The sequence below is a fragment of the Corythoichthys intestinalis genome, chromosome 11 (assembly GCF_030265065.1).
Source record: "Corythoichthys intestinalis isolate RoL2023-P3 chromosome 11, ASM3026506v1, whole genome shotgun sequence".
NCBI classification, from domain to species: domain Eukaryota; kingdom Metazoa; phylum Chordata; class Actinopteri; order Syngnathiformes; family Syngnathidae; genus Corythoichthys; species Corythoichthys intestinalis.
Window position 1 is genome coordinate 4194231 of NC_080405.1, and position 288358 is coordinate 4482588.

At 39.9% G+C, this 288358-nt stretch overlaps 8 protein-coding genes and 2 long non-coding RNA genes across 19 annotated transcripts; 5 read left to right on the forward strand and 5 right to left on the reverse strand.

Moving 5' to 3' along the window:
- Positions 1 to 2056: 2056 nt before the first annotated feature.
- Positions 2057 to 43507, forward strand: gfra3 (GDNF family receptor alpha 3). Its single transcript, XM_057849527.1, has 8 exons — positions 2057 to 2201; positions 10384 to 10680; positions 14046 to 14117; positions 15175 to 15529; positions 19872 to 19984; positions 24997 to 25131; positions 26650 to 26780; positions 37234 to 43507. The coding sequence occupies exons 1-8, from the start codon at positions 2162 to 2164 to the stop codon at positions 37432 to 37434; spliced, it is 1344 nt and encodes a 447-aa protein (XP_057705510.1). The 5' UTR covers positions 2057 to 2161; the 3' UTR covers positions 37435 to 43507.
- LOC130923657 (uncharacterized) lies at positions 31826 to 36091 on the forward strand. The gene is made up of 2 exons (XM_057849507.1): positions 31826 to 35819; positions 36048 to 36091. Exon 1 carries the CDS (start codon positions 32181 to 32183, stop codon positions 35469 to 35471), a length of 3291 nt encoding a protein of 1096 aa, XP_057705490.1. The 5' UTR covers positions 31826 to 32180; the 3' UTR covers positions 35472 to 35819; positions 36048 to 36091.
- A 9632-nt stretch (positions 43508 to 53139) lies between the features above and the next one.
- On the reverse strand, positions 53140 to 93501 carry hars (histidyl-tRNA synthetase). Of its 4 annotated transcripts, XM_057849526.1 has the most exons (14): positions 93321 to 93484; positions 92611 to 92740; positions 88901 to 88990; positions 78382 to 78501; positions 78202 to 78297; positions 76507 to 76632; positions 75706 to 75813; positions 75531 to 75629; positions 67834 to 67927; positions 62677 to 62804; positions 62327 to 62599; positions 57335 to 57451; positions 56436 to 56582; positions 53140 to 53707 (listed from the first exon to the last, which is right to left on the reverse strand). In XM_057849526.1, the coding sequence occupies exons 4-14, from the start codon at positions 78472 to 78474 to the stop codon at positions 53648 to 53650; spliced, it is 1341 nt and encodes a 446-aa protein (XP_057705509.1). In that variant the 5' UTR covers positions 78475 to 78501; positions 88901 to 88990; positions 92611 to 92740; positions 93321 to 93484; the 3' UTR covers positions 53140 to 53647. The 4 variants fall into 4 exon arrangements, with proteins under 4 accessions (XP_057705509.1, XP_057705506.1, XP_057705507.1 ...); XM_057849523.1 differs by lacking the exon at positions 92611 to 92740 and having other exon boundaries at positions 93321 to 93501; XM_057849524.1 differs by lacking the exons at positions 92611 to 92740; positions 93321 to 93484 and adding an exon at positions 92422 to 92604 and having other exon boundaries at positions 62525 to 62599.
- A 26887-nt stretch (positions 93502 to 120388) lies between these two features.
- Positions 120389 to 154882, reverse strand: LOC130923676 (uncharacterized). Its single transcript, XR_009064749.1, has 3 exons — positions 154267 to 154882; positions 124280 to 124387; positions 120389 to 120503 (listed from the first exon to the last, which is right to left on the reverse strand). It is a non-coding gene; the product is annotated as an uncharacterized LOC130923676 (long non-coding RNA).
- LOC130923678 (uncharacterized) lies at positions 125070 to 128862 on the forward strand. Its single transcript, XR_009064750.1, has 5 exons — positions 125070 to 125170; positions 127262 to 127344; positions 127947 to 128007; positions 128080 to 128613; positions 128698 to 128862. It is a non-coding gene; the product is annotated as an uncharacterized LOC130923678 (long non-coding RNA).
- Positions 138752 to 174855, forward strand: LOC130923664 (WD repeat-containing protein 76-like). Of its 2 annotated transcripts, none has more exons than XM_057849520.1 (15): positions 138752 to 138949; positions 139403 to 139513; positions 139651 to 139737; positions 144224 to 144310; positions 144416 to 144477; positions 151903 to 152017; positions 160893 to 160997; positions 164560 to 164600; positions 164671 to 164824; positions 164916 to 165074; positions 167275 to 167390; positions 167462 to 167560; positions 167632 to 167784; positions 167865 to 167918; positions 174379 to 174855. In XM_057849520.1, the coding sequence occupies exons 1-15, from the start codon at positions 138911 to 138913 to the stop codon at positions 174632 to 174634; spliced, it is 1638 nt and encodes a 545-aa protein (XP_057705503.1). In that variant the 5' UTR covers positions 138752 to 138910; the 3' UTR covers positions 174635 to 174855. The 2 variants fall into 2 exon arrangements, with proteins under 2 accessions (XP_057705503.1, XP_057705504.1); XM_057849521.1 differs by having other exon boundaries at positions 139406 to 139513.
- Positions 174856 to 192782: 17927 nt separating this feature from the next.
- On the reverse strand, positions 192783 to 230396 carry LOC130923660 (oocyte zinc finger protein XlCOF6-like). 4 transcript variants are annotated; one of them, XR_009064740.1, is made up of 4 exons: positions 230316 to 230396; positions 220296 to 221020; positions 206576 to 206687; positions 203239 to 203727 (listed from the first exon to the last, which is right to left on the reverse strand). XR_009064740.1 is itself a non-coding variant. In XM_057849511.1 (3 exons), the coding sequence occupies exons 2-3, from the start codon at positions 220831 to 220833 to the stop codon at positions 196922 to 196924; spliced, it is 1944 nt and encodes a 647-aa protein (XP_057705494.1). In that variant the 5' UTR covers positions 220834 to 221020; positions 230316 to 230396; the 3' UTR covers positions 192783 to 196921. The 4 variants fall into 4 exon arrangements, 2 of the variants coding, with proteins under 2 accessions (XP_057705494.1, XP_057705496.1); XR_009064739.1 differs by having other exon boundaries at positions 203284 to 203723; XM_057849511.1 differs by lacking the exons at positions 203239 to 203727; positions 206576 to 206687 and adding an exon at positions 192783 to 198327.
- Positions 230397 to 258267: 27871 nt separating this feature from the next.
- LOC130923663 (gastrula zinc finger protein XlCGF57.1-like) lies at positions 258268 to 272745 on the reverse strand. Of its 3 annotated transcripts, none has more exons than XM_057849517.1 (3): positions 272595 to 272745; positions 269630 to 270347; positions 258268 to 260364 (listed from the first exon to the last, which is right to left on the reverse strand). In XM_057849517.1, exons 2-3 carry the CDS (start codon positions 269985 to 269987, stop codon positions 258977 to 258979), a joined length of 1746 nt encoding a protein of 581 aa, XP_057705500.1. In that variant the 5' UTR covers positions 269988 to 270347; positions 272595 to 272745; the 3' UTR covers positions 258268 to 258976. The 3 variants fall into 3 exon arrangements, with proteins under 3 accessions (XP_057705500.1, XP_057705502.1, XP_057705501.1); XM_057849519.1 differs by having other exon boundaries at positions 269630 to 270324; positions 272595 to 272609; XM_057849518.1 differs by lacking the exon at positions 272595 to 272745 and adding an exon at positions 272242 to 272537.
- A 3912-nt stretch (positions 272746 to 276657) lies between these two features.
- On the forward strand, positions 276658 to 282106 carry LOC130923669 (uncharacterized). The gene is made up of 3 exons (XM_057849531.1): positions 276658 to 279571; positions 279661 to 279789; positions 279960 to 282106. The coding sequence occupies exons 1-3, from the start codon at positions 278908 to 278910 to the stop codon at positions 280061 to 280063; spliced, it is 897 nt and encodes a 298-aa protein (XP_057705514.1). The 5' UTR covers positions 276658 to 278907; the 3' UTR covers positions 280064 to 282106.
- Positions 282107 to 282203: 97 nt separating this feature from the next.
- On the reverse strand, positions 282204 to 286290 carry LOC130924358 (uncharacterized). Its single transcript, XM_057850883.1, has 4 exons — positions 286043 to 286290; positions 283362 to 283679; positions 283046 to 283142; positions 282204 to 282647 (listed from the first exon to the last, which is right to left on the reverse strand). Exons 1-4 carry the CDS (start codon positions 286288 to 286290, stop codon positions 282204 to 282206), a joined length of 1107 nt encoding a protein of 368 aa, XP_057706866.1.
- Positions 286291 to 288358: the final 2068 nt, after the last annotated feature.

Below are 288358 nucleotides of genomic sequence, written 5' to 3' on the forward strand. Positions count from 1 at the left end.
GCAGAAGGGCTCACACGGATTTTGTTCTTACAAGAAAATACTACAATGTATGTACTGTACATATAAACAAAAATAATATGTCATTCTTTTTTATTGCAGATATTGATTGCAATAAAAGATTTGGACAACATGATTCCATTTCTTGTTTTATTTAAAACGATTGGTGTATGTGCAAAACAGGTCAATAAATCAAAATTTATAAAATTATTGGAAAAATAGCATACAAGAATGTGACATCAGACAGCAGAGCTCCGGAGCCTCGCCAAACTTTCTCCCGACATTCGGCCTCCAGACGGGCTGTTTCTCGCTCTCCTCGGTAATTCCAGCTTCAATAGCGTATCTTAAGGTTGTCGCAGTTAAAAAGCTTGTAGTTGGATCTCGGGATCGAGCTGACGGTCCGCTGCGAGGCGAGCCACCGCTGCAGCCCCAGTCTTTCGGCCGCCCCTGGGTAGAACAGCGTAGTTTCGATATTGTCCATCAACTTACAGTGAGAGCTGCTGTGAGGCACATCAACATATCTTCCCTTGCCTAACAATGTTTTCCACCTGTAAACAGACGAACAAACAAACTTGTAACACTTGCATTTATGCGGTGCTATCCAACACGTGCTGATTAGCAACAGGCTAGCAGCAGCAGCAGTAGTTGTAGTAAGAATTATTAAGCCTCATAATTACAATCATCTTCGTAATATCAATAGCAAAGGCAACAAGTCTCGTATTTTTGGAGCACATACCTTCAATACCACAGCGGCAGCATGACTACACGAACGCCCAGGACCCGCGATACGTATACAGCCTGCAGTTTGGACGTCTTCCTCCGGTGTTACCAGCACCCATTGTATGTGGTACGGCGCATAAAGGCACTGGCTTGGTTCTTGGTTCATCCGTCTTCATGAAGACAAAATTCCCGTGTTCGTGTATGAGGACACATCCAACTTTATGGCTGTGCAGGTACTGGAATGCCTCAGAGCTTTTCAGGTTCCTGATGGCGTTTCCATCCACTGCTATAGAGTCAATAAAATACGACAATATTTTATTTGTGGTCACCCTTGGTCACTTCTTTATGTTGTCTTCCCATGTCGAGATGGTCGAGGGTTTTTAGTGAATGATGCCTCTCCAGAGCCATTGAAGTCAATGGGAAAAAAATTGTAAATGGAAGTTGCAGGCAGACATAAGGAAGTAAAGCGGAAGTACCTCGGAAACTTGTCTATTACATATAAATAAATATGTCAATCAAGTCCTACTTCGGGGTGTTTTGGTTGCGAAAAATAAGGGATTACTAAGTGATATACACGCACGCATGCCTGCATGCATGAATTCGGCTTCAAATGCGTTATAAAGAACCAGCAATATCTGAGTAAAACATCCTAAAAAAGAAACAATGGTTCATAGTCATTTGAAGCAACGGTCTTGTATTTCAAAGAGCCTTGGAGGGTCAATAAAATTGTCCTTTTTGAAAATTTGATTGTCCTGAAAGAGTCCTTGTCTGCTTATCTGCCGATCAGAGATAGGTAGGCCACAGTAATTAAATTACTTCAGATAAACTCCCTTCTGGGAAAACAACATAAAAATGGAGGAAGGCCAAATCAAATCATGACTATTGGTGCACATTAATTCAACAAATCATTTTTAAAATCTGATGATTGTTATATAAATAATAAAGCACAGCAAAAGGGGAATGGATTTGAATCATAACATAAACGTATCAAAACCTTGTTTTCTGGGAGAATATAAAGCAGGTCTTCAACATACATATAAATAACAGAAAAGTGTCTATATATGGAGGAATGGGAGAAAGCAGAGAAGGAAAGACCAGTTGATAGTCCCAGCCACGTTAACATGGCAAGTGCACATGAACACACTCAACAGAGGAGCCTGACTGAGTGTTCGCATGAGAAAGGTGACGCTCATCTTGACGGCTATCCAGTAATTACTCTGCGCACAGCTGCTTCACAGCCGTAAAGGGTGTGGATTTTATTCTTTGCCTTCTTTAGAATTCTTCTTCTTCGTCCTTGACGCTGATTAACGAATTGAAAGGATAAACGGTCATCTGCAGCAAGACCTTTTAAGCATCGTCTGTTACAGAACAGACTTTTGTCAGTGCTGTGGAGCGGCAAAGAGCGCACCACACTCCGTGAGATCAATTCTCTTCGAACACAAACATGATCTTGTCTGGGACAGCTTTATTACTTTTCTTCTCAGGTAGGTTCAACAATTTGACTTTAAAAGCAACAGTGAGTAATGCTGAAGTCCAGGTATTTGCACCTTTTAATGAATTTGAGGAATTTGACATTTTTGCTAAATCTGTACATCATATTAACTGGCTTTCTTTGGTGTATATTTATTTACTAATAGGAATTAATACAGCATGCTTAATCAGGAATTGCTGTTAAATGTCTCAAAAAAGTTCCATATTCTTGTGCAAAAGTAGCAATATTGTGAACAAGGTAACTCATAATAAAACCCTATATTCAAATAAACCTTTATGATGATAAGTTTCTCCCCGTTGCCATGGAGTGAAAACGTTTTCCTCCAGTTCAGCCACCCACAATGTCTTCGATGTCTTGAATTTGTGATTTTACTCTTCTGTAGCCCCCCCATCCTTTTTTTTTTTTTTTTTTTTTTGTAACTTGCAATCAGTATACTTCTACTGTAAGATTGGTTTGATTTTAATAAGTAATTGTTAAACTATATAATATATATATATATAATGACAAGAGAAAAAGGTAGAAAATTAAGTGAAATCCAGATTTGTTATCAAATTAACAAATAAGATATTATTTTACATTTAGGGGAGAACGGGATTTGTTGTCTCATCGATTGGTTGTCACACTTGTACCCAGAAAAAACCCAAAGACTCCATAATGATATTGACGGGACACAGGGCGGGGGCTGATTAATTGGGGGCCTGCTTTGTTGGCGTGGCCGTCAAAGCAGACCCGAGTGGAATCACAGACAAAGAGCTTTTTTTGTTGAAAATTCTTGTGATTAAATGCTTAAATCCCTGAGTTCTTTATAGATATGGACATAAAAAAGTCTTGATTCTTGGTTAAATGCAAAAAAACAGTGCAGGTAGCACTGCACTACCAATGTGGTGCTAGTTAAAGGGTATGACAACACCTGGGGAAATGCTAATATTCCATCATTTATCCATAAACGCATGCCTTTTGGATTCATATCATGCCACTTCGTGTAATTACACACAACGCAACACCAACAAAATGATAGAAATTTGGATCGATTGTCAAACTAAAAGGACCTGCCCACAAGATCCCGGACATCTAGCATATTGTGTGCGTGACGTCACTACAAGGAAACAACCGACTCAGTGCTTAGTACTGAATGGCGGCGATGATAGTGGACAATTTTTTTTCTAGTTGCAGCGACGAATCTGACGTAACGAACATTCTTCTAATGGTGACGAGGAGAGTTATGAACCTTTCTTTGGTGTTTTGGGTTATCAATTTGAGCCCAAACGAAAGCAAATGCAGCCTAATGAAAGGATCATTGAGAGGAGCAATCACACCGATGAAACGCCGGCAACATCGTGTGGGAAACACCGAATGGTTTGTTTTGCATTTCCTTGTGTGAATTGATACACTGTGACCGCAAAATAATTTAATGTATAGAATAATTATCATTTATTGTGCTATCATAGGTTTTCGCTCTGCCAACAGACACAAATAATGGGATTCGAGGATTTGTTCTATACATTTTACGAGCGATAATTTATACATGTGACCAGTCCTATATCCAATGCGTGATATGTTTTTATTATAAAAGAGTACTCACTCTGGCCGTTCCGAGCTTGGCTGCTCCGCTCCTTTGGTTAGCCTGGGGTGGTCTCATCAGAGCCAGTCGTCCTCTTTCTTGATATCGCGGGACATTTAGGGGGCTGCGCGTGTATGGTGGCTGCTTTCATCAGCAATTTCTTAGCAAAACCTGATTTCATTTGTCCATAGTTCGAATAGCTTTCAGGTGTAAAATGTGCACCACACAAAACCGTGCCGGAAGCTGGGTCATCAAAATTAGCCCTCTTAGCACGGACGAACTTTACTCATTGTCTGCGTAGTCCAGCTCTTTTTCTCGCGTTCGGGAACTCATGGGTACTACATTGCGACAAATGGCTATTTGTAGACCACATAGCATGACAGGTTTGAACCATTTTAGCGATTTTTTGATAAAACACGAACGCAACTCTCCCGTCGATAAACAACGATGGCACCTGCCTCGACCTTTCGTTTCCTTGTTATGACATATCCGCCCCATTCGGCTGTTTCCGGAATACTTTCGGAAATGTTCATAATTTTCTATCTATTTTCGATAATTGCTCATGAATGCGGTTTATTTTTTTGTTAACTTTATTAATATTTGTTATCTTGCCACATAACGGTTCTATTGATATCTCACAGCCCCTTAGTGTTTTAACACCCTTTAAGTCACTGTGGCAGCCCCCTTAGTACAACAAAGAGCTTTTTCTGGTGAAAATTCTAAATATGTCAAAGTACGATGCTACGTCTGCCAGTCAACGTGGCGGCCGCCATATGTAAACGGAGCTTTTCCAGTGAAAATTCTTGTGAATAAATGTTTAAATCCCTGAATTCTTTATAGATATGGACGTTACACAGTCTCGATTATTGGTTAAAAGCAGAAAAACGTGCAGGTAGCATTTATTTTACATAAATATTGCGAAGTATACCGTAATTCCAATGCTGTAGCGGCTAATTTCTCCCATTGATTTTTTTCACAACATTTCAAAATGCATGCATGGTACGAAAAATAGAACAATTACCTTGAATCCTTGAACAAATCACTCCTGAGACAATCCTTCCTGTTTGCATACGGTACAGCTTTCGTATTTTTTCAACATAAATTCGGCGTTGGATCGCTAAATGTGTCGCTGCGACCGACTGCGAATAACAGAAGCGGATTGTGGAATGGCCCCCTACTTGAAAGCGTGGCGCGCTGAAGGTTGAATCTGACCCGTCAATATCATTATGAAGCCTATGAAAAACCTACATTGTTTTTAAAGTAAAGTAACACATCATTTTGAGGTAAGAGCCAATTACTTTTTTTAACGGTTAATTACAAAAATTAAGGTCTTCATTGTATTCTTTTTGTTGACTTTTACATCATAGGTTTTTAGTTATGAAATTGTTACTATTAGAAAAAAATTAGGGTTGTCCCCATTCAATCATGTGATCGGAAATCTGGCCGATCGCACCATTTTTCAGAGGATTGGAATCGGGTGAAAAGGATTGGGTTTTTGATTTTAAAAATATATTTATCTTTGTCTGCTTCATGCTCGTACCCTCTCACCCTCCCTCCTGATAGGCGGTGCGGCCAAACTGGCCAGCTTGTTTGGTACTTAAAGTTAACGCTGATTGACAGGTTTGTAGCTTTGATCTCTCCAGAGAAGCTTGGTAGTTGTACAATCAAAGGGACACACATGTGTCAATCATCGTTAAGCTTGCTTAATTGTGCTGTAGCAACTCATTGTGTAAGTGAGAGGCTGTTCTCAGCAGAGTGAGCGTCAAAGTGTGAGTGGACTCTCTCAATAAATCATTTAATAGAGACAGGCATTTTTCTACGTTATTCTTGTTTAAAAATCATTCACTTTATGAAAGCGGCATGGTGGGAAAGTAACAGTAACTTTTTTTTTTTTTTTTTCGGTATCGCATCGGGACTCGGTATCCTCAAAATCAGGTAACCCGGAATCGGGTGCAAAAAAAAAAAAAAATGCAATCAGGACATCCCAAGAAAGTATGATACCAAACCTAGCGTTTCACATTCTCTAGCAAGGTAGTTGAATGCTAGCTGTGAGCTTAGGTTTTGAGCCCAAAATATGAGTTTAGTTTGATTGATGTAAAAAAAAAAAAAAAAAAAAAAAAGAAAATTGCCAAGATATTAATATTATGTAATTAATGATTATTCTTTTGTTGATGAGAGGAGTTAATTGAAAGAGTGAAAAATGCTACAACAAACCCCAATCTCCCTTACATCTTATAATACTGTAATTTGTACTTAAACTAGAATGTGACAAATGAGCATGTGATGTCTCAAAAACAAAATACATTATTATTATTGTTTAAGTTTTATTTAATGTTCAATGTGATAACATCTGAAATAAAACATGACATGTTCAAGTCATGTTCCCAAGTTACTTTGTAATCCTTCATTTTTTACATGTAATGTGATAATTTTGTTTTTGTTTCACCCAGAGGTGTGGGGGTGTACATATACATGTATGTACGCTATACATTGTGATGCTAAACCAAAAAAGAAGAGCTATCCAAACATACGCAAGATTCAGATCCATAGATGGCATCACACACATCATCCCATTAAAATTTAAGCAGTTCTACAATTAAGGTACTTAATGACTGCTGAGTTGATAAATTTGTAGAGTGATTGGTAATAGACTACCACAGCAAAATCTGCTGTCAAAGCAGTCTATGAATTTCTTAACAACTGACAAGATGACTTGGCATTTCGATGGAAATTGAAAACAGACGAGCGGTCCTAAACAACCTTCTCACTATCATCATTTTCAGATACTATAAAACTTCAAATCATCAATTGAGAGTTTTGAATTTGTTTCTGGGCAAGTGGTGGACCCAAGTGCAGTTCCCGGAGGCAAATGACACATACGCAATTTAAAACAAAAAAAGTGTATGTACGGTGGAAGAATGAAGGCTGGAGGGCAGGGGCGTCACTAGTTTTTAAGAATTAGTAGGGCTTAGCCCCCAGGAGATGACCAGGATGTATGTGAATGTAGCGTTTAATATTTATTTTATTTTATTTATATATATATATATATATATATATATATATATATATATATATATATATATATATATATATATATATATACAGTGCCCTGCAAAAGTATTCGGCGCCCTTGAATCTTTCAACCTTTCGCCACATTTCAGGCTTCAAACATAAAGATATGAAATTTAATTTTTTTGTCAAGAATCAACAACAAGTGGGACACAATCGTGAAGTGGAACAACATTTATTGGATAATTTAAACTTTTTTAACAAATAAAAAACTGAAAAGTGGGGCGTGCAATAATATTCGGCCCCTTTAATTTCAGTGCAGCAAACTCACTCCAGAAGTTCAGTGAGGATCTCTGAATGATCCAATGTTGTCCTAAATGACCGATGATGATAAATAGAATCCAAATGTGTGTAATCAAGTCTCCGTATAAATGCACCTGCTCTGTGATAGTCTCAGGGTTCTGTTTAAAGTGCAGAGAGCATTATGAAAACCAAGGAACACACCATGCAGGTCCGAGATACTGTTGTGGAGAAGTTTAAAGCCGGATTTGGATACAAAAAGATTTCCCAAGCTTTAAACATCTCTAGGAGCACTGTGCAAGCCATCATATAGAAATGGAAGGAGCATCAGACCACTGCAAATCTTCCAAGACCCGGCCGTCCTTCCAAACTTTCTTCTCAAACAAGAGAAAACTGATCAGAGATGCAGCCAAGAGGCCCATGATCACTCTGGATGAACTGCAGACATCTACAGCTGAGGTGGGAGAGTCTGTACATAGGACAACAATCAGTCGTACACTGCACAAATCTGGCCTTTATGGAAGAGTGGCAAGAAGAAAGCCATTTCTCAGAGATATCCATAAAAAGTCTCGTTTAAAGTTTGCCACAAGCCACCTGGGAGACACACCAAACATGTGGAAGAAGGTGCGCTGGTCAGATGAAACCAAAATTGAACTTTTTGGCCACAATGCAAAACGATATGTTTGGCATAAAAGCAACACAGCTCATCACCCTGAACACACCATCTCCACTGTCAAACATGGTGTTGGCAGCATCATGGTTTGGGCCTGCTTTTCTTCAGCAGGGACAGGGAAGATGGTTAAAATTGACGGGAAGACGGATGCAGCCAAATACAGGAACATTCTGGAAGAAAACCTGTTGGTATCTGCACAAGACCTGAGACTGGGACGGAGATTTATCTTCCAAAAGGACAATGATCCAAAACATAAAGCCAAATCTACAATGGAATGGTTCAAAAATAAACGTATCCAGGTGTTAGAATGGCCAAGTCAAAGTCCAGACCTGAATCCAATCGAGAATCTGTGGAAAGAGCTGAAGACTGCTGTTCACAAACACTCTCCATCCAACCTCACTGAGCTCAAGCTGTTTTGCAAGGAAGAATGGGCACGAATGTCAGTCTCTTGATGTGCAAAACTGATAGAAACATACCCCAAGCGACTTGCAGCTGTAATTGGAGCAAAAGGTGGCGCTACAAAGTATTAACGCAAGGGGGCCGAATAATATTGCACGCCCCACTTTTCAGTTTTTTATTTGTTAAAAAAGTTTAAATTATCCAATAAATTTTGTTCCACTTCACGATTGTGTCCCACTTGTTGTTGATTCTTGACAAAAAATTAAAATTTTATATCTTAATGTTTGAAGCCTGAAATGTGGCGAAAGGTTGCAAGGTTCAAGGGGGCCGAATACTTTTGCAAGGCACTGTATATATATATATTATATATATATATTATATATATATATATATATATATATGTTTAATCATAGAAGCTAATGCCATGACTTTCGCTCACAACCCATTAATTGTCCAAATATTTGTCGCGCAGATTGCATTTTAGGTGCGTATGTAACAAAATTGTAATTTAAAACCCTGAAAAATACTACTAATTTCTTGATTTCTAATTTCTTGAAGTAATATCTGGGTCAGGCTTTTTTTTTTTTTTAATAAAACAACCATATTTTTATCAAATAAAACAACACCAATATTTTGGGGGGGGGGGCTTGATACTATTTTAGGCCTAACAATGCCTGTGCTGGAGGGTCATAAGCAAGCAACAAAATGGTCTGAATGGAACGTGGTAGAAAATGTGTATGCCTGAGAAAAAGTGTAATATTTCCACTGAAAATGATGAATAATTTTATCTCAGTTTTGGCATGATAAACTACAAGCTATACACAAAATCCTTTCTCCAAAAGCAATGTACTTACGGAATCCTGTAAATTTCTGGTAGTAAACCTTAAGACTTGTTTACATTTGAAAACAGTAGCCCTCATTCATCAATAAAGTCAATTGCAGTTTGTGTACCATATTTTCCACACTATAAGGCGCATCGGAGTATAAGACGCACATTCAATGAATGGTCTATTTTAAAACTGCTTTTTTATATAGGGCGCACCGCATTATAAGGCGCAGTAGTAGTAGTGTCTGCATTATGCATCCACTAGATGAAGCTGCCTTAAAGGGAATGTCATGCCATGAGTAAACAATATTGTTCCATATACAGGGTGACCCAAAAAACAGGAACTTTTTAAAAATCCAATGAAACCAAGACTGATGGAAGAATTTTTTTTTTATTCATAGTAATTGAAACCTTAAAACATGCCAATTAAGAAACAGCGATGGAATTTTTACTTTTTACAAAATGATACTCTTTAATTGGTGTTCTCCTGTCATGTACTGCATTCTTGAAATCTGCTGTTGAGATTCCGCATGGATTCCTCATCTGAGCTGGAATACGGTGAATTTCATGCCGAATTCACCATGTTTGCTATAATTGATTACTTGCTCAAGGTCGCTGTCTCACGTTGCTGCCACTTGCTCATGTCTGTCAATAGGCAAAAATTCACCCCAATTTTTTTTTTTTTTGAGTGGTCAACAGTAGATTTCAAGATGAAGGAGGATGGCATTTAAAGGATATCATTTTTAACTGAAAATTCCATAATTGTTTTAAGTTTCCAAACACTATGAATAACTATTTTTCTTCCATAACTCATGGTTTTATTTGATAGTTAAAAAGTTGTTTTTGGGTCACCCTTTTGTTGTAGTTGTATTTGTAGTAGCTTTTTGCATCCACTAGATGGAGGTACGTTAGTTGGAATGTCATGCCATTATTAACCAATATTGCTCAATACATAAGGCGCATCTTATTGAGAAAACAGAAGGCTTTTAGATGCACTTTATAGTGCAGAAAATACGGTACTTGAAACAGCCAAACAACCACCTCTAGAAAAGCCCTGCTGTATCCTAAGACGGATGCTAATTAGCTTCTATGTTACAATGTTTTAACGCTTCATCAGCAAATTGAACATAATTGTCTCAAAAACAACATGTACGCAGATAGTGTAATAGTAATAGTCATGGTTATCTCCTCTTCGTAGAATGTCTAAAATTAGTGCCGTATTTATGAGTTGCGAAAATATTGTGAATTTCAGAGTTCTGGGCCTGACTGCCAAAGACCCCTAATAATGCCTATATGAACAGTCATTTCTTAGCGCTCCCAGGACACACCAAAAGGAGCAACATTTAATTAATGGATTGAGATAGAAATGTTGATCCATGGCGCTCACTCATTTCATCTTTTCCTAGGTGTGTTGTCATTTTCATTTCCCAACTTCACTTTCTCTGCCCTCCCAACTGACTGTATTGAAGCCCATCGTACGTGTTCTGCGGATCCCCTCTGCAAAGAGTTATACCGGGGGTTAGAGCTGTGTACGGGTGAAGCTTCTGTGCCACCAGTTGAAGAACAGGCAATGTCGGAGTGTCTGCAGAGACAGGATGCCTTACTCGCCAAACACCCCTCTTTTTTGGCCTGCAAGTGCCATCGAGGCTTTCGCAAGGAGGAGCAATGCGTGCAAATATATTGGCGAATTCATCTGCTGCCAGGTCAGTCAGGGTTCCGGGGTTGCTGAAGGATAAGGATGTACAGATCCGTATTAAAAGCAAAAAAATGCTTATGCCGCTTTAGTGGATTACTGTGACAGTCAATACAGTTACAATCTTACCTCTTGAACAGAAATGGATGCTTATTCTTAGCATGCGCAGTACAGTAACTGACGAAAGTCAAGTCGAATAGGTTAAGCCCTAAATCATCGAAAAACATATCCCAAAGGGCTTCACCGACAAATACATACTGTGGTATCTCAAGATACGAAATTAATTAATTCCGGAGTGGCTTTCCTAACATGACCAGTGGCACTTAAATGTCACTAGTTTGTTCGGTTCTAGTTTCTGCTACGTTATCACACGACTATTTGAACTCATAGCAAAGATGATGTGCTAAAATATGAGCTAACTTTGGCAGCCATTGCTTGCTATTTCATCTAGATTTTTGTGCCTTGATAAAGCATCACTTGTAAGTTATAGTCCTTTGTTTCATATACATGAACATTGTGGTGTGTATATTTTCTTTGTTTACATTTGTACGTAGTCAAACGTAGTTGTGGTGTTCAGTGGCGCCTCCAGAAATTTTTCATAGGGGTGGCCAGATGGGGCCACTTAAAATCTTGGGGTGCCCAAAACTAAAAGCTATAATTTCAGGCTTTTTAGTATATTATTGCAGTAAAAACGTCAGGGGAAAACTATCAGAAAGACTTAAGGACACGGCTACTGATATACTTTGGCGTATTGTGTAATATTTGATGTTAATAATGATTTAATGTGCATAGTCCGTAACTGTCCAGTCAACATTTTGAGTTCCACAACAATTCTGTTTTATTGTGTTATGTATATATTAGGCATAAGGTGTACATTTAACTAGGGCTGTCAAACGATTAAAATTTTTAACCGAGTTAATCACAGCTTAAAAATTAATGAATCGTAATTAATCGCAATTCAAACCATCGCTAAAATATGCCATATTTTTCTGTAAATTATTCTTGGAATGGAAAGATAAGACAAGACGGATATATACATTCAACATACTGTACATAAGTACTGTATGTGTTTATTAAAACAATAAATCCACAAGATGGCATTAACATTAATAACATTCTTTCTGTGAAGGGGATCCACGGATAGAAAGACTTGTAATTCTTAAAGGATAAATGTGAGTTTGTATATTGTGACTAAATATTGCCATCTAGTGTATTGGATGAGCTTTCAGTAAATGATACTGTAGCGACTTAACTGTTCTGCCCAAATGCATGATGGGAAGTTGTGCAACCATGACTGTGTGTGGTGGCTGCAAATGCTATATCTTCTCTGCGTTGGGCACACTACAGGGTGTTAAGAAAAAGATTGACTCCTGTCATTCTTCCTCACGTCGCTTCCCACAATATTTATAGTTGCTGTGGGAGAGATGACAAAGCTTTTGCCAATTAAAAGCACGGCCCCAATGAACGCTTTTATCCACTCCACTCACTTGACACTGCCTCTTATCTCTGTATAGAAGTAAAACGGCAGCATTGTAGGCTGTTTGCGCCAATGCGTGAATGAGTCATACTGCGAATGCGTTAATTGTGATAAATATTTTCACGTGATTAATTAAAAAAAATAAAAATAAAAAATACCACCCGTTAATGCGATAAATTTGACAGCCCTACATTTAACAACAACAAAAAAATGCATTCATTTTGGATGAAATGCATAACTAATGCTGTAACAATCTAACGATATACTGGCAAGTGGGGTGGCCAGTAGGTTGGCCAACCAATTTATAGGGGTGGCCGTGGCCACCGCTGGCCACCCCCTGGTGGCGCCACTGGTGGTGTTAGGAGTTGGAGATTTATGACCCAGTTTTCAATGGGATTATCCATAGAGCCACGGGACATTATACAGTATACAATGAAGTGTCCTTGACACTGCGCGACTGGTCAAGTGAAAATGAAACTGTTCATCAAACTTCTATGCAATGTTTTCACGCCTCGTCTGCTTTTTAGAATAGTAAGCTAGACAACACAGTAGTTGCATGATTGCATTGCCGCGAGCACAAATGATCTATTACGTATTATATTTTGTGGGATGAATAATTCTTCATAATATGAGGCGGAAAAAAAGCTTTGAAAACTTTGTGCTGAAAATTTCACATCTTGTGCTACCACTGTGTTAGCAAATGGTAACAATTCATGAAATCAATTATCACATCAGCATGTCTAACAACCTATAATTGAGAATCACTGCCATAAACCCTTGCAAGATATGTACCTGCCCTTACATGAATCTGCTAAAAGATAGCATATTTTACTCAATTCAACAGGATTTTATGAAACTCTTTTTAACTATGTTAGATATGGTTGTTGGCAGTTGGTAACGCTTGCAGTAACCACAAAAATAATCAGAGACAATGGGGCAAAGCTAATTTTGATGGCGCTTCAGCTTCAGGCAAAAACTGACAATCGTTTTTTTATGTTTACAGTAATCCAAGACACATTTTTAGCTGGTCATCGGCACCATAGCAGTGAGCAAGCCAAGCAAAATTGCTTTCAGCTGAGTAAACGACAACTAGCAGAGGGGTGTGGAGGTTGTGGAAAAAAAAAAGATGGGACAAAACAAGAACTAGTCAAATGCTAAAAGTTTTGTTCCAAACCACATCAAATGCGCATGTATTCATTTGAATACCACTTTATTTGTATAGTGCATGCTTGATTTGACTCTAAAATACTAAGGCATGGACTCCAATGAATGCACTGTCCTGTTTGGGGCGACAGTGTGACGTATGACAAGTAGTCAAATTCAGTGACTCAATGGAAAGCAAATTTTAGATTAAGCATGTAGCGGTGATTAACAAACTTATTATTATTATTAAGTTATCTGCATTGTAGCACCGCACTTTGCAAGAAGTATTTATTGATATAATAAAAAACAACATTTTCACCTCCAAAATATTTTTCCAATTTTGGTACACGTGATGCAGCTCTACAGTATCACATAGATAGAAATGGTTATGAACGAATTATCTCAGAATCACTGTGAGAAAACTGTATTGTTGTGGGAGTACACTTGAGTTGGATGTTATGATTCATCTTTCTGTTAGGTGTCCTCTTCTTGGTGTTGTGCAAATGCCCACCCAAGATGTTAGTGACATCTGCTCTATTTGGTTTGAAAATTTGACCAACAACATTTTTTTAATGTGTATTTTAGATTTGTACTATTTAAGTTTCTATTCTTAAGGTCCTTGTTTTCACTCCCTGCCCTTCCCTTTATTTAGTTTATGTTTTTACATAACACTTTATGTGTAACGTATTACTGTTGTGATCTCAACATGTGCTTAAATCTGTCCCCCCAACCCCCCCAATTTTGTATTGTGCCAGTGGAGGATGAGTTGGAAAGGTCTCCCTATGACAACGCATTAATGGACAGAGGCATGGCCTCCTTAGTGGCAGGTAAAACAAAATTTATTATCTGGCATACAATATATCATGCTAATGTTGCTTGTATGTTACTATTACTCAGCTCTGTTTTAACCATTTTCCTTCCGAATTTTCTGATCATCATTTGTTATGCAGATACCGTCCACTGTTATACATTTTTTTTGTTTGACTTAGTTTGATCATTATCATGGAGGAATCATGGTAATCATTTCAAATGCTTTCCACCATTGCAATTCTGACAAATCCCCGGCCCGAAGATGTATATTTTACTTCTTGGCTATGAAAATTAACAACTGAGATAATGAAATTGCAAAAGTGTGCACATACTTTTGTAACCGGCACAGTTCAGAATGACCTCATCACATCTAAACTTATGTTAAATGGGCCACACAGTGATGGGAAATCTTTGTCATAAGGCCAGTTCAATACATATCAAGATACATAGACCACAGTTCATAAGTTTGGGGTCACCCTGACAATCTTGTTTTTCATGAAAATTCACACTTTTATTTATCAACTTGGTTGCAAAATTAGTAGAAATTACTGTCAAACATTGACAAGGTTAGAAATAATGGTTTTTATTTAAATGATAATCATTCAATAAAAATATTATTTCAAATAAAAGTAATTATTTCTAACCTTGTCAATTTCTCGACTATATTTTGTGTTCATTTTGCAACTCATTTGATAGTGTCATCTACCTTCAACCAGAATCCAGACCCCGAGTTGTATGGCGTTGCCTTTGTGCCACTATTCTGTATGAGCAATGATTGACTTTGAGCACAGAAAAATATATTGACCGAGAAATTAAAGATTTTGAGCAGTGAAAATAATATTGAGCAAAAAATACAAATCTGCTGCTATGGTCGGTAAATGCTAAAGAACATGTACAAGGACTGTTACATTTCTATTTCCCACCTTTATGAATGGCTATCCGGTCAAATGAGTTTTTTCTTCCCAACTCTAGAAATGACCTTAATGCGTATGGGAACATGTGTAAACATATCAAAATTTTGTTTTCAAAATTGAAAACAGAATTTCGCAACATTTATCCCCTACTTTTACCCAGCCTCGCCTTTCATACAAGATGATGTGGAAAACCAGTGCCTGAAAGCGGCTCAGGACTGCGGCCTATATGAAAAGTGTGGTGCTCTGCGGTCAGAGTATGTTGTGGCATGCACCAAGAAGATATCTGGAACCAACCGATGTAACGTGCAGAAATGTCACCGGGCTCTGAGAAGATTCATCGAGAGGGTACCTGAGGAATACAGCTTTGGTGTCCTTTTCTGCCCCTGTACCAACACTGCGTGCGGTGAGAGGAGGAGAAAGACCATTGTACCCTCCTGTGCTTATGAGGAGATAGAGGGCCTGCAACACAACTGCCTCCATCAGCAAAGCTTCTGCCGCAAGGACACTCTGTGCAGGTCAGACAAGGTCCTCAGGCATGAACGCACACTATGGATATCAAGCATAGTTCAAGGGCAATTTAAATCATCCAAGTCATTTTTATCTTTCACCTTTTGACCAATTTAGAGGGGGTGGAAATTCACTAATAAACTAATAACTAAAAATTTGGTAAACTAATTTCTAATTGCAAGGAGGAAAAATGAATAGTACCGTATTTTTCGGACTATACGTCGCACCTGAGTATAAGTCGCACCAGCCAAAAAACGCGCAATGAAAAGGAAAAAAACATATATAAGTCGCACCGGAGTATAAGTCGCATTTTTGGCGGTGCATATATGCATAATGATAACAAATTAAAGCCTGTCTTTTGTGACGAATACTCCCAGGTAAACAAGACTGTAAGATGGATATTCAATAAACATTTATATCTTTTATATTTGCGTGTCTGTTCTAACAGGCGGATAGTGGATTTGACATTTATTTTAATGTCTTCGAGTTGGAAGAAAAATACGCTTTTTCAATGTTTAATGTTCTCAGTATATAAATAGTCTACATATTTTTTATTATCATTAAACTTTTTTATGATCATTATAAATTAATTTACACAGCAAAATAATGCTGGAAAATGTTTGTTAAATGTATTTCTCGTATAACAGCAAAGCGCCACATTCGTTTATATTCAGCGAAGCCGACACAGGTTTCTGTATAGCATCTTCAACAATAAATTTGAAGCCTTTCCATACCCCACTCCTACAGCAGTGAATGTTTTTCTTTTCAATTCCCCCATCTTTAGTTTGTTTTTCCACTTCTTCTTGCTTCATATCGAAAAAGAAATACCAGTATACGGACTCGCGGAGGGCGCCAGGGCGGGAGGGGAAGATTAAAAAGAGGGCGGGGCCAAGCCGGTCAAGTGCACAGGCATGCACAGCGCCTTCTCTGTTTTATCCAAATTATTTATTTAACATCCATACATCGTTTTAGTATAAATATATGAATATATATTTATTTTTTAAAAAGTTAGCGATATAGAAGTCGGCCCGACCCGACCGTAAATAACCACACATAGGTCACTCCAGACCATAAGACGCACCCTCTGCCAAACTATGAAAAAAAATTGCGACTTATAGTCCGAAAAATACGGTAATCAAAACTCATCTGCAATTGTTACCATGTGCTTGAAAATCTCTCCAAAAAGGTGTAGCCCAGTGCTTTTCAACCTTTTCTGAGTCACAGCATGAGTTAACATTGGAAAAAATCACCAGAAATGTTCCAAAAATTACTTTCTGTACAGTATATTTAATTATAAAATAATTCCTCAGTATTTATACTGACTCAATGTGAAACTTGAGCCTACTTAGATGAACACAAAGCCGATATCCTGCCAGGAATTGAACAAAGACACACGAAGCTATTTTTCAACAGCTCTCAGTCTCTCTCTGTTTTTATTTTTTTACAGCAGTTAGACTTGAAAAGCTCAGAATTGTCAGACAGGGGGACTTTAGTAATGTCTTTAATCAGGGTCGAGCATCTCGCTGACAGTAGCTTTGCAGGTCTCTCCCAAAGTGTGAGACTTTTTGGATTTAGCAACAAGTTCAGCAACAAGGTAACTGGCTTTTAAGGGCTTTCTTATTTACCTTTGTGGTTTTTCAAAAAAAAAAAAAAGTAAATAAAAAGTCGCCAGTTTCTCTGTGTTTTCACAAAGGCGAAGAAAATAATCCATCGACTTGTTTGAAGCGACGGGTGTTTCATTTGGAGATGATGTTTAAGCTTGATTGGCACCATGGCGCTGGATAGCATTCAAGAACTGCTCGAATTTCTAGCCACCGGCTGTCCTCGACAATGTTTTGGAATAAAACACAGGGGGAGGATTGACGGTTGTCACATATGGATAAAATGGAAAATACACTTTCGTGTATATCGACACTTGACGAGTAATCAAATGATGGACAGTAGACGTGCTGCAGTCCACAGAGTCGCGAACAGCAAGGTGGCTGATGGCTAGAAATCCGAGCAGTTCTTGAATGCGACACGAGCAATACCTCGCTCATCTGCACACGACCGAGAACTTTCTACCTACTCCTTCCTGCCTACTGCAACTCCGCCAGACGACCTAAAAAAAAAAAAAAAAAGTGACATTGGATAATTCCTTGCAGCACACCTGACGATCTCTCACTGCACACTAGTGTGCCGCGGCACGCTGGTTGAAAAACACTAGTGTAACCAACATTTAAAATAGGACATGGCCAACTAAGTCGCGTATCTACAGTGCTGGCCAAAAGTATTGGCACTCCTGCAATTCTGTCAGGTAATGCTCTATTTCTCCCAGAAAATGATTGCAATTACAAATGCTTTGGTAGTAATAGCTTCATTTATTTTGCTTACAATGAAAAAACACGAACGAGAACCGGGGGGGGGGTCATATAATTTTACACAAAACTCCAAAAATGGGCTGGACAAAAGTATTGGCACCCTTTGAAAAATCATGTGATGCTTCTCTAATTTGTGTTATTAACAGCACCTGGCACTTCCCTGTGGCACATAACAGGTGGTGGCAATAACTAAATCACACTTGCAGCAAGTTAAAATGGATTAAAGTTGACTCAACCTCTGTCCTGTGTCCTTGTGTGTACCACATTGAGCATGGAGAAAAGAAAGACCTAAGAACTGTCTGAGGACTTTTTGTGAAGCAAAATTGTGAGTAAGCATGGGCAATCTCAAGGCTACAAGTCCATCTCCAAAGATCTGAATGTTCCTGTGTCTACTGTGCGCAGTGTCATCAATAAATGTAAAGTCCATGGCACTGTGGCCAACCTCCCAAGATGTGGACGGAAAACCAAAATTGATAAAGGAGATTTCAACGAAAGATTGTGCTGATGGTGAATAAAGAACCTCGACTAACATCCAACCACTTCAAGCTGTCTTGCAGTCCGAGGGTACAACAGTGTCAATCCATACTATCCGTCGCCGTCTGAATGAAAAGGGATTCTATGGTAAGATACCCAGGAAGACCCCACTTCTGACCCAGAGACATAAAAAAGCCAGGCTGGAGTTTGCCAAAACTTACTTGAGAAAGCAAAAAACGTTTTGGAAGAATGTTCTCTGGTCAGATGAGACAAAAGTAGAGCTTTTTGGGAAAAGGCATCAACATAGAGTTTACAGGGGGGAAAATGAGGCCTTCAAAGAAAAGAACACCGTCCCCACAGTCAAACATGGCGGAGATTCCCTGATGTTTTGGGGTTGATTTGCTGCCTCTGGCACTGGACTGCTTGACCGAGTGCGTGGCATTATGAAGTCTGAAGACTACCAACAAATTTTGCAGCATAATGTCGGGCCCAATGTGAGAAAGCTCAGAGGTCATGGGTCTTCAAGCAGCACAATGGCCCAAAACACGCTTAAAAAAGCACTAGAAAATGGTTTGAGGGAAAGCACTGGAGACTTCTAAAGTGGCCAGCAATGAGTCCAGACCTGAATTGCATAGAACACCTGTGGAGAGATCTGAAAATGGCACCCTTCAAATCTCAGAGACCTGGAGCAGTTGGCCGAAGAAGAATGGTCTAAAATTCCAGCAGAGCATTGTAAGAATCTCATTGATGGATACCGGAAGCGGTTGTTCGCAGCTATTTTGTCTACAGGTTGTTCTACCAAGCATTAGGCTGAGGGTGCCAATACTGTTGTCCGGCCCATTTTTGGAGTTTTGTGTAAAATGATAATGATTTTTTTTTTTCATTCTCTTTTGTGTTTTTTTATTTCAAGCAAAATAAATAAAGATATTACTACCAAAGTATTTGTAATTGAAATCATTTTATGGGAGAAATTGAGTATTATCTGACAGAATTGCAGGGGTGCCAAAACTTTTGGCCAGCGGTGTATATACATACAGTATGTACCTGTATATTAGAGCTGTCCTGACTAGTCGATGTTGCCGGTGTCATTAATGACGTAAATTTGTCGACGAGCACAACATATCGTTGACAGTTAATGAGTTTTTTTTTTTAATTAACATTTGAAAGTACGTGTGCAAAGTTGATATGGCGAAGGCTCGGGAGGCAAGAGTTTCAAACGGGGAAGAGGACAGCGGGACAATAAAACGAAAAAGCGGACCAGACTGTCCACAGTAATGTCTCATTATCAAGAGAAAAAGGAGAGTTTCACTGTTGTGTGCAGCCTTTGTTACGCCGAGCTAGCGTACCAGTTATAACCCGCAGTTTTCACAGACCACACCTCAGCCCTGTCAAGTCTGGGCTGGGTTTGTTATGACGTATCTCCGCAAGTACAATGGAGAAATGTTCCGGGTAATACTTTTACTTTTAAAATTACGAGTCTTTTAATTTTTCATTGTCAGTTGTTTTCTATTTCTAGGTCCAGATTAGCTGATTTCATCCAGAACTGCCAGCCATCACCACAAGCGACCAGTGGCTGTCTGAGAGACAGAGAGAGGAGTCTTTGCCTCCATGCCTATGCAGGACTTATCGGTATGGGCTGTAATGAGCAGCTGAAAGAGATGTTCAGTGGAAAAGTCACATGGAATGCCCCAGGAAATATTGTACACTGTAATGCCCATCAAGACAAACTTGGATTGGATTTAATTTGACAGGATAAAGTCCTGTCAAGTGGCCACTCGGGTTGTTGTCGTTGCTCTTGTGGACGCTAACTTTCATGAACCGATCTTCTCGAAACCTGGTAGCCATTTAGCATGGGCAAATATCTATCGATTCTCGGACCCTGATTTTTATTATATCAGGGCTGAATTATTTATTGCGGCCTTATTGTGCCTTTAGGTTACGAGTTAGCCAGGAGAAGGCAGTTTCGATCATGACTTGGTGCATTTATTTACACCTTGTTCTGGACCTTTTCTCCTCTTTAGCTGCAAAGTTAGCATTGGTTGCTCCCATCAAGTGCAGCTTTCCGTCGAAGCCATGTCCAGTATTTAGTTCACATCGTCGTCAAACTGCCTCCCCACCGAAGTCTTGCTCACTGAAGGCCATTTAACCCATCTCCTTTCAGAATTGATTCCTAGGGGACCAAATTATTTACAATCCTTTCTATGTATGTACCATAATTCTGTAAAGCCCTGTTTCTTGTTAGGACAAGGCAGGCAAAGTTGACTTGGACCAAAGTGCGAGCCGGAAACAGATGAAGCGTGAAGTGGTATTTATTGTACAAGGACAAAGTGTTGAGCGTCTGGTGGGTTGAATGATCAATGGCTGTGGTTCAGGCTGTGGCTGTGGTTCAGGCTGTGGCTGCGAGGGCTTGATGGGTGGTTGTCCTGATGGCAAAGAACAAGTTTTAGTCAAGAGATCTATGAACGATTGTCAAACACTACAGGCATAGTTGGCCGATGTACCACTGGTGATTGGCAGAATCATCTGGCACCTGCTTGCTGCCCGGGCCGCTCCTTAAAAGCAGTGTTGATTGCGATGAGCTGCAGGTGCACTCCCAGGTCTGCCACACCCAGCCTGCCAAGGTTGAACTCAAGCCACAAAGCAGAAAGTGTAACAACAATAAAAGCCAGTAGAGGGGAGTGTAGGCTAGGACCGCCACAGTTTCTGTCACGATTGCCAGGTGTGAGGGACCCAAAATCAACCTCAGAGACACAGTGGCAAGTTCAGTCCCTTAATATAAAACTGTCTGGTACACGAACGAGATTTAAAGTAAATAGATAGATAGTACGCAGGGGTACCAACTCGGAAGGCGAAAGACACTCGGGAACAAAGACTGGGAAGCAGGTCGGAACACATGCGGAGTCAGTCAGAAAAATGCTCCAAAGTATTACAGACTGAGAAAATCTGTCACAAAGGACTCAGAGAGACTTAAAGAGCATATGACACCAGAAAAAAAGTCTTAAATGGCATTATTATGTGAATTAGAATCATATTTTGAGACGATTCGACTATATACAACAATTTAGCAAAGCGCAGATGACGAGAAATTAGTCTTTTAATCTGCCGGTTAGCCACGCCTACCATTATAGGACTTTAGCGTCCCCAACAGGTGGATGACGTCAGCGGTAGACTAGGCTCATCGGTTTTACTATTCAGCCCATTGAGGGGGAATTGTTCAGAACGAGGAAAACGCGACGAAGAGAGCTGCAAAATGTCATTGTTTCAGTCTCTCTACTCCCAATATTTTTACAGGATATTCTTTTTATCCAAGTATTTTTCCCCAATAGCTATATAAATGGCTTGAGAAGGACCAGTCAGCCCGTCGAGGGGGAACTATTCACAATGAGGAAAACGCAACGAAGAGAGCGGCAAAATGTCATTGTTTCTGTCTCTTTACTTCAATATTTTTACAGGATATTCTTTTTACCCAAGTACTTTCCCCAATTGCTAAATAAATGGCATGGTCATGACAAATAACAATCTTGTGCTAAATGGAATATAAAATAATAAAAATCCATTTATTCAAGACGAAATGGCAAAATTACTCCATAATGGTCAAAACAGTCGACTTCACCTTTACTGTCACACCTCCCGAACGATATTTTATGACACCTAAATCGGACATATGTAATTTCCCTTCCCCGGCTTCGGAGAATGTAAACAGACCAGAAGGAGTGACAGCTAGCCGACATGCTAACCCGAACCGAGGGATGTTTCAAAGTCTTCGAAGTGGAAAATCACACATAACTAGCCTGGATTATTTGACATGACGACCCGGTTGTCGAATTTCTTTGCGGATCGGCAAACCGCCCGGCGGAGAGCAATTTACAGTTCGTTCCCTGGAGGAGGGTGGCTGGAGTTGTTGTGTAGCTAACGCGCTAACAGCTAACTGCTAATGAGCATGAGGATAGCTTTTTACATGCCTATCAATGATCAAACATAAGTAGTCCTTTATTTAAAGGAATTTTATAGTGTTTACTTTGTAATCACTGTATTCGTATTTGACATAATACAAAACAAAGATGTTTACTCACTTCCTTGTAAGTCCAATGGTCCCACAGTAAATATCCACGGTGAATGGGAACCTTTTGAAACTCCAAAAAGGCGCATACGCCTCTCCCGCATACAGAATGATTTTTCTGCAGCCGTTTGGCTGGCGTGATGCAAAAAAATAAAAGTACTGTATTAATCCACAAAATCAGCTGAATCCTTCGTCCTCATACACAACAGTACACTGTATAGTGAAGAGAACGTCTTCTACCGTACACGTCACAGCGCCCTCCTCCTCAATGCAAGACCGAAGCCGGAAGTCACTCATTTTCATGGCGCGGGATTCAAAAAACTAAATAAATATAGCGATCGCTTCCACACACATCCAAGCGGTCCATATCATTCAGGGGCATAAAATACCGCGTGTATTATGAAATAAACATGCTTTTTCGTGTCACAGGCACTTTAAATGTACTAAGAAGGCTCAGCAGTCAGGGAGCACCAGTTGCACTCTATCAGCGCAGGTACTGTAATACGCCTAAACTGACACAGCAAGGGAGAATAGGTTTGTAGTGTGATGTGACACTTTCATATGTTAGTTTTTAAAAAATAATTCTCTTGAACCAAAATTTCAAAGCCATGTCCAGTGTTTATTAGTTAATATTTCATGTTTTTTTCCCGTTCAATTAATTTCTGTGACCACTCTGGATTTATCTTCAGTTAACAGAGGGGGACTAAACCACATCTGTGTATGTCACCGAAGGAGAAAAACACCTAAATTGAACATTAAACCGCCATTCTATTTATGTATATTTAAGACCCTCGTGAGGATACGCGGCATGGAAGATGAATGAATTAATGATTATATACTCATGTATGATCTCCAGTATTCACAAAGATATCATTGTACTTCATATACACATAATATATGCAAACCCTACGGAGCCTCTAAAGGGACTTCGAGAGAAATAAAATACATTTAAACAATCTGGTCGCACCAGATAGTATGTGGTGCGCACTAGAAACAATCTGGTGCGCATGAGAAAGTTCCCTTTTATACAGTGCTGGCCAAAAGTATTGGCACCCCTGCAATTCTGTCAGATAATGCTCAATTTCTCCCAGAAAATGATTGCAATTACAAATGCTTTGGTAGTAATATCTTCATTTATTTTGTTTAAAATGAAAAAAGACAAAACAGAATGAAAAAAAATTTTTTATTACTCATTATCATTTAACACAAAACTCCAAAAATGGGCCAGACAAAAGTACCCCCAAAATGCACCCTCAGCTTAATATTTGGAAGCTTCACCTTTTGACAAAATAACTGCGAACAACTGCTTCCGGTATCTATCAATGAGTTTCTTACAATGCTCTGCTGGAATTTTAGACCATTCTTCTTTGGCCAACTGCTCCAGGTCTCTGAGATTTGAAGGGTGCCTTCTCCAAACTGTCATTTTTTATCTCTTCAAAGGTGTTCTATGAGATTCAGGTCTGGACTCATTGCTGGCCACTTTGGAAGTTTCCAGTGTTTTCTCTCAAAACATTTTCTAGTGCTTTTTGAAGTGTTTTTTGGGTTATTGTCCTGCTGGAAGACCCATGACCTCTGAGGAAGACCCAGCTTTCTCAAACTGGGCCCGACATTATGCTGCAAAATTTGTTGGTAGACTTCATAATGCCATGCACACGGGCAAGAAGTCCAATGCCAGAGGCAGACATCTTACAGCATTACTTGCACATCCTTACCATTACTGCACATTGTCTCGGAACACACTGGAAAGAACAGATTTCTAGTGCGCACCACATACTACCTGGTATGCACCAGATTGTTTAAATTTATTTTATATCTGTCGATATCCCTTTAGGGCATTGATTCATAACCTGGGTTCGATCAAACCCCAGGGGTTCTGTGAGTAAGTCTAAGGGGTTCGGCGAAGGTAAAGAAATGCAGAGCCCTATTTCCGTACGCTGATTAAATCCAGGCAAATTGGCTTTTTAGACCAGGTTTTGGACTAATTTGCTCCCAACTTAAAGGCTTAATCCATTTCTTTTAAATGCTAGTCCTCAAACTGATGGGCGGAGGAACTGGTTTGCTCCCAATTTAAAGGTTTAATCCATTTCTTTTAAATGCTAGTCCTCAAACTGATGGGCAGAGGAAGTGGTTTGCTCAGTGGATGATTGATTCGCACTTGATATGGGGAAATACAATAGACTAATGGGCAGCGTGGTCTCAAACTTTGACCTGTTTATAAAACATGCTGTCAAAATAAGAGAAATTTTGAATGGGAATTTGCTAAATAATTAGCTTACTAGCTTTGATATATTGGCTTTGAATTTTTTTTTTTTTTTTAATTGCTTTATTATCTAATTCCGAAGGGTTGAATCCAAATGTGAAACTTGTAGGGTTCGGTACCTTTAGCAAGGTTAAGAACCACTGCTTTAGGGCTTCCGTAGAAGCCCCCAAACCCCGGAAGAAAAAAAAATCAAACAAACAAAAACTACTGCCTTTTGCAAACTTAGCTCAAGCAAGTAGAAAACAATTTTGCAACAGGCATCATTAAGAATAACTGTGATGGATAACTTCAAAGTCAACGTGCTCTGTTTCTAATGTTTAGGTACTATCATGACTCCAAACTACATTGCTAATGACTCTGCCGATGTATCACTGTGGTGCAACTGTAAAGGGAGCGGCAACCAGTGGCAGGAATGTCTGAGACTGCAACGTATGTTCACCCACAACACCTGCTTGAGTAAGTCCGATCTCAGAAGATTATTTGATGGACAGTGAGTAGGACATTATAATCTTTGAACAACTATCTTTAAATGTACCAAATTGTTATTATTCATTGGCGTGGAAACAGCTTAAAATGTGTTCTTTGAAGCATGAAGTTCATCATCTTGCTTACCAAAATGTTTGCTCACATGTGTATTTCTGAACCAGGGCATACTCAAAGTGGTGCAATGAGAGAACAATGTTTATAAACTTCCCTGCTGTCATTCAATCAGCACAATAATCAATAAGGCGTAGGTTTGGTCTCGACATTGGTTGGGACAATATAACCTGCAAGTCCACTTTTTGGTGGGGACGGGACATTAATCAGAGCTAACAGATTGGGTGAACGGGGGTCAGGTTTACATTTCTCACGTATATGAACCTAATTTATTGATAGGCTAAATGATCAATGCTAAATAAATCTGTATTGACATATACCAACTTTCACGTGTATCGGTTCAGGTGATACAGTGTTCGAGTCAAACCTTTGTTTTCAAAAATGACTAAAGAAACATTTTGAAAACTTCCAGAATAAATGTCTGGATTTTAATAGCAAATTGAAATGGCAATATTTGAACATACCTTATATTCCTTCAAGTAAAACACTACTGTTTTTGTCCATAAGCACAGCCAAACTCAACTCTTTACCTTGATTATGATTAATGTACGATTATCTGAAAATAAAATGTTTGCATAGGCTGCAAATAAAAATATCTTTAAAAAATAATGTAGAAAATTAATAAAGAAATACATTTTAAATAAATGCAAGTCAATCAAACGTGTGTTTGAGGGGGGGAAATGGACCGGCAAATTCAGCAAGTGAAATGTAAGTCTGAGCATTATAAAAATAATTCATTTAATAATGGTAAACCCTAACCCTTACAAAACATCTAAATTACTTACAGTGCAGGTTAAAAGTATTGGCACCCCTGCAAATCTGTCAGATAATGCTCAATTTCCCATTTTTAGAGTTTTGTGTAAAATTATAATGATTTTTTTTTTTCCATTCTCTTTTGTGTTTTTTCATTGCAAGCAAAATAAACGAAGACATTACTACCAAAGCATTTGTTATTGCAATCACTTTCTGGGAGAAATTGAGCATTATCTGACAGAATTGCAGGGGTGCCAATACTTTTGGCCAGCACTATATATAACTGAAGTCATTATATAATGCAAATAAGGTTGCTTAAAAGTTGGTGGGGACAATCCTAAAAAGTTGCTAGTTGCTATATGTCCCTACTGTCCCTATGCAAGCCTACGCCCTTGGTCAATGCATATGAAACCTGCATGTTTAAACATTCAAGCCAGGAATCTGTGATTCTCATGAAACGTAGTTGTTGTTTATCAAGCTGACAGCACAAATAATGAAAAGGCCAGAGATTATCTCGATTCACACCTGCAAACATGTTGGAAGACATGGGCCTGTGAAAGGCACCCAGACTGATTCACCCTTCATTCACACATACTGAAAGTAGCGTTTCTTGTTTTCATGCAGGGAACGCCATTAGTGGGATGGGGAGGGCTGACTTCCCGCCTATGGACATAACCCCTCTTGCACCAAGACCCTCCCCATTGGTTCAGGATGATGAAATGCTGAGCAAAAACCACTTACTTGACCGTGACATTGTGAGTGGATTCATAGTTTTTATGAACTAAATAAGTGTAAGTCATCGCATGCAGTCCATAGTTAACTTGTGATTAATCGCATTTTTTAAATTATGCATTTATAAAAATTAAATACACCTATTAACACAGGAGTTCACCAATGTGCTTACATTGCATAATTCAAGAAACAAGAAATGGGCAACTTCATCCTTGAAAAGATTAATTAACCATCATTTTTTTACCAAATACCTTATAATTAATTGGTTTAAAGTGCCACCATTAAAAAAATCTTAAATAGCATTATTATGTGACTGAAAATCATATTTTGAGATGGTTCGACTATATACAACGATTTGGCAAAGCGCAGATGACGAGAAATGAGTCTTTCAAACTGCCGTTTAGCTACTCCTGCCATTATGGTGTTCTAGTGCCGCCATCTAGGTGATGATGTCGGCAGAGTAACGATTCAGCCCAATGGAGGAGGAAGATTCAGAACGAGGAAAATATGACAGAGTGCAGCAAAATGTCATCATTGTTTTTATCTCTCTACTACAATATTTTTACAGGATATTCTTTTATTATATAGGTATTTTTCCCCAACTGCTAAATAAATTGTATGGTCATGACATGTAATAGTCTTATGCTAATTAGAATATGAAATATTAAAAATGCATTTATTCAGTACGACAGGGCTAAATTACTGCATAATGGTCAGAACTGCCGACTTCTTAAACCTCCCGAACAGTATTTTATGCCACCGGAGTTTGTCGACTTTGTCGAGGACTCAGAGACAAGGAAAGAGTGTGAGAGCTATGCTACATGCTAACCCAAACCGAGCGGCTCTTCCAAGAATCTTCCTCGCCTTTCGAAAACGGAAAAATCACACGAAACTACCCAAACTCATGTCACACACGGCCGCGGGGGTGATAGCCTTCACAGTTCGGCCAGCCCCTGGCGGCGGGCAAGGTTCGGCTCGTTGTTGAATGCCGAAAATGCCGCAGTCTCGGTGGACAAACCGGCCAACGTCAGAGCGCGTAACTGAGCGAAGAGGGCCGAGAGGGGTGGAAGTCTCTACACGATCGAGAACCGCAGACGAGAGCCGTCGACCATGGTGTGTGACAAGCCGCCTTTTCAGTGGATAGGGAGCATTGACACCCACAAAATGCAAGTCACCTCCTTGTTAAAACGTGCGCCATCATCCCATTATTTGGCATAATATATATCACGTAGCTTACTCACTTCTTTGTTTCTTCAATGGTCCCACAGTTGTCGGTCTTGTTTTGCCCATTCTTCGTTGTGAACAGGATCTTTTTGAAATCCAAAAAGGCTCACGCGTCTCTGCCTGGTGCAGCAACAAAAGCCTACAGCACAATGGGCTGGCGTGATGTGAAAAATAAATGAATTAATCTGCAAAATCAGCTGAATCTGCAGTCCTTCAGAATAATATAGTAATCGGGATTCAAAAAATTGAATAAATATATCGATTGCTTCCACTCACATCCGAGCGGTCCATTTAATTTAGGAGCATAAAACACATCGTGAAATATGAAATAAACATGCTTTTTGATGTTAGAGGCACTTTAATATAATTTATGAAATAAAATTACAAAATATAAAATGTGAAAAGTGAGACAAAATGATTGAAGTGTTAACTGTAGGGGTGGACTGTGCCAGTCAATCCACCACAGAGTGCTACATTTTGCGCCAAAAAGCCAGTTACATCTCGCCCGAGAGCGGGGTTATCACCCCGATCCTCCGTGTGATTGAGCCCAAAAATAGTGAGCTTCGAGCGGCCGCAAGAGAAATTCAAAGGTACCTGGCAATCCAGGCTGGAGGTTCTCATGGTGCTCAAAAATGTTCACATTCTTTCATTCCACACGTTCATTCTAGGGGTGTCTCAATCGCATATTTTTGCACCAGAGTCATTGATACAGAGTCCTGATCCGATACAGAAATAATTTTTGGGGTTTTTTAATTAACAAAAGTTGATCGTGTTACATGTTACAGTACTGTACTTTTTACAGTACTTCTTCATCTGCTCTTTCCAGGAGTGTTGTGGAGTATAAAACGTAGAAATTTTTGTATTTTTTGGCAATGCCATTGAATTTCTGAATTATTGTGTGACTTTTTAGCTCTTAAAAATTTAAAAATACACATACAAGTTAGGCCTGAATGATATTGGAAAAAAATAATATTGCCATATAACATTGGCACTTACTTTTTGCATTAGTTGCACTGGTTCGCCTAATTTCTTTCTTAAGCTGCACCAGCACAAAATGTAGGCGCACGCACATTTTTCAGTGCATAACCTTTAACGCCATACTTTTGATCCCTCTCTGTTATGTCCTCTGGTCTTATGTTGACTACTTTTTGGGTTTAATTTCTTTCTAAGATTGTACATTGTTCATCCGTCCACAGGATGTCGCTATTCTAACTCAGAATCTTAAGTTTTTCTTTGGTATTGCTGTTTGCGCTCGGCTTCCCCTAGTGGCGACTTGCTGTAAGCAGCAGGCAGAAAGAACTTTTTATTTCAGTTGGAAAAGAGGCCTTGAGGTGTTAAGACGTTACACACCTCCTCTGCACCATACATCGTTGGGAACCCTTGACAAAACAAAATCTGTAAGTTTGTACGTTTTAACAGTGGGTTAGATGTAATTTTGGTGTGTCTATTCTGTTATTTTGTTGTTATTTATGTGGCGCGAACCCACACGTTTTTGTGCTAAGCTAAAGTAGCCACTTCATTTCATTTGCTCATAATGGAGCCAGTTTTCTGTTATTTACATAAACATGTTATTGTATAGAACCTTTTATTTTGTGTATAACATTTGTGTTTTATGTATGTTTCAGTTTTACCACACACACACGCGCACACGTTCACGCGAAGAAATAAATGAGAGGAAGGAGTTTGGGCCTCCATTTTTCTTTGTCGGTTTAGCTCGCTGCCAAAGTCGAGTAGCCGTACGCTCGGCTGAGGGCAGAAGAGTAAAAAGATTTTCAACACATCAAGCACCCAAGATGTCTCAGCAAGAAGTTTCACCACCTATCAGCCAAGTGGTCACCAGGTCGGAGGCCAGTCATTCTCATTCTTCACGCCGGTCCAGAACGAGTCAAGCTGCTGCACAAGCACGAGCAGACGCCGAAGCTGCCTACGCCAGAGCACGGTACGCCAAACGCCAAATCGACATGGAGGTCGAGAAGGCACGCATCGAGGCAACACTACACGCTCTGAAGACGGAAGGTGAAGCAGAAGCAGCGCTCGCCGCAGCTAAAGTTTGGGAGGCGACTTTCGAAGAAGAGGAGCGCGCCAAAGTCGACCTCAGCGAGCAAGGGGTATTTTCCAAGACACCCCCCTCCATCAGGCGTGCACAAGAGTATGTGCATGCTCACTTTGACGACCAGCGTGTCCAAGCAGATGGCACACAAACGCCAAACAATGAGCACCTGGTTAGGCACAATGACTCTCAACAACCAGAAAATAGCCCAAAATCAGCTGGTGCTTTTCCACATGTGCGTCACATCGACATCGCTGACGAAGAGCATCTCCAATCTCATCGTGCGAGAACGGACATCTCACACCAGCCTACACCTTCAGCAACCCCACAAAGTGAACTGTCCAATTTAGCAGCCTATCTAGCACGGCGTGATCTGCTGACATCGGGGTTCAAGGTTTTCGACAACCGGCCAGAGTCCTACCTGTCCTGGAAGTCCATGTTCTGCAACGCGACGGAAGGCCTCAATCTCAAGCCCAGCGAAGAGCTCGACCTTCTCACCAAGTGGCTCGGCGGGGAGTCTCTTCAACACGCTCAGAGGATCAGGGCGGTCCACGTGAGTAATCCACAGGCAGGTCTCCAACGTCTGTGGCAGCGGCTAGACAAGACTTATGGCTCTCCAGAGGTAATTGAATCCTCACTCTTCCAACGGTTGCAGACTTTTCCAAGAATCTCCAACAAAGACACTCACTTACTGCAGGAGCTTGCTGATCTTCTGTTAGAGCTATCGTATGCCAAAAGTGAAAGTTATTTGCCGGGTCTTAGCTTTCTCGACACACCAAGGGGCATAAACCCGATAGTTGAAAAACTCCCATATGGACTCCAGGAGTCATGGGTTACACAAGGTACCAAATACAAAAGGGAAAACGGTGCAGTCTATCCACCTTTTTCGTATTTTGTGCGGTTCGTAAATGACTACGCTGAAATGAGAACAGACCCTAGCTTTATGTTACAGTGTTCAAACGTAATAAATCCAAGGGTTGATAAGACATCAGTAAGACGAGACAAATACAGAGTTCCATTGGCGGTGAATAAAATAGAGATCAGTCCGGCTAAATTGACAGCACTCGATCCAGACAAACAATGTCCTATCCACCAAAAACCACATTCACTCGTCAAATGCAGGGGGTTTAGAATGAAAACACTAGACGAAAGAAAGAACATTCTCAAAGAGCACGCCATTTGTTTTAAATGTTGTGCGTCCACAAATCACAGGGCTCGAGACTGTAAAGCTATTATCCAATGCTCAGAATGTGATAGCGATGCTCATGTGTCTGCCATGCATGTCGGTCCACCTCCATGGACACCTCAAGACTTTAATCCCCCAACCCAGAGTCACGGCGGGGAGTCTGAGGGCCCAAATCCTGTGAACACAGCCAGTTGCACAGAAGTATGTGGGCAAGGCGTAAAAGGAAAATCATGCTCAAAGATCTGTTTAGTTAATGTATATCGCCGAACTTCTCCAGAAAAGAAAAAGAGGGTATATGCCATGTTGGATGATCAGAGCAATTCATCCTTAGCCAGATCTGCGTTTTTTGACATGTTTAATGTGCAAGGTACCATATTCCCATACACCATGAGAACATGTGCAGGTTTATCAGAGACACAAGGTCGTAAAGCTGATGGCTTTGTTGTAGAAGATGTAGATGGTAAGGTCTCCATGATGCTGCCTACAATAACAGAATGTGATCAGATTCCAGATAATAGAGACGAAATTCCCAGCCCTGAGGTAGCAGCAGCTCACCCTCATTTGCGATCAATCGCTTCACAGATTCCTCCTCTCGACCCATCGGCAGACATTCTTCTGCTCCTGGGAAGGGACATCATTCAGGCTCATAAAGTTCGTGGTCAGGTAAATGGGCCAAACAATGCACCTCATGCCCAGCGTCTCGATTTAGGATGGGTTGTCATAGGTGATGTCTGTCTCTCTGGAGCTCATAAACCCACATTGAACTCATTTAAGACGAACGTTCTAAACAGTGGACGTCCCACGTTCCTCAGTCCTTGCGAAAACACAATCGTTATCAAAGAGAAATACACCAAAAACGATCCACTAAACACACAAGCGGAACTAGGACAACATATTTTCCAACAAACAACAAATGACGACAAAGTTGCACTTTCGGCAGAAGATGCGTTGTTCCTAGACATTATGCACAACAACTTTGCTAAAGATGAGGCGAATAACTGGGTAGCTCCACTTCCATTCCGCTCACCTAGGCGGCGCCTACCTGACAATCGGCAGCAGGCCTACAATCGTTTAATGTCGCTCCGCAAAACGCTGAGAAGAAAACCTGAAATGAGAGCGCATTACGCTGAGTTTATGGAGAAAATATTCAGCAAGGGCCATGCCGAACCAGCGCCCGCACTGGCGCCAGATCAAGAGTGCTGGTATCTCCCTAGTTTTGGCGTTTACCACCCGCAAAAGCCAGAAAAAATTAGGGTAGTCTTTGATTCGAGTGCTCAACTTGACAATGTTTCTCTCAATGACGTGCTCCTCAAGGGACCAGATCTTAACAACACTCTCGTAGGAGTTCTGATGCGGTTTAGGTCCGACCCATACGCCGTTATGGCAGATGTGGAGCATATGTTTCACAACTTTATAGTACGAGAAGACCACCGTAACTACCTTCGTTTCTTGTGGTTCCAAAATCATGACCTTGATGGAAAAGTGCAAGAATTTAGGATGACTGTCCATGTGTTTGGTAATTGTCCTTCCCCATCAGTCGCCATCTTTGGACTGAAAAGAACAGCCATAGAAGGAGAAATGGAATTTGGCAGTGACGCAAAAGAATTCATTGAACGGCACTTCTATGTAGATGATGGGCTAAAGTCATTCTCTTCCATAGAGCAGGCCATTGATGTTCTTAGTAGGGCACAGAAGATGCTGGCTCAGTGTAACATACGCCTGCACAAAATCTCATCCAATTGTCCTCTCATAACAGGAGCCTTTCCAACCGAAGATCGTGCTGTAGGCATGCAAGGTCTTGACATTGGGCAGACTACCCCACCAATGCAGCGCAGTTTGGGCTTAGGATGGGAGCTGTTGACTGACCAATTCAAGTTCCAAGTAAGAGTAAATGAAAGGCCGTTCACAAAAAGGGGAGTTCTGTCAGTTATCAACAGTGTGTTCGACCCACTTGGTTTTGCTATTCCAGTAATCGTAGGGGGTAGAACCATACTCAGAGACATTTCCACAAATGTTTCAGAGTGGGACACTGAACTGCCAAAAGACAAATTAGAACAGTGGCAAAAGTGGAAAAGTTCCCTCGGACACCTACAACATCTTGAAATTCCCAGAATGTACACTTCAATACCGCTGTCTGCAGCCCAAAGAATAGAGATTGACGTTTTTTGTGATGCTTCCACAAAAGCCGTAGGTGCGGTAGCCTACCTCAAACTCACAAATGAGGACGGACACAGCGAAGTGGGATTCCTCCTCGGCAAAGCACGTTTAGCTCCTAAACCAGACATCACCATACCCCGACTTGAACTCTGTGCAGCAGTCCTGGCCGTGGAAGTAGCAGAGTTGGTTCTAGAGGAGCTGGATGTCACAGTCGATCAGGTGAATCTTTACACAGACTCAAAGGTAGTGCTTGGGTACATCTCAAACACCAAGAGACGCTTTCACGTTTATGTGCACAACAGAGTCGAACGCATCAGGCGCTTTGCACAAACTCACCAGTGGCATTACGTGCCCACACACTTAAATCCGGCAGACCATGCCACACGAGCGTTGCCCGCTGAGCAGCTCTCCAGCTCCACCTGGCTCAGAGGCCCAGCTTTCCTCTCCAGGTTGGACCAAAGTCAAGTTCGAAGTCAAACCTTCGATCTCATAGACCCAGAGACTGACTGTGAGTTGCGTCCTGAGGTAACAACTTGCACTACCACCCTATCAAAAGGCCAGTTTAATAGTGCCAGATTTGAAAGGTTTTCAAGTTGGAAGGTGCTGCAAAAGGCTATTGCCAAACTCCAACATATAGCTCAATCATTCAAGAACAACTCTGAGGTTTCCTGTCGTGGCTGGCACAACTGCAACAAACATTTAACTGAAAAGTCACTGCAACTAGCCAAGACCACGATCATTCGCACCGTTCAAAGAGAGGTCTTCGCAGAAGATATTGGATGCATTGAAAAAGGCACAGCTCTAAAAAACTCAAGTCCACTCAGCAAACTGAATCCATTTGTTGACACGCAAGGGCTCCTTAAAGTTGGAGGCCGACTAAAGAAAGCACAGTTGTCTGCAGAAGAAACCAATCCCATACTCGTCCCTGGAAAGCATCATCTTGCTCAGCTCATAATAAGACACTTTCACGAAAAATTATGTCACCAGGGAAGGCATTTCACGGAGGGAGCAGTCAGAGCAGGGGGCTTTTGGATTGTGGGAGGAAAAAGAGCAGTAAGCAGTGTGATTTTCAAGTGCATCACATGCCGCAAATTAAGGGGCAGGCAACCTGAACAGATAATGGCTGAACTTCCTGAGGACAGGCTGTCCACGGACCCTCCTTTCACAAATGTAGGCCTTGATGTGTTCGGTCCCTGGTCCGTTACAGTGAGAAAAACGCGTGGTGCTAATGCAGATGCTAAAAGATGGGCAGTCATATTCACCTGCATGAGTACACGTGCAATTCATATTGAAGTGATTGAGTCAATGGACACATCGTCATTCATTAATGCACTGCGTCGTTTCTTTGCCATCCGAGGTGGTGCCAAACTCTTGAGATCTGATTGTGGGACAAATTTTGTGAGTGCCTGCAAAGAGCTCCAAATAGACAAACTAGGCTGTCACAATGACAAAATAGGCACATTCTTGAAAGACAGTGCGTGCAAATGGCAGTTTAATCCTCCACATGCATCCCATATGGCTGGTTCCTGGGAACGCATGATCGGCGTCACCCGAAAAATCCTCAATGCAATGCTCCTTGAACATCCATATGGGAAGCTCACACATGAAGTACTCGTAACATTGTTAGCTGAAGTCACCGCAATTGTAAATGCACGCCCGCTAACAGCCGTTTCTACAGATCCCGAAAACCCAGTCATTCTTACTCCTGCGATGCTACTCACGCAAAAGGTTGGCACACCACCGATTCCACCAGGGCAGTTTCAGACCAGTGACCTATTCAAAGCCCAATGGAAGCGCGTGCAGTACTTAGCTAATGTTTTCTGGAGTCGTTGGCAGAAAGAATACATCGCAGGCTTGCAGGTTCGTCGCAAGTGGAAAACAAAAAAGCCAAACCTTCAAATGGGCAACGTTGTTTTAATGAGGGAGTCTCTAGAACATAGGAATAATTGGCCACTCGGACTGATCACAAAATCTTTCCCAAGTGAGGACGGTAATGTCAGAAAAGTTGAGGTTAAGATTTGCCGAAACGGCGAGAATAGGTTTTACATTCGCCCAATTCGTGAAGTTGTGCTTTTGATGTCTAAGGATAGCATGTAAAACGAGTTGTTGTTTTGTATCGTTCATTAGTTAAGGGCTGACATCTTGCAGATGTCAGGCGGGGAGTGTTATGTCCTCTGGTCTTATGTTGACTACTTTTTGGGTTTAATTTCTTTCTAAGATTGTACATTGTTCATCCGTCCACAGGATGTCGCTATTCTAACTCAGAATCTTAAGTTTTTCTTTGGTATTGCTGTTTGCGCTCGGCTTCCCCTAGTGGCGACTTGCTGTAAGCAGCAGGCAGAAAGAACTTTTTATTTCAGTTGGAAAAGAGGCCTTGAGGTGTTAAGACGTTACACACCTCCTCTGCACCATACATCGTTGGGAACCCTTGACAAAACAAAATCTGTAAGTTTGTACGTTTTAACAGTGGGTTAGATGTAATTTTGGTGTGTCTATTCTGTTATTTTGTTGTTATTTATGTGGCGCGAACCCACACGTTTTTGTGCTAAGCTAAAGTAGCCACTTCATTTCATTTGCTCATAATGGAGCCAGTTTTCTGTTATTTACATAAACATGTTATTGTATAGAACCTTTTATTTTGTGTATAACATTTGTGTTTTATGTATGTTTCAGTTTTACCACACACACACGCGCACACGTTCACGCGAAGAAATAAATGAGAGGAAGGAGTTTGGGCCTCCATTTTTCTTTGTCGGTTTAGCTCGCTGCCAAAGTCGAGTAGCCGTACGCTCGGCTGAGGGCAGAAGACTCTCCATAACATTCATATAATTCATATGAGTGAGTCCACTTAAATTCACTCACGCTTTGACGCTCGGGCTGCCGACAACAGCCTCTAGACAACAAAGATTGACTAAACGATGATTGACACATTCGTGCCCTTGATCATACAGCTACAGAGCCTTCACTAGCCAGATCAAAGTTACAAACCTGTGACTCATCAGTGCACAGTGTGAAGCAGCAGGAGAATGAGGGCAGAAAAACATTAAAATGTATATATTTTTTCTATTAACAACCCGCTCCTAGTTCGTTCAGTTTATCTGTGTATTACAGCTCAATAAATGACGATAAATGCCACAATCCTAGGCCAAAAGCCTCAGAGTGCCACATTTGAGCTTAAAAGCCAAAGTTACGTTTCGGCTGAGAACAAATATTTCCCCCCTATCCCTTAGCGCTTCTTGGGCGGCCACGAGAGCTGTGCAAAGCACCAGGAGCTTCACTGCTGTGCTTTCATCAGAACATGCTCGAAAAACAACCTTAATGGGTCGCGTCAAGCGGGTTCACGCTCGTCTCGCTGCCTCAACTTTGCCCTATTTTGGCCATTAAAAACTAAACGTGAATTTAGCCTGACAACCATGATAACACTGTGCCTCTCTGGGCCCACTACGGAGGGTAGGAAGGGCTATAATTAATCGCGCGAAAAAAAAAAAATGGTGTCAAAGGGGACGTGCGTTAACGCTGTTATTATCGATATGGTATAGGGTGTCTCCATAAAATTACACACCCTTTTGCAGCTGATAACATGACATAATCAGACTTGAACTGCATCTTCATAAAGTACTTCCATCAGAATTTTACAATGAATTTCCTTTCTTTAAAGTTAAGTCTGTCTGTCATCATTGATTTAATGGGTATAATCTGCAAAAATAACAGTAGGCAATTTAGACATCAGCTTCTAATGTGTGTGTAGATTTTTAGTCCTTTTTATTGAAAATAGCCATCCAACATTAACCATCCATTTTAATAGTCTCATTATACATCTGAATGAGAGAACATGTTTGTACCGTCTCCTTCTTCTCAGGTGAAGGAAAATGAGGACTCCAAGCAATCCATACAAACAATGGCGATAAATCAAAATGATGTCAACTCACCGTACTCTGAGAGGGCCGTTATCACCAACCTGGGAACACCTGTAGCTGGAAGTGCTAAATACATTGTTGCTGTGCCTTTTGAATTTATACTTATAATCTGCTTTTTTTCTGGTACACTTACTTTGGCATAGAGCATCCAATGAAAACATGTCGAAAGACCAAACATGTGCTGGACGAATGTGGGGCTAAACCAGTTTTCACAAGGTGGATTTGACAGGCCGCTGGAATGTTTAGCGTCAATTTCAAACAGATTTAGTCATCATTTCTGCAGCTCTTTGTTTCGAGTCTTATTTATTAGCCGTTTCCAGTCAAGCATGACCATTATCCGCCACCGTCCTGATTGGTCTTGAATTTAATGGGCCAACAAAGAAAACACCTTTTATGAATATTATGTTGGACAGGTCAAATCCTGTCAAAAGCCCAAGTTCAAGGCACTAATTGCACAGAGTGTGAAGTAATACATCAAGTTTAAGCAACACTAGGTAACTTTTCAACCTTTATAAAATGTTTTCACTACACTTGAGATGATATGTTGACTCAGAACTAGTTGAATGACACCTCTTTTATATCTTGAGGGTGTCTGTATCGATTTCACCGGCACTAATTAACTTTGAGGGGGGTGGCAGGAACCCAGCCACTCAAAAAACCTACAAATGTGCTGACTGCTTTACGGCATTCGTCACTTCCCCTTTCCCCATGCTTTATAAAGATGTAAGTCGAACGCTTTCGCGTGAATTCTGCTAAGACGCTAGAGCAGGGGTGTCAAACCGATTCCACAAAGAACTGCAGTGGGTCCTGGTCTTTGTTCCAACAGATCCAGCACAGACAGTTCAACCAATGAGATTTCTGCGAAAACATGCAGCACCGGACTGCCATCAGCTGATTACACTGTTAAGACACCAGATCGGTGAAAAGGTCTTCATCTCGTTTGGTTGGAGTGAAATCCAGCACCCACTGCGGGCCTTTGAGGACAGGTTTGACACACACGCAAATGCATAATTAAGTATAAACATCGGCCCGGCTTTCACTCGTTGGCGTGAACCCCCCAACCCCCCCCCCTTCAACTGAACTTGTCAGCGGTGAGGAGTTCGGTTAGGGTGGGGTGCTTGGCCACACTAAGCCACAAGGTTGCTAATCGTAATATGCTATTGTTTAGCCAAAACTGGATTCATTACCTTATTACTATACTTCCTTCACACAGGCTTTGGAAACAGAAATGTCATTTAATCCATCTGCGCCGACCAGGAGATCATGATTTTACGACACTGTGCGGGTGCGTGCTGGTCCTCATCGGAACGCAGTCTTCCTTAAGGCAAAACACTACTGCTTTTGTCCACTGGCGTCACATAAATCGACCAAAACTGAAAAGTTACCTAGTGTTTCTTAAAAATAACTAGCAAATGAAACAGCTACTGCATGCTTAGATGTTACAGCGATGACATCCTAGTAAGATATAAAATTTGACAGCAGTAAAACTTTGATATCCATTTTATGAATGTTCTTGACTCAACGTGCAAGTTGGGGAAGATGGCATGCTAGTTATCCTCTGGCTTAATCTTACCTTGGGATAATACATATGTACGTTTGCTTGTTTATTTTGGAGAAATTTAGATGGGAGTGACGCTGTACGTCCAGACTGTTTTAATCCAATTGTGTACCGCACGAATGCTATTTTTAGACCGTGACGTCGCATTGTAAAGCGGAAGTGGGATATTATAGACCCGCCCTCGCATAGATACCATTATATTTCTGCGACTTTTCTCCGGTAATCTTTCAACAACGAACATGCCGATCGAGCATTGCTTATATGGTACTTGTAGAAACGACTCTAGACATTACGACATATGAAGGATGTTTTCTTCATACGTTTCCCGAAACCAAAAACTCGGGAGGAAATAACGTGAAGAATTGATCAACTTACGCGGACGCTTAACGCCAGCAAGGTGAAGTTATTCACATTCTAAATGGCAGTAAACATTTTGTTGGGTTGGCATGCTCCTTCAGAGGACAAAGAGGTAAGCCATTATGATATTTTTACTTACTTTTTAGCGTGGCATTTTGCCGTGCTGCTTGTCTGACAATGAATGACCTGAAAACAATTAAAAGGGTATCTGACTGCCACTGTTACCTTTTCTATTGTAAAAAAACAACTTTAGTAAGGGGGAAGTTTAAATAAATTATAGAATTAAGATTTGTTATTAATGAAAAAAATTAAAAGTGTTCGATGGCTGTCAACGAGTAGCATTTGCGATCGCTACACAAAAATAGCAATGTAAATTGCCCAAAAGAACGGTCAGAAATGTAAGACAACCAGAGGATATAATATATACAATAGACACGGCATATGGTGGTAAAGGACAGATTGTTGAAACAGGAGAATGTCATTGTCATTTACTACTGGGGACAAGCTCCCGTTTGTTCCGCCCTTTAGCAACATTAGCTAATGTCATGAATATTAATCAGCGGAAGTTACGCGTAGCGTGCGGTACGCCATTGGAATCCAGTTGTTCTTTTTTACTTTGGGAAAGGAAAGAACTGCACACCCAGAGATAAACTCTTTGGCTACCCCCTTGTCTGATTTACATAAGCTATAGGCACACCGCTCCACGTCCGCAGCTTGTTGATCCTTTCCAGTGATGTTAAAGTACCATATTGGCCCGAATATAAGATGGTGTTTTTGCATTGAAATAAGATTGAAAAAGAGGGGGTCGTTTTATATTCGCGGTCTAGACATTATACCCATTCACGACGCTAGATGACGCCAGATATCAATAAAGCCATGTTCTGTTATGACAGATCTCAGCTACTAGTTTAACCAGTTTGCATTATTTTCTTGCAATGTTTGTCCTTATTCAGATTTGTTTCAAAACTACAGTTACAGTTAGACTTCACTTTGATGGTTAATGCAGTTATTGCAATTTTGTTGTTTTATCACAATAGATTGGTTTATTTACGTTTCAAAAACCAGAAGCCATTCATTTACGAATGTGATTGCACTTTAGTTTACATATTTAATTGTTCAGATATTAAGATTTTAATGAGGCAAAACCACATGCTTTTTCTCTCAAATATATTGTTATAATCATTTGTTTCAGATGTACTGTAATTATTTTCTGTATAAAAATGAATTTGGTGTTCAAAAAGTCTTTTTTTAAACTTGAGTCTTGAAAAAGGGGTCGTCTTATAATCAGGGCCGTCTTATATTTGGGCCAATACGGTAGTATGGCAGTAGGTAGTCAGGTGACGCTAGCATTAACCACCAAAATAAACATGCAAACAATGGGAAAATGCTGAATTTGTCAGATCATACTGACTTAACGACGGTTGCTAGAACATATGATTGGTCAGTGGCCATTTTGGGGGTAGAGACTGCGAAAGGTCAATTGCCTAAGTCATATTTTAACATTTTCTGAAAAAAAGCTTTTTGGACTGCATCAGTTGTTTTTTTTTTCTTTCATTTGTAATTGGCTTAGGACAAAAGGATGATGTGGCCGTGTTAGGAAAATAACATTATGCAGAAATCTAAATTTGCCAAAAAAAAAAACAACAACAACAACAAAAACTGACTTTTTATTATGCTACTAGGCTAACGGAATGTATTAAACTGGTGTATTTCACTTCTTTCGATAAGAAGGAAATGTTAGCATAAAAGCCATTGGAAAAAGTTTTGATTCCATCTCAAACCTTGATATGACCAACTCATTTAAAAATATATTAAATATTGCAATGCTTACAATACTACATTTTTTCCCTGTAAGTAACAGATACAGAATATCAGCTCAGTACAATGGGATTCTGAATGTCAATGTTATCATCCAGAAAGTGATTGATGAAACCCATAGTCGAAGATTCAGTGGCTGCAGTGCCTTCTGATGGCCGAAAAATGTCATTTCATGTGATTGACTTTCCTATAAATGAATTTAAAGGGGATGTTCAGAATGTTTTACATATGGCTTAATCTTCAAGTTAGCGGTGGTTTAATTAGTCGGTGGAGTCGATTTCAACAAATTCTGTTCAGTTTGTTAGTTATTTGTTAGCTTCAGGGGTCCACAATGGCTACGGTAGCATGAATCAATAGTGTTTTTAAAAGCCTCAACCATGTTTTGTGTCACAGTCTGTACACGTCATAAAACCGTTATTTGAAAGATTGCTCTGGTGTGAGTGTTTACGACTGAATGCTTATGCTGAATGCTGAACCATTTAATGCACTTACAGGTATGTCAAAAACATCCCTTGTTCTACTTGCCTCCATATGTGTAGAGCAGTCACGCTGCTGCTTTTTGTCCATTTTCTTATACTGTATATCATATGAACATTGGATAGGCTTCTGTCATTGTGAGCTTAAAAACACAGCTGAATCCTATCGTTGTAGCTCTGCAATTTCTGAGTTTAAATTGTTAGCATTTTAATCACTTATACCTCATGCATTAAATTGTTTTGATATTTGTGAACTTGATCCGACAAGCCCAATATATTGTTCAGACTGTTGTTTTGACTTCGATGATGTAGAGGCCATGTGCCGTTTGGTGTTTGATCATTCACACCCCAAAAAGAAAACTGAAAATTTTCAACCTTAGAACTTATCAAATTTTGACAGAACATCAACCATATTTGTTGTTGGACAGAATTGAACACATATTTTCACCTCGTTGAGTGCAGAACCGTGAGGAAAAATTGTACAGCAGGTTAACCCATTCTTCACATTGTTCTGATTTAATGTTGACTTATACATTGGTCTCACATGAAACTGATTATATCAATCAAGGACTGGGGGTACTTCAGTCTCAGTCTGTAAACATGTGTCAGTTTCAGAGTAACTCAGAGAAGTTATGTATTTGACTGATAGCACACGCATTGTACTGGAAACAGACATTATGAAATCTGAAGACCGTTGTGGAAAACGACATTATGAAAAAAATGACTTTGAAAAATGCTTTTCATCTGCTAATAGCTCATTGTGCTGAAAAACGACATTATGAAATAAAAAGACTTGTTGAAAAAGGCATTATGAAATTTTAAAAAAATACTTTGTGAGAAACCTTTTATCTTGTAAAATCTTTTTCATAATACCTTATTTTACATTTTAAGGGCCATATTATACAATGTGTCTGTTTATTTATCAAAAGGTAATGTTTTAAAACTTGTTTTTAATTATTTAATTATGACCCTTTTGGGGTTCCATACTTCTCTAGGTTGGGGTTGGACACAGCTAACAATCCAGTTCAATGAAAAAAATGCTGGTCCTATAAGCACTTGGGAGTGGGGGAGCTGGGGGCATGTGTACATATGATGCCCGTTACACATTTCTGACCGCCCCTTCATACATGCCGGCCTACTGTTGTGTTATTTGGGTTCAATAATGAGACTTTTGTTCACTCCAAACTCACTTTACTGCATCATCATATCACTGTACAACACATGATCAATACCAGTGTGTACCTACGCTGGTCGCGTACTATACAGTTATGTATCTCTGCACCTAGGGAGGTAAAGTAGTCCCGGACATATGACAACACCTACAACTGGCCCTGTCTTACGAAACAGACAAAAAAACGGCCTTGAATTTGCAGCTAGTACAGAATGCTGCTGCCAGAGTCCTTACAATTACAAGGAAACTGGACCATTTTACGCCAGCTTTGAAGTGGTTACACTGGCTTCCAGTGAGACGAGCTAGACTATAAAATACTGCAAAACGATTAATGGCCTTGGACCAAATTACATGCTTGATTTTTTTTACCCCTATGGAACATCTAGACCCCTAAGATTTGCTGTATGTTCCAAGAACAAGTACCAAGCAGCATTTAGTTACTATGCTCCTTACTTCTGGAACAAGTTACCTGACCGTCTGAGGTGTGCTCAAACTGTTAGCTCCTTTAAATCAGGGCAAAAATGCTATTGTTTTACCACAGCATATTCATAACTGCCTATATATTTCAAATTTGCATTTTATTCAATTTTTGGGTTTTATTTCCATTTCCGATTTTTTCTTGGTGATAAAATTGATCTTTATGTATCATTTTTTTTTCCTGTTTCAATTGTCTTTGTTTTAACCTTTTTTATTTAATGTGATTTTTTTACGAATCATTTTGTCTCTGTGGATCTTCAGGGGATGTAAAGTACTTTGTATTGCTTTATGTAGAATTGTGCTCTATAAATAAATTTGCTTTGCCCTGCCCCACTTTTGTTATGTACTTCCTTAATCTAAGTCAGTGCTTCTCAATTATTTTCTGTTACGCCCCCCCAAGGAAGACGTAAATGTTTCGCGCCCCCCCAAACTCTATCGCCACTGTAAATAGTATCATTTGTCTACAATATTACTATTATAAGTACGCCTCTGCCTCACATTGCATCCTTTTTTTCTATTAGAGAAAATAACAGAGATCAACTTATAAAGTATAACTTTATTAACATCGTTTTGTTTGTAACAGAAAAAACAACGCGCATCAATTTGCCTGAATTAAAAAAAAAAAAAAAAGTCACATCCAAACTGTAAAAATACACTCAAGGTACATTTTTGACCATTTGATACTGAAAAATAAAATCAGTAAATAATAACAAATTCAAATTGATTTGAAACATTAACTCCTGAGGACAATATGCCAAAAAATTTGACCGGAAGAACAAAACTGAATAGAAGGGGGGGGGGGGCTGTCTTTGGAACAGAAGGACAGTTTTTATTTTCGCTGCTCGCTCTCACAGTATCACCTCCAGTTTGCAATGATATGGGGTTATTTTGCACTGAGCATGCTAACAGTGCTCACTGGTTTACTGATATAACACTGACAAAGCGGGACGATTGTTGGCAATATTCGTCACGTTTTCGCTGAAAAACAACCAAGCGGCTTATCAATGAGATTGGGGTCTCATGTCTTTAAGTGGCGTCTTAATTGATTTGGCTTCCGGCTGTCTGCTATAATCATTTTTAGACACAGTAAACAGTGGTCTTTCCTCATCTCCCACTGTATTAAATGTCAAAACCAAAAGGCAAACGGCCCGCAAAAAGCGCATTCTCGGCGGCCGAGGGAGAACCGTAGGTGAGGGCGGCCATCGTGACGATCCCAAGCCGAAAAATGGCACTTCTCGGGCGGACACGTGAGAACTGGAGAAGACAGTGGGTCGCTGCGTGAGTCCGGCCGGAAAACGGCTTTCGAAAATGGCCCACAGCTCTCCACAGGCATGAAAATGGGTCAGGGGTTAAAAAGGTGAGAAGGGTGTGGAGGAAATATGTTCCAGTACACTGTATTGTACACCCCAACAAAATATTGAGCTCTGTCGACCCACACTGTGTTTCAGCAGGGCCATGCAGAGACCGGTGGAGGGGTGGGTGCTCGTAGATCAAAAGGGGCACATGAACAAGTATTTAATACACTTAAAACAACATAACTTAAATTTTAACCAGTTTTAGATAATAATTGGCTGCGACTGTGACATACTTTAATTGGGAAGGGGCAACAGTGAATAGAAATCAAAACTGTCATCAACACTTTCTGGCTGTGACTCAGTCAGTCTGCCTCTTTTCTTCCTTCAACCTCTGCATCAAAACTTCCTTCCTCAACTTGTTCATCTGAGAACAAACCACATCAGATGGTCACTGAGCCACCAACAGCACAGTTTTCTTAAAACTATTATTTCATTATTAGCCATACTTAACAACTCTAGCACCTAATGATTAATAAAGCAATGACATAAAAATCTTATAGAAAAATAACATTGTAATTGTGTTTATAATTGGATTTAATACCCGACTATCCTTGCAAACTTGTTCTTACCAGGTCTGCTATTCACCCAGCTGATGAGGTATCCACTGCCTTTAGCAGCCTCATCTAACTCCTTTTTTTAATCCTCAATCTCCCTTCCCTACGACGCATGTCTATGTAATGAAATATAAATATTTAAAAAAACAAACAGACTCCCCGGTGGCTTTTAGTTTTAAAGCTTTCTTAATTTCTTTCTCACTCAATAACGATGGAGTTAGATTTGTGTTTTTATTATTCAATCAAAAAACAAAGTTACTTCGATCAAAAACAAAGTTGCTTCAATCAAAATACAGTATATACTTTTAATCCCAAAAAGTAGCTTCAATAAAAAAAAAAAGTTTTTGATTGCAATAATAAATTTGAGACAAAAAAAGCATTTGAAAACTATTTTTCTTGATTGAAACAAATTTTTCCATTTAAGTAATGTTTTGCGTTTGGGCCACATTTTGGCTAGGACATTTGTGTCTTTATTATTCAATCAAATAAGTTGCTTCAAACAAAAAAAAAATATATAAAAAGAAAAACTTTGCACATGTGCCAATCACCGTTTACCAAAGCCTGACAGGGTTTGAGTAGACTCACTATGAAGCTTTTAATAAAGCCAAGCATTTTCTAACTACTTTATTCTTGTTTAAAAATAATTTGGTGGGCAGTAACATGTTTAAAACTTATCATAATTCTTACATTTTGAAGTGCTTGAAAACCATTTATAAATGATACTTTGGTGAAAAAAGTGAAAAAACATGTCTTATATATGTATCTTTTTTCCAATGTAAAATCTGAATAAATGCATTGAACACGCACAAAAAAATGGGGGGGTTGGGGCGCTACTTCGCGGTTTTCACTTATTGCGGCGGGTTCTGGTCCCCATTAACCGCGAAAAACGAGGGAACCCTGTATTCCTGAAAAGCTTTCAGAAGCAGGACTCATTCCCACCACTCGTCGGGCCGCTGTTGTGCCGACACCGGCCGTCAGCTCAAATCCAAGCCGAAAATAACGCGTCTCCGGCGGACGACGGGAGCGATGTGAGGCGCCCCCTCCATCCGAGAGAATGCCGCTTAATTTGACTCAACAGTGTGTTTCTTCGTTTATATTACCGCTAAATACACAGGCTTGACGCCAATTTAACGGGAGCTATTTTTTTAATGGGAGATTTGGCTAGCTCTGGCAGTGTTCAACGCAAGCTGCAACGAATGGCAGTAACTTTTTTATATCGCAAAACGTGAAAACGATTGAAAGCATTACTCACCAAATTCAATCTGCTGGCAAATACAGGCAAGTGTGTATGCTGCGCTCTGGTCTGCCCCGATGTGGATAAGGCCTGCTTTTTTTCCCCGCAGCTTTGCAATGCAACCGAAGGCTCTCCGAGCACTCCATGTACACGCGTAAGGAGTGCGCGCGTTTGGAACAATGGAACGCAGCTTGGGCCGATCATTGGTTCTCGTCAGCGAAGCATCTAGAAGGATTTGCTGACTGTGTTCTTAAGTGCTCAGTTTACGTACTAAGTTAATCACATGATGATAATAATAATAATTAAATAAAACCTCCCGACCCCCCCCCCTCCCTCCTCCCAAAAAGAATTTCTCCTCGGATCTACGCAATTCACGTAGGTCGCCCTTTTTGACTTCAAAACGGCGAATTTCGCCGAAAGGTGAGAGATTTTCATGCCTGTCTCCAGCTCCTCATGAGTCTCTTCCGTGTGCTCTTGCTTACTTCAAAAATACTGCGCGCACTTTGAAAATGAGAGCGCCACTGCCACCCACTGAGTGAATGTGCAAGTACACATCATTCTAGAACGGCAAAAAAAAAAAAAAAAAAAGCATGTTCCCAGAGGTCACACGTGCCACCCCTGGCATCGCTCTGCGCCCCCCTGGGGGGGCGCGCCCCACTATTTGAGAAGTACTGATCTAAGTACATGTAAGGTTGAATGGAACAACGCTTCTTTATTCAGTGTGCTTCTCAGCATATGTCACCGAAACATCACAGAGATTCCTTTTATTCCGTAAGACCACACCCACAGGAAGTGCACACTATGACAACAGCAGTGTGACATAAATATGTCACATCTGAAACCCCATCTTGCCAAGGCCATTGAGCAGAAGTATTTTATTTTATATCCTTTGACTCACAGGAAGCTAGGGTAACAATTTCATTCCTGGTGTAAAGTGGTCAATTTTTTGTATTTGCAAGGTCTCTGGCTGCAGTGTTCTGTATTTACTGCAGCTTTCTGATTGATTTTTTTTTTTTTTTTGTTAAGACCTGTAAATATGCCATTACAATCGTCCAATTTACTAAAAATGAATGCATGGATAGGTTTTTCCATGTTTTGTTTGGATAAAAACCCCTTAATGCTGGCTATATTTTTATATAGTAGTTAGCAGATTTATTTACATACGTGTGTCGAAGTTTATGTAGGTCTGAGTTAATAATTACTTACTAATTAGATTTGTGGTTTGATTTGTAGCTTTAACTGACATTGTGCCCAGGTGAGAGCTGATCTCTGACTAAATAATCACCTCCATATTTCCCAAATGTAGCTGCTCAAAGCAAAAATTTGCTACTCATCTGTTGCTTAATCTAGTCTCGTGAGACGAATTTGATCATCTCAAATTTGTTTCATTCTCTGCTTATTTGTTTCTGAGTTTGTGCTTCTTAGGGTACCCTTAGGAGCAAGTGATGAGTCAAATGAGATATATTTGAGAAAACCAGACTGGAGCAATATTTGAGAAGAGAAAGTCTTTTAATTGAAAATGGAGTTATACTTGTACAACTCCATTTAGCCTTGTTTCAGGCACTCGATGCACTTTGACAATCCTCATCTACCTGCTGGTGACACAGCAACATGGGGTTCAGTGTCATGCTCAAGGATACTTAGATTAATTCATCAGGATGGAGAATTGATCTCACAACCTCTGGGTTAGGGAAAGACTTTTGTACCACTGAGCTACGCACGGGCTCAGACACACTATACTCGATGTAACGCTTTACATCAATGGAAAGCAATTTCAGAAAGCATGTAGCAGCAATGAAGCGAATTAATTTTATTTTGCTTCATTTAATAATTTATATATTTCTTTGATACTTTGAAAAAAACTTACAAATCGGAGACATGTTGCCTGTGACCCAATAGTTTTAGTGAGACAGTGGCAGCCAGCGTGTTGCCTGTTTTGATTACGTCATCCAACAAGAGGACTAAGGTTCTTCACACCATTTTTTGGTAATCTTTGGGTCTTCGAAACCGAAAACGCATTTGTAGCGGCCGATAGTTTTCGGTCATATCTCTAATTTTTACATTGAACAAGATGAACCAAATGAACCAGATGTTATTTAGTTATTTGACCGATTATATAATTTTCTCAGATTTTGGCACGAGATGAATTAAGATGTGATTGGACATCATGATCGTGATCAGAGCAGACACTACCCTTTCTTACAATGAAAGAATCTCAAAAACCCAACATGAGCAATTGCAGATTGGAAGTACATCAAACTGAGAAATATTTGTGACTGGCACAATGTAGGGTTGCTTGGCGAGATTTAAGAAATAAGTTAAGAAATAAAATACTTTGCTCATCCATATCTTTTACTGAGACATTACTGAGATCGTGACTCCAAGTAAGGAGATAAAATTGAGACACATTTGAGATCAACACAAGTACTCACAGTTGTCTCTTGGTAAGATCTTGAAAGGAGACAAGTGTGAGACTTTATTGAAAAATCGTGCCAGTAGAACTATTCGAAAGACCTTCTCGTGTAATGCTCACTATCAGACTTCTCATGAGACAAATTTGAGAAAACTGAGAAAACCACTCCGGTATCGAATATTGCTGATTCATTTCTCAGAGATGTAAATGAGACATGAACAAGATCTAGTCTTCAATTTTGCTATGGGTGGAGACAATTCTGGCACAACCATTAATTAATTTGTTGAATGCATTTACGATAATCCAGTATCATTATAATCATGTGGAGACACTGAAATGAGTTGTGTGCCATCTGCATAGGTGTGATAGGATACTTTGTACTGGCCCATAATCTGAGCTAAAGGGAGCATATGCAGTTACTATCATAAGTATTCACCCCGCTTGGACGCCCCCCCCCCCCCCCTTTTTTTTTTTTGCATTCATAAATCAATCATGGTCAAAATAATTTGACATTTTAACATTTGACAAAAATTTATTGGAAAAACTTCAAGTGAAAAAAAGATTCCTATAGGGTAATGTCAATGAAATAAAACTATTGATGAAAATAATTGCTTGCATAATGATTCGCCCCATGTAAGTCAGTTTTTTCAGATGCACCAATAGAACACCTCTGGGACATGATCATTAGGCAGGGGTGAAAGTGGCTTTCTTGCCGGAACTTCCTGACATAATAGTCGCCATGGAGCCAAATTTTTCTTTATTTTTTGGGGGGTCCAACCTCCTAAAACCACCAAAATGCAAAGAAAACTGCTTTTGGCAGTTATATCTATAACACAGACACGCACTCACAAAAACAAAGCAGGTTTTGCACACGCATTAGGCTACTACTGCATTACACTTACTGAAAGAAGAAACTACATTCATTCATTCATTTTCCATGCCGCTTTTCCTCATGAGGGTCGTGGAGGTGCTGGAGCCTATCCCAGCTAACTACGGGCAGTAGGCAGGGGACACCCTGAACTGGTTGCCAGCCAATCACAGGGCACAAGGAGACATACAACCATTCACGAACACACTCATACCTACGGACAATTTAGAGTGTTCAATCCGCCTACCATGCATGTTTTTGGGATGTGGGAGGAAACCGGAGTTCCCGGAGGAAACCCACGCAGGCACAGGGAGAACATGCAAACTCCACACAGGAAGGCCAAAGCCCGGGATTGAACCCTAGATCTCAGAACTGCGAGGTAGATGTGCTAACCACTCAGCCACAAGAAACTACATTTCATTCAAAATTGGGTTTTTTTCAGTGATGTGCAAAAATAAAAGTGACAAAAACATACAGTAACCTCAACCTACATCTCCTCACTTTTATGTGCAATTTTAAGGCAAAACCTAAATTTTACTTTGGAACATAACCGAAGAAATTAGGATGTACATTAATTTGAAGATAATAAAATAAGTCAATAATAACATTAACGTTAGCATTTTAAACAATAAAGAAACAAGTAACATACATCAACAAAAATAAGTACAAATGAGCATGAAGCATGATGTTTCCACCTCCATGCTTCACAGGGGGTATGGTGTTCTTCGGATGCATGTATTCTTTCTCCTCCAAATACAGGAACCTATGTTTCTACCAAAAAGTTCTATTTTGGTTTCATCTGAACATAACACATTCTCCTAGTCCTCTTCTGGATCATCCAAATACTCTCTAGCGAACCGCAGACGGGCCTGGACGTGTATTTTCTTCAGCAGGGGGACACGTCTGGCAATGCAGGATTTGAGACCCTGGAGGCGCCTTGTGTTACTGATAGTAGCTTTTGTTACTGTGGTCCTAGCTCTCTGTAGGTCATTCACTAGGTCCCCCCGTGTGTTCTGGGATTTTTGCTCACCGTTCTTGTTATCATTTTGACGCGACGGGGTGAGATCTCGCATGGAGCCCCAGATCGAGGTAGATTATCAGTGGTCTTGTATGTCTTCCATTTTCTAATAATTGCTCCCACGGTTGATTTCTTTACACCAAGTGTTTTACCTATTGCAGATTCAGTCTTCCCAGCCTGGTGCAGGTCTACAATTTTGTCTCTGGTGTCCTTCGACAGCTCTTTGGTCTTGGCCTTAGTGGAGTTTGAAGTGCACATACAGAGTGACTAAATTTATACACCACGTACAGTATTTTTGTTTAAAAAATTATTACGCTCTTTGTTTATCCTATAAACGTCATTTCACTTCTTAAATTCTACTGTGTTCATCTGTTATATGATCTATTTAACAGAAATTTTGGTTCCAAACAATCAGTGTTATACAAAGAAAAATCTTAAAAATGATCAGGGGCGCCCAAACATTTGCTTACCACACGTGATGCATAATAATTACTCATCATTCTACTGTAATAGGTAAAACGCTTGGTGTAAAGAAATCAACCGTGGGAGCAATTATTAGAAAATGGAAGACCTACAAGACCACTGATAATCTCCCTCGATCTGGGGCTCCATGCAAGATCTCACCCCGTGTTGTCAAAATGATATCAAGAATGGTGAGCAACAATCCCAGAACCACACGGGGGGACCTAGTGAATGACCTACAGAGAGCTGGGATCACAGTAACAAAGGCTACTATCAGTAACACAATGCGCCACCAGGGATTCAAATCCTGCACTGCCAGACGTGTCCCCCTGCTGAAGAAAGTACACATCCAGGCCCGTCTGCGGTTCACTAGAGAGCATTTGGATGATCCAGAAGAGGACTGGGAGAATGTGTTATGGTCCGATGAAACCAAAATAGAACTTTTTGGTAGAAACACAGGTTCTCGTGTTTGGAGGAGAAAGAATACTGAATTGCATCCGCAGAACACCATGCCCACTGTGAAGCATGGGGGTGGAAACATCATGCTTTGGGGCTGTTTTTCTGCAAAGGGACCAGGACGACTTATCTGTGTAAAGTAAAGAGGCTTTGAGGTTGAGGTTTTGAGTGAAAATCTTCCATCAGCAAGGGCATTGAAGATGAGATGTGCCTGGGTCTTTCAGCATGACAATGATCTCAAACACACAGCCAGGGCAACAAAGGAGTGGTTTCATAAGAAGCATTTCAAGGTCCTGGAGTGGCTTAGCCAGTCTCCAGATCTCAACCCCATAGAAAATTTGTGGAGGGAGTTGAAAGTCCGTGTTGCCCAACGACAGCCCCAAAACATCACTGCTCCAGAGGAGATCTGCACGGAGGAATGGGCCAAAATACAAGCAACAGTGTGTAAAAAGCTTGTGAAGAATTACAGAAAATGTTTGGTCTCCGTTATTGCCAACAAAGGGTACATAACAAAGTACTGAGATAAACTTTTGGTATTGACCAAATACTTATTTTCCACCATGATTTGCAAATAAATTCTTTAAAAATCAAACAATGCGATTTTCTGTTTTTTTTCCCCCACATTCTGTCTCTCATGGTTGAGGTTTACCCATGTTGACAATCACAGGCCTCTCTAATATTTTCAAGTGGGAGAACTTGCACAATTAGTGGTTGACAATACTTATTTGCCACACTGTAATTTCAAAATCCCGTTTTGTTATAAAGGTTTTCTTCATTATAGAAAAAAACAAGATTGATGTTTCATTAACAAAACTGTCATACAGATCAAAACTATGTTTTTTATTTCTTTAGGTAAATTGGAACTGATTGTGGTAAATGTGAGATGTATTAAAGAATCGATCATGTATTATACCATGGTGAAATATCCCCCCCCCCCCCCCCCCCCCCTCAAAAAGCCTTGCACCTCTTGCCACTCCATATTTTTTCTAGATGCGCCCCTGCCCGTTCCCGGCAGCAGTGAGCACTGGCGTCATCATAGCGTTCTGTTCGGTGGACATAGACACACATCACGGCAGATGAAACCTTGATAAACGCGCTTTCTTGGAAGTTTGGGACACTCGAAAAATTGAACTCTCGCCTCCAACTGCTAAGCTAAATGAGATCTCGATATACATTTGTGTGGAAGTGTTCTTCACAACAAAAACAAAAAACTTTCGTACTCGCCATAACTAGTAACGCTCTTTACAAGTTTATTACAATCTCTCCTGCTCCTTAAAATACTCTGTGTTGTGTTGTGCAACAAGTGGAATCGAGCGAGACCCAGGCGAGTAGACAGAGTTCTAGCGGCGGCGAAGCCGAGCGAAGTCGGTCCAGGCAGGATTAAACAGCGCCTGGCAGAAAGGGATGTGGAAGTCATGAGGAAAAATGTGACAAAAAGACAAAAGTGGTCGTGCCACGTACAAGTATTGTACCACAGAAGATGTAAATGCATGCATTTAAATACTATTTGTACACTGTTAGCTTGATTAAATTCCAAACTACTCATGCACGGGCTAAAATGCTCTGTACTCGATGTGATGCGGGACATCAATGGAAAGCAACTTCAGAACGAGCGTGTAACAAGAGATGAAGGAAAATAAAACAGGTTTGCTTTATTTAATCATTTATATATTTCTTTGACACCTCAAAATACTTCCAAACCGCTTACATTTGACGGTGAGCCCATAGTGTTGCTTCTCCCAGTGTTTTGATGCCGTCATCACAAAAGGACTCATGTTCTTCATACTTTTCGGTGGTAAACTTTCGGTCTTTTAACCGAAAATGCAATTTTAGCTATTTTCGGTTTTTGGCGCTGAATTTTCGGTCACATTTCTTTTTTTTTTTAACCAAATCCCCCAAAGTCAATATCATCAATTTACATGTTTTTGTCCCTCAGTAAATACAAATGAATGCATACGAGATGGAAACTGATATATAATTTTATGACCATGAATGTCATGTGTAAATTCACAACACAATAGCCAGCCTTCAAACATTTGATGTTTTTCAAAACAGCCATCTGTTGAAAGCCCAACATGGATATTTGCAATGCGCAGGTTACAACCCTTGAACAGAGGACGAGTTGCATTTGTAAGTTAACTAAGCCTCAGAGGTCCTCTTCCTGATTTCGCTGACAAGATCGGCTCTTGAGATATCAACCTGTTTGGAAGGAGACAATTAGAAAAGCATGATCACACTATGGATCCCATATAATGTCCTCAAATTACAGGTAGTCCCCGGTTTATGAGAGAGTTTCGTTCCTAAGCTGGCGACGTAACCCGAATTTACGCTCAAATTGGAATTAACCCTTTAAGTACCCCAAAATAACTATCCAAAAAGTCCAAAAGTATTGTATTTTGTTTCATGATGGAGAATACACTGCCCTCTGGTGTCAGCGTTGGGTCTGGCTGGACTGTCGCCTAGTATGACTGAGAGGCAGACTCAGACGTCTGACATGAATAAAGGATAGCTGCACTCTGGTTTGGCACGCATAAGGCTGCAAGTTGTTTCAGCTACTATATGTTTTGGCATGCATTTGTAATCAAGTTTACACCTACAGTTTGTGGAATTATGTGTAAGCGATTTGCTATGAGAATTGTAAACACGTTAGTATTCATAGCATTTAAGATAGCAGACTTTTGTTAGGCAAATTAGGGTAATTTAACCTACTAAATTTATGTATTGATCAGACCAGATGGACGTTTGAACACCAACTGCTTTGTGTCAAGTTTTTTATATTTAAAATGTGTGTCCTTTAGAACAGAAGTGTACATATGTGTGTTACAGCTTTGCAAATTGTTAAAAGTGAAGGAAGTAAAAAGCGTCAAAAAGCACAATTGCCTTGTTTGATGTCTGTATAGCTGAACAACTATCACATTTAGTGAGGACAGAACACATCATAAAGTAAAAAATAAGATACTGCGAGGTACAATAAGGTACTGTTTATATGACAAAAAAAAGGTGGACGAGACTCCCCGTCGTAAAGTCGAAATCACACAAGTCGAGTACATCGTAACCTGGGGACTACCTGTATCTATGATACAATAATGTAGACCAGGGGTTTTCAACCCAGTCCTCAAGGCACACTGTGGGTCCTGGTTTTTGTTCCAGCCGATCCAGCAGAGACAGTTGAACCAATGAGGCTTCTGCTAAAACAAGCCACACCTGACTGCAATCAACTGATTGCACTTGTAAAACACCAGATTGGGGAAAAAGTGTTGTCATCTTGTTTGGTAAGAATGAAATCCTGCACCCACAGTGTGCCTTAGTGGAATAGGTTGGGGACCCCTGATGTAGACCACAAAAAAAAAAATCTGGATCCCCCCCAACCCCCCCAAGATTAAAATAAATTAACTGCCCCCAGAGGAGTAACAATGACACCCAGGATGACAGAGGTCTTTCATTTTCTCTGACTCTGATTGTGTGTACACCTTGACCAGCGGAGGCAGAAAGTTGTTAGAGGACCCATGAATGCTTTGTATAAATAACTTGTTTTACCCAAACTCCACATGCCTGTGAACATGGTTATATTTTTCGTCTATGTACGTTCCTTTGATGTTCTATATACGGTTGAGAGAAACAACAATGCTAATTTTTATTAGCCTATCAATAGCTGTAAAGTAGTGGTTGTTAACCCGGGTGTGATTGGACCCCAGGGGTTCGATGAATAAGTCTAAAGGTTTGGGCGAAGTTTAAGACGTGCAGGGCCCTATTTTCGTACGCTGACTAAATTGAAGCGAACTGCTGTTTTAGACCATGCTTTGCCCCCAGTTGACAGACTTTAATTTCTTTCAACTGCTAGTCCTCCAGCTCAATCCGGCCCGCGTGGTTGTTTTGCTTGAAATGCACACTGCAGTTCATTTTTAGCATCCATATCAAATCACGTTTTTTTTTTTTTTTTTTTTTTTTTACATTGGCGCCATAAAACCCTAGATTTGCATGACCGAGGGCATGTGCTACTGCACTTGGCTCACTTTTGGGTCCGCAGTTATATTTGTTCATCCGCCCCCACCCAGCCAAAATGGATTAGACGTCTAGCGCCGTCAATGGCAGCCATTGAGTTAACAAGAAGTGACACAAAATTGCCCCAAACCCAACAGGAGGTGACACCAAATCAACAGCAAGTAACCTGGAAATGCCCCAAAATGAACAGGAAATGATCCAAAATTTACAGGGGCACTCAACCACTCAACAATCACACCATCACACTAATACCCCCATCATATATTTTGAAGGTATCGAGAAATGCAGAGCACTTCAAAACATCAAAATAACTGAACTTAGGTCATTTTTCATCTTAAAAGGCAAGACATGTCCTGATCACATATTTTTTCACCAGAGTTCAAATCACCTGATTTTGAGGAACAGCTGATACCAATTACTGATCCGATTCCTCGGCAATCGATAGATTGTTTCCCTTGTCCACCATTATAATTTTGTTGCTTTATAGCCATTTAAAGTCTTAAAAACACAATCTTTTTTCAACAGACTCAAATCTTCTAAAATTGTTGTGTATTAAAAAAATTTGGGTTTGCAGATCTCAGTTTGTTGCTCTTTAGCCCTCATATTTAAATTTTATAAAAATCTTAAAAACCCGATCTTTTCACCCGATTCTGATCTTCTAAAAATGACCTGATATTTTATCATGAGATTGGATCGCAGACATCCTCCTTAGACAGAATCCTACCATCAAAGGATTATGATATAGACAAAAATGGTGATTATTGTAATGATGACAAAGAAGCAAAACTTCAGCTTGTTTTCAAATCTTATCTTTCTCCCGTGCCAAGATTTTTTTTTTCTTCTCCAATGTTATATACTGGTTATGGGTTACGTACGAGGTTTGAAGTATCAAAAAGGGGCCTAAATTATTTGGAATGCACTGTACCTCCTCTCTGGTGGCCACAATGCGAAGCTTGACAACACCATCTTTCAGCTCCTGTTCACCAATTATAGCCACAAGGGGAATTCCTGATTCCTCGCAGTGCTGTAGCTGACTGAGCAATTTGGGGTTCTTCTTGTACATGACCTCTGCCTTTAGAAAGACATACAAACATAGAAATCGCCTATTAATATTCAAATATAAAGAACTGAATTCAAATGTGTATGACGATAAGTAGCGCTGCAACGTTTAATCGATTAACTCGAGAAATTCGGTTAGAAAAACGCTTCAAATCAAATTTTGCTGCTCCGAGGATCCGTTTAATCAGAGTGGTGTTGTAATGGTATGTTTTGAAAGTGTTTGAATTTAGTTTTAGTTTTATGGGTGGATACACTGCCCTCTAGTGAGACAGTAAATATGACATTTAACATGGCTGAATCCAGCTGCTTCCTGTTAAGGCCAACATAATGTCGTTTTTTTATGCATTTGTAATTTAGTTTATAGGTATATTTAGCAGTTTTTTTGTGGGAATATGTGTTTGAATGATTTAAGAGCACTGTAAAAACAAAACGTTAGCATTTTATAGCATTTAAGCTAGCAGACTTTTGCTATGCAAGTTAGCCCATTATTCGTTTGTTGCAATTATTGTTTTTTTTATAGCGGTTGAGGCTAAACTTTTGGCTTGTACTATACACATATAAATATAAATATAATAATAATATAAATATAAATATTACCAGGGTTGTATTTTACGTGGAAACTGGGTCGAAATGGCTCTTTGAGTGTTAAAGGTTACTGCCACCAGGGCACAAGGGTTTGAGAAGCTGATCCAGCTAAAGCAAACATCTATCTATGTATATCTAAACATCAACTCTTACAAATGATATAGAGCAGAAAAGCCTAACCTTGATCCCAGCGTTCCACAGTTCAGTGACAAGCTTGAGTCTCTCCTCCATCAAGTTCTTCTGCGCAGATGCTACCATCACCTGCACCTCAGTTGTGCGTACTTTCAACGCCAAGGCCTAAAGAAAATCATTCATATGACTTTTGCAGTAAAACCTCTCACCGACTTAAAGCCTATCAATGCACGATCGGTGGCACCTTCTCGATCTCCCAAGCGTATGCTGTCATATTAGATATGTAACTACAGTAAATACAGAGGGGGAAAAAAAACAGTTTTGCCGTCATGATTCGTTGAGCAAATGATTTAATATCACTGAGAAATATAGACAATATGTCATGCTTTCATATCGTCAGATCGCACACACTACTGTGACTACTACAACTGTCGGCACCACTTATGTGTCAGCGCAACAATACTATTGGTGCGTTCGATACGTCAATGCGAAGCTCCCATTGGTGAAGAAAAGAGAGCATGACTCCTGTGTTGATTTATTGAAGCAACATTCCATTGCCAATCTTTGCAAGCGCTACAAATTTTAGAGCTGATATAATCTACTAGTAGTTAATTAGACCAAAATAATGTTTTCTGTACCATTTTGCAACGTAACTGAATGAACAACAGGTGTCTAGCCAATCATACGATAGAGTTCACTTCACTTACGCTACACAGCCAATCATAGCATTGACAGTGTTGCGCATTGTGCCCTGCCCATACGCAACGCTAGCTTACAACAGTGCAGGGGAGTTAAGAGACGCAAATGCCAATTCCTTATCCTGGCGATAGAAACAGGCAGCATTATTACACTCGTTAAGGCAAAGTAAAAAAAGAAATGCGGTTCTTTTAAGATGGAATGGCTGTCGGAGTATGTGCAAATACAAGAACATGCAGTAAAAAAAGATTTTTTTCTGGGTTTTTCTTTTCCCTTTTTCTAACCTGTCCTGTATAACTGCAAATTTATAACATCTTAATCAGTTAATTTTTCTTAAATATAGTAAAATACTTTTCTCCATCTTGTTTTGAATGTTGAAGACTAGTTAACGGATTAATGCGTCAGATTATTCCACTTATTTTAAGGAAATATTAATATTTGTTCTAATTATATCCATACATTAAAGTTGGTAATTTTTCACCTAAATCAAGAAAAGTCTGCTTTCGAACAATGTTTTGAACAATATCTATTCTTGAATTAAGAACCTTTCTGACAAACAAGCTCTTTTTCTTCGATTAAATATACTTTTTGCTCAAAATAAGTCTGTTAAGATTATTTTCAGCTAGCTATTTTTATTTCAAGAAATCTCATTGAGTGAAATTTACTTGAAGGACTGGCAGATAATTTCACCTATTTGTAGCAGATTTACACTAAAAACAAGGGAATTTAACTTGTTTTAAGGAGGTGTGTTTTTACAGTGTAGCTGTTCAGATGCAGAGAATAGGAATCTTGAGTGTCCTTATTGTCTGAACAGTTTTAATCTGGGAGTTTTATATACTGTACTCCCATTGTGGTTGTTCATTCTGTTTTATTTATTAACTCACCCATGCTATAACTGGACTTTACCCAGGCCAAAACAAGACTCTTCGAAAGGTTAACGCAGCATAACATAGTACACATCTCATGAACAATGTCTTTTTCATTTTAGGTGGGCCAAATCAATGATATTAGAAAATTGCTGCTGTAATTTCATTCTTTTAATAAGCCATGTAACTTGCTATGATCCAAGGTTTTGAACAGGCGTGATACTGGTGTGTGGCCACCAGTGTTGTCAGTAACGCGTTACTGTAATTTGATTACTTTCTTTCAGTAACGAGCAATCTAATGCGTTTGTTTTTCCAAGCCAGTAATCTGATTAAAGTTAGTTTCCTCAGTAACTGTGCGTTACTATTTTGTTTTTGCCTCATACTGTATGTAGAATGAAGAATACTGTAGTCATGTACGAAGAGCATTTGAATAGAAAATACCGCATTTGAGTTTGGGAGTGACATCACATCTCACGTTTTCTCATCGGAAAAAAACGGGTCACGTGCAGTACCATGCTGTATGGGCGCCATCTGCCACATAGCCTGCTAGCTATCAGGATGCTAACAGTAAAGGAGCCGGAGAGATACAACAAACGGCTGCATTTGCTCACTGGAGATACAGCCATTACTTCACATATCCATCCAGTAAAGATGACAAAAATATCTGTGCGTTGCAAACTCTGCGCTGGCTCAGATGGACTGTCGACCGCTATATACTCGACATCCAATTCAACAAGGAAGCACTTGGAATTACAGCACAACGCGTCGCGAAAAAACCTCAAAACAAGACGACAGGTGACGAGACAGCCAGCAACTAGCCTTTATAATATGTGTAATTATGTACATTTTATAGTTAGAGTTTGTAATCGTAGGCGGAGTTTTACATTTGTGGGACTGGGGGGAGAAGCATGTTGAAGACTGAAACGAAAGTCAAAAGTTTGGACACGCGTCATAATTTTTGCGTTTTATATATTTTCACTGCTATTGTAAATTCTCACTGAAGACATCAAAATTATGAACGAACATGTGGAATGGCAAAAAAAGTGAAATAACTGAAAACAGGTTTTGTATTCTACATTCTTCAAAGTATCCACCTTTAAGGTGTCTCCAAACTTTTGGCCAATACTGTAAACTACAATACTGTAAACTATATATATATATATATATATATATATATATATATATATACACACATACACACACACACATCTTGATACTGTTCGAGTTCAATCAGCTGTTCAAGTTGTTGGTAGCGTTTGAAAGCTTAGGTTTAAAGAAATTCTAAATATCCATCTTGCCTCCTCTGGTGTAGTTTTGGCTAAGCAAAGCAAAGGATAGTCTCAAGGTGCTAGTCACATGGTCTGTTCGAAAAATGATTTTGACCCATTATGAAGACTGTACGTTGTAGGATTTTTGTTCATTTCATAAATTTTTGTTGTTTTATTGCTTTACAACTTTTATAGACAACATTTTAATAGCTAGGTGTTTATTTCAAAGGGGAAGTTCAGAATTTTTTACATTGGGCTTCATCTTGGAGTTAGCGGGGATTTAATTAGTCGTTGCTAATAAGCTAGGGCGAGTCAATGGTGGTTGAAATCCACTCCATCGACTAATTAAACCCCCGCTAACTCAAAGATTAAGCCTTATGTGAAAAACTCAATTACACGTGATGAAATGTTTATGTTGAGGCAGCAAAAGGAGAAAAATTGGTAAAAAGTAACTGATAAGTTACTTTTAAAGTAACTTAGTTACTTTGATAATAAAGTAATCAGTAAAGTAACTAGATTCCTTTTTAGAAATGTAATCAGTAATTAAATTACTTTTTTAAGTAATCCGTGACAACATTGGTGGCCACAGTGTATGCATCTGATGTTGCTCACCATGGTCCACAGTGTGCTCTGGGAGCTTGTGTGTCTGCTCAGACGCATGAAAAATTAGAGGGAACATTGGTTCCCCCCCTATTGGGCTATGTTCAAAGACTTGGGCTGGGATAAAAATGCATTGGGAAGGTTGATAAAACATGGGCTACTTTTAGCAAAACTTGTATGTTTACACCTTGAAATTCAGCTACATTGTTTTCTTTCAGCAGCATCTATGCATTAATTATACCTGGCATTTTACCTCTGTGAACGACCTGATTTTTTTTTGTACAGAATCAAATTAAACAATTCTAAAAATGACTTCACATTCAAATGAGCGAGATGCTCTGTAATTTTTCTGTTACAAATCATTGGTGGATTTCTTTTTGACACCAATCTCAAAGGAAATATTCTTCCCAGAAGCACTTCGAATCAGCCCAGGAAATTATGGTATTTTTTTCAAATACAAATGATACACAATTTAACAACTACATCTCCCATGATGCTTTTTGGCAAAACAGCGTTGATTCCAATACAAAGTATTGTGAAAAAAAGTATAAAGTATCACTTAAAAGTTTCTTTGTTTTTTTCTGGTTATAATATCGAAAAAAGATGGAGTTGTATCAGGGAAATTTGACAGGGGGTGGGGCTAATATTGCCGGTAGTATTCGAGGTGCTTAATTTAGTTTAGGAAAATCCATTTATTTTCTTTCATTGGACAAGTTTTCAGTGTCATTGTATTTCAATAACTAGAAAAGAACATGTGGATGCTCAGCCCTCCCAGAGTTCCAATAGAAACTTTCTGGGTCACTTCCTTGTTAACCCATTGGCTGCCATTGACCGCGTTCGATGTCCAAATCATGTCAACTGTGCGTTCGTTCACCCCACTACAACCACAGTTGACATGGATTGACCATTGAACACGGTCAAACGGCAGCAAATTAGTGCCCTATAACAGCTAAAACTAAAATATTAAATAAAATAATTTTTTGGGGGTGAGATTTGTTTTTTTTTCCTGATTTTGGTGGGTTCCCTTTTGTTTGTTAGGTTTTTTTTTTTTTTTTTGAAGTCTTGCCTATTTTGGGTGATATATTTTTTTGCTGTTTATGTTTTTTGACAGTTTTTCGAATTTTTGCTATTTTTTCTGTCGTTTTAGCAGTTTGGCAAGTGGGTTTAATTAAATTAATTGTGTTTATTATGTTGCCGTTTTCGCATGATTTTTGCCTCTTAGGCTAAGTTCATACCACAGGTCTTAATGCACAAATCAGATTTTTTTGTGTGTTTTTCCGACTCGAGTCAGGCATTAACTTGACTGTCTAAACTAGACAGGTTGCATACAACTGGACCATTTCAAATCTGGGTCACTTTTGTATGTGGTTAAAATCCAATCCTTGCCACATTTTTCCAGAATCTGACCTAAACTGTCAAGTCTCCCAAACTGGCAAATTGGCCGAATTTCTGTCATTATGTTGAAGAACTTTAAGCCTTTACTAATATATTTGCCGTAGTTAACTACAAAACCTACCTGACTTGTTGTGCCACACTGACAAAGCCAAATAGCATGGCATATAGAAAAGCAAAGGCACTGAATTACACCCAGAAACACACCTCATACATACCTCTGCTTTTTGCTCCATGAAGGAGAAGATTCGCTCAATGCCAATGCTCACACCCACACATGGCACCTTCTTTCCATTGGGGTCAAACATGCCAACCAATCCATCATAGCGACCCCCACCAGCAATGCTGCCCACACTAACGCACTCATCGGCAGGGGAACCATTTTGGACTTCAGGGGTGGTAGACACCGTACTTGCCTGGGACAGCACTGCTTCATATATAACTCCTGTATAATAGTCCAGACCCCGAGCTAGACTGAGGTCAAATATCACCTGGAAATGAAAAAATAATATTATTCGAGCAACATGTTATTTGAAAATTGTGTACAAATCACAGCGATATTTTTTACCTTGTCTGTAACCTGAAAAAGTTGCAAGTAGTTGAAGAGCAATTTTATGTCTGATAGTCCTGCACAAGCTTGCTTACTCTGAGACATTTTCTGGTCCAGAAGGAGGCGCTCTGCTAATTCCATCCCACCTACAAACAAAAATATAAAAAACACGGCTCTTTAAGGTGGAAGAACATAATTTGACACATGCACCATATGAAAGACTTTCTTTATTAAGTTTGTATCTAGAACTGGGTATTATGGCTCCAAAACATAAATCTAAAATTGTTTTTATACAAAAGTCCCCCCCCCCCCATTTTTTTTTATTTTAAATCATTTGAGCAATTAATTTTGTACCTTTTTCTGCAGAGACAAAAAAAATATAGTATAAAAGTATACAGATGCATACTGTATTGGACAAGAACACACTTTAAATACATAATAAAAAACACACACACACCCTCATGCATCACCGCACACTAGGCCTGAACGAAATATCGTTTGAACATCATCACGATGTGCAGATGCGCAATACTCGAATCGCAAGGACGCAAGGAAGGATTTTTTTACTAAACACGCAAACCCGTTTTTTTTTTGCTTCACGCTCGTACAGCGCATCAAATTCCTTCAAGCTTACTCACTCTGCTGAGAACAGCCTCTCACTTACACAATGAATGAGTTGTCTTTGATCGTAGAGCTAATATGGCCAGACCAAAGCTACAAAACAGTCAATCATTGTTAACTTTAAGTACCAAACGCCAGCTGCACTGGTGTCCAAAAAAAAAAAAAATTCTTTGGTCCCATTGCTTAGCAGGAGGGAGGTGTGGGAGGCTGAGTGGACTCAATCAATTAAGCATTTAGTAAAGACAAGCATTTTAAAAGTTATTCTTATTTAAAAATAATTCATTTTATGAAGGCGGCACAGTGGAACAGTGGTTAGCATGTCCACCTCACAGTTCTGGGATCGTGGGTTCAATCCTGGCTCTGGCCTTCCTCTGTGGAGTTTTGATGTTCTTCCTGTTCCTGCGTGGGTTTTCTCAGGGTTACTGCTGATTGCCCGTAGGTGGGGGTGTGTGCGTGAATGGTTGTGTGTCTATAATACAACAAAACCTCTGAGCATCTTATATTATACTTTATTAATATGATGTACAGGGCTGTCAACAGACTTGCAGGGGCCCGGGGACAAGAGACCTTTATAGGGCCCCCACCCCACCCCTGCCACCGGCTTGTCACGACAACATATGCAGTACTTTAATGCTTTGCAACCAATGACAGTAAATTTTCAAATTATTTAATTTGAGATGGACAGTTAAATTTAACAGACCATAATGTGATGTGACACAATATAAACAAACTATTTCAATCTATTTTCCCATGTAGGCTACATTACAATACAACTGAGAATGCTATGCCTGCCTGCTAAAGAATAAAACAGTATAACGAAACAACCTGTGCCTGCCCCCTCCACATCCCTGTGATGCGCCTAGATTTTTCGACAGCAAAAGCATTCATAACATCAGTGAAAACGACTTTTTGAGGAAGCTCACGCTTAATGTAGAGCACGGTGTTGTCGGCATTCCCGAGGGGCCGCTGTCCCCTACAATATGACCGGCTTTACCAATTTGGTGCAGACGAAGAGGTGGGCGAGCATAAGGGGGTGAGATAGGAGTTGTTGAGAGTTGTTGCGCAGTAGTTGTGCAAAAAAGGGAAAAAATACTAGTCCTTCTCAAAAAATTAGCATATTGTGATAAAGTTCATTATTTTCTGTAATGTACTTATAAACATTAGACTTCATATATTTTAGATTTATTACACACAACTGATGTAGTTCAAGCCTTTTGTTGTTTTAATATTAATGATTTTAACAAAAAAAGTCAAGAAGTCTCAAAAGTCTCAAAAAATTAGCATATCATGAAAAGGTTCTCTATAGAAGCTACTAAACTAATCATCTGAATCAACGAATTAACTCAAAACCCCTGTGAAAGATTCCTGAGGCTTTTAAACTCACAGCCTGGTTCATTACTCAAAACCGCAATCATGGCCAAGACTGCCAACCTGACTGCTGTCCAGAAGGCCATCATTAACACCCTCAAGCAAGAGGCTAAAACACAGAAAGAAATTTCTGAGCGAATAGGCTGTTCCCAGAGTGCTGTATCAAGGCACCTCAAAGTGAAGTGTGTGGGAAGGAAAAAGAGTAGAGCTGTCCCGACTAGTCGACATAGTCGACGTCATCGATGACGTAAATCCATCGACGAGCACAACATCTTGTCGACGGTTAATGAAGGGTTAAAAAAATATATGCGTGGAAAGTTAGAATGTCGGATGCTCTGTTTGCAAGCGGGGAAAGCGGCACAAAGCCAAAAAAAGCGCACCAGTGTCTCCAAAACATTGACTTATTTCAAAGAAACTAAGGAGAGTACACTCTTCTGTCCTGTCTCTTCAGTGCCAAGCTTGGCTGCACGTCGGCCGTGAATAAACACCTCTCAAGCGCCTTCACGCAGTTTGTAATTTTTTTTTTTTTATTCTCCATTTTTTGTACACCAGAGGGTGCTGTCGCCTTACTAAATAATAATGTTTCATTGACAATGGGCCTGTAAGTGCTATTAAGTATTGTTCTTAATGCTAATTGAAAGATTTATTTCATGTTATGGTTTATTTTATGGTATAGAAAATTATATAAGGTTAAAAGGTCATAAATATATACAGTATACACAGTGATTGCACTCAAGGGAGAGATTGTCAATGATAAGGTAATAAGGTAAAGGCAATTCATATAGGCAATTCATTGATATATAAATAAGGTTTAAAAGGAAAAAGGTGAAAAGTTTTTGTTAATTTCTAATTGTGTTGCTTTATTTGTGTGCACCGTAGCTCTTACAGTGTGTTTACATCAAGGATGGAATAAAAGTTGTAAACCATCAGTTTAAGAGACCATCTTTTCAATCGGGATGCTACACTAGTTAATTCTATCAGCGTTTGAACTCATTGTTTATTTGTGATTTATTATTGTTATTTACGTGTTTATTTGTACTTTAATAAATGATTTGAGTGTTCCAATATGTTTTTTGTGAATTGATAAGCGTCAACAAAAATTTCATTGCTAAATTAGTAAAAAAAAAAAAAATTTTTTTTAATTATTAGATTAGTCGACTAATCGTAAAAATAGTCGGCTGACTAATCGGGAGAAAATTAGTCGTTTGGGACAGCCCTAAAAAAGAGTAGCAGGAAACGCTGCACAACCAGAAGAGGTGACCACACCCTGAGAAAGATTGTGGAGAAGGGCCGATTCCACACCTTGGGGGACCTGCAGAAACAGTGGACTGAGTCTGGAGTAAAAACATCCAGAGCCACCGTGCACAGGCGTGTGCTGGAAATGGGCTACAGGTGCCGCATTCCCCAGGTCAAGCCACTTTTGAACCTGAAACAGCGGCAGAAGCGCCTGACCTGGGCTACAGAGAAGCAGCACTGGACTGTTGCTCAGTGGTCCAAAATAATTTTTTCAGATGAGAGCAAATTTTGCATGTCATTCGGAAATCAAGGTGCCAGAGTTTGGAGGAAGACTGGGGAGAAGGAAAAGTCAAAATACCTGAAGTCCAGTGTCAAGTACCCACAGTCAGTGATGGTCTGGGGTGCCATGTCAGCTGTTGGTGTTGGTCTACTGTGTTTTATCAAGGGCAAGGTCAATGCAGCTAGCTATCAGTAGATTTTGGAGCACTTCATGCTTCCATCTGCTGCAAAGCTTTATGGAGATGAAGATTTCATTTTTCAGCACGACCTGGCACCTGCTCACAGTGCCAAAACCACTGGTAAATGGTTTACTGACCATGGCATTACTGTGCTTAATTGGCCTGCCAACTCTCCTGACCCGAACCCCATAGAGAATCTGTGGGATATTGTGAAGAGGAAATTGAGAGACACCAGACACAACCTGTGGATGAGCTTAAGGCCGCTATCGAAGCATCCTGGGCCTCCATAACACTTCAGCAGTGCCACAGCCTGATTGCCTCCAAGCCACGCCTCATTGAAGCAGTCATTTCTGCAAAAGGATTCCTGACCAAGTATTGATTGCATAGCTGATATAATTAATTGAAGGTTGACTTTTTTTTGTATTAAAAACATTTTTTGTATTGGTCGGATGAAATATGCAAATTTTTTGAGATAGGGATTTTTGGTTTTTCTTGACTTTTTTGCCAAAATCATCAATATTAAAACAATAAAAGGCTTGGACTACTTCAGTTGTGTGTAATGCATCTAAAACATATGAAAGTCTAATGTTTATCAGTACATTTCAGAAAGTAATGAACTTTATCACAATATGCTAATTTTTTGAGAAGGACTAGTATATATTTGAAATATTTAATGTTAAAGTTTTTAAGTATATATCGAGTAGAACATAATATTTAATCAGACAATGATTTAAATAAAAAATAAATATGTGAATGTAAAATAAAATAAATTAAGAGTCAATCATGGAACCCTATGGTCCTGAGGCCCGGGACAACATACCCGGTTGTACCCCCGTCGATGGACTTGATGATGCATAATACATGTTTTTGGCTAGGGATTTCGAGGTTCAGGGGGTATCTTGGGGTACTAAAAGGGTTAATTGAGAATTATGCGTAATTTCGGGTTACATCACCAGCCTAGGAACGGAATACGTAACCCGGGGACTACCTGTATTGATGACAGAGTTTTGATTTTAATTTTCCATCGAAAATTTTTATTGAGGAAAATAAGATTCTGGAATTAGTGGGGATTTGGACAATTTCACCTGTGTGATGCAATTTCTTCAAGCTTTGATGAGCAAGACGGCAGAATTTCTGGAAACAAGGTGGGCGTTCCCTGACGCGTTGTTTTGGGTGAAATAAATATATAAATAATTAAATCAAGATTTGAGTGCCAATTCATTTTCTTTGTGTAAAAGTACATTGGTGCAGATTTTTTTTGACATGGTTACCATTTTATAGCACCTTTTAAAAAACGCACTTTAAGCAGGCCACACGCCAATTTTGACCTACTTTAAGGATGAAATAGTGACAAATATTGGAAAATGACTTTCATGCCTTTTGAAATATGCAAGTTGGGAAAATGTGCAAAACTAGCACTTTAAGAAGGTTTTACAGCAGAAAACAACATCACTGAGAAGTTATAAGTCGTCTGATGTGTTTGTACTCTTACCTTGCATACTGACATATTCCCCAATCTGGTCAGCAGCCTCCTCTGACAGGCCTTTCTCATTTACCATCTCTCGTTTGACATCCTCCCAAGGCATCTGTTATATAACATATGATAGAATATGAACAACATAATGTGAAAAACCAGAGGAAAGGAAAATAATTATCTTACGCTACCCATAAAAAGATATTAGTATACTAAGAGTGTAATAATGTGTCGAACTGCATCAATACATCGATTGAGTAAGCAATGCTGCAATAAAATCAATGGTGTCTTGATACACATTGTCATCTTTTACATCTGCCATTTTGTTAAAAGAATTTTGTTTATTTAAAATGTTGGAAATGTTTCTGCAAAACCATTTTTCTCTAAGGCACAGTGATTGGGTTGAATTATCTCGTGTTGGGGCATCTCTGTGGAACTCGAGCGCAAAGGATCTTGCCACTTCAGCTTTATCTTCGCATTTCCAGAATGTGCGTTTCTTCAGCAGGGACAGGGAAGATGGTTAAAATTGACGGGAAGATGGATGCAGCCAAATACAGGAACATTCTGGAAGAAAACCTGTTGGTATCTGCACAAGACCTGAGACTGGGACGGAGATTTATCTTCCAACAGGACAATGATCCAAAACATAAAGCCAAATCTACAATGGAATGGTTAAAAAATAAACGTATCCAGGTGTTAGAATGGCCTAGTCAAAGTCCAGACCTGAATCCAATCGAGAATCTGTGGAAAGAGCTGAAGACTGCTGTTCATAAACACTCTCCATCCAACCTCACTGAGCTCGAGCTGTTTTGCAAGGAAGAATGGGCAAGAATGCCAGTCTCTCGATGTGCAAAACTGATAGAAACATACCCCAAGCGACTTGCAGCTGTAATTGGAGCAAAAGGTGGCGCTACAAAGTATTAACGCAAGGGGGCCGAATAATATTGCACGCCCCACTTTTCAGTTTTTTATTTGTTAAAAAAGTTTAAATTATCCAATAAATTTCGTTCCACTTCACGATTGTGTCCCACTTGTTGTTGATTCTTGACAAAAAATTAAAATTTTATATCTTTATGTTTGAAGCCTGAAATGTGGCGAAAGGTTGCAAAGTTCAAGGGGGCCGAATACTTTTGCAAGGCACTGTATGTGTTTCTAATAACAGTTTGGTAAAAGAGAACAATTGTGGCTGAAGTCCAAGGATGCCTTTAAAGGAGAAACGCTTATTTACGGACATTATAATAGGCTATCGTTTGATGTCATTCTGTCATAAAACATTTTGAATAAGCTATCAGAAAAACTGTTTTCACCACACCATGTCTGTAAATTATTGATTGCAATCTGTGTTCGCGTGAATGTGTGGGCACGGATGTGTATGTTAGTAGTAAAAATAGGGGTGTAACGGTACACAAAAATCTGGGTTCGATATGTACCTCGGTTTTGAGGTCAAGGTTCGGTTCATTTTCAGTACAGAAATGCAAAAACAAAATGCAAAATATAAATGGGCTAGTTGTTTATTACACACCTTTGTGCTTTCAACAATAGGAACATTAGCCTATACAAAGCTAGAATTCTACTCAAAAAGTAGCGGGTATTTAAAGGTAATCCAACAACAATTTGCCTTTCAGACCCCGCGTATTGGTCAGCTTTCTTTCTGAAAGAAAGAAGAAAAAAGTCCCGTGCTATAGAGAAAAGCAATCCCAATGACAAAGATTTTAACATGCATTTTACAAATGAAATGCCACAATGAATAATTTTTCCCCCCTTATGAACGGTTTTCAAAAGCTTTATTGGTGGATTTTCTCAAGTTAAAGCGCCACACAGAATATTATTTAATTACAAGTGTTTTAGCTCATTTCAATGTATTTTATTTAAATGGGCTATTATTTATTTTATTATGTGTTTATATTTTACAAATGTGATGTAGTATTCACTTATATTGTATATTTTATGTTGTATAACTTTAGTTCCTATGTGAATATTAGTTCCTACTTGTTTTGTTGTGGTAGGAGGGTTTTGTATTGAACACGGGGCCATGTTGGTTATTATTATAGCATAAATCAACAAAGACAAGTCAACTGTGCCCCGATCTACCACTCAAGAGATCTGATGGACTCAGAAAGTGGGTTACGATTGCATATTAGTTTGAAAATCGACCGGATCCACCGTATTTTTACTAAGCTTGAGAACGATAAACCGATACGACCGGATATCCGGTTTTCCAGGTGAGAGATACAGATGTATCGATTGTAAAGTTACCATTCGACAGTAATTAGCCATTAAATATTCAGTGAACCGATAGTAGAGATAGAATCCGGCTATCGCGAGCACAAGAATCGGCTTCTAATGCCTAGTTCAATGCATTGCTTAATATGATAATTTAGCTTTTACTTCACATGCTACGCTTGTGTCTTTCAGTGTATGACACAAGTGCGCGTCATTCGCCACACAGCGCACACTCAGATCGAGACCGCACGCATGGTATAATATGGACAAGCACTACTCACAGTCGTGGTTGCCACTAGTGACGGGATCTGTCGTTCACTTGAGTAAACGAATCCATTCCGGATCGTTCAGTAAAAAGATTCCTTCAAACGAATCGTTCAACGAATCGTTCGCCCCCCTCATCTCCCTCCCCGTCCAAATGAATCGTTCGGTTACTGAACGGGAAGTGACGTTGACGAACGAATCACCAAAGACCGCTTCGCAGTATAACTGAACGGGAAGTGACATTCTTGGTCCCTCCCTCTCTCTTGCAGACAGGCTCCTCATTGACCGCTCGTCGTAGTTTCAGTAATGAGTGACAGGCAATATCATTCTGCTTTCACAGACAGCCTCGTCTACCTCCCTGCCGCTGCTGCAAAAGCGAGGGAGAACTTCCGCGTCGTCTGTCCTAGTTCTATGGGCTCAAAATCATGGCTCGTGCTTGCATTTCGATTTAGGACACGGTTAAACATTTTCCTTTTGTGGGAGGAGTGGGGGTTGGGGTCGGGGGCGCACGGACTTTCTTTAGCATGTTCTCGATCACACATATACAATGCTGCTGCTAGCCTGCTACCAGCCAACGCAGCATGCTTGCTGTCACGAAAATAAAAATAATCAAAAGTTTAATTTCTAAATATGGAACGACCAACACATCATATTTACCTCTCGCTCTGTTGTATTTTTGTTTTTATGCTCATCACTATTATTTTTAGTCACTATTGTTAAAACTATAGGTGTAAATGGCTAGTTGTCGAATGTGCTGCTCTGAAATAAAGACAATACTACATTTTGATATTTGCCAGTTTAATTGCAAATCAGTATTAAGATGATCATATTGAATTTTTGCACTGGTATTAATAAATAAAATAATCCGGTCAACTCCCCTGTCGTCCCCGCATCTCAGATCGTCAAATGCTGACGAGAAATGATTGCTTGCTCTTTACGATGTCGCCTTTCTACCCTCATTAGTCTGTTAAGAAAAATGTAGACATATTGCGACATCTCCCGTGTCCGCGTGCGTTGGTTTGGGGCGCTTGAGTAGCGCATGATGGACGGATTGACATAATTTGTCAAACCAACCGACACGCTCTGACACGAAAAAATAAAATAAAACACTCAGAAAAAATTGACATGTATATACAGTTTCATTGCAAATCAGTATTATGGTGATCGTATTGAATTTTTGCACTGGTATTAATAGATAAAATAATCCGGTCAGCTCCCCTGTCGTCCCCGCATCTCAGATTGTCAAATGCTGACGAGAAATAATTGTTTGCTCTTTACGATATCGCCTTTCTACTCTCATTAGTCTGATAAGAAAAATGTAGACATATTGCGACATCTCCCGTGTCCATGTGCGTTGTTTTGGGGCGCTTGAGTAGCACATGATGGACGGATTGACATAATTTGTCAAACCAACCAACACCTGACACGGAGAAAAAAAAAAAAAAAAAAAAACACTTGGAAAAAATGGACATGTATATACCGTTTCATTGCAAATCAGTATTATGGTGATCATACTATATATTCTTTTTTTCTGTGCACATATGAGGTAAATATCGCTGCCATGAAGCCTCCATATAGTGACAGTTCTTTGCCCCCTTCATTGCCGTCACGCGACCGCAGCTCAGCTTTTGCTTGCCTCGTAGCTACCCGTGTTTTAAATTACTGTAAATTTGATAGTATGTCGTAATAGGTAGTCCCGAGTCTGTTGAGAAAAGTAGTACACTAAACCATGCTCGCTAGATTTGTGTGGTGTTTTTGTCTTTTTGAGCTGCATTTAATAGGCTCCACGTTAACAAATATGTGACAAAGTCCTTTCCTTTCATTTTTTGATTCGTTCACCGCATAGTCATTACTGGAAAGTCAAGTTAGCAGCAAGCTACGTCAGGAGCCGGAGGACCGAGTCACTGAACGGGAAGTGACAAAACTCAGTCTTGCCCCCCTGCCTGCACGCTGGCTACTTATTGGCCACACGTGGAAGTGAGTGACATACGCCCTGATTCTGTTTCCGGTCCCTCCCCTGCCCGCGATGAGGCTGGCGTCTGATTGGTCGTGTGCGATGTCAGAAGACGCTGCCGCTTGCTCAACGCCCTCCCACGCAGTGAACAAGCACCAACTTCATAGAACGAATCAGTGCAGATGGTGATTAGTTCGGTCTCGTTCACCCAAACAATTCGTTCAAAAAGAACGAATCCTTCGCGACCGATACAACACTAGTTGCCACACGTTACTTCCCATGCATTTCGGCAGAACCGCTACTAGTCGCCGTCATTACCTGATCGTCACGGGCGTGTCATAACAACGCGAGAGCTAACGAAACCACTGTAACGCACGCAGCGTCGCGTTTTCTTCACAACCCAAAACGAAAACGAAACTAGTAGTGGCAACGAAGCAACATGCTAAAACAATGGACAGTGTGATCACCGACGGCAGCGACGTGCTGTGATTGATTTTCAACGCACCCAGGAAAACAAAAGTCGGACTTTTAAGTGATGAAAGCAGCCAGATCTGTTCGCATGGGACAGAGCTTGTGTGAAGTGTGGAGCGGTACAGAAATCGTGAGTTTTAACCCTGAAAAATAACCCACTACAATGCTGGAAAGGGCGGCATATTGTTTCCACGAAACGCAGTCTAATTAAATATGAACATGTGGATTAGTTGATCTTCCTCAAGAAAAATTTGCCCTTCAAAAAAAGATATGGACAGTGATGAGCAATAAAAAATGAGGAAGCACGGGCATAAGTGAATGACTTTGCTGTGTATTAGGTTAAAGTAATGATTACTGACCTGTCTAAAATGCTATGTTTTTATTCCCCCAATTATACCAGTCGTAAAGCATAATTTATTATTTATTTATGATAACACTAGCAGGTTTAATTTTTTTTTCAAGAGCTGTTGCATATAATTAATATTTTTTGTTTGTAAGATGTTTACATTGAAAGTTTGCACTTAAATTACTTACCTCTTGTGTTAAAAACACCAGGAAATACAGTAATTGAATTACTGCACTTTATTGTTGTCTGTGACTGGAGTTTTATTGTATTATCAGTCCCATCCAACAAAATGATGGTCATATAGTAAGCCTTATTTATTTTCTCATAAAAAATAAAACATAACATTGGTATCAAATTTTGTAAATTTTGCTATTAAAAAATATGGTCTTTTTTATATTTTTAAAATACTGTACGAACACACACAACAAATGTTTGCTATCGTATCGTTTTCACTCTGTATCGAACCGTATCGTTCTTAAACTGTATCGAATCGTATCGAATCGCTGGGCCTTAAAAATGTATCGTTTTCACTCTGTATCAAACCGTATCGTTCTTAAACTGTATCGAATCGTATCGAATCGCTGGGCCTTAAAAATGTATCGTTTTTTTAATCGAATCGTAACCTGTGTATCTAGATACATATCGAATCGGCTTCATGCCAGAGATTCCCAACCCTAATTTTTACACAAGTGACTTGCGGTCTGCCTGATCCTAGCTACCGGTAGTAGTATTGACGCAGGAGGGTCGCGTCAAATAATAAACTCTGCCGTTCTTTTCGCGTGCCTCGTGTTGAGCCGCGTAAAACACACGGCTGCACTGCGACTGGTGTGCATTGGCTGATTGACTTTAAAACACACGGCTGCACTGCGACTGGTGTGCATTGGCTGATTGACTTTAACGCCCGCGTGTCACTGCGTTCTCGCGGCAGCCACGTTGTCGCGCCATTGATGTTTCTGGGTTATACTGTCGTACCGTGTTGGTCCTCATTATAGTAGCGAAGACTGAGAAAATATAATCTACACAAAGAAACTGTAACCCGATCGACTCACAGCGTCGAAAAGTGTAAGGGTTACATTACGTCAGAAACTCGTTCGGTACGCCTCCATTCCGAACAGAGCACCACGTACCGAAATGGTTCAATATAAATACATGTACCGTTACACCTTTAAGTAAAAACAATATACCTGTATATTTTTTTAATCTATACTTGAATGCTACATGACCGTGATGCACAGAATTTCATTGTTTAATACTCGAAGGCTACTCTACTGTACATACACAATATTTTGTTTATTCTATTGTTTGATACTTTAATGGACATTATTTTATTTTAATACTTTAAAGCAAGATGCCGATTGTTCTATATAAGTTATTAAGCATAGCTATATGTAAGGCTGCAGCTATCGATTATTTTCGTAGTCGAGTAATCGATGAACTAGTTAGTTCGAATAATCGAGTAATCGGAGAAGGAACATGAAAAATAAAATACCTGAACTAAGCCTCAAACAGTATAAAAAATAAATAAGGATCAACAAAAGAACAATTGCCTAACTAAACAAAAGTCCGCTAGCTTAAATGCTATTAAAACGCTAACATTTTTTTCCCCCACAATGCTCTTAACAAATGGTTCAGACACATACTACCACAAAAAACGGCTGAATATACCTATAAAGTAAATTACGAATGCATTAAAAAAACATTAGCTCAAATAAAAAATTAGCTTATGTTGGCTTTAACATGGAGCAGCTGGATTCAGCCATGTGAAATGAAGCAGACTAGAGGGCAGTGTATCCACCCAAATAAGTAAAACTAAATGCAAACACTTTCAAAATAAACCATTACAACGCCACTTTAATTAAACGAATACTCAAAGCAGCAAAATTTAATTCAAATATTTTTTTCTAATCGAATACTCGAGTTAATCGATTAATCGTTGCAGCACTAGCTACATGTATTGTTTACTTCTAATAAAGGAGTGTACATTAAAGTACATGGGATTTATTTTTTATTTCATCGACTAATAAATTACTGGTATCGTGACATCCCAAGTGGCAGGGTACACTTAAAAATAGTTTTTTTTTGTGTTTTTTTTGTTATGTGAACTAGTAGTGTACAGGGCAGCACGGTTCTGAGATGAAGGGTACAATCCGGCCCTCCTCTCAGGAGTTTGCATGTTCTCCCCGTGCCTGTGTGGCTTTTCTCCGTTTTTTTACCACATCCCATTAACATGCATGGTAGGATGGTTGAACATTCTAAATTGTTTATAGATGTGAGTGTGTGCGTGAATGGTTGTTCGTCTCCTTGTGCCTTGCGATTGGCTAGTATCCAATTCAGGGTGTACCCTGCCTACTGCCCGAAGTTGGCTGGGATAGGCTCCAGCACCCCTGTGACCCTTGTGAGGATAAGCGACTTCAAAAGAGGAATGAATTAAGGTATACATCGAAAAACTATGCCTACCTTGTCCAGTTTGTCCACTGTTGAACAGATGGTGCGGAACATGTCATCTGGCACACCGCAGACAGCAAACATGCCATCAAGAATGCGTCTGTCATTGACCTCAAACACAGAACAAAAAGGACATTATCTAGTGATGTGCAAATGAGCTAAGACGCTCTCTGTACTGTAATGCTACCTTGATGCGGAAGTCCCCAAGTTCCAGCTCACTGAGGATTTCATAGACTATCCTCAAGCACTCAGCATCTGGAACCATGCCATCATGCTGCCCGGCAATGTCAAAATCCTGTAATTCAGAGAATTATTAATGAGCGCAGTTATAATTTGGGAACCTGCCAATGAATTCCAAGACCACTGAAATAGCAACAACAACAACAGTGAAATAAGAAGCCTGTAAGGCTAAGGTCCACAAAAAATTTGTGGGGTGGTCAAAAATGATACACACTGTTCTATAGCGCACACTTAATTTTTTTTCATTGTGCAAATTTTCTTGAGCATGCCAATTTTTGTGCCGTGTAATAGGCAATAGTATTTTTGTTAACACGCTAATCAATAATTACAGACACGCCTGCTTCTTTTGATTCAGTACCAGGTTAGAGTATGCCCATCAAAACATTAATGAAAGAAAAAAAATTACTCATTGCGCTTCAGACAATTTGAAGGGCAGAAAATAGGGTGTGGAGATCATTTTTGACTTGCCATCGTATTTAAAAGAAATATTTCTTGTTCTAGTCATTTCTAGGGCTGAAAGTAACTTACAACCGGCATATTTTTGTTGGATCCATTTTTCTCGTGTTTTTGTCCTGCCACAATGGTTTCTGAACACTATTCGACTGCACCAAAAACGGAAGAAGCCAAAAACTGATTATGAAACACTTTCTCGTTTTTGCCTCTTTGTACAAGTCAAATCTGGCAAATCAGTCAAAGGTTAAGAGCAGAAAGGAGTCAGATTTGATTGGATTAGTTGAAACGGACTTACACATTGGTAAAACTCCCGATAGCGTCCGCGGGTCATAGCAGGGTTATCACGGCGGTAGACCTTAGCAATATGATAGCGCTTTATGTTGGTGATCTTGTTCATTGCCAGATATCGAGCAAATGGAACCTGAATGTAAGGATATTAAGGCAAACACATACTTTTGGTGTGATGAAGGATCTTTAGGAGATTTAAATTATTAGCTTGAGTTGATTTTCCTTTATTTAGCATGTCCTGGGTCGACCTTGGGGCCTCCTTCCCGTGGAATCTGCCCAGAACCCCTCGCAAGCGAGGCATCCAGACGGAATCCTAATTTGATATTCAAGCCACTTGATGAGGAGAAATGGCGTTACTCCAAGCCTCTCCCGAATGACTGAGCTTCTCGCCACATTTTGGCCTCTTGTATCCAAAATCTTGTTCCTTCGGTTATGAGCCACAGCTCGAAACCATAGGTGAGGGTAGGAACATAAATCGACTGGTAGGAGCTGGACCTTTCAGCTCCTTCCATGCCACGACGGACCCATACAGAGTCTGCATCACTGCAGACACTGCACCGAACCGCCAGTCGTTCTCCATCTCCATTCTTCCCTCAATCTTGAACAAGAACTGAAGATATTTACACTCCTCCACTTGGGGAAGAACCTCATCCCTGACCTGGAGACTGCATTCCACCTTTTTCTGACTGAGAATGTGTGTCTTGGATTTAGAGGCACAGATTTCTCATATCAGCTGCGGACTGCTCCATTTGAAGATTGCGGCCTGATAAAGCAGAAATTCCCACAACATCTGCAAAAAGTGGAGCTGCAATACCGAGGTCACGAAACCAGAGACCCTCGTAGAGTCGGCTGCGCCTAGGTGTTCCATCCATAAAATGTGTGAACAGAATCGGGGGAAAGAAGGGTAGCCCAAGCCTCACTAATAACAAATCCAACTTACTGCTGGTAATGCGGACCAAGCTCTGACACCGCTTGTACAGTAATCGAAACGTCTGTATATGGGGGTCTGATACCTGGTACTCCCGGAACACCCTCCATAGGACCATGTGGGGGTGTGAGGGAAATTTGAGTCTACACTGTTTAACCAAATCTGCTAATGTTAAAAACCTAGATCGACCGGTAAATCGAGAACTCTGCCTTTTGGCTGAGCTCCTTTACCACCATCGACCCATACAGTCCGCACAAATCTGTCCACGTGTGTACATTATGTGTAAAGTAGGGGGGCCAAAAACAGTCTTCAAGGGCCGCTGTGGGTCCTGGTTTTTAATCCTACTGATCGAGCACAAAGTGTTTAACCAATGAGGTTTCTGCTACAACAAACAGCACCTGACTACAATCAACTGATTACACACGTAAGACACCAGATTGGTGCAAAGGTGTCATCCTGTTTTGTTGAAAGAAATCCAGCACCCACTGTGGCCCGATGTGGAATAGTTTGGACACCCCTGCTTGACATCAAAGGTCCCCAAACTATTCCACATCGGGCCGCAGTGGGTGCTGGATTTCATTCCAACAAAACACGGTGACACCTTTTTCCCAATCTGGTGTCTAACAAGTGTAAGCAGTTGATTGCAGACAGGTGTGGCTTGTTTAAGCAGAAACTTTATTGGTTAAACTGTCAGTGCTCGATTGTTAGGAACAAAAACCAGGACCCACAGTAGCCCTTGAGGACCGGTTTGGACACCCCTGATGTAAAGGATACGGTGAGGTCATATCTAAGGGAAAGCAACTCTCCTCCTTGGTCTTTGAGGTCATAGATAAGCTTTGAGTCTTCTCCATACTTCCCTGTCAGAGTCTCCTAAAAATTGACAAGGACAAAATGTTGAGTCTGAAATGAATCTACTCATAACATACATTTGCACAAGAATATGTGAATTTTTACCTTTAGTTCGAAAACAGGTGTGTCGATAGTTTCTGCTCCATGACGTTTGAAGCAGCTGATGATGGTGTTAAAAACTTTCTCTCTTATTGCCATCTGTTTTGGGTTATAGTCTCTTGTCCCCTGTACAAGAATGATTTGCCAAGTTTATTAGTCACATGAATTTCATATGGGTTATTATTACAGTTGTCCAAGAATGACTTTTAACCAATATCCCGATATTTTCCAACTTCAAAAGCCCGATAACTGTTGTGGACTTACAGTGTATCATTAAAGTGAGTACACCCCTAGCATTTCTCCAGATATTTAGGTATATCTTTTCATGGGACAACACGGACAAAATGACACTTTGACACAATGAAAAGTAGTCTGTGTGCAGCTTATATAATAGAGTTCATTTATTTTCCCCTCAAAATAACTCCAAATATAGCCTCTAATATCTAAATCCCTGGCAACAAACGTGAGTACACCCCTTGGTGAAAGTTGTCAATATTAACATATGCACAACATTTCAACTGTCAATATTTTGTGTGGCCACCACTATTATCCAGAACTACCTTTACTGTCCTGGGCATGGAGTTGACCAGTGCTTCACAGGTTGCCACTGGAATGCTCTTCCATTCCTCCATGACGACGTTGCGGAGCTGCCGGATATTTGAGACTTTGCGCAACTCCACCTTCCTCTTGAGGATCCCCCAAAGATGTTCTATTGGGTTCAAGTCTGGAGACATGCTTGGCCAGTCCATCACCTTTACCCTCATCCTCTTCAGTGGTCATCTTGGAGGTGTTCTTGGGGTCATAGTCATGCTGGAACACTGCCCTGCGACCCAGTTTCTGGAGGGAGGGGATCATGCTCTGCTGCAGTACATGTTGGAGTTCATGTTTCCCTCAATGGAATGTAACTCTCCAACACCTGCAGCACTCATGCAGCCCCAGACCATGACATTCCCACCACCATGCTTGACTGTAGGCATGACACACTTATCTTTGCACTCCTCAACAGGTCGCCGCCACACATGCTTGAGACCATCGGAACCAAGCAAATTAATCTTCGTCTCTTCAGACCAAAGGACATGGTTCCAGTAATCCATGTGCTTTGTTGACATGTCTTCAGCAAACTGTTTGCAGGCTCTCTTGTGTACCGTCTTCAGAAGAGGCTTCCTCCTGGGGTGACAGCCATGCACACCAATTTGATGCAGAGTGCGACGTATGGTCTGAGCACTAACAGGCTGACCCCCCACCTCTTCAATCTCTGCAGCAATGCTGACAGCACTCCTGCGACGATCTTTCAAAGAAACCATTCGGATGTGACGCTCAGCATGTGCGCTCAGCTTCTTTGGACGACCAACCCGAGGCCTGTTTTGAGGTGACCTTGCTCTTTTAAAACGCTGGATGATCTTAGCCACTGTGCTGCAGCTCAGTTTCAGGGTGTTGGCAATCTTCTTGTAGCCTTGGCCATCTTCATGTAGCGCAACAATACGTCTTTTAAGATCGTCAGAGAGTTCTTTGTCATGTGGTGCCATGTTGGAACTTTCAGTGACCAGTATGAGAGTGTGAGAGCTGCACTACAAATTTGAACACACCTGCTCCCTATGCACACCTGGGCCAAGTAACACTAACGAGTCAAATGACATTTTGGAGAGAAAATGACAAGCAGTACTCAATTTGGACATTTGGGGATGTAGTTCCTAAGGGGTGTACTCACTTTTGTTGCCAGGGGTTTAGATATTAATGGCTATATTTTGAGTTATTTTGAGGTGAAAATAAATGAACTATTATATAAACTGCCCACAGACTACTTTCATTGTGTCAAAGTGTCATTTTGTCAGTGTTGTCCATCAAAAGATATACCTAAATATCTGCAGAAATGCATTGTATTGTGATGCTCCACTGGATATTTTAATAATGATAAATGTAAAAACTTCAAGGTTTGCCAATAAACATTGGGTGAAAACCTCAAATGAAGTTAAGGAAAAACATTTTTTTTTTTTTAATCAAGTGCAAGTGCAACGTGCCAATAAGGCACTGCCAGATCGCATATGGCTCACAGAGTGCTTCAGTACAGTGAATGAGGTACAGTATGTAGTGAGTTTTTAATTCATTATTTTTCAATCATTTATTTTTCATTTAATTTTTGCACCATGAATGCAAATGGTATGCTCACATAACACACCCCAAGCCTTTTAGTTTGGAGACATCTACTGGTCAATCAGCATAACTGCTGTGCTTAGCTTTGACCAGCCCTTGAACAAAGGCAGAATGCCTCTGTATTCACTTTAAAGACAACATGCATAATGGCCCAAAACTGATAATGAAAAACCAAAGTCAATATTATCTGACATCATTTTAAAATGCTTTTATCATAGTAGTGGTCTGCTACTCTTCACAGAGAAGTGAGACGGGCATAGCATAATATGGCAGGGCAACCCGGTGGACACAACGAAGCCTAATTCCAAGGCTTGTTTTAGGGCAACCTGAGCACAATGTGGAAACACTTCAGGTATGGCAAAACACCTTGCACACTCACAATCAAATGAGCCACGGGCTGCAATGGATTTCAAACTCTTCCCTTCAAACACAAAGTGTGAATATTTTTGTGTAGTGCTGTAATGATTAATTTAGGGGTGCCCAATCCCGGTCCTCGAGAGCCCCTATCCAGCTTGTTTTCCGTGTCTCCCTCTTTTAACACACCTGAATCAAATGATCAGCTCATCAGCAGCAGCCTGATAACCATCCTGATGAGTTGATTCAGGTGTGTTAGAGGAGGGAGACATGGAAAACAAGCTTGATAGGGGCTCTCGAGGACCGGGATTGGGCACCCCTGGATTAATTGATTAAATCGAGTAATTCCATTAGAAAAAAGCTTTGAATTCAATTTTGCTGCTTGGATGATTCTGTTAATGGCATACCGCACAAATGCTATTATTAGACTGTGACGTCACCAATTGTAAACCGGAAGTGGGTCAACATAGAAGCGCCTTCTCATACAACCCATGTTAGTACTGCTTGTTTCCAACCCTCATGCTATGGAACTTGTAGAAACGACTCTAGACATTACAACATATGAAGGATGGTTTTCTTCATACGTTTACCGAAGCCAAAAAAAGAGGAAAAATGTGAACAATGGATCAACTTTTGCGGACGTCCAAAAGACCAGTTTAATGCCAGCAAGGTGAAGCCATTCACCTTCATATGCATTTTGCATATACATTCATTTTGTTGGGGGCCATGGTCCTACAGAGGACGAAGAGGTAAGCCATTTTGATATTTTTAAGCGTGGCGTTTTTCCGTGCTGCTTTTCTGTCTGACAATGAATGACCTGAAAAAACATTATAGTGGTATCTGCCTGCCACTGTTGTGACCTTTTCTGTTGTAAGAAAAAACTTTAGTAAGGGAGAAATGTAAATGAATTATAGAATTAAGATTTGTTATGAATGAAAATATTAAAAATGCCCGTTGGCTGTCACTGAGTAGCATTTGCGATCGCTATACTAAAATAGCAATGTAAATTACCCCCAATAACGGTCAGAGACGTCGTAAGACAACCAGAGGATACAATATAAAAGAAAGACGGCATATCGTGGTAAAGGATAGCTTGTATAAACAGGAAAATGTCATTGTCAGTGGCATAAGGCAATGCACACAAGAAAAAGGTGTGATAAAAAAGCTACCTCTGGATCAGGTCGGCTCATATTTCCCGTCTTTTTCAAGCCCTCGACACTCAAGCCTTCTCTTTAACTGAACATTTGTATGTTCTTCCACATCTTTACCAGTGAATTTGGCAGCAGGGACATCATTTTCGGACAGAATTAGTAGGTTTAGCTCCGTAAACAGCTCATTCGTACACTATATACATGCATTAAGCATTAGGGACAAACGCAAGCTTGACCCGCCTAGCAACAGTTGCTAACGTCATGAATACTAATGAGCAAAAGTGACATGTTGCGTGCGGTACGCCATTGCAGTGGCGTTGTAAAGGGTTGTTTTGCTAGTGGTGTATTTTATAGAGATGTGACCGAAGAAATAGCACCAAAAACATTCGACCAAAAATAGCTAAAATTGCATTTTCGGTTTTCGGTTAAAAGACCGAAGTTTTACCACCAAAAAGTGTAAAGAACCGTAGTCCTCTTGTGATGACAACATCAAAACACGGCGAGAAGCAACACTACTGGCTCACCGCCAACATGTCCGTAGTATGGAAGTATTTTGAGTTATCAAAGAAATACCGTATTGGCCCGAATATAAGACGGTGTTTTTTGCATTGAAATAAGACTGAAAAAGTGGGAGTCGTCTTAGGGTCATTATACCCATTCACGACGCTAGATGGCGCCAGATATCAACTAAGCGAATGCTGAACTTGAGTAATGTTCTGTCATGACAGAGCTCAGCTACTCTCAACTTTAACCAGTTTGCATTGTTTTATTGCAATGTTTTTCCTTATTCAGATTTGTTTCAAGAATACAGTTACAGTTAGATCTCACTTTGATGGTTAATGCAGTTATTGCAATTTTGTTGTTTTATCACAATAGATTGGTTTATTTACGTTTCAAAAACCAGTAGCCATTCATTTACGAATGTGATTGCACTTGAGTTTACATATTTAAATGTTCAGATATTAAGATTTGAATGAGGCAAAAAAGCATGCTTTTTCTATCAAATATATTGTTATAATCATTTGTTTCAGATGTAATTATTTTCTGTATAAAAATTTATTTGGTGTTCAAAAGTCATTTTTCAAACTTGATTCTTGACAAAGAGGGGGCCATCTTATCAGGCATGAAAATGGGTCAGGGGTTAAAAAGGTGAGAAGGGTGTGGAGGAAATATGTTCCAGTACACTGTATTGTACACCCCAACAAAATATTGAGCTCTGTCGACCCACACTGTGTTTCAGCAGGGCCATGCAGAGACCGGTGGAGGGGTAGGTGCTCGTAGATCAAAAGGGGCACATGAACAAGTATTTAATACACCTTAAAACAACATAACTTAAATTTTAACCAGCTTTAGATAATTGGCTGCGACTGTGACATACTTTAATTGGGAGGGGGCAACAGTGAATAGAAATCAAAACTGTCATCAACACTTTCTGGCTGTGACTCAGTCAGTCTGCCTCTTTTCTTCCTTCAACGTCTGCATCAAAACTTCCTTCCTCAACTTGTTCATCTGAGAACAAACCACATCAGATGGTCACTGAGCCACCAACAGCACAGTTTTCTTAAAACTATTATTTCATTATTATCCATACTTAACAACTCTAGCACCTAATGATTAATAAAGCAATGACATAAAAATCTTATAGAAAAATAACATTGTAATTGTGTTTATAATTGGATTTAATACCCGACTATCCTTGCAAACTTGTTCTTACCAGGTCTGCTATTCACCCAGCTGATGAGGTATCCACTGCCTTTAGCAGCCTCATCTAACTCCTTTTTTTATCCCTCAATCGCCCTTCCCTACGACGCATGTCTATGTAATGAAATATAAATATTTAAAAAAACAAACAGACTCCCCGGTGGCTTTTAGTTTTAAAGATTTCTTAATTTCTTTCTCACTCAATAACGATGGAGTTAGATTTGTGTTTTTATTATTCAATCAAAAAACAAAGTTACTTCTATCAAAAACAAAGTTGCTTCAATCAAAATACAGTATATACTTTTAATCCCAAAAAGTAGCTTCAATTAAAAAAAAAAGTTTTTGATTGCAATAATAAATTTGAGACAAAAAAAGCATTTGAAAACTATTTTTCTTGATTGAAACAAATTTTTCCATTTAAGTAATGTTTTGCGTTTGGGCCACATTTTGGCTAGGACATTTGTGTCTTTATTATTCAATCAAATAAGTTGCTTCAAACAAAAAAATATATATATAAAAAGAAAAACTTTGCACATGTGCCAATCACCGTTTACCAAAGCCTGAGAGGGTTTGAGTAGACTCACTATGAAGCTTTTAATAAAGCCAAGCATTTTCTAACTACTTTATTCTTGTTTAAAAATAATTCGGTGGGGCAGTAACATGTTTAAAACTTATCATAATTCTTACATTTTGAAGTGCTTGAAAACCATTTATAAATGATACTTTGGTGAAAAAAGTGAAAAAACATGTCTTATATATATGTATCTTTTTTCCAATGTAAAATCTGAATAAATGCATTGAACACGCACAAAAAAAAGGGGGGGTTGGGGCGCTACTTCGCGGTTATCACTTATTGCGGCGGGTTCTGGTCCCCATTAACCGCGAAAAACGAGGGATCCCTGTATTTCTGAAAAGCTTTAAGAAGCAGGACTCATTCCCACCACTCGTCGGGCCGCTGTTGTGCCGACACCGGCCGTCAGCTCAAATCCAAGCCAAAAATAACGCGTCTCCGGCGGACGACGGGAGCGATGTGAGGCGCCCCCTCTATCCGAGAGAATGCCGCTTAATTTGACTCAACAGTGTGTTTCTTCGTTTATATTACCGCTAAATACACAAGCTTGACACCAATTTAACGGGAGCTATTTCTTCTCATGGGAGACTTGGCTAGCTCTGGCAGTGTTCAACGCAAGCTGCAACGAATGGCAGTAACTTTTTTATATCGCAAAACGTGAAAACGATTGAAACCATTACTCACCAAATTCAATCTGCTGGCAAATACAGGCAAGTGTGTATGCTGCGCTCTGGTCTGCCCCGATGTGGATAAGGCCTGCTTTTTGTTTTCGCTGCTTTGCAATGCAACCGAAGGCTCTCCGAGCACTCCATGTACACGCGTAAGGAGTGTGCGCGTTTGGAATAGTGGAACGCAGCTTGGGCCGATGATTGGTTCTCGTCAGCGAAGCATCTAGAAGGATTTGCTGACTGTGTTCTTAAGTGCTCAGTTTACGTACTAAGTTAATCACATGATGATAATAATAATAATTAAATAAAACCTCCCGACCCCCCCCCCCCTCCCAAAAAGAATTTCTCCTCGGACCTACGCAATTCACGTAGGTCGCCCTTTTTGACTTCAAAACGGCGAATTTCGCCGAAAGGTGAGAGATTTTCATGCCTGTCTTATATTCAGCCCAATACGGTATATAAATGATTAAATGAAGGAAAATAAAATAAATTTGCTTCATTGCTGCTACACACTTGTCTCTGAAGTTGCTTTCCATTGATGTCCCGCGGCATTGGACCCAGTGCGTGAGTAGTATGGAGTTTAATCAAGTGAACAGTATACAACTAGTATTTGAATGCATCCATGTAGATTTGCTGTGGTTGAGTGCAATACTTGTACATGGCATGACCACTCCACTTTTTGGCACATTTTATTCCCACGACTTCCACACCCTTTATGCCAGTCGCCATTTAATCCAGTCGTGAGCGAGGTCGCTCGGCTTCATCGCTGCTAGAACTGCGCTCGTTCGCCTGGCTCTTGCTCGATTCCGCTTGTTGCACAAAACACTGAGTCTTAATAGAGCTTTACTTGTTTTGGCGAGAACTAAATATTTTTTTTTTTGTTATTGTGAACTACAGTTGCACACAAACGTATATCGAGATCTCAATTAGCTTAGCAATCGCAGGCAAGAGATCCATTTTTCGAGTGTCCCAAACTTCCAAGAAAGTGCATATATATAGGTTGCTTAGCCCGTGACGTGTGCCTATGTCCACCCAAAAGAATATTATGAACGACGCCAGCGCTCATTTATGGGGTGGCGAGACGGGGGCAGGAACTTTCTGAGGGGTGGCAAATACAGTGGGGCAAATAAGTATTTAGCCAACCACCAATTGTGCAAGTTCTCCTACTTGAAAAGATTAGCGAGGTCTGTAATTGTCAACATGGGTAAACCTCAACCATGAGAGACTGAATGTGGAAAAAAAAAAAAACAACAGAAAATCACATTGTTTAATTTTTAAACAATTTATTTCCAAATTAGAGTGGAAAATAAGTATTTGGTCACCTACAAACAAGCAAGATTTCTGGCTGTCAAAGAGTCCACAAACTCAGTCAGTCACACTCCAAAGTCCACTATGGCCAAGACCAAAGAGCTGTCGAAGGACACCAGAGACAAAATTGAAGACCTGCACCAGGCTGGGAAGACTGAATCTGCAATAGGGAAAACGCTTGTTGTAAAGAATTCAACTGTGGGATCAATTATTAGAAAATGGAAGACGTACAAGACCACTGATAATCTCCCTCGATCTGGGGCTCCATGCAAGATCTCACCCCGTGGCGTCAAAATGGTAAGAACGGTGAGCAAAAATCCCAGAACCACACAGGGGGATCTAGTGAATGACCTACAGAGAGCTGGGACCACAGTAACAAAGGCTACTATCAGTAACACAATGCGCCGCCAGGGACTCAAATCCTGCACTGCCAGACGTGTCCCCCTGCTGAAGAAAGTACACGTCCAGGCCCGTCTGTGGTTCACTAGAGAGCATTTGGATGATCCAGAAGAGGACTGGGAGAATGTGTTACGGTCAGATGAAACCAAAATAGAACTTTTTGGTAAAAACACAGAAAGAATACTGAATTGCATCCGAAGTACACAATACCCACTGTGAAGCATCGGGGTGGAAACATCATGCTTTGGGGCTGTTTTTCTGCAAAGGGACCAGGACGACTGAATTATGTAAAGGAAAGAATGAATGGGGCCATGTATCGAGAGATTTTGAGTGAAAATCTCCTTCCATCAGCAAGGACATTGAAGATGAGACGTTGCTGGGTATTTCAGCATGACTATGATCCCAAACACACAGCCAGGGCAACAAAGGAGTGGCTTCGTAAGAAGCATTTCAAGGTCCTGGAGTGGCCTAGCCAGTCTCCAGATCTCAACCCTATAGAAAATCTGTGGAGGGAGTTGAAAGTCCGTGTTGCCCAACGACGGCCCCAAAACATCACTGTTTTAAAGGAGATCTGCATGGAGGAATGGGCCAAAATACCAGCAACAGTGTGTGAAAAGCTTGTGAAGAGTTGCAGAAAACGTTTGGCCTCCGTTATTGCCAGCAAAGGGTACATAACAAAGTATTGAGGGGAACTTTTGGTATTGACCAAATACTTATTTTCCACCATGATTTGCAAATAAATTCTTTAAAAATCAAACAATGTGATTTTCTGGGGGGGGGGGGGGGGGTTCACATTCTGTCTCTCATGGTTGGGGTTTACCCATGTTGACAATTACAGGCATCTCTAATATTTTCAAGTGGGAGAACTTGCACAATTAGTGGTTAACTAAATACTTATTTGCCCCACTGTATTTCACCATGGCATAGTACATTATCGACTTTTTAATAGAGCTCACATTTAAAACAATCAGTTCCAATTTACGTAAAGAAATAAAAATTACAAATTAGTTTTTTTATGTGTATGACAATTTTGTTGATGAAACATCAGATTTTTTTTTTTTATAAAACTTTTTTAACCAAAAGGGATGTTGAAATTCTAAAAATTTTGATTGGCTTACCTTAAATTGTGCTAACTAATTGGTATAGTATTGATCCACATCGACTACATAATTGTTACACCCGCTCTGGATACGCCACCTGCCCATTAGGTTTCACAATTGGCACCTTTTAAACTAATTTTCTTGAACGTCAAGAGGGGTAGAACCAATGCCAAGGCAAAGGGTTTTAACTGGAAAAAATTTAAATAAAATAATTAAAAAAGAATGATATGCATGTGCATTTTTTGGCTTTTCAGTTTCTGGTTTTCCAATATTCGGTTTTCGATTTCGGCCAAGAATTTTGCTTTCAGTACATCCCTAGTATGAGCGCCTTGAAAGGTGGAAAAGCGCTATATAAGTATAACACCATTTACATTTACATTTTCTTGTTTATTATAGTTGATCGATTTGGGAGGATACACTCCCCTCTAGTGGCAATACGAATATGACAATTAGTCTATCATTGCCACATTGAGGCGGGTCTTGTCTGTGAGCATTGTGAATGAGCAGAACAAGCTTCCAGTACCAAATATAATGCAAAAATAATATAAAACAATGATAATCTAATTTATTTTATGTGGTGACAACATTTCTCAGTTTATAAGTAGTAGATAATGGATGGATGCATGGATGGACGGACGGATGATGGATGGAACTTCTGGACATCCATGTTCTATTTTCAATTTTTTTTTAAATTGAAATTTGGAATGTTCGAATCAATGTATTTGGCTTTTATTCAAAATTTGTATAGCCTACCGGTTTATTTGGAATCCGGTTTATATTAAAGTAACTAACTTTGCACTGCAAGCATCTATATTTAGGAGTTCTTTAGATAAGCAGTTAATAAAAGCAACAATAGTCAAATACACTAAACACTCTCGGTCAAGAGGTTTGAGACTTTCTTATTCAACTGAATGATGAAAAGTCTCAAAACTTATGACCGAGGGTGTCTATAATAAGTTGCAAATGGAACATTAATTCATCTTCTCTTGAAAACTTGAGTAACTCCCTAAAGGAGTAAAACTTAAAACATGCTTCCATAGTCTTTTACAGATTTACATGAAGCCCTGGACCGATTTCAATGATCAACACAAGATCTAGTCCATTACAGCACAGTGAACTTACCTTAGCGGTTTTAAGAACAAATTGATGTTTTCCATCATCTCCTCCCAACTGTGCCTTCAGCTCAAGAAGTTTGGCAACTTCTTTATCAATCTGTGATGGACAAGGCAGAAATGCAGTTTTGAATATGCGTCATCACCACAACTACGAGTGTGACAATACAGTATATCGAAAAGGTAATAGATTGCGATACCTTGTAGAGCTGTCCCGACTAGTGGACGTTGTCGACGTCATCGATGACGTAAATGCGTCGACGGGCAAAACATACCGTCGACGGGTAATGACGGGTAAAAAAAAAAAAAAAACTACATGCACATAAAGTTTAGAATGGCGGGCGCTCGCGATGCAACCGGTTGTTACTGGCACCCCCCAAGGGCGCCGCTGTTATTTGAAAGGGGGACGCTGTTATTTCAATGTGACCGGCATTGTCAGATTGAGCAAAGAGGAAGAAAGTGGGCGAGCGAGAGAGAGAGAGAGAGAGGGATCGGTGAGTTGGGAAAGCGCACGGGTAGCGCGGAGTTCAGTGGCTGAATCTCCCACGTTTTTGTTTTGGTCAATAAAAGTATCCATAAAGAGCCATCCGACGCCTCTTGGTGTTTTTATGCACGCCGCCGCCTTCTTGAGGAGAAAATCGGACGAACCGACGACAACGAGCCAAGTGAATCGCCGGTTCACTCTTCACTACGGCGAGGAGTTGAAAACACCGCCAATTAACAAAAAGGGCAGAATTGGTGACACGTGAAAATGGCATAAAGCCAAAAAAGCGGACCAGAATAGCCAGAGCCTGGAATTATTTCAAGGAAAATATGGAGGGTGCCACTGTGTGTACTCTTTGCTAAGCTGAGCTCGCATACCACGGTAGCACGTCGGCACCAAAGTATAATTTTCGAAGAAACAACAGGCTAGCGGATTGTAAGTCCATACAACTTTCTAACGATTTTTTTTAAAAATGAAAGTTACCTTTATGTGCGTCGTATCAACGTGCAAATGTATTTAATAAAATTATATATTATATAATTATATATATTTTTTAAAATTATTATTAAATTTATTAGGATCATAGAAGCTCCCACTTGGGGAAAATATATAGAGTATATCCTGTATATACATAATATAATAAAAATATATGGAAACAGCACTGGCCTGCTTACTGTAATCCATGACTGCACTAATGTTACTTTATATTATAAAGTATCATTGTGTATATACATATAGTAGTATACTATATTTAAATGAATTAATTAATACTATATATTTAATTTTTGTTACTGTGAGTATGTGTGCCTCTCATTCAAAATAATTGTGGTAATATTTCAGTGTGCCCTCTACTTTATCTATTTTCAGGTTAAAACAAACAAAAGTTGAACAGTTTTTTTCCCCTTCCCCCAAAAATGCGGAATGCACACCAGAAAAAAGCATCTGAACTCACACAAAGTATTCTGAAAATGGTTGTCCGGGACATTGCAATTCATTTTAACATTTAGAACAATATAGACAATGACATACCACAAAAAGAGTAAGAATTGTTTTGACTCCTGTTAAAGAGGTGAAGTCTCAGTGTTTCTGTTTACATTTTTTTCGCACTAGTTAATGCCAGCAGCATTTGACCTCATTGTTTGTGTTTTATTATTGATATTTATGTTATTTAATCATATGTTAATAAAGAATTTAGGTGTTCCAAAATGTTTTTGTGAATTAATAAGCTTCAACAAAAATGTCATTATTAAAGAAGTTTAAAAAAAAAAAAAAAAAAAAAAAATTATTAGATTAGTCGACTAATCGTAAAAATAGTCTGCTGACTAATCGGGACGAAATTAGTCGTTTGGAGAGAGCCCTAATACCTTGTGGCCCAAAAGGTATTGAAATTCTCCTACCACGAATTGATATATTGTTTTAAATAAGAATAGTGTCTACGTTAGCTCACTGACCGCCATTGAGAGCGCTAGACATCCAATTCATTTTACTGGACTGGACGTCTAGAGCTGTCAATGCCACTGAAACCAGAGCATTCACATCTAGCCTTTTGTGGGCATTTACAGGTCACCCCCTGTTAATTTTAGAGCATTTATATAATACTTCCTGTTGATTTGGAGTCACTTCCTATTCATCTGGGGACATTCATGAGTCACTTCCATTTCAGTAACCCAAAATTAACAGGAAGGGACCCCTAAATGCCCCAAAAGGTAAAGGAAGTGATGTGAAATTCCACAAAATGAACTTATTGCCTGGCATTGACTGCCACTAATAGACCCTACCCACGTGATGTCACAACTCCGCTCTCCTGACTGGTGCCGCCCACTTGTCCGTCAACACATCGTGTTGACCTGTTACGGCTACGTACATTCCTCCTATTTACGGCGTGTTTTTCTGCTCGTTAACATTAATAATCAAAATGGTGAAGGCGTGTGTGGCGGTCGGTTGCAATAACAGAGAAGATAGACGGAGAGACTTGAAGTTCTACCGGATTCCGAGAGACACGGAGAGGAGAGAGCGAGATGGGCTGCTGCAATTCGACGAGAAAACTGGGCTCCAAACGATTACCACAGATTATGTAGTAGTCATTTTATATCTGGTAAGATGCATTTAATATGTATTTAGAGGGTTTTGGGCTGACAACCACAATTAAGATCATTGCTAGGCTAATCGCCGACAACATACACGTATGTATGTAGTGAGAGTGCTATCGCTAATCCATATAAACATTAAAAGCCCTAGCTCCATTGACAAATGACATGAAATACATTAGACTTGACAGTGGATGTTAGCAAGAACAAAAGATTTTGAATTGAAAATTTCGTAACTCACCTTCCGAGCACAAGATTCCTGCCGAATTTTCGTGTACGAGGACCTGTATCACCCAACCAGCAACGTAGCATTTATAAGCCTCCAAGCTCTTAAAAGTTTTTCAAACTTTCGTGAGAATAGGCTGATTTTGTGTGGACAAGATAGTTGTAAATATCAGGGTCAGGCAGAGACGGCGAAGGCAGCCGGTCAAAAATCATCGATTTAGGCATCAAATATGGATCTGGCGACTGTATAGAACGAAGCTTTTCCACATAACGCCTTTTATGCAACACATCCAGTGAGTTTACGGCATCAGAAAGCACCGGGTCTTCCATGAAATGCATTTTAAATTCCTCGATCAATTGAAACCAATGCTAATACAGAGACAAAATGACGGACAAGTGGGCGGAACCATACAGCGAGCACGTGGTTTTGTGACGTCGGTGGGTAGGGTATATAGCCATAGATGCCAATCCATTTGAAGTGGGAGGGTGGCAGCACTGCCATTCCTTCAGTTTAAAGTAGGAGGAATGGCAGCTAATGAACAATTGTTCAGCCGCCAAACATACACTATTAAAAATAAAAGGAAAAACAAAAATGGTTGCTCTTGCATTACATGCAAAGCTACCATCTAATACCCCAGATTAAAACTTGCATTGTCAAATGTGGCATATCTGGGGTTTATTTATTCAATGAAATTTGGGTGTTGCACTCAATAGGAGAGAATTTACAGTACATACCTGTGCCACAGTGATTCCCATCAAAGATCGAGATAGGACGCAGTTTGCGAGTTGGTAGCCAACCATAGAAGAGCAGGACCGGATGGCAAACATGGCGAGCGTGGTCACCCGGCAGCAGAGGGGATAAAACCAGGTCAAAAAGGACAACCAAATTACAGCAGTGCATCCATTGGTAATGTGGCAGCCAACCAGAAAGTCATTCAAAGGGATCAAGAGCCAGCAGGTACAATGTATTCCGTGGACGTGATGGTGATGAATGCAGCAGGGCACCAAAGTTCAGGCAGGAAGAACAGGAGAAAAGTGGTAAGCAACCCTATCACTAGGGGTGGCGGTGTATGATGCATCATCATCATCACCCCAGTTGAGGAGGACAGAACATAAAATGGAGCAAGTCAATTATAATATTTGGCCTAGGGTTGTCCACATAGACGTAGTCCTGCTTTAAATTATGATTTGGGTGCCTTGAAAACATACACTTCAGCACTATTAAAACTGTCCCTAAGATTATGAATCAAGGCCAACTCAACTAAGGTGCAGCTTGGTTGTTGGACGGCTCATTGGAACAAAAAATGCGTACTGGCCAAACGCTGGATTTGAGGTATTTTGTGAATCACAATATTCTGTAGTTGAATACATTTCAAGTCCTGCAAATGCAGTCTTAAATTGGGATGGTATTGCGTCAGCCGTCAGAACATTTAATAAAGAGGATTTAAGTTATTGTACGTCACTTGATTTATGATTAATATATAATTTTGGCATTCCATTCCAAATGGGCTAAAGCTGTTCTTTTATTACAACGTTGCCACCAATTTAGACATACCTCAATGATTACCCCATGCCTAAGACCCGTACAAGGTACAACACTATGGCCCCTTTAACGTAATAATAACATTGCCTACCTGCTCTTTGCTTGCCTTCTCAGACTTCATCTTACGAACCACTTCACCTTGCATTTTAATTGCTTCTTGGATCGGAGTTCTGCCTTCCATTGTTGCTCAAATGTCGGAAATACTATTAGCAACTAGCATCCGCACTCGTGCTAAAATGCGGTGTTTGGAAGTAGATATCATATATAAGGCTGATCACTTGCTCGCGTTGTGCGGCAAATGATTGACATCGACTTTTTTCGGCCATCTTAGAACAGTACTATTCGTAATTGTCAGATATTTTATTTAATCCACGTAAAATAAAGTTTGATATCAACCAACCCGGTTCTAAAGCTGCCAGAATTTAACTAGTTACTACCTCCGCTGTAATCCAACACGCTACACGATTTCTGTCCCAAGATGGCCCGAAACAACATATATGGAAGGCTAGATGTAACATGAGCGCCGTGAGCCGATGTGGGTAGGCGTGGGCATGTATCGGCCATTTTTGCATAGGTGCCATTCGAGAAACTTGATTCTTCAATGGTAAGTGTACTTTGAAATAGCTATAGATTGCTGTATTTTTTTTTTTGCCGAATTTAAGACGACTTGGTTTGTAGTGAACGTCAAAAACGCCTTACATTTTCTGTGCACTTAAAAAGTTATAACTAAAGAAAAATCTGCATTCAGTCTGAATCATAGTCATGTTAATCTGGGATGTTACACACAAAACTACGGTGGCCGAGAGGTGTCAGGCGAAATGCAAAGTCCAAACACTTTGCAAATAGAAAAAGCATGAACCCCAACTGCAAACGCTTTGCAAAAGAAAAACGCATGAATGCAAACTGCCACTACACGATCCCCAATTCCTAAAGCGCGATCGCAAATTGGCAAAAGCACAACACGACAGCAAATGTCTCGCAGCACGACCGCAAAAGGCTCGCAAGACAATTGCATAGACGTTGACCAAGTAGTTAAAAATAAATAAATAAATAAATAAATAATAAAAAAGACGACACTTTGTATATTGCTATAGACCCCAATCAAGTAACGTCACAACTCCGCCCCCCTGACTGGTGCCGCCATATTGTCCGTCAGCTCATCGTGTTTACATATTACCGCTACGTACGTTCCTCCTATTACTGGGAGTTTTTCTGCTTGTCTAAGGAATCACCGCCTAGTAAACGAACCCAAAAACCTTCCTGACAATCGTTAACATTGTTCATTCAGTCATTCATTCATTCATTTTCCATGCCGCTTCTTCCTCTCGAGGGTCACGGGGTGCTGGAATCTATCCCAGCTAACTACGGGCAGTAGGCAGGGTACACCCTGAACTGGTTGCCAGCCAATCGCAGGGCACAAGGAGACATACAACCATTCACGCACACACTCATACCTACGGTCAATTTAGAGTGTTCAATCAGCCTACCATGCATGTTTTTGGGATGTGGGAGGAAACCGGAGTTCCCGGAGAAAACCCACACAGGCACGGGGAGAACATGCAAACTCCACACAGGAAGGCCGAAGCCCGGGATTGAACCCTTGATCTTAGAACTGTGAGGCAGACGTGCTAACCACTGAGCCACCGTGCCGCCAACGTTAACATTGATTAATCAAAATGGTGAAGGGATGTGTGGCGGTTGGTTGCAGTAACAGAGAAGATAAACGGTCATTTTAGTAGTTACTGTGTGCTCATTGTTAAAAGGGCAAATCTCGAAAGCAGCACGGTTTGTTTATCTCGGTCCATGATGCGTTTGTGTCGACAGCCGTTAGACAGCGGCAAAAACATCAATATGATGCCAACACGATCGCAGACATCATCAGACGGAGACTAGAAGCTCGTCGCCACGGTCACGCAGCAAGAAGGTGAGCGCAACAACAGGTGTTGTGCAGAAAAATAACCGCCCTGCGTGAAATGTCCCCCCTGACGGGAGCGCCCACACGGAAACGACTTTCTTGTACCGTGAATATGTATTATTTTACTCTGCTTGAACGAATAAATGTCATACCTGTGTAATTGTCATTGGGATATGGTCGTGAAAACCTGTAGACTAATACGTTTCTGTTCAAAGATGGTTATGTGGCCCAGTCCACGATTTGTAACTAAAATAAATTACTAATATTTTGTGTAATTTAATTATTTAAAACTGATCTTAGTCGTAAATCCATGAAAACATTTGATGTTTTCACGTCAATAAAGCGTTATAAATAAGCGCTCCCGGAAGGGGGAACATTTCACGCGGGGCAGCTATTTTTCGGCACACACCGGCCCGTAGTCGATCAAATTTCATTTTACAATCGTGACAACGGTGACGCTCAGCTGACCAAATGTCGGTTGATATTCGGGCCGGTGCCGATTTTGGGTACCCGACTCCTCATCGTGACATAAACTGGAGTATGATTGGAAATTTTGTGGGCTCAGGACGAGCTCTGACGCACGGGACGGGACCGGACGGGAGGAAACATCGGTTTGGGCATCAAATATGGATCTGGCGACTGGATCGACCGAAGCTTTTCCAAATAACGGCTTTTATGCAACTCATCCTATGAGTTTACAGCGTCTGAAAGAACCGGGGCTTCCATAATTTGCAAGTGAATCCACCTTTACAAACTACGATCATTGACAATATGACACACAATGACGGACAATATGGCGGCACAATACAGCGATCACGTGATTGTGTGACGTTGGTGTACGGTGGCCCTGACTTGCAAAACACAACGGCAAATCAAAAAACACAACGGCAAATTAAAAAACAAAACGCCAAATTAAAAAACACAACTGCAAATCACATAACAAAATAACAAATTGAAAAACAAAATGCCAAATCACATAACAAAAAAACAAATAAAAAAACACAACGCCAAATTAAAAAACACAACTGCAAATCACATAACAAAATAACAAATTAAAAAACAAAACGCCAAATCACATAACAAAAAAACAAATTAATAAACACAACTGCAAATCACATAACAAAAAAACAAATTAAAAAACACAACGCCAAATTAAAAAACACAATTGCAAATCACATAACAAAAAAACAAATTAAAAAACAAAACGCCAAATCACATAACAAAATAACAAATTGAAAAACACAACGCCAAATAAAAAAACACAACTGCAAATCACATAACAAAAAAACAAATTAAAAAACACAACGCCAAATTAAAAAACACAATTGCAAATCACAAAACAAAAAAACAAATTAAAAAACGCAACGACAAATCAGATAACAAAATAACATTAAGAAAAACACAACGACATTTCGGCTACCGGAAAAGGTAGGGACAGGTCAAAAAGTTAACTCATCGCTGATTGGACGAATCTACCGGAAAGCGTAGTACTGATGAAGAAGGAAGTTTCTCCGCTTCTGGCGTGGAATTTCAAAATGAGCCTTACTTACCGAAGATGCGAACATGGCTGCCGCTATAAAAGAATATTTTTATTCGGGGCATACGTATGAAGTCCGATTGGACATACTCGCAAAAGGTTTGTGAGACGCACGTACCACTCCATGGGTCCAAATTACATCAGGCACGTGGATGGCTACGATAAACTTAAACCCTTTGGCCTGGCTCTGGGTGTATGGATTCTCGAGAAGAATAATGTGGCGCAGCAAACAACAATCCGTCTGTAATCGCGTGCAATTCTATTAATTGCGTCACGGGTCTTTGTGCCATCCCAATGAGAATGCGAACAGACCTCGGCACGGAAAATGAGACAATCGGAGCAATACAGTGTGCCCTCCGTCAACGCCATTTATGCCGGCTCATCCACCCACCGTTATGGATCATCAATCGGCAATCAACGGATTAAATCCTGGTGGTCGTTGTTCAGAAGAAGGTGAGTGTGTATATGACTCAGAAGAACACAGCATTTTAAACAAAATTGTGTATACCGAAAGTGAGTCATTCAAATTATAATTTTTTTTTTTTTTTAATTCACCTCATGTAAGGGTTAATTATTGCCACATAAAATCTTATGTATCCCCAGGTCTCAGTTTTGGATAGACTTCTTTGGAGACCTGAGGGACTATGGAAGTTTCAGTGGAAGTCAGGAACTGCCTGCTAGGATTTTGCTTCAGTGGTGGTGTACAAAAAGACCTGGATGAATGCAAGGACCACTGGAACAAGCACAGGATTCGTCCAAGCGGTCTTGCATCTTGTCCTGGAGAGATATCAAATGAAGTATCTCTTTCCCCATAAGTAATTGTTTCATGTTGAATTGTATCACATTTTACGTCATAAAATATACACATTATTCGTCTATCAAAGTGTGTGAATTGTATACATGGGTAAAGCAACTTAAGAATAAGTGCTCTCTATCAGTTTACTATTCCATCACCTGATAAGCAATTATTTGGGACTCTGAAACATATCGAAGTACAGTTAAATGATTCCATTAGAACTAATTTTCCAAACAAAATGGGGGAAATGCTGTCAATTTAAACTCATTTAGTAGTGATGTCTGAGATTGATGTCTAATTTGATTTGTGTAAGGAAACCTTAATCATATTTTCTCATTTTGCATATATGGTTCCAGAGATGGTGGATTTCCTGTTGGGAGGGAACTGGATGTGTTTCCTGAGGCAAGGCAAACCGTAGGCTTGTGCAACGACCCAAATATTGAAGAATACCTACAGCACGTTGCTCACCAACATTGACTACAGCAGGACTGGAAGTCACCCACAGAATTGTATATTTTACTCTGAAGGAAATAGCTGGGTTGTAGTATTTTTGAAACTCGCTCATAGTATGTGACTTTTCTTTCCTCACAATAAACTTGCTATGGTAACATTTTACCTGGTACTTATTATGAAACCCAAAAGGTTAAGCACAAAGAATTTTAAAATTTTTTGGCCACTTCCGAGTAAATGTATTCACCCTGTAGTTCACCTAGTAGTTAATTTCTGTATGTATTGGCTGACTTGAAAATGTACAGTTAATACCATTTTCCAGTATATGCATAGCAACATGGAATGTTTAAAAATATATATACTAGAAAAAATGAGTTAAAAATTAAGTCTGGCACTCTCAATGAAAACTTTATTAAAGATTTAAAAATCAAGAGAAAAAAATAAAGCTAGGTGCTTCTCAGAACTTCAGTACCAGTTTCTGCCAAAATTTCCTACATGGGCGAAACGTTCTACATGAGTTGAATTTGACACCAAAAGTACTACCTTGCGCTCTCAACTTTTGTTTAGAAGATGCATACAGGCAGAACGTACTAAAAAAATGCCTTAAGAAAACGTAAATGTAGAAATAAGGACAGTTTAAATACGCTACGTGACTAATGTGGTCAACTGCTTCAAGGCTGACACAGAAAAACCCGATGATAAAAAGTATGAAAGGGTAATACATGCAAAAAGTATTTTTGAGGCAATGAAAAGGTACCAAAAAACAAAAATAGTGTTTACTCTCCACTTCTAACCGATGTGTGCATACGTGCCAATGCTTGCGCAAGCGTGCTGAGCATTGTGTAGGACGTTTCGCCGCGTAGTAAGGAATCGCCGAACACCGGTCAACAGTACCTGGTGAGAACTGGCTTATTAATAAACAGAATAACATACACTAAACAGACAAGGCCACATTTGAGTCCACAACCTCAGAACTCTTAAGGTGCAGGGGGTTACTACTTGGCTAACATGCAGTATTGCAAAAAAGCTTAGACAAATCCTAAACTCTGAGTGCCATTGACAATGATAGACGTATAACCCTCATTTCATACTTTTGCTCTGAATCTTTAAATATCACCAGCAGACATACTATAATACATTTAAAATAGGTGGGGTGACAGAATGAACATCCATTCCTTTGCTAACCCTCCCATTTCAATTGATTTGACATCTAACGTCGTCAATGGCAGTGAGTTAATTGTTACTTTAAAAAATTCATAGGATGTTTCTCAAAACGTCATACAAAAACATCGTAAATACAGTACGTTAAAAACACCAAAATCCAGGTGAATTCTGGATTCCAAAGTCCATGTTTTGCTTGAAGACACCATATGTGCCTTAAAATAAAGCTGACAATGTATTGGCACAAGTGTTGGCGAGTGGAACCGTGAGTGACAAGAACTCGATGCGTGGAAGGGGCTGGTGGAAATGCTGCTAACCCTGTAGTGAACATCAGAACTTCTTCCAGGGAAACGGCTGCAACTTTCTCTGAAATAAGAATGGCAACAATGCAGTATGATCATTTGATTGGCATGCATTACGCAATGCTTTTATTCCCAAAATGAAAGTGCATAATTAGGACATGTCAAGGAAATCTTATTAAGGCCTGGTAACCGAATGAATAATGTTAGCTTTCTCCGGGAAGCGTATGTATCGTTTTAAAGAGGTAAAGAAAGTCATACTGCACTGTTTTACTTACTGGAAGGACGTTCTGCGTCATTGACATTAGAAACTTCTCGACGCCTCTTGTCACAGCCGCTGCAAAAATTAGGTTAAGATTCCACCAACTGCTTTCCAAAGGTCTGGCAGTGCATTATACTTCAAGAATTCAGTTGTGTTTTACGTATTTTTGGCCAAATGTTGAACTTCAACCAAAAGCGAGCAGTAACTATCTCTGCCGGTAGGCGCCATCTTGCAGTCGAGTCTTCCGTCTCGTCCAATCAACGATGAGCGTACTGTTTCCGGTGGATTCGTCCAATCAGCGATGAGTTAACTTTTTGACCTGTCCCTACCTTTTCCGGTAGCCGAAATGTCGTTGTGTTTTTCTTAATGTTATTTTGTTATCTGATTTGTCGTTGTGTTTTTTAATTTGTTTTTTTGTTATGTGATTTGCAGTTGTGTTTTTTTATTTGGCGTTGTTTTTCAATTTGTTATTTTGTTATGTGATTTGGCGTTTAGTTTTTTAATTTGTTTTTTTGTTATGTGATTTGCAATTGTGTTTTTTAATTTGGCGTTGTGTTTTTTAATTTGTTTTTTTGTTATGTGATTTGCAGTTGTGTTTATTAATTTGTTTTTTTGTTATGTGATTTGGCGTTTTGTTTTTTAATTTGTTATTTTGTTATGTGATTTGCAGTTGTGTTTTTTAATTTGGTGTTTTGTTTTTTAATTTGCCGTTGTGTTTTTTAATTTGCCGTTGTGTTTTTTGATTTGTTTTTTAATTATGTGATTTGGCATTTTGTTTTTCAATTTGTTATTTTGTTATGTGATTTGCAGTTGTGTTTTTTAATTTGGCGTTTTGTTTTTTAATTTGCTGTTGTGTTTTTTGATTTGCCGTTGTGTTTTGCACTTCAGGGCCACCGTACGTTGGTGATTGGGGTCTATATTAGGGTGACCATATTTTGATTTCCAAAAAAGAGGACACTCAGCCCGGCCTCAAGATACTTGAATTTTACTCGAAGTTCACTCAAAGATGCCTATATCACTTTAATATATTTAAAGTGTGCCCCCTCGCTCTGGATGGAAAAATGCATTTTGAGAAAAATAAATAAATAATGACTAATATATATGTATATATGTATATGTATGTATGTATATATATATATATATATATATATATATATATATATATATATATATATATATGTGTGTGTGTGTATATATATATATATACATATATATATATGTGTGTGTGTGTATATATATATATATATATATATATACATATATATATATATATTAGGGCTGTCAAACGATTAAAAATTTTAATCGAGTTAATTACAGCTTAAAAATTAATTAATCGTAATTAATCGCAATTAATCGCAATTCAAACCATCTATATAATATGCCATATTTTTCTGTGAATTATTGTTGGAATGGAAAGATAAGACGCAAGATGAATATATATATATTCAGCATGCGGTACTTAAGGACTGTATTTGTTTATTATAACAATAAATCAACAAGATGGCATTAACATTATTAACATTCAGTTAAAGTGATCCATGGATAGAAAGACTTGTAGTTCTTTATGAAAAATGTTAGTACAAGTTATAGAAATTTTATATTAAAACCCCTCTTAATGTTTTCGTTTTAATAAAATTTGTAAAATTTTCAATCAAAAAATTAACTTGTAGCCCGCCATTGTTGATGGCAATAATTACTTACACTATAAAATCAGTCGCACCCAAGCGCCAGCAGAGGGCAGCAAAACTCCGCAAAACACAATTAACAAGTGGGGCTTTCACTCCTCTGTCATTTAAATCTGTCTGAGCTGGGCCAATTGCGTTAATTGCGTCAAATTTTTGAACGGGATTAATTTAAAAAATGAATTAACGCCCGTTAACGCGATAATTTTGACAGCCTTAATATATATATATATATATATATATATATATATATATATATATATATATATATATATATATATATATATATATATATATATATATATATATATATGAATGCAGACCCATGGAAATGTAGCCCAGTCAATAAACATACACACAGTAGGTTATGTGCCAACTAAACTCACGGTTTGAGTTGCCCTCGCTCACTTGCCCTAAGCATTTGCTATGACGTCACATTGAAGCCACTTGGAGGGTGGAGGGAAAGTGGGCGGAGGGGAGCGAAAGACGTAAATGGAACACACCTGCCCTCGTTCACTCACAGGCAAGAAAATCATGGAACAACCACAAGGTGTTGGAGTAGCGCTATACTGCCTATTTCAAATCAGTAGCGCCTCCAGAAATTCTTCATAGGGGTGGCCAAATGGGGCCACTTAAAACCTTGGGGTGGCACACCAAAAAATATAAGCCATAATTTCAGGTTTTTTCTATGCTGTAGTATTAAACAGGCCAGTAAAAAATTGTCAGAAAGACTTCAAGACACACCTTCTGATATACTTTTGTTGATGGTGTTATATTGTTTATTGTATACTATTATATTGTGTTAATGTACATAGTTCATAATAGTCCAGTCAAAATTTTGAGTTCCGCAGCTACTACAATCTGACATTATACTGGCGAGTGGGGTGACTAGTGGGGTAGCCAACAAATTCATTGGGGGGAGCCGTGGCCAGGCCTCGCCACCCCCTGGTGGCACCATTATTCCACATCGCACAAAATACACTGCGACTCATGTCAAATAAGCTGGAGAAGTATTCCGCGCTTGACGGCAACACGTTGGTACCTGGGAATTATCAGAATTATAAGTTTTGGATCAAATTTTATTTGGGCATTTCATTATTTATTTATTTATTTGTCTATACCTTACAATCTGTAAACAGATTTGTTGTACAAATACATTTAACCTATTTGAAGTTTAAGTTCAGTCCCTCCCCCAACGCCATTTGATTGACAGACTATTCCTTTCGTTAAAAGCAAAATAGAAATAGAAACATCAATGACAAAAATTGTCAGTTTTTTCCTTTTATTTACTGACAAAAGTGAAAGTCAATAAAAAAGTAACTTTAGTCTTCATTCATTTATTTCTCTTTATTTTTTATTTTATTTTGGCACTCCTGTTATTCCATACGTCCTGCCATAACTGCCACATACAGTCTAATTTTTTTATTTATGAACAACAATGATAAATTTTACAATTCCAAAGGCAGTGGTATCACATTCAAACACCGTGCTGGCTCCTCCATTCATTTTCTTCTTCTTTGGTGGTAAATAGACAGCAGCCAACGGTATTTGAGCTTCATTATTGTCATATATCCATTGTGCAGCGCTGTGTTTACATTTTCAGCACTTCACGTCACCTACTTTACGGCAGCTAAAGCGATAACCGGCAAGTACTTGGAGGCCGGAGTTGAAGCCCGCATTCCCACGCGTGTGCTGTATTGTGTTGAGTCTTGTTGAGTCAAAATAAAAGGCAACGTTCACAAAACGTTACTTGACCGCACGTCATTTTACAATTATCACCACCGCGTGGACATATTTTCGGTGTACCATTGCAATGCATTGTGGGATACAGGGAGCTCCGGAGTGACCATCGTTTTTCACTCGATCACTGAGCCCTCTGAGGGTCCATCTCACCAAGTTCACTTCGCTGTTTTGGGAATTGGAATGGCCCTTAAGATGGCGGCGGGGATTCCCCCGGGGGGCGGTGGCTAGGGCAAGTGAGCGAGGGCTCATTTAAACTGTGATTGAAACGCAGCCAAGAAGAACTAGTCCTTCCCTCCCTTCTAGTAGGAGCCATGTCAACTGCTGCCACCCAGCGGCCGGAGGGATTCTCTTCAAATTGGTTCCGTGAAATATCCTAAAAACCGGACATTTTTATGAATTTATAAAACCCGCCCGGACGACGAGGATACTACCTGGAAGTAGGACTTGTACGGGCAAAAGAGGACGTTTGGTCACCCTAGTCTATTTGTGCTTTGTGACCACTGACCATCTCTACGGGCCTCCGTATCGTTGCCCCCCCATCAGACGCAAATTTATATAAAAATGATGTTCATCGTTTGTGCTGCAACGGTTTTGTAAATACAGTACTATGCTTTTATTGAGATATTAATTACGAGTGGGGACGTTACTCGTAGCTTTTTCTTAGCTTAGCTGCCGCAGCTAATGGAGCATACCAATTCTCTCAATTACAGAGGGATGACTGAACAAGGCTAGCAAGAATGTAGCACAAACAAATTCGGGTCCATTTTGTAGTAAATTGGGGGGCTTGAGATATTAATTTCGAGTGATGACGTCCCTCTAAGCCCCCAATTTACTGCAAAATGCTTCTGAAGTGGTGCCATTCGTTTGTGCTACGTTCGTGCTAGTTGTTAGGACACCCTCTGTTATGTTATGTAAATAGAGCGTACCAACTCGAGTGACGTCCCCAATCGAAATTAACATCTCAATAAAAGCATAATACTGTATCTACAAAACCATTGCAGCACAAACGATAAACATAATTTTTATATAAATTTGCGTCTGATGGGGGGGGGGGGGGGGGGCATTACGGAGGCCCATAGAGATGGTCACAAAGCACATATAGCAAAGTGTCATCTTTTTTATTTTTTTTTTTACTTCTGGGTCATCGTCTTTGCAATTGTCTCGCGAGCCTTTTGCAGTCGTGCTGCGAGCCATTTGCTGTCGTGTTGTGGCCACTGGCGTTCGTGCTTTTGCCAATTTGCAGTCGCGCTTTAAGAATTGGGGATTGTGTTGGGACGATTTGCATTCGTGCTACGAGCCATTTGCTGTCGTGTTGTGGCAATTGGGGTTCATGCTTTTGCCAATTTGCGATCGCGCTTTAGGAATTGGGGATCGTGTTGTGGAAGTTTGCATTCTTGCTTTTTTTCTTTTGCAAAGCGTTTGCAATTGGGGTTCGTGCTTTTTCTATTTGCAGAGTGTTTGGACTTTGCATTTCGCCTGACACCTCTCAGCCACCGTACAAAACAGTTTGTAAATTTGAAAGGAATTCAACAAGTTAAGAGCATATTAGTGGAGAAAATTAATTACATCTTCTGTCAGATAAATCCGCGAAGCAAGATGGCCGCTGGTTATTTGCGCCACCGACTTTGCCTTTGCACATCTAGCCTTATATATGTGATAGCTATGTTTTGGAATCGTCACCCTGCAAGGCCATAGATCAGACATGTCCAAAGTCCGGCCCGGGGCCCAAATGCGGCCCGTGGTCAAATTTCATCCGGCCCCCAGCCTCTGTCATAAAATCAATAACGTCTGGCCTGCACACAAACTTAATAAATTGGTCAGCAGTACTGCTACAAGCATATGAAGTAGCTTAACTAAAAACTAAGAAGTAGCTTAACACTAAATGCTGCTCCTCATTTACCCACTAAAAGGCAGCAGCACTCTAAGCAACATTACCACATGTGACCCTTTACTCCCAATTTTGTAAAATGACGACAATCACCAAAAAAAAAAAAAAAAAAAAAAATTGACTGCAATGGCTGGCGCTTCAAGGATAGGTGGAAATTGGACTATTTCTTCACTAAAATACGCAAGAATTGTGTCTGCCTCATTTGCAAAGAGACAGTCGCTGTTTTTAGTTCAACATGAGGCGATATTACCAAACAAGACACGCTGACATGTACGACAAGATTACAGGGAATATACGTAGCGAGAAATTGAAGCAACTTGAAGCTAGTTTAATTTCACAGCAGCAGTATTTCGCAAGAGCCCGAGAGTCGAAAGAGAACGCCACAAAGGCTAGTTGCAAAATTGTTGAAATTATTAATTAAAAAAAATAAATAAAGCAAATGTGACACACAGAATGGCTTGCTAAAATTTGCTTAAATATATTGTTTTACGTAAAGGACGTCAGCCAAGGTCGGCCCCCCCACATTTTTACCACACCAAATCTGGCCCCCTTTGCAAAAAGTTTGGACACCCCTGCCATAGATAGATAAGGACACCAAGATGTCGTCTAGCTCCGCTCCATCTATTAATGTTGCCGCCATATTCAATGTGGTACCGAAAGGTCACGTTAATCCATATTGGCCTAACTCATAAAACAAAAATCCCCAATGGCTTCACAAATTTTTTTCCCCCAAGAAGGCAATTTCCCGTTCCATAAGAGGGGGGAAAAACTTTGCGAGTTTCTTGAACTACACTTTTCTAAATATATATTTATAATTTAAGGTTTTGGTTGTAGTGTCGCTTATTATACATTTGAAAAATTGAGGATGTGGGTAATTCCATTAGAGCCACCTCATTGCAGTGTTGGAACAAATGTAAACACGCCCGGATGCAATGAATTTCAACAGGCTTCTCAAGCTGACCATTGAAGAGGACAAAAATATATATAATTTACTGCAACAACCGTCAGAGCCAAAATCCTCGACAACAGGTATCTTTTAGTCTGATTCTATTTATTCTATTCAGTTCTAGAAGATGCAGTCCTGTTGGGTGTAAAAAACATTATCACCGCCCTCCCTACCTCAAACTGATGTTCCTCATGAAGCAAAAGAGCTTGTAGAAATAGTACCAGTTATCCCACCATGTTGTTGGATGGACTGTTGGATTATTTAGTCAATTATATGACTGGCATACACTGCAGCGTTGTCATCCTGAAAAAGGGGTTCCCTCTCATCAAGGCAACATCCTCATTGATTGGCTTGAATGTTTTTTATTTATAATATTTACTTATTTTAGTGTTCTTTAACATTTTAACTGTTCTTGTGTGTAGCCCTGTAGGATCTGTTGGATTAGGGCTATATAAATAAATACCACTGACTTGACTTTGACCTTTAAGGTTATTAATATCCAAATTACAACATATTTAAATGTGCCTTCCATTTTTTGAGGGACCAAAAAGTAATTGGACATCTGAGTACTCAGCTGTTCAATGGTCAGGATTGTATGGTTCCCTTTTATTTCATTTGTAAAGAACAGATGAAAGGATGAAAGACAAGTGTGGTATATTCAGATTTATTCACAGCAGAATGCAGTGTGACATCATGACGAAAAACAGGTGCATCTCGAAGTCCATGATGACACCTCTCCACTGTGGGGGAAAAAAAGTACACAATTCATATTAAACATTCTTTAATTACGCAGAAAGAATAAATATTTAACATTTTGGCATTTACCCGAGGGACAGTGTACATGTGACGCTGCAACACCAAGACGCAACAATTGTGTTGCAAAATGGCCTCGCCTTTATATGGTGACAGCGAAAACAACCTTTGATTCCGAAGTGGAAGGATTTTGATTGTGGGGTTTGCTCTGCAACCATATAAATGGAAAGCACTCGTGCTGACGACATCAGACCTTGCACACGTCACTTTTGGCGTGTGCAGGGCTTCTACTAAACATTAAAAACAGCAAACATGGCGGAACGATGGCTTTAATTTACTGTTCTTATAATATTTTTATTTTAAATATGTTTCATATTTGCATTTTTGTGCCTTTTAGAGCAAAAGAAAAATGCCATTGCTTGGAGTGGGCGGTTATGTTGTCTTCCGGGCTGAGGAGGTTGTTGGTGTCAAGGAAGTGCATCACTGGTTGTTGCCTTGTAATCTACACTGCCCCTTAGGGCCTGCCATGAATACTGCATCGTTTGAGACATCATTCGAGTGGAGACCGAACCATCTGAATTCACACATGAAATTTGTCATATTCTCAGAGCGTCACCATGTAAACGGCCCCTAAATCTGAATAACTTGGTCATATATTGTTAACTGGTCGTCATTTAAATCAGGGTTTCCCAACCACAGGGAACGCTACCGGTGTTCGGCCATTCCTTACTACGCGGCGAAACGTCCTACACAATGCTCAGGGCGCTTGCACATGCATTCACACGCATGCGCACATCTGTTAGAGGCGGCGATTACTCACCATTTTTGTTTTTATTTAGTTATTTAGAACCTTTTCACAGCCTCAAAGATACTTTTTGCATGTATTACCCTCTCATACTTTTAACCATTGTGTTTTTTTGTGTTAGCTTTGAAGCAGTTGACCACATTAGTCACGTAGCGTGTTTAAACCGTCCTTATTTGATATAACTACATTTAAGTATTTTCTGCAGGCATTTTTTTAGTACCTTATTCCTGTATGCATCTAAACAAAACAAGTTTAGAGCGCACGGTAGTACTTTAGGTCTCAAATTCGACTAATGTAGACGTTTCGCCGATGTAGGATATTTTGGCAGAACACCGGTCCTTGACGCATATGCTCCCGGGCCACAGAGAAATAATAATTTGTTAACAACTGCAATCTGACCTGTGCCTCTTGACACATAAATATGCCCGGATATAATAATAAACTGGGTAGGAAGTAGTCATTGAAATCCATTGGAGCGAGCATGTATTTTTTATATCTATGTGCGCTTGTCCCTGATAATGATGTAGGCCCATTAGATTTGTTCCCGAAAATAATAAACCCACACATTAGGGAAGATGACTGAAAAACAGACATCCGGAGGCCTCCTGCTGAGCCAGAAGAGCCTACAACCAAGTTGTTACTTATACATCACCTACTTGATGAAATAGCAAGCAATAGTTGCCAAAGTTAACTCGTGTTTTAGCACTCCGTGTTTGCTTTGAGCTTGAGTAGTCACATGATAACATCTGTACAAACTGGAACCTAACAAACAATTTAATCTAACCCTAATCCTTTTAAGCACCACTCGGGGGCAAAATAGCATTACAAAGACAGGCAATCAGGGGACATGGCAGCAAATTTAATGTGGTATTTTTAGAAGAGCTTGGAATGATTTAGGTTGTTTACATGTAAAATGCGATTCATTATATGAAAAAAATCATGATACGAAAGTCACTCTGGAACGAATTTATTTCATATCTTGAGGTACCACAGATGCAGACTTACAACTGTAGATCTCTCTTTGGCTAGGTTCATACCGCAGGTTTTAATGCACAAATCCGATTTTTTTTTTTTTTTTCTCGTGTTTTCATGACTCGAGTAAGGCATTAACTTGAAGATCTGAACGGGGCATGTCGCATAAAATTGGACCGTTTCAAATCCGATCTAGGTCACTTTCCGGTGTGGTTAAAATTCGTTCTGGGCCACATTTTCCAGAATGTGGCTGCGGTCTGAACTGTCAAGTCTCCCAAATCGGAATTCATGCAGCAATTACGTCAGCAAATGGCGAGAGAGACAGGGCGCTACGGCAGTGCATTAGCGTTAGCACCTAGCTTGAACTCGGCTTTTAGGAAAGAGTCAGGCTTGACAACAGTCATTAAAAATAAAATGATTGGGAAAAAGGATAAGCCTGAGAATCCTGTTTTCTTTTTGTGCTCAATATCAGCAATATTTCAAGATTGCTTACATGGCCGAGAGTCAGGGAAAACTGCCCGTATGTGTGTGCGTCATATACCCATGGTGCATGCGATCTATTCATCCATATAAACTTCGAATATAAAACTAAACGGGGATTATTTATGTTACTGTTATTTGTGTCCTCTGCGCATATGGGTCACTTTGCTCACCACGTGTCGGACTGTACGGGTTCAATGGAAAAAGGCAGTCTAACCGAGCGTGCCCAAAAAAACATAAGAAAAAAATTGATTTGTGCATTACGAACTGCGGTATGAACCTAGCTTTTGTCACAATCTTATAGGTCAGTAATCATTCAAAAGTAAGGGTATAACGGTACATGTAATAGTATTGAACCGTTTCGGTACGTGGTAGTCGGTTCGGAACGGACGCATACCAGACGAGTTTCTGACGTAATATAACCCTTACTTTTCGAGGCTGTGAGTCGATTGGGTTACAGGTTCTTTCTGTTGATTATATTTACGCCGTCTTCTCTATGATAATGAGGACCAACACGGTAGGAGAGTCCAGAAACGTCAACGGCGCGACAACGTGGCCGCCGCGAGAACGCAGTGAAACGCGGGCGTTAGAGTCAATCAGCCAATGCACACCAGTTGCAGTGCGGCCGCGTGTTCGATGTGTCCCAGAAGCGACTCAACGCGACGCACGCGAAAAGAACGGCAGTTTATTATTTGACGCGAGACGTTGCCCTCCTGCGTCAATACTACTAGCTAGGATCGGGCCGGAAGTCACTTGTGTAATGATACGGTGGGTCCGGTCGATTTTCAAACTAATATGCAATCGTAACCTACTTTTTGAGTCTATCGGATCTCTTGAGTGGTAGATCGGGGCACAGTTGACTTGTCTTTGTTGATTTACGGCTGTCTTCTCTGCTATAATAATAACCAACACGGCCCCGTGTTCAATACAAAACGCTCCTACCACAACAAAACAAGTAGGAACTAATATTCACATAGGAACTAAAGTTATACAACATAAAATATACAATATAAATGAATACTACATCACATTTGTAAAATATAAACACACAATAAAATAAATAATAGCCTATTTAAATAAAATAAATTGAAATGAGCTAAAACACCTGTAATTAAATAATAATAATACATACATCCTGCTTACACAATTAAATTTATTAATTCCTGTGTGGCGCTTTAACTTGAGAAAATCCTCCAATAAAGCTTTTGAAAACAGTTCATAAGAAAAAAAAATGTTTCATTGAGGCATTTCATTTGTAAAATACATGTTAAAATCTTTGTCATTGGGATTGCTTTTCTCTTTAGCACAGGACTTCTTTTTTCTTCTTTCTTTCAGAAAGAAAGCTGACCAATACGCAGGGTCTGAAAGGCAAATTGTTGTTGGATTATCTTTAAATACCTGCTACTTTTGAGCAGAATTCTAGCTTTGTATAGGCTAATGTTCCTATTGTTGAAAGCACAAAGGTGTGTAATAAACAACTAGCACATTTATATTTTGCATTTTGTTTTTTTACTGTACCGAAAATGAACCGAACCGTGACCTCAAAACCGAGGTACGTACCGAACCGAGATTTTGTGTACCGTTACACCCCTATTCAAAAGACATTGTTATATGAGGTTAGCCACTAAAAATCATTCAGTAGAGATAGTTGTAGCAATAACGTTAGCTGCAAACGATAGCCAGTTAGAAGTAAGTGTGCGTGCTTGCCTCCATTGTAAGATTTTCAATGAAAGCACTTTGCTTCTGAGAGAGCAAAATCATATCCAAAACATTTTTCTGGTTCAACTGTCTTAATAAATGTTCACAATTGGAGGGGCGCAACAGTAATGTTTATAGAGCATGGATAATTTGTACTTAGTAGTTAAGTTTTAATTGTTTTGTTGAACTGCAGCTGGCTGGCAACCAGTTAGTAGTTAGCTGGGATCATGACCCTCATGATTATAAGCAGCACAGTAGATGAATGGAAGAATGTTTCACCTAATGCAGTGGTCTCAAAATTATTCCACGTAGGGCCGCAGTGGGTGGAGGATTTCATTCCAACAAAACAAGACCACACCTTTTCACCAATTTGGTGTTTTATAAAAGCATCAGTTGATTGCAGTCAGGTGCTGCTCGTTTTAGTAGAACTACATTGGTTAAAAGGTCTGTGCTTGATCGGTATAAACAAATACCAGGACCCGCAGCGGCCCTCGAGGACCGGTTTGGAGACCCCTGGTCTAATGCAATGTTTTGTACTTTTTGCTGCATGCTGTAGGCTTATCTATGTTTACAATGACCAGTTCAAGTGGATAGCTTGCACTGTTTAAATTCAAGTCCTTCAATATCACAACCGTCTCAAACATATTGTTTTGCACTTTATAAGTGATTATGATTATTGAATCTGTGCAAGTGTGACGAAGACAATGTTGATGTTTATTGATTTATAACCACAACGCTTCGCAGTGGTTTGTTATTGCAAATTCAATATGAAAATTCCAACATGATTGCATTCATCTGCTTGAAACGGTGTTTTTTTTTTCTAATGCTCGCAATCGCCGCATAATGAAGAATTGCTCTCCACAGAATTCAGGATTTTTTTCCCAAACTCAATAGTTTTTCACCACTCATTCCTTGGGGGACGAATATGAGCACAAGAAAAACACAGAAAATTATAGAAAATATCCTTAATGTGCATGTGATACGAAAAAGCATGTTTATTTCATAATACACGCGGTATTTTATGCTCCTGAATGACATGGACCGCTTGGATGTGTGTGGAAGCGATCGCTATATTTATTTAGTTTTTTTTAATCCTGCGCCATGAAAATGAGTGACTTCCGGCTTCGGTCTTGCATTGAGGAGGAGAGCGCTGTGACGTGTACGGGTGAAGGCGTCCTCTTCACTAAACAGCCGTACTGTTGTGTATGAGGACTAAGGATTCAGCTGATTTTGCGGATTAATACGTTTATTTTTCGCATCACGCCAGCCAAACGGCTAGAGAAAAATCTTGCTTTATGAGGGAGAGGCGTGTGCCTTTTTGGAGTTTCAAAAGGTTCCCATTCACCGTGGATATTGGCCAAGCCCTACTACTGTGGGACCATTGGACTTACAAGGAAGTGAGTAAACATCTTGTTTTGTATTATGTCAAATATTAATACAGCGATTACAAAGTAAACACTACAAACTTTCTTTAAATAAAGGACTACTTACGTTTGATCATTGATAGGCATGTAAAAAGCTCTCCTCGTGCACATTAGCTGCACAACAACTGCAGCCGCCCTCCTCCGGGGAACGAACTGTAAATTGCTCTCCGCCGGGCGGTTTGCCGATCCACGAACACAATCGACAAACCAGTAGTCATGTCAAATAATCCGGGCTCGTTATGTGTGATTTTCCGCTTCGAAGACTTTGAAACATCACTCGGTTCAGGTTAGCATGTCGGCTAGCTGTCACGCCTCTTGGTTTGTTTACATTTTCCGAAGCCGGGGAAGGGAAATGACATATGTCCGATTTAGGTGTCATAAAATATCATTCGGGAGGTGCGACAGTAAAGGTGGAGTCGGCAGTTTTGACCATTATGGAGTAATTTTGCCATGTCGTCCTGAATAAGTGCATTTTTAATATTTCATATTCCATTTAGAACAAGACTGTTATTTGTCATGACCATGCCATTTATTTAGCAATTGGGGAAAATACTTGGATAAAAAGAATATCCTGTAAAAATATTGAAGTAAAGAGACAGAAACAATGACATTTTGCAGCTCTCTTCGTCGCGTTTTCCTCGTTGTGAATAGTTCCCCCTCGACGGGCTGACTGGTCCTTCTCAAGCCATTTATTTAGCTATTGGGGAAAATACTTGGATAAAAAGAATATCCTGTAAAAATATTGGAGAGACTGAAACAATGACATTTTGCGGCTCTCTTCGTCGCGTTTTCCTCGTTCTGAATAATTCCCCCTCAATGGGCTGAATAGTAAAACTGATGAGCCCAGTCACCCGCTGATGTTATCCACCCGTTGGGGACGCTAGGGCCCTATAATGGTAGGCGTGGCTAACCGGCAGATTAAAAGACTTTCTCATCATCTGCACTTTGCTAAATTGTTGTATAGTCGAATCGTCTCAAAATATGATTCTAATTCACATAATAATGCTATTAAAGACTTTTTTTCTCCTGTCGTATGCTCTTTAAAACGCCTTTGAATGGACCGTTTTGTTTTATTGCAACACGCCGCAGCCATTCTCTGATTTCCTGACTAGTTTTAGTTAAAAATAGCAATCAGACAGCACGAAGAAGCTATAATTCTGTAATATCAAGTTTAACATCTATTACTCAACAAATGCAATAATAATTACCAAAGAGGTGGGTTATTCAAGGTTGTTCCTCCGTTTGTACTCAAGGACATCTGTTTTGTGCTGCTTGAAGAGCTGCATTAGGGAGATGGACAATTATATGATCAGACCAGTGATTCCAAACTACTGTGCCCAGTAGGGATGTGACAATATATTGAAAAGGTGATATATTGCGATATTTTGTAGCCAAAATGGTTATCGCTATGCTCCTGCCATTCTTGCATACAATTTTATTAAAGTTTCACAGTTTAAAAAAAAGGAACCAATAAGTTGCTCCCAATCTTTCCTTTTGCTATCAACAGGAAATGACCTGAAATGCGACAAAATTAATTCACTACCTGGCATTGGCTGCAACTGATGGCCTCCAATCCATTTGAAGTGGGAGGGATGACAGCGAATGAACGAATGAGTAAATTTTGGAGCAATTCATTTCATTTCCTGATGATTTTTGGTCACTTACTTTTCCTTTTGGGGCATTTATTGATTTTGGGTTACTGGTAAGTAAGTGACTAAGAATGTCATCCTAATGAATAGGCTGTGAATACTCAGGTTTCAGTGCCATTGACAGTGCTAGACGTCCAATCCAGTCGAAATGAATTGGATGTCTAGCGCCGTCAACGGCAGCCAGTGAGCTAACCTAGACACTATTCTAATGCAAAATTTTAGAAGAAAAACTGTTGGTTCTTTTTTTGTTTTTAAACAGTGGCACATTTTTAAAATGATATATCGATTCTTGGTGGGAGCATATCGATCACCTTTTGGGTGACAAAGTATCATGATATATCACTTTTTCAATATATTGTCACACCCGTATTCACAATTAGAAATTTCAGTATATTATCTTTTACCAAACCCCACAGGAGAATAGACGATCCAAAAGCAAGACCCACTCGAAACCAGTTGGGGGAAGTAGTGTCACGCTTAGAGCTTGTAAACATAGACCTGGATCCAGCTGCAAAGAGACAATTCTAATCATTAACTCCACACTTAAACCATGTCTTGAAGAAAGAAATGCGCCAAATATTTAGTTGTGATTTGCTGATATAAACCACTTAATTGAAGGCCTTAAGTCAACACTGCTGGCCAAAAGTATTGGCACCTCTGCAATTCTGTCAGATAATGCTCAATTTCACCCAGAAAATGAATGCAATTACAAATGCTTTGGTAGTAATATCTTCATTTATTTTGCTTGCAACGAAAAAACACAAAACTGGTTAAAAAAAATTAAATCATTATCATTTTACACAAAATCCCAAAAAATGGGCCAGACAAAAGTATTGGCACCCTTTGAAAAATCATGTGATGCTTCTCTAATTTGTGTAATTAACGGTACCTGTTACTTACCTGTGGCGCATAACAGGTGGTGGCAATAACTAAATCATACGTGCAGCAAGTTAAAATGGATTAAAGTTAACTCAACCTCTGTCCTGTGTCCTTGTGTGTACTACATTGAGCATGGAGAAAATAAGGAAGACCAAAAAACTATCTGAGCACTTGAGAAGCAAAATTTTGAGGAAGCATGGGCAAGCTCAGGGCTACAAGTCTATCTCCAAAGCCCTGAATGCTCCTGTGTCTACCGTGCACAGTTTAATCAATAAGTGTAAAGCCCATGGCACTGTGGCTAACCTCCCTAGATTTGGACGGAAAAGAACATTTGACAAGAGATTTCAATGAAAGATTGTGCGGATGGTGGATAAAGAACCTCGACTAACATCCAAACAAGTTCAAGCTGTACCGCATTTCGAGGGTACAACAGTGCCAACCCGTACTATCCGTCGGCGTCTGAATGAAAAGGGACTCTATGGTAGGATACCCAGGAAGACCCCATTTCTGACCCAGAGACATAAAAAAGCCAGGCTGGAGTTTGCCAAAACTTACCTGAGAAAGCCAAAAACGTTTTGGAAGAATGTTCTCTGGTCAGATGAGACAAAAGTAGAGCTTTGTGGGAAAATGCAACAACATAGAGTTTACAGGGAAAAAACTGAGCCTTCAAAGAAAAGAACATGATCCCCACAGTCAAACATGGCCAAGGTTCCCTGATGTTTTGGGGTTGCTTTGCTGCCTCTGGCACTGGACTGTTTGACCGTGTGCATGGCATTATGAAGTCTGAAGACTACCAACAAATTTTGCAGCATAATATAGGGCCCAGTGTGAGAAAGTGAAGAGGTCATGGGTCTACCAGCAGGACAATGACCCAAAACACACTTCAAAAAGTACTAGAAAATGGTTTGACAGAAAGCACTGGAGACTTCTAAAGTGGCCAGCAATGAGTCCAGACCTGAATCCCATAGAACACCTGTGTAGAGATCTGAAAATGGCAACCTTCGAATTATACATGGGCGACATGACGATATAAAACCGTCTCACGATCTTAAGTGCTGAAGGTACGTATTTTTTAGGACATCGTTATACCGCGTTTTATTAACTTTTATTTCAAACCCACTCACATCACTAGTCTCCCTTTCTCCCTTTCTACACTTCCTCGTCAGGCTCTCTAGTCTAGGCCAATCAATAGACTGGAAAGTGAGTGACGCCGCCCGGTAGCACACGCCCACTGTTACCACTTTCACAAAGGAGGTGTGCGTCATGGCGGAGGCAGAAGAGAGCGAGCTTAGCGAGGCAGAAGAGTTTACCTCTAAGAAAAACTCCACATCGATTGTTTGGAACTGGTTTGGCTTCAAAGTGGACGATATTGATCAAAAAAACATAATTTGCAAGATTTGCAAGGAACACGTAAAGGCAAGTAACGGCAACACATCAAACTTATTCCACCATTTGAAACGAAAACATCCAAAGCAATATACTGAGAGCCAAACTGCCAAAGCTAAAAAGCCAACCTCCGCTACAGCTCCAAAGCAACAAAAACTTTCGGATGCTTTCCTAAAATGCACTCCCTACGAGAAATGTGGTAAACGATGGAATGACATTACTGACGCAATAACCTTTTATCTGGCAAAAGATATGTGTCCTATTCAGTTGATGGAGTCGGTTTCGCGAAAATGATTAAAGTTTTAGATCCTCGCTACCAGCTGCCTTGTCGAAAATATTTCTCAAACACGGCAATTCCGACCATGTACGCACAGTGCAGAGAGACTGTCTGTGACAAAGTGAATAAAGTGAAGTTTTTTGCCACAACAAGTGATCTCTGGTCCAGCCGAACTGCCGAGCCGTATCTTGGGCTGACGATACATTTCATTGACGGCCAGTGGGAACTGTGCAATGTAACGCCACAAACAACGTATTTCCCCGCGGACCACAAAGGGGAGCAGATCGCCATGGGACTAAGAGATGCGCTGGAAATGTGGCACCTTGATGAAAAAAATATGACCTCAATGACGACGGACAGCGGCACAAACATGATCAAGGCCCTTGAGCTCAACGGCTGGACTCGTTTACAATGCTTCGGACACAGATTGCATTTGGCAATTGGTGAGTAGGCTAAAAATGTTTAATAATTTTGGTGTAATATTATAATGTTATTATATTTATATTAAAATCATTGTTGGCTAAATTAAACGTATTATAGCCTATTTACTACGGCTGTCAGTATTACAGCTCTTCACTGTTTTTTCAGCATGCAATACAAAAATAAAGGGGGTCATTTTTCAATTGTGAGTGCAAACTGAAAAATTCAGTGCTTCTTTTTAGCTATCTTGCATAATGATCATAATGATTACATTGTGGATATGAAGGTTTCTATAATACAACAAAAATAATAAATCTGTGTAATGGGAAGAAGATAATGTAACAGGTTGTGAAATGTGTAAGTAACTCTTTTGTGCATGCAATTTGTTTTGTACATAAATGGCCTTCAAAGTCCAAAAAGAGTAGGCAAAAGCAGGCTTAAAGGGACATGCCCCTTTTCTATTTTTTATACATGATGAGTCAGTCACTGTATTTTCTCGAATGAAAAGTCTGTCTAGCTTAATCATGTTATTGTGATTTGTTTTTTTAGAGAATGGCTCCAGGGACCCTCGGATTGAAAGAGTGATTTCGGTCTGCAAAAAAGTAGTCAGCACTTTTTCATTCAGCTGGAAAAAGAAGTGAGCTCTGATGGAAGCTCAAACAAGTCTAAGTCTTCCCCAGCTAAAACTAAAAACTGAATCACCAACTCGTTGGGGCTCCAGATTGGCGATGGTTGAGAGAATACTGGAGAATTCCAAGGCCATCTCACAAGTCTTAAAAGCTGACAAGAAGACAAAACATCTCGTTCCTACATGGCAAGATCTTGACGTCATGGAGTCTTTGAAAAAGGCCCTGGGACCACTAAAAGACTTTACAGATGCACTGTCAGGGGAGGATTATGTCAGTGTGTCTCCTGTGAAGCCTGTTCTCCATCTTCTCCAAAACAGCCTGTTGCAGCCAGAGGAAGATGACACTGAACTGACAGTACAAATTAAGACCAAAATAGTTGCCTACATCACAGAAAAATACAAAGACCCTGCTACTGATGCTTTGTTGGACATGGCATCACTTGTAGACCCAAGATTTAAGACCCAATATTTTAAGAGTGAAAAGAGAGAAGAAATTCTTTCCAGAGCGATGGCAGAGCTACAGGATCTCCATTGTGATTCAGCATCTGATGACCCAGGGCCTTCATCTACAGCAGCCCAGGAACCACAGCCAGCAAAGAAAACAAGAAAGAGTCTGGCTAGTTTTCTGAAAACAGCTGCAGTTCCAACTGATTCCGCAGCAGAGCCCACATTGAATGAAGAGATCGAAAGGGAGCTCCATTCTGTGGAAGGCTCATCAGGTGAACTTTCCGAAATTGAGTCAACTTGCACAAAAATATTTGTGCATCCCTGCAACAAGTTCTCCTTCAGAGAGAGTCTTTAGCACAGGAGGCAATATTGTGACATGCCAAAGAGCTTTACTTAAACCAGAAAAAGTGGACAAACTGATATTTCTGGCAAAAAACCTGTGACTTTCTTGAACTCTTTTTTTTTTTTTTTTGTACGTATAGTAAGTTCATGTTTACTGCATAATGACTGCCATATACTTTGCACTGAAGGCTGAACCAAATTGGCAGCAGCAACATTGTTTTAGAGCTTACTGTATTGGTTACTTGAATATTGGGCACATTTGCACAGTGCGTTTTTTTTATATATTTTTTTTTCCCTTTTTGAGTGACTTTAATTTTTACTATTTGGCTATACTATTATATTGTATATGCACACAACCAAGGTCAGATTGGGACCAGCACATTTAAAAGTTTACTAGTTTCTTTAGTTATTGACCTTAGGTATTCGAATAGTGTTACTATTGATATTTGTTTAATATATTGTAATTTTGCACAGTGCATTTCCGTTTTGTTGAAAATACTCTCTCCTTTTTGAGTAATTTAATGTTTACTACTATACAGCTGCTATATTTTTTTGTATTTACACTGAATCAAACTCAGATTGGCGGCATTGGTTGGCACCAGCACATTTAAAAGTTTACTAGTTTCTTTTGTTATTGACCTTAAGTATTTGATTATGTCATGAGTGTTACTATTGATATTAGTTTAATATATTGTAATTTTGCACAGTGCATTTCCGGTTTGTTGAAAATACTCTCTCTTTTTTGAGTAATTCAATGTTTACTGCTATACAGCTGCTATATTTTTTTGTATTCGCACTGAATCAAACTCAGATTGGCTGCGTTGGTTGGCACAAGCACATTTAAAAGTTTACTAGTTTTCTTGCATTGTGTTATTCACCCATATTCATAGTATTGAGTTTTTAATAAATACCTTTCAAAATATCTTACTCAATGTTTTATTTTAAGTGTTTTAAAAATATCGTGATAATATCGAAACCGTGATATTTTCTTGGGAATACCGTGATATATATTTTTTCCCATATCACCCAACCCTACTTCGAATCTCAGAGACCTGGAGCAGTTGGCCAAACAAGAATGGTCTAAAATTCCAGCAGAGCATTATAAGAATCTCATTGATGGATACCGGAAGCGGTTGTTTGCAGTTATTTGTGTAAAGGTTGTGCTACCAAGTATTAGGCTGAGGCTGCCAATACTTTTGTCCGGCCCATTTTTGGAGTTTTGTGTAAAATGATGATTTGTTTTTTCATTCTCTTTTGTGTTTTTTTATTGCAAGCAAAATAAATGAAGATATTACTACCAAAGCATTTGCAATTGCAATCATTTTCTAGGAGAAATTGAGCATTATCTGACAGAATTGCAGGGGTGCCAATACGTTTGGCCAGCACTGTAATACAAGATTTAGTACACAACCTGTTTCTTTCCACCTAGAACAATGAAAAATGTGAGGTCATGTTGACGTTTTTGACCATTTTGTTGCTGAAAATATTCAGATATTTGAATGAAAGCTATTATTTGTCACAAAACAGCACGTCCAATGTTGATGGCCGTGTTTTATGTTTTGATTGATTAAATTGTTGCTTAACCAAAAGACATACCTTAATTACTTTAAAAGCTAAGTAGTACCTTGAACAAAAATGAATATGCCAGAATTTTGGCAAAAGTACTTCAAGCCATGCTAAGGCCAGATTTTCCTTTACATTCGAAATAAATAAATATTGAAATACATTTTAAAGCAAATACAACTTTAAACAAATAATAGTTGTAATAAATACAACCAGAAATGAATTATTCTTAAAATGTATTCATTTCATATTCTTTTATTTACAAATTATTTAGCAAACTTGATATAAATCAAAGTTTAAAAAAAAAACTTTTAAAATTATGAAGCCTCATCTTTGAATACAGTAAGTTAGCCCCAAGCCTTATTATAATACCTTCAAAAATGATCCGTCTGTGGCTAGGCAACAATGTGTATGTATCATGCAATCAATTAAAACATGTCTAACGACTTTATCGTCTTACGCGTGGCATATGCGGCTTTAATTTTGTTCAACTGCACTGAAATTAGGCAATACTTTTTTTGTTCTGAATCAGTCCAAAGTTGAGCAAACGTTGCCCGACATCAAGCATGTGTTTACACGGTAAGAATGCTAAGCTAAGGTCGCGCTTCAACTAAGCACCCGCACACGACAAAAGCTGTTGAGAACAACAATATCCAATTAGACCAACTAATCATTCGCTCACCTCTGTGGAATAAATTGGATCGAGCGAGGAAAGAAGTCAGCGTCATTTTGTTTTGCCTTAGTGAAGCAGAGTGCTTCGGCAGTCGGTGTCACAATGTTCTGGGGCGCGTATCAAATGACGCTCGTCGCGTGAGTGATGATGTCACATGCGTCGAATCCATTGAGAGGGGTCTGGCTGCAGCCACATAAATCTGTTAAAAAAAATCAAAGAATAGGAAAGCGAAAAAAATAATTGATATTTGTGAAAAGCTGAGACTTTTTTGTGAATAGTTTCTTTTTAATTTATTTTTTTTACTAACAACAACAATACGACAGAATAAACAACAATACAAACACAAAAATAGACAAAAATAATCAATAATACAAACCAAAAAACAAAAGAATACAAACACAAATATGCTAGGGGGTATAAACATACCAAACATTGCACATCAGAGAAGAAAAAAAAGAATGAACAATACTATAAGCAACTATTCACGAAAAAGTCGCAGCTTTTCACAAATATCAATTATTTTTTCCGCTTTCCTATTCTTTGATTTTTTTTTTTTTAACAGATTTATGTAGCATACCGTTTCATTGTGGAAGTGAGAAAAAGATGGTAACAGCTTGCTGAACTTACATTTGTGGATGTAGAATTTCGACAACAAAAGAAGTAGATTAATAATAAAAATATCTTCATTCCTGATTTTTTTTATAAAAACAAAAAATGACATTTTCCCATTTTAGCTTGAAGTCCACATGTAGATTCCTGTCAACAAACTTACAAAAATCTTACAAGTCCAAAAAAGGTGCTGAACTCTCTGGATGATCTCCACAGAACGAACAATTCGTGTCAATGTCCCTCTTGAATTTTTTCATGTTGTGATTTGCAGGATAATAACTGTGAATAATCTTGAAGGAGACTTCTTTGACCTTATTAGTCAACAGAAACATGTTGGGGATAGTCCATACCCTGGACCAAATTATATCTCCAACAAATCGATTCCAAAACGATTGAACATATGGCATGAATCTAAGGTGATTCTGAAAAAGCGATCGAACATATCTATTTGAATTCTTATTATGACGCAAACACAATTTCCCCACACTTGAGTTTAATATATTCGGAGGAGCTAAACTTTGCAATGGCAAGTTTACATTTCTGCATAGCATCATGATACCTGACGGAATAGCATAAAAAACAATGGCATATTGCTAAGGTCTAACTGGGAACTCAAAACAATCCAAAAACTCTGCATAAGACATGAGGTGCCCGTGGCGATTAAAAAGTTGGGACACAAAAATGATATTATTTTGCACCCAATTGTCCAAAAATAAGGATTTGTTTTTATAAAGAATTGTCCTGTTATTCCAGATTATGTGTGTGTGTGGTGAGAAGTTGTATTTGTATATCATTGACCATGCTAACAATACTTGTTTGTGAAACAGAGAGACCTTTCCTGCCAATTTGTCAACATCATAGCTGCAACTCAGAATAAAGTTCAGGCCACCATACTTAGAAAAAATAAAATTAGGGATAAAATTCCACATTGAAAGTGGATTTTTAAGGAAACATTTGGCCCAGTTAACCTTAAAGGTGCAGTTCAGACTAGAAAAATCAATGGCATTCAGACCTCCCTGTTCATATGTGTTCATAAGTACAATTTTTCTAACGTAGTGAGTTCGATTCTTCCAAATGAAGTCAAATAGTATTCGGTCAACATCCTTACACGTTTTGGAATCTACATGAAGAGAATAAGAAGCATAAATCAGCCTGGACAATCCTTCTGCCTTAGAGAGTAGGATACGTCCCCTTAAAGATAAATTTCTTTGAAGCCACTGGTTTAATTTGGTTTTGGGTTTTTTAATGATCGGGACAAAATTAGAGGAAAGTCTTAGCTTACAATCCTTCGAAATGAAGATACCCAAATAATGCACTTCTTTTAGAACTCTAATGCCACAAACATTTAATGCGTCGCATTCTTTAATTGGGAGAAGCTGAAATTAATTTAGGTTCAATGTTAAACCTGAAGCTTCGGAAAAACTATTTATGCACTGCAAAGCGTCAGGTACTTGATTTCTATCCTTTAGAAAAATTGCAGTGTCATCTGCCAGTTGGCTGATAAGAATATCCCTTTCTGCTATTTCGTTTCTTTTGAAGTTACTCCTATGGACATGTGACGCAAGAATTTGAGAGCAAATCAAAAAGAGGTAAGGGCTGATTGGGCACCCTTGTCTGATACCACAGTTACGGTTAAATCTGGTAGTTGTGCCAAATTTCAGTTTAACAGAGCAGTTAGCATTAGCATAAAGAGCTTTGACTGCTTTACAAAAGAAATTTCCAAAGCCAAATTTCGAAAGTGTTCAAAATATGAATTCGTGGTAAATTGAATCAAAAGCTTTGTAGAAATCTAAGAAGAGGATAAAGGAATCATCTAATATCAAGTCTGAGTAATCAAGGACATCCAAAACAAGTCTAATGTTGTTTGAAATGTGCCTATTTTCCATGAATTCAGATTGTGTTTCATCAATTATAGAATCAAGGGTGCGTTTGATCCTATTAGAAAACACCAAAGCCATTTTTTTTTTCATCATTGTTGAGCAAACAAATTGGTCGCCAGTTGTCGAGACGAACTGGATCTTTATTAGGTTTCAGAATTAATGTGATTAGGCCTTGAGTTAAACTATGAGGGAGCTGTCCTTTTTCAATACTCTCGTTAAACACCTGTAAAAGAAAAGGTGCAAATTCCTCTGAGAAGTTTTTGTAAAATTCTGCAACCAGCCCATCAACGCCTGGTGAGATATTTTTCTTAAGAAGGGCAATAGCGTTAGTAACTTCTTCAAAAGTAAGCAAGCTGTCACAATGGTCCTTATCTGAAGTATTAATTTTTTGCACATTAACAGAATCCAAAAAGTTCGTAGCAACCGCCGCATCATAATGAGATTCATATAAAGACTTATAAAAGTTGTAGCAGAAATCCGAGATTGATTTGGGATCATCTGTAACTGCGTCATTTACAAGAAGCCGACTGATGGTGTTGGTTTTGGAACGATGTTTTTCAAGACGAAAAAAATAGGCAGAATTTTGCTCGCCCTCTTCCAACCATTTTTTCCTAGACCTAATAAAAGCACCCTCTGCTTTCTGGCGGTAAAGCTCATCCAGTTCAATTTGATATTTCCTCAGATTTAATTTGTCCTCCTCTGAGATTTCATTCGGATGTTTTTGAAATACTAAAGTAATCTGGACAATCAATGATTCTTCTTCTGCAGCTTTAGCTTTCGCATTTTCTGCGCCATATCGTCTGAGAAATTTTCCTACCTCATATTTGAAAAGCTCCCAGTTTAAACCGTAAGAATTTTCTTTTCTCGCTTTGCTCCAAAAACAATCAAAAAGATTTTTAATTTTATCTTTAACCACTGTGTGCTCTAAGAGTGCACTATTCAGTTTCCAATAGGAGTTTCTATGAGAAAAATTTGCTGCAGAAGGGGCTAGTATTTTGATTAAAATTGCTCTATGGTCAGTCAACGGAGTAGAAAGGATATTGACCGAAATATTTTCCTGAGGAACACTACTTGAAAGTAGCCAGAAATCAATACGTGAAGAACTAGATAATGATCGGTTGCTCCAAGTATAAGATATGTCGCCAGGAAATTTTGGTCTCCAAATATCCACAACATCAAATTTTTCCATCAAAGTTTTTAGTTTGACATTAGGAGTTGAATTCTTTACTGGTGGCCATTTGTCCAAATTATTATCCGGAGCAATATTGAAATCACCCCCAATCAGAAGAATGGCATTCGGATATTTAGCAAGCCAAAAAACACAATCTCGCTTCCATTACTTCCAAAAGCTTATCATTTTCGGGTTTTGAGTTGTAGCCATAAATATTCACGGTGATAAAGATAGCATTGATGGAGTTAAGTACCAGACAGATAAAATGTCCTAAGGAATCGCAGTCTGAATGAAGGACAATATCACCATAAGTACCTTTTACTGTAGTCACTCCAGATGATCTCACTGTACCATGCGAGTACCAAACCTCGTTACCCCATTGCGACTTCCAAAAGGCTGAATCATCAGGAACGGAGTGACTCTCTTGAAGGAAACAAAAATAAGTTTTAAATTTTTTTGCAAATAGAAATAACGCTTTGCGTTTACAAGTTTGTCTTAACCCCCTAATGCATATGCGTATGCATATTTAAAAATGGTAAGTAGCTAAACAACACTTGCGGGAAAACATGACGTGTTTATTCTGAAAATAAGTTGAAAAGACTTACTTCAATATAGTATGCATGTTTCAAAATGTTAAATAGCTAAACAACAATTGCGGGAAAAACATGAAGTGTTTATTCTGAAAATAAGTTAAGACTTACTTATATATAGTATTCTTAATGTAATTGAAATAATGTCTTCCTTTATTAACTGCATGTGACTTTGCTCTACTTATATTGTTTAATACATACTGATGCATTAAGCAGCGAATTGGGTAATGCTGCTTATGCTTTTTACATTTTTTTCCCCACAATGAACAGTCTCCTCTGCGTAGTTTTCATTATATTGCACTCTTATTTTTCATTATGGACAGTACATGCTTGCAATTCGCAGCTCGCTGTTTTTGGTGTTGTATGGTATTGTTGTTTTGCCTTCATTTGTTGTTTCTGGTCCTTTGTAGTTTGAATGTTGTCACATGATCCTAATAGAATTAAGCTGTATTTTTTTTTCATGATATTGTTACTCTGCTTAGCTATATATTTTTTCAATCATTTTTTTTTTCACTAGCTCCAAGATCACCACCCCATTGGGAAGAAACTGAATCATGACCCCCAAATGGTAGTCTTCCCCTGCAGATACAGGGATGTCACACACATCCAAATGGAAGTAAGTAGCATAAGTAGTACTGTACTCTAAATTTTGGACTGTGCTGAACACTTTTTAAATAGACAACGAACACTGTGAAACCCACTGTGCAGACAGGACCAATGGTGACAACATAAGACCATGCCGAGCTTCACGGACGGTTCAAACTCATCCTGCCCAGCAGAGGCGTAGCGTCCCATTAGGCATACGCAGGCAATTGCCTAAGGCCCCCAGCCAGCAGGGGCCCCCAGAGGGCCAACAGATTTGGCACACAAAGATGTAGTACACTCAGCTTCACCGCACTGTTGTAGCTACAAGTATTGGGAGTGATTCAATACCATGGAATCATTTGGCAGATTATCTAACAATTCTGTTATCAGTCCCAATTAGCATACATGTTTAAGCAAGGCCAGACAGTTTTAACACTGCATGTATATTCAAAGAGTGATTCACCAAGAACTTTATGAACAGTCTTTGCTGTAATATTTTATGTTGGTTTTCAAAGGCCACCTCATTATTCATGTGACTACTTAAAGAAATGGTGATTTTTCCAAGAAAGTCTATTAATGGGTCTATCGTATTCCTCGTTGAATACGCTATAAGAAAAATATAACATATATGCATCTAAAATAATCCTAAACGATTTTATTAGCAATTTTAATACTCCTTTTAGCAAGGTTCCTTGGGTATGCGGTATGCCGCTGCATACGTTTCCATAGCAACCAGTCCTGTTATTGTCCTACGTCACAAGTGCTGCATATTCTGAGAATGAGAATAGGCATAAGCGTAAGGTGTGCATTTCGAGCAGAGGACGGCCACCCCACCTGTTAGAGGATTAATCTGTGCGTCCATGAACGAATGTAAGTATTTCCTCTTCATGCCATAAAGTTCTTATGATAAGTTAGAGCCGTTATCAGCGCGACCGTTTCGTGTTTTCCCTGTTACGTCGGCTGGTTGATCCCACTCGTTCTCGATGCTTCGAGGAGAGCGTTCTTTACATTATATTCGCATTGCACATTTGCTTTAAGAGGGAAGGTGTTAGTTTAGCATCTTAAAATGATGTTGTACATCCATATGAGTGTAAAGGGCTTAGTTTTCGCCACTTTTATGGCCAAGATGACCGCACGCAGCGCGCACTAGAACCCCCCCCCCCCCCCCCCCCCCCCCCCCCCCCCCCGTGTTAATTTTACTGCGCAAATATGTATGTGTGTCACGTGACTCAGAGTGAGAGTGGGCGGCGATCGGGCCTTTTTTTAATTGGCAAAATGAAGAGAAGTTATCCGTCTGGAAATGAAAAAAGAAAGAAAAAAAAAGCAGAAGAGGAGAAAAGGAAGCAAGAAAGCGGTGAGTGTACTATGTTACTGTAGTTTTATGTCCAAATGTAGTAGAAGCCGGGCACTTTGAGTGTCCTAAAAAGCACTCTATGAGACTGAGTCGTTATTATACTTTTATTAAATATGCTATTGCTCCAAGTCCAACTGTCCCCCTTACTTGCGCACGCTCAAAGGGCCCCATGTTGCTTGTTGCCTGGGGCCCCCTGGGACCCTTGCTACGCCTCTGCTGCCCAGGAACGGCTGCTATGTTTTTATATCTGAGACAAATGTTGTGCTCACTGGAAATCTGGATAGGCTTATTATTCCTTATATTAGTTAACAATTGGACATAATTATTTACTCTTGGTTTTGTTAACCAATCAACATTCTCATCAGCTTATGTAAATCTTGAATATTATGAGGCCAGAAATGGTGTTGATTGTCTAAACAAAGAAAGCTTGCCTGACACGTGCTAACTTTTGGACCCTTGGCTTGAACAATGAAATGGAGTCAACTGTAAATTTTGAGGATTTAGTTTCTTTAAAGAAGATAGTGTCACTTGTACAATTAAGTAAAATGTAACTTTTTTTTTTCGCAGGTATGAAATGCATATTTATAACTTGTCCAACAAGTAGCTCATTCAAAGGCACAAAAAAGTATTTTTTTGGCGTGTGGAGGGTATTATTTTAACTATGTAGCCTACAGAATGTGGGTATGTGTGTATGGGCTCATGTAGGTGTGTGCGTACGTTTGTATTTATATAACATATGTCCGTGTGTATATATTATGTATTTTTCAGGGAAGGAGCATATTTGTGGCTGACCCCTATGTTGTGCAACATGGCGAAAGCCTACAGGATGTGACCCACACATGCATTTGCCTGTAAGGCTGAGTAGTAACAACTACAACTTGGAGCTTTGGTTCATTTTCAAAGAACAGTCAAATCATAACAAAATAAATGATCCAATTTCCGATTATTTGTGGGAAAAAAAACAGATCCAATCATGAGATCTATTGTTATCACTAATGAAATTCAGTATCCATTCATATTGACATGGCGTTTCCATGATGATCCAGAATAGCCTTGTTTGGTTTTGAAGGTATGTTCCAGTCGATTTTTTTATGATGCCCCTTCAATTAAAGCAGAATTGCACTCCAAATGATTCATTCAATAATTTGAAGCAAAATTTTAAAATGCCACTCTAAAATGGCGATTGTTTGGTTTCAAGGGCGTTGGTTCGGTCTCAACATTGGTAGGGACGAATATAATGCAAATAAGGTTGCTCAAATGTTGGTGGGGACAACTTTAGCATCCTGAAAAGTTGGTTGTGTTATGTCCCTACCGTCCCTATGCAAACCTATGCCCTTGTTTTGTTTGCATGAATCATTTAAACCTGACTGGTTGGTGTTCTGTGTATGCATGGAAACACTTTTGTGATTGTTTAACTACTGTATTTAAAATAAACCTATACTTTCAATTGCAGAAAACTTTGACAGTCAATCAACAGGGGGACATGGAAAGAGGGGATTGGAAGTGAAATAGAGGTATTTGTAAAAGTGTGTATATTCATTGATTCAAAACTCGAAGGAAGTGACTCGGTTAAATTCTTACATTAGGGTTTTCCGGGACAGCCATAGGGGGAGGACTGTGGCATCTTCATATTGATGGTAGGTGAGTTTAACTGTCTAAATTTTTCCTCTGTGATATTTGTATTCATTTATCCATTTGTAGTATGCTCTTTACTCTGTTCTGGATGAGTTTAAACATTGTAAGGTAAAGTTCACCGAATCATTCAAATTGGGCTACAAAATATCCTTGTCGTTATTCTTTATTTACACTTGTTTTTAATTTTTTTTAGACTGATATGCCAACTCTGAGGAAGTGGTAGTGTATATTGCTAGCAGACAATTTTAAACTTGGGTGCACGGTAAGTCTTTGAAACTGTTGATATGACGTTCACAGGAAAGTAGGTGCACAGCACCTTAATTCTTTGTTGGAAATTGTGGAGTACTTATTTTTGTGTTTTTTCAACTTATGTGAGCCACAGGAAAAAGTTTGCCCATTGGACAGATAAAGCAAAAGCATCACTCCAGAGTGAAGTGCCACCAGTCTATCAGTTAAAGAAGTGAAATTTGGATGTAATTGCAGAGGTTAGCTTTTAAAGACTTTGTGGTGTGCATTTCTCTGAAGCACTTTTGAACATGCCCCCCTTAATTGACTTATTTATTTTTTAGGAAGCGGTGCAACCACAGCTCCTTCAAGTTAGTGGTGGCCCACTGCAAGAAGATATGGCAGGAAAAAGTACATTTCCTACATTTTTGGAAGGAAGTAGCAAGAATTTTTTGTTCTTAATTAGATAAGAATAGGGGTGGGATTGAATAAGTTTTCTTCTTCCCACTCCTTTTCAGGCATGTAGTTGATGTTGTAATGTTACTCAGCTTTGCTGCTCTTTTTTGTTACTTTATTATATGAGCTGTATATATTTGTTGTCTTGACAAGGAATAATGGCCTGAAATAAACGAATGAAAAAAAAAAAAAAAAAGAGGTAAGATTGTTTATATACCTAGTTTAAAATCAAGAATAAAATTAACAAAGCATCATTTTTATTTTACTTATGTAACATTCAAATAGCTCTTTTCTTTCTCTTTTCCAAAGAACAGTTTTGGTAAAAGGATTGTGCAAGACAGCACAAACGCCTGGGACAGGGTTGGGGGGGGGGGGGGATCAATGCAGTAGGAGCATCCTGCCGATGGAAGAGGATGAGCTCGGGCGACAATGTCTTGGACCCATTCAAGTTCTGTTTCAACCATTTGGAAGACGGATTTACCTTTTCTGAGGAGATTGTTGACTAAAGAAAATATGTGGTATTCTCTCAATAATAATAAAAAAAATATAAAACTAAAAAATAAAGTTTACCACATCAGAACCGGTTGTATTGAGTTCATTTTTTCTACACTTATAGATGAGTTGTTTTTTTTCTTTTATCCCAGATGTTAGATGTAGGTTGTTTTAATTACCTCTGATGAAGGCGGAAGTGTTGGCTGAAAAATGTCAGGTAATGAAAACAAACTACAACTATTGTCCGGGATAAAAGAAAAAAAAAAACATATTACAACTATTTTGTCATTTCTGTTTGAAATAAAGCTGCCTTACCTGGAGCAGAAAGTGTTTCTGCTCCAGTTTCTGAATTAGTTAATTAGGATCTTGAAGAGTGAGCACCCACATGAATGAATTTAAGTAGTGAAATGTAAGACAATAAAATTGGTTTGGTTGCACCATAGAGAGAATATTACTTTTTTGATACATTAAATTGTAATGAAGCTATATTAATGAGTCCGTTCATAAAAATGTGAGGATGACAGCAATTTCTAGTAATTCACAATAGGAATAAATTTTACACTTGACAAACTAAAGTACACACTGTGATAGGTCACAGGCGATCTTTTAGTCACTAATTAAACCTTTATTGCAGTAATGTGTATTTTAATTTTGATGTACTGTAACTTTTTCATTTTGGTAAAATCAGCACGCTTTAATAAACTGACTGCGCACGGTTAAAGAGTTAATCTCCTGATTTCACCGAATCAATTCAAGGAGTGTGGAAATAAAATATTATTTAAACAATAATGAGTGATGCTGAAACCGAAAATAAAATACGTGCGAAAAGTGAACTAGTATTTACGTTCGAATGGACGCTAACTATAGACCCTACTCACGTGACGTCACAGCCACGCCCCCGCGCCATGTTGTCCGTATACTCGTCATGTTAATGCATTAGCGCTTCGTAAATTCCTCCTATTATGGCGTGTTTTTCTGCTCGTTAACATTAATAATCAAAATGATTAAGTCGTGTGTGGCGGTCTGTTGCAAAAACAGAGAAGATAGACGGAGAGACTTGAAGTTTTACCGTATTCCGAGAGACCCGGAGAGGAGACCAAGATTGACTGCTGCAAGTCGACGAGAAAACTGGGCTCCAAACGACTACCACAGATTATGTAGTAGTCATTTTATATCTGGTAAGACGCATTTAATATATATTTAGAGGGTTTTGGGCTGACAACCACAATTAAGATCATTGCTAGGCTAATCGCCGACAACATACACTCAGACGTTGTGAATGAACTACCTGAAAATATATAATTATAAGGGGATCATCAGACAGTTGTCATACAATTAATTTACAATTTCACTATTGAGGTCAAAAGCCACAAAATAAATTCAACTAGGGACAATCTGGAGTAGTGCTATCGCACTTCATATTTATTACATATTATATATGTATGTAGTGAGAGTGCTATTGCTAAACCATATAAACATTAAAAGCCCTAGCTCTATTGACAAATGGCATGAAATACATTAGACTTGACAGTGGATGTTAGCAAGAACAAAAAATTTTGAATTGAAAACTTCGTAACTCACCTTCCGAGCACAAGATTCCTGCCGAATTTTCGTGTCCGAGGACCTGTTTCACCCAACCAGCAACGTAGCATTTATAAGCCTCCAAGCTCTTAAAGTTTTTCAAACTTTCGTGAGAATAGGCTGATTTTGTGTGGACAAGATAGTTGTAAATATCAGGGTCAGGCAAAGATGGCGAAGACAACGGGTTGAAAAACATCGATTTAGGCATCAAATACGGATCTGGCGAATGGATAAACTGAAGCTTTTCCAAGTAACGCCTTTTATGCAATGCATCCAATGAGTTTACAGCGTCAGATAACACCGGGGCTTCCATGAATTGCTCTATAACTTGCACGACTAATTGAAAACAATGAGAATAGGTCTAAAAAATAGGTACAGTATGGCGGCCGGATACAGCGACACGTCATTTTGTGACGTAGGTGAGTAGGGTCTATTGCGTCGATAAAACCGGAAGCTCAGAGCTCGAGCGCCACTTTATGTTGTCATTTCCGGTCTGAGGAGACTGAGAGCTGTGATATTGCGTCATTTCCTGTCTGCAGGATCGCTACTGAGACGAGCGGCGCAGGGTACTGAGAGAGGCGGGCTACAGCCAGACTCTCTTGGACTTAGATGCATTATTTCATCAATGGTTCAGATTAGCATTCTTTCTGGAACCAGGACTTAAGTGGATTTGAATTTTTGGACTTTACGGACTTTAATTAAACTTTTAAATTCTAGTAGTTAAAAGAATTTTTTAAAAGCACCAATTACAGCATGGTTTCAGATTGAAAGAGAAAATTTCAGGTTTTTATAAATCGGTTCTTGTCTCGTGACGTCCCCCCCCCCCCCCCCCCCCCCCCCGCGTGAAATGTCCCCCCTGAGGGGAGCGCTTATGTATGACGCTTTATTAAGGTGAAATCATTAAATGTTTTCATGGATGCATTACAGTAATGGATTTACGACTGTAAATCCAGTTTTAAATAAATAAATTACACAAAATACTAGTACTGTATTTTGGTAACAAATCGTGGACTGGGCCACATAAGCATCTTTGAAGAGAAATGTATTAGTCTAGTCAGGTTTTCACGACCATATCCCAATGACAATCACACAGGTAGGACATTTATTAGTTCGAGCAGAGTAAACTAATACATATTCACAGTACAAGATGTATTAGTTCGAGCAGAGTAAAATAATACATATTCTCGGTCCAAGAAAGTCGTTTCCGTGTCCATCGCCTGGAAGAGAAAGTATGGACCTCAGATAGATGAGTTGACCAAGAGGCGTCGAATGGCTGGGGTTGCAGCGGTGAGAAGAAAGGCCATCGCTTTTCATTCAGCAACAGAAAACATGTCGGTCTGTTCCCTACATTTCCAAAAAGGTAAGTAACTGGAAGTGTTAATGTTCTTCGGATGGTGATGCTGACTGCATTTGACCGCTTATGGCGTGTGGTTGTGTTGTTTACTTTGGCTAACCACGCTAGTGTCTAAGAGTGGCTAACTGTCAGGCGTTCACCGTATGGTACTAGTACACAAAAAAACAGTTCAAGGGTAAAAAAGTAAGGGTAGTAATGAAGATGTAACAGCACACCATGAATCATTGTAAGTATGGGAGATGTGTTAGAAAAAAATGCTATATTTACCTCCCGCTTTAGGCTACTGATATGCTTGACCAAGCACTCTGTGGAGGAGACTCCAGATCTACTAAATAACCAGAAGAATCTTCTGCTTGTTTGTTATGCCTAATGATCAGTTAATCTTAAAAAAAAAAAAAAATCTGTTGCATACACATCAGTGCCATGTGAAGGCAGTTCCCACCAGTTTAGACAAACTACAAAGCTTTAAAATCCATTTTAAGTAACTAATGTTAACCTGTTGTATGACTGATACGACTTTTGTAATTGCAGGAAAACCAGCATATGAAATGAATGTGGCAGACCCTGACTGGGCACCATCCTTACGCCTGGGACACACATCTGTTGAACCCACCAACGTGGACCGCTCTTCTAGACGAAGTATGCGTGAGCAATTGAGGATGGAGGAAGACGTTGGTGAGCTACAGGAGGAGCCTTCAGCGCCCTTCAGATGCTCCTTCTGACCTTCATGTGCACATTTGAGGATCCATGCTGAACGGGTAATTGGTAATCTTTGCCAGAAGTATAAGATCCGAACAGGAACTATACCTATTAACCTGGTTCTGCCATGTGACGGCGAATATTGCATATTGTTGGATAAGATTGTTTGTTTATGTATGTATGCGGTGCCCTTACAAACCTTTGCCCAACTTTTGTGTAGTTTGTACTGTTATATGTGAAAGGTATCATTTACTATGCTAACCGTTTGCTTTGTTTTGCATTTAAGAATGCTTTAGCTGTGGCTTTCAAACTTAGCTGTTATTGATATTTTGTATTTTGTTGTTACTTGGTTGTACTTACAACATCATATTAAGTCATCTTGAATCCTATTCTTTGTAAGTACAGCATTTGTGTGAGAATACTGTATTTTATCGCACACACACGCACACACACACCTACACACACATAATAATGTTAATACTCACAAAGGACAAGACAATTTACCACTTTGGCCAGGTACTTTTAATATTGCCAAATTATCAGTTAAAACCAGGGGTGAAAGTGGCTAGAATTTCTTGCCGGAACTCCCTGACGTGAAGGTCGCCACGGAGCCAGAAATTCTATGTAATTTTTTTTTCTTTCATTTTTTGTGGGGGCGGGTCAAACCTCTTTAACTACTGAAATGCAAAGAAAACTGATTTTCATTCAAAATTGTATTTTTTTTTCAATGATTTCCAAAATAAAAGTTAACAAAAACAGCAATAACCCCAACCTCCATCTCCTAATTTTCATTTTCCCCCATTTCCTCACATACTAAATGCCAAATCTCAATTTTAACTACTTAAGAATATAGGATGTATATTAAAATTGATGTTAATGTAAACATTTACTTTTTTTTTTTTTTTTTTTTTAATAATAAAGATATAAGTAACATACATTCAGAAAAATAAGTACAAATGACTTATATTGTGCAGAGTGAAATGGAATATAGTTTGAAGATCGCACGAACATTGACTTTTTTAAATCATAAGGAAATGAATAAGTAGCCTAACATAAATGAAAAAGTCCAAAGTGCACATTTAAAGCTAAAATGTTCTGAACCTCCCCATCACAGCAAATAAAACTAAATATGATAAATAAGCCTCCTCAACTCTTTCGTTGCTCTTAAAGATTTGATCCATTTTATGTTGTATTGCCCTTTTTTGTTGCATCAATTCAACAACCTTTTTTTTGCTGTTTCAGAAAACATGCGCATATGAACCAATCAGAGCTAACTATCTCTGCTGATCACATGTTAGTATGTCAGCCAATTGAACGGATAAATGAGTCCAGGCGTTTTGCTTTGCTGCGTGCATTCGCACATCGACGTGACTTATCATCGTCAGACTCCGATAACTGCAGCAGCTGGGTTAACCTCAATGCCGTCCGTGGAAAAAAATAAATAATAAATATCGGTGGAAACGGATTACGCTACACAAACACTTAATTATGCTGGTTAAAACAAATCACAAACTACCAATTACCACTAACTTAAGTGGAGCACTGAGAGCAGAACCAACACGTCTTTAGCTGTGTGATGCTGTAGACCAACACAGGTTAAATGGTACCACGTAATGGGGCAGTTCTCATTGTCACTTGCAACCATGTCAACTTTGGTCTCTAGACCACGGCAGTGGCACCATAACTGACGTCATAACTGACAAATACCGATCTCTCGCTTCTTTCTCAAGCTTCTCCACATAAGGAGTCTTGTCGTTCTTCTTGCTTTTTTCCATTTTGATGTAACATTGGCGTGACTGCGTGCGTGATTGTCAACAAAACAAACGTGACTGCAGCGGATGTAGACCTGTGGCCTATGCTACGAACGGAGTTCAACCTCCCCAGAAGTAATCCTGCTTATCAGCGGGTAACCGGAGTTGACAAAACCTGGTTATCTAGTTTGTGGTCAATCGGTGCTACGACGCTGATTATGAGGTTGCTTAGTTGATCCTGTGTCAACCCAGTCAGAGTTACTGCGCGTTCACATAAAAGGGGGCGGAGACCAGAGTCAAACACTACTTTTGACGATGGCACGGGCACCTTACTTCACGGAGGAGGAATGCGTGATAATCATGTGGAGTTATATAGTTATATTTATTTCACTTTTTATTTATTTCATTCTTGCACTCTTGTTCCTCCGGAGGTGCAACCATGAAATAATTTTATCTGTCACGTTTGCTCGTCAAAGTTTCTAACGTCTGATTGGTTGCTCAGCAAAGCAAGTCTTAACTAGTCGATCTCAGATAACAGATTGACGCCTGAGGCATTGGCTAATTTTTATATACACCCGATACATAAGATGGCAGTGTAGATATGTATAATCTGAAAAATAATTGCTCCCTCAAAATCACAAAGATGACGAAGATTAGTAGCGTGGTCAGTGTAGCGAGGAAACTGTGAGGAGAACTCCACCAGCAGCCCATGGTGGAGTCCAGTCTGTAGGTTCTACATCGCGCGGGCCAGCGCCTTTAAACGGGCTTATGTCTGCTTACGGGAAACTCTAGTATACCTCAGAAGTGGAACGGTCCTTGGATATCTCCCTGATTTTATTATTATTTTTTATCAAGTTTTGAAATAAGGCTAAATGACAGAAATAACTAGCAGTTTTCTAAGTAGTTTTACTCTGAACTCCGACATCATTTTTACATCATAATGATTTAGTTTGGGTCCAGGGGTGCTCCAGTGTCTCTCTAAAGTGGACCAGTTGTCGAATGGGTCACCGTTTTTTTTCCTTCATATATTTAATAAAGGGACTTGCGCTCTGAAGCCACCTCATTGCATTCTGAAGCCAGCGCATTGCATTACCGTAATGCACATAATGCAAACAATAATCCAAATGAGGGGCGGCTGGTTTGGCTTCGTTTTTACGAGTGGAGGCTGGTTTGACCGCAGTTCTAAACTATCGAAAACTCTTCGATCAACATCTTGCTCTGACAGAGCCGAGATGATGCCAATAACGTTAATTAATTGCTGTTTTGTAGGACATGTACTCAGGGTCCAAATTTCCTGCTTCAATTTGTTCTGAGAAATCTAACATGTCCCGAGAGAGCTCATGCAAAATCTCAGATAACGCCGCCATGTTGGGAAGAAATAGGAAGCAATCGCTTATTACTCGATCAACACGCCCGCCCACTGAGTTTGATGAGCCAATGACAGATAAAATTATTTCATGCGGCCACACGGGGAACAAGAGTGCAAGAATGAAATAAATAAAAAGTGAAATAAATAAATATTGAAATAAATAAATAAATGATGAAATAAATAAAAATAGAAATAAATAAATAAATAATGAAATAAATGAATAAAAGTTGAAATACATGAATAAAAATTGAAATTAATAAATAAAAATCGAAATAAATAAATAAAAGTTGAAATAAATGAATAAAAATTGAAATAAATAAATATAAATTGAAATAAATATTGAAATAAATATGAATCGAAATAAATAAATATAAATTGAAATAAATAAAAATTGAAATAAATAAATATAAATCGAAATAAATAAATAAAAATTGAAATAAATAAATAAAAATTGAAATAAATATTGAAATAAATAAATAAATATTGAAATAAAAGCATTTTAATGACACTTTTAATTATTTATTTAATTGTGTATTTATTTATTGAATTTTTGCACTCCTGGTCCTCCATATCAATATGCCAGTTTACTCATGTCCATGAAAAGAAATAAAGCCTGCTGTCAGGACAATAAAATAAGATTTAGTACGTTAACTGTAAGAAAGAATTTATAGTGCATTACCACATGAAGATGGATGATTGTATGTTTAGTCCCATTGACTGTATGAATATGTCCTTTGAACATCTTCAGAGTAGAGGTTAGAGCGGGCCTAAAAAAAATCCAGCCCGACCCGGCCCGAGCCGATCAATTAACTTGATTTTTAGGCCTGAGCCCGATACCCCCCTGCAATTTTATGTTATATTTGTGAGGACTCAAGAGAAGGAAATGCGGGGATACGATACGTGGTTGCGTTTTGTGTGATCACATTTGTGACGATGCCTGTTGCATAATGATAAAAAAATTAAAGCCCGTATTTTGTAACGAATTCCCACAATTAAACAAGACTGTAAGATGCATATTCAATAAACATTTATATCTTTTATATTTTTGTGTCTGTTCTATCTGGCGGATAGTGGATTTGACATTTATTTTAATCTCTTCGAGTTGGCAGAAAAAAACGCAAGTTTTCTCAATGTTTGAATAGTCTACATATTATTATAATTGCATTTACACAACAAAATAACAATGGAAAAGTTTATTAGATATATTTCTTGTATGCGAGCAAAGCTCCACACCATTCGTTTACATTCAGCGAAGCCGACACAGGTTTCTGAATAGCATTTTCAACAATCAATTTGAAGCGTTTCCATACCCCACTCCTACCACTTTCCGAATCGCACGGCATACTGTGTTCTTACTCAGATATTCAGCATCACCGATGGAATACATATACAGTATTGTCCGCTGGCAGAAGAGCGCAAAGACAGGCCCACAATCTACGCGTTTGTGAGGGCCTGACTTCGGCGGGTTACATTAGTGATGTCCGCCTCGATCAGCTGGCACAGGTAACGAATTCCCTCAGCTGAAAATCTATATCTTTCATGGAGACCATCGTCCGGGTACGCCAGCGGATTCTGGCGGTCTCCAAAAACCCATGTCCTCCAAAGAGAGCCCCTCACAATCCGTGCGCCGATGTCGTACGGGTCATCCAGGTACGCTGTCATTGTCGATGACACGTCTGCGGAGGAGTGCTGTTTGAATATAGTGTGGTTAATTGGAATCCTGGGGTTAAGCAAGATCCAACTCTGAGACGACCAGGTTTGCTGTGTGGCGTGTGTTGCCATGGCAACGTTCCCCGGTTTCAACATATCCACCTTTTGTAGTCCCATTTAGCCGATAAATTATGCTGCATGTGATTAAGTTACTCTCGAAGTTACCCTGCTAAGCCAGAAAACCGGCTTTATAGTACAGGCCACTGGTCACTGAGATGCACGAAAGATGGCGGCTCAGGTGGTGGTGATGAAATAGGTGACAAGAACCGATAAGCTTTGTTGTCATGGAAGTTGTCACTCCCAAAACTTTTCCTCCCATGAATCTATTTGGAATTGTGAGCATAGCATTGTGAGCTTTGTTCAGATTTAATCAGCGTACGCAAATAGGGCTCTGCGTTTCTTACCTTAGCTGAACCCCTTAGACTTACTCACCGAACCCCTGGGGTTCGAACGAACCTGGGTTAAGAAGCACTGATTTAAACTGACTGGACAGGCCGTGAATGCTCATCTATGAAGGCCACTGACAGCGCTGTCAATGGCACCCAATGAATTAAAAGAGTGCTCTGTAAGTAAAAAAAAAAAAAAAATCAACACAAGTCATAATTCATGCACGAAACGGTTAAACTGGGAGGACTGGATTTGAATGCTCATCTTTTAGTGCCATTGATGGCTCTAGACAGCCAACACATTTTGACTGAGAGGCCTCGATCCATCCATCCATCCATCCATCATCTACAGTTTCGCCCACTTAAAATGGATCTAACGTCTTGATGGCAGCCATCAAGGTTAATTATGTCATGCTCTATTGTTGCAGTACCGCATTCTGCCAGAGAACGGCGATCTAACACACGTGAGAACTGAAGGAGAGCTATGCGCATGCTAGCCTGGACAATGCGGAAGTAGAGCTAAATTTCTAGGACGCTCATTGGCCGTGGACTGCTCGTTTTTTATGACGACACAAAAAAATGACCAATGCGCAGGCGGGAATCTGTTACCAAACACTCACCGCTAGCTTGTTACAAAACGTAAAACGCGCGAATTCGAGGAACTTCTTACAAAACACAACTTCTACCGGAGCAGCGTGGAACTCGTATCCTTATAAGTTTAAGTACTTCGTTCCTGAAGTGCCTAAAAAAAGCAACTCAATGGAGGGTAGACGTTCAAAGCGCAACGCTGACGCCAAGGTATATATATACATATATATATATATATATATATACATTTTTTTTTTTTTTTAAACAGATGGCAGATACTGTACGTTTTATCTTTTTTTCTGCGAGTCGACTGCTTTGACCAGGTGTTTCAATCAAATATAAAAGGAAAATAATTGTAAACGAATGTCATCTTTTGTACAAGTCACATATCACAGCTAAAGAATAAAAAGAACATAATTCACATGTACAGATTGACTTGACATGCCAGTCAAGAAAACTTAAAAAACGTTTTGAGTAACTAGTTAAATATGATGGAAAGGTCATTCAAAACCTTTCACATTCAAGTTAACAATTTAAAAACGATATACAACGTCGCAGGATATATAATCGTATTGAAACAAAAGATGAAAATGAAATTCAGTTTTATGGGGCACTATAAAGTCAGAATGTGGCATCCCCAAGCGTCTGTTCTCATTCACTTAGCAGGAGATGACACCAGTCCAGATAGATGAAGTCTGCAAATCATCTCGAAACATCCTGGCACCCAAGCGCCTTCAATACACTCCTCCTCATGCACCACAGCCCATGAGGAAGGTGAGACTCTTATCAGCATGTAGGCAAACTGCTTTTGTAAATTATTCGATTTCTTTGGATAGTTCAGGGGAGTAGCTATTGTAGTTACAGTCCTATCAAAGTAACACTATTTCATTTTTGTCCAACTCCCTAACAAGCACAACTTTGAAAATCTGCAACATGAAGAGGATCATTCAAATGATGAAGAAGAGGATCATTCAAATGATGAAGAAAGCAACGTGGAGGTAAAAGTCTTTAAGTGTATGTACTCTATGTACTCTTAAGTATAAGTACTCTTTCAGCGCCACTGACGGCCAGGGAGGCTGAAAGTCACTCACAGCAGGGGGTGCTGAGGATCCTTTTTAGTTTTTCCCCATCCAAAAACAGCTGTTTTGGTCCAAATTTATCATGCTCACGTGTTTTCTCCATACAAGGCGTGCACAGTGGCAGTACACAGTACATTCTGGATAGTTTAAAGTAGCCTAGTAGTAGTGCGTAGAGACGACATTCTATTTCACCGACTGTGATATGTAAAAGTATCTGAACCTCTTGGAATTTCTCACATTTATGCATAAAATCCCCATCAAATGTGATCTGATGTTTGTAAAAATCACACAGATGAAAAAACTGTCTGCTTTACCTTAAACCACCCAAACATTTATAGGTTTTCATATTTTAATGAGGATAGCATGAAAACAATGACAGAAGGAGGAAAAATAAGTATGTGAACGCTCTGCCTAAGGCGGGGGTCAGCAACCTGTGTTTTGACAGCCGCATGCGGCTCTTTAGCGCTGCCCTAGTGGCTCCCTGAAGCATTTTCAAAAATGTTAAAAAATGGAAGAAGATAGAAGTAGAGGGAAATATACTTTTTGTTTTGATATGGTTTCTGTAGTAGGACAAAAATGACACAAACATTCATAATGTTTTCCAGTGCTGTAAAAATGTGTAAAATAAATATTAAATTTCTACATTTCTGTCAACTAAGATTTGCGTCATAGGCTGCGACACACGCTTGACTGCGCTTGACACTGACACGAGTTCAGAGCATTTCGACTCTTCGGCCAATCGTGAAGCGAGAATAACGAAACGTCACTGTCCAGCGCAGGCCCCCTGAGGGGATAGTGAGGGCGAGTGGATAGTGTACCTACACCGGGAGATAATAAAGCGTGGAAAACCGTTCACAGATGTTGAGTAGATGAAGGAGACATTCATCAAAATATCAGAACACCTATTTGCAGACTTCAAAAACAAAACCGAGATAATTAAAAAATATATATACAGTGGGGAGAACAAGTATTTGATACACTGCCAATGGGTTTTCCCATTGGCAGTGTATCAAAGACATGCCCAGATAAGGGTCATGTTATGCACATTCCATTTTGTGGTTTTTTGAAACCTCAAAATAAAAATGACATAAAAAATTAGATTTCTTTATGGCATTTCTATAATTTCATAAAAGCAATGAAACAAGTCATTAATAGTGTAATGAACTTAAACTTGAGGTGGCATCATACAACAGAGTTGTCACATGGTGCGTTGGATGCACTGCAGAGAAAATAAACATTAAACCATGAAGGCTCATTATGTATTTTTAACCGACTTAGTCATTTTGATAGTAGGCTAATATAGCTAATACAGATAGGCATGTGTTGCCTTCATTATTAGGCTTATTTTAAGGCTTTAATTTTTTGCGGATCCATACACATTTCTTTTTCGTTTTTTGGGTCCAATATGGCTCTTTCAACATTTTGGGTTGCCGACCTGTGGCCTAAGGAGACTGAAAGAGCAATTGAAACCAATTTTTACCAAACAATTTAAGTCAGGTGTGTGCCCAATCACTGATGAGTGGTTTAAAGCTGCCCTGCCCGCGATAAAACACACCACTGGTAAGAATTGTCTTGATAAGACCCATTGTCTGATGTGCATCGTGGCTCGGTCAGAAGAGCTGTCTGAAAACCTGCGATCATGGATTGTTGATTTGTATAAAGCTGGGAAAGGATACAAAACATCTCTAAAATTCTGGATGTTGATCAATCGACACAGAGAGGTTGTCTACCAATGGAGAGAGTTTGGCACTGTTGTTGCTCTCCCAAGGAGTGGCCGTCCATCAAAGATGACGCCAAGAGTTCAGCGCTGAGTACTCGGAGAGGTAACCAAAAGAACCCTAGAGTGTTTGCTAAAGACACAGTAATCACTGGCACAGTCCAATATCTGTGTGCACACATCAACTATAAGTAAAACTATGGCCAAGATTGGTGTTCATGGGCAGACTTCACGGAAGAAGCCACTGCTGTATAAACAAAACATTGTAGCTCGTTTAATGTTTGCAAAAAGGCACTTGGACACTCCACAGAAGTTTTGGCAAAATATTTTGTGGACTGATGAAACCGAAGTTGATTTTTTTTTAAGGTAACACACAACGTCATGTGTGGAGGAAAAGTGGAACCGCTCACCAACATCAACACCTCATCCCCACCGTGAAGCATGGTGTATTGCTACTTCAGGGCCTGGACAACTTGCAATCATTAATGGAAGAATGAATTCAAAAGTTTATCAGGATGTTTTGCAGGAAAACCTGAGGCCATCTGTCAGACAGTTGAAACTAAAAAGAGGATGGATGCTGCAACAATACAATGATCCAAAACACAGAGGTAAATCAACTTGACTGGTTTCAGAAGAACAAAATACTCGTTCTGGAGTGGCCAAGTCTAAGTCCAGACTTGAACCCCATTGAGATGCTGTGGCACGACCTAAAGACAGCGATTCAAGCCAGAAGTCCCAGGAATCTGACTACAGCGGTTTTGTCGAGAAGAATGGGCCAAGATTAGTCTTTATCGATGTGCCAGACTGATCTGCATCTACAGGAAGCGTCTGGTCGAAGTTATTGCTGCCAAAGGAGGGCCCACAAAATATTAAATGTGATGGTTCATTTACTTATTTTTTCCCCCTTCTGTCATTGTTTGCATACTATCCTCATTAAAGTATGAAAACCTATACATATTGGGTGGTTTTAGTAAAAGCAGACACTTTTTTCATCTGTGTGATTTTGAAAAAGATCTGATCACATTTGATGGTGATTTTATGCAGTAAGGTGAAAAATTCCAAAAGGTTCAGATCCTTTTTCATACCACTGTACAGTGTGTATTGGACTTTTTGTATTGGAAATAAAAGCGCCCACCCCAGAGCTAGATGTCGAGGTGACACGAACAGCCCCTTTTCACAACACTCAAATAAATTGCACATGAATATCCAACAGTGCTCTGCACGGCGGCAGCTCAGCAGCAACAACAAACAATAATATGACTACAATGCAAGCATGTCTTAACTATTTGAAGACACAAAGGGTGGAGGGCTTCATTGTTAGGCTCAGTGTCGGTGGTACGTTGCTCCCGTTTGGGCTAGTTATTCACCAGAATCATCTCGACGGTCTAAATCTGCAGTTGATTTCCTCGCTGGGCACGATTATAGAACTGTTTGAGGTAGGAATCTTGGGGCACCTAATGATTCGATTCAATTACGATTCAGAGGCTACGATTCCATTATAATACAATTGTTGATGGACCCCCTCGCTTTTACTATTTTGTATATCAGTTCCAAAACTGTTCAAAAATCATCTCAGGCTAAACCGAACTACTATTTCAGTATCAAGTTAACAGTTCAAAACTTTAAATAAAATACTGAAGTCCCCATTCTCTATTGGCAGCTTTAAACTACATTCAATTAATTTAATGTTGTGAATCGACCATTATAGTTGTTAAAATTGCTCCCATTATTCCATATTTTCCCTTCTGTCTACTTTCGATGTGAAAGTTATAAAACTGTTTCATCATATAAAGACGGATTCAAGTCAAGACTTTGCCGATTGAGGAGTATTTTAGATAAAAAGTTAATTAGGTTTGCTACAACAAAGCCTTCCAGAGAAGTCTACTGCTTTAAGATGGCGGCTGTTTACTAATGGCAGCAAGTCTGTTTTTTCGCATCTAGTTCTATATATGTGTGATATGACCGTAGCATTACGTGGCCGTGTGTTTGTAGCAACTAGCAACTGGGCGTTGTTTTTAGCGGCTGTCGGCCGTTCTCTCGGTCAGTTTCTCAGCGTCCCGAAGACGGCGCTGGCTGTGTTTTAGTTCCGCTTTACTTGGTATATTTAAATAATCGGAATTTGCATGTTTGTGAATGGTTCTCGAATCTTCCACGCCCGAATCGCGAATAATCTAAAAAAATTTCGCACGCCTCTAAGAACTGTCCTCATAATCATCTTCATTTTCAACCTCCAATTGACTTCTAGAAAATTTCGCTGTTTTGTAAAAAAAAATTTTTTTAAATCGCTAATTCATTTTTGCGCCATGTTAACGCCTCCTCTGTCAACAGGTAACATTTCTGTTCCAATAGTATCATATTCAACGTGACCTGGTAGAAAGAAAGGTGTATGACCATGTTATTATCAAATGAAAAAGAACTTTCAACATATATATTTAATCCTCTAAGTTGAATAAGCCATTGTTTCAATATGTTTTATTATTATTTATTTTTTAACACAAAAAAAAAGAATCTACCAAAAACTTTTTTCCTCCTCAACACAACAGGGGGTGTTGCACCTCCCTCAGCACCCCACTTCCGGCGCCACTGTTGACTGCAATCCATTTTGAATGATCGCTGTCAGTCAAAATTGATTGAGCTTTTACCGCTGTCAATGGCACGGAAAAATGAGTGTTCATTTTCTCCTGACAGGGCTTAGGACTCTCAGCCTATGAACTGGAGCGTCTGGAGAACATCAAGCAGAACCAAGCCTTCCTCTCCTCTATCAATCTGCCTCAGGTACTCTAGATCGTGAACATGACATCTTTTATCTTAAGGTTAAATTATTAAAAAGTTCAATTTCTGTGAATATTCCCTGGTATGACATCTTCTATTTTCCTGAAGGCATTCCATGACTTAAAACAATCATCAGCAAAACGGCAGCTTCCTCAGAAGGGACTGAAAAGGTATTGACTCAGCTGTTGTCAGTGTTGTTTTTGGATGCCCTTATAAATTGTGTAAGTCTTACTCTTCTTGACAAAATACTTGTTAAGTCTCAAGGCTGTTTCACACTAGTGGCAGCCCAGTGTGAAAAGCGGCCCGCAGCAAGAGCAAAACGGGAGAAGCCACGTAGGCTGATGTAGACACTGTCAGGAAGTGAATAGCGGGTGGACTCGAGCAAGCATATGTACTATAGTCCCAACAGCCAATGCATTTATTTTTTGCTCAAGAAAACAGCTACTTTTCCTATTTCAAGGAGTAGGAGAGATTATAATTGCCCTGTAAAGAGTTTTACTAGATTTCGTGAGAAGGTGAAGATTGATTGATTGATTTATTGATTGATTGATTGATTGACCCTAACCCGACCCCTTTGTCCACTACATCAGCATGAATCAGAATCTGAATTTACAACAGTTCAATAATGCCTAAAGAACAATGGTTGGCATCACTTAACATTTTCTCAAAATAAATAATATCATTCATTTCTATAATTACAGAAAAAGGTCTTTGTATTTTATCTTAAACACTCAAATTAGCGCTTTTCTTTAGGTCCTCAGTAATTTATTACACAAGTCCACACCACAAATTGAAAGACAAAAGCTCTTTTTTGTCATACGGTGATACTGCTTTTTGAAGTTCAGCCCCCCCCCCCCCCCCCATTATACCCTCCTTGTCTATTTGAAAATAAAACTTTTTCCGAGCCTTAAACATGATTATGTTGATTTTAACTTTGACCAGATCTAGGAATTTTAACTCCTTGGATTCTAAGAACAATCTATTTGTATTTGTATCTATTCTTATTACCTTTTTTTTTTGAAGTACCACAAGTGACTGTAAATTGCTGGGATATGTATTGCCCCAAACCTCCACACAGTAGCTGAGGTATGGCATTACTCATGAAGAGTACAAGATATGGTGTGCTTTATAATTTAAAAAGGGTTTCGTTTTGTTTAGTAGTCAAACACTCTTTGCCAGTTTTGTTTTTATATTCTTTATTTGTGACTTCCAATTCAACTGTTCATCCAGTATTACAACGAAAAATTTAGTCTCAGTTACTCGTTCAATTTCACTATTATCTATAATCAGGGGTGCACATATTTTTTTTGCCCAGGTTCTCAGAGGAGGACCTGGAGATGTGACTTGGTCCTCATTGAGCTTGAGAGCCGACCCGCCTGATGCGATAAAATTATGACAAGCTTTAATTAGAGCCAAATACCTTTAATTAATTATATTAACAATTAATGCCTGATTAACATCAACTGGCACAACAAAATTGCCATTACTTTGAAGTGAAATGTAAAGAAATAAACATAAAAGCAGTACTAATTCAAAATAAAGGGCATTATGCGGCTCCCACATTAACTCCAAGCCTTTGTAAAAGTGGGATGTCCTCCTCCTCATAAGAGCTCATTGAACGTGCATGTTTAGCTTTGTGAAATGCGAGCAAAAACACGTTTGTCAGTGCATGGCGCTGCTCTTCATTAACTTTATTCCGCCACTTGTCCATAGGGCGAGTGGGGTGCCGCCTGACATCGATAGTTTGCTTAATTGCCACATGCTCTGTTTTTTTCGTGCATTTCAAAGTTTGGATGGCTGAAATTCTTGGACCCTACATAAAATGCGCTGCTCTTATCAGCGATTCTCACGGCAAATTTTGTACCACATATCCGTGCGAGCATCATTTACTTCTAGCTATGGTACCTCCTGCAGCCACTTTTCAGCAAAAGTCCTTTTTTCGGTAGCTCCGGTGACGTCTCTGTCGTCTGTCTGTCCTTTGACGGGGGTGGGGGAACACGGAAATAATTACTCAGTGGGGCCTGCCTCCGACATTTTGAGAAGTGATTATCTCGTGTCCGCCGCAAATACAGTGGTCAGCCATCGGTACGCAAAAGCGTATGGAAGCCGTTGAGGGCCAGCGCGTTTGTATACGTCCAGTACGCATGCGCGCATGCGGACCACTTATGTGCACCCCTGTCTATAATTATCTTTTCTTCAGTTTGTCTTTTTATTTCCAATTAAAATGTATTTACTTTTTTCTGTATTTATTGGTAATTTGTTGAGCCTGAACTAGGCCTGTCGCGATACCAAATTTTAGTGTGCGATAATTTATCTCATAAATTATTGCGATACGCGATATTATCGCGCGCCCCCCCCCCCCCCCAATTTTTTTTTAACCATTTTACAATAACACAGTGAGAATACAGTATATATCAATAGATCAAGTACACCCATTTAAACGCGATAAATATTTACTCTTAAATTCAAAAATACTTTTTAAGAAATCACAACTGAAAACAATAGACCATGCCTCTTAAGTAAAAGCCAACAATATTAACACCGCACAGAAACACAGAACGAATAAAATGTGTTTTTCGAGAAAAAAAGGATAAAATTGCACTTAATAACTAAGCATTTAGGCAAATGAAAACTCTTTTCCCCTCATAGCTTATGCTATGGTGTTCCATAAGGATGCAGCGATACAGTTAAGTCACGGTTCGGTACGATTTTCGATACGGGGGACACGATTTTCGATCGGATTCAATAAATTTAATGCGCTGTTAAAAAAAAAAAAAAAAAAAAAAAAAATTGTATTTTTTGTTTCTTTTTTTTTTTGCTAACGAGCAAAAATTAAATTGCCATCATATAGGGCTCTCCAAACCCTTTACAGCGCACTTGTCTTGCCGCACCTCAGCTACTGCTTAGAGATCTGGGGGCACACGTACACAACGCACCTTTGTCCACTTTTTATCCTTCAAAAAAAGGCAATTAGGATTATTCATAAAGCACCGTTCAGAGCGCACACAAACAAACTTTACATCAAGTCCAAGCTATTAAAATTTTATGACTTTGTTATCTTCAAAACTGCTCAAATAATGTATAAGGCCCACGCAAACAGTCTCCCGCCTAACCTACAAGCTCTATTCCAGCTAAGGGAATCAACCTACGACCTGAGAGGAATCAGATTGTTTTCCTATCGGGCAACTAGGACAACATTAAAATCTTTTTCGATTACGAACATTGGGGCTCGCCTATGGAATACATGTGATGCAGCGCTTACGAGTATAAAATCATTGAGTTACCTCAAAAAGATGTACAAAGAAACTATAATAAATCGCTTCAGGGACCAAAATGAGTCATAGCTGCACTGCACACACACTTCCGCTACAAGTTGTTCCCACAGCAAAAAAAAAAAAGAAAAGGCAAACAAAGGAAGATTAAATGTCAGGGACAGAGACATTGCTTGCTCTGAAGATATGCCCTCCAGTAAAATTAGATTACTGATCTGCCATTGCAATGTGAGCGCTGTGTTTAACCTGCTGTGACATGGAGCTCCTTGACTGGACACTCATTGGACAAGATATTTTCTACAATGAGACCTACACCAAACCAACGGCTATTTAACACAAACATGCTAGACTGTGCGTCCCGGGTTGTTGGGGGACGGGTATCGATAAGCATTTGCTTTTTTCCCGTCTTTCCTTTGTCTGTCATCGTCTTTTTCGGGCAAATTATTCCATAGTCTGTGTCAATGTTTCTCCTTTCTGGCCAAACTATCCCACACTCTGTAACTGTCAATGATTCTGATGATGATGACAATGACAATAAATTCCTTCATTCATTCATATAAACATGCATTTTAGTGCATAATATTTATGTGCTTACTTCTTACTGATCTCAAGAAATTTTGTATAAAAGTGCTGAGAACAATCTTTACTGTTTGTAAAGTGAGGTGGGGCACACTGTTGGTTGCTACAGCTCTCTTAGCAGCTAGGTTTACTACATGAGCAAGACATCCTATTTGTGGTCCGAATCCATCTGTGTCACATACTGAATTAACTATATTTGCAGCATTATCTAAAGTCACTGGGATGGATTGATTTGGCCTTCTTAACTTCCTTTCAGTCATGGTGGTTTATAATTCATCGATGTAGTATATGGACTACGTGTCCCATAATCACTCTGGGCTCACGTAGCCAATGGCATGGGACGTAGCACTTCTAGTTTGCTATTTCATGATATCTAGTGTGTGCGCGCATAAAAAAGTTAGCAAACGCCACAGAAGCCACGTCTGCTCATTACTGCACAACACCAGCATACGACAATCGACTTTCATAAACAGGACGAGTTTGAAGCACAGCGCTCTTAATTTGCCACTCAGTGTTCATCATGTCAGCTGTCCGTTGTCAAAGCGAGGTTGTTCGTAGCAGCCAAGTCAGTAACAATGTTTTGGCAGACTTCTTTGTAAATATCCGGTGTTAAGCCGAAAAATAGCCGCCCCGCGTGAAAGGCCACCCCTGACGGGAGCGCCCACACGTCAACAACACCGGCACGCCGGAGATGGTCCGCAGTCAATCTGGAGCACTGACGCGGCTGGTATACGTTGAACAATGGGATATAATGGGAACGATTGGACCCGGCGCAATTTTTTCCTGGACCTGGAAGGAAAATGCATTTTGCGTAGTTGGTAACAAGGAATCCGAACTTTTAACAGCACGTCTGCCGCACGTGCACATGCACGTGCAGGCGAGGCGATAAATCGCAGCGGAAAAATTACCGCCTTCATTTTTATTTATCGTGCGATAAATGGAATTATTGCATATTGCGACAGGCTTAGCCTGAACCAGTGATTCAGATATGTTAATTCAGTCAATACCTCATGCGTCAGATTCTTTAAATTTTTTCCTGAGCATAGGATGTTAGTGTCATCTGCAAAAAGTAAAAATTTTAATTTTTGGGATGTCATACATAGGTCATTGATAAACCGTGTAGAGTTTTGGACCCAATACAGAGCCCTGTGGTACTCCAACTGTAATGTCCAATAACGATGACCTGTAATCACCAATCTGTACGTACTGTTTACGATTTCCCATGTAACTTTTTATATACGTATGATGGAAACTATGACACATTTTCTTGTCGTTGTCGTCTCATCAGATTAAAACTGGCATTTATGTCGTTATGTTTTCGTCTCCAAAGACACGTTTTTAGCTCATTGTAGTCTTCTAGTCAAGAAACCTCAGTTGGTCGATTAAATATTTTTGCATCAATGGCTGTGATCTTCATGTTTTGCTTCTTGATTCCACTGTATTTCAAACCTGCAAAATATGAGCAAGTGTAGTCTCTAGAGGTGTGCATCGGCACTGCCCTCACGATTCGATTCGATTACGATTCAGAGGGCCACGATTCGATTCAATTCGATTCGATTCAGAGGGTCACGATTCGGTTCGGTTCGATTCGGCAAGGCATCGCGATGCATTAAAGCCTGGGATGCATTAAAATTCTAAAGCAAAGCATATTTTTCGTGAATCATGAGGCAACACAAGCGGTCAGACATTAAACAACTTTTTATTGACTCTTGTGTCACTCCTGGTTGAAGTCAAATGAAAATAGTATACTTTCAGATATATATTTAAAAAAAAAAACATCACAGCATTTAATTAGTGCTTTGAATGAGACCAGAGCTTTCTCTTTTTTTTTTACACACAGTAGCAGCCTTTCACACAGTGCAACATCTGAACTCCTGTGCAAAATCAGTAATAAGAGTTACTGTATTTTAGTCACAACGACCCATCAATAAAAATATTCAAGTAAATATTAAAGAAAACGACAAAGAAAATATTGTAGTGCAGCAGCATCTTATCGCAAAATGTCAATCATTTACGTGCGGGTCGAGTCGGGTCAGGCCGGACTTCTCTCTCGCTAACTTTTTTAAATAAATATATATTTGCAGACTAAAATGATGTATGGAAGTTAAACTAAGGAATACTTGTTATAAAATAAATAAATTGGGAAAAAAAAAAAAAAAAAAACAGAGAAGGCGCTTTGGTAATCCCAACCATGAGCCACAGTTGAGACAGTGCATTGGTTGCGCACATGAACGCCGTGGCCCCGCCCTCCTTTTAATCTTCCCCTCGCGCTCTCGTGCTCTCCGCGTCTGCATCCTGGTATTTCCTTTTCGGATTTCGATATAGAGCACCAAGAGGCGAAAAGCAAACTAAAGACGGGGGGATTGAAAAGGCAAGAATCCACGAGTGGTGTGTGGAAAGGATTTAAATTGATAGTGGAAGATGCATACAGAAAAATGTGTCAGCCTGGCCGAATGCAACAAATGTGGCGCGCGCTTTGCTCTCGTACGAGAGCAGAAAGACTGGCACCTTCACGCTGAGCAGGCATTTTAAAAACAGTACTGGCCTTCAAGATGATATTAGTCACACATCGTTATTATCATTTGTTTCGAGGGCTGCGCCTCTTCGTGCTAAGCAGGACATCGTGGAGTTCGTGCATGGTGTTCCTTAAAATGTTATTATTTATTTTGTTTCAGCTTGTTCTTTTGTGTTCTGATGCGAGTCATTAAAATAAAGAATGTTATTTAAAAGTTTTTGAGTTTATTTTTGCATATGCACCTGTTCCTCTGTCAGAGAGGCGCGTCCATGCATTTGAGCACAATATCCGAAACAGAAATATATTTAACATACATTTGCAGCGTTATTTCGTTGTCTACGCTCATTTATAATGATAATAAAAATATGTAGACTTTTTAAACATTAAGAAAACTCACGTTTTTTTCTGCCAACTCGAAGAAATTAAAATAAATGTCTGTTGCTGCATTATGCCAAGTAAATGAGCATAAACTATCCACCTGATAGAACAGACACACAAATATAAACGATATAAATGTTTATTGAATACGCATCTTACAGTCTTGTTTATCTGGGAGAATTTGTGACAAAAGACAGGTTTTAATTTATCATTATGCACATAGGCATCGTCACAAATGTGATCACACAAAACGCAACCACGCATTGCATCCCCGCATTTGCTCCTCCTGCTGAAACGGGCTCAGGCCTACAAATGAAATGTACATTTTCGGGGGGGTTTCGGGCTCGAGCCTACAAATAAAACGTAAAATTTCGGGCTCTCGGCCTTTAATACACGCGGGCCGGGTCGAGTCGGGCTGGATTTTTTTAGACCCAAACTAAGCTCTAATCGAGAGAGCAGAGAGATACGACATAACATAACAATGGCTGAAGCGGAGAAAGAGGGAGCGAGAAAGATTATTGATGCACCTAACACATTGAAAGCGGACGTCTGGAGACATTTTGGCTTCTACGAGGTTGGTGGGAAACTTGACCAGAGTTAGGTGGTGTGTAAAAAATGAAACATGAGAATAATAATAAAAATGGGGAAACCAAATCCGTTGCATCACCGGAATTGCGCAGGGAAGATTTTTGAACGTACTTATATATTTTAAAATGCGCTGAATCGATTCGGCTTGTTACCCGCATTGAATCGAATCGTCCATGCCCCGCATCGGGATGCATCGCCGCATCGATTATTGTTGACACCCTTAGTAGTCTCACTACTTCTGCAATGCTCTTCTGTGGTGGCAGGTCATCGCCAGTGGTGAAAGAAGTCCTCCCTCCTCGGAAGTCTCTGCGTCTCCAAAACAAATCGCCTCTTCCCAGTTCATTTCCAGAACTGATGAAAATAGAGATTCCAGAACAGGTAGTCTTACTAAAAACACTTTTTGTGTTTAGCCTTTGCAGTGTTTTGTCTTTCCTCTTCTTATATAAGCTGTTTTGTACACTCCCAGCTAGGCCTGCACAGTATATCGTTTAAACATATTTGCTCTGAGTTGCCTGCGGAAATTCCATGCCATACTGTTAAAAACAGTCACATAACGTTAAAAAGAAATCAATTGCCAATGTTGCTCACAGCTTCAGATGATCAGGAAATTATCAACATTATTGCGCCAATTTTAAAAAAAATTTTGAAAAAAACTTTTAATTCTAGACTTGAAAAGTCCTTGGAGAAACATCAAATACTAAATGCAGGACAATATGGGTTTAGAACACAAAGAAGTACGTCAATGGCGATAATTGAGGCAGTAGAGCAAATTACTAATGCACTTGACCAAAAAAGATATGTGGTTGGTATTTTGTTGACCTCAAGAAGGCCTTTGACACAATAAATCATTCAATTTTACTTGAAAGATTAGAAAAAATGGTGTTCGTGGGGTAGCTGGGGACTGGGTGAAAAGTTATATAACAGGTAGGGAACAATATTTTAAAATAAGCTCTATTCATCAGATAAACTGGGTGTTTCTTGTGGGGTTTCACAGGGTTCAGTGTTAGGGCCTAAGCTTTTCTCTGTACAGTGATACCTCTACATACGAAGTTAATTCATTCCAGGACCTTGTTTGTAAGGTTGTTGTTGTTGTTGTCGTTTTTTTTTGTTTTTTGACTGAAAACCATAAGTTTTCTTCATCCCATTCCCTTTCAGGCATTCTGTGTGTTGGTTTTTTTTTTTGTCATTGCTGAAAGCAGAAGAACTTTATTTGTTAAAATGAATGTAACTGCCTGAAATGAAATGAAAAACAAAACAAAACAAAAACATCACCATCGCAATGTGCGCATGTGCAATAGTCACATCGCAGGATGTGCAATTGTTTTTTAACATGTAAACTAAAACTACAGTAGAGCTGTCCCGACTAGTCGACGTCATCAATGTAAATGCGTCGATGAGCACAACATCCCGTCGACGGTTAATGAAGGCGTAGACTTCATAACCTATTGACATGACACGGGAAACAGGGCCGATTCGTAAGGGGCCTATTTTCAAAAACTTCAAATTCAAATATTTACAAGACCAAAGCTGCTACTGACCTAAAACCAAAACAGGCACCTACCTTAGCCATATATGAGTCTCCATGAGCAGCGGCATCAAAAAATTCAAAGTCGTTCTCTTATAAAATCCCGTTTAATTATTTTCTGTATAAGTATAACACAATTTAAAATGGCTATAAAAGTCTCAGATTTTACACTAGATGCACAAAAATCACCAAATGCAGAAATAATCACCTATATTTTCTGGATCAATAGCAATATCTAACATATCATATATGAGTTTTTGACCAAAGTAGCAACTTAATTTTTTTTTTTCCAAAAGTTTTCAACCGCTAATAAATCACTCAGTTTAACATCAGAAACTTAATACTTGAGGAAAACATGCAGAATCAATTATAAATAATATGTAAATAGATTATTAATAAATTCTATATACAATCACAACTTATTATAGAATAGAATAGCCCTTGATTATCATTATACCACTATATACTGTTAGCGAATGAGGCTAGCGGCCGCCATATGTAAACAGAGCTTTTCTAGTGAAAATTCTTGTGAATAAATGCTTAAATCCCCAAATTCTTCATAGATATGGACGTAAACAGTCTTGATTTTTGGTTAAAAGCAAAGAAACCGTGCAGTTAGCGTTTATTTTACATATATTGACGAAGTACAATGCTACTTTGTTAGCGAATGAGGCTAGCGGCCGCCATATGTAAACAGAGCTTTTCTGGCGAAAATTCTTGTGAATAAATGCTTAAATCCCCGAATTCTTCATACATTTGGACGTAAAACGGTCTCGATTCTTAGTTAAAAGCAAAGAAACCGTGAAGTTAGCGTTTATTTTACGTATATTGACAAAGTACAATGCTACTATGTTAGCGAAAAAGGCTAGCCGCCGCCTGGCGTAAATGCTGCTTTTGTGGCGAAAATTCTTGTGACCAAATGCTTAAATCCCTGAATTCTTTATAGATATGGATGTAAATCAGTCTCGAGTCTTGTTAAAAGTAAACTATGAGGCTAGTCAGTTATGAAAATTAGCCGCCTCCATGTGTAAACAAAGAAGAAAATTTCTGCAAAAAAAATGCTTCAATCACGCATGCATGGTATGAAAAATATGATACTTACCTTGGATCCTCGGACAAATCATTCCTGAGACAAGCTGTCCTGTACAACTTTCGCAGTTAAATCCAAACGTGAGTAAATCCAAGCTTAAATCCGACATGAGCATGTGCCGTCTTCGGCTACTACTAAATGAAGCTCGGCCCCCTCTGATAAGGCGTCGCACGAAGAATGACGAAGTGACACGTCAATAGTGATGATGTGTATGAAGAAGGGTTAAAAAAATATATATACGTGGAAAGTTATCTCAATCTAGATCCAAGTGGTTAGCTCGCCATCAAAATCCAGAACAGTTGGTCCAATATCCAATCTGACACAAAGGCCAATTGAAACAAGGTCTAAGGAAAAGAAAAAACCTGACCTGTCAATTGACAGTGTCAGAGCAATTATGAGTTTCAATTTAAATCTGTAGCTCAATGATGAGATACATCTCTTTTTCTTTTCAACTAAATTCACATTGCACATAAAATAATTGAAATTGACATAAAGTATACAGTACATATATTTAAACAATTAACAATTTTAAACAGCTTAACAATTCTAACTTTCTTTTTAAATGTTCTCCTTTAAGTAAAAATTAAGGAAACAATAAACATTCCATTAACTCAATGAGGTGGTGAAACCTACATGTCCCCTCAAAACACATTCCTTCTGTGAACATCAGAGCTTAACTACATGCTCACCGATCTCTCACACCGTGTCTTGAACACAGTTGTGCCGCGTTTTTTCGCTCCACGTGTTGGTCTTGCTCTACAGATAAAATGGCAACGTAGCATGTTAGCACGCTATGCTAACGTTAGCGCGGACTTTTTGCTAACGCTAGCAGCGAGGAGATGGTAAATGGTGCTATACTTATATAGCGCTTTTCCACCTTTCAAGGCGCTCAAAGCGCTTTACACTATCTCGCCATCCACCTACTAACCAACTACAGAGCACAGCAAACTCGCTCGTAGTGAGAATAATACCTAGCTTCTCATAAATTGCAACAATATATATCAATGTTTAACTTAACTCACATTTTTCTTTTCTGTAGATAAGCTTTTCAGGTTGTGTGTTCACTTGCCTGTTAGGCACTTCTCTCTGTCTGTTTGCGTTGCTGCTCAATTGTGTTCTGCAATCTATTGTGCTACCTACTGAAACATACGAGGGCGGGACTTCCTGCCATAAGAGCAACTAATAGGCTGAATTATTGTTTGCAATCGTTTTATTTATTTATCATTACGTTGATAAAAATAATTCTAATTAAATGTGAAATAATATATTTCACAAAATTTATTAAACAATTATATACACATTTATTTTTCTATTGTGCACTTTTGCTCATGTGGGTTACACTAGCTTAGCTGCACGTTGGCCGTGAATGAAGACCTAAAGCGTCGTCACCCAGTTGTAATTTTGGAAGACAACAGGAGACAAGTTGGCAGATTTTAAGTCCATCTAACTAACTAAAGACATTCTTTATTGAAGTTGCTAACCCTGTCGCGATATGCAATAAGTCAATTTATTGCATGGTAAATAAAAAATTTTCACGGCTGCGTTTTATCGCCGAGTACGTGCGTGCCTGTACACATTTGTGCGTGTTGATGGCATATGAGACGCCAGTTCTTTACACAGATGTTTATTGGTCATCAACACGCCGTAGAACTAAAGTTCAGACATACAAAATAAGGAAACACATCTATATTAAACACTGTAAACGTTAGCATTGCTACATTGAGGCTAATGGGGGAAAATGGCAACCTACTTTAGCCTGCTATAAAACATTGGCAGTCTTCTCCAAAACGCGACTTAAAGGTTAAAAGGTGGCACTTCAAACATGAAAAATCGCTGGTTAACAGCTTACGGTTAGCGGTTTAGCAAATGTACTTACGGTGAACATTTAAAAAAATAATAGCACGTCATCTTCGTCATATAAATAACAATTTCTGGAGTTAATCCCACATATTTCAGAATTCAGATTGTACACTAAGAATAGCTTTAAAATGACAGCCTTCTTGAAAAATTTGATTGGCAATGAATAATTATTATAATATATAAAGTACAGTGATCCCTCGCTACTTCGCGCTTCGAATTTCATGGTTTCAGTCTATCGCAGATTTTTTTCAGTCAAAAAAAATATATATATACATAATAAAAAATTTAAATAATGGAGAAAATATGGTGTAAAATCTGCCCGTTCCCTAACAGAAGGCAAGGAGAGCCCGCCCAACTCATATTCCACCGCTGTGATTCGCTGGCCAGCATCACTCGGGAATATCGCAAGCTGATTGGCCGAGGTGTTTAACCTTGCTGCTATCGAAGGAAAATGGCTCCAAAGAGTCCTCCGCCTGCTCAATCCTCTAGCGAACCCTAGAAGAAAAGAAAAATGATGACCGTGCACGAGAAAGTTCAATTACTGGACATGTTTAAAGTTGGCCGCAGCTATGTGTCTGTTGCACGCCATTATGGACTAAACGAATCGACCGTTCGTTACATAAAAAAAGACTAGGCGAAAATCCGAAAGACCGCCTCAATGTCGTTTTCCAGGGACACTAAGCGAGTCGTGACTCCCCTCAACAAGACAATAGTAAAAATGGAAAATGCACTATAAGTGTGGATATCGGACTGTCGGGAAAAGAAGGTGATTCTCGACACAAACATGATTCGGGCAAAAGCCAAAGCACTGTATTATAGCCTCATTCCTGAAGGAGAGTTGAATGAAGGTGGCGGTGATGCCGACTACGACGAAGATGAACCACAGCCTAGTACCAGTGCTTCAAGTGAAGAAAATTGTGGTTTTGTTGGTTCGAAAAATTCAAAAAGAGGTTTGGACTTCGCAGCGTTACATTGCATGGGGAGGCCTCCCCGGGGGCCCATGACGCAGCTGTCCGTTACGTTGAGGACCAATTTCCCAAATTAATTGAAGAGGGTGGCTATCTCCCGGAGCAGGTGTTTAACCTGGACGAGACTGGCCTTTTTTGGAAGAGGACGTTCCTTTTCAAGGAATAAGTGAAGAGGCAAGGCTTTAAGGCCCACAAAGATCGCGTGACTCTCAAGCTTCTCAATAAATCATTTTTACCTTCATATCCATTGTTCTGGAGTTTTTTCTTCATTTATCAAGATCATCAGTGTGGTGAGTACATTTTATTCATCTTATGCATGTTATTGAATATTAATATTGCATTTACTTTTCTAACTAGTGTACTGTAGACACAAAAAATATATAAAGAATGTAATATACATAAAATACAATTCTCCTGTATCCAAGCAGCTGAACAGGACAGGTTTTTAAAAAAAAAAAAAAAAAATTGGGGTCGCTACTTCGCAGTTTTTCACTTATCGCGGTGGGTTCTGGTCCCCATTAACTGCGAAAAACGAGTGATCACTGTAGTATATTATTAATGCTATTTTTTTTTTTTTAAGATTTTTTTTTAACCCAGTTGGAAAGGAACATACATTCCATTCTTTTGCACTAGTGAATGCTATCAGCATTTGACCTCATTGTATATTTGTGATTTATTATTGTTATTTACGTGTTTATTTGGACTTTAATAAAGAATTCAAGTGTTCTAAAATGTTTTTTGAGAATTAATAAGCGTCAACAAAAATTTCATTGCTAAATTTGTAATAAAATATATATATATTAAATTAGTCGACTAATCGTCAAATTAGTCGGCTGACTAATCGGGACAAAAATAGTCATTTGGGACAGCTCTAATGTAAACTTTTGTTTTACTTAATAAAAGCAGCAAGTGTGCAGATCCCGGATCCCTTTTATATACGGCAAGCCTGGATTAAACTGCATAATATAAATTAAGGATTTCCCCAATCCGATTAAAAATCGGGCTGATCGCGCCATTTGTCAGAGAATCGGAATCGGGTGAAAAGGATCGGGTTTTTAATATTAAAAAATATATATTAATGTTTTTCTGCTTCATGCTCGTACAGCGCCACAGCCTCTCACCATCCCTCCTGTGAGGCAGTGCGAACAAGCTGTTTTTCTTAGTCACCAGTGCAGCTGGCGTTTGGTACTTAACGTTAAAGATGGTTGACCGGTGTGTAACTTTGATCGGGCCTGAGAAGCCTCAGTAGCTCTATGATCAAAGGCACAAATGTGTTAATCGTCGTTAAACTTGCAGCCCAGTCTGAAGTATGCCGTGCCAACTCATTTATTGTCTAAATGAGAGGCTGTTCTCAGGAGCATGAGCGTCAAAGTGTGAATGAATTTGAGTGGACTCACTCAATGAAGCATTAATAAAAACAAACATTTTTCTGTTATTCTTGTTTAAAAATACAGTGATACCTCAGCTCACAAACATAATTGGTTCCCAGAAAGTGTGTGTAAGGCGAAAAGTTCGTCTTCCGAACATTTATTTCCCATAAGAAACCATTAAAATGAGAATAATCCGTTCCCAGGTCCCCATAAAACATAATTTTCTACTAAATTAGCCTTAAAACTACACAAAAATATACCTTATTTTCTTTAATGTCTTCTTAGGCTTAACACTAGCCTGTGGTGGGGTCTTTTTCAGTCCCATAATAGCAAAGGTACACTCAATATGGTCTAAAATGTCTATCAAACACAAACCACGTCCGCACTCAACGAAAGGGAGGGGAAGAACTGGGACGCCGTGAGCGTGCGTCAGCTTCTCGTGGCGCTGTTCGACCGCGTGGTTTGGTTCGTCCGCCGAAAACTAGTTCGTCAGCAGAGACTATATGCTCGCGAATTTAATGTTCTTGAGGCGAAAAGTTTGTGAGCTTAAGCGTTCGTGAGCTGAGGTATCACTGTAATTCACATTTGACGGCGGCATGGTGGGTTAGCCCATCCACCGCACAGTTCTGGAATTGTGGGTGCAATGCCGGCTCAGGCCTTCCTGTGTGGAGTTTGCATGTTCTTCTCATGCCTGTGTGCTGATTGAACACTCCAAATTGTCTGTGTGTGTGTGTGTGTGTGTGTGTGTGTGTGTGTGTGTGTGTGTGTGTGTGTGTGTGTGTGTGTGTGTGTGTGTGTGTGTGTGTGTGTGTGTGTGTGTGTGTGTGTCTTTATTTGCCCTGCGACTGGCTAGCAACCTGTTCAGGGTGTACCCTGCCTTTTGCCTGGAGCTCCAGCACCCCAGCGACCCTCGTGAGGATAAGCGGTTCAGAAGATGAATGAATGAAGGAATTATATGAATGTTATGGAGAGTGATTAAAAGTATGACATTAAAGGTGATGCAATGAAAAATGTGGGCCCACCTACATTTTGTGCTGCTGCACCTTAAGACAGAGCTATTCAAGTTACAGTGCTGGCCAAAAGTATTGGCATCCCTGCAATTCTGTTCAATTTCTCCCACAAAATGATTGCAATTACAAATGCTTTGGTCGTAACATGTTCATTTACTTTGCTTGCAATGAAAAAACATAAAAGAGAATGGGAAAAAATAAAATAAATAAGTCATCACAAAACTCCAAAAATGGGCCGGACAAAAGTATTGGCACCCTCAGCCTAATACTTTGTAGCACAACCTTTAGACGAAATAACTGCGAACAACTGCTTCCGGTATCATTCACTGAGATTCCTACAATGCTCTGCTGGAATTTTAGACCATTCTTCTTTGGCCAACTGCCCCAGGTCTCTCAAATTTGAAGGGTGCCTTCTCCAAACTGCCATTTTTTATCTTTCCACAGGTGTTCTATGGGATTCAGGTCTCGACCCATTGCTCGCCACTATAGAAGTCTCCAATGTTTTCTGTCAAACCATTTTCTAGTGCTTTTTTAAGTGTGTTTTGGGTCATTGTGCTGCTGTAAGACCCATGACCTCAGAGGGAGACACAACTTTCTCACACTGGGCCCTACATTATGCTGCAAAATTTGTTGGTAGTCTTCAGACTTCATAATACCATGCACACGGTCAAGCAGTCCAGTGCCAGCAGCAGCAAAGCAACCCCAAAACATCAGGGAACCTCCGCCATGTTTGACTGTGAGGACTGTGTTCTTTTCTTTTAAGGCCTCGTTTTTTTCCCTGTAAACTCTATGTTGATGCCTTTTCCCAAAAAGCTCTACTTTTGTCTCATCTGACCAGAGAACATTCTTCCAAAACGTTTTTGGCTTTCTCAGGTATGTTTTGGCAAACTCCAGTCCCGCCGTACGGGTTGACACTGTTGTACCCTCGGACTACAAGACAGCTTAAACTTGTTTGGATGTTCATTGAGGTTCTTTATTCACCATTTACACTTATTGATGACACGGCGCACGGTAGACACAGGAACATTCAGGTCTTTGGAGATGGACTTGTAACCTTAAGATTGCCCATGCTACCTCAAAATGTTGCTTCACAAGTCCTCAGACAAGCATCACATGATTTTTCAAAGGTTGCCAATACTTTTGGCCGGCCCATTTTGGGAGTTTTGTGTAAAATGATAATGATTTAATTTTTTTTCCCATTCTCTTTTGTGTTTTTTCATTGCAAGTAAAATCAATGAAGATATTACTACCAAAGCATTTGTAATTGCAATCATTTTCTGGGAGAAATTGAGCATTATCTGACAGAATTGCAGGGGTGCCAATACTTTTGGCCGGCATTGTATCTGGTGAGAGTTCTTCTACCTTTAATATCGCAATATATCGCAAACCCCGCAAAAATGGCAATGATAGTTTTTTCCAATATCATTTAGGCCTACTCCCAGCCTAAGAAGTCTGCGGGGCAGATACCTATGGAGCCCATGAACATGGATGAAGGAAGCAAGCTACCACCTCAACTCATACAACTTTTCTCAGAGGTAAAACCTCATGTGGAAGTGAATGAGATAAACAGCACATTCTATGAAACTTTCCTTGTGAATTTTTGTATCCGTATTCTGCAATATAGAGCACACCTGATTACAAGTCGCATTACCAAATTTAAACTAAAAGCCATGCCAAAGGTGTGCATGCTGAAAGGTGAGATCTCTATGATACACAGAATTGCTAAACATTAAAGTGACACAGCAGTAAAATATTCTATAATAATTGGGGATGTGACCAAAAATTCTGCGGCGAAAATAGCTATAATTGCATTTTCGGTGAAAAGGCCGAAAGTTTACCACCGAAAAGTGACGAACCTTAGTCCTCTTGTGATGACGTAATCAAAACACACCAAACTAACACTACTGGCTCACAGTAAATAAATTTGCTTCATCGCTGCTACACGCTCGTTTTGAAGTTGCTTTCCATTGATGTCCTGCGCCAAATCGAGTAGGCCTGCAGTGCACTTGAGCCCGTGCGTGAGTAGTTTGGAGTGTAATCAAGCAAACAGTATGTAATTAAGTAGCATTTAAATGCATAAATGTGCATTTGCTGCTGTTGAAGACAGCATGTTTATTGCATGACCATGTCCTCTTTTTGTCACTGTTTACCACGCGACTTCCACACACCCTAGGCCAGTCGCCGTTTAATCTGTCCGGGAGCAACTTCGCTCCTCAAGAAAAGTTTAGGGCAAGTGACTATTTTTGGTAATGACAAAATATATATTATTCTTATATTGTAGCGCAGTGGTGTCAAACCAATTCCACAAAGGGCCAAGAGGGTCCTGGATTTCATTTCAACCAACACTGTGCAAACAGATTAACCAATACATTTTCTGCTGAAACAAGCAGCACCTGTCTGCAATCAACTGATTACACTTGAAGCAGATGAGATTGGTGAAAGGATGAATGAAATCCAGGACCCTCTTGGTCCTTTGTGGAATTGGTTTGACACCCCTGTTGTAGCCTGTACAAGGACAATGCCAACTTGGTGATAATAATGCAGACTCAGTAGGAAAATAGTACATTATTTTCACTTAATGGTACCCAGCTGGACGCCACGAACTGTATTTAAAAAAAAGTTGCCAGAGAGTTCAAAATGACTCTTGCTACGCTAAATGCTAAGGCTAACGAGAACGCGAATGCTATGCTAATCTAACGCTCCAAGCTATCTAGCCAATCATCATCGTGTTTGCAACGGCATTACCACCCGCTTCTCTCTAAATCAGACAACTCGCGTTTCATTCAACCAAATTGTAGTAACAAGCCCCTTCACATCCTCAGTAATGGTAACGATGTTGCAAAAATGGGGAAAGTAATTAATTACATTACTAACTATTTAAAAAAATAACGCCGTAAGGGTTAGGGTTTAGCTTTGTGTCATTTAAGTGATCTTTTTTTCTCCAAAAACAACTGCATGAACATCCACCGACACTGGTGATTAGGGATGGGAATTGATACGATTTTTACGATTCCGATTCCGTTATCGATATTGCTTAACGATTCGATTCTTTATCGATTCTCTTATCGATTCTAATTTCGGGAAAAAGAAGAACAAACATTTTGATTGGCATCAAGTTTGTTAAATCAGAAGTCACAACCTTACAAACTCACAACGAGGTCAAAAGAGGCCCAAAGCCTCAATGTTAACTGGCAATAAGTGGCAAATGCACAAGGATGTGTAACATTTTACTGAAACATTTTTCTAATAGAAATAAAAAATATTGGTATATTTTGGCATATAGGTTGTTGTTCTGCCTTCGGCAATGTCCCCAAACTTTTTCCTGTGAGGGCCAAATAACTTTTCCCTTCTCTGATGAGAGGCCGGGGTCAGTTTGTAACAGAAAAAGTGTGACGATTGCAGGAGTGCGTAAATGTAAAAAAATTATTGTTTTTCAGAAAGCCACAATCCTATATAATAACTATAACTATATAACTATAATAACTATATAATAATAAATAATATATAATAATAAATAATATAATATAATAACAATAATATAATAACCCTCTGTGGATTCTTCACGGAACAAAAGTAAATAAAATAAAAATAATAATATAATATAATAATAATAAATAATAATAGCACTATTAATTAAATAGATAATAACCAAATAACCCTCTCTGAGTTATTCACTGAAAAAAGGCCAGGAAATAAATAACACTACTGAGGGAGAAAAAAACAAAAACAATTCAAAATGGTCTCTGGAATTGTTCAGGGGGCCGGACCAAATATGGAGCCGCGGGCCGTAGTTTGGGGACCCCTGTTTTTATTTACCAGTATATTGAAATGCATGCCTTTTAGTTTTTATGGCGCTTTGACGCTCAAGTGGTGGCGCCCTTGCGCTTCCTCACGCGAAGAAGAGCGCGCTCACACGCGAAGAAGAAGAAATGCCGCATCCAAGCGAGTGAGCGAGTTAGTGAGAAAGGGAAACACTGCCACGAGCCTACGTTCTTTGTTAATGTTTGTAAAACATCTACAGAGACAACGGCTGTATGTATCATCTTCTGTGTTGTTGTTGTGTGTTTCCACTCGCGATCGGACACTTAAATCCAGTTGTGTAGTGGTTTAAACGATGTGCTAATGCTAGCGAACGCATGCTAACTGTTTGTTATTACTGTGTTAGCAGCTAATCATCGTTGATTTACGTTGATGCAAACCTGTTTGTTATTGGGGACGAAATTGATTTGTTTCATTTCTATTTTTAGTTTCGAGTAATGGTTGAATAAAGTCAGCAAATTATTATACCAACGTCTTCTGCATCGTCATTTGGGAGTTTAGCTAGCTGTATAGCCAGGACAGAGCCTTAGCGTCTCGGTGAGGACAGTGCAGTCTATTCCCTCCCGATGCAGTTATTTCCATCTCGCAATGACTGCAAGTCGCTTTGTTGTAATTTTTCCTCGTGAAGTGAAGACACACTTTCGAGCGTTCGAACCTACGTGCTGTCATTGTTATGTTTACGGCGGCAATGCTCGTGCTAAACTATCGTAACCTTTCATTTTCACCCTTTTTCCTGGTGAAGTGTAGCCAAACTTGGAAGCGAGTGGTTCTTGGCGCCATGCTAGTTTGATGCGTCTGGACAACAAGACACGTCACGACGCAATATGCGTCTTTAGGGATCGTTAAAGGGATCGTTAAGGCTTTTTCATTGTGATGTCGAGGCCTCGAAACACTCGGAACCGGTTCCGAATTGGAATCGGATTTCGATTCCCATCCCTACTGGTGATTCCATAATTTTGCCAGGGATTGTATTTAAAAATCTTCTTCTTTTTTTGTCAGGGATCATGCTAAAAAGCATTTTCTCTATTTTCAAGTTCTGTATTTACAACAAACATTGTATGTTATAAATTCCTGATTTATTTCTTTTTTATTTGCATTTCCAACTTTGGAAAAATCCCAGAATTTAACTCCTGACAGCGCTACGTGGCTTCACCCCACCATTTTATCTATAGAACCCAGTCGCTTGGGAAATTTATTGGTGAAAAAAAAAAGTTTGGATGCCTTGTTTAGGAATTATTTTACAAATTACATGAAATTACATTTTTTGTATCTTTTCAGGTGTCGTCACAAGAAAGAGGAGTGGAACTGGGACTGCAAGAGTAAACTTATTTTTTCTGTTGATTCCAAATTGGCATAAGAAATGCTAAAAAGTGAAACTCTTGGTTGAAGGTATATCTCTACGCTGAAGAAGATGACGATAAGTGAGGACAAGATAGCTAAAGTTGTGAAGAAGCGCATTTATTCAGCAGCTTTCCACCCTGCATCCACTAGTCTGCTAATGGCCGCCGGTGACAAATTTGGAAATGTGGGCCTCTGGAGTTTGGTGTGTTTTCTGTTTTACTTATTCAATTTTATTCATCATGTTAACCTTTTTTCTTTTTAACCAAATGGGCCTTCTGTAATTCCTCCTTCAGGGTAGCAACTGGGGTGACGACGGTGTTCTCCTTTTTGAGCCTCACACCAGAGCCATAGGCTGCCTGGCCTTTTCAAGAACACACCCCGCTCAGCTGCTGAGCCTGAGCTACGACGGATCCCTGCGCTGCACGGATGTAGAGAAAGGCGTCTTTGACGATGTGAGACCTTTACCTGCCGTGTTAGGCACTAGGGTTGTAATCACCAATTTCATGACTATAAAGTATTGCTAAATATTTTTGTTGTCTCAAATGAACCTTTAACTCATTGTTAGGGTTAAACATAAGTCAAAAACACTCAGCAAGGCAGTTGGGTTAGATATGTATCGGTCCATTTGGGCGCTAATTGAACCGTTTAACACTAGGGACAGCCCGGTGTGAAAGGGTGCGCAGCAACCCATTCATTGTGTATGTGGGAGAGGACTTCTCAGCGAAAGTGCGCAGTGGCGGCCATTTTGGATGGAGTGGCCCAAAATCGAAAGTTGTTCTGTTTTCGCAGCGCTGCTGTGCTGACGTCTCCAACGCATTCAATAGCAGAGGGAACTTGAAATACATCAAATAATACTTAAAGCTATGTTCAACACGTTTGCCTATGCCAGAGTTTTGTAATGGTTTTCGTTTTTGACATATTGCGTGATGATTTAGGCACATTCTTTTTGAATCACCCTGTAATATTGATGGTAAAATCAAAGCTTTTCATGGGTGCATTACAGTAATGAATTTATTCCTCCAAAACCAGTTAAAAGACCTTCAAAAAATAGAGTATTTTCTTTATTAAATACTTTTTTACTTGTACTTGAGTACATTTTTGGATGACTACTTTTACCCGAGTAATTATATTTTGATGTAACGCTACTCTTACATGAGTAAAATTTTTGGCTACTCTACCCACCTCTGTATCGTGTGTATATATAATCCGGAGGAAATTTAGAAAACAGATGTGAAAACACGGAAGCTGCTCACCATGCACGGAGGGTTCCACCCCAAATCCAGTCCATAGGCTATATTCTAAGCGCAGGGAGGGGGACCAAGAATTAGTGAGCATCCGGACTAGCAATGTCCCGATCGCATGTTTTTGCACCTGAGTCCGAGTCACCTGATTTTGAGAATCTGCCAATACCGAGTCCCGATCCCCCCCAAAATTAAACGTTACTGTCCCACCGAATTATTTTTAAACAATAATGTAGAAAAATACTTGCCTTTATTAAATGCTTCATTGGGTGAGTCCACTCAAATCCGCTCACGCTGCTGAGAACAACACACACAAATGAATTTCCACTCACACTACGAGCTTGTTAAACATTCGACCTCTTTCAACTATAGCGCTCTCAGGCTTCTCTGGCAACATCAAAGCTGTCATGAATCGTTAACTTTCACAAGCAAACACCAGCTGCACTGATGAGCAAGAAAAGCAGCAGGAGGGAGAGTGAAGGCCGTACGCGCATGAAGCACAGAAGCATAAAAATATATCCTTAATTAAAAACCCGATCCTTTTCAGCCAATTCCGATCCTCTGAAAATTGGGGCGATCGGCTTGATTTCCAATCACGAAAACTGGAAAAGGAGTTGGAAGAACCATCATGGGAGGAAAAACCTCTGCATGGGATGTACCACCAACAGATAACTGAAGTGGCAGATCTGAACAAGTCCTATCAATGATTAGAGAGGGCTGGACTGAAAGACAGCACAGAGGCGTGAATCATGGCAGCACAGGAGCAATAGAGGCCATGATATACCACACCAGCCAGGATCCCAGGTGCAAGCTGTGCAAAGAGGTCCCTGAAATAGTCCGACACATAATAGCAGGCTGTAGGATACTGGCAGAAAAAAAAATACATGGTACGCCATAACCAAGTAGCCGGCATAGTGTACAGAAACATCTGTACAGAGTATGGTCTGGAGACCCCTGGATTGCAATGGGGGACACCCCCCAAGGTAGTGGAAAATGAGGTAGAGGACCCAAGTTTGAGATGAATCGCCATCCACCCTACCAGGGAAGATTGGGGGGGGGGGGGGGGGGGGGGGTGTTGAGAGAAGAAGTTTTTTTTTTTTAAATACATATACAGCAGCTGTCGCCGCAGTTAGAGACGGCATGAATGCGTGTGCCACTGCCTCGTTGCATGCATTGACTGTTGTTCTCGTTCCTTAGCACAGCGTCTGTTGCCATATAACCGCTCATTTACAACCCCCATTTTGGCAGTGTAAATGACCGGTTATCTGGCAGCTTGTGTCGCCCCATATGACACACATAACTAGCACAAAAGAAGTGGCCAGGTCTGTAGCCTCAGTACCGACAATACTTAGGATATTGTAAAAAAGGTTTTGTATTTTCACAATCTTGAAAATGTACGTGTGCGTTGTAGGTTTACGACATTGAAGACGGCCTGAAAACCTTCGACTTCCTGACAGGTGACTATTCGACGCTCGTGGTCGGGAACTGGTTCGGAGGCATCGCCATCGTGGATCGGCGCACTCCAGGGTAGTGTATCGATATTCTTTGTATTCTACTTTCTTTATGGTTGTTAATAATCCTTTCTTGCGACTGAGCAGAAACTCACACGAATCCTTCTACTCACTGGACTGCAAGGTTCTGCGCTGCGTCAGTGTTCACCCGTGCCAACGACAATACTTTGCCGTGGCCGAGAGCAGGTGTGGACGATACAGTATATGTTAAGTTGCGCGTTTGTTGCAGTTGCATTTAATAAATTCTCAACGCGCAGGGAAGTGAACATTTATGACACGCGATGTCTGAAGAAGACAAGATGTCAACCCGTTTCCCAGCTGCGGGGTCATTCTTTAAGCATACCCAGTTGCTACTTCTCTCCATGCACTGGCAACAGAGTGGTCACTTCATGTATGGACAACAACATAAGGTGCACCCTTGTCAGCACATTTATCCATTCATATGGCAGACTTCTCGTCTCATATCATTTTTTTCAATTTTTTTGTCCAGGATATTTGACACATCTGCATTGACGGCTGAAGTCCCCCTGCTGACATCCATCCAGTATGTATTACTCAATTTGTAATTATCCACTTTCAGATTGAAATAACGCACCACTAGCATGTAACATAACCTGGTATCTCTTTGGAATGTGACTTTTCAGATACAGAGCTGTTCCGACTAGTCGACGTCATCGATGACGTAAATGCGTCGACATCGATGATTAATGAAGGATTAAAAAATATATGCGTGCGTGGAAAGTTGAGAATCGCAGACGCTCGGTATGCAATAGGGAAAAATGGCACAAAGCCAAAAAAGTACACCAGAGTGGGCAAAACATTGACTTATTGCAACAAAACAAAGGAGCATACACTGTTGTGTCCTGTCTCTTCAATGCCAAGCTTGGCTGCACGTCGGCGGTGAATGAACACCTAAAGCGCTGTCACACAGTTGTAATTTTGAAAGACAACAGGAAATAACAAGCTGGCAGATCGTAAGTCCATCTAACTAACGAACGACATTTTTTATCAAAGTTGCTAAGCCTGTCGAAATATGCAAGAAGTCCATTTATCGCAGGGTAAATAAAAATGAGGGTGGTAATTTTCACGGCTGTGTTTTATCGCCTAGTGGTGTGTGCGTGCATACATTTGTGCGTGTGTGTACATGTGCGTGATGGCATATGAAGCTCCGGTTCGTTTCACTGATATTTATTGGTCATCAACACACCGTAGAATTAAAGTTCAGGCATACAAAATAAGGAAACACCTCTATATTAAGCACAGTAAACATTAGCATTGCTACATTGAGGCTACTGGGTAAAAAAGCCAACCTACTTTAAGCCTGCTATAAAACTTTGGCAGTCTTCTCCAAAACGCAAACTTGCGGTTAAAAGGTGACACTTCAAACATGAAAAATCGCTGCTTAACAGAATTTGCAAATGAAAAAATGAAAGACAAACAATCTATTACTGACACCACACGCAATGACAAAAAGTGTTTTGTTTTGTTTTTTTGCGGCGTGCAAAGCTTACAGCAGACATGTCCAGTCCGGCCCGGGGGCCAAATGCGGCCCGTGGTCAAATTTCATCCGGCTCCCAGCCTCTGTCATAAAATCAATAAAGTCTGGCCCACAAACAGACTTAATAAATTGGTAAGCAGTACTGCTACCAGCATATGATGTATCTTACACACTAAATGCTGCTCTTCATTTACCCATGAAAAGGCAGCAGCACTCTAAGCAACATTACCCCGTGTGACCCTTTACTCCCAATTTTCTAAAATGGCGACAATCAACAAAAAAATAAAGTTGACTGCGACGTAGAGGTGTGCAAAATTTCCGATTCTTAGATTATTCGCGATTCGGCCGTGGAAGATTCGAGAACGATTCACAAACATCCAAATTCCGATTATTAAAATATGCGAAGTAAAGCGGAAGTGCACAACACTCAGCGCGACGCGCGGTCTTCGGGACGGAACGGAGCGAGAGTAGCTAAACATCATGCTTCCCATTACCCGGCCCCTCGGGTAATGCCAATGCTCAACTCACGGCTCTAGCTCAACTCATGCAACAAGATAAAAAAACACAACAACATACCTGACTGCTGCCGAAAAGCTGCTAGAAAAGTACATCCGTATAATGTTACGGTGGATATCATTTATATAGGACTAGATGCATAATAGATTTGGTAGTGTTAGCAGCACATCTACAAAAAGCTAGATGCGGGGGTTATAAACGGCCGCCATCTTAAAGCAGTACACTTCCCTGCAAGGCTGTTGTAGCGAACCTTCCAAGCAAACCTAATTAACTTTTTATCTATAATACTCCTAAATCGGTAAAATATTGAATTGAATCTATCCTTACAATAGTTTTAAAACTTTCACATGTCGAAAGTAGACAAAAGGGAAATTATGGAATAACGGGAGCAATTTTAACAAATTTAATGGTTGATTCACAACATTAAATTAATTGAATGTAGTTTAAAGCTGCTGATACAGAATGGGGACTGGAGTTTTTTATTTAATGTTATTTTTGTATATTTGTTTACTGCTATATGTCAACTTGATACTGAAATAGTAGTGTGGTTTAGCCTGAGAGTATTTTTGAACAATTTTGGAACTAATGTACAAAAATTTAAAAAAAAATTTTTTTAAAGAGAAAAATAAAGGAGGGGAGTGCATCAATAATCGTTTTATAATCGAATCGGAGCCTCTGAATCGTAATCGTAATCGAATCGTTTGGTGCCCAAAGATTCCCAGCTCTACTGCGACGGCTGGCGCTTCAAGGATAGGTGGAAATTGGACCTATTTCTTCACTAAAATACGCAACTGTCTGCCTTATTTGCAAAGAGACAGTCGCTGTTTTTAAAGAGTTCAATGTGAGGCGATATTACTAAACAAGACACGCTGACATGTACGACAAGATTACAGGTAAGATACGTAGCGAGAAATTGAAGCAACTTTTAAGCTAGTTTACACAGTTACACAGTTTTCACAGCAGCAGTATTTCGCAAGAGCCCGAGTCAAAAGAGAACGCCACAAAGGCTAGTTGCGAGATTGTTGAAATTATTAATTAAAAAAAATAATAAAGCAAATGTGACGCACAGAATGGCTTGCTAAAATTTGCTTAAATATATTGTTCTACATAAAAGACGTCAGCCAAGGTCGGCCCCCCACATTTTTAACACACCAAATCTGGCCCCCTTTGCAAAAAGTTTGGACACCCCTGGCTTACAGTTTGAGGTTTAGTGAATGTACTTCCGATAAATACTTCAAAATAAAAGCACGCCATATTCATCATATAAATAACAATTTCTGGAGTTAATCTCACATACTTCAGAATTCAGATTCTACACTAAGAATATCTTTAAAATGACACCCTTTATGAAAAATCTGATTGGCAATGAATATTATTATAATACTATTATATATACAGTGGTACCTCGATATACGATCGCTTCGACAGACGATCTTTTTGACATCCGACGTAAAATTTGACTCGCCATTTGTTTCTACATCCAACGACATTCCCGAAATATAACGACATGACAGCACTGCAGACGAACGCGTGGCGGATTTTCTTGTGTGACAAATCAACACAGGTTACAAAAAGGTTGGTACAGGCGGTGAAACGAAGAAAAACGTGACGCTTACCTTTTAAATAAAGATGCAAATTATAGAAAAATATGAGCGTGGGTTGCGCATCCGTGAACTGGCTCATCTCCGCGGTCCTCCGACGACCACCGTTCGCCAGTCTTTGCAAGTTAAGCTGACAATTATGATTGTGGTAACATCGCCAAAGAAACCGTCAGCTTCGCCACGTTTTTATCATTTATTTCACAACTTATTCAACACAAAACGCCTACTGTCTGCAGCAATTGACGGTGTTCTCAAGAAAACATTGAAAGTGAAAATGAAACTCTCAAGCTCACTGCTCTGTCTCTGGCACGTCAGCCCCGTGGTGCGTTCAGGTACAGCAAAAAACGTCCGCCACATTAGAACTCAATTCGTTACATTATTACTGGAATTATTATTATTATAGTATTCTGATTTTTATTTAGAATTTATTTGTTTTGCTATGTGTTTTTGCCATTTGTAATAGCACCAGCAGTATTTTTTAAGGATTTAGTGTAGGTTTGTGGGCTGTGGAACGAATTAATGGAATTATAATGTATTCCTATGGGAAAATCCTGCTCGACATACGACCATTTCGACTTGCAAACAAGATCCTGGAACAAATTAACTTCGTATGTAGAGGTACCACTGAACTAGTATGCTATAAAATTAACGCTAGATATTTTTTTAAGAATTATTTTGAATCATGTTGGAAAGGTGAAGTCAGTGTTCTGAATCTGTTTACGTTCCATTCTTTTATTTTAGTGAATGCTATCAGCATTTGACCTCATTGTTTTTTGTAATTTATTATTATTATTTACGTGTTTATTTGTACTTTAATTAAAGAATTTAAGTGTTCCAAAATGTTTTTTTTTGTGTGTGAGAATTAATAAGCGTCAACAAAAATTTCATTGCTACATTAGTAAAAATAAATAAATAAATTATAGATTAGTCGACTAATTGTAAAAATAGTCTACTGACTAATCAGGACAAAAAAAGTCGTTTGACACAGCCCTACTTTTCAGATAAAGAGCCATGGGCCGGATCATTACCGGCCAGCTGCTTTTTAGCTATGACAGAGTTTGACAGGCATTGCCAATATATGGCAATGCGTAGTGCAAAATGCTGTTGCCATGTTGGATATATCGCAATGCGTTTTAAGCCGCAATAACCGTCCCGAGTAATTTCAGAGTAGAGTGAGCCAGAAGACTTTGTTCACACATAATCGTGAACTGTCACGTAACTGGACGAAGCATGTTTGGCTTTCTTGTTAAGGGGGGGTTGCATGCTAATTAAACTTTGAGCTTTTAATCATGTTAGATGGTCATGTCCTGGTTCAAAACACATTCAGAGTAGTTTTGTAAACCTTCAAATGGTTCTTGACTGCTGGTGAGGGGTGCTGAAATGCTCGCTGGTACCTACCTTCCCCTCTTTCCTCAAGCTCTTCCTCTGCTGTCACGTGTGCTGCATCCTCCCCTCCCCCAGCACCCCACCTCACCTCCTCCTCAAGACAAATTTGCATGTATTTGCTACATCTTAGTTTACACTTAGCACTTGGGCAGACTACAAATCGGAGGAAAAAAGCAGACATCTGAATTTTTTTTTAACTTTGCTTTTAATGGGTTTTTTTGTTTTTAGCAGTAACAGTGTGGAGCATCAAACATAACAAAATGACCGAAAAAGATAAAATAAGTAAATAGAAAAGAAAGGGGGGGGGGGGGGGGCGAGCCATTCTGGGCTTGTGTATAGGAACTATACTAACAAATGAATTCATAACCCTAAAATTAGAAAAAGTTTCCATTTCTCCCAATATCGTTCACATTTTTCAGCTGAGTGTCTTAGTCATTCGCTCCATTGTGTAAATCTCGTGTATTGTGTCCATCCATTCAGTGACAGTAGGTGGTGTTTCCTTGAACCACTTTCGAGTTATGGTTTTCTTGCTTGCAGCCTGCAGTAATTGTAGGAGGTATCTGTCTCGTTTTGTCAGTCCATTTGGGATATTACCCAAATAAAACAAATTACAACTTGCTTCTAGTTTTAAACACAAAATCTCAGCAACCATCGCTACATTTTCAGAAAGAGGAGATCTTGGGGCACTCCCAGAAGATATGGAAGTGGCCCACAGATGAACATCCACATTTTCTCCAACATTTACTATATCAGAGTTTTTGCTTTGAAGTTCCTTTTACTCTTGCTGTAATGAAAAAACACAGTGTTCTTCCATGTGAATTCACGCCATAAATCAGAGCTAGATGTAAGTAGTTGCCACTGTTATACATATGTTTAACAAGTCCTCATTAGAAAGTTCTATTCATGTATCCCTCTCCCACCTGAGCGTGATATATGTAGTGGTCAGATTTTTCATCCTGTGTAGTGCTAAATATGTTTTACAGATCTGTTTTTAGTGAGTGTGCCTCTTGAAGCATCCACAAAGATAGTAGTTATTGGGTGTTTGTCACGTTCACTTAAAACGCTTATGTTAAAATAGTGGCGTAGTTGAAGATATAAAGAAAAAAAACAGCCTTCCCCGGACCATATTAGTTTACAGGTTCTTGGAAAGGGTGAAGGTTACCTCCTGATGTTATTGACCAATATGCGGTGATGCCAATGCTACACCGTCAGTTTTTGCGGGAGTGAAGTCCGTGTCATACACCGGCCACCGTAAAACCTTTGCATCCTTCTCAAGTTTTATTTTTAAGTATACCAAGACTCTATGGGCATTTTTAATCGACTAATTTTCCAAAATGTCGGAGAGGAAATGTATTTTTGGGTGCAAAGGAGAGTTTCCTCTTTTCACACTTCTAAAAGACGATGGCTGGACTCTGAAGCAAAAGCAAGCCGGAGACAGGGTTGCCAGATCAGAAAGACAGATTTCTGATGTTTCCTTAATACAACTCTATATTTTCTGATTATAACCACAAAAATACAAGTGTTTTGAAGATAAGCATCATAGGAGAGTGTAGTTACAACAACTTTTGTAATAGTACATTTTAAGGCCCATGTCCACATCTGTTGTGTTGCCATGATAACTCTTCATTCACCCTTAAAAGACGTAGATTTCTTCAGGCACCTAGGCAGTTTATAGAGCCACAAAGTTTGGCACACTTGTTCAAATTGGCACAATTAGAAAATCAAGATATACAAAAACATCTCTGTCAGCCATGCCCACAATACAAAAGAGGTTCCACACAAAAAAAGAGGAGAGTTTCAAGCACATGTTAGTTTCTCATGAGATGATGAGAGAAGGACGATCTGCCACCACCCTGAGCTGTGTGCCGTCCGAGTTGCACCAAACTGTGAGGGCCCGATCAGTCCTGATTGCAGGCTTAGTTATGACTTGATTGTTTTAACAGCAGCTTTTGTCATTTTCTAGCCTTTGCAATGTTGGTAAACTTGTCCCTGTCTATTCATAGCCACAACATGAGGACGGGCCGTTGGCTGTCCAAATTGTCGGCCGTTTGGGACCCCAAGCGAGAGGACTGCCTTTTGGTTGGCAGTATGGAAAAGCGACGTCAAGTAATGGTGTTCCACGAGACCGGCCGTCCCTTGCACAAATTTGTGGACGGCGAGCACCTCAACACGGTGCTGTCCGTCACCGCCTTCCACCCCGCCCGAAACGCCATCTTGGGCGGCAATGCGTCTGGACGACTGCACGTCTTCTCGGACTGAGACTCCTCTTGACACCAATGACAAATGGTGGGAACAGTTTAAAAATACTGAGTTTCTAAAATGTTACATAAAGGTGAGCACTTGTGGGTTTTTCTTGTATACATTTTTCTAAGTGAGTCTTATATGATTGGAATCAAATCTGTCGATGCTGTTTCCTTTTTTATTTTTGAAATGTAGTTCAATAAATTATATTTTCAGTCGGATTCATTTCAAGCTGCAGTCTCAATATGGTAGTGTGTGTGTGCAAACATGCTCGGTGGACACAACATTACTCAGGTTTACGAGTACCAGAGCTAGTTCAAAACTTAATCAGAAACTAAATGTCACTATTCAGTTTGAAATTGGGTATGTTTGATTCAATTTTACTTTTTCACATTCCGTTTGCACAACTATACTTCAAATTGCAAAATTCAAATTGTAAAGTTAAAATTAATAATTGGAAAATTCAGATTGCGGTGACTGTCATCCAGGTTTTTAAGCATGAGCAATCAATAGCGTACCGCACGAATGGTATTTTTACACCGTGAAGAGGGTCAACATAGACACGCCCTCGCATACAACTCATGTAATTACTACTAGTTTTCTGCCGGTAATCTTTCAATAAAGAATACGCCGAGTAAACACTGCTACTATGTAACTTGCAGAAATGCCTCTAGACATTACGACATATGAAGGATTTTTTCTTCATACATTTTCTGAGGCCAAAAATGAGGGGAAAATGTGAACAATGGATCAACTTGTGCGCACGTCCAAAAGACCAGTTTACCGCCAGCACGGTGAAGCTATTCGACTTCATAAAGGTGGGGGCCATGGTAAAATACCATGGGGGCCATGGTCCTACAGACGATGAAGAAGTAAGCCATTTTGATATTTTTATTTTTTAGCGTGGCGTTTTACCGTACTGTTTCTGTCTGACAGTGAATGACCTGGAAAAAAATTGAAAACGGTATCTGACTGCCACTGTTGTTACCTTTTCTGTTGTAAAAAAAAAAAACAAGGGGGAAGTGTAAATAAATTACAGAATATATTTTTTATTAATGAAAAAATGAAGTGTTCGTTGGCTGTCAGTGAGTAGCATTTTCGAACACTACACAAAAATAGCAATGTAAATTACCCCCAAGAACAGTCAGAGACGTAAGACAACCAGAGGATATAAGAAAGACAGGGCATATGGTGGTAAAGAGTAGCTTGTTGAAACGGGAGAGTATAATTTTCGGTGGCGTAAGGCAATGCACACAAGAAAAAGGTGTCGGGAAAAAAAGCTACCTCTGGATCAGGTCGGCTCATTTATCAGTCTTTTTCAGTCCTCGACACTCAAGCCATCGCTTGAATTGAACATTTGTATGTTCTTCCACATCTTTACCAGTGAATTTGGCACCAGGGACAACATTTTCGGACAGAATTGGTAGGTTTAGCTCAGTAAACATCTCGTTCGTACACTATTTACATGCATTTAGCATTTGGACAAACGCGAGCTTGACCCGCCTAATAACAATTGCTAACGTCATGAACATTTAACAGGCATGCAAACTTGCCACCTTTCGGCGAAATTTCACCGTTTTGAAATCAAAATGGGTCATTCTTCTGAATCAAGTAGATCCGAGGAGAAAAAAATGGGGGCGGGGGCATGTCAACGAGCGAGTGAAACCGTTAACTTCAAAACCGTGGTCTATGCGCAAAACTACACTCTAGTCCTATGACCTAGGGGTCACGGAACCTCGGTCCGGTTCCGGACCACCAAGCCGTCTGGACCGGATCTCAAGCTGTCACGATTAATACACGTTGCAACAACAAAAATCATTTTTATCTGCAGGTTTGTAGAGCTGGAGGTGGGCAACAAACAAAAACTTTAGCAGTGACACGCGTGAGCCAGCCAATGGGAGTGAAGCATTTGAAAGTTATTTTTAAAACAGCATGTCTCAAAGGCAGTTTACATGGCGACTCTGCGACGCAATGACTGAGTAGCGGACTTGCCTCGCGTGCATATGGTGTCGGCGAAGAAGGAAGGCGAAAACGAAAAATTCTGAATCCTGCCTCCAAAGTGGAAGAATCCGATTGCCGGGAATTGAGGGGGGGCTTCCTCGCATGCATATTAAAGGCTCCCGCGGCGCGAGACTGCGACGTTAACATCAGCACTCGTACACGTCACATTGGACGTGCGCAGTGGTGCTACTAAACATTAAAAACTGCAAATATGGCGGAATGTCGGCTTTAATTTACTGTTTTAATATTTTTAAATTAAATATGTTGAATGTTTCAATTTTTGTGCCTTTTTGAACAAAAGAAAAATTCCATTGCTTCGAGTGGGCGGGCATATTTTTTTCCGGGCTGAGGGAGCTTGGTGGGGTCAAAGTGCATCATTCTCTGTCGCCCTGTAAATCTGCACTGCCCGCTAGGGCCTGGCATGAATACTACATCGTTTTCATGCGGAATTGCGACATTGTTCAAATGGAGACACATATGCAAATTTGAAATTTTTCATATTCTCTGAGAGTCACCATGTAAACGGCCCCTCACACTCGCTTTCCAGACTCCGCAGAATGACAGCCAAATACTGAGCCGAATGAAGCTGGAAGAAGAGGCGAAAAAGGTACGGCAAATGGCGTGCTCAAAACTATGCAAGATTGATGCAGAAAACATAGTGTTTAAGGAGGGGTGGACCAACACATTTTTGTTCATTTTACCTGGCGGCAGCACAAGACCGCTATGGCTCATCTGTTCAGAGATTGTAAAGAACAGCAATTTGAAAAAGCACTATGAGACGAAGCACGCAGCTTTTTCACAAAGTTTCTCTATGAACTCTGCCATCCGTTCTCAAAAAATAGAGGAATTTAGGGCTCAATATGATCGCACCTCAATGAATGCTCCCTCAGAATAACGTGGATATTGGGTCAAAACAAAAAGTCTTTCAGTGACGCACCGATTGTCAAAGATCGTATGAGTGCAGTTGCAGAAACTTTGCTTCATGGAAAGCAAAAATAAGAGGTCTGTCAAAAAAATAAAGCAAGTCCCCCTGTCAGCATCCACAATTTAAAAAAAAAAAAAGTCTTGAACATGCTCTTATGTTGCTATTTAATGATTCAATTAAAGTACTTTTTAGTTTTATGCACCTTTTATATATTATTTACAATTTTGAATGTTGTAATTACCAGCATGGCCACGTAAAGATCCGTTTGTATTTTTTGGGGAAAAAAAGCATTAAAAATATTTCTGGACCCGAGATTGTTGTAATTTTTTAATGTCGGACCCAGAGGATTTTTAATTCATGACCCCTGACCTAGACCTATCTCCACCACTTTCTTCTCGTGACAACAAATAACTGACAAGGGTAAGAGACGGGAGCACAGTTATCACCAATCAGCAATGAGGAGGCCGAACCCTTCTCCATCCCAGCTTCTCGCCTGGACTCATTGGAAATTGCGGCAAGGTAAGGAATTAATGTCAAAAATTGTTAACTTCTTAAAGCTAAAAGTTTGAGTGATGGCCTATAATAGTCTTGATAAATCATTCAGTTGTGTCGTTTGATCAATTCCTGCACTTGTAATGGTGTCTATAACACAAGTATTTGCTTAATTTCTTGATAACTGACTTCAGATAGTCCTTGATATTTCACCGCCTCGTAGAACGGAGTTACTCGAGATAGCTCTAACTGCGGAGGGGCTAACTAGCGCCTTTCACACAGGGCTTTGCTAGTAAAGTTAGCGAACGTCAGTTGGGGTCTGAATTGTCACCAGTTGGCGTTGTGACGAGTTATTTAAGGCCCCTTTGTAAAGCGCTTGTTAAAGATTAAAAAAAAAAGAAAGCAATGAGGTAACGAGTGATGAACTAGTGCCTTCCATACAAATCATGTTCAGGGCTTTGTTAGTAAAGTTCTGAATGGTCACCAGCAGGGGCGGACTGGTAATCTGTGGGTTCTGGAGGATCAAAGAACGGCCGGTGCCCTGGATGGCCGGCGGCCGCCATTCATTATACTTAACTGTTTTTATCCCCCCTATCCTCTGATTATCTACAGTTTGCATCCAATCCGACAGGTGGCAGCAATGCGCCTGGCTGTTCAACGCCAATCTGATAGACTAGGAACGAAGAAAGCACAGAGTAGCCTTCATTGGTTCCTTCCTTGTGGAAGCAAAATAGCGACGAGCGTTAATGCACAATATGGATGGTGGTGGCAAAAAAACAAAAGAGCCGGGTGGCGCGGAGAAGGTTAGGGAGAAAAAAATTAAAGAAACTGGAGAGTGAAGCATTGAAATGTCATAAGTCGACAAATATTTTCGCAAGCAGCAGTCTGGCTGCAACGGCCACGTCGGGTAACAACAGCCCAGCTCCCGGCGATGGTGAGAGGGAGCGGCAGCCACTCTGACATGCAGCCGGTGCAGGGAGAGAGAAAAGAAGAGGGAGGGGGTAACGATAAGCTGGTGGAAGTTCCCCAGACAAGCGCAGGGCAAGTAAATTGGGATGAAGAGGGTTACTTGCTTGGTATACTGGCAATTGTTATCCACCAGGTAGCTACATTTTAAATGAAATATATGACAATTAAAGGGTTAGTGCCAGCTAGTCGATGTACTCGTTGCAATCGTGTCAAGTTACAGTATGTTAGTCCTGCTATCCCTCTCCTAAGAAAAAATATTTTAGCCGTAAAACAATGTATGCACACGCAGCATAGCAATATTAGTTCAGAAGAAATATAACAAAATATTAATAAAATGAATGGTTTTACTTGAAAGTTTAGGTAGTTAAACTGATATGATATATATTTCTAATCATTTATATATCGTTTTGTTTTCTGGTTAATACTTTCCAATGAAGGTTATGTATACAGGATTTGTCTTGAAATGTTCATTGTATTTTCATTGAAATGTATTATTTGTATGGCAAGATTAATTATGGCAGGGGTCTCCAAACCGGTCCTCAAAGGCCGCTGTGGGGCCTGGTTTTTGTTTCAACCGATCGAGTACCAACAGTTTAACCAATGAAGTTTCTGCTAAAACAAGCAGCACCTGACTGCAATCAACTGATTACACTTGTAAGACACCAGATTGGTGCGGAGGTGTTGTCTTGTTTTGTTGGAATGAAATCCTGCGCCCGCCTGGCCCTATGTGGAATAGTTTGGAGACCACTGAATTATGGCATAAACAATGAAGTCATTTTATAGACAGAGATATATAGAGATACATTATAATCAATTGGATACGTAAAACTTGCTTTGAAAAATAAATTCTTTCATTTGTTTATTCAGGTTGATCATAGAGCTAGTACAGAAAATGAATCCAACTCCAGTTCAGCCTTGCAGTACTTTGAGCGCCCCAAGTCAGACAGTCACAGTCTAGACACATTTTCTTAAATTTTTCTCTCAAAGTGCACGAAATTTATGCATTTTACAATAAAATGTAAAAAAAAAAAAAAAAAAAAAAAAATTCTCCCCGGTGGGGCATGCTCCCGGAACCCCCTAGGGGGTCTGTGTTTCCCTTTGTATAGCGATTCTTGTGGGCTGGGCTGAGTCTAAGTCCAGGGCTGCTTTTTAGTCCCAGTCTGCCCCTGGTCACCAGTTATTTTGACGAGTTATTTAAGGCCCCTCTATACTCTCCCATAATTACAGAAAGGGAAGAGTTTTGCCTTGTTGTGGAGGTCGTTTCATTTGCTTACCCATCGAGAGTTTATCAAACCGGAGAGCTCCGCTACAGGTCGCATTTGAAAGTACCCCCATTCCCGCGCTCTTCGTACACACCCCTGTTCATAAAACAGCCTACAGGTGTGCTTCTGTTTATCCAGTATATTGCCCTATCAATCGAAGTTAAGGACCATGGGACTAATTGCTTTGGTTGAATGTAAATAAAGTTATGATCACTACAGTTAATGCTTTTGAAGACTTGTAATTTTTTTAAATTCTATCTATCTATCTATCTATCTATCTATCTATCTATCTATCTATCTATCTATCTATCTATCTATCTATCTATCTATCTAACACATAATAGTTAAGTGAATGGAAGTTATACTGTACCTGTGAATTCATATTTTATGCTGTACAGCTGTTGCTCTGCTTAATGCAAATGGGACATATTGTATATTTTATAATTTAGATTTTGTATAATTTGCTACTTAAACGTTCTGATTTCAGGATGAGAGATTTAGACTTGTATATGTTAAATTATGTATTATGTTTAATTCGAGATGTCTCTGGTTGCACTATGAAATGCACTTTTCCGCGCCTGCCGTGTGTCCATGTTACTTTGTCACCTTTTTCACCCCTAACCAGTTTGCATGCCTGTTTAATGAGCAAAAGTGACGTATTGCATGCGGTACGCCATTTACTGTATGTATGAGTCATATTCCTGATTTGTGTAATTTGTAATTTTACTCCTTGCCACTAGGGGCTGTCAATTGTGTCTTTCACTGACCTGGAGTCTACCCCGGTAGGCTTAAAATGACAGCTAATAATGACACAGGTGTCGGTAGTTTGGTGGAAAAAAACAGTTTTTGACTGTGGCTTAGTGCATTGTGCCTGAATGGAATGTACTCCTTTTGTTTGTTCCTGTGTGGATACGTTTTTGAGTCTTTTAGTTTGTTATTTTTATATAGATAAAGTGCTTTTGAGTTAAGTTACAGGACACCACCAACATAAACGACTGGAATGAGAAATAAACTCGCTGAGTATGTTTCGCCAAACTGCAATGGACGCACGTCATCACAAACGCTTAACTATCACCCTTGACTTAACCCTTGACATAACTTGACTGGGTACGGGGCTTAGTCAGTACACTGTATATTGGAGATGTAATTGCCCCAGCAAACAGTACCATAAAAAAATGACAGCAGCAACAACAGTGTTGAGTATTAATATATGACTGTTTGAAACTGTGCTGCATTGTTTCACCAGAGGGTGTGCTGTCATACATTTTTCATGTCTAATGTGAAGAAGACGGTTAAGAGAGGCAATAGCAGCCTGTACTCTTTTCTCTTTGCACTTGAGCTCTCATGGAGAGCACGTTCGCCATTGTGTTCAAATAAACAACGCCGGTCTTGGCCAACAGGAGAAAAGTTGTCTATCGTGTTGGATCAACCTTCTGCTGCAACCAGACAAAAGGCATAAGTTTGGGAAGCCAGGTGACTCTGATTTTAACAGGTTATGGGCCCAGGTCACAAGGATTAGATTCCAAACGATAGTCGACGGGCAAAGAAGCAAGTCAGCTGTGAAAGTATGTCGCGTTTAGTAGCAGGGAAAATGCTAAGCGAAGCTAACAAATGCTAAGCTGAGCCTGTGGAACTATGCTGTTCAAGAGGCAGCATACAAAAGAAATCGATGTTTCAACAAACACATTGGTACAACACCATTCACAGCACTGACAGGGAAAAAATGTAGCTTAGCCAAGATGCACAAATTTGGGTCAGAGTGCTATGCTTACCAACAAGGCAGTGGTAAACTAGATTCGAGGTGTGAAACAGGTCACTTTGTCGGGCACGACAAAGGTAGTCCAGCTTTTCTTGTCTATTATCCCAGTAAAGAAAAAGTGATGAAACACAGGTTGATTAAGTTTGTCAATAAGACAACATGCGAAAATGAGACACAAACTCAAGAGCTGAGACTGAACCCAAAAACAGGTTTTGATGAGAGTGACATTTCACACCCTAATGTAAGCACAGACATACGGAATGATGGTCCACAGTCTGCAGAAGAAAATGGCAAAAAGCACTCCACAGTGACACCAAATTACCCAAGCAGTGGGAGATATCCTACCCGGGAGCGCAAACCGCCGGGGTATCTGCAGGATTATATTCAAGGTGACAGTGGGGAAGATGACAGTACACTTGCGACCATAGACTATTGCTATCGAGCAGTGTGCGGTATAGACCCTACCCACCGACGTCACAAAACCACGTGCTCGCTGTATGGTTCCGCCCACTTGTCCGTCATTTTGTCTCTGTATTAGCATTGGTTTCAATTGATCGAGGAATTTAAAATGCATTTCATGGAAGACCCGGTGCTTTCTGATGCCGTAAACTCACTGGATGTGTTGCATAAAAGGCGTTATGTGGAAAAGCTTCGTTCTATACAGTTGCCAGATCCATATTTGATGCCCAAATCGATGTTTTTCGACCCACTGTCTTCGCCCTGTCTGCCTGACATCTGCTACGCTGATATTTACAATTATCTTGTCCACACAAAATCAGCCTATTCTCACGAAAATTTGAAAAACTTCAAGAGCTTGGAGGCTTATAAATACTTCGTTGCTGGTTGGGTGAAACAGGTCCACGTCCACGAAAATTCGGCAGGAATCTATCTTGTGCTTGGAAAGGTGAGTTACGAAATTTTCAATTCAAAATCTTTTGTTATTGCTAACATCCACTGTCAAGTCTAATGTATTTCATGTCGTTTGTCAATGGAGTTAAGGCTTTTAATGTTTATATGGTTTAGCGATAGCACTCTCACTACATACATACGTGTATGTTGTCGGCGATTAGCCTAGCAATGATCTTAATTGTGGTTATTTGTCAGCCCAAAACCCTCTAAGTATATCTTAAATGCATCTTACCGGATATAAAATGACTACTACATAGTCTGTGGTGATTTTTTGGTGCCCAGTTTTCACGTCGAATTGCAGCCGTCCATTTCGCTCTCCTCTTTGGATCCCTCGGAATACGGTAAAACTTCAAGTCTCTCCTTCCATCTTCTCTGTTAGTGCAACCAACAGCCACACACGCCTTCACCATTTTGATTATTAATGTTAAGGAGCAGAAAAACACGCCGTAAATAGGAGGAATGTACGTAGCCGTAACAGGTTAACACTATGTTTTGACGGACAATTGGGCGGTACCATTCAGGAGAGCGGAGTTGTGACGTCACGTGGGTAGGGTCTATACCCCAGAACTTCACTGAAGCTATGTCTTCTGCAGAATCAGAAAAGTGGAAAAGAGCAATGGATGAAGAAGTTAAATCTTTGGAGGAAAACCAAACTTTTACTTTGACAAAATTGCCAGAGGGCAGAAAAACAGTGGGAGGAAAGTGGGTATTCTCTATTAAAGAGGGTAGTGATGGACACAATCTATACAAAGCGAGATTTGTAGCAAAAGGGTACAACCAGAAAGATGGAATAGATTATGGTGAAACATTCTCCCCCACTGCTAATCTGACCAGTATACGGGTGATAATGCAAAAGGCAGCCCAAGATAACTTGGTCCTACACCAAATGGACGTGACAACGGCTTACCTACACGCGCCGATTGACAGGGAAATCTAAATAGATCAACCTGAGGGCTATGAAAAAGAAAGAGGAAAAATGGTATATAAACTGGAGAAGTCGATTTACGGTCTGAAACAATCTGGGCGTAACTGGTACGAAATGCTTCACACGTGCCTAGTGGAAAGCGAATTTAAGCAAAACCCTGCAGACCACTGCGTCTACACTAAAGATAGTAAAGAGACGGGGAAAATAATCATTGTGTTCTGGGTAGATGATCTTATCATCGCTGCTAGCAACACAAAGATCCTAGTTCAAGTGAAAGACATTCTTTCATCCCGATTCAAAATGAAGGATCTAGGTGCATTAAAACACTTCCTAGGCATGGATTTCAGCCTATCGGAAGGCTGCGTTAAAGTGTCACAAAAGAAATACGTGGAGAAAATTCTGAATCGTTTTGACATGCAAGATTGTGGAACTAGGGAATCACCATGTGAGCAGAGACTAGACGACAATGAAAATGCGCCTAAGATGGAAAATGTGAAAATGTACAGAGAGGCGGTAGGAAGTCTTATTTACTTGGTCACATGTACCCGGCCTGACCTATGTTTTGTCGTGAGCAAATTGTCACATAATTTTGCTGAGCCCACTGATGAGCACTGGGTAACTGTAAAACACGTTTTACGTTATCTAAAAGGTACAAGCGAGAAAGAACTATGCTTCGAAAGGTGCAACGAAGGTTTAGGTCTAAAAGCTTATAGCGACACAGATTGGGCAGGAGATACCACCGACAGACGTAGTACAGCAGGTTATTGTGTGAGTATGGGAAAAGACAGCTCACTAGTTTCATGGAAGACCAAGAAACAACAAACCGTAGCACTATCTACGTGCGAGGCGGAATACATGGCACTTGCCCTAACAATACAGGAATGTATTTAGTTGGAACAACTTCTGAAGGGTATTGATGACTATGTATATACGAAAACTGTGATTTATGAGGACAATCAAGGGACAATTGCACTTGTGAGAAACCCTGTGAGAAGACAGAGGTGCAAACATGTGGACATCAAATATCATTTCATCAGGTCCATTATAAAAGATGACAGGATGTCACTTGTTTACTGTCCCACAAATGACATGGTTGCAGATGTTATGACCAAACCAGTTTCCAAACTCAAGTTGCAAAAATTTGCAGGAGTCATGTTTGGTGTGTAAATGTGGACAAATTGTCACGTTATTGATGTTTATTGAAGTTTGTAAAAGTGCTGTACAAGTTACAAAGCATTCATATATGACTGTTTGAAACTGTGCTACATTGTTTCGCCAGAGGGTGTGCTGTCGTACATTTTTCATGTCTTATGTGAAGAAGATAGTGACGGGAAAAGTCGTTCACCTGAGGAAACGAATCAATTCCGGTTCGTTCAGTAAAAAGATTCGTTCAAACAAATCGTTCAACGAATCTTTCGCCCTCCTCATCCCCCCCACCCACAACCGCCCAAATGAATCGTTCGGTCAGTGAACGGGAAGTGACGTTGCCAAACAAATCACCAAAAGACCGCTTAGCATATATAGACCCTACCCACGTGACGTCACAACTCCTTCCTCCTGACTGGTGCCGCCCAATTGTCCGTCAACACATCATGTTTACCTGTTACGGCTACGTACATTCCTCCTATTTACGACGTGTTTTTCTGCTCGTTAACATTAATAATCAAAATGGTGAAGGCGTGTGTGGCGGTCGGTTGCAATAACAGAGAAGATAGACGGAGAAGACGGAGAGACTTGAAGTTCTACCGGATTCAGAGAGACCCGGAGAGAAGAGAGCGAGATGGGCTGCTGCAATTTGACGAGAAAACTGGGCTCCAAACGATTACCACAGATTATGTAGTAGTCATTTTATATCTGGTAAGATGCATTTAATATATATTTAGAGGGTTTTGGGCTGACAACCACAATTAAGATCATTGCTAGGCTAATCGCCGACAACATACACGTATGTATGTAGTGAGAGTGCTATCGCTAAACCATATAAACATTAAAAGCCCTAACTCCATTGACAAACGACATGAAATACATTAGACTTGACAGTGGATGTTAGCAATAACAAAAGATTTTGAATTGAAAATTTCGTAACTCACCTTTCCAAGCACAAGATAGATTCCTGCCGAATTTTCGTGGACGAGGACCTGTTTCACCCAACCAGCAACGAAGTATTTATAAACCTCCAAGCTCTTAAAGTTTTTCAAACTTTCGTGAGAATAGGCTGATTTTGTGTGGACAAGATAGCTGTACATATCAGGGTAGCTAGCAGATGTCAGGCAAATACGGCGGAGACAGCGGGTCGAAAAACATCGATTTAGGCATCAAATATGGATCTGGCGAATGGATAAACTGAAGCTTTTCCACATAACGCCTTTTATGCAACGCATCAAGTGAGTTTACGGCATCCGAAAGCACCGGGTCTTCCATGAAATGCATTATAAATTGCACGATCAATGGCGTACCGCAAGCAACGCATCACTTCCGGTCATTAATATTCATGGCATTAGCTACTGTTGCTAGGCTGGGACAAAGCTAGGACAAGCCACCGTTTGTCCCTAATAGGAAATGAATGGAAATCGTGTACGAAGGAGATGTTTACAGTGCTAAACCTACCAATTCTCTCCGAAAATGATGTGCCTGGTGCCAAATTGACTGGCAAAGATGTGGAAGAACATAAAAATGTTCAGTTAAATAGATGGCTTTAGTGTCGAAGGCTGAAAAAGACGAAAAAAACGAGCCGACCTAAGCATAGCTTTGGCTTTTTTTTAGCGACGCGACTGACAATGACATTCTCCGGTTTCAACAAGCTATCCTTTACCATCAGCCTTGTCTTTCTTATATATCCTCTGGTTGTCCTACGTCTCTTACCGTTCTTGGGGGTAATTTAGTTAGCTTTGTGTAGCTATCGCAAATGCTACTCAGTGATAGCCAACGAACACTTTTAATTTTTTCATTGATAACACATCTTAATCCTATAATTTATTTACACTTCCCCCTTACTAAAGTTGTTTTTATATATACCTGTATATAAAACAGAAACGGTAACAGTGGCAGTCAGATACCATTGTATTTTTTTTCCAAGTCATTCATTGTCAGACAGAAGCAGTACGGCACAACGTTACACTAAAAAAATAAAGTAAAAATATAAAAATGGCTTACCTCTTTGTCCTCTGAAAGACCATGCCAACCCAACATAATGTTTACTGCATATGAAACGTGAATGGATTCGCCGAGCTGGTGTTAAAGTCCGCGCAAGTTGATTCGGTTTTCACATTTTTTCCTCCCGAGTTTTTGGTTTCCGGGAACGTATGAAGAAAACATCATTCATGGTCGTAATGTCTAGAGTCGTTTCTACAAGTTCCAAAAAAGCAATGCGTGATTGGCATTTTCGTTTTTGAAAGATTACCGGCGAAAAGTAGCACTTTTTACGTTGGGTCTATGCGAGGGCGGGTGTATAATGTCCCACTTCGGCTTTACTTCCGCTTTACGATGCGACGTTACGGTCTAAAAATAGCCTGCGTGCGGTACGCCATTGAGACCATTGATAATACAGACACAAAATGACGGACAAGGGGGCGGAACCATACAGTGATCACGTGATTTTGTGACGTCGGTGGGTAGGGTCTATAGACCCTACCCACGTGACGTCACAACTCCGCTCTCCTGAATGGTACCGCCCAATTGTCCGTCAAAACATAGTGTTAACCTGTTACGGCTACGTACATTCCTCCTATTTACGGCGTGTTTTTCTGCTCCTTAACATTAATAATCAAAATGGTGAAGGCGTGTGTGGCTGTTGGTTGCACTAACAGAGAAGATGGAAGGAGAGACTTGAAGTTTTACCGTATTCCGAGGGATCCAAAGAGGAGAGCGAAATGGACGGCTGCAATTCGACATGAAAACTGGGCACCAAAAAATCACCACAGACTATGTAGTAGTCATTTTATATCCGGTAAGATGCATTTAAGATATACTTAGAGGGTTTTGGGCTGACAAATAACCACAATTAAGATCATTGCTAGGCTAATCGCCGACAACATACACGTATGTATGTAGTGAGAGTGCTATCGCTAAACCATATAAACATTAAAAGCCTTAACTCCATTGACAAACGACATGAAATACATTAGACTTGACAGTGGATGTTAGCAATAACAAAAGATTTTGAATTGAAAATTTCGTAACTCACCTTTCCAAGCACAAGATAGATTCCTGCCGAATTTTCGTGGACGAGGACCTGTTTCACCCAACCAGCAACGAAGTATTTATAAGCCTCCAAGCTCTTGAAGTTTTTCAAATTTTCGTGAGAATAGGCTGATTTTGTGTGGACAAGATAATTGTAAATATCAGCGTAGCAGATGTCAGGCAGACAGGCCACAGTGGGTCGAAAAACATCGATTTGGGCATCAAATATGGATCTGGCGACTGTATAGAACGAAGCTTTTCCACATAACGCCTTTTATGCAACACATCCAGTGAGTTTACGGCATCAGAAAGCACCGGGTCTTCCATGAAATGCATTTTAAATTCCTCGATCAATTGAAACCAATGCTAATACAGAGACAAAATGACGGACAAGTGGGCGGAACCATACAGCGAGCACGTGGTTTTGTAACGTCGGTGGGTAGGGTCTATAACTGAACAGGAAGGCTTGGTCCCTCCCCCTCTTGCACAGTACACAGGCTTTTCATTGGCCGCTCTCTTCGTAGATTCAGAAGTGAGTGACAGACTGTGTTTTTCAGTTTTTTTTTTCACTGCCTCGTCTCTGCCGCCGCCCGGGTCTCCCCAGCCGCTGCAGCAATGACAATTTCCGCGTCTATGATGTTTCTATGGGATCAAAGCCATGGCTTGTGCTTGCTTCACTTTGATATAGGAAACGGTTAAACATTTCCCCTTTTTTTAAGCACAGACTTTTTCAATCGCGCTAAATTGCGTGTACGCTCCCTTCCGTATTCGTAGCTTAAACGCGTGTTTACGTGAGCTGGCTGCTCGTGAAAGCCATTTGATATATCACCAAATCATTTTGGCTGAAGAACAAATAAATGTGGAATTTAAATAAACTGTCTTTGGCTATTTTTTCCGGTTGAGTGAGATTTATTGCACACAAATAAGAAAATATAAAAAACATTAATAAATAATCAATTTATAATGTATATTAATAAATATTAAATCAGCGTTATAAATAAAATTTATTATTATTATTATTTGGCTTCTCTGACACGAAAATAAATAAAACAACACTCGCAAAAATATGACCTGAAAATCGTGTTGAAATGTCATTTTTGCACTGGTAGTAATATATAATTAATCCCATCAACTCCACGCAGTCACCCCCCCCCCCCCCCCCCCGATCTCAGATCGCCAAATGCTGACGAAAAAAAGAATCGTTTGCTCTTTACAATGTAACCATTCCACTCTCATTGGTATGTTAAGAAAATGGAGACATACATGTATACATACATCCTACGTCCCCGCGTTTAATTTTTGGACGCTTTAGTCGCACAGGATGGACTGATGGACTCAACGTTAATTAATTTGCGCCCCAACCCGACAAGCTGTGACACGGAAAAAAAAAAAAAACTCGCAGAAAAATATGTCATGAAACTACCGTTTCATAGCAAATCAGTATTATGGTGATCATACTAAATAGTCATTTTCCATGGGCACAGATTAGATAAATTTCGCTGCCATGAAGTCCAGCTTGAGTCTCTTGACAGCTTTCTCGCCTGCCCCTGCGACGTCTCCATAGCTCAGCCTTATCGCCTTGTAGCTACTGGCGAAAGTTTCAGCGTACTGTAAAGTGGATACAATGTCGTCATATGTAGTCTCGAGTCTGTTGAGAAAAGCACAGACACACAACTTTGCTCACTGTGTTTATGTAGTGATTTTTGTGCATTTGAGTAGCATATGATAGGCTCAACATGAGAGAATATGTGATAAAACCCTTTCCTTTCAGTCCTTAGCTCGTTCACTGCCGCAGCGCTGCTGCTTGACTGCCGGTGTAGGTTCACTATCCTATTCCCCTCACTATCCACTCGCGGGGGCCTGCACTTGTCAGTGACGTTCCTTATTCTTGCTATATGATTATACAACTTTAATATTTGTTAATAATACGCTCTGTGTGTAGTATCATCCATCGTTTTTCCTTTTTAAATGGGCACTTTTAAGCGAACGCAATAAGTAACAACGGGAACATTTTTAAACAGGCATTTCACGGGAGAGCATTTCGACTCTTCAGCCAATCATATAGCGAGAGCGAGTGGATAGTGAGGGGAAGAGGATAGTGAACCTACCTCAGGCTCACTATAAATTAGCGTAGCAGTCTAGCAGAACGAATCATCTAAGCATTCTCGGTAGGACGGAGAGTCAGTGAACGGGAAGTGACATAACTCAGTCTTGCCCCCTGCCTGCACGCTGGCTGCTTATTGGCCACACGTGGAAGTGAGTGACAGACGCCCTGATTCTGTTTCCGCTCCCTCCCCTGCTCGCGATGAGGCTGGCGTCTGATTGGTCGTGTGCTATGTCAGTAAACGCTGCCGCTTGCTCAACGCCCTCCCACGCAGATGACAAGGCAAGCCCCAACTTCATAGAACGAATCAGTGCAGAAGGTGATTAGTTCGGTCTCGTTCACCCAAACAATTTGTTCAAAAAGAACGAATCGTTCACGACCGATACAACACTAGAAGAAGACGGTTAAGAGAGGCAATAGCAGCCTGTACTCTTTTTTTCTTTGCACTTGAGCTCTCATGGAGAGCACATTCGCCATTGTGTTCAAATAAGCAACGCCGGTCTTGGCTAACAGGAGAAAAGTTGTCTATCGTGTTGGATCAACCTTCTGCTGCAACCAGACAAAAGGCATAAGTCTGGTAAGCCAGGTGACTCTGATTTTAACAAACAGAATGATAAAACATGCCCAACATTTGATTCAACACAACAAAGGACTTCACCCTCCTCATAAAAAAAAAAAAAAAAAAAGTTTTCTCCCTACTTATAAAGATGCTGCAGTATTTATGTTCCAGTCCTGTTGGTAATCTATGTGTGCACCTGCTCAATGTCCTATCCATGTATGTTGATTGACTGCAAGGTGTCCTGGTTCTTGCCAAAGTTAACGTTCATTTCTTTGGTCTTCTTGGTTTTCAAAATAAGTGCCTATTTAGTGCTCTGTGACTCCTGGTTGTTCCTGACACAAACCAGGATTACTGTGTCATCTGAGTCTCAATCTTTTGACTATCAATCTGACAGGTGTCAGACTGCTATTTAAAGTCAGAAGTGAAAAGGCGTGAGCACAGTTCCTTGAGGAGTACTCACACATAAACTTCAAAACTATTGACCTGACACTTCGTCATTCTCTGCGTCATGCCTGCTGGTAGGGAACTCGGCTTCATTTCATAATAGTCAGTCGAAGACAGCACACGCTGCAGCCGAGGCCGGATTTAAGCTTGGATTTCTGAAAACGTACGAAAGCTGTACTGCATACAAACTGGAAGGATTGTCTCAGGAGTGATTTGTTTGAGCATAGAGCAGGGCGGTAAAACCGAAAATTTACCGTCACCGAAATTCTTCACGATGACCGACGTAATTTTGACCATGTCGGTAAATTCGGTAATTTAATAAAACAAGAAAATATCGTCTTTTTACCCCGCTTTGACGCTGTGTTGTTCGGCTATGTTCATTCCCCTTTAAGAAAGCAGAAAGTGTGCTTACGTATGGAGTCACGTGGTTTTCAGGAAGCCAATCAAACAGAAGCCCGGTAGGCTAACGCTAGTGGCTAACACTACAAGTAAACGGGATAGAGTAGGGCTTAAGTTAGCTTCGCCAAACTTTCACCCGACATTAAGTAAACTCTTGGCGGGTTCCAGACGGGCTTTCACCCGCTGTCCTCCCTGGTTCTCACGATATCAGGAGAGGATGCTTTCAGTGCTTTCTTCTTGTAGCCAAGCCACAGGCTAACGCTAGCGGCTAACAACGGCTACAAATGAAGGTGAAAGAGTCGGACAGCGGCTCTAACCTTGTCGAAACGGCTGAAATTAATGAGTGGACTGGGCACGGACTTCATGTAGCAATCATCATGTCGCGTTATTTGGCATCTCTGTGTGATTTGTCTGAAAGCTTTCATGATGGTAAAGCACTCAGCATAAAGTGAACACTGAACAATGAAGCCTATATATAATATTACAGTTTAATGGCCACAGCTATTTTTCTGTATGTGTTTGCTTTATTCTGCCATCATAGAACCTTAAATGTTTCATTGGCATCAGAGCAATACAGCTTTAATCTGGTTATGTCTGTGTGGGGGGTGCATGTATTAAAAATGTTTCCTGGGACAAAAAAAAAAAAAAATCTGAAACCTTGACGTAAACACTTGTGTTGAATAATTATGTCACAGCAGCCATTACCAATAAGTTGTCTGAAGTGTACTGTTAAAGCTGCAAGTCATTTGTGTTAGAATGACATGTCTGCACAGTCATCATATTGATTTTTATAATGTTGTGCATTTTTCAACTCATACAAGATTTTTTTTAATACTTAATGTTTAGACTGCATGAGCAATTGTTAAATTGAAAGCTGGTTACATAAATTTAATGAGAAACGGTTCATTTGTATTCCATGCATTGATTCGATTTTTCAAATTATATAACAGTCTGCTTGGGCGAATTTATCGTCATTTATCGTTATCGAGGTAAATCTGCTCAATTTATCGTGATACGTACATAAGGCCATATCGCCCAGCCCTATTTGAGCATTCAAGGTAATTAATATATTTTTCGCAACATGTATGCATTTTGAAATGTGAATACAATGGGAAAAACTAGCTGCTACGGCCGCCATATTGGATTTCTCACCAGCGTTATATACTTCGAAATATTTACGTAATGTCCTGGTCGAGCTGGTGGACAGGGGAGAGCTGGAGACGGGAGAGCTGGGCTGTCCTCTAGCAGCCATCTCTCCCAAGGACGGCTTGCGAAGGGCGTAACATAAAACAAGCCACAGAAGTTTACAAGTGCACACAATTTATTCACAACAATCAAACTCGCAATGAACAATATATACAAAATGCGGAAGAAGCGCGGCTTTAGGGTAAGCCCAGGCCAAAACAACATACAAAAGGAGCTACACTTAAACCCTGATCGTAAAAAGGAAATAATAAAAAGACACAGCCACTACACCTGGCTTCCTACTCTATAAATAAAACAGGAGAAAACGGGTTGAACAGAAATGGCAGCTTACCCCTAATGCTTCAGTGCTCTTATTTACACTGGTGAACAAAAACGATCCAATCATGGTTAAACACAAAAGACCTCACCGAAAAAGCGGGAGTGTAACAAAGTAGCGATCAAACGCACACGAGAGTGAATGGCGAGGAAACAGCTGGCGAGGAGGACCGCGGCACGAATGCTGTCAAATGCAACCTCCCCGAGCGTTGACTGCGGCAGGTTTATGAAGCTTGGCGCCTTTTCGTCGTGGCCAATCAGCGGCGGCGACGTCGTCTGTCCGTCTGGTGTTTTGTCAAAATTTGCTCCCAAAGCTTTTGTGGCGCTGAAAAAGCCCTTTTTTACATTCAGTTGGACTCTCAATGTTTTCCAAAGGTGGTAAGTAAACTAGATACATCATAAACATACAGTACATGTGCAACATGAAAATGGCGTAAATTAATACTTAACGACACGGCGAAGTTGTTAACAGTGAGAGAGCGGGGTGCAGTTGTTGTGTACAGCTAACATGGTAGGATGTGTCTGAGGAAAACTTTTCTACATGTCTTTCCATGATCAAACAAGTAAATATTCCTTTCTTTAAAGAAAGTTTGTAGTGTTTACTTTAGAATCGCTGCATTCGCGGCCATTTTTAACGTTACGCGCATGCACAGAACCGCAAAGTAGCCATTTTTGTTGGGTTGCAAAATTTGTCAGAACACCGGCGTTGATCCGCTTATGTCACAGTGGGAGAGGAGGCAGCCAGCTGGCAGAGGTGACGATTAGCTGACTGGAGGCTTCTCAAAATAAAACAACAGTTAAACGGCCAGGGCCGTTCTGACGCACCGTCACACTCCCTATGTCCCATAGTGATATCGGAATTCAATAAATAATACGTAGTGATTGTATATAGAATTTATAATTTATTTGAATATTGTTTATAGTTGGTTCTGCATGCTTTCCTCAAGTATTACGTTTGTGGTGTGAAAATTGAGTCATTTATAAGCTTTTGAAAACGTCAAATTTGCAGTAAATTAAAAAAAAAAATTAAGCTGTTATTTTGGGCAACAATTTATATGATATGTTAAATATTGCAATCAATCCTGAAAATTTAGGTGATTATCTCTGCATTTGGTGATTTTTGTGTATCTAGTGTAAAATCTGACAATTTTATGCATAAAAATGCATATGCATTTTATCCTATGCATAAAAACTCCACGCTCCCTCCCCTCCCAGAAGGGTGGCATTTCCTCTTCTCTTTGTCCAACCAATGAGTGCGCCTTCCGTCCAAGTGATTCTACCCAGTTGGTGCAGTGTGAATGCTGAACCTTTTCAACAACTCATTTGCAAGTGTTGCCGCAAGGTAGCTCTCCAATCGGAGCCTGGTTCTCTTGGTTTAATGTGAAATGACCCTTAAAATGCATATGAAACCAAAAAGCATGTGAAACCAAAAGCATGCTTGTTTCATATTTTATGCTGTGTTTTATGCTCCTGAATGAAATGGACCGCTTGGATGTGTGTGGAAGCGATTGTTTTATATCTTCAATTTTTGAATCCCGCGCCATGAAAATGAGTAACTTCCGGCTCCAGTTTCGTGTTTTGGACAAATGCGACGTCACCCGGGTCAGCGTCTCACAATACAGCATTGCTTTATAGCATGCAGATGGACTGTGGAATCAGCCGATTCCTGAATTCGTTTTTCACATCACGCCAGCCAAACGGCTGCAGAAAAATTTTGCTGCACCAGGGAGAGGCAGGTGAGCCTTTTTGGGGTTTCAAAAGGTTCCCATTCACCGGCGGATATTGACAATAACATGCCCTACTACTGTGGGACCATTGGACTTACGAGGAAGTGAGTAAACATCGCGTTTTGTATTATGACAAATACTGGGATCATTTTAATATGGAGGTGGTTTGCATTTTGTGGCTGACATGCTCCTTGTCCACTCGGCCGACGACCGGCGGCATGTCTCACATCCCACAGCTGGGAGAGCACTATACTAGGCTTATTGCCCTCTTGGTGTACCTGGTGTTGTGTCAAATTTTCCACCTGATCAGAAATTGCAACTTTGTGTTAAAAATGGCCGCGAATAGGGTTAGGGTTTCTTTATATAAAGGACATTTTTACTTACGTTTGACCATGCATGGGCATGTAGAAAAGCTCTCCTCAGACACATTCTGCCATGTTAGCTGCACAGCAAATGCAGCCGCTCTCCTATGACTCGCTGTTTATATCTTCGCCGTGTAGTAACGCATCATTTGCCATATTCGTGTTGACAATGTGGCAGCTAGCCGCTCCTCCGACATCGGCCGGTTTGTCCGGCGGTCATTGTCCACCTGCTTCCTTGCAAACGAGCACTCTGCCCTCATCAGGGAACGACGAACTCTAACTTGTTCGCCGCCGGCCGGGAAGCCGATCGGCGAAGACAATCCACAACCCCGCCATCGTATGAAATGATCCGGGCTAGTTATGTGTGATTTTTCCCTTCGAAGACTTTGAAACATTACTCAGTTGGGGTTAGCATGTCGGCTAGCTGTCACGCCTCTGGGTTTGTTTATTCTCCGAAGCCGGGGCAGGGAAATGACAAAAGCCCAACTACGGTTGCATAAAATATCGTTCCGGAGATGTGAAAGTAAAGGTGAAGTCGACAGTTTTGACCATTATGGAGTCATTTTGCAATGTCGCACTGAATAAATGCATTTTTATCATTTCATATTCCATTTAGCACAAGACTGTTATTTGTCATCACAATACCATTTATTTAGCTATTGGGGAAAAATGCTTGGATAAAAAGAATATCCTGTAAAAATATTGCTGCTCTCTGTCGTATTTTCCTCGTTCTGAATCTTCCCCTTCAATGGGTTGAATTCTAAATCAGGTGGAATCGTGACCCTGCCGATGTCATCATCCAGCTGGTGACGTTAGAGGGCTATAATGACAGGCGGGACTAAACTGCAGATAAAAGACTCATTTCTCGTCATCTGCGCTTTGCCAAATTGTTGTATATAGTCTAATCTTCTCAAAATATGATTTTAATTCACATAATAATGCTATTTAAGACTTTTTTTTTTCCTGTCATACACACATCTGTATTAGTGCTGTTGCTTGTGCTGGGGCCAACTGCTGATACCTGCTGATAATGACTGCTGGCTATGGCCACTGTGGGCCCCTTTTTAAACAGCAAAAAGCCTATTAATTTCATGCTTTCATGTCTGTCTGATCATTGCCATCAGTTTTTTTCTTGCTGCTCTTGGTCCTCGGGGAAACCATACAAACCAAAGCCCCTTTCAGACCGATTGGTGCATCCAAATGCTGCACAACCAACCATCGCAGCCACTGATCTATAAAATGTTAAGTGTAAACAATGACCCATAACACCAATGTCTTGTTCAATAAACAATATGATTTTATTTGTCAAAGGGTAATGAGTTTTTATTGTTATTCATTGCCTTTGAAATATTAAAATGGGTAAATGAATCAAGGAAATCTAGACATTCTCTGGAAAAACAGTATTCTAGTTATGAAAAAAAAAAAAAAAAATCTTGCACAACACAGGAAAGTTCCCTTCACTCCAGATGTAAAACTACCATTTTCGAATATGTTATTATACATTGACATAATTAAACAAGTACTGAGATACATGACTTAACCATTTTCCCCATAAAGGTCGCAATCACCGCAGTCATTTCCATAAAACAAACATTGCAGCGCTGCTTGTGCTGGCAACTATTCACACCAACATGAATCACGTGGCGAGACCCAAGTGTCGCAACTCTCTTTCTACATGGCCTTGGCCTGGCACCGCAGAAATTGAGCAGGAGAAAGGTTTTTTTCCCAGTGTGTATTCTTGTGTGATGTTTTTTTTAATAGGTTCCCCTTAATGAGAATCTCTGGCAACAAACTGAGCAGGGGATGGACTTCTACCAGTGTGTATTCTTGTGTGTCGTTTTAAGGATCCTTTACGAGAGAAATTCCGACCACAAACTGAGCAGGAAAAAGGTTTCTCCCCAGTATGGGTTCTTATGTGACTTTTTAAAGTTCCCTGTCGAGAGAATCTGTGACCACAAACTGAGCAGGAGAAAGGTTTCTCCCCAGTGTGGATTCTTGTGTGTCTTGATAAACTGTCTTTCAGAGAAAATTTGTGACCACAAAGTGAGCAGGTATAAGGTTTCTCACCAGTGTGTGTTTTTGTGTGACTCCGTAATTGACCTGACTGGGAGAATGTTAGACCACAAACTGTGCAGGAGAAAGGTTTCTCACCAGTGTGTATTCTTGTGTGTTTTGATAAGCTTGCCATAAGAGCAAATTTTTTACCGCAAACTGAGCAGGCGAAAGATTTCTCACCAGTGTGAGTTGTTCTGTGTTTTTTCAAGGAAGCATTTTCAGAGAATCCCTTACCACAAACAGAGCACAAAAAAGGTTTCTCACCAGTGTGTTTTCTTGTGTGTTTTGATAAGCTTACCTTCAGAGCAAATTCTTGACCACAAGCTGAGCAGGAGAAAGGTTTCTTACCAGTGTGTATTATTAAATGTCTTGTTAAGCTTCCCTTCATAGTAAATGTTTGACCACAAACTGAGCACGAGAAAGGTTTCTCGCGAACGTGCGTTTTTGAATGGGTTTCCAAGTTTTCCTTTCGAGAGAATCCTTTACCACAAACTGAACAGGAGAAAGGTTTCTCAACAGTGTGCATTCTTGTGTGTTTTGATAAGCTTTCCCTAAGAGCAAATTTTTTACCGCACACTGAGCAGGCGAAAGGTTTTTCTCCAGTGTGTCTTGTCATATGCTGTTTAAACGCAGCCTTATAACGATAGATCTTACCACACAGAATGCATTTCCAGCGTTTGTCACTGCAACCCGTCTTTTGACCATCAGACTCGTCATCGTCGTCATCATTATCATAGTCAGAAAAGTGTGACGTTGCGTGGTCAATGTCTGACAGTGGGGCTGTGAGTTGATTTGTGTGAGTTCTTCCATGGTGGTCTCCATCACTTTCTATTGAACTGCGGCTGCTCAGGGGCTCCGCCGCTCTGCTCTTCTCACCTGGACCTTCATCTTCACTATTCAGTCGGACACCACTCAAGCTATTGATGTCCTCCTGCTCCTCTTTGATATATGGTGACTCTTCAGTCTCCTTTTTTATGTCGGGAGGCGACCTCTCCCCAACGTGAGGGTGCCAAACCTGGATGAATTTCTCCTGCTTTTCCTCTTTAATACATGGGAACTCCTCCTCCTCCTTTTTGACGTGATACGACTCCTGCCGCTCAGGACGGGTTTCACCGATTTCTGCAAGACAAATGCTTATGGTTTGGTAAAGTCAATCTAATATCAACCCTTTCATGCATGAATGATGATTCTTTTTTTCAACTTGGAGGGTCCTGGTTTAACTCATTGGTCAATTGTTCGGTGCTCGTCCTACTCCATGTCAAGGATGCATAATAGATGTGGACCATGAGAGTGGCCATAACTTATATCAATTTAAACTATGCTCTCAATTATGTGTTAATTTGCCTGATTGTGTGCACCTGTGTGGTGGTGAATAAATGCCCTCCTGCATGCAGTCAGTGTGTGCAGCGAGTGACCAAGCAAGCAGCAGCGTCTCCTTGTCCTCCTTAACTTCAACAGTTTGTATCTACATTTTATATTCGGTGCTTCGCTAACTGCAAAGGTACGCTACGTGTACCGCTGTGAGGGTGAACTCTGCCAACAGGTTATGGGCCCAGATGCCAGCAGTATTTTAAACAGTTTAGCAACAGCGTGTTTCCACTTGTGTGTAAGTGATGATAGCACGTTGCTAGCACGGTAGTACCATGAGCGGACGAGCCAACACGAGACCCAGCAGCCGCTGGCAGCGTCTCCAGTTCGATGGCGATGAGAAAAAATATGAAATATGGGAGGCGAAATTTTTGGGACACCTTCGTTTGGAAGGGCTGAAAGACACGATTTTGTCAGAGCCAACAACCGAGGAAGAGGATGAGCTGCTCGAAGACGAGCGAAAGAATGAAGAAGCATACGCCGAGCTCATTCAATTTTTGGATGACAAAAGTTTATCACTGGTCATGCGGGAAGCTGCCGATGATGGGCGGAGAGCACTGCACATTTTAAGAGACTATTACCAAGGTAAAGGAAAGCCGCGCATTATAAGCCTCTACACAGAATTGACTTCCCTGCAGAAGGCGGAAAGCGAAACTGTGACCGAGTACGTGATCCGGGCGGAGACCGCAATCACAGCGCTACGAAATGCCGGCGAGACCTTGAGCGACGGACTGTTGGTGGCGATGGTTTTGAAAGGTTTGCCCGAGTCCTTCAAACCATTCGCAATTCACATCACACAAAGTGATGAAACAATATCGTTCGCCGAATTTAAAACTAAGCTGCGTAGCTACGAAGACACGGAGAAAATGCGCGCATCAGCAATCGATGACAACGTCATGAATGTGCGCCAGCAGAGAAAACCCGCTAAAGCAGGTGACCGGGTAACCGAGAAGGCCACGGCCGAAATGGCGTGTTTTAAGTGTGGCATGAAAGGACACTTGGCGAGAGCCTGCCAGCGCAAACTCTGGTGCAGCTATTGCAGAAGCAACACTCACCGGGACGCAACTTGCAGACGGAAGCAGCGGCGAGAACGAGACGAAATACGCAGAGTTTCCGGGAAGACAGCCGACCAGGACGGCGAATACTACTTCCGAGCGAGCGAGGGAGCAGCGCGAGTGGACGTGCGGGGCCTTATGGTTGACTGTGGGGCCACCTCGCACATAGTCACCGACATCGCAAAGTTCAAAAGGTTCGATGACAAGTTCCAGGCCAAGACTCACTACGTGGAGCTGGCAGACGGCACACGGTGCAAGGGCATCGCAGAGCGCCGAGGCGACGCACAAGTTCGTCTGATTGACAGCAAAGGAAGACACGTGAAAGCAACGCTGAGGAACGCGTTGTATATTCCATCATACCCACAAGACATTCTTTCTGTGAGGGCAGCCACTGCGAATGGAGCGACGGTGATCTTCAAGAAGGGGAAAGACGTTTTGATCTACAAAGACGGTACGAGATTCGATATGCACATGCACGATAGACTATATTATTTACACACAGTAAATGATAATGATAATGAATGTATTGATAAGTATAAGGGATGTCATGATTTGCAAACGTGGCATGAAATACTTGGACACTGCAACTATCATGATATACAGAAGTTGCAAGATGTTGTTGATGGTATGGATATTAAGGGGTTAACGAACAAACCTTTAGAGTGTGAAGTTTGCATCCAGGGAAAGTTTTATCAGACAAGAAACAGGAACCCTGACGTACGGGCCAAAACCCCACTAGAATTGGTACATACAGACCTAGCAGGACCAATTCATCCTGAGTCTAAAGATGGGCACAAATATGCACTTTCATTTACTGATGATTTTACCAGTATGGTGTTTGTTTATTTTCTAAAGAATAAAAGCGACACAATATTTGCTACAGAAAAATTCCTAGCTGATATAGCCCCATATGGCAAAGTAAAATGTCTCTGATATGATAACTGTACCGAATTTACAAGTAAAGCATATAAAACATTGCTCATTAAAAATGCAATTAGGCATCAGACCTCAGCACCATATTCTCCCCATCAAAATGGGACAGCTGAGCGAAATTGGCATACACTTTTTGACATGGCAAGGTGCATGCTAATTGAAAGTGGTTTGCCGAAACTATTGTGGACTTATGCAGTCCAAACTGCAGCTATAATTAGAAATCGATGTTTTAATAAACGTATAAAACAGACGCCAATTGAGATGCTGACAGGAAGACGACCAAATTTGTCAAAAATGCAAAAGTTCGGTTCGGAGTGTTTTGCCTACATCCAAGACAAAAGAAAACTTGATCCAAGGAGTGAAAAATGTGTTTTTATCGGATATGACAAATATAGTCCGGCATACATTGTTTATTTCCCTGCCAGCAGGAAGGTACAAAAACGGAGATTGGTAAAATTTGTGGTGAAATTGGGTGAAGAAACGCAGACTAATTTTGCACCTAATAGTGATGATGATGATGATGATGACTTCATCCAAAACGGGTCTAGAAGGTTAGACCAACCGCAAAGAATCGAGATAAAGCGAGAGCCTGAGTCTCCTAGTGCTAGACGTTACCCCAATAGAGAGAGGAGACAGCCAGACAGGTACACAGATTGTAGTGTTTTTAAAGAGGACACTGATCAAGTCCAGAGTAACGTAGATTATTGTTATCGTGTAATGTGTGGTATACCTGTGTCATTCACAGAAGCTGTAAACTCTGATAAATCAAAAGAATGGATAAAAGCAATGGATGAGGAAATTGATTCTCTTAGAGAGAATGACACATTTACCCTGACCAACCTGCCAGAGGGCAAGAAAGCAGTGGGGGGTAGATGGGTGTATACAATTAAAACGAATATTGACGGATCTGAAAAATACAAAGCCAGATATGGGGTACAGTCAGAAAATGGGTGTAGATTATGAGGAGACTTTTTCTCCTACAGCCAACATGACAAGTGTTAGAATTTTAATGCAAAAAGCGGCACAAGAAAACTTGATTTTACACCAAATGGATGTTAAAACTGCATATTTAAATGCCCCTATTGACTGCGAAATCTACATGGAACAACCAGAAGGGTACAAAGTAGAATCTCGCACAGGCACTGAGTTGGTGTGCAAGTTAGAGAAGTCATTATATGGACTAAAACAATCTGGCAGAAATTGGAATATATTGTTGCATGAATATTTGACACAAAACAAATTTTTGCAGAATCAGGCTGATAACTGTGTTTACACGCGTCAAGAAGAACATGAAAAGGTGATCATTTTAATTTGGGTTGATGACTTAATCATCGCAGCAAGTGATGAAAATGCGCTGAAAGTAACAAAAAGAATGCTTACAGCAAGGTTTAAAATGAAGGACCTGGGGAAGCTCAGACATTTTCTTGGTATTGATTTTGAGCAAAGCAACAACTGTGTAACAATATCACAAGCTAAATATGTTGACAAAATTCTTGAAAGGTTTGGCATGCTTGATTGTAAACCTAGATCAACGCCATGTGAACAGAAGCTAATTTACACAGATAATTCATTAATGGATAATGTTGCGAAGTACAGAGAGGCAGTAGGGAGCCTAATTTATTTGACCGTTTGTACAAGACCAGATTTGTGTTTTATTGTGAGTAAGCTGTCGCAGTATTTTAATGAACCCTCTGATCAACATTTTGGAACAGTTAAACATGTCCTGAGGTATCTTAAAGGTACAAGTGATAAAAAATTATTTTATAGGAAGTCAGACGAAAACTTGGGTATTCACGCCTACAGTGATGCAAACTGGGCTGGTGATGTTGAAGACCGACGAAGTACAACCGGGTACTGTATTAGCCTGACTAAGAAAGGCGCTTTAATTTCTTGGAAAACTAAAAAGCAGCCTACTGTAGCACTATCCACATGTGAGGCTGAGTACAGGTATATTGCTCTTGCCGCAACCATTCAAGAGTGTTTATATCTTTCACACTTTTTGAGTGGCATTGATGGACATGTATATGGACTACCCAGAGTGTATGAAGACAACCAAGGAACAATTGCTTTGGTTAAAGAACCCAGTGAGTAGACAGCGATGCAAACATGTTGATATTAAGTATCATTTTATTCGTTCAACTGTAACTGGGGGAAAAGTTGTATTGGAATATTGTCCAACTGAAGATATGTTAGCAGATGTGATGACTACCCAGAGGAAAATTTTATTGCTCAAAGCTTGCTCTTCTATAGCTCGGGAGATAAATTTGAGATTCTCATCTTAGCCTCATTGCAGTTTCTATTTTGTCTAAAATGTTTCTCAGATGTTTCTCCTAAAATTCACTAGGAGAAATAGGTGAGACAATAAATTAGAGGGAATCATACTTGAGACTTAAGGGAGATACCTTGCTAATCTCAATTCAGTGTTTTTAATGGCTCCTTTTTCTCCTTTGAAAAAGAAAATGAGCATTATTGGAGCGACTATGGAGAAATATACGAGTCTCTCGCTCACTCTCCCTCTCATGCGCGCCCATCTGCGCGCACGCACACATGAGACACTTAAATCATGTGACCCTCTCCTCCCACCTGACTGGATTCACCATTCTAAACACAGATCATCCACTTCATAACATCTTGATGGACCAAAGAAACAATGGTGGACACTACTCTCTCGTCACTGCAGGACAGAGGGATACAAAAGATACACCCAAAGGCATCAGGCTTTATCATTCTAGAACAAATGGCTTTAGTGAAATCCAACAGTCATTGTACTTGAAAATTGAGTACTGCTGAGAATTTTTGTCAAAGAATGTGGGCGGGCAAGTGGTGCGGACCCAAACGCAGGCAAATGGAGGCAAGGCAGACAGGCAGGCAAACATTTTTTAATTAACACCAACAAAAAACAAAGTGCAAACAATTTACATTTCAAATAGCTATAATAACATCAACAGCCATAATATTAACAACAAAGTTCAACACAGTTTTTAGACAGCAAACAAAAATTAAGTCTCTAAGCCCAGCAGTATTAGGGCTTTGAACACTGCAACAAATGTCTTTAAGTACATCTAGAATTTATGTTGTACCCCTCATGCGACATTTGTTGATCAAGGCTTTTTTCGATCGGTGTCCAATCATCCAGCGTACTGCAGCGCATGGTGTAAGCTGCCTGTATAAAAGAAAGCACAAATTACAAATTGAACTAGAAACTGTAATTTCTGGAGAAATTACTATGGGGCTTTGCTGTGTGGAGATACAGATCTTAGGCCTGCCCAGATTGGTTTGGGGACATTTCGGGGTTGGAAATGAATGGGAAATTTGGACGTCCATGACCGTCAATGGCTTCGACTCACATATGCGTCAATGTAGTCCAAGTACATTGACGTCAATAGAATCTACATACATGGCTGTCAATGGCATGGACGTACATAGCCCTCATCGGCAATTGTGTACTTGTGTGTCAATGCAATGTGAATGACAATGGAAATGAATGGGAAATTTGAACGCCCATGGCCGTCAGTGGAATCCAGGTACATTGGAATCAATAGATTCGACATACAGTGCCTTGCAAAAGTATTCGGCCCCCTTGAACCTTGCAACCTTTCGCCACATTTCAGGCTTCAAACATAAAGATATAAAATTTGAATTTTTTGTCAAGAATCAACAACAAGTGGGACACAATCGTGAAGTGGAACAACATTTATTGGATAATTTAAACTTTTTTAACAAATAAAAAACTGAAAAGTGGGGCGTGCAATATTATTCGGCCCCCTTGCGTTAATACTTTGTAGTGCCACCTTTTGCTCCAATTACAGCTGCAAGTAGCTTGGGGTATGTTTCTATCAGTTTTGCACATCGAGAGACTGACATTCTTGCCCATTCTTCCTTGCAAAACAGCTCGAGCTCAGTGAGGTTGGATGGAGAGTGTTTGTGAACAGCAGTCTTCAGCTCTTTCCACAGATTCTCCATTGGATTCAGGTCTGGACTTTGACTTGGGCATTCTAACACCTGGATACGTTTATTTTTGAACCATTCCATTGTAGATTTGGCTTTATGTTTTGGATCATTGTCCTGTTGGAAGATAAATCTCCGTCCCAGTCTCAGGTCTTGTGCAGATACCAACAGGTTTTCTTCCAGAATGTTCCTGTATTTGGCTGCATCCATCTTCCCGTCAATTTTAACCATCTTCCCTGTCCCTGCTGAAGAAAAGCAGGCCCAAACCATGATGCTGCCACCACCATGTTTCACAGTGGGGATGGTGTATTCAGGGTGATGAGCTGTGTTGCTTTTACGCCAAACATATCGTTTTGCATTGTGGCCAAAAAGTTCAATTTTGGTTTCATCTGACCAGAGCACCTTCTTCCACATGTTTGGTGTGGCTTGTGGCAAACTTTAAACGAGACTTTTTATGGATATCTTTGAGAAATGGCTTCTTCTTGCCACTCTTCCATAAAGGCCAGATTTGTGCAGTGTATGACCGATTGTTGTCCTATGGACAGACTCTCCCACCTCAGCTGTAGATCTCTGCAGTTCATCCAGAGTGATCATGGGCCTCTTGGCTGCATCTCTGATCAGTTTTCTCCTTGTTTGAGAAGAAAGTTTGGAAGGACGGCCGGGTCTTGGTAGATTTGCAGTGGTCTGATGCTCCTTCCATTTCAATATGATGGCTTGCACAGTGCTCCTTGAGATGTTTAAAGCTTGGGAAATCTTTTTGTATCCAAATCCGGCTTTAAACTTCTCCACAACAGTATCTCGGGCCTGCCTGGTGTGTTCCTTGGTTTTCATAATGCTCTCTGCACTTTAAACAGAACCCTGAGACTATCACAGAGCAGGTGCATTTATACGGAGACTTGATTACACACAGGTGGATTCTATTTATCATCATCGGTCATTTAGGACAACATTGGATCATTCAGAGATCCTCACTGAACCTCTGGAGTGAGTTTGCTGCACTGAAAGTAAAGGGGCCGAATAATATTGCACGCCCCACTTTTCAGTTTTTTATTTGTTAAAAAGGTTTAAATTATCCAATAAATGTTGTTCCACTTCACGATTGTGTCCCACTTGTTGTTGATTCTTGACAAAAAAATTAAATTTCATATCTTTATGTTTGAAGCCTGAAATGTGGCGAAAGGTTCTAAGATTCAAGGGGGCCGAATACTTTTGCAAGGCACTGTACATGGCCGTCAACGGCATCAATGCGATGTAAATTACATTACAGGTGAATTAGAAATTAGGACGTGGCATCCCATTAAAAATGAATGGAAAGTTTTTGGCAAATTTCCGAGGAACCGTAACCGTAACCCCCAAATTCTTTATACAACTTTTATGCCACTCATCATCCCAGAATTTTTGATGCCCCAATGATGACTTTTTTTTTTTTTTTTTTTTGGGCGAAAAATCAGCGTTCACATGCGAACGGAAAATTTTTCGAGGCCGGTTGAAAAATTCATTTGCAAATTAAATATATATATCTAATGCATTTCATTGTATTTTTTACTTTTTCTCATTTCAAATAATGGGCAGCTAAAACAGTTCAGAAAATTGTCAAAACATTTTAAAGAATAAAGTCTAAAATTGCAATCAAGTGGTAATAGTTTCTGCAGGTCGCAACAATTAAAAAGCTTTTTGCAAATTGATGCCTATAATGGAATTTTTTTTTTTTCTTCATTTTCTGAGTCGCTTATCCTCAATGAGTTAATTTTGATTTTAAAAGAACATCTTTAAATCAATCAATCACCACCTCCCCAATGTAGATATAATTGTACGAATGGAGTTGCAAAATTCTGTCACCAAAATATAGTTTCAAGTAATGTTACACTCCCTTTTCTAGACATTTCTTTAAAAAAAATCCTGTAAATCAATATTTGTGCCCTAAACTGCCAATATTGATAATAATCCCAGTGATCAGACACTAATAAACAAAATGGTTATTATAGTGTCCAATGCAAGTTAAAAATAACAATCACTTTAAAAATTAGATAAGCCGTGTAGTAAGATAATTACTCAATTACCACCTTGGTCATCTCTGGGTGAGTCAGGGTCTGGGTCATAAAAGCTCCTCTTCTTCGGTGGGTATCGCACTCTTTTGGGCATCTCTTTTTATTATTTCCTGCTGGGCCATTCAATCTGTGAAATATAATACATTGTAATAATTTCAAAAAGTGGTTCAATGTCTTATTTGGTTTTACACTGTCATCACATCTCATAATTTAGTACAGCAACTTCTTAATATCTTTAGATACACAGATTGTGTTCATTTAACCATATTAGACCACCGAAGGAGTGAAAAATATTATTTAAAATCCCCCATACCAATCATCGTAAAACAAAGAGACATTAAAGTAAAAATCCATGATGATCCATGATGCTAAGATTTCTGTAAGAATTGCACTTTTCTTGGACAAGTTGTTGGTCTCTTCTTTCCTGTACACTGCTCCTAAAAAAAAAAAAAACAACTTTTTATTGCTAATATATCGTGAAAAGATGCACCTTCTCAATTCCCTATGTCTCAAGTTTATAATGTTAATAGGGTGACCATATTTTGATTTCCCAAAAAATAGGACATGCTGCTCTGCCTCGGGGTACTTAAATGATACGCAGAATATACTCAAAGATGCCTTATAACTACAGTTTTAAAGTATGCCTTCTCTGTATGGATAGAATATTCCGTTATACAACAAAATAATCTCCATTTCCAGAGACACAAATTCAGATAGGCTTCCCAGTTTTTCAACATGCAACATTTATTTTGCCAAAAATAATCTCCCTTGGCTGTTTCCAAAGAAGTCATCCTTCTCCCGTCCAATTCAGCCGATCAGTGTACTTCCGCTAGCTGTCTGGCTTCATGGCACAGTTGTAACGTGTGTGTCAAACATAGAGCTCAGAGAAAACAAACCAGCAAGCGCAGGGGTCGAGGGATTGAGGGAGAGCGGGAGGGGGGCATTGAGCAGATAATTGACCATGAAAAACCGGAGATATGATCCTTTTAATTTCAAATGAGTAATTATGAAGGAACTCTTCACTATTAAAACTAGGAACTATTTTCTCCACCAGAGGGCACTCATGCTCTTTGGACGAATAATGCCTCATTTATAGATTTTTTTCTCATTGGAATTCAATTTTTTTTCTCCTTTGGCTTAATGTGGTTATGCAATGGGTTATTTTACAGTATCATTAAAACAACAGTTCATACAGATAATGTAGCGCTCAGGAAAAAAATACCATTGTTAAAAAAAATAAAATAAAAAGTTATATCATTTTGAAGTAATGCTACTCTTACATGAGTGACATTTTTGCCTACTCCACCCACCTTTGGTCACCCCAATGTAAACTCGTTGCATGAAGCTAGAGAAAATGAGTCTCACTGCAATGAGAAAATGTTCCAATTGTACACAAATTATGTAACTCCAAGACTGTCTAGGGCCACTTTTTGGAGAAATAATTCCAAAGTTAATATTTTTACATGAATATGTTTAAGTCAGTAAATTCATGGCCTCCCAAGCTAGCTAGCTAGCTTCACTATTTGCCACTTATTGCCGACCAGTCCCCCCCCCCCTCAAAAAAAAACTATCAGAACTAGCATAAACACAAGCCATATAAATTATACCCAAATTCCATTCAACAAAGATGTTACTTACCCTCTTTTTTGTCCTGAAACTGTTTCTTCCTCCATTCCTCCTGACACCAACTTCATAAGTTAAGTACGACTTGACGTCGTTAGGTCAGCCTCCCCCCTGTGAGTTAACCAATGACGAAGCAGCATTTGTGACTGATGGCGCTTTCTTCCAATGTAGACGTTAGGTCTGCATTATCTTCAGGGTTGAAAGTTCACGGTGTTTCGCGCCACATACAGTTTGACAGTGCACGAAGAAAACAGCGCAGCAGCGCCGGTGTAGACGGTCAACGCTGAGTGGTTTCAGCTGCATTCTAAGTAAGAATGAATTTACAAAAGTGTTCTTTATATACGCATGACTACATTAGGCTAATAAGAATAAAAAATTTTAAAAAATCTTTATAAGTTGAGTTTATTTGGCTTTATTAATGTACAATACATTTTCAGTTCTTGGAGTTTTTAAAGCCTTGTTTTCATTTTAATTTAAGCTAACTGAAATGTTTACATCTTCATTAATTCAATGTCATATTATTTCGTTTTTATGAAATTTAATGACCTTATAATACCATCATAATAACAATTTTAGAAGGGTAACATTATTACACGTCAGTAAGAGTTTTCCTTTGTGCATTTTGTACCTACCGGTTTGTAAATGTACCACCGGGATCGTTTTCATTATGATTATTCATTTTTTTCTAACTATATGTTAATCAATTTCTCTTTATATATAATAACTATCTCTTCATATATAGTATACTTTATGATTATTCAATTACTATAACCCTTTTCATTCTGAATAAATTGCATACCATATTTATGAACTATCTATGCCTTTTTATCCCGTCATCCCCAACTTCATTGACCCTGCAGCTCAATTTCTAAAACCAGTACAGCATGAATATTGCTCCTCTATAGAGGATACAGATAAGTTTGATTGTGCGGTTCATTTTCAGAAGATTGGACTATTGCAGCAGTATATTTACAGGTCTTGATTTTTTTTTTTTTTTAAAATCAGTCAGAACGCTGCAGCTAGTACAGAATGCTGCTGCCAGAGTCCTTACAAATACAGTACAAGGAAACTGGACCACATTACACCAGTTTTGGAAATCATTACACTGGCTTCCAGTGAGTCAAAGGATAGGCTAGAAATTGAGTCAAAGGATAGGCTAGAAATTGATACTGCTCGTCTATAAAACACTTTCATGGCCTTGGACCAAAAGAATAGAGACCCCTAAGGTCATCTGGAACCGATCTGTTGTATGTTCCAAGAACAAGAACCAAGCAGGGTGAAGTAGCATTTAGTATTATGCTCCTCACCTCTGAAACAAATTACCTGAAGGTCTGAAGTGTGCTCAAACTGTTAACTCCTTTTAAATCAGGACTAAAAACGCTTTTGTTTATCACAGCATATCCATAACGGTCTATATATTTTAACCTTCAAGCAATTTGCTTTTTATTCATTTTAAGTATAATTTTATTGCCTGTTTAAATTCTTTTTTTTCTTTTTTAATTTCATTTAGATTCTCACCAATAATATACTGTACATTGTACTTGCAACGGTGAATGACAATAGTCCATTTCTCGATACATTACTTTTTTAAGGGAAACAACAACAAAAAAGAAATTAAATAAATAATAAATAAATAAAAAAGTACATATATAAACAGCATACAGCAACTTAAAACATTTGGGAGCCCATCTGATATTGTTTTCTTACCCCCCAAAAAGTAAGGAGGTACTTTCTCTGTTGAGCATCAATTGAAATCCATTCTAATTGGTTTCACGTTTGTCCATTTGGACCATATCAAATAAAATGTATCAATCGCTAATTTAAGTTAAAATGACAGCTTCTCCATGATGTAAATTTCATGTACAATATCTATCCATTCCTCAACAGTTGATTTTTTTTAAGCCATTTCCTAGAAATAGATTTCTTAGAGGCTGCTAATAGAATATTCAACAGTTTTTCTTATCATTGACTTTTCATTGTCTTTGTTATAACTTTCTTTTGAACTAATGTTTTTAATTTTTTAAAATCATTTTATCTCTGATCGTGGTTATTCATGTGATGTAAAGCACTTTGAATTGCTTTGTGTTGAATTATGCTATACAAATAAATTTGCATTGCCTGAGAATTCAACGAGTGCTTGTGGAGAGCTCTTCATTTGCTCTGTCTGAGTACAGTATGTGATGCATGAACGGAAGCTGTGATAAGAGTAGACTGAGTTCATCGAGAGATCTCTCTGATTTCTCTGCCTGAGATCACAAATAGACACAAAAGTTGAGAAACTCTGAGAAATATATGAGAGCTCGTTGAGATCTCTTCTGAAACTTAAAAGGAGACTAAATTGAGATTTAGTGCATTTTATTGCTCCGGAGAAAAAACTGAGACACAGGAGAAATAAACCTTAGTCTCAGTTTGGCGTCACACAGATCTCACAGTTGTCTAGGAGAAATAAATGAGATATTTTGGAGATCTCTTTTCAGATTCTCTTTTCCTCTGGGTAAGCCTGCAACAAAATTTAAGTTGATGAAATTTGAAAAATTTATGTTTGGAGAATGACTGAAACAGCAGTAGTGCAATATGACAGATTGTGAATACATGTTGTACTACATATGTAATATTGTAATTGTGACATGTGTATATTTTTTTTTGTTTTTGCTTATAATGTGAGAGCAAGTGGGGGTGTTAAACTATGCTCTCAATTATGTGTTAATTTGCCTGATTGTGTGCACCTGTGTGGTGGTGAATAAATGCCCTCCTGCATGCAGTCAGTGTGTGCAGCGAGTGACCAAGCAAGCAGCAGCGTCTCCTTGTCCTCCTTAACTTCAACAGTTTGTATCTACGTTTTATATTCGGTGCTTCGCTAACTGCAAAGGTACGCTACGTGTACCGCTGTGAGGGTGAACTCTGCCAACATGGACCATGAGAGTGGCCATAACTTATATCAATTTAATTAATTTTATTTATTATAAATGTATTTAATTATTTAAACAATTTTCGGTAGAGTAAGAAAACAAAATGCAAAATATAAATGTACTAGTTGTTTATTACACACCTTTGTGCTTTCAACAATAGGAGCATTAGCCTATACAAAGCTAGAATTCTGCTCAGAAAGTAGTGAGTATTTAAAGATAATAATCCAACAACAATTTGCCTTTCAGACCCCGCGTATTGGTCAGCTTTCTTTCTGAAAGAAAGAAGAAAAAAGAAGTCCTGTGCTAAAGAGAAAAGCAATCCCAATGACAAAGATTTTAACATATATTTTACAAATGAAATGCCTCAATGAATCTTTTTTTTTTTTCTTATGAACGGTTTTCAAAAGCTTTATTGGTGGATTTTCTCAAGTTAAAGCGCCACACAGAAATTAATAAATTTAATTGTGTAAGCAGGATCTGTATTATTCTTATTAATTACAGGTGTTTTAGCTCATTTCATTTTATTTTATTTTATTAAAATTGGCTATTATTTATTTTATTATGCATTTGTATTTTACAAATGTGATGTAGTATTCATTTATATTGTATATTTTATGTTGTATAAACTTTAGTTCCTATGTGAATATTAGTTCCTACTTGTTTTGTTGTGGTAGGAGGGTTTTGTATTGAACACGGGGCCGTGTTGGTTATTATTATAGCAGAGAAGACAACTCTAAATCAACAAAGACAAGTCAACTGTGCCCCGATCTACCACTCAAGAGATCTGATGGGACTCAAAAAGTGGGTTACAATTGCATATTAGTTTGAAAATCGACCGGAGCCACCGTATTTTTACACGAGTGACTTCCCATCTGCCCGGTCTGCTAGCTAGTAGTATTGGCGCAGGAGGGCCGCGTCTTGCGTCAAATAATAAACTCTGCCGTTCTTTTCGCTTGCATCGCGTTGAGCCGCTTTTGGGACGCGTCTAACATGCCGCCGCACTGCGACTGGTGTGCATTGGCTGATTGACTTTAACGGCCGCGTTTCTCTGCGTTCTCGCGGCGGCCACGTTGTCGCGCCGTTGACGTTTCTTACTGTCCTACCGTGTTGGTCCTCATTATAGTAGAGAAGACGGAGTAAATATAATCTACACAAAGAAACTGTAACCCGATCGACTCACAGCCTCGAAAACTAAGGGTTACATTACGTCAAAAACTCGTTCCGTACGCGTCCGTTCCGAGCCGAGCACCAAGTACCGAAACGGTTCAATACGATTACATGTATTGTTACACCCTTAATTTTTTTAAAATCATACTTCGGGGAAAAAAAGTGAAAAAACATGTCTTATATGTATCTTTTTCCAATGCTAAATCTGAATAAATACATTGAACACACACACACACACACAAAAAAAAAAAAAAAAACTTTTGGGGTGCGCTACTTTTCGTCTTTTTCGCGGCGGGTTCTGGTCCCCACTAAAAACGAAAAACTAGGGATCACTGTACACTGCAGTCACGGTGACTCATCCATAGTCTTTCCAAACACCTATTCAAGTCATCTAGTGAACATTTCTTAAAAATTAGAGCTGTCAAAATTATTGCGTTAACGGGCGTTAATTAATTTTTTAAATTAATCACGTTAAAATATTTCACGCAATTAACGCAGATGCCCCGCTCGGACAGATTTAAACGACAGTACAGTGAAACGCTCACTTGTTGTGTTTTATGGAGGTTTGCCGCCCTCTGCTGGCGCTTGGGTGCGACTGATTTTATAGGCTTCAGCACCCATAAGCATTGTGTAAGTAATTATTGACATCAACAATGGCGGGCTACTAGTTCATTTTTTGATTGAAGATTTTACAAATTTTATTAAAACAAAAATATTAAGAAGGGTTTTAATATAACATTTCTATAACTTGTACTAACATTTTTCTTTTAAGGACTACAAGTCCCTCTATCCATGGATCGCTTTATCAGAATGTTAATAATTTTAATGCCATCTTGTGGATTTATTGTTATAATAAACAAATACAGTCCTTATGTACCGTATGTTGAATGTATATGTCCATCTTGTGTCTTATCTTTCCATTCCAACAATAATTTACAGAAAAATATGGCATATTTTATAGATGGTTTGAATTGCGATTAATTGTGATTAATTACGATTAATTTTAAGCTGTAATTAACTCGATTAAAAATTTTAATCGTTTGACAGCTCCAATATATATATATATTTTTTTAAATATCGCAATACAATATCGCAATATATCGCAAACCCCATAAAAATCGCAACAGGTCCAATATCATTTAGGCCTAATCCGCAGTAGCAAAGACTAATAGGGACACTTTTTCGAGAAAAAAAGAATAAAATTAAGATGGTAAATCAACAAAGCAGCAAATACTGCAGAATTGGGAGTTGTTGGTGAAGGACAGCATTCCAATCAAGGACGTAGGTTTGGTCTCAACATTGGTAGGGACGATAGAACAGCATAACCTGCATGTACACCTTTGCTGGGGATGGGACATTAATAAGACCAAACAGATTATTCAATGGGGGGTTAGGGTTACATTTCTCAGGAATATAAACCTAATTAACCTTTAACCACCTCAGGCTATTTTGTCCTAATTTGCATGCCTTTGATGTTACCTTTATATTTCAAAGAAAAAAATGTTCACAATGGCCAGATTGGGTCCCTTTTTTTCAGGACACATGAAGGCTATTTCATGTCCAAACTAGGCATGTGCCGGTATGAGATTTTCAAGGTACGATAACCGTGAGCAAAAATACCGCGGTTTCACGGTATCACGGTATTGCAATTATAGCTCCAAAATTTCGAGATGTATGGGTTTAAAAAAAAAAAAAATCCATTGAACAGGATTTTTTCAAAACATATTTGCAAATTGGAACATGAATATAATGTGAAAATAAATAAATTAACAAAAAATAACAAATTTCATATAAAATTAAAATAAATAGAACCTAGACTATACCCACAGCCACAGCTCAAGTTGCTCAATATTAGAGTAAGAACAAAATAATTGCTATAAAAAGTAAAAACACTTCTAAATAAAATTAAAAATATATACTGTATGACTTTTTTTTGAGGGGGGAAGCTCAAGTGAAGTTTCGCCATTTTCAGCCACTGTGTCAACTCTAGTCTACATGATGCCATGCCTTTGTGTTAAAAAGAACAAAGAATTCATAAGTTAATAAGTTAGTTAAAAATGTATAAGTTAGCTTTATAAATTAGTTAAAATGTAAATATTGTTGAGGAAAGGTTTCATCTAAAAAAAAAAGAAAAAAAGTGAGGAGTGAGACATCCTCTCTCAATTAGCGATCTTTGACGCGATTCTTTTTCTTTCCCCCCTTCATTCAAGCTTTTCTCTCACTCAGCGGCTGTGAGACATAAAAGAAGCTGCTCTCCCAGTTTAGCCTAGGCTAACATTCGTCTTTGTAAGTTTTAGTTAGTTTGTATATTGAATTTGAAAGGAAAATGTGTGTTTTGTTTTTAGCGAACTTTTTAATGGTGCTACTGCTATCCTGTTGAACCTAATCACACGTGGAAAAATACAATTGTACAACGTTTTAAATGTATTTATTTGTATATTTCACCACGATTTGAGAGCTCAATAAATTGAAGAAAAGTACGCCTTGTGTTTGGAGGATTTGTTTTTGGGTTTGCTGGCTGTTTAGTGACACTCACGGCAACAAACGGGAAGGGGTGAGCGGTGCCGCACCAAGCCACTTCGGCTGCATTTTGGCACATGAAAAATAGCGAATACCGTACTAAGGTATGACGGAAAATTTTAGTGGTTTTGAAACCGCGACGTTTTCACACCACGGTAAACCGTGAAACCGGTAACCGGCACATGTCTAGTCCAAACTGTTGCTTTCTTCACTGACCAATTATGATCAACATTTTGGACCCCAAAAGACAACAAAAAATCTGAAGTTTTTGGTCAAAATTTGTAATATTGATGTCCCATTGACAACCAAACATGCTCAACGAAATGTTTTGAAGCGTGATAATGTTTATTCAATTTGTCAGTTTGAGAATTCAACAAAAACAGCAGATATGGTCATGTGCATTTTTTTCCTCTCTACATACTATGGTTAAAACACGTTATATGCAGGAGACCAACAGTGAAAAATCGTGAATATATGTACAAAATATAGTCATGTGAAAAAAATAGGACACTCCATTAAATATTCAGTTCTTGAAATGGAATGAAAAGAAATGTTAACATATCAATGCCTGATCTTGTTTTTCTTTATCTCTGGAAAAGAAAGTGATTGAATTGCAAGTTAAAAAAACAACAACATTTTTTTACTCATTAAACCTAATAACAAAAATACATAGTCTAACTGAGGAAAAAGTTAGGACACCCTACCACTTAATGGCTAGCGTTACCCCCTTTGGCTGAAATAACTTCATTGAGACGCTTTTTGGAGCCATCTACCAGTCTTTGTCATCGGTCTGAAGAAAGTTTGCCCCACTCCTCAACGCAGAAGACTTTCAACAGTGACTGACTGTTCAAGTAGTGAAAACACCATGGTGAGATCAAATGAGCTGTCTAAGGCCTTCAGAAAGAAGATTGTAGACGCTTATGAGTCTGGTAAGGGATTTTAAAAGATCTCAAAAGAATATAAAATTCGCCATTCCACTGTCCGGAAAATAGTCTACAAGTGGAGGACATTCGAAACACCTGCCAACACGCCCAATCCTGGCTGTCCAAGCAAGTTCACCTCGGAAACAGATCGCAAGATGCTAAAAGAAGTCTCAAAAAAACCCTAAAATGTTATCACTGGATAGAGCAGGCTCTTGCTACTGTTGATGTGAAAGTGCATGCCTCTACAATCAGAAAGAGACTTCACAATTTTAACCTTCATGGGAGGTGTGCAAGGAAGAAACCTTTTCTCTCCAAGAAGAACTTGAAGGCCAGATTGAAGTTTGTCAGCGTGAACGTAGACAAAGACCAGGATTTCTGGAATAATGTTCTTTGGACAGATGAATTTAAAATTGAATTATTAGGACACCAGAACAAAGGACACATGGAGGTGGAAGTGTCATGGTTTGGGGATGCTTTGCTTGAGCAGGACCTGGCCAGCTCACCATCATAGAATCCACCCTGATTTCTATCGTGTATTAGAGGGTACTTGAGGAACATGTGAGATCATCTGTGAAAAAATTAAAGCTGAAGCAAAACTGGACCCAGCAACATGACAATGACCCAAAACATACCAGTAAATCCACCAAGGACTGGCTGAAAAGAAATGGAGAGTCTTGGAATGGCTGAGTCAAAGCCGAGATCTTAATCCCATTGAGATGCTGTGGAGTGACTTGAAACGGGCTGTACATGCAAGAACCCCCTCAAACATCTCACAGCTGAAAGTATTCTGCGTTGAGGAGTGGGGCAAACTTTCTTCAGACGGATATCAAAGACTAGTAGATGGCTACAAAAAAGCATCTCACTGAAGTTATTTCAGCCAAAGAGGGTAACACAAGCTATTAGGTGGTAGGGTGTCCACACTTTTTTCTCAGTAAGAATATGCATTTTTGTTGATTATTTGGTTTAATGAGTAAAACAATGTTAGTTGCTACCTTGCCTTGAAAAAAAGAAAAAAGAGCTCCTCCCTGTTAGCAGCCCCCATCCTCCCCCAAACTGGGCGGGAGCTGCATTTGTTCATGGTACACGAAGATCATTGCTAGCGAGGAAAGACAAAAGCTGAACCCCCAAAACACACAGAGTCCCTCGCGCTACGCGCAGCTACGTTCTGAATGACGCAGCAAATACGATGCAAATCGCCAGCGATGCCCAATTCCGACAGCATACGACTGTCACGCGGTCCGTACACCCGCGGACGGACGAGACTACGTGAACATATCATTGTGACAGTATTTTCAGGGGGAAAAAAACGCCAAAATGCGCAGAGGCCAATACTACAGTTCAGCTACAGTTAAATTCAGTTAAACACACATAAAAGCACACAATAACCCGCGGATACAACCCCCCGCCCCTACAAATCTACGCACGCATGCGCGCTAGAGGTAAGATCGAGGCTAAAAAAAAATCCAGACCGACCCGGCCCGATCAATTAACTTGATTTGCAGGTCCAAGCCCGAAAAAAAAAACAAAATTTTATGTTTTTTTTGTAGGCAGGAGCACGAAAAACGAAATTTTATGTTTTATCTGTGAGGACTCAGGAGAAGGAGGAAACTCGGGGATGCGATGCGTCAGTCAGACCTGGACAGAGCACTGCTTGGAAAAACAAATTAAACCCTGTTTCTTGTAAAGAATTTTCCCAGTTAAACAAGACTGTATATGCATATTCAATAAACATTTATAGATTTTATATTTGTGTGTCTTTTCTATAAGCTGGATGGTTCATGTTTCAATTCCTTGGCAATTAAATGCAGCAGCCCATTTGACATTTATTTTAATTTCCTCGAGTTGGCAGAAAGTTTTTTAAATGTTTAAATAGTCTACATATTTTTATAATCATTACAAATTCATTTACACAATGAAATAACGCTGGAAAAGCTTGTTAAATAAATTTTTGTGTGGGATGTTGTGCTCACATGGACGTGCCTCTCTGACAAGGAGAGGCTCTGCGCGGCATCTGTTCATAATTCCCATCCAGCGCCTTCCGTTTCATCCAATTTATTTTATAACAAGTAGTTTTCCTTAGTTTAACATCCATACATCGTTTTAGTTTACATATATAAATATATATTTATTACAAAAAAGTTAGCAAGAGAGAAGCCCGGCCCGACCTGAATGTGATAATTGACATTTCAGGCCCAACCTTGCCCGAAATTCGGGTCGGGTCAGGACACGTAGTCCATACTACATTGATGAGTTAAAAGCCGCTGTGAATAAATGGAAGTTAAGCAGGCCAAATCAATCCATACCAGTGAATATAGATAATGCTGCAAATAATGTTAATTCAGTACGTGACACAGATTGACTTGGACCACAAATAGGATATTTTGCTCATGTGGTAAACCTAGCTGCTAGGTAGGCATGTGCCGGTATGAGATTTTGACGGTACGATAACCGTGAGCAAAAATACCGCGGTTTCACGGTATCACGGTATTGCAATTATAGCTACAAAATGTGTTATTTTGAGATGTATGGGTTAAAAAAAATAACTTTTTTCCATTGAACAGGATTTTTTTTGTTTTTCAGAACATAGTTGCAAATTGGAACATGAATATATTGTTAAAATAAATACATTATCAATAAGAAAAAAAAAAAAACATTTTAAATACAATTAAAATATAACTAATAGACTATACCCACAGCCACAGCTCAAGTTGCTTAAGATTAGAGCAAGAACAAAATAATTTCTGTAAAAAAGTAAAAACACTTCTGAATAAAATTTTTAAAAATGTATACTGCATGACTTTTTTTTTTTTTTTTTTTTTGAGGGTGGAAAAGCTCAAGTGAAGTTTTGCCATTTTCAGCCACTGTGTCAAATCTGGTCATGCCTTTGTGTTAAAAAGAACATAAAGAATTCATAAGTTAATAAGTTAGTTAAAAATGTACAAGTTAGTATAAGTTAGTTAAAAATGTAAAAGTTAGTTAAAATGTAAATATTGTTGTGGAAAGGTTTCATCTAAAAAAAAAAAAACATTGGGAGTGAGACCTCTTCTTGAGCTAACAAACGTGGATTTGTGCTTAGGGCAAGATCATCTTTCGTCAATTAACGATCTTTGATGCTATGCCTTTCCCCCCCCTTCATTCAAGCAAATCAAGCTTGTTTTCTCACTCTGCGGCTGTAACACTCGACGAAGTTGCTCTTCCAGCTAAGCCTAGGCTAACATTCATCTTTGTAAGCTTTTAGTTAGTGCGTATATCGAATTTGAAAGGAAAATGTGTGTTTTGTTTTTAGCGAACTTTTCCATGGTGCTAATCTGTTGAAGCTACTCACGTCTCACACATGGAAAAATACAATTGTACAACATTTTAAATGTATTTATTTTGTATATTACACTTACCACGATTTGAGAGCTCAATAAATTGAAGAAAAGAACGACTTATGATTGGAGTACTTGTTTTTGGGTTTGCTTGCTGTTTAGCCGATAGCATCACTTTCACACACAGAAACAAACGGGAGGGGGTGAGCGCTGCCGCGCCACGCCACCTCTGGCTGCATTTTTGACACATGAAAAATGGCGAATACCGTACTACGGTCTGACGGAAAATTTTAGTGGTTTTGAAACCGCAACGTTTTCACACCGCGGTAAACCGTGAAACCGGTAACCGGCACATGCCTACTGCTAGGAGAGCTGTAGCAATCAGCAGTGTACTCCGCCTCACTTTACAAACAGTAAAGATTGTTCTCAGCACTTTTATACAAAATTTCTTCAGATCACTAAGAAGTAAGCACATAAATATTATGCACTAAAATGCATGTTTAGTATGATAGCATTGTTATTTTTGCTTGTTAGCAAAATAAAAAAAACATTAAAAAAAAAAATTAATAACACTTGTATTTTTTGTTTGAGAGCATTAAATGTATTGAATCGCATTGAAAATTGTGTCCCTCATATCGAAAATCGTACCGAACCGTGACTTAACTGTATCGTTGCATCCCTAATTGACAGATTCTCAAATCAGGTGACTAGGTGCAAATATATGCGATCGAGACAGCCCTACTTTACATCTTCTAAAATGATTCTGTGAACAATTCATCGAACCCTTCTAGTGCCCCTTGGTTTGAATGAATGAAATGTTTATTGTCATCATCATCGGTATCACTGACGTTACAAAATGTAGAATAATTTGCCCGAAGAAAGAAAGAAATCTTTGACAGTCACAAAATGTGGAATAATTTGCCCGAAGAAAGAAAGGAAACCGAAGACAGACAAAGGCAGACGGGGAAAGCATATGCTTATCAATACCCGTCCCCCTACAGCCAGGGACGCACAGTCTAACATGGTAGAGTTGCATACATCACATTACATGAGCTTTCCTTTTTTTTTTTTTTTTTTTTTTTTGTCCTTTTTCACTTATATTATCTTCCCAAAAGTTATTGATTGCCATGGCACTTGCAATATTGTCGATTAGAGTAGGTTCATTGGATAGGTTTTTATGTTTACAAAGGCCGCTGTATGATATTTCAGGCCCTGAGTCAGATGTCATCAATCTTAAAACTGTCTGCATGGAAAAAAACTGTAAATTTCAACATCTGCTCACCCACACTGGACGACAGACTGGCTTGGTCGGGAAGGGTATAGGCAGCACTGTCAGCGATGGATCTGCTTGGCGATGAAGTAGTGAGGTTCCGAATGGGTACGTTACCGTCTCCCTCCGTGGCTAGTTGAAGAGTGCCAACGTCACTTTCCCCGAGCGAGGACTGCGGGCGGCCGTCCACAGGCGCCGTATTTGAAGTGTTCCGTCGACGAGTCTTCGTATCCTCCGCCTGAACGAGCGCACCCTCGCTCATTCCTCCCTCGTCAGCATCTTCCCAATCCGGGGCTTTCACTAGTTGATCGAGCGTGTCATCCAGGCGAAGGATTCGAGCCAGGCCCTCATCTTCCGTGTGTTTCAACTTCTCACTCTTTAGGTAGTCAACAATCAAATTCAACAGTTCTCGTTCACTCAAAGCCTCGGCATCAAGTCCTGATCTGTCGTCAATCGCACTTGCGACCATCTGTAGCTGGCTGATACTCAAGGCAAGGAGTCTCTTTTGAATCTTGAAGATTAGCATCCTTCGTGGGGTTGTGGTAGCCATCTTTAGTTCCTGCAGCCTATACACTCCGGATGATGAACTGTAGCATTCCCCGAAGTGCACAGGTTCACGCTGTTGTAATTCCTGTTCTCCCTAATAGGTGGCGCTGGATCCCGGACGAGCTCCGGATTTTTGTTAGAGTTGGCCCAGGAAACACTCAGGCAGTGTGCAGTGCGGATCAGTAAAGGATCTGTGAATGTTAAGGAACAGACACATTAGTTTGTCTTGCCTCGCTCAGCTAGCAGCGGCTTAGTTTTTCTCCATTGGTTTGTCTCATTTCTTCAAACGGAAATGATGTTCTCAAAGCAACATGGACAACCCTCCAAACCACTGGGCACGCCTTCACAACAGGGTTGAATTCAACAAATTGCAAATGTCTTAACATACTTTGCAAATGATGAAACACAATTGTCTACAGTTTATAAAAATTGCAAATGTCTTGCACATCTTTGCAAATTATTCATTACAGTTAGCACACTTACCAATTGTAAAAATCTTGCTGATCTTAATTGTTGACAGCATTATTTCATTGTGTCAACCATAATATACACACGAGTTCATTCAATTGTCAAAATTAGGAACATAATAACATGACAATACATGATATGAATATCTTTTACTGATTGAAAAATTGACTCAGGTGAATCTCGAACTTGACGACAGGTAGTCTCCGGTTTACGAACGAGTTCCGTTCTTACGCTGGCGACGTAAACCGAATTTCCGCGCAAGTCGGAATTGACCTTTTAAGTACCCCAAAATAACTACCCAAAAAGTTCAAAAGTACAGAGGTACCTCTACAAACGTAGTTAATTTGTTCCAGGACCTTATTTGTAAATGGAAATGGTCGTATATCGAGCAGGATTTTTCCATAGAAATACATTATAATTCCATTAGTTCGTTCCACAGCCCAAAACTCCACACTAAATCCTCAATAAATACTGCTGGTACCATACAAATAACAATTACACATAGCAAAACAAATAAGTTATAAATAACAATCCGAATAATATAATAATAATTAATAATTATTCCCGTAAATAATGTAACGAATCGGATTCTAATGTGGCGGACTTTTTTTTCTTTACCTGAACGCACCGTGGGACGTCACAGTGAGAGAGGTCACTGCGGTTGAGATAATACTTTTGTTCTCTTGAGAGCACAGTCAACGGCGGCGGACAGTAGGCATTTTGTGTTGGATAAGTTATTAAATAAATGATAAAAACGTGACTGTTTTCTGAAATTTCCGGGTTCGCGGTGAGTCAGCAACCAGCACACTTTTGCTCAATGACGATGTTTATTGATTAGAAAATGCAGAATAAATGAGATTTCTTGATTACAATCCCACAAAGGAAAGCAAAAAACAAGCAAAACATTAGTGGCGTTGTAGGCTTGGTTTGTCGTATTACTTGATAAACTGACTGAGATTTGTATTATTTGGTGAATTGGAATACGTAATACTGGGGTTGTGTTGTTTGATAAAGCAGTGTTTCCCACCAATGAACGAGACTGTGGCGGCCCGCCACAGTCTCGTTTGGAAAAAAAAAAAAGATAATAATCAGATGCGTCAGTCAGCGGATTACACAGCTGTAGCCCACTCCACTCTACTACCCGCGCGTGCGAGAGCGCGCGCGTGCACACACACAGACACACGTGCCAACAGGTCGGTGCTCATAGACGGGACTACTAGCCTGGTACACCAGACTCATAGCTGTGCTATGTAGGCATGAAAATCTCTCACCTTTCGGCGAAATTCGCCGTTTTGAAGTCAAAAAGGGCGACCTACGTGAATTGCGTAGATCCGAGGAGAAATTCTTTTTGGGAGGGGGGGTCGGGAGGTTTTATTTAATTATTATTATTATTATTATCATCATGTGATTAACTTAGTACGTAAACTGAGCACTTAAGAAATCGTTTTTTTTAAAAAACACTTGGACAGTCAGCAAATCCTTCTAGATGCTTCGCTGACGAGAACCAATCATCGACCCAAGCTGCGTTCCATTATTCCAAACGCGCGCACTCCTTACGGTGTACATGGAGTGCTCGAAGAGCCTTTGGTTGCATTGCAAAGCTGCGAAAACAAAAAGCAGGCCTTATCCACACCCGGGCAGACCAGAGCGCAGCATACACACTTGCCTGTACTTGCCAGCAGATTGAATTTGGTGAGTAATGGTTTCAATCGTTTTCACATTTTGCGATATAAAAAAGTTACTGCCATTCGTTGCAGCTTGCGTTGAACACTGCCAGAGCTAGCCAAATCTCCCATGAAAAAAAATAGCTCCCGTTAAATTGGCGTCAAGGTTGTGTATTTAGCGGTAATATAAACGAAGAAACACACTGTTGAGTCAAATTAAGCGGCATGCTCTCGGATGGAGGGGGGCGCCTCGCATCGCTCCCGTTGTCCGCCGGAGACGCGTTATTTTCGGCTGGGACTTGAGCTGACGGTCGGTGTCGGCACAACACCGGCCCGACGACTGGTGGGAATGACTCTTGCTTCTTAAAGCTTTTCAGAAATACATGGATCCCTCGTTTTTCGCGGTTAATGGGGACCAGAACCCGCCGCAATAAGTGAAAACCGCGAAGTAGCAACTTTGTTTTTGATAGAAGTAACTTTGTTTTTTGATTGAATAATAAAAACACAAATCTACCTCCATCGTTATTGAGAGAGAAAGAAATTAAGAAAGCTTTAAAACTAAAAGCCACCGGGGAGTCTGTTTTTTTTTTTTGTTTTTTTTTTAATATTTATATTTCATTACATAGACATGCCTCGTAGGGAAAGGACATGGAGGGATAAAAAAAGGAGTTGGATGAGGCTGCTAAAGGCAGTGGATACCTCATCAGCTGGGTGAATAGCAGACCTGGTAAGAACAAGTTTGCAAGGATAGTCGGGTATTAAATACAATTATAAACACAATTACAATGTTATTTTTCTATAAGATTTTATATCATTGCTTTATTAATCATTAGGTGCTAGAGTTGTTAAGTATGGATAATAATGAAATAATAGTTTTGAGAAAACAGTGCTGTTGGTGGCTCAGTGACCATCTGATGTGGTTTGTTCTCAGATGAACAAGTTGAGGAAGGAAGTTTTGATGCAGAGGTTGAAGGAAGAAAAGAGGCAGACTGACTGAGTCACAGCCAGAAAGTGTTGATGACAGTTTTGATTTCTATTCACTGTTGCCCCCTCCCAATTAAAGTATGTCACAGTCGCAGCCAATTATTATCTAAAACTGGTTAAAATTGAAGTTATGTTGTTTTAAGGTGTATTAAATACTTGTTCATGTGCTCCTTTTGATCTACGAGCACCTGCCGCTCCACCGGTCTCTGCACGGCCCTGCTGAAACACAGTGTGGGTCGACAGAGCTCAATATTTTGTTGGGGTGTACAGTGTACTGGAACATATTTCCTCCACACCCTTCTCACTTTTTTAACCCCTGACCCATTTTCATGCCTGGCTATGAGAGTATGAGTCTGGCCACCATTCAGCAGAAAAAAAATTCCAGGGCGGAGTCAGCCACAGCAAATAGACAGTGGAGCGGACCAATCAGCGACGGGCTGACACGACGTCGGTAAAGCGACAAGAAACTAGCGAGAGACATTTCAACATATTTAACATGGCTAGCGCGAGACAGACTGTTGGTTTTAGCGACTCGATGTGTCTTTGGTCATGTAAAACCGAAATTACCGCGGATTGGAACATATTGCCGCTGAGTCTGGTGTACCAGGCTACGGGACTACTGTCTGCTGCATTCTGCTGCATTTGGCGCTATCCAGCGACACCGCATACAGCAATTTATATTACATTCAGTGGTCTCAAAATGCCCTAAAGAGATACACCAGGCTTGAAAATGTACACACACACAACCTACCCCGAGGGTCAGAGACCCTCCCACCACAGTCTCCTAAAATCCTGTGGGAAACACTGTAAAGTAATACTAGGTGAGCCGTAACAGAATACCGATGTTTAAGAAATTGTGGAAGTCTATCAGAGGATTACGTACGGGTCGCTTGGTTTGGTTCCTTTGCCGCTTTGCCGGAGCATTGGCTCCCTGCTCATTTGTCAACGGTAAGCGATTTTCATTGTTAAGGAACAGTTTGTTGTGCTGTAACGGTAACGTGGGGATTCTGGGATTGACAAATTAGATCTAACGTCATCGTTGCCACTTGTGTTTTGCTTGGTATTTGCTTGCCTTTGTGGGATTGTAATCAATAAATCTTCATTTAGTCTACATTTTCTAATCAATAAACATCGTCTATTGAGCAAAACTGTGCTGGTTGCTGATTCACCGTGAACCCGGAAATTTCAGAAAAAAGTGACGAAGCTGGCGATTTCCGTGGCCATATTATCACAATAATAATTGTCACCTTAACTTATAAAGACTGGCGAACGGTGAGCGGAAGAGGACCGTGGAGCTGTATTGTTGAGCCAATTCACGGATGCGCACCCCACGCTCATATTTTTCTAGAATTTGCATCTTCATTTAGAAGGTAAGCGTCACTTTTTTACTTGTTTCACCAACAGTACCAACTTTTTTTTAAACCTGTGTTGATTTCTCACACAAGAAAATCTGCCGTGGGTTCTTTTGCGGTGCTGTCATGTCGTCGTATTTCGAGCATGTCGTCGGATGTAGAAAGAAATGACGTGTCAAATTTTACGTCGGATGTCGAAAAGATCGTGTGTCGAAGCGATCGTATGTCGAGGTACCACTGTATTGTATTTTGTTTAATGATAGAGGATACACTGCCCTCTGGTGGCAGCGTTGGGTCTGGCTGGACTGTCGCCTTATGACTGAGGAGCAGACTTTCGTCTAACATGGATAAAGGATAGCTGCGGTCTGGTTTGGCCCACATAAGGCTGGAAGTTATTTTAACTAATATATGTTTGTGTATGCATTTGTAATTAAGTTTACAGCTGTAGTTTGTGGAGTTAAATGTGAGCAATTTGCAAAGAGAATTTTAAATACACTAGAATTCGAAGCATCGGACTTTTGTTAGGCAAATTAGGCTAATTCAATCTACAAAATTTACATATTGAGCAGACTACTGTAAATTTCGGACTATAAGCCGCTACTTTTTTCCTTCATTTTGAATCCTGCAGCTTATAGTCCATTCATTCATGGGCTTATTTGTTGATTTGTGTTAATCGGTAACACATGCCTTCTAGCATGCATTGTGGTGCTATTGATGTAAATAACATTCAAACTTAAATGTTCTGTGCTTATCATTTATTTAGCTACTGTTCCAGTTGTTTCATTAATTGCTAATAATGGTATTTGGTAACACTTTATTTGACACCGGCGTCACCATCAGCATTCACCAGAAGCTGTCCCCAGCACATGTGCATCATGAAAATTTAACCTAAAAAAAATCTATACATTAAATTAGTTTTCTATTTAAAAAAAATGTGTCTACGATTTGTTGACATCACTTTTCAATCTATACACATCTCTAAAATATAACAATGTCAAACATTTTGGTGTAAAGAATACAGGTTGTCATGGTACTTTTTGAGGAGGGTGATACCTTCAAAGCTTACAAAATCGAGCAAATAGGCACTTGAAAGCCTGTCGTCTACCCATACTTAGAAATACAGATGAGTGTATACGTCATAAAGGGCCTCTGTAAGAGTTGACAATTTAAAAGAGGTAGTGACTTAATTTATCCCCGGCGATTAAGCCTGAACGATATATCGTTTAAACATCGCCATCGCGATGTGTGCATGCGCGATAGTCCCATTGCAAGGACGTGCGATTTTTTTTTTTTTTTCCCAATCCACAAACCTTTGATCTGCTTCATTCGCTCGCACAGCCTCTCTCACCCCCTTTCCCAGCTCTCAGTCACTGGGGCACTTGCTTATTAAAGTTAACGATGGCTTTGATCTGGTCAAAGAAGCCGGGCAGCAATCTGTCAATCATCGTTTAACCCTTTAACACCGAACGTGTCGGCAGCGACGCGTTTACGCATGTCGTCTTTGAAGCTTCGTCACGCTGTAATTACGTCACCCACGTGCCGCTGGTTGGTGTCATTTGAAAGTGCGGAAGTTGATGATCACACCAATTTTTATTTGAAGTCAATCAACCAAGAAAAACGGGAGATAAAACTATAAACCTCAAATGACATTATTGCACTCATAAAAATGCATTAAAACGCTGCATGGACCATGTATCTATCTCCATATTTCCATAATTTCTTGTCCTTTTTCAAAACTGAAAGCAGCACAAAAGACTACATATCCCTAAGAGCCGTTGTGATGTCAAGAAGGGCGAACCGAATGTGGACATTTTTAATAAATTTCCGAGCGAGGCGCCAAGTAAGGAAAAGGAGGCATTCGAAGTAAGCAACGGCCGGTTGGATTGAGCGAGCGACTTTGAAACGTGCAGAATGAATCTAAAACTAAATTTAGTGCAAGCTAATGCATTATTTCATTAACTCAAGGAAGAAGATGAGCCGTATTTGTCGTTGTTTTCCTGGGATGAGTCGGCGCCTCAGCGAGTAGAAGTGACAGCAGCGCGCAAACGGCGAAAGAGTAGGCTGTGATGTTGTGTGTGACGCAGCTCCATGACCTGTTCATGCAGAAGGTTTATTGAGTGCGCAAAAAAAAAAAAAAAACACCTTTATTGGGTCGTATGCCAGAAAAATTTGAATTGAACTGAACTACTTGTCAATATTTTTTAAAATACTTTTTTTCAATGTTATATATATTTTTTCTTCACTATAATCTTTTCAATTTTTATAAAGATGAGTGTTCGAGAAGCTTGATTGCATGTACGTACAGTGGGGAGAACAAATATTTGATACACTGCACTGCACCACTGTATATACTTTAGATAAGGTGATGGGTATTATACCTAACTCCACAAAGAGATATCCTCCAAACTCTTTTTGTGTTAGATGACATACGGGGGTTTTTTTCTCTCACTATTTTGCACTATATATAACCTGTTTTGACCACAGTATGTGTAAAGGCCAAAAACGCCTATGACCATACTTGCTGTTTGTGTTGTATTGTCAAACATAAAACTATTCAATCTTGTTTTTTTCTATTGAATGTTTATCCTAACAAGTTGAATAAATATTATCAAGCTTCAAAACGGTTGGTCAAGCATGTTTGGTTGTCAATGGGACATCAACATTACAAATTTTGAAAAAATATTTTGGGATTTTTTTTTTGTCTTTTTTGGGTCCAAAATGTGGATTATAATTGGTCAGTGAAGAAAACAACAGTTTGGACATGAACTTCAAGGTGCCCTTAAAAAAGGGACCCAACTTGGCCATTGTGAACAATTTTTTCTTTGAAATATAAAGGCAACATCAAATGCATGCAAATTCGGCCATAATAGGCTTGGGTGTTAAAGGGTTAACTTGTTAATCAGTTTCTGCAAAGATGCGCGGGCTGGAATGAATGTGTTTGTCTGTGGGGGGAGAATGTGGAGACGTTCGAGACATATAAAATAAACGCCAGAAGTGATTATGAGGAGTTTGTAATTTCTACATGTCACTCCAAGAGTCACAGCCATGTTAGGTAAACAGAAGCATTTAATAAAGCCAAGCATTTTTCTACTACAGTACTTTATTCCTGTTTAAAAATTATTCAGTAGGACAGTTATGTTTAAAACTGATCATAATTATTACATTTGAAGTGCTTAAAAAGCATTTATTTAAATATATATACATTATTTAAAATCATACTTTGGGGGAAAAAAGTGAGAAAAAACAGTGCTAGATCTGAATAAATACATTGAGCACACACACACACACAAAAATGGGGTGGGGGGTATGCGCTACTTCGCGGGTTCTGGTCCCTATTAACCGCGAAAAACGATGGACTACTGTACACTGTGGTCATGATGAGTCATCCAAAGTCTTTCCAAACAGCTATTCAAGTCATCTAGTAAAAATGTATTTTAAAAAAATATATATATATATTTTTTTTTTAATATCGCAATATAATATCACAATATATTGCAAACCCCAAAAAAATCGCAGCAATAGTTTTTTCCAATATCGTTCAGGCCTACCGGCGATACATTCGCAGTTAGCAGCGTCAGATTAAAAAGTAGGACAAAATCGCTGGTAAACCAAGATAAAATATGTAAATAATTACACCACACACATACAAATAAAGCTCAACATATACATCATAAAGCGCCTCTGATAGACTACAGACTATTAAAAATTCAAAAAGTTTTTTTTTTTCATCAACCGACCTCCGAATATAGTTGACAGTCAGTATTTCAGATAAATTGGGTCCGCCTTCATCGAAGCGATGTTTGGAACTACACAAGGCTCGGAAGTAAAATTACATAATAGATCCCTCTGGGAGTATCGCAACTCTTTCTACATTGCTCTGATAAAGGGGTGTGTTCCGTCCGTGGCCAAACAGACAGCAGAGAGAGGACGACCACGAGAGCGAGGATGAGGAGGACAACCATTGAGGTGGAGTTACAGGTGTGAACGATATTGCATATTATTGTCCTTTTTTTGTGTTAAAGTGTTTACAGTACAGTGTGTTTTGATGGATAAAATTTCTTTCTACTGCGATGCTTGACAGCTACTTTGTTGACGAATTTTACATACAGTAAAAATTTCAATGACAGTGTAGCTCCATCATTTGTTTCAGTTTGATTTCTGCCAGCTAGACAAAACACATCAATTACAGTAACCATTCATTGTCAGTGAATGGTCTGGACCAAGACTGAAATGTGACATAAGTGATATTTCTATAGTCCGTTGCCGTAGTGACAAAACATCTTAACTTTTTGACCAATGGTGCCAACACAATACCAAAGAGATCGGGGACATTGTCTATTTATATGAGAAAATGGTTTAATTTTAACAGACGACTGAACTGTGTTTTGGGAGAGAAATGACCTTTTGCAGGTGAGCCATGATGTTGCCACATTTTGGCAAATGAAGGTAGAGCTTGGAGAAGGTCATTTCAAGAAATGAGCCAAACCAGTCGAGGAAAAACTGTAGAATTGTTTTAAAATAATAAACCGTTCAATCCACTTCCCCAGAAATATTCTGGCAGAATACAATCATTCAAGTCATACAACAATATTCTTTAACAAAACCAAAATAACGTGCACAATAACATCCCTATATTGTCTCTCTTTGTGCGTTTGTAACTTTTCTCCCAAAGATAAACCTAATACTGCTCTAAATAATCATTTACTCTCTAAAAAGAAACAAAAACCAATATCCCTAATCTAATCGACAATACACTGTTATCAGCAATTAGCTCTAATAAAAACATGGAAAGGATCAACGGTCTCATTCCCGCACGCGCACGTAAACAAGCATACATACACGCATGACACAATGGAGCGCTACTGGCGGTCGCCATTATTCAACTCTATAAAATAATAAAACTACTCGTTCAAACCCACATCGAGTACGTTCAAAACGTCACTATACATATCAATTCAAATAAAGTTAACACGCTTTTTAACATCTTAATGGATGGGTAATAATTGTTGTAAAAATACCTTGTGACTGACTCGCTCCGCTGGTAGGCAAGCGTATTATGATTGAATGCGCATGCGTGAGTAGAGGTGATGGTAGTTTCCTCTTTCCGGCATTCACAAGAACACAGTAGCGCTATCTACTGACTGGGCGGTGTAGTACGCTCAGTCACAAAATATTTAGGGCCCGAGCACTAGGCGTGCGAAGGCCCTATAGACCCTACCCACCGACGTCACAAAATCACGTGCTCGCTGTATGGTTCCGCCCCCTTGTCCGTCATTTTGTGTCTGTATTATCAATGGTCTCAATTGATCGAGCAATTTATAATGCATTTCATGGAAGACCCGGTGCTTTCGGATGCCGTAAACTCACTTGATGCGTTGCATAAAAGGCGTTATGTGGAAAAGCTTTGTTTTTATCCATTCGCCAGGTCCATATTTGATGCCTAAATCGATGTTTTTCGACCCGCTGTCTCCGCCGTATTTGCCTGACATCTGCTAGCTACCCTGATATGTACAACTATCTTGTCCACACAAAATCAGCCTATTCTCACGAAAGTTTGAAAAATTTTAAGAGCTTGGAGGCTTATAAATACTTCGTTGCTGGTTGGATGAAACAGGTCCTCGTCCACGAAAATTCGGCAGGAATCTATCTTGTGCTTGGAAAGGTGAGTTACGAAATTTTCAATTCAAAATCTTTTGTTATTGCTAACATCCACTGTCAAGTCTAATGTATTTCATGTCGTTTGTCAATGGAGTTAGGGCTTTTAATGTTTATATGGTTTAGCGATAGCACTCTCACTACATACATACGTGTATGTTGTCGGCGATTAGCCTGGCAATGATCTTATTTGTGGTTGTCAGCCCAAAACCCTCTAAATATATATTAAATGCATCTTACCAGATATAAAATGACTACTACATAATCTGTGGTAATCGTTTGGAGCCCAGTTTTCTCGTCGAATTGCAACAGCCCATCTCGCTCTCATCTCTCCGGGTCTCTCGGAATCCGGTAGAACTTCAAGTCTCTCCGTCTTCTCCGTCTATCTTCTCTGTTATTGCAACCGACCGCCACACACGCCTTCACCATTTTGATTATTAATGTTAACGAGCAGAAAAACACGTCGTAAATAGGAGGAATGTACGTAGCCGTAACAGGTAGACATGATGTGTTGACGGACAATTGGGCGGCACCAGTCAGGAGGAAGGAGTTGTGACGTCACGTGGGTAGGGTCTATTGTTTTGCAAAGGATTTTTTTTTTTTTTTCAGGGCAAATGAAAACAGCCAATTTGGAGGCCTGAACATGCACGAAAAGTCACCAAAATTTGCACATACGTGCGGAAAATTGTAAATTTCGATAATTTTGCAACGTTGCAAAAAAATGTAACAAAATGGCTCAGTGGCGCCCCCTTGAAATTTTAAAATTGGCTTATAACATTAGGGTCCGTCAGCGTAGAGCAATGAAATTTGGGGAGTCTATACCTTGTCCAAAACCGCTCCAAAAAAGCATTGGCACCCATATTCTAAACCCAACAGGAAATCGGTTATTTTGGATTGAATATGAATTTTTTATCGATTTACACGGTGCACATTTGAGACCTTTTCGCCGAGGGAGTTAGTATGATCATCTTCAAAATTGGTGAGATGGTTCATGAGACATATGAGATCTTAAGTTTCTAAAATGGTGCGTTTTCATACACGAGTCTGACCTGGGTGTGGTGCCAAAGTCGGCCATTTTTTCGGCAAAATGACAAATTCAGTAAATGACTAATAATTCCTTGACACAACGTTCAATCTTTTTCATATCTGCCATGTATGTGCGGTATCCCACCCTTGACACGAGTGCATTGAAATATTACCCATTAGGCCTAGCGCCCCCTAGTGAGAACAGGAAATGCCTTTTTTAACGAGACAGGTTCCTCCTCCAAGGGAAAAAAAAATCTGTTGACCTCAAACCTGCATCAGGGGAGCCTTAAGACCTGTGTTCAGGTGCCTGATGAAAAATATTGAGGTTTCGTTGAAGCGGAGGGGTCCAAACAGGAAAGTGAAAATGACAGTCGACAATTTGTCTCGCAAAAAACTTTGAACAGTCATAACTCGGCAGCTATACAACATATTTGCGCCAAACTTCCCGTGCTTGTTGAGAGTCATACCCTGAAGGGTCTTGTAGGGGTCATTTGCATCAACTCTACAGTGCCAACTAGTGGCGACAGAAAGAAGTTTTAAAAAAGGCCTTTCCTATTGGGTTTTTTCAACATAGAGCGAGGAAATTTGGGGAGTAGATACCTTATGCCTAACTGCTCCAAAAAGTCTCTTGCACCCGTATTCCAAATCCAACAGGAAATCGGGTATTTTCGATCGAATGTGAAATTTTCATGGGTTCACAGTAAGAGTTTACATTTGGAGGCTTGAATATGCATAAAAACTCACCAAAATTTGCACATACATGCGGCTTTGGATAACGTTCGATAATCTTGCAATGTTACGAAAAAATGTAACAAAATGGCTCACTGGCGCCCCCTTGAATTTTTCAAAAAGGCCTCTCCATTTAGGTTTTTTTAACATAGAGTGATGAAATTCGGAGAGTCAAAACCTTTTGCAAAACTGCTCCAAAAAGTCTCTTGCACACACATCCCAAGTCGTACAGGAAATCGGTTATTTTGGATTGAATGTGAAATTTTTATCGATTTACAGTGTGCACATTTGAGACCTTGGCACGAAGGGAATTAGTTTGATCATCCTCAAAATTGGCGAGACTGTTCATGAGACATATGAAATCTTAATTTTTCAAAATGGTGTGTTTTCATTCACGGGCCTGACCTAGGCGAGGTGCCAAAGTCGTCCATTTTTTCGGCTAAACGCCAAATTCGGATAATGACTGATAACTCCCTTATACAACATTCAATCTCTTTTAAATCTGGCATGTGTGTGAGGTATCCCAGCCTGAACAGGACTGGATTGAAATATTACCAATTGTGCCTGGCGCCTCCTAGTGGGAACAGGAAATGCCCTTTTTTACGGGACACACTCCTCCTCTAAGGGAAAAAAAAAAATCAATCAACCTCAAACCTGCATAAGGGAAGCCTTAAGACGTGTTGAGATGGCTGATGAAAATTATTGAGGTTTGGGTAAAGCAAAGGGGTCCAAAAGGAAAGTGATTATGACTGTCATCATTAGCCACGTTTACATGCTGACTTTTATTCATGCCGATTCAAATCATTCCGAATGGAAATTTCACATCAGCTGTTTACATGTCACTTCATCTATTCCGATCCAGCGTTTACATGTGACTGCCTTTATTCCGAAAGGACGTTTGACAACTGCCGTCTGACATGCGCAGATTAATCAAAACAAAGCGTCACGTTGCAAAACATGGAGATCGATCGTCAAATCAGCTGCTGTTTTAACTTTTCGAGTGGAAACAAAACTTCAGAATGATACGCCGTTCATTTAAAAAGTTGTGTGGGTGCGCTGTGCGTGTGCTTGGAAGCCATGTTGCAAGTGACGTTACTTACGTCACCAAGTGACGTCACCACGTCAGTACGGAGCATGCGCAGAAAGAACGCAACCAGACAGCATTCCGCTTCCCTGTTTACATGATATAATTTTACTTCTAATCGGTTTGGGAAAAGGAATATTCCACCCCTGTGAATCGGAATGAAATTCCATTCGGTTTGGGCCTGTTCATTCCGATTGAGGTGTTTATATGGAACACATTTATTCGGTTTGAACAAATATTCCGATTGTAATTGGAATATTTGGCTCCATGTAAACGTGGCAATTTTCTCTCTCCACATATTTTGAACTGTCATTACTTGGGAGATGTAGAGGGGGGCTGTCTGCCACCACCCCGACCTGCATGGCGTCCGAGTTTGCATGGCGTCCGAGTTGCGTCAAACTGCGAGGGCCTGTTCAGTCCTGCTTGCAGGCCTAGTTTGTTTTTCTTTCTTCTAATTAACACAGCAATTATACTGTATGTATATACAAACAAAAACAGGCTCTCGACATTATAGGGTTGTAGAACGAAAGTAAGAAAGAAAGAAACTCACTATCGCTCTATATCACAATTTACAAAATCCTAATTGTTTGCTATATGTTTGCATTCATACACACACACACACACTGTCACGAGCCGATTGCGGGGCATCACAAAGAAATATTAACTCTTTCTAACAATGACACCAAATTCAGGGCTTTTTGCTTACTGATCAACTTTAGAGACCTATACCATAGAAGAAAGTCATTCATCCAATGTTTAAAATAAGGTTTTGTCCTACAGTAGCTGCATTTCTGAATGAAGAATTTTCAAAGTATTACAATCATGTTTATCACATATAGGCCTTAGGGTGGACCCTGAAAAAGTGCCTAGAAAATGAGTTTCGTTCCACTGTCTAGGCACTACTTGTTCAATGCATTTTTTGATAGATTATACCCTTCTGAACTTTGGGTTAAAAGTTCACCCAACATTTCCCTGCACTAATTTTGTCAAAAGCCAGGAATACATATATAGGGAAATAACAAAAAACGAAAATCTGGTGCTGCCATTTCTGGTTGTAAAATGTCTTACATTACATTTGGCAACACAAAATATTTCTCAAATGTCATACATACATATACCTAACATCAGAAACAAGTATTGGTGGTTTAGTATACTCATATGTGAATTTAGATCATTAAATGTAGCAAATCTGTGGGAAAAAAAAAAAAAAAATCCCTTCAATTAGAGTTGACACCAGCACATGAAACATATGTTACATTTATCTGAAAGCTTCTGTTTTATGTATGAAAACAATTCCCAACCTACTATGTAATAAAGGTACACAAGACGCAGCACATATTGGCAAAAAAATGGCTGAAAATACTACCATGCACCTCAGAACTGGAACAAGGCAAAATGGACTGGATGAAAATAGATGCATTAAGAGCCCAGATATTTGTAACAGAGTATTTATTAAAGTGTCAGATTATGTCACAGCATGTCATTTACACCCCCTCACCCCTGCCTCACACACCAAAAAAAAAAAAAATAAATAAAAAATATATATATATTAGGGCTGTCAAACGATTAAAAATTTTAATCGAGTTAATTACAGCTTAAAAATTAATTAATCATAATTAATCGCAATTAATCGCAATTCAAACCATCTATAAAATATGCCATATTTTTCTGTAAATTATTGTTGGAATGGAAAGATAAGACAAGATGGATATATACATTCAACATACGGTACATAAGGACTGTATTTGTTTATTATAACAATAAATCAACAAGATGGCATTAACATTATTAACATTCTGTTAAAGTGATCCATGGATAGAAAGACTTGTAGTTCTTAAAAGATGAATATTAGTACAAGTTATAGAAATGGTATATTAAAACGCCTCTTAATGTTTTCGTTTTCATAAAATTTGTAAAATTTTCAATCAAAAAATAAACTAGTAACCTTATTCTGTCCTCAATGTGTGTGAGTACACAAATTGACAGATAGCAAACATAAGTTCCAAAAAGAAATCAGACGGTGTGGCAAAGTTGCATGGGCTTTACTGAAGTCATCTCTTTTTGACAGGAGCACGTTTCTTGTATTTTTGTAAAACTGAAAACAACAAGGCAATGTGTCAATAACTTGCATAAATCACAAAATAACATAAAATGTACACACACGTGTCCATTTGAGCAGTAGCACTAGCCAATTAGCTCACAAGCATCTAACAATGTAACAGCATTTCACCATATATGTGAACAAATTCAAATACACATCATCAATAACTATCTAATGCTCATGAATATAAACAAAGGAGGAATATAACTCACAAGCGATGCATGTATTAGACACAAACAGTGTGATGGGGCTATGAGAACTGCCACTGAATACTGGATGCGGACGTTAGCTGGTCTGAATAGCACTGTCTATTAGTGTGAGTTCGCGTCGACGTATAATCACGTCAGAAAAGCGCGCCGAAACCCAAATAATCAGCTGCACTGAATCGCCAGCAGAGGGCGACATTACGCCACATAACATATGCAAGTCACACCCAAGCGCCAGCAGAGGGCGGAAAAACTCCATAAAACACAATTAACAAGTTGGCCTTTCACTGTACTGACATTTAAATCTGTCTGAGCGGGCCTAGTGCGTTAATTGCGTCAAATATTTTAACGTGATTAATTAAAAAAATAAATTAACGCCCGTTAACGCGATAATTTTGACAGCCCTAGTATATATATATATATATACATACATATATCAAATGTGCATTCACAATAAAACCATGGCACTTCATTCGAACATACATCTTTTTTTGGCAGTCAAATTGAACAAAGGTCTATGTTTTGGGAAAAGGGAATACAGACTTTTTTTTTTGTTTTAAAAGTTTTAAAATGGAGAGTAACATGTTGATAATGAAACAAAACAGGACATATTTTACATGTTGGGTGATTACTCATCAATATCCCTATCATCAGTGTCATCATCCCATGTGCCTCTTTCTGTTTCCTTTGAAATATTTTCACAGTTCTGGCAGTGGCATAAATCTGTACAAGACATTTTTGCAGACAAGCATGAACATCTCTCAGTCTCACACTTGCTTATCTTGCAACCACAGTGGACTACCTGTAGCACACTATCTGGGGCAGGATTTCTAGTCATCCATTTTACTGTTAATTCACCATCCTCAATGTCCCATTCATTGCCAATTGGTGAAAGGGCACACATCATACCAGTCAGAGAATGTCGCATTACTGCTGCTTGGTAGTTTGCCCTTTTGCTGTGTTGCAAGAGAGCATCACTTGTTGGAGGAATGGACAGTTCTGGCAAAGCTGATGATGTCATACAGAATGCCTTGTATCTTGCATCGTTGACATTTTTGACAGTTGACTGGCCATGCAGATGGCACACATATTTGCTCAATGCCTCAAATGTAGACTGGTCAAGGTTAAAACTACTACCCAGATCTGTAAACGCAGTCGGGTATTCTTCTTGCTGACAAGCAAGAGAAAATGTCTTTGTTTTGCCCTTGCCATGAAAGGCACTGGTCGAGTCACAACCTGTGAAAGTATGGATGCCAATTTCAGACACGTTGCGCTGGAAAGGGGTGTGAAAAACCAACTGGGGGAAATCACTCTTCAGTCGTCTTTTCAGCATATCCTGCCTGAAACAAAGTTAAAGGGAAAGATGAGCACAAGACACACATATTCACATCACACACACCCACATTCACTCTTGCGCTTATATTTCTCATTCACACAAATACACCAAAGAGAACAAAATTAAACATTCTCTCAAAGCCTTTTTTAGAGACTAAATATAAAAAAAAAAGTTTTTTAGTACGAAGATTCATAAATTACCTGTAGTCTGAAGCATCTAGATCAGGGGTGGGCAAACCGGTCGTCGAGGGCCGCAGTGGGTCCTGGTCTTTGTTCCAACTGATTCAGCACACACAGTATAACCAATGAGGTTTCAGTGGAAACAAGGAGCACCAGACTGCAATCAACTGATTACATTTGTAAGAAGCCAGATTGGTGAAAGGCTGTCCTCATGATGGGTATGAACAAAAACCCGCACCCACTGCGGCCCTTTGTGGAATAGTTTGCCCACCCCTGATCTAGATCCTCATGGTTCCTCACGGTGTTCACGAACAACCTTCTTACTCTGCTTTGGTGAGATGATCCCGCTGCCGTTTGCCTTCCGATCCCAAACGAGCATACTTTGACACTTTTTTACAAATGATGCAGATGGCTGGAAGGACAGGGCCAGCAGAAGCGATGGGCAAACCAGAACGGGAACGAAGTTTTTTTTCTGGGAGTTTCAGACGCTAGTACTCGCAGGGGGGTCAGAATGGCTCGCGGCTGCAGATGGCTCTCCCCCAGCACGTGCGGATTTTTCTCAGCCTTTAACAATTTCAGTTTATCAGTAAAACGCCGGTAGCATGTAGTGTGGAATCCAGCGTCGCCAGGAATATTTTCAAAATCCATATCCACGCAAAGATCCTTGTTAGCGCCGTGAAGACAAAGCCACTTTTTTAAGCAGGTTCTGTACGTGTTCCACCGTTGAAAAGTGAAGTCCAAGACGTCCTCATTCTTCACGGAAAAAAGATGCATATAGCATCGCTTATTTCCCACTTTCTGCGCTCTCTTTTTAACTTTTTTCTCCATTCGCTCTTCTTCGCTCTCCGACGTGGTAGTCGCCATTTTTGATATCTAGTTGTTATGGTGAGGGGAAAGCGGCTACCTGATTGGCTCATGTGACCAAAATCACACCACTCCCGACCAAATGGCACTACGCGCACACCAGAGATCAATGCGCCTCAACGCAAAATACTCCCGGGGTTTCACCACCGTGAACAAAAAATGGGCACGTTTTCAGAGGGTGAACTCCACTGATTCTTACTTAGAACTAATAAATCTATTTTATGAAGAAAAAAATTATTTAGTGCCCCTGGTAGTGGAGCGAAACTGAACGAAAAGGTAGGTGACCTGACGGCCTAATAAACCAAATACTTATTTTTGTCTCACTCTTCAAACTTTAAGTGCCTGCTACAGCATTAAAAAAAGCATTATTATGTGAATTAGAATCATATTTTGAGACGATTAGACTATATACAACAATTTGGCAAAGTGCAGATGATGAGAAATTGGTCTTTTAATCTGCCGTTTAGCCACGCCTGTCATTATAGCGCTCTAGCGTCCGCAACTGGAGGATGACGTCGGGAGGGTCACGATTCCAGCTGATTTAGAATCCAGCCCATCGAGAGGGAAGATTCAGAACGAGGAAAATATGACACAGAGCAGCAAAATGTCATCATTATTTTAATTTCTCTACTCCAATATTTTTACAGGATATTCTTTTCATCTAAGTTTTTTCCCCAAAGAAATGGTATGATAATGACAAATTACAGTCTTGTGCTAAATGGAATATGAAATACTAAAAATGCATTTATTCAGTACGACAGGGCAAAATTATTGCATCATGGTCAAAACTGTCAACTTCTTGCACCTCCGGAACAGAAGTTTATGCCACCGGAGTTAGTCTGGCTTTTGTCATTTCCCTGCCCCAACTTCGGAGACGGAGGAAAGAGCGTAAACAAAGCAGGAGGCGAGACAGATAGCTGACACGCTAACCCGAACCGAGCGGCGTTTCCAAGTCTTATTCTCGCCTTTCGAAAACGAAAAAGCACACAAAACTACCCTGGATCATGTCACACGGCGATGGGGTCGACTGTCTTCACTGACAACTTGCAGCGAGCAAGTTACAGCTCGTCGTTCCCCTGCTGCGGGCAGGAATGCTCGTTGAGGGGGAAGCAGCTGAAGAATGACCGCCGGACAAACCGGCCGGCGGTCATCACAGCATAAGCAGAGTATAGCGCTCTCTCAGTGGCCACGCAAAGAGGACCGAGAGAGGTGTGCGACAAGCAGCCGGTTGACGGCCGAGTGGCCTTCTCGGTGGACAGTCAGCCACAAAATTAAAACGTGTGCGTAAACACATAGTTACTCATTTCCTCATAAGTCCAGTGGTCCAACAGTGGTCGGACTTGTTTTGGCCAATATCCTGGGTGAACGGGAACTTTTAGAAACCCAAAAAGGCTCACATGCCTCTTCCAGATGCAGCAACAAAAACATGCAGCACATTTGACTGGTGAGATGCGAAAAATATACGAATTAATCTGCAAAATCAGGGGACTTCCGGCGGCGCCATGTTCGAGTAGCACGCAGAAATGTGTGCTCTGCTGATTAATAAACCTACCGAACGGCAAATGAAAAATACTCGGCTTTAAATATGCCCAACAACACCATCAAGAGTGACGCTAACGACAGACTCTCTAGATACCAATTTCGAAATAAGGACGGAGAGGAAAAATTGCCGGAGAAAATGGATGCTAACAAGCCTGCCAGGTCGGTGGATGCTAACGCGAGCCAGCACGTTGCATCTACGGCTAAAAGCACGGATGAAATGTTGCAAACAATTCTTCAATCAAACCAAGAAGTACGGGAAGACATCTCACAAATGCGGATGGAGGTTAAGGAACTCAAAGGACAGACCAATGAATCTTTATTCGACTTGAAACTTCAATCGGAGGCCTGAGCGCTCAACTAACTCAGCTGGAAAAGAGGGTGGTCGACGCGGAAAATCGTATAACCACCGCCGAGGAAAACATCGATGCTCATGCCAAAGCAATCGGCTTCCTCCTGCAACGTGAGGGGGAACTAATGGAACGATGTGAAGACCTTCAGAATCAAGTGAGGAGGGAGAACATAAGGCTATACCAAGTACCCGAAGGAAGCGAGGGAAAAGATATGGCAACCTTTGTCAAAAAGCTGCTACCGAAGGTCCTGACGGGCCTACCACTGGAAGAAGCCGACATCAAAATCGACAGGGCGCATAGGGCGCTCATGCCGAAACCGAAGGACAATGACCCTCCTCGCTCCATCGTGATTAAATTTTCGAATTACACAGTGAAAGAACTGATTTTGCAACATGCCTGGAGACAGCGCATTGTGAAGATGGACGAGAGGCAAATATTCTTTGATAATGATTACTCACCGGAGCTGCAGAGGAAACGCGCTCAAGTCAGATACATCGTGAAACAACTGAAGGAAAAAAATATTAAAGCGAAGTGCCTGTATCCTGCTCGCCTGAGGATGACCGTCGGCTCCGAGGAAAAAACTTTCCAGACGGTGATGGACGCGGCGTCGGAACTGCGTGAACTGAGCATTCAAGTTCACATGGACGAGCGGGATAAAGTGGAGAGAGAGCTGGCAAGACACCGCTGGGAGAGACGCAACGCCAAAAGAGGTGGCCGTGGAGCTAACAGGTTCACTGAAGAGGACTGCAGGTTTTTTCTCACCTGATGTTCCTTCTCTTGAAATGACTGGGCGCACATAACAAGAAGTAAGGTTGTTGGATTATACTTCACTTTCTTTTTGGGAGTGTTGTTTACACAGTGAAGCTCAGTTAGCTACAGGTTGCTTATATTAGCTATATTTAGATAATGTAATTTGTTTTCACGTTTTAAGGGTGTTGTTTAAATACATAGGGTAGAAATCTTTAATATTTGCTCTAAAATACAAATGGTTTTGAAACTATTATTTTTTTAATTACAGCTGCTTTGTTTAGCTGTACATATATTCTAAGTGTTAAAATTTTGTTACTAATTGATGCCGAGTTCATGGTGTAATATTATACTATTACTAAGCCGTTCGGGGGTGTAATATCAGCAAAGATTGATTTAAAACTATGAGTGGTTTGCACTCAGCCGCTATTAGTCACTGGCAGTCTATTAGAATGACTGCTTCACATTGTGACATTGACCCGGAGGTACTCCGCCACCCTCCGCCCGATACCACACGGGAACTGGTTATCTTTGGAAGGAAGCCAGTTGAGGACTTGGAAGCCAAGATCGCCGTTTTTGTTGTCTTACTTTGTTATGTTTTAAAATTATCCGTGTTCTACGTTCTGTTTAATGATAACTCCTTGACGACTGATGGGACTTTAAGTGAACAAATAAGAGATAGGCTTAAGGTGAATGAAATGCATTATGACAGTAAGGACTAAGAATATTGCTGCATGGAGGGTTTGAACATAGTCAGTTATAATATAAAGGGGCTGGGAAATCCAATTAAGAGAAAGAAAATCTTTACCCAACTTAAAGCATTGCAATGTTCAATTGCGATGCTACAAGAAACACACTTATCTGAAAAGGAACACTTGAAATTAAAAAGAGAATGGGTGGAACAAGTATATACTGCATCGCATGAAGGCGGGAGAAAAAGAGGGGTTGCCATCTTAGTGAGAAGGAACGTCTTTTTTAATTGCGAAAAAGAATTAAGAGACAAGGAAGGTAGATACATTATGATAATTGGCACAATTGGTGCAGACAGGTTTACATTTATGAACGTGTATGCACCAAACGATGACTGTCCTACCTTCTTTAAAACCATAGCTTCCAAATTGGCAGAGGAAGGGGAGGGAACTATTGTGGTTGGAGGGGACTTTAATTGTGTCTTAGATTCCAACCTGGACAGATTGCCAGGTGGAAAGGGGACCCAGACCAGAAAGTCAGTTACAGTTTTGGGATTGATGGATGGACTCGGTTTGATTGATGCGTGGAGGTACCATCATCCGAGAGAGAGAGATTTCACTTACAGATCCCAAGTACATGGGAGCTACTCCAGATTGGATATGTTTCTTATTTCGAAGGTTGATATACATAGAGTAATAGGATGTGAGATAGAACCAATAACTCTCTCGGATCATGGTCCTGTGAAGTTGAAAATAAAGCTGGGGCAAGAAAAAACATTTAGATATTGGAGACTTAATGTCTCAATATTAAATGACCAGCTGATTCAACAGGAACTACGGGAAAGGCTAAAGGAATACATAGATATAAATGATAATGGAGCTGTCACACAATCTGTTTTATGGGATGGTGCCAAAGCTGTTATGAGAGGACACATTATTCAAATTACATCGAGAGTAAAAAAACAAAGAGAAGCTAAGAGACTTGTATTGGAGGCTGAAATAACAAGGCTGGAAAAAGAACATAAATTATCAAGAAGTAACGGTACATTAGACCTGCTGATTCGGGAGAGACAAAAATTAGATGACCTACTCACATTCAAAGCAGAAGGAATGCTGAGATTTGTGAAGAGTAAATATTATGAGATGGGGAATAAAGCTAGTCGATTGTTGGCATTTCAATTAAGGAAAGCCCAGTCAAATCGTATCGTACCCAAAATTAAGCACCCAGACACAAGGAAGACCACTTTTCAACCAAAGGAAATAGCAGATGCATTTGCTGCCTATTATGAAAAACTGTATGAAGGCCAAGAAGCACCTAAGGAGAAAATAAAATCATTTCTGGATATGATTCCACTGAACAAATTATCTCAGGAGGAGGCTGAGATTATGTGCTCGGCTATAACTGAGCAGGAGATAGTGGCTACAATTAACAAACTAAAGAATAATACAAGCCCAGGTGTCGACGGATATTCGGGGGAATTCTACAAAACTTTTATTAATGAGTTGGCCCCAATACTGTGTAGAGTGTATAATTACGCGTTGACTGACAGGGACCCACCAAAAACATGGTCGGAGGCAATTATTACTGTAATACACAAAGAAGGAAAAGACCCTGCGCAATGTTCAAGTTATCGACCTATAAGTCTGCTATGTCAGGATCTTAAGATCTTGACTTCTATCCTGGCAAATAGAATACAAAAATATACCAGTCGACTAGTGAATAAGGACCAAACAGGATTCATCATTGGGCGGCATGGTACTAATAATGTTAGACGTGCTCTAAATCTCCATTCAGTTGCCTCTAGAAGACAATCCCCATCAATGTTTCTCAGCCTAGATGCAGAGAAAGCCTTTGATATACTAGATGGGGTATTCTTAGAGCAAACACTGGGGAAAATGGGCTTTAATGAAATGTTTGTTAGATGGATTGGAGTCTTCTACACGAAACCGCGGTCAAGAGTCAGAGTTAACGGTCAATGCTCTGATTTTTTCAGTGTTGGTAGGGGAACGAGGCAAGGGGATGCCTTGTCTCCTGTTTTGTTTGCACTTAGTATCGAGCCCTTGGCGGAATTGATAAGAAATAATGGTTTAATACAGGGAATAAGGGACGAGGGTGGTCACCAGCATAAGATTGCACTGTATGCAGATGATATATTGCTATTTATCGAAAATCCTGTTCAATCGATTCCGCCACTTCTACAAAATCTTGAGGAGTATGGTCTAGTGTCTGAATATAAAGTAAATCCCACTAAATCACAAGTAATGATGGTATCAGGGACATGGCCCAGTCAGCTTGAAGAGATTGCATCGTTTCGACAAGCAAAACAGGGCTTTAAATATCTAGGTATCACACTCACTCCTCAAATTACACGATTGTATAAAGCAAATTACGAAATTTTATTTGACAAGTTTAGAAATGAATTGTTGAGATGGGATGTGCTCCCACTTTCCCTTTTGGGTAGAATAGAGGCTATTAGAATGAACTTTCTACCTTGAATATTATTTCTGTTTCAGTCTCTCCCGGTAGGAATTCCAATTTCAGCCTTCAATATGTTGGATAAACTGATCTCCAGGTTTATATGGCAGAACAAAAGACCGAGGGTGAGACTTAAAACACTCACTCTTGGGAAGGATAAGGGTGGACTCGGACTTCCCAACTTGAAATACTACTTTTGGGCAGCTCAATTGACAGCAATTGTTGCTTGGATCACCAATGACAAAGAATCAGGATGGGTGAACATAGAACAGAGTTCACTGCCAAATATGCCATTATCTGTCTTGGTGTTTTTAAATAAACAAACCCAAAATAGAGTGCAGATAAATAATGTGTGGGTAAAACACACCTTAAAAATTTGGTCAACCGTCCAAAAGAGAGTTAAGGGGTTACTGCCCTATCACGGGCGGTACAGATTGATGGGAATGTGGACTTTCCCCCCTCAGTATCTGATATCTGTTTTAGGAGATGGGCAAATAATAACCTAAAAATTATTGATCAGTTGTTCCATGATAACATTCTGCAGCCATTCGCTTACCTCCAAGAAAAATTCTCTCTAGCACACTGTGATATGTTCAGATATCTTCAAATTCGACATTATATTACTACACATAAGGACTGGGAAATTATCAAGAACGAGCCATCGAATTTGGAAACATCCATCCATCCATCCATTATCTTCCGCTTAGTCCGGGGTCGGGTCGCGGGGGCAGCAGCTTTAGCAGGGAAGCCCAGACTTCCCTCTCCCCAGCCACTTCAGCCAGCTCCTCCGGCAGGATTCCAAGGCGTTCCCAGGCCAGCCGAGCGACATAGTCTCTCCAGCGTGTCCTGGGCCGACCCCGGGGCCTCCTGCCGGTGGGACATGCCCGGAACACCTCTCCAGGGAGGCGTCCAGGAGGCATCCGAACCAGATGCCCGAGCCACCTCAACTGGCTCCTCTCAACGCGGAGGAGTAGCGGCTCGACACCAAGCCCCTCCCGGATGACCGAGCTTTTCACCCTATCTCTAAGGGAGAGCCCAGACACCCTGCGGAGGAAACTCATTTCGGCCGCTTGTATCCGGGATCTTGTTCTTTCGGTCACGACCCACAGCTCGTGACCATAGGTGAGGGTAGGAACGTAGATCGACCAGTAAATCGAGAGCTTCGCCTTTTGGCTCAGCTCCTTCTTCACCACAACGGACCGGTGCAGAGTCCGCATCACTGCAGACGCTGCACCGATCCGCCTGTCAATCTCCCGCTCCCTCCTACCCTCACTCGTGAACAAGACCCCAAGATACTTGAACTCCTCCACTTGGGGCAGGATCTCATCCCCGAACCGGAGAGGGCACGCCACCCTTTTCCGGCTGAGGACCATGGTCTCGGATTTGGAGGTGCTGATCTTCATCCCAACCGCTTCACACTCGGCCGCGAACCGCCCCAGTGAGAGTTGGAGGTCACGGCTTGATGAAGCCAACAGCACCACATCATCTGCAAAAAGCAGAGATGCAATGCTGAGGCCACCAAACCGGACACCCTCAACGCTTCGGCTGCGCCTAGAAATTCTATCCATAAAAATTATGAACAGAATCGGTGACAAAGGGCAGCCTTGGCGGAGTCCAATCCTCACTGGGAACGAATTCGACTTACTGCCGGCAATGCGGACCAGACTCTGACACCGGTCGTACAGGGACCGAACAGCCCTTACCAGGGGGCTCGGTACCCCGTACTCCCGGAGCACCCTCCACAGGACTCCCCTAGGCACACGGTCGAACGCCTTCTCCAAATCCACAAAACACATGTGGACTGGTTGGGCGAACTCCCATGCACCCTCGAGGACCCTGCCGAGGGTGTAGAGCTGGTCCACTGTTCCACGGCCGGGACGAAAACCACACTGCTCCTCCTGAATCCGAGATTCGACTTCCCGACGGACCCTCCTCTCCAGCACCCCTGAATAGACTTTACCGGGGAGGATGAGGAGTGTGATCCCTCTATAATTGGTGGTCCCCCTTTTTAAAAAGGGGGACCACCACCCCGGTCTGCCAATCCAGAGGCACTGTCCCCGATGTCCACGCAATGTTGTAGAGGCGTGTCAGCCATGACAGCCCCACAACATCCAGAGCCTTTAGGAACTCCAGGCGGATCTCATCTACCCCTGGGGCCTTGCCACCGAGGAGCTTACCAACCGCCTCAGTGACTTCAACCCCAGAGATCGAAGAGCCCACCTCAGAGTCCCCAGACTCTGCTCCCTCAAAGGAAGGCGTGTCGGTGGAATTGAGGAGGGCTTCGAAGTATTCTCCCCACCTACTCACGACGTCCCGAGTCGAGGTCAGCAGTACACCATCTTCACTATACACAGTGTTAATGGTGCACTGCTTTCCTCTCCTCAGACGCCGGATGGTGGACCAGAATTTCCTCGAAGCTGTCCGGAAGTCGTTTTCCATGGCCTCGCCGAACTCATCCCATGTCCGAGTTTTTGCCTCGGCGACCGCCGAAGCTGCAGTCCGCTTGGCCAGCCGGTACCTGTCAGCTGCCTTCGGAGTCCCACAGGCCAAAAAGGCCTGATAGGCCTCCTTCTTCAGCTTGACGGCATCCCTTACCGCTGGTGTCCACCAGCGGGTTCGGGGATTGCCGCCACGACAGGCACCAACCACCTTACGGCCACAGCTCCGATCGGCCGCCTCAACAATGGAGGTGCGGAACATGGCCCACTCGGGCTCAATGTCCCCCACCTCCCCCGGGACAAGGGAGAAGTTCTGCTGGAGTAGGGTGTTGAAACTCTTTCTGACAGGGGATTCTGCCAGACGTTCCCAGCAGACCCTCACAATACGTTTGGGCCTGCCAAGTCTGGCCAGCAACTTCCCCCACCATCGGAGCCAACACAGCACCAGGTGGTGATCAGTTGACAGCTCCGCCCCTCTCTTCACCCGAGTGTCCAAAACATGTGGCCGCAAGTCCGATGACACGATTACAAAGTCGATCATTGAACTGCGGCCTAGGGTGTCCTGGTGCCAAGTGCACATGTGGACACCCCTATGTTTGAACATGGTGTTCGTTATGGACAAACCGTGACGAGCACAGAAGTCCAATAACAGAACACCACTCGGGTTCTGATCGGGGGGGCCGTTCCTCCCAATCACGCCCCTCCAGGTCTCACTGTCATTGCCCACGTGAGCGTTGAAGTCCCCCAGCAGAACAAGGGAGTCCCCAGAGGGGGCGCTCTCCAACACACCCTCCAAGGACTCCAAAAAGGGTGGGTATTCTGAGCTGCTGTTCGGTGCATAAGCGCAAACAACAGTCAGAACCCGTCCCCCCACCCGAAGGCGGAGGGAGGCTACCCTCTCGTCTACGGGGGTAAACCCCAACGTACAGGCACCAAGCCGGGGGGCAATAAGTATGCCCACACCTGCTCGGCGCCTCTCACCGTGGGCAACTCCAGAATGGAAGAGAGTCCAACCCCTCTCGAGACGATTGGTACCAGAACCCAAGCTGTGTGTGGAGGAGAGTCCGACTATATCTAGTCGGAACTTCTCTGCCTCACCCACCAGCTCAGGCTCCTTCCCTGCCAGAGAGGTGACATTCCATGTCCCAAGAATTAGCTTCTGCAGCTGGGGGTTGGACCGCCAAGGCCCCCGCCTTTGGCTGCCGCCCAACTCTCTACGCACCCGACCCCTTTGGCCCCTCCCACAGGTGGTGAGCCCATGGGAAGGGGAACCCATGTTGCCTTTTCGGGCTGTGCCCAGCCAGGCCCCATGGGGACAGGCCCGGCCACCAGACGCTTGCCTTCGAGCCCCACCTCCAGGCCTGGCTCCAGAGGGGGGCCCCGGTAACCCGCGTCCGGGCAAGGGAAACTGGAGTTCATTTCTTTTTCTCATCATAAGGGGTCAGTTTGAGCCATGCTTAGTCTGGCCCCTCACCTAGGACCTGTTTGCCATGGGTGACCCTGCCAGGGGCTTAAAGCCCCAGACAACATAGCTCCTAGGATCATTGGGACACGCAAACCCCTCCACCACGATAAGGTGATGACTCACGGATTTCATCAATATAATCAAGAACAAATTGCCCACCAAGAAACATGTCTCTCATCTATATAGTAATCTATTGCTGGATATAGTAGATAATACGTTTTATATAAAAAAACAAATGGGAGCTTGAGATGAATGTTATAATCGAGGAATCTGAATGGGAAAAAATGTGTACTGGTTGCCATAAGGGGATTAATAGCAACACATGGAAAGAGTTTGATTGGAAGACAAAAACAAGATTCTTTAGGACTCCCCTGGCTGTCTCTAAATTTGTAAATGACCCAAATTTAACGAAGTGCTGGAGGGACTGTGGGTTGATTGGCGACCACACTCATATATTTTGGGACTGCCCAAAGTTGAATGCTTTTTGGAGGTGTGTGAAGGAAGTAATTGACAGAATTCTGGGTGTGGTCTTGGAATTTACCCCAAAACAGATGACCCTGGATTTAACACATGAAGAGGTCCACACTAGTGAACAAAAGTATCTCCTACACATACTGTTAATGGTGGCCAGGAAGATGGTGACAATTAAATGGAGAAATCCACAGCCCCCAACGGTGATGCAGTGGAGACATAAATTGAGTGAGGTGTATGAAATGGAAGCAATAACTGCAAGGCTACAAATGAGGTATTTGAGTTTCCAGAAAAGATGGAGGCCCATTGAAGAATACTTATCTTCTTGAAGGGAAACCCAGAACATGCTGTATTTGGGTTAATAATGAGTCGTGTGCAAATGTGTCCGCTTTTCATTTACCTGATCTGATTTGTCTGTCTGTCCCTGTGTATATATGCATTCTGTATAATACTGATGACGTTGTCAAGGATTGTTTTGTGTTCTAATGTCTTGTGTGTTAAATAAAAACAAAGTTCCCAAAAAAAAAAAAAAAATCTGCAAAATCAGCTGAATCCGCAGTCCATCTGCATGCTCTAAAGCAATGCTGTATTGTGAGATGCTGACCTGGGTGACGTCACATCCTCATTCGTCCTCAACCCGAGACTGGAGCCGGAAGTCACTCATTTTCATGGCGCAGAATTTAAAAAATTGAATAAATAAAACGATCCCTTCCACACACATCCAAGTGGTCCATTTCATTCAGGAGCATAAAATACTGCGTGAAACATGAAATAAACATGCTTTTTGCTGCCATTGACACTTTAATGGAATCCACTGTCCACGTTGAAAGATCAATTTGTTTGGACTGAAGCCAGCTTCGCATATCCCTCCAGAACCATTGCACTAAGTTACAATAAAAAAAGAAATGTTCAAAATCCTCAACGTCATTTTCACAAAACACACAACAATTTCACTCCAAATTAGATATAAGTCTCAAAAATTCATTAGTGGGATAAATAAGGATTTTAAACTGTACATCTTGGGCTGGATTGGAAATGAAAGATATTTTGCCCTGAATTCCTTAATCTCCACCTTGTTAAAGTCCCGAAGAATATAATGTTTTCTTATTAGACCGGGGAAAAATTCCTGACTTATAGCCTTATAAACGTAACCATAGACTTCATAATGATATTGACAGGTCAGATTCGAACTTCACTACGCCATGACTTCAAGTAGGGACCATCCCACAATCCGCTTCAGTTATCCGCAGCCAGTTGCAGTGACACATGCAGCGATCTAACGCTGGATTTATGTTGAAAAAGCATGAAAGCTGGACCGCATGCATGTTTCAGAATTTGTTCGAGGATTCAAGGTAATGATTATATTTTTCGTTTTTTCACAAGTTTTCAACGTAAAAAGCTGTTTGTTGTAAGACTGCCGCCACATTGTCTAACAGACTAGCATTATTCTCATATTTACGTAAAATAAATACTACCTGAACGTTTTATTTTTTTATTTTTTGCTTTTAACCAAGAATTGAGACTGATTTACGTCCATATTTATAAAGAATTCAGGGATCTAAGTATTTATTCACAAGAATTTTCACCGGAAAAGCTCTGTTTACATATGGCAGCCGCCACATTGACTGACAGACTAGCATCGTACTTTGACCTATTTACGTAAAATAAATGCTAACTGCACGTTTTTTTTGCTTTTAATCAAGAATGGAGACTGTCTTACGCCCATATCTATAAAGAATTCAGAGATTTAAGTATTTACTCACAGAATTTTCGCCAGAAAAGCTCCATTTACGCCAGGAGGCCGCTAGCCTCATTCGCTAACAGAGTAGCATTGTACTTCGACATTCATTCATTCATTTTCCATGCCGCTTATTCCTCACAAGGGTCGCGGAGGTGCTGGAGCCTATCCCAGCTAACAACGGGCAGTAGGCAGGGGACACCCTGAACTGGTTGCAAGCCGCAGGGCACAAGGAGACACACAACCATTCACGCACACACTCATACCTACGGACAATTTAGAGTGTTCAATCAGCCTACCATGCATGTTTTTGGGATGTGGGAGGAAACCGGAGTTCCCGGAGGAAACCCACGCACGCACGGGGAGAACATGCAAACTCCACACAGGAAGCCCGAAGCCCGGGATTGAACCCTTGATCTCAGAACTGTGAGGCAGATGTGCTAACCACTCAGCCACCGTGCAGTTAGCGTTTATTTTACGTAAATATGTACTTCGACATATTTACGTAAAATAAACGCCAACTGCACGTTTTTTTTTTTTCTTTTAACCAAGAATCGAGACTGTTTTATGTCCATATCTATAAAGAATTCAGGGGTTTATTCACAATTTTTCAACAAAAAATGCCCTTTGTCTGTGACTCCACTCAGTCAGCTTTGACGGCCACGCCAACAATGCTGGCCCCCTCTTAATCGGCCCCGCGCCCTGTCAGTATTATTATTAAGTTTATAACTTAACATTTAACATCACACAAATCAACCTTTTTGTATGCGGAGCTGTCTTAACCCAGGGGAGATTAGAGTGCAAAATACTTTCTCTGACCATCGGAATCAAAGCTAAAGGAATGGCTTTAGTCATCCTCTTAAATTAAATGATAGCACATTTAAAATTAAATTTCGTGCAAAACTCGTATTGCATCTGCTGTAAATTGTAGTTAAATGATCACTAGTAGACATCCATTTCATTTGAACTGGCAGGGTGGCGGCAAATGAACATCACTGCCATCCCTCCCAATTCAAACGGATTGGATGTATATGGTTGTCAGTGGCAACGAATTTTTGAAATTGAAAAAATATCAGTGAATGGTTAAATCCTCAGGATCTAAACAATGAATCTTCAGGGGACCACTGTATTCAACCTGATAGCCAAGGCTAGAACTTAATGGTCCCCCACGGAGCTGAAACTGGAGCTAGGTCTGTGCTAGTGCTTGGCTCAGCACTGGTTCTTTCTGTTTCTGTGGCCTTCTGAAGTTGTCCAACAAAAATTTGAAGGAGCCTTGTGCACAAAGCCAGTTTTTTAAAAGATCCAGCAAGAAATGGCTGCCACTGTCTTTGAGCGGTCAATAGAACACCCATAAGCGTGAAAAGTGGGGTGTTGAGGGTGCTGCAGCATACCCTGGTGTTGGGAAGAAAAAAACTTTTGGTAGGTTTTTTTATGTTAAAAAATGATATTTAAAACATATTGAAACAATATTGTTTAACTTTAATAATTAAATATATGTGTTGAAAAAGTTTTGCTGTTGTTGTTGGTGTGGCTTCCTTATTTCCTAGGTACTTCTGCATTTCTGCTCACGACTTCCATTTTCCACGTTCCTAACCAACCAAAACTAACTAACTAAAACTAAAACTAACCAAAACAAAATTTATTTAACGTAAATATGTTGAAGTACAGTGCTAGCCTGTTAGTGAATGTAACTAGTGGCCGACAGCGCCGCATAGAAAAAGGCTGATTTGTGTGATATTAAATGTCAAGTTATGGACTTCATAATGCTATTGAAAGGGCGCTGGGCTGATTAAGAGGGGGCCTGCATTGTTAGCGTGGCCGTCAAAGCTGACCGAATGAAATCACAAAGGGCATTTTTCGATGGAAAATTGCGAATAAATCCCTGAATTCTTTATAGATATGGACATAAAACAGTCTCGATTCTTGGTTAAAAGAAAAAAAAAAAACGTGCAGTTAGCGTTTATTTTACGTAAATATGTCGAAATACGATGCTAGTCTGTCAGTCAATGTGGCGGCCGCCTTATGTAAACAGAGCTTTTCCGGTGAACATTCTTGTGAATAAATGCTTAAATCCCTGAATTCTTTATAGATATGGACGTAAAACAGTCTTTATTCTTGATTATAAGTAAAGAAAAAAAAACGTGCAGTTAGCATTTAATTTACGTAAATATGTGGAAGTACGATGCCTTCCGTATAACCTCCAAAGTCGTTTCCAGGCTAGGGAATCAAAATACGATTTGAGGGGAGAAAATGTATTTAAACTATGCTAGAACAACACTAAAATCATTTTCGATCCCTTATACTGGTGTACAGCTTTGGAACCAATTAGATTCTGCAGTGACCAGCTCAGGGCCATTGGCTGTTTTTAAGAGGAGGTATAAACAAATTTTATTAAACAATTATGTTGCTGACTCAAGCTAACTCTTGGTCATGATAAGAAATGTACAAAAGGTAAATAATGTCTGGGTGATAACTCAAACTTGTAAACAAAACCGAGTGTACCCAAAACAAAGGAGGGTTTAAAAAAAAAAAAAAAAAAAAAAAAAAAAGGTTACTCAAAGCCAATACAAACAGACCTCATCCAGACATCACAAGGACAGATAATCTTTTGGCTGTAAATGCACAGATAATTGACTTCTAATAGTTGTATTGTGACATTCTGTAACGACATGGAACTGATCAATTGGTCACTGAGTGCCCTGGACAAGATCTTTTCTACAATGCGATCAGAACCTGGACAACGCACCTGCCCTGGAAACACTTTCAAGTCTTGATATGTGGAGGATAGCTGGGGTAGATGGAGGCCGCTGTGTCTGACCACACTCGAAGTGGAAGACATCGAGGATGTTTTTCTTTTTGTTGCGCTGCTGGCTGTGATTCTTCTGCAGGGGCTTTGAGCGTACTTCATCCGTCGGAACATCATCAAAGTGTTGTATAGCCAAAAGCGATCGGTGGAATTAGCAACTACTGCGGTCAATGCTATCGCTGGAGTGTATGTCCGCCTCAACAAGGCCTGTGATGATATAATACAGGTGAGGAATGACCTGGCGGCATCCAACACTGCCACAACCGGAATGGCAATGCAACTTACTACGAAGCTGCGCAACCTTGAGATGAATGTTCGTCGGAATGGCTACAAGTAATGAAAACAGCAACAAAGATTAATTAGGCGAAAGGGGGGGGTAGACACGGCCTGCCATCGGTCCTCAGCTATTCCCTATCTTCTGGATCGAATCAACTGAATAAACTAACCACCGAATTATGAACTAATCTACTGGATTTTATCAACAAAACGAGCACATTGCCATGATCGACAATGGACTATTGGGAAAATGAACAATCAAGGGGGATGGTAAAAAAACAACCTTGAAATCACTTCACAATCTGAATGTCAAAAATTGTTATTCAATATTTTCTGCGTCCCATGGTATACTGGGGGCGAGATTCAATAAGCTTCGGCTTCTCCCGTCTGCCCTTTTCTTTTCGGGTTGAATTAATTGTAAACACAAATAAATGCTGTATGTTTGTTTGGATTTGTCATGCCTGAAGAGAAAATAAATAAAGAAAGAAAGAAAGTCTGTTGTCAAAGTGACGGTAGCCTTACAACAAAGAGCTTTTTACGTTGAAAATTCTTGTGCATAAATGCATAAGTCCCTGAATTCTTTATACATACGAACGTAAAACAGTCTTGATTCTTTGTTGAAAGAGCAAAAAAACGGGCAGTTAGCATTTATTTTTCATAAATATGTAAGAATGATGCTAGTCTGTTAGACATTGTGAAAAAACAAAAAATATAAGAATTACCTTGAATCCTCAAACAAATCACTCCTGAGACAATCCTTCCTGTTTGTATGCGGCACAGCTTTCGCACTTTTTCAACCTAAATCCAGCATTGGATCACTGCATGTGTCGCTGCGAGCGACTGCGAATAACTGAAGCAGATTGTGGGATGACCCCGTACCCAAAGGCGTGGCGCAGTGAAGGTCGAATCTGACCCGTCAATATCATTATGAAGTCGATGGGCCTACTAAGAATACACAAGTGTGAACACCCTGCTTCACGCCAAAAAGTCAAATAGTTTGTGCATGTAATGGCAACTTTACTAACATAGGCTAAAGTGTTTCATTTTCTTTTCACTTCATTTTTCTTTGTTGGTGTGACTTCCTATACATTTACCATGGGTTCATAATACTGAACCGTACATTACAATTGATTGAATTATAAGGTTGATGTCTGAGGCTCCATGTAGTAGCCCTCCACCACCATCTTGCAGTATTCCATCCTGTAGCTCAACAAGATCGTCGCAGAGCACATCACATAAGATATTAAGCAAAGATCATCAACAAGGTTTTCTTTTGACCCATCCTTAAATCACAGATGTTTCTATGCAGGGAAAAGAAAGCGAGATGATTTGCTCCAGTATTTGGAGCAGGGAGATAAAAGAATGCTGGTGTATGCTGACAGGTTCTCAAACGCCACACTATGGAGGATGGATGAACACGTGGTAGGATGGAACACGTGGATCGTGGTAAACCGGTAACCGGCACATGCCTACTCCACCCCCCACCCACTTAAAAATGTTCTGCTCGGATCTACACAATAGGGAATGGGACGTACTACGTCATTGTTTGGACGCGCCTCCATGCTGGCAATATGATTCACTTCCGGGCCGGCAGAGTCAATGCGGATTGTAACGTGTGGTAGTGCTAAGCTAACTCTTTCGGTGTTTTAGAAAGAAAATATGGGTGCTTATTGTTGCGTTACCGGGTGCAACAGCGTCTCCTACGACAAAAAAAAGGGTTAGGAAAAATGGACTCACTTTTCACCGTTTTCCTGCATGGAGGACCAAATATCAGATCACGAAGGTACGACGGATGGCTGGATTGCAGCGGTTCGTCGGAAAAGCATTTATGATCATATTTCTGCTGGAATGAGAGTGTGTTCCTGTCATCTCTACTCTTGTAAGTTGAACGCTTTATCCACTTTTGGTTTCAATACGTTTTTGTTTTTTTACACCGTTGTGTAAATCTGCCTCGGTAGCAATGCTCGCCTACTACGACTCACCTACCTATTGTGTTCCTAGGTAAACCTGCTGACAACACATCCCGATTGGTCACCATCTCTCTTCTTGGATCATTTGACAAAGAAAATTTGTTCAATGGAGTGGTTCCATTTGTCCTGTGTCGGACTCAAACAAGCCCCTGCAGCAGACGCCATCTGGGTCTGCCCTTCTCGTCGATGAACTGCGGGCTTTTAATTTGTGAAAATGCAAGAACTTTAATGCACATATTTATTCTGCCTGGCTATTTAACTATGGCCAGTGACGTTTTATTTTATTTTATTTTTTTAAACCACTTTGACAAAGACACGTTTCATTGTAATGTTGAATTTATATATTCTATTATTATTTTTAAATTATAATATTCTTATTTGCACTTATGTAGACTTTAGACTGTCAATTCAAATAGTGCTGGAAAAGTTGCAATACCTAAAATAGAAATGCAAGAACTGTAAAGTACATATTTATACACCTTTATTTATCTAAGGCCACTGGATGTTTTTTTAACTGCTTTGAAAAATACAGGTTTTGTTGTGATCTTGTATTTATATAGTATATAGCTTTTTATAATGTATTATGTATTGTAATATTTGCTGCCCCCTGCCAGAGTGTCGGCCATTTTGTACTAAAAGGATTTTAAACTGTCAGTTCAAATACTGTGTTGGAGACTAGTACTTGCAATACTTAAAATGGAAATGCAAGAACTTTAAAGCACATATTTATCCTGTCTGGCAATTTACCCAAGGCCGGTAAATAGTGTTTTAAACTGCTTTGACAAAGACACGTTTATTGTGATCTTGTATTTGTGTATTACTTATAATTATATAATATTTGCTGCCACCGTCAGAGGGTGGGCCTTGTTTGCACTAATTTAAAGATTTTAAACTGTCAATTCAAATATCGTATTGGAGAAATTGCATTACTTGAAATAAATCTATTGCAACTTATCAGTCCCAGTTCTTGTCTACAACACTGTCCAAAAATTGTCAATGCATATTCCAAATAGAATAACAAAATTAAGTCACCTGACTTTGTAATTATTACACCTGTTTATTATGAAGACCTGAAGTAAACAACAAGCAGTTACAGTTTGTCAAGAAGTTGTCCAAGTCATGTTTTGGTATTCATATTTTATTGACTTTTCACAACAACACTTGGGATCGTGTTTGTAAGAGCAGAGCAAACTGAAGTTTTCAGCGTGCACTCTTCGCCTTTCCAACCTCTCATAACGCTCCGATGTGGTGCGCTTGACCTCAGAATAACCCAAGAAGAGATATGGTGACCAATCGGGATGTGTTGTCAGCATTTCATATGCAGGTTTTCCTAGTAACACAACAGGTAGGTGAGGAGGAGGAGAAGGTTAGCATTGCTACAGAGGCAGATTTACACAACAGTAAAAAACCCCCAAAAAAACGTATTGAAACCAAAACGGATAAATCGTTCAACTTACAAGAGTAGAGATGAGGGGAATACACTCTCATTCCAGCAGAAATATGATCAAGAGAAATGCTTTTCCAACGAACCGCTGCGCCCCAGCCATCCGTCGTGCCTTCGTGATCTGATATTTGGTCCTCCATGCAGGAAAACGGTGAAAAGTGAGTCCAGTTTTCCTCGCCCTTTTTTTAGTCGTAGGACAAGCTGTTGCACCCGGTAACACAACAATACACACCCATAATTTCTTTCTAAAACACCGAAAGAGTTAGCTTAGCACGACCACACGTTACAATCCGCATTGACTCTACCGGCCCGGAAGTGAATCATATTGCCAGCATGGAGGCACGTCCAAACAATGACGTAGTACGTCCCATTCCCTATTCACGTAGGTCACCCCTTTTGACTTCAAAATGGCGAATTTCGCCAAAAGGGGAGAGATTTTCATGCCTGTTCTGTCCAATAGATACAACAATACAGTTGTATGAATAATAACGGGGTGTAAATTCAATGTATGTAAAATAAAGTGTGTATATTCAAGGTTTGACTCATTTTGTTTGTATTCTGCCAATCTCACAAATCCTCTTCGTCGTGACGCCGCATTAGCGGTCTTCACTAGTCATGTTATTGTGCTCGTAACTTCTGCTTCCTCATCTAACTTTCACGATAGCGTGATTTGTTATCTACGTCATCCACGTGAAAGTCACAGTGTAGAGGATTATCAATAGATTTGAGATGCACAAGCATTTTTTTTTTACCTTGAAATTAAAACAATAATCTCTATGGTTTTCTGTGGCTTATTTGCGCCAAATAAAAGTTGGAAGAGAATTTCAAGTCTGCACTTTTGAAGTATTCTTACGGCAGCACCATTTTTTTTTTAACAGCGCATTGAAGACGCCCCGTCTTTAGATCACGGCAGCGTGATTGTCAGCCTTAATATAAAAATATACTATGGAGGATGGATGAACACACCACTCAAGGCACTGCTCTGCAGGGGATGATGGAGCGCATGATGTCTGTTCTTGAGGGGCTGGAAAAAAAATAGCCAGTACCTGTGATGAACAATTAAACAAAATAATCATGATGACATACATATTTCATCTATACAAGTACTGTTTTATATATTTTTTTATATTTTTCATTTTAAGAACTTTAAAAAAGCACCACAATACCGGGTATTGCACATGGAAAGCGTGTTTGGGAAGCACACAAAACGAACCAAAAAATCCCGAGCACCAGCACCAACACTGAACCAGCACACTTATGGTCAAAAAGGGGTAAATCAGATCGTGACATAGCCACTTGTGTGGAACTGGAACCGTTTAAATCTTGCCTTAAAATTTAGTTTTACACACTGGCATTTACATGTAGGCTTTCATTTGACATAAAAAAAGTAATTATGCATGGTATTCGTTGTATGGATTTATTTAGAAAATGTTCGATAAGGAAAATCATGGTCTCTATTTTTACATATTTGGATATTTTATTTGTAAAAAAAAGTTACAAAAAGAAATAGGGGGGAACAAACAACTGTCTATTCAGATAGATAACAGAGTATAACAAAGAAAAAACATCTGAATATGTATATAAGATTACAATAGGAATATCCATTAGTTTCCAATTTCAATCACTTATTTTCTTGCTAATTATGCGCATTGCCAGAACAGGGAAGAAAAACATGCATTGAAAGACGTGTTTTAGCACAATTCTCCATACTAGTCCACAGGAGGGCTATAACAAGGACCACAGAATACTAATCGTCCTGCATATACAAAGTGACAATTCAAACTTGGATCACAGGCAAAGCCCTCAATAGTCATTCCTTTTTGCACCAACACACTTGTGTTTATTAGCCTGGCGCCACAGAATCAAAGCAAGACACATTTTTTCCCCCCAGAGAATGATTTTGTGTTGTTATTTTTAAAGCAGCAGGAGAAATGTTTCTCCCCAGTGTGGGTTTTTGCGTGAAATTGTAAGCATCCTTTCTGCAAGAATCTTAGCTCACAAACTGAGCAGAAAAACATTTCTCCCACGTAACCATTTAAGGTTCCCTTTTCAGAGAATCCCTTACTACAAAGTGAGCAGGAGAGAGGTTACTCCCCAGTGTGTGTACGTTTGTGACCTTCTAAGTGTCCCTTCTGAGAAAAACTCTGATCACAAGCTGAGCACGAGTATGGTTTCTCTCCAGTGTGTATACGTTTATGAGTTTTCAAGGCTCCCCTTTCCGTGAAGCTCTTGCCACAAATGGAGCAGCTGAAAGGTTTCTCACCCGTGTGTATTCTTGTGTGACCTCTTAAGGTTCCCTTATCAGTGAACCTCTTACCACAAACTAAGCAGGAGAAAGGTTTCTCACCAGTGTGTATACGTTCGTGACTTCTCAAGTTTCCCTTTCGAGAGAAACTCTGACCACAAACTGTGCAGGAGAAAGGTTTCTCCCCAGTGTGCGTTCTTACGTGAGTTCTTAAGGTTCCCCTTTCAGTGAAGCTCTTACCACAAATAGCGCAGCAGAAAGGTTTCTCACCAGTGTGGGTTCTTGTGTGACTTTCTAAGGTTCCCTTTTCAGAGAAGCTCTTACCACATATTAAGCAGGAGAACGGTTTCTCACCAGAGTGTGTTTTTGTGTGTCTTAATAAGCTGCCCTTCAGAGAAAATTTTTGCTCACAGACCGAGCACGAGAAAGGTTTCTCGCCACTGTGTGTTCTTGTGTGACTTTTCAAGTTTCCCTTTCGAGAGAAACTCTGACCACAAACTGTGCAGGAGAAAGGTTTCTCCCCAGTGTGTGTTCTTGAGTGTTTTTTTAAGGTTCCCTTCAGAGCAAATGTTTTACCACAAACGGTGCAGGAGAAAGGTTTCTCACCAGTGTGTGTTCTTATATGTTTTGATAAACTTCCCTTCAGAGCAAATTTCTGATTGCAAAATGAGCATATGAAAGGTTTTTCTCCAGTGTGTCTTGCCATATGCTGTTGCAACAAAGACCTATAACGAAACGTCTTACCACACTGCGTGCAATCCCAGTGTTTGACACCGCGACCTGTCTCTTGACCCCCATACTCTTCCACATCATCATCATCATCATCATCATCGTCATCATATTCAGAAGAGTGTGACGTTGAGTGGTCAATGTCTGATAGTGGTGCTATGAGTTCATTTGAGTTTGATCTTCCACAGTGGTCTCCATCACCTTCTGTTGAGCCGCTGCAGCTCAGGGGCTCCACCACTCCGCTGTCCACACCTGGACCTTTGTCTTCACTCTTCAATGGGACATCAGTCAAGTTAGGGATGTCCTCCAGCTCCACTTGGATGTATGGTAACGTTTCCTCCTCCTCTTTAATGCAAGGAGGTGACCTCTCCTCAACGTGAGGGTGCCAAACCTGGATGAATATCTCCTGCTCTTCCTCTTTAATACATAGGAACTTCTCATCCGCCATCTTTTTGACGTGAAACAACTGCTGCCGCTCAGAATGACAAACTTCACCAATGTCTGCAAGACACAAGATGACAAATGCTTATGGTTTGGTAAAGTCAATCTAATATCAAGCCTTTCATGCAAGAATGACTTTCTCTTCCCCACTTAGAGGGTACTCGTTTTACTCACTGGCTGTAAATGATAACGTATGCAAATTCATTCATTCTCATTTCCCAGTCAAAATGAATTGGGCATATTGCGCCGACAATGCCACTGAAGAGCATTCATGGCCAGTCCTCTCAGTCAAAACGAATTGGACTATCGCTGTCAATGCCATGCGATGAGTTAAATACTTAAAAAAATATATTTTTTTTTTTACAGTCATACTTTGAGCTGTAACTAGAGTGTATTTCTGTTTTTATTCATTTTAATGTCATTATTTAGCATTTATTTACAATGTATTAATTTATAATTATATAAAATAATTAGAAAATGCCATTTTGGGAGAGATTGAGACATGTAAACCCCATGGGGTCACTTCCTGTGGATGTCACGTCACTTTCTGTTGATTTGGGGAGATTTCCAGGTCACTTTCTGTTGATATCAGGTCATTTCTGTTGATATTTTGACGTACAGTGGTACGAAAAAGTATCTGAATCTTTTGGAATTTCTCACATTTCTGCATAAAATCACCATCAAATGTGATCTGATCTTTGTCAAAATCACACAGTTGAAAATACAGTGCCTGCTTTAACTAAAACCACCCAAACATTTATAGGTTTTCATATTTTAATGACGATAGCATGCAAACAATGACAGAAGGGGGGAAAATAAGTGAACCCTCTGCCTAAGGAGACTTAAAGCCAGTGACGTGCGGTCAGGGGAGGCAGGTGAGGCAGAGCCTCACCTGTCATCATGACAAAAAAATAATAATAGCATCAAATTTATATTAATATTTGTCCATTGCTCTTTATTTATGACTCATTTCAAACATTTTTTATAGTCAAAATCGCTGAATTTGCCTATTTCCTGTTCAAATAAAGAAATGAAACGCGAGGTGCGGCAGCAATGAGTAAAGCCTCACCTCTGATTGCGCAATCCTTAACAAACTTGGTTGATACATGGAATTGGAGCGTGCTGGTTGCCGTACATCTGCATGTCGCCATTATAATGTTTCCAGATACGTTTATTTGACCTGATTTTCCTCAGTCTGGCTAATGTCTTTAACCCTTAAAGTTTAATGTTTATTAGCGACATATTTAGTTTTGCTGATGGGAAATAAAACCGCAGTGAAAAGACACAGGCTGCGGCAGATAGTACTCTGCCGCACTGCAAGGGGGCGTACGTGAAACTGGACTTTCCGTTAAAAGTGGACGCGGTTAACACAACGCCGGTGTTGTCCGGAGCTAAAAGGTTTGCTTCAAACTACGGGACCGAGGATAACTCGCGCTTTTCAAACGGACTGGTACACCCGAAAAGACTGTCTATGTGGCTGTCCTTCGAAAAATCGCCTTTGCTGCTTTCCCTGCCTTTTCTTCTCAACTTGTGCCAATGTCTGGACTAACACGAGATATTGTGACATTAAAAAACTACCACGAAGCCTCAGCAAACATGAGAGCTCGACCACTCACATTCAAAGCCTGTTTGCTTTAAAAACTTTTGGAAGCTCAAGGATCGATTTGGCTTTGACGAACAGCGGAAGCTCAACGGTAGCATCCTCAAAAGCTAAGGTAAAGAAAAAGAGTTTGAAAGACCTCATTAATGCAACCTGCATCCTAGCTAAACAGGAGTTAACATTTGGTGGTAACGATGAGCGTGTAGCTCTTCTAAAAGTGGCATATATGTAGAACGATTACATGGTTTTGCTGAGAAAGATGAAAGGTTAGCTAGACATTTGGACACATCCACTGTGTTTTCTGGCTTGTCAAATAGAACACAGAACGATCTAATTGAAGCAATCCTCTCCATTGAGGCGGAGAGATTTTTTTTTTTTTAAGTAAAGGAAAATAAGGAGGACTTTTACTAAAAGGGCGTAGGTTTGCATAGGGACGGTAGGGACATAACACTACCAACTTTTCAGCATGCTAAAATTGTCCCCACCAACTTTTAAGCAACCTTACCTTTTTTGCATGATATAATGTTCAGTTATATAGAGAATTTAGATCTTTCAATAGTTCCGTATGTTGTAAGGATAGAATTGACCCTACCATTATTAAGTGAATTATTTTCACTATGTTTATGTTTGCTAATAAAAACCAGACATTTATTCAGGAAGTTTTCAAAATGTTTCTTTAGTATTTTTTGAAAACAAAGGTTTGAATTGAACAGTGTATCATCTAAACCAATGCACGTAAAAGTTATTATCAGTAGATAAGGATTTATTTTACATTGATCATTTTGCCAATTAATTAATTAGGTTCATATACATTAGAAATGTGGCCCTTTGCCCCCTTCATCCAATCTGTTTGGTCCAATTAATGTCCCGTCCCCAGCAAAAAGTGTACCTACATGCAGGTTATGCTGTTATATCGTCCCTACGAATGTTTAGACAAAACCTATGCCCTTCCAAAGTAACGCTGGTTTTTGTGGTGAAGGACAGGCGCAAGACCACAAACAGTTTTCATTTCAATCTTATTAAAAAAAAAATTAAAAAAAGAGCTTGGACCAAGAAAAATACAATAGAATATTTAAAAACTAAATTTTGGCCTTAAATAAAATATTCTTTTTCTTTTCACACTTTTTGTTTAGCAATCTGTAATAAATTGATTAAAGTTTCAGAATTAAAAGTTTTAAAAACAACTGAATATTTCACTAAAGGTCAGAATTGAATTCTGTGGTTTTGTACACCACTCTTTACTCTCATTTATGTTGCATTAATTATAGAATGGTGAAGGCCAACACATTGAGGGTGTAGAGCAAATGCATGTTATTTTCTTACTTTTACGTATCGATAATATGTACCGTGTGTGCGTGTTTTGTGAAGAATGCTGATGAGATATGAAATAACCAGTAGCCAATTGAATAAGCTACCCTTTTTGGTTTATATATTTGGAAATCTGACACTAAAGGAGTCAGTGCCTCACCAACCATGAACCTCACCGCACGTCACTGCTTAAAGCGCAATTGAAACCAATTTTTACCAAAAATATTAAGTCTAAAGCTGACCTGCTCACTATAAAACACACACTTGGCAAGAATTGTCTTGATGAGAAGCAATGTCTGATGTGCATCATGGCTCGATCAAAAGAGCTGTCTGAAGACCTGCGATCAAGGATTGCTGATTTGTATAAAACTGGGAAATGATGTCTAACCGTCTCTAAAAGTCTGGAGGTTCATCAATTGACAGTCAGAGAAGTGGTCTACAAATAGAGTTTGGCACTGTTGCTTCTCTCCCAAGGAGTCGCCGTCCACCAAAGATAATGCTGAGAGTTCAGCGCAGAGTACTCAGAGAGGTATAAAAAAAGAACCCTAGAGTATCAGACCAAAGTTGAATTGTTTCGGAGTAACACACAACATCATGTGTGGAGGAAAAATGGAACAGCTCACCAACATCAACACTAGGGGTGTGACAATATATCGAAATGGTGATATATCGTGATACTTTGTATCCCAAAAGGTTATCGATATGTTCCTGCCAAGAATCGAGATATCGTTTTAAAAAGGTGTCACTGTTTTGAAAAAAAAAAAAAAAAAAGGAAAAAAAGGGAACCAACAAGTTGCTACCAAAATCTTCCACTATAATAGTGTCTCAGTTAACTATAAAGCTGCATTGATGGTGCTCGACGCCCAATCATTTAGACTGGGAACGTTTGTTCATTCGAAATGAGCATTTACAGTTATTCTGTCCGATTTGCAGGGCATTTACAGGTTACTAGCTGTTCATTTTGGGGCATTTACAGGTCATTTCCTGTTGAGTTTGAGTCACTGCCTATTGATTTGGGTGATTCCCAGGTCACTTCTTGTTCTATAACTAAAAATAAACAGGAAGTGACCCATTAAAATACCCCAAAATCAAAAGGAAGTAACTGAAAATCAACAGGTAAATGACCTTAAATGGCCCAAAATTACCTCATTGCCTGGCATTGGCTGCCAATGACGGCCATAGACGTTCAATCCGTTTGAAGTCATTCATTCATTCGTTCGTTCATTCGCTGCCACCCTCCCAGTTCAAATGGATTGGACATCTACAAGTGATAAACTCATTCCAATTCACAGCAGAACCTTATTTTTCTGTTTATTAGTTGTTTGTAGAATATCCTAGTATGATTTCCTGACCAATGTATCGATAATCATTGTATCACCATATCGTCAGATCATTATCTTGAGCTTTGTATCGCAAATCGTATCGTATCGTGAGGTACCAAGAGGTTCCCACTCCTAATCAACACCTGATCCCCACAGTGAGCATGGTGGAGGGAGCATCATGATTTTGGGCTGTTTTGCTACCTGAGGGCCTGGACAACTTACAATCATTAATGGAAGAATGGATTCAAAGTTTACCAGGATGTTTTGTAGGAAAACTTGAGGCCGTCTGTTAGACAGTTGAAGCTAAAAAGAGGATGGGTGCTGCAACAAGACAAAGATTGAAAACACAGATGTAAATCAACTTCAGAATGGTTTCAGAAGAACAAAAGAAGCGTTTTGGAGTGGCCAAGTCAAAGTCCAGACTTGAACCCCATTGAGATGCTATGGCATGACCTAAAGACAGCGAATCATGCCAGGAATCTGCAGTTTTGTGGAGAAGAATGGGCCAAGATTAGTCCTGATCGATGTGTGAGACTGATCTGCAGCAACAGGAAGCGTCTGATTGAAGCTGCCAAATGTGGTCAACTGCTTTAAAGCTACCACAAAAAAACACAATGGTTAAAAGTATGAGAGGGTAATACCGTATTGGCCCGAATATAAGACGGCCCTGATTATAAGATGACCCCCTCTTTTTCAAGACTCAAGTTTGAAAAAAAAAAAAACTTTTTGAACACCAAATTAATTTTTGTACAGAAAATAATTACAGTACATCCAAAACAAAATATTATAACAATATATTTGAGAAAAAAGCATGTTATTTTGCCTCATTCAAATCTTAATATTTGAACATTTAAATATGTACAGTAAACTAAAGTGCAATCACATTCGTAAATGAATGGCTTCTGGTTTTTGAAATGTAAATAAACCAATCTATTGTGATAAAACAACCAAATTGCAATAACTGCATTAACCATCAAAATCAAATCTAACTAACTGTAGTCTTGAAACAAATCTGAATAAGGAAAAAAATTGCAATAAAATCATGCAAACTTGAGAGTGGCTGAGATGTCATGACAGAACATCGCTTCAGTGATATCTGGTGCCATCTAGCGTCGTGAATGGGTATAATGTCTAGACCGCTGAGATCCATCGTGACAGAACATCGCTTCAATGCTAACTGGCGCCATCTAGCGTCGTGAATGGGCATAATGTCTAGACCGCGAATATAAGACGATCCCCTCATTTTCAATCTTATTTCAATGCAAAGAACACTGTCTTATATTCGGGCCAATACGGTACACGCAAAAAGTATTTTTGAGGGAATGAAAATGTAATAAAAAAAACTCAATAAAAACAAAAGTAGTGAGTACTCGCCGCTTATAACCGATGATCGCATGCGTGCGAATGTTTGCGCAAGCGCACTGAGCATTGTGTAGGACGTGTCGCCGCGTAGCAAGGAATTGCCGAATAAGGGTGTCAACAATAATCGATGCGGCGATGCATCCCGATGCGGGGCAGGGACGATTCGATTCGATGCAGCCAAGACGCTGAATCGATTCAGCGCATTTTTAAATATATAAGTACGTTCAAAAATCTTCCCTGCGCAATTCCTGTGATGCGATGGATTTGGTTTCCCCATTTGTATTGTTATTCTCATGTTTACCTGTAGAGAGAGCTACTTTACATTCAAAGCAAGCCCGTAGAGGTTAGATCGGGCCTAAAAAATTCCAGCCCAACCCGACACTGCCCGCTGGTATTTAAGCCCGACCGGCCAGATCAATTAACTATAGATTTGCATGCCCGAGCCGAGTGATGCGGAAAAAAAAAAACGCAGCAGCAGCAGCAATTTATTTTCATTCAAGTTTTCTTACTGTTTAAATAGTCTACATATTTTTATAAGAGTTATAAAAGCATTTACACAACTAAATAACGCTGGGAAAGTTTAATATAAAAAAAAACACGGTTTTGCAGACACACAGAGGAGAAGATTCGAAAGGATCACATTTGCCTTTGTGTGCATAAATAAAATTGTCTTTCCTAACAAATTCTCAGTTGGCAGGAAAAAAACGCAAGTTTACTCAATATTTAAATAGTCTACATATTTTTATGAGATTTACAAAAGCATTTACACAACGAAATAACTCTGGGAAAGTTTAATTATAAAAAAAAAAAAAACAACAAAAAAAAAAAACACGGTTTTACAGACACACATAGGAGAAGATTCAAAAGGATCACATTTGCCTTTGTGTGCATAAATAAAAGTGTCTTTCATAACGAATTCTCAGTTGGCAGGAAAAAAATGCAAGTTTACTCAATATTTAAATAGTCTACATATTTTTATGAGAATTATAAAAGCATTCACACAACGAAATAACGGGAGGAGAAGAAGAAAAAGAGGGCTGCGCCACAGCCCTCTGCGCATTTTATTTTTTGTTTAAATAATTTATTAGTCCGGCACGGCGGCCCGACCCGACCCACCGAAACGTGAATGCTTAACATTTCGGGTCGGGTCGGGTTCGGGCACAAGATCTAACCTCTATGCAGGGGGGACGAGGAACCCAAATCCGCTTCCTGACCGGAGTAACGTCACAGACAAGCGCAGTTGTAATCGAGAGAACAGAGAGATAGGACATAACATAACAATGGCTGAAACGGAGAAAGAGGGAGCGAGAAATATTATAGCTATAAGATAGGCTAGACCTACATTTTAATTTTGTTCTACATTGCAATTTAGTTGATGTTTTGTTTGCAACTGAACTGATCCCGGGATTGATATTGCGATAAAGATGCTGCTGCACTACAATATTTTCTTTGTCGTTTTCTTTAATATTTACTTGAATATTTTTATTGATGGGTCGTTGTGACTAAAATACAGTGACTTATTACTGATTTTGCACAGGAGTTCAGATGTTGCAATGTGTGAAAGGCTGCTACTGTGTGTATAAAAAAAAAAAAAAAAGAGAAAGCCCTGGTCTCATTCAAAGCACTAATTAAATGCTGTGATCTGATTTTTTTTTTTTTTTTTTTTTAAATATATATGAAAGTATACTATTTTCATTTGACTTCAACCAGGAGTGACACAAGAGCCAATAAAAAGTTGTTTAATGTCTGTCCGCTTTCAAAGCGCTTTACACTATCTCGCCATCCACCTACTGGTGACGCAGCACCAGCTTTGAGCGTCTTGAAAGGTGGAAAAGCGCTATATAAGTATAACACCATTTACCATTTGTGTTGGCTCATGATTCACGAAAAATATGCTTTGCTTTAGAATGCATCGCAATGCATTGCCGAATGTCACTCCTGGTTGAAGTCAAATGAAAATAGCATACTTTCATATATATTTAAAAAAAAAAAAATCAGATCACAGTATTTAATTAGTGCTTTGAATGAGACCAGGGCTTTTTTTTTTTTTTTTTTTTTTTACACACAGTAGCAGCCTTTCACACAGTGCAACATCTGAACTCTTGTGCAAAATCAGTAATAACAGTCACTGTATTTTAGTCACAACGACCCATCAATAAAAATATTCAAGTAAATATTAAAGAAAACGACAAAGAAAATATTGTAGTGCAGCAGCATCTTTATCGCAATATCAATCCCGGGATCAGTTCAGTTGCAAACAAAACATCAACTAAATTGCAATGTAGAACAAAAGTAAAATGTAGGTCAAGCCTACATTTGTGTGAATGCTTTCAGAAATCTCTTAAAAATATGTAGACTATTTAAATATTGAGTAAACTTTTCTCTTTACTCTTATAAAAATATGTAGGCTATTTAAACAGTAAGAAAACTTGAAGAAATGAAAATAAATTGCTGCTGCTGCGTTTTTTTTTTTCCGCATCGCTCGGCTCGGGCATGCAAATCTATAGTTAATTGATCTGGCCGGTCGGGTTTCAATACCAGCGGGCAGTGTCGGGTTGGGCTAGAATTTTTTAGGCCCAATCTAACCTCTACGGGCTTGCTTTGAATGTAAAGTAGCTCTCTCTACAGGTAAACATGAAAATAACAATACAAATGGGGAAACCAAATCCATTGCATCACCGCAATTGCGCAGGGAAGATTTTTGAAAGTACTTATATATTTTAAAATGCGCTGAATCGATTCAGCGTGTTGCCCGCATCGAATCGAATCGTCCCTGCCCCGCATCGGGATGCATCGCCGCATCGATTATTGTTGACACCCTTAATGTATATACAGGATATATATATCCCCCCCCCCCAAGTGGGACCTTCCGTGATCCTAATACATTTAATAATAATATTATATAATTCCACTTTTTTTTTCAAATGTATTATTATTATTAAATAAAGATGCACGTTGATACGACGCACATGAAGGCAACTTCCAATTTTTTCAAAAATCGTTAGAAAGTTGTATGGACTTACAATCCGCTAGTTTGTTGTTTCCTGTTGTCTTCCGAAATACACCTGGGTGACGGCGCGTCAAGTGTTCGTTCATAGCCGACGTGCTACCGTGGTATGTGAGCTCAGCTTAGCAAAAAGAGTACACACAGTGGTGGCACCCTCCATATTTTCCTTGAAATAATTTCACGCTCTGGCTAGTCTGTTCCGCTTTTTTGGGTTTATGCCGCTTTTACTGTGTTACCAATTCTGCCCTTCTTGGTAATTGGCGGCGTTTTCAACTGCTCGCCGCAGTGTGGAGTGAACTGGCGATTCACTTGATTCGTTGCCATCCTTCACTGCATCAGTCCCTCTTGGGGCTTTTTGAAGAAACTTCGGACACTCAGTTGCCTTGACATTTTTCCGAGTAAGGCCAACGACATCATGCATCAAGAGAGACAATAGCTAATTAATATGCTCACTCGCCACCCTGTGGTCTGGGGTGTTAATTGCAACCTGTCAAAATGACAGATGGACTTCAGTTTTTTCCGTCACCGTTGTAAAAAAACCGGTCAACGACGACGGAAAATATTCGGTTAACGCGACCCCTGTTCAGAGAACAATAATCCTTTGGGACAGGCCAATTTCTGACCACGAGACAGAAGTGTAACCGCCATAAATTTTAAACTCTCTCCATGGGGAAGGAAAAAAAAAAAAAAAAAAAAAAAAAAGAGTCCATTTCAACATATGCTCACCGACACTGGATGACAGACTGGCTTGGTCACGAAGGGCAATGCCTGCAGTGTTGGCGATGGATCTGGCTGGCAATGAAGTAGCAACGTTCTTAATGGGCGCATTAGCATCTTCCTCCGTGGCCAGTTGAGAAATGCAAACGTCACTTTCCCAGATCGAGGACCGCAGGCGAGCGTCCACAGGCGCCGTCATCGAGCAGTTCTGTCGACGAGGCTCCATACCCCCCGCTTTCACGGGCACGCCCTCGCTCATTTCTCCCCTGTCAACTCCTCTGACAGCATCTTCTCCATCCGGGGCTTTCAATAGTCGATCGAGCGTGTCGTCCAGGTGAAAGGTTCGAGCCAGGCCCTCATCTTCCATGTGTTTCAACTTCTCGCTCTTTAGGTAGTCAACAGTCAAATCCAACAGTTCTGGTTCACTCAGAGCCTCGGCATGAAGTCCTGATCTGTCATCAGTCGCATTGGCGACTATGTGTAGCTGGCCGATACTAAAGGTGAGGAGTCGCTTTTGTATCTTGGAAGACTACCATCCTTCGCGGAGTTGTGGTAGCCATCTTAAGTTCCTTTAGCCTCTACTCTCTGGATGATGCACTGCAGCCTTCCTCGAAGCACCGGGCATGGGTTCTCTCTGTAGTAATTCCCGCTCTCTCAACGAGGTGGCGCTGGATCCCGGACGATCCTCCAATTGAGGGGTGTCACTAGGTTTTAAAAACAGGGAGGGCTTTGCCCCCAGGAGTGACACGGGATGTAAGTGAACGTGGCGTACAAGTACAAAACTTCAAAAATAGCTAACAAAGACCGATAATTTACATATATACATATATTTAATCATAGAGGCTAATTCCCTGACTTTCACTCACAACACAGTAGAGCTGAAACGAATACTAGAGCAACTCGAGTAACTTGAGTTTAAAAACTGATCAGAGAAATTTTATTCACCTCGAGGAATCGTTTAATTTTACCAGCTCTAAGCATCACGTTTTCGCCGGGCTACTTTTAATGCGGGACAACGCGCTGATGTCACGTGCGTAGAGGAAGACGCAATAAATGATTTTTAAAAAATCAGTGCAGCCAACAGCCGCTACAAACTAAGTCGACGTTGCTAAAAACTAGCCCGCATTATGCTACTGTGGTAGCAGCAGGTAGCGTCTGATGTGTCTCGTAGATATCACATGTATGTTGAACTAGATGCGAAATGAGAGTCAGCAGCATTAATAAACAACCGCCATCTTAAAGCAGTAACGTTAGCCCTGCGGAGGGCTAAGTTTCTATACATTAAGACCACTGTCGACGCGTTGCTAACGTGTCTTACATACAGGCTTTATTTAATCTGTGAAAACATAGCGCTGTAAAGGGATGAGGGTGTAAAATAAAAACTTAATGCTAACTGTCAATTTTAGCTCAGTAGTCATTGCTGGATAAAACACCAAGTAGCACTGGTCCCTAATGTGCTCCAATACAGCAGGTACCATACTGTAACATTGACAAAGAGTCACCCGCTTCGTTAGGTTGCAATTATTTATTTTTTGGGAACTTGTGGTACAACCAACACACGACTGCTGTCTGCCAAAGCCGACACACACACACCCGCCAGAACCACAACAACAGGAAGGCACTTTGCCCGCTCTCCCGCACCTCCCTCACCCCCCACACGTCACGCGGTGCATTCAGGAACGCATGTAAATATCCCCGCCATATTATAACTTGATATGTTACAATACATCTATTTTGAACACTGCAAAAACTCAAAATCCTATTAGGATTTACAGTTTAGACTAACTTAAAACTTAACTAGAACTTAAAAAGCTTGACACAAATGGAAATTTAATTTAAACACGTGGGAAAAACACCTAACTTTTAAGTGATGTGTGTTATCAAGCGTAATGGCATTTTTAGGTAAGAATATATTTTTTATAAGATCTAAAAGTTTTTTTGAGTGAAAGTGAATGTCTTTTTTATTCTAGTCACATCTGAGATGCAATTGTTGGCTGTTTTCAACAATGTACATCAAAAATAAAGACAATGATTGACTGAAAATGGTTCAATAATATATGAAATGTCTTGTTTTCTCATGTATATTTATAATTGCTCTTTACCTAAAAAAAAGTATTTTGATACGATTACTCGATTGATCGATAGAATTTTCAATCGATTACTAAAATATTCAATAGCTGCAGCCCTACAACACAGTAATTGTTTGAGGGACATCATTTTCAGACAGAATTTGTTGGTTTAGCTCAATAAACGTCTCGTTCCCACACTATTTCTACGCATTTACTATTAGGAACAAACAGGAGGTTGACCCACCTGGCAACAATTGCTAACGTCATGAATATTAATGAGCAAAAGTGACGTGTTGGTTGCGGTATGCCATTTTATTAATTTCTGCGTGGCGCTTTAACTTGAGAAAATTCAAAGCTTTCAAGCTTTTAAAACCCTTTAGTAAGAAAAAATGATTCATTGAGGCATTTGATATCTAAAATACATGTTAAAGTCTTTCTTTATCATTGCAATTGTTTTTTTCTTGAGCACAGGACATCTTTTTCTCTTCTTTCAGAAAAAAAATTGAACAGGCGGGGTCTGAAAGGCAAATGGTTGTCTTATTGTATGTATACCCTCTACTCTCGCGCGATCCTGCAATCCTCGCTTGATTCGATCGAGCCGCTCCAGAGCTCTGCTCGTAAGACGCATCTTAATGAAACCGGGGGCTCGCATTCAGCGTCGGCAAACGCACCTGGTGTAATGAAACCGGGGTTAGGTCGCGTTCTCATTCAAGCACGCGCACATACATACACGCTAAACACAATGGCGAACTACTGGCGGTCGCCATTATTTAACTCGATAAAACAACAATACTACTCGTCCACACTTAGAGTACACTGAAAACATCACTAAACATATCAACACAATTAAAGTTGACACGCATTTTAACTTCTTGACGGATGTTCAATCATTGTTCTGAAAATACCTGTGGATGTTGACGTTCGTTAGCTCGCTCTGCTGCTACTAGGGACTGTCATTATATTATTGAATGCGCATGCGTGTAAAGATATTATCGTAGTTTCCTCTTTCCCCACATTAAAAGGAGCACAGCAGTGTCATCTACTGACTGGGCGGACTGATACGATGAGTCACGAAGTATCACTACTCTCTCCCGAATTCCGCATAAAGTACACAAAGTCCGGCCAGCGGCGCTCCGATCGATCCACGAACAGAAACACAAAAATCTCTGAACGTAGTCAGCACCCTCTAATGTAAATGAACGCCCCTCACTTTAAACTGCAGCACCCTCTCGCTCAGTTAATTTAAAAAAAAAAAAAAAAAAAAATCAATATTGCCAGGAAGTGACATGTGTATTGCTTTGTACATGAGCTGAGCTTTTTGAAAATGGGCCAAGTCGTTAATTTTTTAATGTTTTAGATTTCAAGAATAATTTACTGCATTTTTTATCCCTATAGCCAGCACTATGTAGGCCCATTCTTCTTGTATGTATTATATAATATGGACACCTCTGTACACTAGTGTAAATATGGCAAATTTAGAGAACAGTAAAGAATGTGGAGTGATTTATGGTCAAGAATGTGTTTCGCTTTACTCGGGACTGAAATGCTACTGCTTTACTTTGTATATGTTAATACGAGCCTTTTAGTTAACATTATCAATAATCACCCTAGGAAACTTGTTTTAAAAAACTCAATATCCACTTCATTTATCTGTACTTGTTCTTGACTGTATTTATTGCATTTGTTAAATAATTTGGTTTTCCTTAAGTTTAATAATAATTCATTTCTGTCGAACCATGTTTTTAGTTTACAAATGTCATCAGTAGCACAAGTAAATCCCCCTCCAGAGCAAAAAATACTCGTGTCATCTGCAGAGAAATAAAATTTTAGTGTTCGAGATACTTTCCATAATGTCATTTCTATCAAGAATAAACGGTTTTGGACTGAACACTGACTCCTGTGGGACACCTTAAGCAATGTCCAAGCATCATGATGAACCTCCCAACTTCACAACCTGTGGTAATAAATGTTGAAATAAATAAATAAAAATGAAAATAAATTAATAAAAAGTGAAATATATAACCAAATATTGAAATAAATAAATGAAAAACTAAATAGAAGCATTTGAATGACACATTTAATAATTTATTTAATTGTGTATTCATATATTTCAATTTTGCACTCCTGGTCCTCCAGAGGAAATGGAGGTTGCCTTGGGGTGGTAATACGTGAGATAAGATGAGACTTTATTGATCCCACATAGTGGAAATTCGGTCATTGCAGCAGTCTCAGACAGTGTACAATCAAATATATAACATAGACAAGGACAGAGCACAGGCTCGCCAAAATCAAGTCAATGCATCACTGTATGTAATGCGTCACCTGGTGGAATGATCAGGTATTACAGAAAAAGGTCAAATGAATGTTGTCACAATTATGATATATGATTTGAGCAATTCTGTGTCAATCTATGGCGGGCCGGACGAACAATGCAAACTGGACGTTTGCCCACCCCTGCTGTAGAATTTATCCAAGATGGACCTCCCATCAGGCAATCGAACCCCAGTCTTCCACATGACAGGCGGAGATACTATCCACTATACTTAAGAAGAAGTTGCTGGTTTTTTGGAGATACTAGGGGTGTAACAGTACACAAAAATCTCGGTTCGGTACGTACCTCGGTTTTCAGGTCACGGTTCGGTTAATTTTCGGTACAGTAAAAAAAACAAAATGCAAAATATAAATGTGCTAGTGTTTATTACACACTTTTGTGCTTTCAACAGTAGGAACATTAGCCTATACAAAGCTAGAATTCTGCTCAAAAAGTAGCGGGTATGTAAAGATAATCCAACAACAATTTGCCTTTCAGACCCCGCGTATTGGTCAGCTTTCTTTCTGAAAGAAAGAAGAAGTCCTGTGCTAAAGAGAAAAGCAATCCCAATGACAAAGATTTTAACATGTATTTTACAAATAAATGCCTCAATGAAACATTTTTTTTTTCTTATGAACGGTTTTCAAAAGCTTTATTGGTGGATTTTCTCAAGTTAAAGCGCCACACAGAAATTAATCAATTTAATTGTGTAAGCAGGATGTGTGTATTATTCTTATTATTTAATTACAGGTGTTTTAGCTCATTTCAATTTATTTTATTTAAAGGGGCTATTATTTATTTTATTATATGTTTATATTTTACAAATGTGACGTAGTATTCATTTATATTGTATATTTTATGTTGTATAACTTTAGTTCCTATGTAAATATTATTTCATACTTGTTTTGTTGTGGAAGGATGGTTTTGTATTGAACACGGGGCCGTGTTGGTTATTATTATAGCAGAGAAGACCGCAGTAAATCAACAAAGAAAAGTCAACTGTGCCCCGATCTACCACTCAAGAGATCTGATGGACTCAAAAAGTAGGTTACGATTGCATTTTAGTTTGAAAATCGACCGGATCCACCGTATTATTACACGAGTAACTTCCGGCCCGATCCTAGCTAGTAGTATTGACGCAGGAGGGCCGCGTCTCGCGTCAAATAATAAACTGCCGTTCTTTTCGCGTGCGTCGCGTTGAGCTGCTTCTGGGACGCATCTAACACGCGGCCGCACTGCGACTGGTGTGCATTGGCTGATTGACTAACGCCCGCGTTTCACTGCGTTCTCACGGCGGCCACGTTGTCGCGCCGTTGATGTTTCTGGACTGTCCTACCGTGTCCTCATGATGGTAGAGAAGACGGAGTAAATTTAATCTACACAAAGAAACTGTAACCCGATCGACTCACAGCCTCAAAAAGTAAGGGTTATATTCAGGGGTGAAAGTGGGCCAGAACGGTCAGGAACGCAGTTCCGGTATAAGATTCAGGGCCGGAATGCTGTTCCGGTACACGGTGCTTTGATCCCGAAAATATGACAGCAACTGTCAAAATGCTATGTAAAAAAAAAAATGCTGAGCTGCCACACATGCATTTCAGCTCCAAGAAGAAAACAATCTACCAACATCAGATTTACAGTACATACACAAGTGTTAACAACAAGCATAATAATGTGCTTGTAAAGCGTAATCCGTTTCCACCAATATTTATAATTGATTTTATTTCACGGACTGAATGGAGGTTTCCCCAGCTGCTGCAGTTATCCGAGTCTGACGATGAGTCACGTCAATGTGCGAATGCACGCAGCAAAGCAAAACTCCTGGACTCATTTATCCGTTCAATTGGCTGACATACTGACATGTGATCAGCAGAGATGGTTAGCTCTGATTGGTTCAAATGTGCATGTTTTCTGGAACAGCAAAAAAAAAAAAGCTTGTTGAATTGATGCTACAAAAAAAGGGCAATGCAACATAAAATGGACGTGGCGCAGTTGGTAGCTGGAATTGTCCTTGGACCGAAGGGTCAGTGGTTTGATTCTCGGCTACGACTGCCCACTGTCGATGTGCCCTTGGGCAAGGCACTGAACCATAATTTGCTCCAAATGGGTTGGCAGCACCATTGGCGTGTGAATGTGTGCATGAATGGATAAATGTGTGCTAATGTAAAGCACTTTGGGCATGGTAACCATGTAGATAAATGTGCTAAATAAGTACTGTCCATTTACCATTTAAGAGCAACGAAAGAGTTGAGGAGGCTTATTTATCATATTTAGTTTGATTTACTCAGATGGGGAGGTTCAGAACATCTTAGCTGTCAATGTGCACTTTGGACTTATATTTGTTCATTTATGTTAGGCTGCTTATTCATTTCCTTATGATTTAAAAAAATCAATGTTTGCGCAGTCTTCAAAATATATTCCATTTCACTCTGCATAATATAAGTCATTTGTACTTATTTTTCTCAATGCATATTACTTATATCTTTATTAGTTAAGAAAGAAATAAATAAATGTTTACATTAACTTCAATTTTAATATATATCCTATGTTCTTAAGTAGTTAAAATTGAGATTTGGCATTTAGTGTGTGAGGAAATGAGGGAAAATGAAAATTAGGAGATGGAGGTTGGGGTTATTGCTGTTTTTATTAACGTTTATTTTGAAAATCATTGAAAAAAATACAATTCTGAATGAAAATCAGTTTTTGTATGTGTTATAGAAATAACTGCTAAAACAGTTTTCTTTGCATTTGAGTAGTTTAAGAGATTTGACCCCCCCCACACACACACACACACCAAAAAAAGGGGGGGGGGAAAGTGATAATAATGATAAATAAATAAATAAAATTTCTGGCTCCGTGGCGACCTTCACGTCGGGGAGTTCCGGCAAGAAATTCTAGCCACTTTCACCCCTGGTTATATTACGTCAGAAACTCGTTCAGTAAGCGTCCGTTCCGAACAGAGTACCACGTACCGAAACGGTTCAATACTATTACATGTACAATTACACCCTTATAGACAAACTATAAAAACTATATAGAAGGTATGTACAAATTATCAACGACTTAATTAAGTACAAGTGGAAACAACATCATTGCAGATCGGCACTATGTCTGAACATACAAAAATGAGTCACTGTCCTTAGCCTACAGTATGCTTAAAGCAGGGGCGCTGCCAAATATTTTGAGCCCCATGAAAAGATATCAATTTGGGGCCCACCAAAAGTGCCGACACACACACGCACACACACACACACACACACACATTTAGAGTATCAACTACGTAATTTCCTGCATTCTGGTGAATCTTTGCACACTAATTTGTGCATTTTCTGCATTAATTTAAGATGAAAATATATTTATGTAAACATACAGCGTATAGAGCAATAATGAATGGATTGATATCATCTATAAGAAATGTACTGAAGGCCATCTTTTACAATCTAAATATATTTTTATTTGAAATATTCCCAAAGCAAATACCATAATGAATGACTTAGAATAAATGTTTTGTTTGAACTTAACTACACTACAGTCAAGGGTGTAGGTTTGCATAGGGACGGTTGGGACAAAACACTACCAACTTTTCAGGATGCTTAATTTTTAAGCAACCTTATTTGAGTTATGTAATGACTTCAGTTATATAGGTCATTTATATTGTCTTCCCATATGTTTTAATTGTTGTAATTGACCCCACCATTATTAAGTGAATTATTTTTATTATGTTTGGATTTACATGTACATCTTTTCACTTGCTGAATGTGCCGGTCCATTTTTTCTTCCTAAACGCACATTTGATTGGCTGATGATTTAACCCTCACGCACACCCACATTAGATATTAGGGATATGAGAAGGTTTTTTTTCAGCCAGCAGTAGCCACTGCTAGAAATGTAAAAAGACATTGTTTTGAAAGTGGGGAACACACCAATAATTTTGCTACTCAGACATTCGAAGGCGAAGGACGCATTTTCTGCGTCCTGTATGGTATACTGGGGACGGGTTTCAATAAGCTTCGGCTTCTCCCGTCAGCCCTTTTCTTTTCGGATTGAATTAATTGTAAACACATATAAATGCTGTATGTTTGTTTGGATTTGTCATGCCTGAAGGGAAAATAAAATAAATAAATACTGTAGGTCCAACCTGCATCAGTGTTAGCATAACATTAAACTGTGTGAACTTGCTAACCTGCAAAAACTCTAGTAGGAAGCTGCTTCGAGAGAAGTGTCCTTCTCTTTGTGTTTTCTACTGTTAACAATAAAATAAACTGTGAGAAATGTAGTAACCTCTGCTGGCAACGATAGAACTAGAAAAACATTAGCAAGAAGCTGCTTAGAGAGAGAGGTGCTGCATTACCTCGTACGTTGCTCACACAACATCCACACAACAATCATAATTAATTATGTACATTAAAAAAAAAAAAAGTATTTGGGGTGGGGGTGCCGCGGGCCACTCACACTAGCATTGTGATTAGCCACGTTTACATGCTGACTTTTATTCATTCCGATTCAAATAATTCCGAATGGAAATTTCAGATCAGCTGTTTACACGTCACTTCATCTATTCCGATCCAGCGTTTACATGTGTCTGCCTTTATTCCGAAAGGACGTTTGACAACTGCCGTCTGACATGCGCAGATTAATCAAAACAAAGCGTCACGTTGCAAAACATGGAGATCGATCGTCAGAGTGCTGCTGTTTTAACTTTAACCCACTTGTTGTGTTTGTGGGGTCGTATCCGCTTCTGCTGTTTTACTCTTTTGCCTTGTAGTAGCCGCTTGTCCGCGTTTTCCACCGGTTCCTAATCTGGTTAACGCTCCGGTCTATTCCGGCTTCGTGTAACCTCTCGTGAACTTTTTTAAATAGTTCACTGCACGTTTACATGGAGCCAAATATTCCAATTACAATCGGTTTAGATGTTCAAACCGAAAAAATGTGTTCCATATAAACACCTCATTCGGAATGAACAGGCCCAAACCGAATGGAATTTCATTCCGATTCACAGGAGTGGAATATTCCTATTCCCAAACCGATTAGAAGTAAAATTATATCATGTAAACAGGGAAGCGGAATGGTGTCTGGTTGCGTTCTTTCTGCACATGCTCCGTACTGACGTGGTGACGTCACTTGGTGACGTAAGTAACGTCACTTGCAACATGGCTTCCAAGCACAGCGCACCTAATTGGAGTCCGGCCGAAAGTTTGTATTTGATTCAAACTTTAAAAGAATTTAATATAATTGCTCGCTTGGACGGGCGTAAGACGAGGAACAGAGAACTATTTAAAAAAGTTCACGAGAAGTTACAGGAAGCCGGAATAGACCGGAGCGTTGACCAAAAAAGAAACCGGTGGAAAACGCTGAAAACCGGCTACCACAAGGCAAAAGAGAAAAACAACAGAAGTGGATACGACCCCACAAACTTTCCGTACTTCGAGACGATGGACGAAGTGATGGGAGGACGACCACTGGCCAACATCGATGTCCACGGCGTGGACGTGGGTTTTGAGGAGGAACTGTGTGATGGGGACAGTTCTTCTCTGAACGCTGCTCCGGACGCTGAAACTAACGTTTGCATATCTGGTAAGTGTAGCTCTCAACGCAGCCTCACTAACCATCGTTATGTTGTTAGTTAAACCAGTCAGATAAACTTATGTTATTTATCCATTAAGCGCTACAGCTGCCTGTTATGTTTAACAACGAACACAACAGCATGGAGGGGGCCGAGGAGAATACAGAGGCTAGTGAGGACAGCACCTCCCAGACCAGCGATTCGACTGTGCCACGGGCTGTAAAAAAGAGTAAGTTATATTCAAAGTAATCAGTTACAGAGCATGGTTAAATGGATCACATACTGGCCCTTTTGGCTGTTTGTGCTAAACAACTCTGCTAGGACTTTGTGTTGTTTGTGTTGAAATCCTTAATTAATAGCCGAAAAACACAACTGAAATGCTCAAACTCTCTTTTACAGAAACCCAATCAAAGCCCACATCTAGCTATGAGAGAGCCTTGCTCACTTGGTCTGCTCATCAGCAGGCCTTTATGGAGAGAATGCAAGCATCTCAAAATCAGTAGTACGAGCAACAGCGGGTGGAAAGTCATCGGCAGGAAGAGAGAATGCTCTCGAAATTCCTTGAAGAAAGTTCACGCTCTAATGAGCGACTCTTGGGGCATCTGTTTGACGGTCTTCGGGCTATCCTCCCACATTCCTCACAGGCACCCTCACATGCACAATTTCAGCATCCTCATACTCACTCATACTCACGGCCACCATATGCAACACCCCAGCATCCTTATCCACAGTCCACACACCCATACTCATACTCACAGCCCCAACATTTCAATCCACGGCCAGATGACTCAGAATACACCCTACAAGACCTTGATTAATCACTACAGTTAAGATGACAAATGAGCGAATTTCCCCAAGAAAGTTCAAAACGGGTCAATATTTTTGTTTTCGAAATAAATGTTAAACGTTTTAATTATGTAAATATATTGTGAAAAAACTTATGTTTACTTCAAAAAATGTCGCCTTTTAAAGACATGATTTCAGGGTAGTCTGAGTCCACTTCAACAAGAGAGCTCAAACAAGTTAATATTTTTTCTTTACAAGAAAGGCTGTTCAGAAATGTTATGAGTTCTATGTTGAACAAACATGTTAACTTTAAATATGTCCGCTGTTAAAGACATTAACATTTTTTTTCTTTAAGAAAAAACACTGGAGTTGTGTTTGTGGCTACTGTAACAATTTTTCTATTACCGAAGTTGAACAAACCTATGTTTACTTGAAATATGTCTGCTTTTTAAGACATAAACCTCAAACAAGTTAATATTTTTTCTTTACAAGAAAGGCTGTTCAGAAATGTTATGAGTTCTATGTTGAACAGACATGTTAACTTTAAATATGTCCGCTGTTAAAGACATTAACATTTTTTTTCTTTAAGAAAAAACACTGGAGTTGTGTTTGTGGCTACTGTAACAATTTTTCTATTACCGAAGTTGAACAAACCTATGTTTACTTGAAATATGTCTGCTTTTTAAGACATAAACCTCAAACAAGTTAATATTTTTTCTTTACAAGAAAGGCTGTTCAGAAATGTTATGAGTTCTATGTTGAACAAACATGTTAACTTTAAATATGTCCGCTGTTAAAGACATTAACATTTTTTTTCTTTAAGAAAAAACACTGGAGTTGTGTTTGTGGCTACTGTAACAATTTTTCTATTACCGAAGTTGAACAAACCTATGTTTACTTGAAATATGTCTGCTTTTTAAGACATAAACCTCAAACAAGTTAATATTTTTTCTTTACAAGAAAGGCTGTTCAGAAATGTTATGAGTTCTATGTTGAACAGACATGTTAACTTTAAATATGTCCGCTGTTAAAGACATTAACATTTTTTTTCTTTAAGAAAAAACACTGGAGTTGTGTTTGTGGCTACTGTAACAATTTTTCTATTACCGAAGTTGAACAAACCTATGTTTACTTGAAATATGTCTGCTTTTTAAGACATAAACCTCAAGTTAATATTTTTTCTTTACAAGAAAGGCTGTTCAGAAATGTTATGAGTTCTATGTTGAACAAACATGTTAACTTTAAATATGTCCGCTGTTAAAGACATTAACATTTTTTTTCTTTAAGAAAAAACACTGGAGTTGTGTTTGTGGCTACTGTAACAATTTTTCTATTACCGAAGTTGAACAAACCTATGTTTACTTGAAATATGTCTGCTTTTTAAGACATAAACCTTTTTTATTTATTCCTGTAAGAGAAACATGTTAGCAGACGAATTGTGCTGCCTTGTGTTAGGTCTTTTTTAAAGCGTGGAACATTTAAACAAAACAATAAAAAGTTTGTTGCTACTTAAAAAATAATTTAGTATCGATTGTACCAAAGTCACGTCCCTTCCAGTGGAGCTCATGGAACCTTACATCGGTAGGCAGTGAATAATGATATGATCTTTAGGTCCTGTTTGAAATTTGACATTAACCAAAAGATAGTATGCTCTCCTCATTCATATTAATTCCAATCTAAGGTACCATGAGCTCCACCGAAAGGGGCATGACTTCGGCACTATGAACAGTTGACTTGAGAATTGCACAGTGGTCCTTTTATTGCACACTGACACTTTTTTTAGTGAAAGTTTTCTTTTTTAATTTTCATTAAACATGGTATTTACACTTTGAGTTATGTTTTATTCTACATAACCATTTAATGAAGGTGCCCTGTTCGAAGGGGGAAGTGGTTGGCCATATATGTGGTTAGTGCTGCCCTTACACTGTTGCCACTAGCATTGTACTGACAGTTCACTGGCTGGGTAGACTGGGGGTAGTTTGCAGTTGGGTCATTGATTTCCTCCAACCAGTTGCTGTTGGGGAAATCCCGCTCTAGCCGACAAAAGTTGTGCAATGCACAGCAGGTAGAGCTCATGACTGGTGCGAATGTAAAGTGAAAGTCACTCCTTTTGAGTAGCACTCTCCACCTCGACTTCAGGATACCAAAGCTCATTTCCACACCCACCCGTACTGAGCTCAAGTACACATTAAAGGATTCCTGCTCCCGGGTCAAGTTTATGTAGCCTTTTATCATCCAGTCGAGCAGCGGGTATGCAGGATCCCCAACAAGCAAGAGCCTGACATCTTCTCCCTCAATGTTCTTGACACACGAAAAGGAGAAGAGAAATTATTATTTTTTATTTCTGGGTGGATATGCAGGTACAATATTCATAATCAATACCACAAACGTAATTGTCTTAATGTGGACAACCAACTGTTATGTTAATGGTGTGTTATGTTTTTGAAAATTTTAACCCTATATTCACCCATGTGTTCAAAGGGCTTTTTTAAATCTATTGATTATATTTGAGTCATATTAAAAACTTTTCCTTCATTGGGATTCTTTGGGACTTTTTTTTCCACACACATTCAGGATATGAAATCTGTTGAGTTTGCCTATGTTGTAATTTGTTCAATGTTTTTTCATAACATGACCGGGTTATAAATACACTGAAAAATTTTTAAATGGATAACAAATCTGTACTGTCATAGCCTTACTTTTGGCAGCAGGTGAGCCCTTTTGAAGAGGTCAGACTGGCGGAGCACATTTGCTTCATGTGCGCTTCCCGGCATCTTACAGCTGATGCTTCTGAAACTAAAAACACATGATGCATGTTTTTTTGTGAAATGCACTTACATTCAGTAACAAGGCAATACTGTGGTTCACACTTTCTGTTGCCTGTGATTCATTTTAAGGCATGTCATTTTTGAAACTCTCATCTCATGGAGCAGCTGCTGTTATTGTAGTTAAGGATCCATTCCTCCGGTTAGATTTGCATTTAATTGTTGAAAAGATTAAGCCTTAATATCTTACCAGCATTTGTCATCCACGACAGCCTGGAGGACATAGGAAGGCCACCCTTTTCGGTTGACAAAATCTTTGAAGCCATCAGATGGAGGGAGGATGGGGATGTGTGTCCCGTCGACCAGGCCCATGATCTGAGGGATGGAATGTGCTGCCTCAAATCGCCTCGCAATTTCAGAAGCTTCTCTTTCGTTCGGCATGCGGATCAGCTCTTTGGTTGGTCCTTTTAACATGCCCTTACAAAACATGTACGTGAACTTTTTCACGGTGCTTTTGTGGATGCCAAATTGGTTTGAGACGAGGCGATACTCGGCACAGCTACCGAGTCTGTAAAGAACAATTGCGACGCGCATAATGCAGGGTATTGGTGCTCTGACGGTAACTGCATCAGGAGCCATGAATCCCTCCACCAGCCCACACAACTTTTTAAATGAACGGCGTGTCATTCGGCGTGTTTTGTTTCCACTCGACATCTGTAAACTCCTGAAGAACAGCTCGTTCCCACCAGTCTTTGCTGTGGATCTTCATCCAAAGTTTTCTGGTCTTTGGAGGGGGCATGGGCACTACGGGGGGAAAAAAAATCGCAAAAGGCTAACTTGTCCACCTTGTGTACGCCTTCTTCGTAGTGCCTTCACTAGGAGCACCCTGAGGTCGTAATGGTTCTTGATCAACAAGTGGGTAAAAGTTAAAACAGCAGCACTGATCTGACGATCAATCTCCATGTTTTGCAACGTGACGCTTTGTTTTGATTATTCTGCGCATGTCAGACGGCAGTTGTCAAACGTCCTTTCGGAATAAAGGCAGACACATGTTAACGCTGGATCGGAATAGATGAAGTGACATGTAAACAGCTGATCTGAAATTTCCATTCGGATTGATTTGAATCGGAATGAATAAAAGTCAGCATGTAAACGTGGCTTAAGCGAGCAATTATATTAAATTTTTTAAAAGTTTGAATTAAATACAATCTTTCGGCTGGACTCCAATTAGGTGCGCTGTGCTTGGAAGCCATGTTGCAAGTGACGTTACTTACGTCACCAAAAGACGTCACCACGTCAGTACGGAGCATGTGCAGAAAGAACGCAACCAGACACCATTCCGCTTCCCTGTTTACATGATATAATTTTACTTCTAATCGGTTTGGGAATAGGAATATTCCACCCCTGTGAATCGGAATGAAATTCCATTCGGTTTGGGCCTATTCATTCCGAATGAGGTGTTTATATGGAACACATTTATTCGGTTTGAACAAATATTCCGATTGTAATTGGAATATTTGGCTCCATGTAAACGTGGCAATTGACTGGTCGATCGTGATCAACGTCATGAGCACCCCTTATTTAGTATATCAATTAATTAGGTTCATTTTCGTGAGAAATGTAGCCCGGACCCCTGTTCACCCAATCTGTTTGGTATTATTAATGTCCCATCCTGAGCAAAAAGTGTACATGCAGCTTATGCTGTAATATCATCCCTACCAATGTTGAGACCAAACCTATGCCCTTGACTACAGTATACATTACAGTATACAACCGTTTTAGTATGAAGAGATTGCTAAGGATTTGCCTGCAGTACTGATTAAATGTAAGCTAAAAGCGGAGCAAACACTAGCTAGCAAACAATTACAGTATTTCATTATGGAGTAGGCTTAGCGTCGTCTGGAAACTCGGGATCTCCAGTATAGGCTACAGCTCCGAAGCGAGGTCCCTTGTTGACAAACTAAATTCAATTGATGACAAACTAATTCAATAAATTGTTGTCAAACTGGATTCAAGCAGATTTTAAAAAAGAAAATTTTCACATCAACATTCAACATCTGTAGGATACCAAGAAATGCCGTCATGATTTGGAATTCATGTTTTTGAATAGGTGCATGTCGCTCATTGAGGCTGGGAAAATCCCGTATTTCTTACGGAGTGAGCTGGGACCTCGCTTCAAAGCTAAGATAACAAGTTAATTTTCAGCATTACACTGACACAAGACACCAACCTTCCTTTGTGAAGTACTTTGTCACATCCTGTTGGCCTTTTCTACCCATCTCCTGTTTTGCTTTCTTTTCTTTCCTCTTCTGAAAACCCGATTTTTATTTTGAAAACATTTCTGCACTACCGCACTCTGCGCGCTTAGAGTCATTGACTGGTGTAAGTGCGCATCGCTGCTCCAGTTTTGATCGAAGGAAGGGCGGACCAAACCATTTAATAAAACACCTGGGGTTTGAGGGGGGTGGCTGGCAATACATATGCTCTCTGGGTGTTTACCGTAATTTCTGGACTATAACGCGCACCTGATTATAAGCCTCACCCGGTACATTTTAAAGTAAAAACTATTTTGTCCATACATAAGCCGCTCCTGACTACTGTATAAGCCGCATGTGCCTGCCCACATAGTAAAATGACATATTTATAAAGAAATATACATAGAGTTTTCAAAATTTTAATAACATACTTTTTCTTTCCAAACAGCAGCAACATGGCAGTAACACAGCAGAAACACGGTATTAACACAGCACACAACACAGCAGCAACACGGCATTAACGCAGCTGGGCTGGTTGAAAAAAATATAAAAACAAACATAAAAGTCTCAAAAGTCACTGTTGGCCATCTTCATCTTCCTCCTGTGCACTGAAACCATGGAAATCTTCCTCCTCAGTGTCGGATATGAATAGGCTCAGATATACTTCGGCACGCACCTTTTCATTCTCTCTTTCGTTGTCGCTTTCACTGTCACTCTCATCCTGTGGCAAATTAACTCCTGAGCTTGTGCTGTGCTCTTCATCACGTAGCAGTCCGGCTTTTTGAAACCCGTTGGTGATGGTGGATTTTTTCCACACTTTTCCACGCTGTCAGGATCCACTGGCAGACTTGTGCAAAAGTTGCTCTTCGCATGCAGCCTGTTTTGGTGAAGGATTTCTCGCCACTGGTCATCCAAGCCTCCCATTCAACTCTGAGTGCCACTTTAAATGCACGATTCACACTAATGTCAAGTGGCTGCAAACATTTTGTTGTACCCCAAGGAATCACCGCTGGAATGGAGTTTGTCCTCTTGATTGCTGCTTTCACAGCATCGGGAATATGGGCCCTCATACTGTCCAAAACGAGTAATGCTTTTTTTCTATGAAAAAATCCCCCTGGTCGCTTGCCGTAACACTCGGTCAACCATTCCTTCATGAGGCTTTCTACCATCCACCATTTCGTGTTAACTTTCACGACAATGTCTTTCGGGTGGTTTTCTTTTGGCATAGTAATTCGCTTAAAAATTACCACTGGTGGAAGTTTTATTCCAGATGCAGTGCAGCCCAAAACACAGGTAAAATGTGTCCTCTCAGGGCCGGTTGTTTTCAGTGTGACAGATGTTTCACCTTTTTTGTTGATGGTCCTCGTGAGCGGCAGGTCAAACGTCAGAGGTACTTCATCCATATTTATGATGTCGTCTGGTCCGATGGAATTTTTTTTGAACGAATGTGTGAAAATTTGTGACTTGTTCCTTGTAGTCGGAAGGGAGTTGCTGACGCAGAGTTGTCCGTGTCCTTATGGTCAGACCTTTTCGTTTCATAAATCTGAGACACCACGACGGTCCTCCTGTGAAATCCTCAATTTGCATTTCGGTGGCGATTGTTTTGGCTTTTTGGTGCTCAACCATGCAAGTGCTTCCATGTTGCGGATTACACTTTTGTTCAGGAATAATTTATTTTTACCATTACCATTGGAGCTGCACAGTGGAAACACCGCGGCCATCTGCTCTCTGTGTGTTCATTCAGTCTTCAAGAATGTTTTCCACTTCGGGCCACCTACTTTTATTACCTCTGAAAGCTTTTGCAGTCTTTTTACATTGCGCCAGAGGTTCCCGCTGCCGTTTCCAACGTCTCACCATTGATTCATTGACGCCAAGTTTACGTGCAGCAGCTCTGTTTCCTCTTCGATCAGCCAGCTCGATTGCTTTTAACTTAAAAGCGGCATCATATGAATTTCTTCTAAAATGTTCCATGGTGCGGGTCAGCTAATACGCATAAACAAAATGAGAGTCTGTGACTTTTATTCATGCCGGTAATAGTACAAGCTAGCGTCTTCCTTGACACATATATTCCACCTGTTTCACGCTTACCTTTTCTGTTTGAGCGCCCCCGGCGGCCGGTAGAAAAAAATGCATAAATTAGCCGCTTCATCGTACACGCCGCAGGATTCATAATGAGGGAAAAAAGTAGCGGCTTGTGTTCCGGAAAATACAGTACTTTTTGCCAAAAACAAAAATAAGAAAACGAAACCCTTCGTTTTATTCCTATTAAAATTATAATGATAAATATTTAAATTTGCAAACGATTAACTAATGTACTAATTTTCTTTGTGGGCCCCCATCTGGGCATGGGCCCTTAGAATCATTCTCACTTTTCAAAGATTCTGGAGTTTTTTGGAGTTTTTCCTTGCCAACATGGGGGGTCTAAGGATGGGGGATACCCAGGACTTAAACTTTATTTATTCATCTTTGTTGCTTCATTTGCTGTTTCTGATTGTGTACTATATTGCCTCTGCAAAGCCCTTTGAGACAACTTTGTTGTGATCCAGGGCTATACAAATAAAATTGAACTTTTCACCCTTATACGGCACCCTTGGCTTAAAGTACATTTAATTGTGAGAAGTATTTATTTCATATTGTCATTTCAAATGGCCAATTCGCAATTTGTGAGATGACAAGCAAGCACCCTTGCGATTTGTGGCCACTTTATGCTGCATTCATACTTTGTACTCGATTGTGTCAGTAAGATAAATTATTTGGGGTTAAATTGTCACTTTGTATTGAAACAAATAATTATACATTTATTTCTAGAGTGCTTTTCAAGCCACACTAAGACGCTTAAATAGGTTGGAATCAATACTAATTTTTTAATAATCATCCTTTAATCAGACCGCAGACTGTGAATCGAGATCATATTTTGAGGGAAAGATTCACTCCTCGTGACTGACATCTTACATTGTGATTTCATGTTTTCGTACTAGACTTCCCAGTCGAT

Coding starts and splice junctions, on each gene's coding strand:
- gfra3 (XM_057849527.1), top strand. CDS start 2,162: ATGATCTTGTCTGGGACAGCTTTATTACTTTTCTTCTCAG. Junction 10,681..14,045: donor GCGAATTCATCTGCTGCCAG/GTCAGTCAGGGT, acceptor GTATTGTGCCAG/TGGAGGATGAGTTGGAAAGG. Junction 26,781..37,233: donor ACTTACTTGACCGTGACATT/GTGAGTGGATTC, acceptor CCTTCTTCTCAG/GTGAAGGAAAATGAGGACTC.
- LOC130923657 (XM_057849507.1), top strand. CDS start 32,181: ATGCACAACAACTTTGCTAAAGATGAGGCGAATAACTGGGTAGCTCCA.
- hars (XM_057849522.1), bottom strand. CDS start 92,514: ATGTTTGCCATCCGGTCCTGCTCTTCTATGGTTGGCTACCAACTCGCA. Junction 75,630..75,705: donor TTGGGGACTTCCGCATCAAG/GTAGCATTACAG, acceptor TCTGTGTTTGAG/GTCAATGACAGACGCATTCT. Junction 67,928..75,530: donor CAGTGGACAAACTGGACAAG/GTAGGCATAGTT, acceptor GTTATATAACAG/ATGCCTTGGGAGGATGTCAA.
- LOC130923664 (XM_057849520.1), top strand. CDS start 138,911: ATGGAGGGTAGACGTTCAAAGCGCAACGCTGACGCCAAG. Junction 138,950..139,402: donor AGCGCAACGCTGACGCCAAG/GTATATATATAC, acceptor TCATTCACTTAG/CAGGAGATGACACCAGTCCA. Junction 144,311..144,415: donor CCTCTATCAATCTGCCTCAG/GTACTCTAGATC, acceptor ATTTTCCTGAAG/GCATTCCATGACTTAAAACA.
- LOC130923660 (XM_057849511.1), bottom strand. CDS start 220,833: ATGGCTACCACAACCCCACGAAGGATGCTAATCTTCAAGATTCAAAAG. Junction 198,328..220,295: donor CAGTCTGTCGTCCAGTGTGG/GTGAGCAGATGT, acceptor TTTGTCTTGCAG/AAATCGGTGAAACCCGTCCT.
- LOC130923663 (XM_057849517.1), bottom strand. CDS start 269,987: ATGGAAGATGAGGGCCTGGCTCGAACCTTTCACCTGGACGACACGCTC. Junction 260,365..269,629: donor CAGTCTGTCATCCAGTGTCG/GTGAGCATATGT, acceptor TGTGTCTTGCAG/ACATTGGTGAAGTTTGTCAT.
- LOC130923669 (XM_057849531.1), top strand. CDS start 278,908: ATGTTCAAACCGAAAAAATGTGTTCCATATAAACACCTCATTCGGAAT. Junction 279,572..279,660: donor AACTAACGTTTGCATATCTG/GTAAGTGTAGCT, acceptor TTATCCATTAAG/CGCTACAGCTGCCTGTTATG. Junction 279,790..279,959: donor GCCACGGGCTGTAAAAAAGA/GTAAGTTATATT, acceptor TCTCTTTTACAG/AAACCCAATCAAAGCCCACA.
- LOC130924358 (XM_057850883.1), bottom strand. CDS start 286,290: ATGGGAGGCTTGGATGACCAGTGGCGAGAAATCCTTCACCAAAACAGG. Junction 283,680..286,042: donor ACGAAAGAGAGAATGAAAAG/GTGCGTGCCGAA, acceptor TGTTCTTTACAG/ACTCGGTAGCTGTGCCGAGT. Junction 282,648..283,045: donor GGGCTCACCTGCTGCCAAAA/GTAAGGCTATGA, acceptor TCGTGTGTCAAG/AACATTGAGGGAGAAGATGT.